This window comes from Bubalus kerabau, chromosome 2 (assembly GCF_029407905.1).
Source record: "Bubalus kerabau isolate K-KA32 ecotype Philippines breed swamp buffalo chromosome 2, PCC_UOA_SB_1v2, whole genome shotgun sequence".
In the NCBI taxonomy this organism is placed as follows: domain Eukaryota; kingdom Metazoa; phylum Chordata; class Mammalia; order Artiodactyla; family Bovidae; genus Bubalus; species Bubalus kerabau.
This window is the reverse complement of record NC_073625.1, coordinates 146,037,432-146,322,886: the sequence shown is the minus strand read 5'-3', so window position 1 is coordinate 146,322,886 and position 285,455 is coordinate 146,037,432. Positions and strand designations below refer to the sequence as shown.

Below are 285,455 nucleotides of genomic sequence, written 5' to 3'. Positions count from 1 at the left end.
GCAACATAAAATCACAAAAAGATTTTTTAAAAACATAAATTAGTATGATATAAATGTATTTAGATATATTTTACAGACTAAACTTAAGAAGGAAAAAGAAGAAACTTATAGTTAAGGTGTGACATTGTCCTTTTTGTAATTTTTCTCAGCATTGTAATTTCTGGCGGTCACCCATGGCATAGAATTCTTCAGCAAATAAATTTCCATAACACAAGGCAATGATTACTGATGTTTCACAAGTGGAGGAAAATCATCAGGGCATATGATAAATTCCTGCTTCCTTCAATGTGTAGTCCTTTCCCAGTTGAAAAATAAATATATAAGCTTTTTCAATGGGCATGTCATTTTCAACCAGCATTTATTCAACATCTGCTCTATTGTGGACACTGCCTAAAAGTGGATACAAAAAGGAACAAAGGCTGTATCTCTGCCTTTGAGGAACCCATTGTCTATTGAGGAAAGTAAGAGATCACAAATAATTAATATGTAATGTAGCAAGTACTATATTCACAAAGTATGGGAGAGAGACATGTGTGGCATAGCCAGAAGTTCTGGTTGGTCCAGACATAATATACATGGCAGGGAGATAAGATAAAAAGCTGTGCTAGAGTCAAATTTTAAAGTACCTCAGACATTACACTGTTCACAGTGGAAACTACAATTTTTTTTTTTTAACAGAAAATAATCATCTCAGCATGCTGAGATGCAAATAGAGCCAAAGGATAAAATGGAGACAAAAAGACATATTTAAAGTATGGTTATATTAGTCTCAGATATAAATGATGAGTCTGGAATAAATCGATGCAGAGGGCACAGGTCAAAGGAAAGAGATTCAAGGGGATTTCATAAACTCCAGCAGGATCTGAAGACTGAAGAAATGTGGCTATCAAATAGGAAGCAGTTCACAGAATGAGGACCACAGAGATGGCACAGAAATGAGTTCACTTTTCAAGTTTTTAATTTTGAGATAGTGATCAGAAATATTTTTATTGTTTCTGATTGTTATCTCAAAAGCAAAATTAGGTCGAGTTGTAGGGAAAGCGATGGGTCATGTATATTAGAGTGTCTGGTCATGCCATCAATGTATAGAGAGTAACCACAGCTAAAGGAGGAATTGAAAACGTCCCAGGAGCCTTCAAAAAACTATGGAGGAGCTGGATTTGATAGATATATTCATCCAACATACCTAAAATAGATGGATATGAAACCAATACTTGGCCTTTTTATCTTGCAGTGTTTTATCAGTGTTCACTGCAAGGTCCTCACAAATGAACATGACACCATGCGTGAATGTATTAATGTGATTCTCAGTTATTCTCAGTGTCATTCATATATTTACCATTGAGAAGCATGCACTAAATTAAGTGGTAAAAAAAAAAAGAATTGCCATTGGTCCCTGAAATGTGTTGCCAATATAAATACACCTACACTCAGCTTATGTAAACAAGTTCGGAGTAGGCAAAGAGAGAATTCAGGTGATGAGGTTTCTAGAAAAAAAAAAACTCTATTTGAACAAAAAATTATTTTATTTTGTTTTTCTCTGCACCTTCCAATTTAATATGAGGTTAGTATTTTTTAGTTCCATCTAAAGACTGATGCTCGCTCCTTGGAAGAAAAGCTATGGCAAACCTAGACACTATATTGAAAAACAGAGACATCTCTTTGCTGCCAACAAACATCAGTATTAGTCAAAGCTGTGGTTTTCCCAGTAGTAGTGTATGGATGTAAGAGTTGGATCATAAAGAACGCTGAGTGCCAAAGAATTGATGCTTTTGAACTTTGGTGTTAGAGAAGACTCTTGAGAGTCCTTTGAACTGCAAGCACAAAAGCCAGTTAATCCTAAAGAAAATCAACCCTGAATATGCATTGGAAGGACTGATGGCAAAGCTGAAGCTCCCACAGTTTGGCCAACTGATGTGAAAAGCCAAATCATTGGAAATGACCCTGATACTGGGAAAGACTGAGGACAAGAGGAGAAGGGGAAGACAAAGCATGAGATGGTTGGCTGGCATCACCACTCTATCAACATGAGTTTGATCACATTCCAGGAAATACGGAAGGACAGGGAAGCCCAGCATGCTGCAGTCCATGGGGTCACAAAGAGTCAGACACAGCTTAGCAACTGAAAAACAATAACAATAAAGTATAAGAAGAGAAGCGAAAAGCAAAGGAGAAAAAGAAAGATATAAGCATCTGAATGCAGAGTTCCAAAGAATAAAAAGGAGAGATAAGAAAGCCTTCCTCAGCGATCAAGGCAAAGAAATAAAGGAAAACAACAGAATGGGAAAGACTAGAGGTCTCTTCAAGAAAATTAGAGATACCAAGGGAACATTTCATGCAAAGATGGGCTTGATAAAGGACAGAAATGGTGTGGACCTAACAGAAGTAGAAGATATTAAGAAGAGGTGGCAAGAATACACAGAAGAACTGTACAAAAAAGATCTTCATGACCAAGATAATCACAATGGTGTGATCACTGACCTAGAGCCAGACATCCTGGAATGTGAAGTCAAGTGGGCCTTAGGAAGCATCACTACGAACAAAGCTAGTGGAGGTGATGGAATTCCAGTGGAGCTATTTCAAATCCTGAAAGACGACACTGTGAAAGCGCTGCACTCAATATGCCATCAAATTTGGAAAACTCAGCAGTGGCCACAGGACTGGAAAAGGTCAGTTTTCATTCCAATCCCAAAGAAAGGCAATGCCAAAGAATACTCAAACTACTGCACAATTGCACTCATCTAACACGCTAGTAAAGTAATGCTCAAAATTCTCCAAGCCAGGCTTCAGCAATACATGAACTGTGAACTTCCAGATGTTCAAGCTGGTTTTAGAAAAGGCAGAGGAACCAGAGGTCAAATTGCCAACATCTGCTGGATTATCAAAAAAGCAAGAGGGTTCCAGAAAAACATCTATTTCTGCTTTATTGACTATGCCAAAGCCTTTGACTGTGTAGATCACAATAAACTGTGGAAAATTCTGAAAGAGATGGGAATACCAGACCACCTGACCTGCCTCTTAAGAAACCTATATGCAGGTCAGGAAGCAACAGTTAGAACTGGACATGGAACAACAGACTGGTTCCAAATAGGAAAAGGAGTACGTCAAGGTTGTCTATTGTCACCCTGCTTATTTAACTTCTATGCAGAGTACATCCTGAGAAACGCTAGGCTGGAAGAAGCACAAGCTGGAATCAAGATTGTCGGGAGATATATCAATAACCTCAGATATGCAGATGACACCACCCTTATGGCAGAAAGTGAAGAGGAACTCAAAAGCCTCTTGATGAAAATGAAAGAGGAGAGTGAAAAAGTTGGCTTAAAGCTCAACATTCAGAAAACTAAGATCATGGCATCTGGTCCCATCACTTCATGGGAAACAGATGGGGAAACAGTGTCAGACTTTATTTTTCTGGGATCCAAAATCGCTGGAGATGGTGACTGCAGCCATGAAATTAAAAGACACTTACTCCTTGGAAGGAAAGTTATGACCAACCTAGTTAGCATATTCAAAAGCAGAGACATTACTTTGCCAACAAAGGTCTGTCTAGTCTAGGCTATGATTTTTCCTGTGGTCATGTATGGATGTGAGAGTTGGACTGTGAAGAAAGCTGAGTGCTGAAGAATTGATGCTTTTGAAGTGTGGTGTTGAAGAAGACTCTTGAGAGTCCCTTGGACTGCAAGGAAATCCAACCAGTCCATTCTGAAGGAGATCGGTATTGGGTGTTCATTGGAAGGACTGATGCTGAAGCTGAAACTCCAATACTTTGGCCACCTCAGGCGAAGAGCTGACTCATTGGAAAGGACTCTGATGCTGGGAGGGATTGTGGGCAGGAGGGGAAGGGGACGAAAGAGGATGAGAAGGCTGAATGGCATCAACGACTTGATGGACATGAGTTTGAGTGAGCTCCAGGAGTTGTTGATGGACTGGGAGGCCTGGCGTGCTGCTATTCATGGGGTCGCAAAGAGTCGGACACAACGGAACAACTGAACTGACTGACTGAGTTACTGATACCAATAATCTGCCCCTCTTTTCCCTCCCTTTGCCTCGCAACAATTTGTGAGGTTTTGAAGCCAACAATTTGTGAGCTTTTGAGTTTTTCTGCACAATCCAGGCCACGCTGGTAATGGTCTAGTGGACTGAGTCCATAAATATATAAATAAATTCAAACAAGATTCTTTTTTGTGAAAATGTAGATTTGAGACTGAGAGAGTGATTCTTGGGTTAGCAATATTCTGCCATGTGGACAACAGAAAGAAAAAAAAATGGAAGAAAGGACAAAAGGAATTTTAAAAATAAAGAAAGGAGGGAATTTTATAGAAGTGTTCCCTTTCCTGAAAACTAGCTACATTCTAGCCTTTGGGTTCCATGATACACTCTAATAATCTTAAATTCCCCTTTATTAGTTAAACTGGCATAGCTTAGTTTCAGTTGTGCAGAAAAAAAAAAGTCTTGACGAAAATGACTGTTAGAATTGTAGGACTAAAGTTACCAGGCACTCGATTGTGTCTGACTCTTTGTGATCCTGTGGACTGTGGCCCACCAGTCTTCTCTGTCCATGGAATTCTCCAGGCAAGAATACTGGAATGGGTAGCCATTCCCTTCTCCAAAAGATCTTTCCAACCCAGAGATTGAACCCACGGTCTCCTACATTGCAGGCAGATTCTTTACCACCTGAGCCACCAGGGAAACCCCTACTTCTTTTATAAGGTATGTCCAAAGTTAGATTCCCAGAGAATTATTTTAAACAATGGTTGAACATTAATCCATGTCTCTCATAATTTTAAATTAATATTCCTACATATACAAAGGTAGGAAGGTCATTTGGCATATTTTGAAGCCATTCTATCAAAAAAGGATAAAAACCTTTTGTTTATTTTTTAATCAGTTTAATTTCTTAGTTTATTTTCTTTAAGTTTAGCAGTGCTAGTTTTGTAGCAGACAATTATTTATAATTGATGTAGCTTTAGGAAAAAGCTAATCTTAAAAAGAAAAAAAGCTAGCATTTCTGAGAAAACGACATTCATTTTGATCCTTGCCAAGTTTTAATAAGTGTATCCTACTGTCTTCTTGAGATTTATGCACTGTTAGTTCTATTTCATTTGGAAAATTTGCATTTTTTCTCTTATGCGCTCAAGCTGGGAGGCACAAAACAAGAGTTATTAGGTTTGTTTGACATGAGATGTCTAACAGTAATTTTCTTTCATCAACTTTATACTATAGCTCTGATCCCCAAGGGCAGATTTTTCATTGGATTTTGTGAAACATTTTATAACAGCCTTACCTTTTGCAGAAGTTGCTCCCAAAACATCCTGAAGGAGTTGTCGCAACTCTCTCCACTGTAGAACAAACTAGAATTACCATTCTTATGCCCACTGTGAGTTAACATGACCTATGTATTATCCATCTTTGCACTGATTCAAAAAATCATATGTGTATAATGTAGCTAGCTTTCATGAAGGTGTAGACATCAACCAAATACTTCTTGAGAACCCGGTATTTTGTCCCGGTTACTTGGATAAATAATGGCTACAAGGATGAGCAGGATAAATTGTATTCTGCCGTTGCAGAAAAGACAGGAGATACAGAAAAGAAACTCAGAATATTAACTACTAAAACTGTGTGAGAACATAATACTCTAGAAGCACAGAGGAAGGAAACTAACCCAACAGTTGAAAGTTCAAGAAAGATTTCTTAGCCTAAATGATTTTGGTTTGACCCAGATGTTGAGTAGGAACTCCAGATTTGATCAGGGGAGTGCACTAAATTAGGGCATGTTGTGGGTAGGAAAAAAAACAATGTGCAAACTTCCCCACGATGAGTTAGAGTGTGCTACGTTTGCTGTTCTGCTGTTCAGTTGTGTTTGACTCTTTGCAACTCTTTGGACTACAGCCCGCAAGGCTCCTCTGTCCATGGGATTTTTCATGCAAGAATACTGGGGTGGGTTGCCATTTCCTCTTCCAGGGGATCTTCCTGACCCAGGGATTGAGCCCACATCTCTTCTTGAGTCTCCTGTCTTGAAGGGTGAACTCTTTACCCTCTGAGCCATCAGGGAAGCCCATGGTAAGTTTCGAGAATCTGAAAATGACAGCCTTACTGAAACTTGAAAGGAACTTAGGAGAAGTAGGAATAGGATAAAAGAAATGACAGTCATACAAGTCTGGCAAAGGAGAGACTAATTAAGAGGCAGTAGCCACAGTCAGGCTTCGCTGATAGCTCAGTTGGTAAAGAATCATCCTGCAGTGCAGGAGACCCTGGTTCAGGCAGATATTACTGGCCTAGGACAAGACAGCAGAATTAAAATGAAAATAAGGATCAAATATCTATATGACAAATCCATTAGTGGACTTGGAATTAATTAGAGGTTGAGGAAAAAGGATGATTTCCAATATTTATGGATCCAAAGATGAAATTTTTACATTATATCATGAGAGATATTAGTTGATAGTTTTCTTTTCCTATAATGTCCTTTTCTGGTTTTTCTTATTAGGGTAATGTTAGCCTCATAGAATGAATTAGAGTAGTGCCTCTGCTGCTCTTCTGAAAGAAATTGTACAAGACTGGTATAATTTCTTCCTTAAATGTATGGTGGAATTCACCAGTGAAACTTGTTGCTTTCAGTTTTGAAAGTTTATTAATTATTGACTCTTTGTTTAACAGGTATAGGCCTATTCAGATAGTCCACCATGTGTGTGTTGGCCAATTTTGTCTTTCAAGAAACTGGTCCATTTCCTCTAGGTTATCAAATCTGTGGACATAGAATTGTTCTCTCATTTTTCCTTAGGTAGCTTAGATAGAGACATTGATTTTATTGATCATTTCAAAGAACCAGCTATTTGTTCCACTTATTTTCTCTGTTGATTTCCCATTTTCAATTTTATTGATTTCTGTTTTAAATCTTATCATTTCTTTTCTTCTGCTTACTTTGGATTTAATTTTGCCTTATTTTTTTCTTTAGATTCCTAAGGTAGAAACTTAGATAATTGATTTTAGATCACAGAAGTATTACATTCTTCCAATGTATACATTGAATGCTGGAAATTTCCCTCCTAAACACTGCATTCACTGCATCCCACAATTATTGATAAATTATGTCTAATTTTTCATTTGGTTCAAAATATATGTTTTCATTTTGCTTATATTCCTTCTTTGACCTATGTATTATTTAGAGTGTGTTGTTTAATTCAAATATTTGAAGATTTTCCAGCAATCATCCCATTATCGATTTCTAGTTTAGCTTCTTTATGGTTTGAGAGCAGACACTGTATGATTTCTATTATTTTAAATGTATTAATGAGTATTTTATGGCCTAGAATGTGGTCTATCTTGGTGAAAATCCATGTGTGCTTTAGAAGAATGTGTATTCTGCCCTTGTTGTATGAAGCAGTCTACTGATGTCCTTTATATCCAGCTGACTGATGATGTTGATGAATTCAGTCTGTCCTTACTGATTTTTTTGCCTTCTGAACTTGTCCATTTCAGATAGAGGAGTGTTGAAGTCTCCAACCATAATTATCAACTTATATATATCTGCTTTCAGTTTTTCCAGTTTTGCCTCACATACTTTAACACTCTGGACTGTTAACTTCCCATACACTTCTCAGTTGCTCTACCTCCCCTTCAGCTGGGACAGAATGACCAGTCATCTGGAGCTGAGTATTGCCCTTCCCCCAGGTCAGTTAGACTCTGCAAAAATCCCAGCAGGTTAGACTCTGATTAAATAATTGTTCCTAAGAGTAGATCTTCTGAAGAAGAACTGAAAGCTCTGGTATATTTTAAAATAACTTTTCCCCTCCCCTTGCCAAAAGCATGAGGGGTTTTCCTCCAATATTCACTATTGAGAACCTGGTAACATTTCAGAAGTTAAAACACACAAAAGTGTGGTGTCCCTCCGATGACTGGGTCCCTCTGGAGTTTTTACTTTTCTGAGTTGTCTACACTGCACCCCTTGCAATTCTCCAATCACAATTCTGATTTCCTGACCCTGGCACTGGTTCCCCAGGATGTTTCTGGTCCAGAAAGTTGTGATTCTCTGTATTTGCAGATAGGTCTCTGTAATCTGGGGGGCAGTGGCTTGCCCTGTGACCTCATTTCTCTTATGGATCTAAGAAGCACTGTTGATTTTTCACTTTCTCAGCTTTTTACTTGTTAGGATTGAATGGTGACTTCCAAACTTCTTGCCAAAAGAAGTTCATCAGACCAGATATCAAAATCTTCTGTTTGTTTTTGTAGCAGTTGATATGAAAAAATCATAAATTTGCAAATCTTAAATTTTCATTTACTTCATAGTGAGTTTAAACATTTTTTAATAGCCATTTGTTTTTCTAGTTCTGTGAAGTACTTCTTTTCAACATGATTGATTTTTAATTGTTACCATTTGGTCTCTAAACAAGGTCATTTTTCTTTCACCCAAATTTATCGATATATATACATGTATATACACATATAGTGCTGTGTCTATATGTGTATATATATATATATATATATATATATACACACACACACACACACACACATATATCTGGCTTAGTTGCTCAGTCATGTCCAATTCTTTGTGACCCCATGCACTGTAGCCCTCCAGGCTCCTCTGTCCATGGGGATTCTGCAGGCAAAAATACTGGAACGAGTTGCCATACCCTCCTCCAGGGAATCTTCCCAACCCAGGGATCAAAGCCAGGTCGCCCACATTGCAGGTGGATTCTTTACCATTTGAGCCACCAGGGAAGCCCAGGAATACTAGAGTGGGTAGTCTGTCTGTTCTCCAGTGGATCTTCCCAACCCAAGAAATGAACCAGGGTTTCCTGCATTGCAGACGGATTCTTTACCAGTTGAGCTACCACTATATATATATATATATATACCTTTACCAGTTGAGCTACCACTATATATATATATATATACCTTTACCAGTTGAGCTACCACTATATATATATATATATATATACCTTTACCAGTTGAGCTACCACTATATATATATATATATATATATATATATATATGCCTTTGGTGTGTGTATATATATACCTTTGGGGTATATATATATATATATATATATATATATATATATATATCGGAGAAGGCAATGGCAACTGATTCCAGTACTCTTGCCTGGAAAATCCCACGGACGGAGGAGCCTTGTAGGCTGCAGTCCATGGGGTAGCTAAGAGCTGGACACGACTGAGCGACTTCACTTTCACTTTTCACTTTCATGCATTGGAGGACAAAATGGCAACCCACTCCAGTGTTCTTGCCTGGAGAATCCCAGGGACGGCGGGGCCTGGTGGGCTGCCGTCTATGGGGTTGTACAGAGTCGGACACAACTGAAGCGACTTAACAGCATATATATATATACATAGTGGTCTTCCCAGTGGTAAAAGATCTGCCTGCCAATATAGGAGACACCAGAAAAGTGGGTTCAATCCCTGGGTCAAGAAGATCCCCTAGAATAGGAAACAGTAACCCACTCCAGTATTTTTGCCTGAAAAATTCCATGGACAGAGGAGCCTGGTGGGCTACAGTCTATAGGGTTGCAAAGAATCAGACATGACTAAGCAACTGAGCACGTGCGCACACATACACACACACACACACACACACACAGTACAATAAAATACACATATTTTAAGTTTACATCCAATGAGTTTTGATAAATGTATTCACATAACTACCACTAAAATCATTATACAGAAAATATATATCATTTCCCCAAAGCTCCTGTTTGCCTCTGCAGTTAATACTTTCAAACAGCCACTGATCTGCTGTCTTCCATTGTGGAATAATTTTTTCTATTCTTGAATTTACTAAAAGTATAAATATAAAGTTTGCACGTTTTTGTGTAAAACTTCTTCCACTCAGCATGTTTTCGACACTTTTGTGTGTTGATGTGTTTATCAGCAGTTTGTTCCCTTTTGTTGCTGAGAATCATTTTGCTTAATAGATATACCACAATTTTTTATACACTCACCTTTTAATGAACATTTGATTGTATCTAGATTTTTATCTCTTACAATAAAGTTTCTATAAATATTTATGTACAAGTATGACAACTCAGTTTACCACCACTTGTTTTATGGACATGACCTGGAAATTGCTTGGCTTCAGTCTATATCCCTTTAAACAGCACTTGGTCATGTGACCACACCTGGCTGCAAGGGAAGCTAGAAATATAGTCTGTAGCTGGGAGACCAGGTGTCCATCTAAAACCCAGGGTTTTATTACAAATAGAAGAAAGTGAGGGTGGAAACTCAGAGATTGTCTTCACGTAAATGGGGAAAAATCTAATCTGGCTTCTAGATTTTGGATGGATATTGGTGCCATTATCTGATTTGACATTCAAGTGGATGGATGAGTAAGCTATTCACTGTAACACTCTAGTATATTTTCAGCAATAATCAAAGCTGGAAATATAAATTTTGGGAATCATCAACATATGGATGGAATTTAAAGCAAGGAATGAGATGAGATACCCTAGAGAGTAAGTGTAAGACGTGGTTTCTATCTGGTGATGCAGTGATCTCACAAACTGCTTTCAGAGCCTAAGCTAAATATAATCATCACTAGCAGAATGCATGTTAACTTAAAGCAAAACAAAAAATTATTTTACCCTTTTTTCTTTGGTAATACAGTAAACTACTTAGGAATTACATTTCCCAGCCTCTCTAAAAGCTAGGTATAGCTGTATGACTAAATTATTACCAATGGAATGTGAGTGAGTTGCCAATCTGAACACTCATCTCCAAACAGACTCTTACATAAAAGGAAGAATTATTTACCTTCTTTCTTATTTAAGCCACTACATTTGAGTTTATTTTCAGCAGCTTAAGTCTTAACTGATTCATGAAGTTAATTCATCCAATTATTTCTTATGCTCAGTTAAACAAATCTCCATTGTCACTCATTTTATTCATTTTTATTGATTTTATCATAACCTTGGGTTTTTTAGCATTATTTATTTGGGTTTAGTTTTCAAGAATATCAGATTGACAGTATTTCCATAATGGTCCAAGAAATAAAGTAATGATACTACCTTGCAGAATATTAATGAATATTTTCTTCATATACTTTCAATTCTCTCCAGCCATTGCCTCAATTAATTCTTCATGCTAAAGTTAAAAAAAAAGAAAATCTAATGTGGTTGTCCTCGTTTCACTGAAGAGGAAACCAAAGTAGAGATATTAAATTATTGGCCTATAAGAGCAAACCAAATTAATGGAAAAGGTGGAAGTAAAATGCAATTATCTCACTTCTGTTTTTATTGAACTATTAAATTACAAGTCACAACCAATTAAAAACATGATGTAAGATCTAAACAGTATAACCTTTTTATCATGTAGATGATGGGTCCTAAAACCTGCCCGTTAGCACTTTGTAAAATGTTTCTTTCTTCCACTTAATGCTATCAACATTTTTCACCATTAGGTTTACATATAGATACATAGATATAAGCAGATAGGTGAAAAATGTAGAAACATTATTTTTAAATAGAAAATATATTCACTCCAAATTTTCCACACTTATCAAAAGCTATTTATATCTGGATGTATTTTTTCCAGCCCTTTCTCTATCCATATCACTAATCATTTAATTTTCACATAATTATGATCAAATATTTGTGATCAAATATAAATTCAAATGGCATGTAATATATATTGTATTTCTCAGCCCAAGTGAAATTCAGCAGAAATCCATTGGGTGGAGTTGTACCATAGCTTAACATTTTAAAATATTTCTCAATTTTATCTTTTTTACATTTTTTCCACTTTTATATAGCTTGTGACTAAGCAATATTTACTATTTGAAGACAAAAATATTTTATTCCCACTGGAAATTGTTTGGAAAGTATTTGTTTAGGCACTAATCTCTTTTCTGATTGTATCTAATACAAGTAGCATATAATTTCAAATTTAATAATCCTGTCAAAGAATATAGTTGCTTATTTTCCAAGAAATATGCAGATTAATGAGATTAAATAGAAAATAATAGTTGGCTTAGTGAAAAAAAAATGTTGCTCTGTCTTTTTACCTCTCAAACTCGTTTTTTCTGCCATCAAAAAAGCCAGGTAAACGTCTGATATTTCAACTCCTCTGAGACAAAATGCTACGTGCATTAAACAAACAAGGCTTCATTAATGTTCATCCATTCTAATACGTGCTACAAAAAGTTGCCACAAGTTTGATTTCTCCATGGGGAACTAGCTCTCAAAAAGTTTTGTACCTGCATATAAAAGCAGGTTAATCTCTCTCTGGCAGAATTTCAGACTCAAGTGTGCATAAATATCAAGGACCCAGTCCTGGAAATTCTGATTTAATGGATAAGAGGTGGACCTCAAGAATTTTACAAGTACCTGCTATGGTCCAGGGACCGCATGTGAAAGCATCGCCCTGAGGGAAGGTCAAAGAAGATGGAGACCCAGCCATCAGTTAGTTTCAGTCTTGAGCCACAGGAGGAAATAAAGAGGTATTAAAACTAGCTTCTGATTCAATTATCCTTTCAATTCCGATTGATTCACCCTCTGAAAGAAGACCTAAGATTTTCTCACTTACTCCCTAGGGTTCACTTCCCCAACCTTCCCTTGCCATTTAGAAGAATGAAGGCTTAGACTATAGTGGGAAAATGATGAGATACAGGAATTTTCAGATTATTCTGGATAGGTATTTTCTTTGGTTAATTAGGAATTGCTAAAATTCTTTCTTAGGAAAAAAAATGTTCTTGAATACTCTTCTTTTGTTCTCACATTTTGTATGTAATTGTTATCGATTTTGGTCCTAGCTTGTTTCATCAGTAATACTGGTCTTTTTATGCAGGAATAAGGCTGTGAATTTTCTTTTGCTGGGTGTACAGTAAGTATAGACAGGATTACTAGTGTTAGCAGCCTGGCAACACAGAAAGATCATAGAGTAAAGAATCCTAAGATCTGAATTTAAATGTGGATTTTGGATATAGTAGCTGAGTGTAAAAGGGGCCGGTTCTTGACATCCCTAAGTCTCATATTTGTAAAATATCAGTAATAGTGCTTTAACAACTTCATCTGGTTGGGATGAAGTTCTCAACAGAGCAAATAATAAAAATACTTTGTAAACTGTGAAATGTTTTGAAAATCACAATAATTTTTTTTGCAATACATCTAAAGTAAACTGTGTAACCTATGGCATGTAAACTATGCATATGAATTGAAGGCCGGGAATCTGTCAAAATGCTCACCAATGAATAATTAAATCAACACTGAATATCCTTTCTATTCTCAGTAAAATGTTAACTCTGATACAGCCATTAAAGATATATTCCTCATGGTCCAGGTGTCTACAGTAGAATTATAGATTATTTGAATGAAAGACACCTTACATGTGTGTTTCTTAGGGTGTTTGTTAAAGTTTCCTGGTCCCACATCAGATCTACTGAATCAGAATCTCCTGGAGACCTATAGACTGCAGGATCTATATTCTGTAATAAATACAAGGATATTGTTCATTGTTATGATCAGAAAACAAAGAACCCTGGGAAACTGTTTCAAAGTGACTTTTTCCCAAACTCCTAGACAATGTTAAGTATCACTGAGACAACATCCTTTACCATTTCAAAGTGTAATATATTCTATTAGTCTTTCAGTCAACAGAGTCGGGAAGACAAGGTCGTATACATAAAACAGTAGCAAGCACTGTATTCGGTGAGTGTTTTAATGATACACACTGATGCTATGTGCTGGACACCTTTGTTCAAAGTAATGTGGACAAATGAGAAAGAAAAAAGAGCTTGAAGAATGATAATCTTATAGTGGAGTAATAGAAAGAACACACACAGAATTATAATTGGAGAAACTAGGATTGTTCATATAGAGGGGATAGAAGGAAGTCACCACGATGGATAAAATCACTGAGGGAGAAAGTATGTGTCAAAATATACAACAGAGATAAGGTTGAAAGTCATGGCTGACTTTTTTGCAACCCCATGGACTATAGCCCACCAGGCTCCTCAGTCCATGGAATTCTCCAGGCAAGAATACTGGAGTAGGTTGCCATTTCCTTTTCCAGGGGATCTTCCCGACCTAAGAACTGAACCCATGTCTCCTGCATGGACAGGTGAATTCTTTACCACTGAGCCACCAGGGAAACTTAGAGCCAGGATAATGTACATAATTAGCATGGAAAAATAAGTAAAAGAAATGCAGATGGAGAGATGAATCATCTGATGCAATACTTTGAAATCCAAGGAAGTTAAAAAAAAGAAGACCAAATGTGTCTAATAGAAAGAATGGGGGTCTTCCGATGATACAAGATGAGTTCAGTGCTTGGACACTGACTATCAGAGAGCTAATATGACTGTGGTTGAGAGAACACGTGCTTGGTTGTGGAGCAAATTCCCTACTACATACAAATTCTTTTGCTCCATGAAGTACTATAATTGCTATTAGGTTCCCCGGGTTTGTGATTAAAAGCAATGACAGTATTTAGATTTCTCTGAAGGCAATAATACTTAAATTTTAGAGTGCATTTGTATCACCCAGGGACTTTTTAACAATGTCAATCCTTTAAGCCCATCCCATGAAGTCCTCACTAATTAGGACCTTCACAAGCCTGCTTATTCAGTGTGACTCAAAGAACCAGTATGAACTAGAAAAACTATTTGTTCAGTCCTGGGAGAAAGAAGGTAATGAGAGAAAGGGACTAGAAATTTTCTGAACCATTTGACACTGCTGCAACACCTAATCTCCATGGTTAGTGGACTTGTTTCATTGTGCAGATCATAGAACAAAAGTGTCAGTCCTCTACAGATTAAGGAGAAAAAAGATCCCATGGCACACATCTTAAGAAGCCCTTAACTAGATAATTCTGATGCAGATGGACCATTCACCAACATTTGAAAAGATATGCTATTAGGAAATTCCATGGGCTTCCTTGGTGGCTCAGTTTTAAGAATCCGCCTGCCAATGCAAGAGATGAGGATTCTATCCCTGGGCCAGGATAATACTCTGGAGAAGGAAAATGGCTACCCGCTCCAGTACTTTTGCCTGGGAAATCCCATGGACAGTGGAACCTGGTGGGCTCAAGTCTGTGGCGTGGCAAAAAGTCAGACACGACTTCACAACTAACAAAAAAATGTTCCATAAAAATCTTAATTTGATCACATTTGAAATGTATTTTATTTGTATAGCAAAGAAATATTTTATATATGTGTATACACATTCATATGTCAAACTGATATCCAAATGGACCCATACACAATTTCAAATAAGTAGGCAAAATTGAGATTCACAAACCTAGAGATTCTTGTTATATTTTATGCACAGATTTGACCTATTTTAAGAATTAGCAGCTTATTTTGTTTTGCTTTGTCTTGTTGAAGGGGCTTCTCAGGTGGCTCTAGGGATAAAGAACCTGCTTGCTGATGCAAAAGACATAAAGGATGTGGGTTCTATCCTGAGTCAGGAAGATCCCCTGGAGGACAGCAACCCACTCCAGTATTCTTGCCTGGAGAATCCCATTGACAGAGGAGCCTGGTGGGCTACAGTCCATAGGGTCACAAAGATTCACACAGGATTGAAACGACTTAGCATGCACACACGCACATCTTGTTGAAACTAGTCATGAATGCCTGGGCATCTTATAAATATTTATGATTTATGATTGAGAGTGTGCAAATGGCAAAGTCCTTTCAAAATGAACAAAATGATGATGATACACTAAAGTCTTTAGGATTTTGCAAATGAACACTTTAATTGGAAAAATAACATTAGCAATCTTTTTTGTCATTTTTTTCAAAGAGCAAAGGGTAAAGAAGACTGAAATATAGCAAAATGACCTCAGAGAATTTCAACTATCACCAATTGTCTCTTCTTTTTGCAAGACTTAAATAAAATATCACAGTGTCAGATCTGGTTGTTGTTACTGAAGAGGAAAGACCAGGAGGAAGGCGATGGGCTCTAGTCTCATATGGTAAGCATGACACTGCTTACCTTTTTTTTTTTTTTTTTTTGAAATCATTAAATCCTTGAGTATCTCATTTATAAACATGAGGAACTCAGCTACTTGCCTGCAAAACTGATGAGATATTTTTTAAGCGCAGAGATTCTTGCTGGTAGAAATCTGGCCCCTTTCCATGAGCTTCCTCTACATCTCACTTGTCTTCCCTCATTTCAATTTCTTGGCATTTTTCATTTTTTTCCCTTCAAGCCACCAATTAAATTGCCAAGTTTCATTTGACTGAGGAAGAGCTCTGCCCTAGGTCTGCAAAGATACACCAGTCACCTCTTGTATACTGCATGGATGACTTATGGAGATGTTAAACTACTCCCTTTCCCATTCTAACATGCACGCGTGCACACAGACACGCACACACATCATACACACACACACAGAGTTTTCCTTTTCCAGGTCAAGAGAAAATTATTAGATACATGTTATTTCCTTACTTTGTCTTCCTTGAAACAGTACCTAGTCTCATATATTAATATTTCATTCCCAATGTAACATGTCAAAGTAAAGAGTTGTGTTGACCAGCAAGAAGTCAGAAGGTAAGAAATTTCTCTGCTTCCAAGAAAACTATTGTTAGTACAGCAGACAATAAATAAAGGGGAAAGGCAGGAGGGAGCCTTTTATGCCAAGAGAAATGCAGACCATGACAAAACTTATAAGGCTAAGAAAAAACAAATCATCTTTAGGAGAACTTTCACTCGAAATAGTTTTGCCTTTCAAAAGGAAAAATGCCCTGCTGAATCAGCAGCATTTAGGAGGAAAAATCTTATGTGGTTTTCCAAATACTAAACTGAAACTCAGTGGCAAAAAAAGAAGGTTGTGTTTGCATGTAAAATGAGAATGAATTTAAACTCAGCAAGTTGCAAATTTCAGATGAGGACCATCAAGCAACAAGGTTAGGGAGAAAAGAAACAAAGCACATTTGGACTGGTGGTGTTAGAGGAAGCACACTGACTGAAACCACCGACCCTGGCCAGGCTCTCTAGTAACCGTTCACATGAATTGTTTTACCACGGGAGGTCCTAATTAGGAATACGGAACTAATAAGCCACCACTAACCAGAAGAATTTGGGAAAGGTCAAAAGGAGATACCATGTGTCCATCCACCTCCCAGAATCCCTCTCAATAGCATCTTGGCTGAGTGATGCATGCGCCACCAGGAAGGACTTTGAGTCAGGATGATTGGCCAGAGACAACCCAGAAACTAATTCCGTCACCATAAAACCTGAGACTGCGAGCCATGTGGCAGAGCTGTTCTCCTGGGTTCCCTTACCCTACTGCTCTCCACCCAGGTGCCCTTTCCCAATAAAATCTCTTGCTTTGTCAGCATTTTTGTCTCCTCGGACAGTTCATTTCTGAGTGTTAGACAAGAGCCCAGTTTCGGGCCCTGGAAGAGGTCCCCCTTCCTGCAACAGTGGCGTCCTGTTGTATAAGAGAAAAATCCACATGATTGGGAGTGGGCCCATTTCATCCTGGCACCTTGTTGCATGAATGTGCTCTAAGAAGATGAAAAAAATGAATGAGATCTAATTCTTGTTCAGCCATAGAGCTGTTCAGTCAAGCAAGATAACAGATAATGAATCTCTACAACAGAAAATTGATTTGTAGGCTCTCAGATTCTTCATTTTGTTTATGTTTCAGAAATGTGTAGATGTGTCAGGATGCCTTACGAGGTTTTGTTTTGTTTTTTTTCCTTTTCAATATTTTATCATAGCAAAAAGGGTTAACTTGACTATAACTGTGAAATGCAAACTGATTTTATCTCAAAATGTCAGATAGACTATTGTCAGTCTAAGACAAACATAAAAAGGATAAGATTCTCTGAAGGACTCGATAACATAGTCAATAATATGCTTTTACTGTGGAAAATAAAAATCCCCAGTTCTTCAGAAAAATATTGTCTGGATTTTTACAAAATTGAAAATTACAGGCCATAAATAGTGCTATATATGTTGTATTAGCTAAGAAATATTTTCTATATCTAGTGAATTTATTATGCAATGTGTATAGATCAATTATATAAAAATTTAATGAATGTTTATAATTGCTGTTAGTTGGTATTTACTGTAAATCCTTCTTTTTTATCTAAATAGTTATAATAGCACATCAAAGTTTAGTTTTAGATATCTGATATTTACAACCTTTTAGCAAAAATTGAGGACATGTGAGACACCAGAAACATATTGCTCTTAAATATTCAGGGTATTGTAATAGGTCGATGTGGCTACATTCAAAACCTTGTATTAAAAGCCATTGTTAAACTGATGAGAATGAGCAAATCTCAGATACAAGAAAAGGTAATTTATAGAGATAATCCAAGTAAAAGCTAAAGCTGTTGAAAATTTAACTGAAGCACTACAGCTATTGTTCATTCATTCACTCATTCATTTAATCACTCATTTAGAAAGTATCTTGTGAATACTTCTTAACAAATATTTTGTTAATACTATAAATGACAATAATTGTCATTTACAGAGTTCCAATTATGTGTTTGGAGAACAGGGAAGAGGTCCAGTTAGAGACAATTGCAGCGATTGAATTCATTGGAATTGTCAAAAAAGCTCAATGAGAAAAAGAAGTGGCAGAACTCTTCATTTCTGTCATTAAAAAAAGGTAGACAGGATAATGACCCTGAGATGGAGACTTAGAAGGAAAGAAAGAAGGACTTACATGGTGTTCCAATAGTTAAGACTGCATTTCCATTGCAAGGGGCCTGGGCTCAGTCCCTAGTCAGGGAACTATGCTCCCATGCCCCACTTGCTGCATGGTGTGACCAAAATAACAACAACAACAATAATAATACACTAATTAGGAATCCACTTGACACAATCTCTTTGGCATTCTATGTTCCTGTTGATTTTTTTTAAAAAGGCAAAAAAAAAAAAAAAAACAAAAAAAAAAAAAACAAGGAAAGAATGAAATGATGACCAGAAAAAGTTTGTCACAAAAAAAAAAAAAAAAAAACAAGGAGAGAAATTAATTTGAGATGAGGATAGTGTCTAAGGGAACTAAATGTTGCAAGAGAATGAAAACTAAAGCACATTCAATCATTTGGGGAATAGAAGATCACTCCTGAACTCTAATAGAATACTTTCATGAAGTGGTGAGATGGAAACCTCATGGTACTTAATTGCAGACTGAAGGAGAGATGAAGGTGAAGAAAGAGTTAGTATCTGTTCTTTCTGGGAGCTTGACTTTTAAACAGAATGGGAACTCCTGACTCGAAATTAGTAACTGAAGAAGACATTCGAGTGAGTCATTGTCACCAACAATTAAAAAGTGTATGATGAGAAAGATGTAGTAGTCACTTTCTCCCACTTAAGCAACCAATAGAGTCTTCCCAACTGGAAGAGAGATTATCATATCTCCCTTTATGTTATGTTGATTTTCAACCTAAGTGACATCTTCAGATATAATTAGTCCTTGATAATAGGCTTTAATAAGCAGCTCTTCTGTGTGAAGCATTGAGGAAAAGCATACATTTATAGGAAGAATATCAATAAACACTCAAAGGCAATTTGGGCAAAAGTCAATTTACATTCTTCCCAACAGTAGACAGGTATAACACATCTTCATACAATGGAAACACTTTCCAGGGAGTCATGAGATTGAAAGGGTATGTAGAAAAGATGTAAACATTAGGAGAAATCTAAATTATAAACCCCTTCATATGATGTTTCTCCTTAATATAACCCTAGATGTGAGCACCAGGGATATATCTAGGAAAGGTCTTACACTTCAGATTTCACTGCAAATCAGGGAGCTCTCTCAGTTTTTCTACTTTGATCTCCAGGAAGGAAGAAGAGAGAAGAAAGGACTTTGAGGAGTGGCAACCAAGACCTAAACACTAACATTATTTCTGCAAAGAAGGTAAGGAATTAGGCAAGTTGGAAAAGTTTTAATTTTGTGGGTAGAACTTAGTATTTGAAAAATAATAATCTAACTCAAGCGATCACTTTTCTCCTAGTAATTCCTGAATGGCCTCTCTGCCCGCTGACAGAAACGAGAACAGGAAGGACCGACAGGCTGTTGCTTTTGAAGCTCGAAGCTCTACCACACAGTCCACCACTAGGAGTGCCTTCTGCCTGCTCACTCCACTCTCTGCCCTAAGTGTCCACTGAATCAATGTTCAATTGGTCTGCTGGGTGGCGCCAGATCATCACATAACCACAGAATCCCAGCAGCATCCAGCATTTCAAAAACTTCAAATGTGTAAGTATAAATACACAACCCTCTATTTTTTAAATTTCTCTAACAAAATCCAAATAATGATACCAGAAAGAAAGAATATTAAATCTCTCCAAGTGTAATGCAGTATTTTAAAATGAATTTTTCTAAGGAAAGTGAAAGTGATAGTCGCTCAGTCATGTCCTACTCTCTGCAAACCATGGACTGTAGCCTGCCAGGCTCCTCTGTCCATGGAATTCTCCAGGCAAGCATATTGGAGTAAGTAGCCATTTCCTTCTCCAGAGGATCTTCAAATTAATGCTAAAACATTTTCATATAGAAGGAATGCCCAAAGGTGATGTCTGTACCTATATAACTTTTCCAATCATTGAGGCAAATATGGGTTCAATAAGGTTTGTGAAAATAATATACAAGCTTTTTATTATTTTTATCCATGCTTTTTAAAAATATTTATTTATTCAGCTGTACCAGGTCTTAGTTGTGGCATGCCAGATCTAGTTTCCTGACCTGGGCTTGAACCTGGGCCTCCTACATTGGGAGCAGGGAGTCTTAGCTACTGGACAACCAGGAAGTCCCTACCCATGTGTTATAACTACTGATATGCTTTCAGACAGCTCTGGAAAGATCCTGACCTTGTCCTACTAGCTCAGTGTAACATCTCCACTGTGCCCCAAGGTGATCCCTCCTAGTGCCTCCAAATTTATCTTTGCTACTATATTCTCCCCTAAACTTATTTCAGGCAACTGCAATTGCCTCCTCATACCCAACTCACAATCAGGCCCAACTAGCCTGCGGAGGGCTTATTCACTGTCTTCCCATTACGAATATTCTGGCTGTATGTCCTATACTTTCAAGATTTCACTAAAGCAATAGCTGCTTTATTGAATTAACTATACCAAAAATGTTCTGAATGATTCTGTGGTGGATACTGCTGCTGCTCTATCAAAATCTACTCTCCTTTTCTGGTAAAGAGTCCACCTGCCAATACAGGAGACACAAGAGACATGGGTTCAATCCCTGCATTAGAAAGATACCCTGGAGGAGGGCATAGCAACCCACTCTAGTATTCTTGCCTGCAAAATCCCATGGACAGAGGAGCCTGTTGGGCTACAGTCCATGGGGCTGCAAAAAGTCAGTTCCACAGTAACAGGATTCAAACTGAGTATGTGGTTACCTAGCTAGACCACTGCTTTAACAGACTCCTTTGCAGCTGGAATGTGACTTACTTAGCATCAATGGAATATGGAAGTGATAAGTGCAATTTCTACCTCATTAGTTTAAAGGAAAATTGCCTGCCCTAGACATCTGCTCTTTTCGCTTGCCCCCAGCCAGAATATGGACTTGTCTGCAATTCAGCTTGTATTTTGGAGATGAAGACTTTTCCTAGGAAATGGCAGATCTTTTAAAGTCCTTGTATTCGGTACCTACTATATTTTATAGCTATTAAGCCTTTACCTAACTAATACAGATGTTAATAGACCAGTGAGTTTCATTTTCATTTGCATTTTTAACACAGGTGGTCCAGAGACCTAGTTACTTAATGACAAGGAGCAGCTCTGTTACAAGAATTTCCCACACTGTAGCAAGTCAGACACATCTGCTACTCTCCTAGCACTAACGATTCAAAGGGAAAAACCATGTCTACCTAGCTCTAACATTTAGCACTGGTTTCAGTGCAATGGCATGTTCAGAGTTGGTGTTTTACAATATTAGGAATAGGAAAGGTTTGCAGCCACCTAACTTACTTACACACAGAGTGAGCCCTGCAAAGGTTAGGCTTTATGAGCACTAATATTGCTGCACTGATGTATATACTATCAAGCCGGAAAACAAACCATATGGCTAATATATCCACATTCTGACCTGCCAGAAAATGTGCCAGTTCATCAGGAGATCATCAGTGAGTACTATTGACATTGCTAACTTTATTGACCTCTGAACTGTGCTTTAATATTCAGTTCAGTTCAGTTCAGTCGCTCAGTCATGTCTGACTCTTTGCGACCCCATGAATCGCAGCACGCCAGGCCTTCCTGTCCATCACCAACTCCCGGAGTTCACTCAGACTCATGACCATCGAGTCAGTGATGCCATCTAGCCATCTCATCCTCTGTCGTCCCCTTCTCCTCCTGCCCCCAATCCCTTCCAGATTCAGAGTCTTTTCCAATGAGTCAACTCTTTGCATGAGGTGGCCAAAGTACTGGAGTTTCAGCTTTAGCATCATTCCTTCCAAAGAAATCCCAGGGCTGATCTCCTTCAGAATGGACTGGTTGGATCTCCTTGCAGTCCAAGGGACTCAAGAGTCTTCTCCAACACCACAGTTCAAAAGCATCAATTCTTCGGCACTCAGCCTTCTTCACAGTCCAACTCTCACAACCATACATGACCACAGGAAGAACCATAGCCTTAACTAGATGGACATTTGTTGGCAAAGTAATATCTCTGCTTTTGAATATGCTATCTAGGTTGGTCATAACTTTCCTTCCAAGGAGTAAGCATGTTTTAATTTCATGGCTGCAGTCACCATCTGCAGTGATTTTGGAGCCCCCCAAAATAAAGTCTGACACTGTTTCCACTGTTTCTCCCATCTATTTCCCATGAAGTGATGCCAAAGCCTTTGACTGTGGATCACAATCAACTGTCAGAAATTCTGAAAGAGATGGGAATACCAGACCACCTGACCTACCTCTTGAGAAATCTGTATGCAGGTCAGGAAGCAACAGTTAGAACTGGACGTGGAACAACAGACTGGTTCCAAATAGGAAAAGGAGTACATCAAGGCTGTATATTGTCATCCTGCTTATGTAACTTATATGCAGAGTACATCATGAGAAACGCTGGGCTGGAAGAAGCACAAGCTGGAATCAAGATTGCCGGGAGAAATATCAATAACCTCAGATATGCAGATGATGCCACCCTTATGGCAGAAAATGAAGAGGAACTAAAAAGCCTCTTGATGAAAGTGAAAGTGGAGAGTGAAAAAGTTGGCTTAAAGCTTTAATATTAGGTGTCATAAAATCACATGAATGGTGAGATACCTATAGGCTTAATAAAAAATACTGTGAAATTAAATTGTGAAAAAAAAACTGAAAATAAATACTGTGAAATTTACCAGATAAAAAATAATAGGAAATTTGAATCTTTAGCATTCATGCTGCTGTTTGGATGCTGTATTAAAGCAACCCTGGCTTTCCCTGGTCCCTCATGGAAGGCTGTGTTTGAATGAGTTAGGGCACACTGGGGCAGATATGGACCTCATTTCAGCATTATTTTCTAAAGGATACCACATGAGAGCATTTCTTAGTCTGCTCTACACAATGATCTTAGCTTCAGTTGTATATTTGGTCTGCCAAGTCTAGGCACCCATCTATAACAACTTTTGAAAGTGATTTTTATTCTGGGCTTGATCATAAGAGCAAAATCAGTCATAGAAGAATATACTCAACCTGCAGTTTCTTGACTTAATATATGCCCAAGAGAGACAAATAATACCTTGATGGCAAATTTCAGTGCCTTTTCACAAAGAAATCAGAGAGAGATGTAGATAGAGAAAATATATTTCAAGATACAGAAAGATTTTAGTCTGCTGTTCCCTGAATCTTACACTGATCCCTCTCTCTTTCAACCTTCTTTGAAAGTGAAGCGGCTCAGTTGTATCCGATTCTTTGCGACCCCATGGACTGTAGCATCCTTTCATGGCTCCTCCGTCCATGGGATTTTCAAGGCAAGAGTACTGGAGTGGGTTGCCATTTCCTTCTCCAGGGGATCTTCCCAACCCAGGGATCGAACCCGGGTCTCCCGCATTGTAGGCAGACACTCTTACCATCTGAGTTTAGGTTCACCTTCTCTTGCTTTTGAAGATTGAATTTAAAGGGCTGATACATAGCTATGGGGTGGATAGAGATGTAAACAAGTTGCCTGATCTGAGTCCGGTTGAAGCTGCCCTATCATAGAGGATTTCATTTTTGTCTCTTTCTGTCCAGCTCAGCCTGTAAGAAGGATACTATCCAGTTAGGGCAAAATAGAAGTGCTTAAATATTAATAAAGCATTTGCATTTTCTTGGTCTGAAAGCTCTTAAGAATCTGAGCATGCTGACTGCTAGTATTTGCAGGTCCCTGTGAAGAGTCAAATGGAGGCCCACATACAAATATGTCTAAGTATTTAAAAGTTGTAAATCCAGCCAAAATTTTAAGGGAAGTAAATCTATTCTCTTAGCTTAATAAATAAACTTTCATAGTAACCTGGAAGGAGATTTGAATTCTTGAATTAATTCTTGAATTAGCATGGTGTTAAGAAGAGAGCCAGACCCTCATCCCCAAGGAAGTAACACACTCTCTTCTCTTCCACCTGCCTCTGCCTCACTCTGTGGGGAGCCTGGTTGCATACCCATCCCACCCTGTAAAGCCAATCTCCATCTGCCACCTTGTGAACACCAGTCTTTTGGCCCTTTCCTGGGTCTCAAGATGGTCTCTCTAGCTGTGCAACCATTCCTAGAGAGAACAGATTCTCGGCAGTGCCCTACACCAGCCTGGAAAGAAGGCTTGGGACTGTTTGGGAAGTGAATTCTAGGATTTTGAGTATCTAAAACATGGTCTAAAAGATCTAAATGAGAGGATTCCAAGCTCTGGATGGATTCATTCCTTTAGTTTTGCAGACTTTTAACTCCTTGGTCAGAGGAGGTTTATATCATGGGACAGTAACTCTCTTGCCTGGATCTAATTGTGATACCCAATCTAGGGCAGCAGTAAGCAACCAGGAGATTTGTAAGCTGGGTTCTGGTCCTCTTTCCTGATACAACCACTTGATCTTAACATATGGGAAAGGACCCTCTTAAGCATGTCAATTTGAGCTACATTATACATTGGCATGTGGATTGATCACATTAAATCAGATCCCCAAGACTGGTGAAAAACTAGGAAGAAATAATTTGGGGCATACCTATGATATGTATTGGAAATGAGAATTTTAAAAGAATTGTTTATAAAAAGAACTATCACTGTAGCATATGTCATATTGCCCTCAATACTAAATTAGTCTAATTAATATCTGACTTTCTAGTCCCAAGTGTAGAGCTATAGAATTTTTTTTTCCCCTTCAGTTCAGTGGGTACTTACATAGAGACTCCTAAGACAGTACTGATAAGACAGGCAAGCTTGAATACCACTCCCAATTGCTCCCTTTAACTAGAGGAATAAAAGTGCATAGTCAAGGAAGAGAGATGCACGTTTAATTTTCTCAGCATATTCTAGGCAGGGTTGAAAGGGAATGGACCGCATTCCTAATAGCTTTTCTGGCTATTCTAGAAGAAGTCCACAGTTGTGTGTCAGATCAAATGGTGCATGTCCCATTGAGTCAGGCTGTAAGGGAGGAGTGGCGTTTAGCCCTTCCGTTTTATGACTGCAATTGGGTGTAGTTCTAACATCACCAACAGTGATGAGGCATTCTGGCAAAGAACATTCTGAACAAAATACTTTAAATATGGATCCCAATGCTTAAAGTCAACTGCAGGAGTCCATTTCAGACTTAAAGATATCCACAGTTATTTTCTCAGGTTGCATCAGCCCCCATTTATACACAGATTTTGATTAGTTTAGGTGAGAGTCTGATGCCCAAAGAGGGAAAGTTCATTATAACATAGCAATTGCTTAGGGAGCCCCAAGCTTCATAAAGAGAACTGTCCGGGGACCTTACCCCAAAACAGTTACCTACAATGATATGTTTAAAGAAAAAAAAAGTGATTATGCTAGTTACTAAAGCTGCAGTGATTATGGGTTGGTTTCATGATTGGCTGAGACTCTGAGGAGGGTAATTAAGTTACTTAGATATAAGTAGAAATCTGTAGAATATAATTACATCTCTCTTACTTAGAGTGAAAGGCAGTGTTTGTCCAGCTCTCAAGTCTCTTCCCTGAGACCTATTTTACATTCCTTCAGGAATGTTAGCCCCTAAATATCTGTAGACAATAACTATCTTAATCAGGACTGAACATAAAACCCAAATAGGGCTAATCAGATTATTGCTAACTGGAATAATCTGGAACTGAAATTTAATGATGCTAACCAGCCTCTGCTGGTAGGTTGGCTTGTGAATATGGAAACTTATGTGGGAACTTACTATATACTTAACTGTATGCATGAAGCAGCAAAAAAGCTGACTTACAGAGACAAATGAATTTATCAGGATCCCAAAGAAAAGCAAAGATGAGAAACCGGTGTTTCAAAAAGAAGGATGATAATTTAATAACACTCTGAACAAGAAGTTGGTTACGTCTGGGTTCTCATCCTTCCTGAGAGTTGGTTACAGTTTCTCCCATGGTAATCAAAATATTCCTAAATCCTCTTTCCTGTTTCAATATGGTGAGTTTCTGTAGCCAAAGAGCCTTGACTAAATATTACTTGAATTTCTAATTTATTCTGTAAAGAACTCTGCAAACACTGAGTAGGCAAAGATTAGTCTTGCTTTTCTCTTAATGTGTGTTGTCTACAAACAATTTTAATGATTTTATATTTCCTCAGGGGAAGAAATACACACCCATGTATTTTTCTTTTTTTTTTAATTTATTTATTTTTTAACTGAAGGATAATTGATTTACAGAATTTTGTTGTTTTCTGTCAAACCTCAACATGAATCAGCCATAGGTATACATATATCCCCTCCTTTTTGAACCTCCCTCCCATCTCCCTTCCTATCCCACCCCTCTAGGTTGATACAGAGCCCCTGTTTGGGTTTTATGAGACATACAGAAAATTCCCATTGACTAGCTATTTTACATATGGTAATATAAGTTTCCATGTTACTCTCTCCATACACCTCACCCTCTCCTCCCCCTTCTAATGTCCATAAGTCTATTCTCTATTATTTCTGTTTCTCCACTGCTGCTCTGCAAATAAATTCTGCAATACCATTTTTCCAGATTCCATATATATGCATTAGTATGCAATATTTATCTTTCTCTTTCTAACTTACTTCATAGTCTCTAGGTTCATCCACCCCATTAGAACTGACTCAAATGCATTCCTTTTTATGGCTGAGTAATATTCCATTGTGTACATGTACCACAACTTCTTTATCCATTCATCTGTTGATGGACATTTAGGTTGACTCCATGTTCTAGCTATTGTAAATAGTGCTACAGTGAATAATGGGATACATATGTCTTTTTCAACTTTAGTTTCCTCGGGGTATATGCCTAGGAGTGGGATTGAGAGTCATATGATGCTTTTATTCCTACTTTGTTAAGGAATCTCCATACTGTCTTCCATAGTGGCTATATCAATTTACATTCCCACCAACAGTGTAAGAGTGTTCCCTTTTCTCCATACCCTCTCCAGCATTTATTGTTTGTGGACTTTTTGATAAGGGCCATTATGACTGGTGTGAGGTAATATCTCTTTGTAGTTTTGATTTGCATTTCTCTAATAATGAGAGATGTTGAGCATCTTTTCATGTATTTGTTAGCCCTCTATATGTCTTTGGAGAAATGTCTGTTTACGTCTTTTTCCCACTTTTTGATTGCATTGCTTGTTTTTCTGGTATTGAGCTGTATGAGCTGCTTGTATATTTTAGAAATTAATCCTTTGCCAGTTGTTTCATTTGCTATTATTTTCTTCTATTCTGAGGGTTGTCTTTTCACCTTGCTTATAGTTTCCTTTGCTGTGCAAAAGCATTTAAGTTTAATCAGACCCCACTTCTTTAATTTTGTTTTTATTTCCATTACTCTAGGAGATGGGTCATAGAGGATCTTGCTTTGATTTATGTCATTGAGTGTTCTGCCTATGTTTTCCTTTAAGAGTTTTATAGTTTTTGGTCTTATGTTTAGGTCTTTAATCCATTTTGAGTTTATCTTTGTGCATGGTGTTATGAAGTGTTCTAATTTCATTCTTTTACATGTAGCTGTCCAGTTTTCCCAGAACCATTTATTGAGGAGGCTGTCTTTGCCCCATTGTATATTCTTGCCTCCTTTATCAAAAATAAGACACCCATAGGTGCATGGGTTTATTTCTGGGCTTCTGTCTTGTTCCATTGGTCTATATTTCTGTTTTTGTGCCAGTACCATACTGTCTTGATGACTGTAGCTTTGTAGTATAATCTGAAGTCTTGAAGGTTGATTCCTCCAGCTCCATTCTTTTTTCTTAAGACTGCTTTGGCTATTCAGGGTCTTTGTATTTCTGTATGAATTGTGAATTTTTTTTTTTCTAGTTCTGTGAAAATTGCCATTGGTAATTTGATAGGGATCTCATTGAATCTGTATATTGTGTTTGGTAGTATAGTCATTTTCACAATATTGATTCTTCCTACCCAAGAACATGGAATATTTCTCCATCTGTTTATGTCATCTTTGACTTCTTTCTTCAGTGTCTGGTAATTTTCTGTGTACAGTTCTTTTGTCTCCTTAAGTAAGTTTATTCCTAGATATTGAATTTTTTTTGTTGCAGTGGTGAATGAGATTGATTCCTTAATTTCTCTTTCTGATTATTCATTGTTAGTATATAGAAATGCAAGTGATTTCTGTGTATTGATTTTGTATCCTGCAACTTTGCTAAATTCACTGATTAGCTCTAGTAATTTTCTAATACTATCTTTAAGGTTTTCTATGTACAGTGTCATGTCATCTGCAAACAGTGAGAGCCTTACGTCTTCTTTTCTGATCTGAATTCCTTTTATTTCTTTTTCTCCTCTGATTGCTGTAGCTAGGACTTCCAGAACTATGTTGAATAATAGTGGTGAAAGTGGACACCCTTGTCTTGTTCTTAATCTTAGGGGGAATGCTTTCAGTTTTTCACCATTGAGAATAATGTTTGCTGTAGGCTTATCATATATGGCCTTTACTATGTTGAGGTAGGTTCCTTCGATGCCCATTTTTTGAAGAGTTTTAATCATAAATGGATACTGAGTTCTGTCAAAGACTATCTGCATCTATTGAGATTATTATATTTTTTTATCTTTCAATTTGTTAATATGCTGTATCACATTGATTGATTTGCATATATTGAAGAATCCTGGCATCCCTGAAATAAATCCAACTTGATCATGGTGTATGAGCTTTTTGATGCTAAAATTTTGTTAAGGATTTTTGCATCTATGTTTATCAGTGATATTGGCCTGTAATTTTCTTTTTTGGGGTTGTCTTTGTCTGGTTTTCATATTAGGGTGATCATGGCCTTTTGGAATGAGTTTGGAAGTGTTTCTGCCTCTGCAATTTTTTGGAAGAGTTTTAGAAGGATAAGCATTAGCTCTTCTCTAAATGTTTCATAAAATTCTCCTATGAAGCCATCTGGTCCTGGGCTTTTGTTTTTTTAGGGGGGGATTTTTGATCACAGCTTTATTTTCAGAGCTTGTAATTGGGTTGTTCATAATTTCTATTTCTTACTGGTTCATTCTTGGAAGATTGAACTTTTCTAAGAATCTGTCCATTTCTTCCAGGTTATCCATTTTGTTGCCATATAGTTGTTTATATTAGTCTCTTATACACCTTTGTATTTCTGCATCATCTGTTGTAACCTCTCATTTTTCATTTCCAATTTTGTTGATTTGATTCTTCTCTCTTTTTTTCTTGAGTCTGGCTAAAGATTTGTCAATTTTGTTTATCTTCTCAAAGAACCAGCTTTTAGTTTTATTAATCTTTACTATTGTTTCTTTCATTTCTTTTTCATTTATTTCTGCTCTGATCTTTATGATTTATTTCCTTCTGCTAATTTAGGGTTTTTATTGTTGTTATTCTTCTTTTTCCAGTTGTTTTAGGTATAAAGTTAAGATGTCTATTCAATGTTTTTCTTGTTTCTTAAGGTAGGACTGTATTGCTACAAACTTCCCTCTTAGACTGCTTTTGCTGCATCCCATAGGATTTGAGTTGTGTTTTCATTGTCATTTATTTCTAGAAATTTTTTTATTTCCCTTTTGATTTCTTCAGTAACCTGTTAGTTATTTAGAAATGTATTGTTTACTTTTCATGTGTTTGCATTTTTTACAGTTTTTTTTCCTTGTAATTGATATCTAGTTTCAAAGCATTGTGGTTGGAGAAGATGCTTGATATGATTTCAATTTTCTTAAATTTACTAAGGTTTGATTTGTGACCCAAGATGTGGTCTATCCTGGAGAATGTTCCATGTACACTAGAGAAGAAGGTGTGTTCTTCTGCATTTGGATGAAATGTCCTGAAGATATCAATGAGATCCATCTCATCTAATGTATCATTTAAGACTTGTGTTTCCTTATTAATTTTCTGTTTTGATGATCTGTCCATTGGTGTGAGTGGGGTCTTAAAGTCTCCTACTATTATTGTGTTACTCTCATTTTCTCTTTTTATGTCTGTAGTGTTTGTCTTATGTATTGAGGTGCTCCTATGTTGATTGCATCGATATTTGCAATTGTTATGACTTTCTCTTGGATTGATCCCTTGATCATTATGTAGTGTCCTTCCTTATCTCTTGTTATATTCTTTATTTTAAGGTTTATTTTGTCTAATATGAGGATTGCTACTCCAGCTTTCTTTTGCTTTCCGTTTGCATGGAATATATTTTTTCATCCTCTCACTTTCAGTCTATATGTGTCTTCAGGTCTGAAGTAGGTTTCTTATAGACAGAATATATATGGGTCTTGTTTTTGTATCTATTCAGCTAATCTGTGTCTTTTGGTTGGAGCATTTAATCCATTTACATTTAAAGTAGTTATAGATATATATGTTCCTATTGCAATTTTCTTAATCGTTTGGGGTTTGATTTTGTAGATCATTTTCTTCTCTTGTATTTCTTGACTATACAAGTCCCTTTAATACTTGTTGTAAAGCTGGTTTGGTGGTACTGAATTGTCTTAACTTCTGCTTGTCTGAAAGGTTTTTGATTTCTCCATCAATTCTGAATGACAGCCTTACAAGGTAGAGTAATCTTGGTTGTAGATTTTTCCCTTTCAGTACTTTAAATATATCCTGCCATTCCCTTCTGGCCTGCAGAGTTTCTGCTGAAAGATCAGCTTTTAAACTTTTATGGGGTTTCCCTTATATGTTACTTGTTGCTTTTCCCTTGTTTCTTTTCATTTTCTTTCTTTGTGTTTAATCTTTGTTAGTTTGATTAGTATGTGTCTTGGTGTGTTTCTCATTGGGTTTATCCCATATTGGACTCTTTGCACCTCTTGGACTTGATTGACTATTTCCTTTTCCATAATGGGGAAATTTTCAACTATAATCCCTTCAAAATTTTTCTCATACCCTTTCTTTTTCTCTTCTTCTTCTGGGACCCTTATAATTAGAATGTTGGTATGTTTGATTTTGTCCCAGAGGTCTCTGAGACTATCCTTAGTTCTTTTTATTCTTTTTACTTTATTCTGCTCTTCAAAAGTTATTTCCACCATTCTATCTTCCAGCTGACTGATTCGTTCTTCTGCTTCAGATATTCTACTATTGATTCCTTATAGAGTATTTTTAGTTTCAGTAATTGTGTTGTTTGTCTCTGTGTATTTATTCTTTAATTCTTCTAGGTCTTTATTAATTGATTCTTGCATTTTCTCCATTTTGTTTTCAAGGTTTTTGATCATCTTTACTATCCTTATTCTGAATTCTTTTTCAGGTAGTTTGCTATTTCCTCTTCATTTATTTGGACTTCTGTATTTCTAGTTTGTTCCTTCATTTGTGCAGTATTTCTCTCCCTTTTCTTTATTTATTTTTTAAACTTATTGTGTTTGAGATCTCCTTTTTGCAGGCTTCAAGGTTGAATTCTTTCTTCCTTTTGGTTTCTGCCCCCTCTAAGGTTGGTGCAGTGGTTTTTTTAAGCTTCATATAGGATGAGACTTATGCTGAGTTGTTGTTGTTGTTTTGTTTTTCCTCTGATGAGCAAGGCTGAGTGGGGTGGTAATCCTGTCTGTTGATGTTTGGGTTTGTATTTTTGCTTTGTTTGTTGTTTGGATGAGGCATCCTGCACAGGTTGCTCCTGGTGGTTGGGTTATGCCAGGTCTTGTATTCAAGTGGTTTCCTTTGTGGGAGTTCTTACTATTTGATACTCCCAAAGGTTAGTTCTCTGGTAGTCTAGGGTCTTAAAGCCAATGCTCCCACTTCATAAGCTCAGGGCTTGATTTCTGGTTAGGAATGATGATTCCACAAGCCGTGTATTATGGCATTAAATGAGATTAAAACATATACCCAAAAATGAGAAACCAAAGATGAACCTCACACAAATGGCAGTTACAAAATCAAGCACATAATAATTAAAATAATGTAATATACACATATATATCCATAAGCAAAATCAAAACAGTTCAACAAAAATAAAGTACAATAGATTGACCCAGCAAACAAAGGAAACCAAAACTTATATCTACCAGTTAAGAACAAAACTAACTAAAACACAAACTGGAAAACAAAACTAAAGGAAGGTGCCAACTGGTGGATAAAGCTATGAAAACAAAAGTAACAAATATGTTGAGAGGAAAGGAAAGAAAGAATAGATATGCAAAGCTAAATAAAGGTAGATAAAGAAGATTCATATACATTAAAGATTAACTGCAAGGGGAAAAGAACAGTAGGAAAAGCAAACAAAGGAATAAATGAAGAAAAAATAATAATAGGTTTAAAAATTTTTTAATTAAAATTTAAAAAAGAAAAAAAAGGAAGAGGAAAGAAAAAAAAGAAAATTCCACAGAACTGCAAAAGACCAAAGTAGAGGCAGAAGTTTACAACAACAATAAAAAGTGTGATTGAAAAAAATACCCAAAACTCAAAAGCTTAATTAGATTTCATAGTGCCAATAAAATCAACAACTACAACAGAGGGGGTGGAAAAGGAAAAGAGAGAAAAGAAAAGAAAAATCTGAAAGAAACTACAGAACAAGTCAAAATATAAGAATAATAAATGTTTTTCTTGAGTCACTGCTGTCAAGATCCTTTCCCTTGGTGGGAGTCACCGTCTACCCTACCTCCATAGGATGCCCTCCAACACTGTGTGGTCTCTGGACCTGCTGTGAGGGCAGCTCAGATTCTAATCTGGTCCTACTCCTGTGTGTTCTTGCCTCCAATGTCCACAGCTGTCAGAGCTAGTGTGCTTTCTTTTGTGGGAACTCTCAATGTCCTTTTATATATTCTGTAGACAGAGTCTGCCTAGTTGATAATGTGGATTTAATCTGCAGCTTGTACAGCTGGTGGGAAGGTTTTGGGTTTTCTTCCTTAGCCACACTGCCCCTGGGTTTCAATTGTGGTTTTAGTTCCACCTCTGCATATGGGTTGTTCACTGGGGTTTGCTCTTGAGGCTGCCCTGAAGGACTTGGGTCTGCCCCAGTGAAGGCCAAGTGTGGAGGTAGTGCAGCTGCTTGGGTTGCAAGGGTTCTGGCAGCACCAGGTACTCAGGGGTGTTGGTGGCTAGGGAAGCAGGAAATATAGTGCTCTAGAAGGGTATGGCAACCAATATTGGCCAATACACTCCAGTATTCTTGCCTGGAGAACCCCCCTGACAGAGAAGCCTGGCAGGCCACAGTCCACAGGGTCACAAAGAGTTGGACAAGACCAATGCAAGACTTTTTTTTTTTTTGCTCCTGTGGCAGCTCTGCCCCAGTGAGGTTTGAGCATGAATTTGGCACAGCTGCTTGGGTCACAGGGACCCTAGTGGCACCAAGTGTGCAGGGACACGGACTGCCTCAGCTGCTAGAGTTATGGCCCTATTAGAGTCTTTTTTTGAGACTCTGGTAGCTAGCGATCAGAAGGACTCTTTGGCTACTCTTTCTCCATAGCTCCACCCATTCAGGCATTTAGAGGGCTCCCTTGCCTGGGGTCCCTCTCTGTTGTTCACCATGTCAGGAACATAGAGGGCTCCCTGAGGCTTGGGTCCTACTCTGTAGATCAGTGCATCAGGCACTTAAAGGGGCATTATGGGTGGAGTCCTACTCTGTAGTTCCATGCCTCAGGCTCTTGATGGGCCAGCCTCTCTATTGTTCAGCTGCCCATGCAGGCCTGTGGGGAGAGAGAGGCTATGGTGATGGCTCCACCCCCTATGCATGACTCAGCGTTACTGCCTTGCTTCCATGACTGCCTGGCTTTCCTCCACAGGCATTTCCCACCTCAACCTCCTCCCATCCCCAAGCTCCAGTTCCCAGCCGCTTTACCTTCTAGGGGACCTGCGTCCCTGTCCAGGGTATGTATGGCTGTGGCAAGGACTATCTGATTCTCATTCCATTTAGGCTGCCACAGATCAGCTGTTTCACTCTCAGCCTTTAATGTTTCTCCTCTGATTCAGACAACCGCCCTGATGTGGCGATGGGACCCCTGCTTTAGTTCCTCCACCCACTGAGGGCAGGTCCAGTCCTAGTAACACTCCTGTTTCTCTCCCGAGTTCCTTCATCCTACTGAGTTTTGTGTGGGTCTATATATTATTTTCCACTGGTCAGGTACTCCTGTCCACTCTCAGCTGGTGTTGTGCATGAACTTCTGTGTCTGGAGGTGTATTCCTGATGTATCCGTGGAGAGAGATGTACTCCACGTACACCTACTCCTCAGCCATCTTATTCACTCTCATGTATTTTTTAATTGTATTAATTTTCTGTTGCCCTTCCTATGGCAGTATCTGCTCTGGAGCCATGCTCTGCAGTCAGTTTATCCTGTAATCACATAAAGGATTGTATAGCTATTCTGTTTCCTTTTCTGGTAGGAGAAAAAAAAACAGGGGACTGAGATGCGACAGTACTTGAAATAGTTATCCACATTATACACACATCTCTGCGATGTGCCTATTTCACAGTGTCATATACTCTTGGTTTTTCATCTCATTTATTTGTTTTTGTTTTTGTAATCTTTAACTAGGGGCTTCCCTAATGGCTCAGCAGGTAAAGAATCTGCCTGCAGCACAGGAGACATGGTTTCAATCCATGGGTTGGGAAGGTCCTCTGGAGGAAGAAATGGCAACCCAATCCAGTATTCTTGCCTGGGAAAATTCCAAGGAAAGAGGAGCCTGGTGGGTTACAGTCCATGAGGTCACAAAGAGTCAGACATTACTGAACATATGGCACAATCTTTAACTATCTCATGTCAATGTAGCTTATGTACATGTACACTAGGGGTCTATAAGCATTTTGGTCTTAAGGTATCTACACTTAAAAATCACATTTTTAAGATCATTTTAAATAGTTAAAGATTTTTTCATGCTAGAGGAAAAAAAAGAACAATTTTTAAATTATTGTATTAATTCACTTTAAAATGGCAATAATATGGGAATTTCTTGGTAGTCCAGTGATTGGAACTCCATGCTCCTAATGCTGGGAGCCTCAGTTCCATCCCTGGTGTAGGGAGCTGAATCCCATATGCTGAAACTAAAGATCCCACATGCTGCAACAAAGATCAAGCACTCCATGTGCAGAAACTGAGACCCAGGTCAACCAACTAAATAAATAAATATTTTTACAAAATAAAATGACAATAAACATCTATGATGTGTTACATAGTGTATTTTTATTTAAAAAAAACTGTTCTCCAAATTTTAAAACTACAGGAAAGAGTAGCATATCTTTACATTATTCATACCTCTTTTATATCTCATCTAATAGAAGACAGCTATAGTTTTGTATCTGTTTGCATTCAGTCTGTTGCAGTATTATGTCATTTGTCTGCATCCCATGGAATCTCCACTGTACATTCATGAGAGACTGAGGGTGAAATGGGCAAATAACTTCATAATGTTGTTATGAAAATAGCTTGAACTCATGCAGTCTCAGTTGATCCCAAGGATTCCCAGACCATACTTTGAAAAGTAAAGCCAAACACTAAAAAATTACAATATTAACAGTCAAAACATAAAATATAAAGCAGTTTTTCAAAAATAAATCTTTTTGTTGTGGTTTTTAACTAAACTGAACAAATTCACATATTTGTGGCATCTTACACCACTAGTTTCTGAAGGTGAAATTACTTTCCTACTTTAAGTTTGCCAATGCATAATATACTTTGGTGAAATTTAAATTGAATCTGAAAAAGCTTACATAATCTATTCATATAGTGGGCTGGTTTGTTAACTTTTAATTATCAGGTAGACAGAATGAATAAATTAGCAACTTACTTTATTAAATCTCTTCAAACACTAACATCACTTTTTCCTTTGAATGCTCCCATATAGAACTGGACTATTCTAACATTTTTCAGTTTGATATATTTTTTACTATATACAAGTATATATATATTATATATATATATATGTATATGTATATACATACACACACTCCTAGTACAAGAAGTACATAAATAAATATACTAATCAAAATTGAATTGTAGAATTCTATACATCTCTAAAAGGAGAATATATGCTGTGATTTGGTATATTTGAGAAAATTCAAATATCCCAACTTCCAAATTATCTTTCTTCAATAATCTCTAGATAATTTGATCAAACTCAATTTCATCTCTTAGCAATCTTTTGAAAGTACACCAGAGTCAAACTCACTTAATCATATTCTGTCTGTTTTTAGGTGATTAGTTCCATGCTAAATTTGATATTTACAAAGGTATCTAAAGTTATCTTCTTGTTCGTTTCTCCACTCTGGGCATGCACACTCCTCAAGGTGATGTTAAAAGTCAGGAAATAGCCTGAGAAGTAGCCTATCTGGATTGCAGTGAAATTGCAGGAGATATGGAGGAAAAATATGTATCTACATATTCTCTGTTGAATTCTAGACTTTTTTTTTCAAAGTGGAGACAAGATGAGAAAATATGGATATAAAACTAAATAATTATTTGTATTGACTTTAACTATCAGCAGGGAAAACAGTGTCAGAAGTTTCCAGTTCTTTGACGACTTAACCCTTTTACACGTAAATCATATTCTTCCCTTTCATGTTATCATTTTCTAAATCTTAACTGAATTTCCTGTCTTTGGCCTTGAAAATATCAAGCTGATTTGCAAGTAATTTTAGGGCTGCTAGAATGAAACTCAATTCTCTTTAAAGGCAGGCAACAAAATCCAGATCACAGTCATATAATAACAATATTAACAACACCCAGCATCTAATCAGAACCACTACATGTGCAAAGAAGCAGAAAATGTGATCCATCAATTAAAGGAAAATCAACCAGTGGAACAGTAGACCCTAAAATAACAGTGAATAGGACTGACAAGGACTCAAAATAGCTTTTATAAACATATTTAAAGATTTAAAGGGAATCCTAAATAAAAACTGGAGAAAAATTGAAGATTTTTAAGCATAATTTTATTTATTTATTTATGGCTGTACTGGGTCTTTGTTGCTGTGTGGATTTTTCTCTAGTTGCAGCAAGTGGGGTCTACTCTGTTGCGGTGTTTGAGCTTCTCGTTGTGATGGCTTCTCTTTTGGAGTACAGGGTCTACAGTGTGTGGACTCAGAAGTTGCAACTCCAGGGCTCTAGAGCACAGGCTCAATAGTTGCGGTGCACAGGGTTAGTTGCTCTGAGGCATGTGGGATCTTCCCTGATCAGGAATCGAACCCATGTCACCTATATTGGCAAGCAGACTCTTTACCACTGAGCCACCAGGGAAGCCTGGAAAATATTTTTTTAAATGAAACTTTTAGAGCTAAAAATTGTAGTAAAAAATTTACTGGATGGAATTCAATGAAGATTAGATTCTGCCAAACAAAAAATTATTGAACTTTGACTCATTGGAAAAGACTCTGATGCTGGGAGGGATTGGGGGCAGGAGGAGAAGGGGACGACAGAGGATGAGATGGCTGGATGGCATCACTGACTCGATGGGCGTGAGTCTGAGTGAACTCCGAGAGTTGGTGATGGACAGGGAGGCCTGGCGTGCTGCGATTCATGGGGTCGCAAAGAGTCGGACATGACTGAGCGACTGAACTGAACTGAAAGACGTTAAAACAGAATCAATGCACACTAATTCATAAAGAAAAGCATAAAGCCACAGTGTCTTGTGGAGTGATGTAATGCAGTTAACCTACATGCAGTGGAAGTCCAGATGTGGGGAGAGAAAAAAAATGCTTGAAAAAATAATGGCCAAAAATTCCAAATCTGATGTTAATCCATGAATCCAATAAGGACAACAATCCCAAGCAGAATGAATGGAATGAAGATAACATCACAGCCCATTGTAACTAAATAGCTGAAAAGCAAGTAGAAAACAAGATCACATTACCTAAAGGAAACAATTTAATTGTGGATTTCTCAATCTCACTAACTGAGAATTAAATGTCTGTGTTTAACCTACCCAGTCTATGGCATTTCACTGATGCAGCCTGAGCTAAGATACACCACCACAGAGATGGAGTTACTGAAGGAAACTGAGTCTCGTACAGTCATGAGAGCTCTATATCAGCTGTGGACTGAACCTCCAGTCTGCTTTGATCTGATACAGAAGTAAATTTTTGTCATTTTAAGTCAATTTTTTTGAAATACTATTATTCATAGTCAAAAAATTCTACCTTATATAATTATCTATCATTTGGGGGCCCTCATACAGTCTGATAAGGCAAATATATACCTGAATTGGTGACTCTAACAAGCTTCTTTAATTACTTGGATTCGATGAGCCCTGACTGAGCAACCCGGAGAAGGCAATGGCAACCCACTCCAGTACTCTTCCCTGGAAAAATCCCATGGACGGAGGAGCCTGGTGGGCTGCAGTTCATGGGGTTGCGAAGAGTCGGACACAACTGAAGTGACTTAGCAGCAGCAGCAGTGCTAAGCAACCGCCAGAATGCAGCAGAATCCTAAATCCTATGGGAAACAAATACGAATGAAACTTCATTACATGTAATTAAAACACACAGCTCTTCCTGGACCCATTCTTATTTGAACAACTCAAATAATTTTGGTGATACAGGGAAGAATTTTGGTGGGAAGAAGTAGATATCAAGAGAGACTTGGATGGCTGTTTTATGAAAGGAACTATTTGGACTAACAAAGGTTAGTTTAGTCAAGGCCATGGTTTTTCCTGTGGTCATGTATGGATGTGAGAGTTGGACTGTGAAGAAGGCTGAGCGCCGAAGAATTGATGCTTTTGAACTGTGGTGTTGGAGAAGACTCTTGGGAGTCCCTTGGACTGCAAGGAGATCCAACCAGTCCATTCTGAAGGAGATCAGCCCTGGGATTTCTTTGGAAGGAATGATGCTAAAGCTGAAACTCCAGTACTTTGGCCACCTCATGTGAAGAGTTGACTCATTGGAAAAGACTCTGATGCTTGGAGGGATTGGGGGCAAGAGGAGAAGGGGACAACAGAGGATGAGATGGCTGGATGGCATTACTGACTTGATGGACATAAGTCTGAGTAAACTCCAGGAGTTGGTGATGGACAGGGAAGCCTGGCGTGCTGCAATTCATGGGGTCGCAAAGAGTCGGACACGACTGAGCGACTGAGCTGATCTGATCTGATCTGATTTGGACTAAATCTTGAAGCACAACTAGACCTTCAACAGATTTTGCAGGAAGGGAGAGAAAAGCATTTCTAGGCAGAGGAGGTATCCTTTAGTATCCATTAGTAGATACCACCCCAGGTGAGAGATTGTAGATGTGCTGGATGACCAAGCACAGATGAGTGAAGATTAGTCTAGAAATCTGGGGTTAGTTTATAAGAGACTTTAAATATTGGCTGCAGTCTTGCATTCATTCTTCATGCAATGAGGAATCATCACCTTTGCAATTTGTTTACCTTCTTTCATTTGGATTTTAATGTAATCTTTTGTCATTGGCCTCTTTCTTCATTGAATCATGTGTTCTCGTGGTTCCTTTCTGATCATACTGATTATCAGGTCATTCTGAGTATAGCAAAAAATAAAAATAAAAGATCATAGAAGAGAAGTAAGTGTATCCTATTTCAGTGGTGCACAAAGTATGATTTCCAGACCAGCAGCATCAGCACCATCTGAAAACTTGTTAGAAATGTAAATACTTAGGACCCAATCCAGACCTCCCAAATCAGAAACCCTGGAGGCAGGAACCAACTATCTGGCTTGACAAGGGTTCCAGATGATTCTGATGCAATCGAAGTGTGAGAACTACTAGCTTAGTAATTAAAAGTGAGGTCTGGAGTCAGAGAAGCCAGGAATTGTGTGTCCAACTTTTCGACACCATGGACTGTAGCCTGCCAGGCTCCTCTGTCCATGGAATTTTCCAGGTAAGAAAACTGAAGCGGGTTGCCATTACCTTCTCCAGGAGATCTTCCCCACCCAGAGATAGAACCCAAGTTTCTTGCATCTCCTGCATTGGCAGGTAGATGTATCAGAAGTCAAATACCAGTTCTATTATTTGCACTCCACATGTGCCCCAGAGCAAAATGTCTTAATATTTTGACTTCAATTTTATCATTTTACAAAGAGTGAAAGAGAAATGTGAGGATTATATAAGATACTGTATATATATATATATATTACTTAGCGATAGTAAGATCTCTGTGAGTATAAGCTCTCAATTACAAAACAGAAACTTAATTGCCAGAAATGTTTTTTCCTATATATTTTCATGGACACAAAGAACATGAATAATGTGATACAAGCCATGAAAAGCTAAAGAATTCAAATATAATATGTATATTAGTATCCAAAATAATATGTTTTGATCTCCAAAAATGATTGTTGAGATCTAAGACTTGCAACCTTTTTTTTTTTGGTCATTTTCTCTGAAGCATTGAGCACATGCTTTTAAGTTATCATTAGCAAGGCCACATCTGCATCCTTTGCAAGCAAGCAAATGATGCCTACTTTTTATATTAGTCAAAAATCTTTTTAGGAAAAATCTTTAAAGATACCCTCAACCCTCAACCCTCAACCCCCCACCCCTATCTCCACCACACACACATACACACACACACACACACGCACACAGTAATTAGGAGGTAAAGGTTGCTTTTTTACTAAGAGAGTTGTGTGGCAGCCAGAAAAGCACCCCATTAGTGAGCTTTCTGTATGTTATAAACTTTTGTCTCTTTGGGTAAAGATACATTTTTATCACAGAGATGAGGAATTTGCTAGAGAAAATGTGCTGGATAATTCCTGAGTTTCTTTCATGAATCAGGCAAAATGAAATAGCATTCCAGAATATTGTCTTACCAAGTGTCAAGCGTCAGGATGAGAAAATATACACTAGAAGTTAACACATGGAACGTATGTATTGAAAACATCATTACATTATTTTGGTGAGGTCTATCTACCTACTTAACATGGCTTAGCATTGTATGGTGTATTTCTTGCCCCTAGTACAGTGCGGGAATCTCTGGTCAAGGATGGTATAACAGAGAATAGAGTGGTTGTGATCTATCCAATCATTCAGGGACTCAGGCTGATAGAGATAAGCCATCTCCCAGATGTCTTCTAAGGCTTTCATTTTTTATCCTAAGAGTTGATATGCAGCAAACAGGGTGGACAGAAGAGAAAGAAAAGTAGGCACACTTGCTTCCTAATCACTGTGGCCAGAGGGAGCAGGTAACATTTCTGCTCATATTCCGCTTGGGGGGGGGGGGTGTGTGTGCTTGCGCTTAGTTCTCAGTCGTGTCTGACTCTTTGCAACTCCATGGACTGTAGCCCATCAGGCTCCTCTGTCCATGGGATTCTTCAGGTAAGAATCCTGGAATTTTTCCATTTCCTGCTCCAGGGGAATCTTCCTGACCCAGTACTCCACCAAGTTCAAGAGAGATGTGAAATGTCATCTCTGGCTAGATACTGGGTCTGTACACACGTTCTACTTTCCAGATTATCACAGGCAACAGTTTACCAAATAGTTCCACAGCTTAACAAGCTCTACTGCTTTCAGACTGCTATGTCTGTGTTCTGGTTGTTTTTGCATCCAATTTCAAGTTACACCACATGCTTTCTTTACTTTGTAGAATCACCACTTTAAAAGTACCAAATCAACCCTCACCATTGTCACTAACAACCTAACTCCAGTGAAAATGGGACTCTTGCTTACATGAGTCCTAAGCTGGTATTTCTGGTTGGCTTTGACCCAGCAGCAGAAGGATCTGTAACACACGATGACAGAGGTGCCCAGGCTAGCAGACCTCTGTCATCTTCTAAATAGGACTTCCGGGGTGGCCTTGAGCATTTGCATCTAGCTGGTACAGGAGAAGAGAGCAGTCAGAAACAGACTCATAAGTGACACACACCTCCATCAAATTCCACTAAGGAGAACTAATTACAAGGCTTCACTTCGATAAATGCAATGATAGGTGAAATGAAGTGCCCAGCTAGGCTCCCACTGTCCAGCAACATCTCAAAACCACGTTCAAAAGCCTTCATTAGAGAGGAGTCTCTGCCACAGTAGTAAGACTGTTTTATGTGCATTGTTTTTTAAAATTAAATCTCGAACCTATGAAGAAACAATTTTATCATTTTTATAACCTATCTGAAAAAGAATGAGTATCCATATATGAATAACAGAATCACTTTACTGTACACCTAAACCTAATAATGTTGTAAATTAGCTATACTCCAATAGAATTATAAAAAGAAATAAGTATAAATAGTTAAAGATAGTATCATGAACCAAAACTCTAGTTCATCCTGGATTTCTGCTTCATTTATGCAGAAACACTGCTTATAGAAACAATATTGACTCCAAAGACATAATTCCAAATGTGTCTTTGTAGATAAATCCTGAGATTTACAAGCATAGGACTTTGGAATAAGGAACTTAACTAGGATTTGTCCAACCCTTCACTGTACAAATGAGGACACTGAAGTTCCAGAAAATTGAGATGACAAGCCAAAAATATAATGTTAGTGAAAAATATATCATCTTTCATTTCCTTTACATTATAACATCAAGGTGGTCACTTGAGGCATCAAAAAAGAGACAGAAACTAGATTTTTGATCTCTTAAATTTCAGGTTCAGATTAAGAGATGATCACACAAGGAGCCAGAAAAAGAGTAGCTCAGTCAGTAAAGAACCTGCCTGCAAGGCAGGAGACCCAGGCTTGAATCCTGGGTCAGGAGGATCCCCTGGAGAAGGAAATGGCAGTATTCTTGCCTGAAGAATCCCATGGACAGAGAAGCCTGGCAGGCTACAGACCATGGAGTCGCAGAAGTCAGACACAACTTAGTGACTAAACCACAGGGAGAAAGAGTGCTCTTACCAGCAGACTTTCAGTAGACCCCCTTTCCCACCCTAAGCGTGGAGTCGGTCTCAGGACGCATAGCTCAGGAGGACTTACCCCATACAGAGTGTATCTGACGCCATCCTGAGAGAAAATATCTTCTTTACAGAGGTCCAAAACACTGGCTTCTAATAAAACTTGCCCTAAAGTTTTCTATGTATCTTTCAAGCTTTCCATGTTTTTATTAGCCAATTCAAGAGACTTCTCTAAACCTCACCCCTGAAATAGAAATTGTTTATTGTCTCAGACCTTTGATCTCCCAGGTCCCATTTCCTAATGTAACAGACACCTTCCTCTAAAATATGCCATGTATTATAACTGTGTGAAGTCAATGAAACCTAATTCCTAATAACTTTGAAATTACATCATCTATATATGATGTTAAGCTTATATATATATATGATATATTAAGCTTTTATGAGGGTTATTAATTATATTGTATACTGTTGTGAATCTTAATGGTTTCATATAGCTTGGCAAAGAAAATTATTTCATACTTACTTTATTTCATAAATAAATAAATACACACATATATATTATGAATACATTCCAGACACTTCTAACCTTTGTAATATGGAACTATAATAACCACTGAGTTAAATGCAATGAAGGTGAAGACTAAGGTTTTAATCTTAGAAGTGCTGTGGCAACTATGTGTCTAGAATAGGGAAAGCAGATATTTTAAGCTTGAATCCACACCAGAAGGCTATTCTCTTTTATAAGGAGCTTAAACCATCTCCTTTTGTAAGGCAAGTAATGCCTACCAGATGTAGAGCATGAAATTGGCAGAGAAAAGACAGCAACAATGCAAAGTTGGACTCCATAGTGAGAAAACCGAGGCAGACATTTAACAGATCTTACTTAAGAGAAGCATATATATTAGGAACATATTATGAAAACATAAAGTGAAACCTGGACAGTCATTTTATTACATTACTTGATGCAATAAATTCCTTGCTATTTCATTATCCTACTTTATTTTTTCACTGATTTACTATGTTTCTACCACTGGCAAATTGTCATTTTGGTGAGGTCAGAGACCTTGTCAGTTTTGTTTACTAGTTTACCCCTGGTGGTTCAGTGGTAAAGACGCCTCCTGCAATGCAGGAGACAAGTTTGATCCCTGGGTCTGGAAGATCCTCTGGAGAGAGAAATGGCAATCCGCTCCAGTGTTCTTGCCTGGGAAATCCCATGGACAGAGGAGCCTGGCGGGCTACAGTCCATGGGGTCACAAAGAGCTGGACACAACTGTGCCTGGAACATAGAAGCTCAGTAAGTATTTGTGGAAGGGATGAATGAACCTCCAGAGCAGATTAACATGTAACACATGGAATGGAATGTACAAATTTACCTAACCCAAGAAAAACACCTGAAAATAAAACTACTGTCCTTTTAATAGTGTATTATGCTCTTCTTCCTAAATTAAGGAAACATATTTTTAAATCAGTTCCATGATGAAGAACAAACTTGTGATATGTCACTAACATATATATTAGCATTCACTGTGTTATATCTAAGTAAGACGCAATTTACAGTCTAGGAAAGCTAGCATTATTTTTGATTATGTTATGGTTTGAAGCCATCAAAATTAGTTGTAAAGCTCTCTTCATATAGTCTTGAGCATTGCTCTAGGTTTTGCTACAGATGGACATCTAGACATTGGAGACCAGACAGCATGAAGTTTCAGGGGAAAATCTGCACTACTTTAAAGGACTTACTTAGGAGGAATTATAATTCAGTGATTATGGTCACAGTCTCCTGATACAGATAGTCCTGAGCTCAAACTTTGAAATATGGTAAAGACTCCATACTTATTTGTTATATGTCCTTGACTGCTTATATAATATGCTTGAGCTTCAGTTTCTTCATCAGGAATATGGGTAATAGTAGCTCATGGATCTTTCCTGAATTTATCATAATGTCCAAAAAGTGCTGACTTCAGTGCCTGACACAAAATCAGGGCTCAACAATGGGAAGCCACTATCATTAAACTCTGCAGAGAACTGCCAGCACAAACACAAGGACACTTTGCAACACTAACATGAAAATAGAAAAACTACAAAATGTTATATAAAATCATTTCAAAGTAGTATTGTTGGGGGTATTTATATTTACATCTGACATCAGAGGAAGTGTGTTGCATTTAATATTTGTAGATTACAATCTTGGCTCTAATACTTCCATTAGCTCAGTGTTATAAAATCATGGATGGTCAGCCTCCTAAATTACACTAATTTAGCTGCCAATTGCATGTACAGGAAAGCTTTATTAAAAAGTTCTTGTTGCTTCTACTTTCTTTTACAGGTTTAAGGCATAAATCAGAAGAACAAATTGATACGTATTGAAACAAGGCAACTATTAAACATAACACATGGAATGTCAAGTTAAGATAAACTAAATGCTCAAAGTTCATATAGGTACCGGATCTTGGTATCTCAAGTGGCACCCCAGAGAGGTACCAGCACATGCACTCTCTCTCTTGACTCAATTCCCCATGGTCTGGATAAAGGTGCTATACTTGGGAGTCAGATAGTTCGGTCTTGTAGGAATATAGAGATTTTGATATCTAAGACAGGACTTTTATATCTAAGATATCATAGATGGACTGTTCTAATGTATTAATATTTTATGTAAGTTCACTACTTTTTATTCATATACACTTTATAAAAATACAGAAAGCACAAAAACACTTAATGCATAATTTCATTTATTCATTGATACAGATTAATACAGCCACTGTTTAAGACAGAAAAAGATATATAGAAAATATTTGATGATATTTTGCCAGTCAACTATTTTCCAGGAATAACCTTCTATTCTGAGGCTGCACTTTCCATTCACAGTGAATCTAAATCTCTTCCCTTCATCCTTTGGGCGTCAGGATTTGTCACCCTTCCCATAAGCAAAATTGAATCTAGGAAAAGAAAAAAATTTCTTTAGGAATTTCTGGAGGAAAAAATGATAATAATCAGTTTTTCTTAATGTTTTAACAAGTCATTTAGTCTTTTTACTTATAAGGTAAACTGGCAATGTCTAATAACAAAGCCCACTTCTCTAAAATAGATGACTATATCATTATTAATCACTTTTTGATAATTTATGAAATATATTAACACCTGCAACATCTTGTCATGGAAAATGCATTAGTTCTGTTTTTCATAAAGGAAAGCAAAATTAAAGTGACAGAGAGGTGTTCGTCTAAATATAGAGACTCAGTCAGGCAAACATAGAGTAATAAAATGGTGATGAGCATAGGAAACGTTTTAAATTTAAGGCATTAGCAGTCATCTCTTTATGCATGTAATATAAACCCTTGGGGTTAAAAGTGCAGCTTCTCAGTTCTCCTCCTTCAGCTCTGAATCAAAGCTTACTGCTAAAGGCAATATTTTCACATCTCTCATACTTTTACATCCTCACCAAAGTGATATAGTATACAGCATAAATGTAAACACCTGTTTCCAGCCATTCTGTGTTTTTCAAGTGAAAAGGAACTACAAACTAGAGGATAAAACAGAAATAAATGACATGTCAAAATCCATTCACCTTTCTTGCCAGCTAGGGTAAGGTAAATGGCTTGAATGGCTCAATGTCATGTTGCTTTGGGTTACCTCCTTTAAACTCATATGTAATAAAGGTTCATTTCAAAAGTTACAAAATAAAATTTTACATAATTTTAAAGTGAATGAACATTACACTTACAAGTATTGAAATAACAATGGCAGAAATGAAGTAAAAGGAAGAGCCCTTCTTCATGAACTCTTTATTGTTCAGTCCAAGACACAGTCTTAATAAAGCCAACTAACACAGAAATAGACATAATCTCTAGCAGATTTTTTTCTTCTTTTTATGATTATAAATTAATAATACTTTGCCACAAAAATCTCAAAATAATTCCAACAATACAAGAAAACAAATACTCTTTTTTTTTTTTCCAGATAGACATGGATACATAAATAACTTCCCCAGGCTGTATACTGCATTTAGACACAAGAGGAATCAACAATAACTCTTATATCTTTGTAATTCTATGGCATTAAAATGGTTACCAGAAATGCTTGTTTGAAGAATTTTTAAAGTAACTAACCTCATAAATTGAAGACAATAGTTTAAAATTTTAAACTATCAGAAGTATAGGACATTACATAAAAGCCATTTGTCCTAGTCTTTTCAATCTGCTTTTCTGATCAAGGAGAACCACATTTTGAATTAAGTCTACAAGCAATCGCCAATCTACTCACTACAAAACTGGACGGATTAATGAAATCTTCCTTGACATTGTCTCAATGGATATAGAGGCAGGCTGAAGCAGATTCATTGTTGTTTCCACTTTTCATGCCCACTTCTTAAAGAGGTATCCCTCGTATTTAATAATATAGCTATAAAACATCTCTGTCAGAAGCAGTTTTTTAGTTCATAATCTAAAAAATACAATAGCATAACCAAAGCTAACAGCCTAGAAAAAAGATGTTTTAATGAATACCCTGCAGTCTGCTTCTCCCCTCAACCCAGGACTGAAAAAATTCTAAACATAATATATTTTGTTATGTATGGAGCACTGTCAGTTTCAAAACCATGATTCACTACTTTCTGGGAAATGGCACATTTCATATAGCATTTTTCACGACCTTCTTCTGAAAGTCTCTAATGCTGTCCTATACCCTCAACCTTAAAGAAGAAGAATTGTTCTCCATTTCCCTGGAAGTTCGGCTCAGTAAGAGATTTGGATGAGCATACTGAAATGTATATATGATAGGAAGTTAAATACTGATAGGAAAATACAAATAATGTATGGATTTTGCATAAGAAGGTTGTTTTACCAAAGGAAAATTTTAAATATAGGTAAAAATTGGTTTTACTAAAACTAAAATCATTCATTCTCATACTTCAGGAATTGTCAAATGAATATATTTTATATAAATCATTATGCCATTTGGTAGGTCACTGTGCCATGGTAAATCACCAGCTTCGTTAATCCCAATGATTTCTTCAGTTCATTTGTGAAAGGAAAAATAAATAAATCACTGAATGAGTATTGTCTTAAGATAATAGCCCATTCTACATTATATATGGCAACAATTTACAACCTCCTATAAATGAGTGGCCATTCATTTGAAACAATACTTTAGGGGAGTAACCCTAGTTTAGAAAGTCTCGTTACAATAAAGATCTTAAAACAGTGGAAATTGTCATTAAGGGTCTGACACTTAAGCATTATCACAAATAAGTAAATAAGTGAATTAATTTGAATTTTCACTACAATATAACTGATAGCTATTACATATCCTTAACCCCTCAGTCATCAACTTGGAAAATAAAGAGTCAAATATTATTCTAAATGCCATATTTCCTTGAGCATTGATGCCCAATGCAGCTTCAGTTCTTTTTGTTCTGCATACTCAATAATTACATACTAAAGGTAAGAAATTAGAGATATCCTAAGGTTAAGGATGTATAAATCAAATGACATAGTTGTAACACTAACTCATCCCCTATAGAATTGAAGTTGTGTTAATACAGCCTCAGCAAATCTGAAACTATCCCATTGTTCCCATGATGTAACTTTCAGAATAGTCATTCAGCATTAGTTTCACACAACCTAAAAAAAGAGACTGATATATCCCTTCAGTTCAGTTCAGTCGCTCAGTCATTTCCGACTCTTTGCGACCCCATGAATTGCAACACACCGGGCCTCCCTGTCTATCACCAACTCCCGGAGTTCACTCAAACTCACATCCATCGAGTCGGTGATGCCATCCAGCCATCTCATCAGGGGTCAATAATATCAGTTAAACTAATATCAGTAAACTAACAGATTCAGTTTCTGAAATTAACTATGTCTCTTATCCATGTAAATCAATTCATTTAGAGAAGCTTTTCCACTTTTCTTCCTTCCTTTATGTATATTTATTGATGTATTCACAATGAACATCATGTGCCAGGCACTGTGTCACAGGCTTAATATATTCTTTATTTATCTCCATGAGATAATGGCTTCCCTGGTGGCTCAGAGAGTAAAGAACCATCTGCAATGCAGGAGACCTGGGTTTGATCCTTGGGTTGGGAAGATCCCCTGAAGAAGGGCATGGAAACCCACTCCAGTATTCTTGCCTGGATAATCCCCATGGACAGAGGATCCTGGCTGGCTACAGTTCTTGGGATTGAAAAGAGTCGAACACAACTAAACACAGCACAGCATGGCATAAGTACTAATGTTATGTTCAAATAGGGGGTGGGAAAAATATAGCTTAGAAAGTATAGTGACTTAGAACTATCAGTTCATTAAACTGGTCCTTGGACCCAAGTCCAAACCTTCAATCTCTAGAGATACTGATATTAAGTGCAGAGCACTTTGCCAAATTCTGGGCAGGATACAGAAATGAATAAGTATTTTCTCTTTTCCAGTGGTATACAGTCATCAGGTTATGACTCCTGAGGAGTCCTAAATATATACTTAAAGAAAGCTTCCTCACCATCCATATTTATGGCCTCTTTCACTTCATAAGATGCAAAAACATCTATCCAGACCATCTGCATTTATGTGTCCACCATGTCTGTAATGCCAGTCCAACTGACTACTACCCCCACCTTTTGTACCTAACTGCATTATCTTTTAGAATTGCCCAAATTAGAGAATTGGAATAATGTTTGACCCCTCCCTCCCACTCAGAGCCTATAGCTAGTCACTTATTCTTGGAATCTACCTAGGAAACCTTTCACAACTGTGCCACTTCCAAGTTCTACTCCCATTGAAAGAAAGTTGACTTCTGAGACAAACAGGTCTTATTTTCACTCTGCCACTTTTCAACTTTGCCTAAGGTTGTATGACCTTAAGCAAACTACACAACTTCTCTTTGAGTTTCTATGTCTTTATTCATCAAATATCTGATTTATTGGAATGGTGTTAACTGTACAGATTGGTATTTAACATCACCAGCACCTATACAGACTATCTTGGCAGCTATTACTAGTACTGATCTATTTTAGGTCGCTGGCATCTCTTAAAACACAATGCCTAGTACAAAACAAGCACTCAACAAATAATCACTAAAAAAAACTTTGGAAAAAACTAAAATAAATTCAATAAGTTGAAAGAACAAATGACTTCAGACTGTCATTTGCAGCTGGAACAGACTGCGATTAATAGCAAGATTCCAACATATTCAATAGACTAGCTCTACTGAACTTAAACAGTTCCCCCAGGGAATTCTCAAAAAGGTACCTGTTGGGTTATTCTTCATAATAAACAGAAATGGATGATTTGCTATAAATTGATTCCGTGACAGACTCATGATCACAGGTGTATTTATGCCTATGAAATAGAGACAAGAGTTATTTAGATGTTCACATTTAAAGATCAGTAAAGAAAATATATCCATAATATTCACAATATTTTTTGTAGACAGGAAAGGCCATTTTTGTTTGAGGAGTTAACATGTGGAAAAATAACCATTTTCTAAATACAGAAATTTGGAATAAATCTAAAAATTGAAGAGCAGAGGAAAAGATATTGGAATTCATGGAATAATTCTAACTTCACACTTTATGCTTAATGAAGAAGAAAGCCAGATACTAGATTCAATTTAGTGATAGCAGCTGAAAATTTCATCTTTTAAGCAGTAACTTTCTGCTCACTTTTTATTTACATTAGATAATTTACTTTATAGTGTTTGAACTCCTAATTCCTATCCAGGTATTTTGTAAATCCACTGAGAAGATGCCTGAAAGTCAAAATACTCACACTAACAAAGGTGATACATCAGGGTCACTGCTGACCCCTTAATGATTGTTATTCTTAGAGAACTCTGTACTAAAAACAAGAGGCCTTGGCCAAGGCAGAAGAGCTCTGAACCTGAAGTCAGGAAATCTGGTTTCATTCCAAACCCTACTGTTTCTTACTAATATGACCTTAGGCAAACTGCTCCACACGTGGGTCTGTTTTATCACCAACATAATGAGAGGATCAGACAATGATCTACAAGGACTCTTCCAATTCTATGTAAAAGCAAGTGGAAACTTTGTCTACATGAACTAGCAACTTCACCCCAACACCAGCTTTGATTTCTCTAAGGATTGTAATAGCCCATACAGGAGCCCTTCAGGAGATGACAAAACAGTAGGGAGCCCAGTGTTCCCACCCAGATGTCAAAATCCATTGGCATTACACAGCATTATAAATTAATCAAGAAATTAATAATGTGGGTATAAATTTAACAATATGACTATTTAAAAGATATATATCTTTTACATACTGGCTAAAATCCAAGTAGTCTGAAAAATTAAAATATGTTTACAAGGAATTCATTAAAGTTGCCTTCCCATTTCTAATTGAATTTAAGGCTTTTTCTCCAATTATTTGTTGAATATTACTTTTATGCAGCATAGATACTATTCAAAATGCCACTTGTTCAAGGAGATATAGAAGAGCAGCTCCTAAACTGTAATGTTCATACAAGTCACTAAGAGACCTTGGAAAATGCAGATGCTGGATCAGTCAGTCTGGAGCTGGGCCCGAGATTCTGCATTTCTAATAAGTTCCAGAATGATGCTGATGCTGCTGGTCTATGCATTATACTCATAGTACCAAGGATAAGCTGCAAGTCACTGGAGAGCAGTAGTTCTCAACCTTTAATGCGCATTGTCATCACTTAGGAAAATGTAAGAAAATGCTGAAGGCTAAATCTCATCACCAGAGATACTGATTCAATATTTTAGGGTGTTCAATATTCAATTCAATATACAGTATTCTCGGCTGGGCACAGAATTTTTAAAAGCTTTTCAGCTAACTCTCACATGCAGCTAAGTTTGAGAGCCACTGCCATAGACATTAACAACAAGAATCAAATTAGAAAAGGAGGAACTAAGAGTACAGAGGAAGAATAAAATGAGTGAATTCACTTAAGAGTGAATATTCCTGAGCAATCATGATTTCAGGTTTGAGCCTGACTGCTATTGGGCAGGTAATCCAGTTCACAAATAAGTAGATATCAGTCCCTTCTCTTTCTTTTTTTTGGCCCTAAACTCCAGCCACACAGAAGCATAAATAGCTTAAATAACCACTTTGCCCTTCCTATCGTGTACTGAACAGCAGGAGGGGGACAGGAGGTCAGAGAGCCACAAAGGGCCAGCATCCTCATGCTCATTTCCCCAGTCTTTCCTCCTGGCTTCCTGTGACATCATTTGTCCTACCGGTTGATGTTGCCACTTCACTGCCTTCTTCATTTATCTCAAAGAAAACTTGTTGCATGATTCGGGAAACATACACCTCAGAAGAATCTGTTAGAAAATATGAAAGTGCATTTAAGGGTTAAAACTCAGAACCATTACTTACTGGATCCCATTACATTTTCAAATGAACAAAGAAAAAGGAAAAAAAAATTCTTTCCAAGTAAGTTAATTTTCTACAGATAAAGGTGGTTTAGGTTTAGTTCTTGCAGAGATGATATAGAGAAAACATGAAGAGACCAAGTTTAGCTCAGATATGAAAAGTAAAGATAGAAGGGGATCAACCTCAAGTCAGGTACCCCACTAAGTGAAATATTTCAATGGATCAAGCGTTTTGCTCCCCTTCGTCATGGTCTACAGATAAGATGAAAAAGGCTTTACAGATATGAATTAATCCCACCCTGTGTTTTCAACCTCAAAGCCAACTTGCCTTTTAAATTCTGTATTGGGTTTTGATTTGAGTTTAGAACAAAATTTACTTTCCTTCCAGACTGGTGAGGTGATAAAAGCCTAAAGGGCTTTTGTATCATCTGTTCCAAAGTCACTTCAGAGCTAGGCTTTAAAACCTGTCAAATTTCTCAGTGTAAGACAGTGTCTTAACAACATTTTGTTCTGCTGTGGAAACAAGCTGAGAGAGAAGGCCGCACTCATCCCCTTGGTGAAACTGATGTATGTGTGAAGCCTTTCTGATACAGTGACCTGTGGAGCATCTCCTTGAGAAAGGGGAAGTGAAACTGGAAGTACAGAGGCCATCTGCCGTCCCTGCTGCGTCAAGACCAGATCGACCTGACAACGTTCCTCACAGAAACAACAGAAAGGTGGTGGTGGGTTCAGTGAGGGCGAGAGGGTGGAAGAAAGCAAGGCGAGCCTTGACACGTGAAGAGAAAGGAGATAAAGGTGTTTCGTCCCTCTTGACAGAGAAAGCTGATGTGATGCAAGTGACTCCATCAAGACAACCAAATTTAGAAGAGTTTATGAAGAAATAGGGGCTACACTGGTGGTTCAGGTGGTAAAGAATCTTCTGTAATTCAGGAGGCTGGGGTTCAATCCCTGGGTTAGGAAGATCCCCTGAAGAAGGGCATGGCAACCCACTCCAGTATTCTTGCCTGGAGAATCCCATGGACAGAGGAGCCTGGCAGGCTACAGTCCATGGGGTTGCAAAGAGTTGGACACGATTGTGTGACTAACGCTTTCATGAAAAAATAATTTAGTCAAGGGGAACCATCTCTGACAGTTTACAGAAAAGTAAATCCCTCAGGCAAGATAGAGAGAAGTCATCAAAGGGTGATTTGCATAAAAAGTGGATTCCTAAAAATAACTCCAGACTCTGTGTGTGATGACTTTGTCTAGGCCCTTGATTACCTCTGATCCCCATCTCCTACCCTCCTTCCCTCACCCAATAGCTCCAGCTACAAGGTCAAGCATCAAGGCTTTAGTCTCATCCGTCCCTCTGCTTAAAATCCCTTTTCCCAGAACTTACCCTGATTGGGTCCCCTGTTACTTAGGTCTCAATAAAAATGACACTTCCTCAAAGCAATCTTCTCTTTCCACCATGTCTAATTCTCCTCTTATCTGATCTAATCTCTTTATCCCATGGCTCTATTTTAGTTAATTCATACCATCTATCACCTCATCATTTAATTAATTAATTACTTGTTAATCGTCCATCTGCCCTAACAGATGTAAACTTCATTAGGAGAGGGAATTTGTGGATTTTATTCAACTCTAGAACATTGCCTGGCAGATAGCTAGCTGGCTTATAATAAATACTTGCCAAATAAATAAATCAATGGATAAGAATATGTCCAGTGATAAAAACAGTTCAGATGGAGAAAGGGGGGCGTCCATATCATGAGTGTGGTTTAACTAAAATGCAGGAGTGTGGTCTTTTAAGGTCATGCAAATAAGCACATTTTTTCCCCCACAGCTGCCTAGAATAAGGATTTGCATATAGAGCACAGAGTAGATAACTGAGGGGCCCATACAAAGAATGAAGACCAAATAGCAGGTTGGGATGGAGTGGAGAATTTCATACATGCAGTTTACCACTGGCACCAAACCAAGTGAGCCTTTGGTTAGTAGACTGAGCAATTTGACCTTCTGTATTCCATCTTCTACAGAGGGGGCACGGTCTTGGAAAAAGAACAGGACCTGGAAGATGCTAGACTAGAACAAGGCATCTGAACTTCATCAACTTACTGATTTCTATACCTTTGTAATCATTCCTTCCCTTAATTCTCTATGAAGATTCCAAGCATGTCTTCGTCAAGTTAAGAAGATAAGAAACTTCCAGTAGCTTTGCTAGAAGATGTGCGAGTAAATATTAATGTGCCATTTGCTCAATTTTCTTTTTGCATTTAACATTTACTGAGTATCTACTATATAGTGAAGGTCACTCAGTGGTTTCCGACTCTTTGCAACCCTATGGACTGTACAGTCCATGGAATTCTCCAGGCCAGAATACTGGAGTGGGTAGCCTTTCCCTTCTCCAAGGGCTTTTCCCTACCCAGGTATCGAACGCAGGTATCCCACATTGCAGGTGGGTTCTTTACCATCTGAGCCACAAGGGAAGCCCACCTACTATATAACAGATGGTGAACAAGGTGATTTACATATGTCCTTTTATTTATTTCTGCCACTGGGATATATTGTTTACTTAATAGATTAGAAAATTGAAGTTCAGAAAGGTTAAATATTTTACTAAGGGTGACAGAAGTCAAATATTCATCTCAAAGTTGCAAAAATAACTCTTTCAAAAACATTTTTCATTCAAAATTTGTGGACGATCTGAGTATACGATAGTGTCTCCTTTGTGTAAATATCCCATAGCAGTAGCATTGGACTGATCCACAGTAGCCTCTGTGTTGTTTTAGTCACTCAGTGGTGTGCAACTCTTTGCGACCCCACAGACTGTAGCCAGCCAGGCAACTCTGTCCTTGGGATTTCCCAGGCAAGAATACTGGAGTGGGTTGCCGTTTCCTTTGCCAGGGGATGTTCCCCACCCAGGGATGGAACCTGCATGTCCTGCTTGGCAGGTGAATTCTTTATCACTGAGCCGCCACAATAGCCTTTAGAAAATGCTTATTGCACAAAACGTACTAATAGCAGGGAATTAATTCACTGTTCTCCTAAAGACTAGAAATAGTGGCAGCTTTGGCTGTGGTTGTTCTATTTCAAGCAATAAGACAGAACCAAAGTTGTTAAATCAACTCAAAGAGGTAACTCAGAGCAAAAAATGTTGGACACTTATTCTTTTCTGTTCAGGGTTATTCTCTTACACAAATTCTCTTATAAAACATTTTGGGTTATTTTATTGATGTAAAAGGAGATTTTATAGAGGTTGCAAATTGCTGGGAATTTGCAGAGCAAGTGGCTGTTTGAAATGCCTGAGATATAGCAAGTGAGCTTCCGAAGGCCAGAAAGAAATTTAAGAGGAAGAGGTGTTTTAAAAAATGGCTTGGTTTATTTCAAGTTGGTAAGGTGGCTGCATTCCAGGGCACACTTAGACAGAATCCTGTTGCAGTATTTAATTTTGACTGCCTCATTCCTGATGCTGATGAAATTGTCAAAGAAGTCAGATCTATCTGTCAGTGTGAGAACAGGCAGCTAAATCATGTGTGAAGGTGATAATGAACATCTATGTCACCTGTGTACCCCACCCACCTCCTCCACCAGGAAAACTCATTCATTCTGTTCACTTACCCACATAATTGATAAGTGAATAAGTTAATGAATACCTCTCCAAAGCCCACATTTTATATAGGAATACACAATAATTCTAGGTTAGGATAGCCAACCCCATCAGACAGACAAGCTTGTATCCTTAGAACTTTATTTTTTCTTTATAAAACAGAAGACTGAATTTAAAAGCATTTAAAATAGCGGGATAATTTGTCCCTCTTCGTCCATTTTTTTTCTCTTTAGTTATTTTTGAACTAGTAGGTACTGCCAGGATGAGAAATAAAGAGTGTCTTGGGCTTGGTTGTGAAAGTGAGCATCTGAACCGTGCACAATTTCCCAAGTGCCGGTTAGTATAAAAGCTCCATCTCTGATGTGTTGTCAGTCTCAAGCTAAATCTACAAGCTGCAGCCTTACAATTTCTAGACTGTGTTCATCATCCAACAGCTTGCAGATGCCTATTTCACGGGCTCTAATATTACCAAATTAACATTTGCAAATTGGGAGTTTTATTAGCTCTGCTTAGATGAGAGCCTCAAAGTTGTAATTCCCAATATTCAGATAAGGAAATACAAACAGAGCTGGAATAAAAGCCCCGTACAATACTTTTCCTACATAGTTTCATTGTAAGTGTGGATAGAAAGCTTATCTAACATTCTAACATGCTGTCTGACTCTCATTAAGTAAAACTACTTACATGCAAAATAGAGTGCTTGTTTACAGACAGCTTGACACGATGATGACATTTATTCCCTGTGTAGTATTTTCTGGGGCCAAATGCTCTTTCAGTTTTAAGATCAGTCAGTTAACAGTTTCTAAGAGAACATATTTACTTGATAATATAAGAATAATTTTTCACATTACCTGTTATTCCAGAAAGGTCACAGCCACCACTAAATATCTCAGTTATATTCAATGAATACAAAGCTTCTTTGAAGTCTAATTTTTGTTCTACTTTAAATCTGCTTAAAAAAATGAAGAGGAAAATTTGTGAAACACTGTACACATTGGCTACCAAAAGGGTTTCTTTTTTATAAAATGGATGACTTGGAAGATATTTTATTGTGAAATATTTTGTTTTCATTATCCTCATTTTTCACACCATTTCCCCACTACTCCACTGAGCAATTTTGGATGGCTAATAACTTGCTTCCCAGATAAATGGTTACTTGGGAAGGGAGAAGAAAATACTCTATTTTTTGAGGTAACAATTACCCAACAAAACAGGGTGAGAGTTCTAAGTTTTCGATTATTTGGCTTCTTCCCTAAAACTGTAAAACTTCCCTCCAGCAACTGTACACACTCAAGTTTTTTTTCACATCATCCAAGATCGTTCCTGGCAGGCATCCAAGATATTATGAGCCAGAAACAGAAGCCAACAGTTCATTAAAAAGATCGTTGGCTACTGAGGTACAGAAAGGGGGCATTAGTAGCCTATGATCCTTTCATATCCACTGTCACAGCTGATGTGACTTCCTTCAATTTACGACATACCTAACATCTTTCCAATAAGCCCTGTAGAGAGGTAAAAGACTGAAGGGGGACTAAATTTCTTTCCAGTAAAATAGAGTAGAAAATTATAGGAGGGGAAAAAAAGAAAGAGCTTGCCAATACTTCTAATGCAAGGCCCTAAGTTAAGACTCTAGGTTCTATGCAAGTCTCCAAGCATCAGTTTGCCTGAAGAGGGAACTTCACCAAAGAATCTCAAAGATCCTCTCAGGCACTGACCTTCTTTGATTCCATGTTAACTGCAATCTATGACCCTCACCTTCCATTTTAAAAAAATGGAAGAAAAAAAAAAAAGCTAAATTATTGACTTTATAGATGCTAAAAGCATCTATCTACATTTTACAACCAGATTGGAAATTTTGTTCATGAAAGAAAAGAGTATAAAGTCCTTCAACAGGGAGCTAAGTCTATTTCCAACTTCAGGTCAATCCCAGGATGGTTCCTGCCGCAGGAGCTCTGTCTGTTCCTTTGCTGGACCTTTGCCCTGGTTGGTACCTTCTGGTGTGGATGCAGACATGATTGCTTAAGCACAGGAACCTTGCTTAGCTAACAGGCCCACATCTGGGGCTAGAAATCAGCTTGCATAATCAGTCTAATTAAATTATTTTTTAAATTGCCAAATACTGAACAAGCTTCTTACAATAATTATAATTCTTCAAAACAATGAACATGGTGTAGCAAAAATTTACTGGGTCTAAATGATTTCTTGGCAAATTATTATGTACTTTTGGAAGATGTTATTTGATTCAGAACCCTAGCTAACTGGAATTGCATAATTCCAGAACATAATTGTGCATAATTGTGGCACAACTCACAATGTGCATGTTAGAACCTACTGATAATGAAAATAACTTGTTTTATGCCAATCATTTTCAACTTCTTTTTAACTTCCTGCTAAGAAAGATAATATGTAGCATGATGGTTTTGAGGCTTTGGGGTTGTGCTTTTATTCTGTTTTAATTAGCACACTCTTTTTTATACAGAATGGAGTATGGGCTTCTAAAAGGTGGAGGATAAATGTTCTAGTCCATCTGTAACTTGACTATTTTTAGTATAATAGTCCAATGATTTGGGAATAATGACAAGAATACTGCAAGATTATTACAACCTCTAATAAGGCCTAATTATACCAGAGAGTCATTTAAGTAACAGTCTTGCTCATGATATAGTGCAATGAAACCTACAGCGATAGAAACCCATTCAACCATTTAATAAAATATAATCTGCAGCCAATTTCTAATTAGCCATAATTATTGGAGCCATGAACAGTCAGGTGTGAAGTAGCACTTCCATGTGTTAGGTACTTAATAGAGATTATAGTTTTTAATCTTCACAGAAACCCTGGGAAGTGAGCATTATTATTCCCATTAACATATAAGAAAGTGTAGGTTTTGAGGAAGTTGATTTCCAAGGACAAGATAGACAGGAATTAAAGCTAATGTGCTAACCTCCACTGCCTTCTAATCAAAATATAATTCAAAATCATAATCTCAATCAATTCATATATATGCTGTGCTGTGCTGTTGCTTCAGTTGTGTCTGACTCTGTGTGACCCTATGGACAGTAGTAACCCACCAGGCTCCTCTGTCCAGGGGATTCTCCAGACAAGAATATTGGAGCAGATTGCCACGCCCTTCTCCAGGGGATCTTCCCAACCAAGGGATCAAACCCGCATCTCTTATGTCTCCTGCGTTGGCAGTCAGGTTCTATACCACAAGTGCCACCTGGGAAGCCCCAATACATATATGTATAGTGTTAATTATGTACCTCCTCCAAATTTTGTGAGTCTTAATATTTATTCTAGATGTGGTTCATTTTCTTTCTTTTCCCTGACCCTCCTCTAAAATTGTCAAAAGAATACAGCTAAAGCTTAAAGAATGAGCAGCAAAAAAGACTCAACAGACAATGACCAAGTAAGCAATCATGAAATGAATGTTTTAGCGTATGTAAATATTATACACCTTCTTAGAAGGCAGCAATTTACTGCCATAGGCAACCATTGTGCTTAAAGTGGTCTCCTACAAGTTCAAGCTGCAGAAAACAAAGGATAACAATTTAGAATTTCTGTTTGAAGAAGGATTCACTCCTGGTCTGCAGGCCCAACTGTGGATTTCTATTGTCTCTCCTCCTTTATACACAGGACTCTTGTTTAATGACAAAATGTCTTTGGCTGTTTTCCTTCAAGGTCCCTATCCTTAATTGTTTGGAATCCCAGTTTTGATACAGTGGCCTTGAGCCGTCACTGAAAGGTTCAGGCTTAGAAACAACCAAACCAAGTCTTAGGGCTGCCCACAAGGATAAAAAATAACACAGTCCTTGACAGTGTTCAGCTTGGACTATTATGTCACTTTCATGTGTGTGTGTGTGTGTGTGTGTATAAAATATTCTATCAGCCTTGAGAGCTGAATTAAAAATGCTTTCTGTCACATAGGAAACCTATCTGGACAATGTTCAATGTAAACTTGGATTCTGCTTTGTATCAGTGTCTGATAGATTAAAGTAAATGAACCTTTGTAAGCACCACTGCAGCTGGTCATAACTTATCTACTCTCACACCCAAACTAATTTTCCCTGAGGTCATGTTCTCTCACCCACACACAGTTCACATTCATGCACTCAGAGATCTGAAGCTGGCCAACCTGGGATGGATTACTAGCCCAGCAAGAACATGGTGTCCTATGGAATGTGTGATCTCTTTCTGAGTCTCTGAGGCACTGCTGCGTCGCATAGCTTACCTAGCTGCTCATCATGTCACTGGCCATTTGCTCTGTTCTGTGCCCTCCTTCATGTTTGCCCCACTTTACACAAGCATTTCCTGACTCCTGCAATTTTGACTCTGCCATTTGCTAGCTGTGTGACCTCTGGCAAGGCATTTACCTGTCTCTATCTCAACTGTAACCTAAATATTAAAAATAGATTTCTATCAAATTTATGGTGGTGATTAAGTGAGATATGGCAAACAGGGAAAGCAATCCACTATAATGGATTGTCAAGAAATTTTAAAGCTGAATGAGAATAATAATAATAAACAATACCAACAATATGATATACTGAGTACTAAAAATGCAACAAACATGTTCTCATAATGAGAACAACCCTAAGAGGCAGGTATTGTCAGTCTCTCATTTAACAGTAAGAGAAAAATCTTAGGCAAGACAAAGGTTTTCAACCCTAAGAGGCAGGTATGGTCAGTCTCTCATCTAACAGTAAGAGAAAAATCTTAGGCAAGACAAAGTTTTTCAGTATGGAGATGACAAAGCTCTTGGTCTACAATATTATGTTCTATTCTCCATAATCTTGATTCAACAGTTGATAAAAGATACTGTGAGATGTCACATCAGTCAATATCTTTAAAGAGGGATACTTCTTTGAAGAATTGCAGCTCTTGCTTAGTCATCACTATGAAAGTGAACGTGAAGTGACAGTGTTAGTTCCTCAGTCGTGTCTGACTCTTTCTAACCCCAAGGACCGTCATTACAGGCAGATTCTTTACAGTCTGAGCCACCAGGGTATCCCAGTTATCACTATACTTTTGAATAAAAGCATAGTATTTAATAAGTTCAAAGACTCAGACTGCCAAAAACTTAGACTCTCCCTAATAACTCATAAACTTGCTAATAATTTCAACAGCCTCAGGGACTCTGAATTCTACTCTGCAATCCTAGAAATCCATGGTGCCCAGATTAAGGACTGCTACGAAAGAAGAAAATAAGTCCATATCTTCTCATTTTCCTATAATCAAACTTAAAACCTCAGAATAATCTATTCCTTCTTAGCCCATATGTACTTAGTCATACACTTCAATAAATGTCTTTCTGCATCACCTGCCATTTACATTCCCAGTGAAGCCGCTCTCTTAAGTGCTCACTACTGAGTGCCTGAATTGTTGCAGTGATTTCTTAACATCTTTTGGGCTTCAGTCTTTCCCTCTCTAACACATCCCAAACATCACGACTATTCAAACTAAAGCAACAAATTGAGCAGCTACTATCTTTCAGATGCATGCACTGCTATGGTATCAAAGAAAGGAAATATGCATAGCTTCTGACCTCAACAAGTTTACAACAAGCCTAGTTCAAATCCTTCCTTTTACTGAAGCCTTTGTTTATACAGTTCCAGTCCCTGGTGCGTCCTCTCTCTTCTCTCCTCTCTTTTTCCATGAACCTTGAAGTTCTAACTTATACCATTCTTTCAGTATTTAATTATTAGTAAACTTGTGCAAATCTTGTACCACCCCACCTAAGTGGCAACTATCTTCTCAATAGAAATCCTGCCTATCATTTTGCGTGTTTCTCAGTTCATCGTTCATAGTGGGGTCCCAATCAATCTCTGCTTTTGAACAGGAAATACATTTTCTAATAGTAGTAAACTAATAATAGTATCATAAGGCTATGAACCAATGGAAATGAGAGCTAACCTGTCTCCCAGAACTTAACTGAATGTCAATCAATTTACTTTTTGAGTGACAGTTTCCTTATCTGTGGAATACAATTTATAACCAAGTCAGACTACAGAACTGTAGCATTTAGTATTAAAATGTAAATATTAAATGCTTTACAAAGTTAAAATGGATGTAGATGAAAGTTTCTTGTTTATCTTATTTACATGTATTAAATGATTAACTTTGCACATATACACAATCATAAAAACACAATCTCAAACCTTTTCTTATGCAGTGAAGAATCTGATACATAATAAGGGTGTGTTAGACTCATCAACCTAGGAAATCTAACTATTAAGATGTTTATAAAATTTCATATTAAATTTAGAAAAAGGTAATGTGATTGTTGGTATCCAACTGCAGAATAATGTCCAAAATTAGGTATCCAGTATGTTAACAATAGTAAACATAGAAACCACCCTAGTGTTTTTAGACTATGCTCTGTCCTATTGGCCTCAAATCTAAATGAGTCATACATCAAAGAGAGGAAGAACTGTTTCTATACTATTTCTAACAATAACTATAATCACTCACACACTCTTGCCTACTGTTGCTTATATACAAGCATTCTTATGATTAATTTTTCTTTTCTTGACATTTACTGAATTTTGCCATCAAAGATGCGTTTGTTTATTTATTTTTATGGTGACAAAATTTTGCACAGTAGATGTTAAGTGTTGAAGTGCATCCCCTCAACCCCAAATTCATGTGTCAAAGCTCTAACTGCCAACAGCTTACAATGTGACCTTATTTGGAAACAGAGTCATTGCAGATATAATTAGTTAAGTTGAGGATGTGAAAAATTTAACAGACCAAAATAGCAATTAAATAAAGTTGGGAGATGAGAAGAGGGAGCCTACATGCTTTGTGAAGATAATAGCAGAGCCCAACTAAAAGAAGAAAGACTCCTCTTCCTTACTGGGAAGGACTCAGCCTATGAAAAATCATGGATTCCTTGTCTACTACAGCCCTCCCAACTTTCTTCTCCTATATATAATCATTCTCCTTCCCTTGCCTTTGGAGGACTTGCATGTGGCTTGCCATAGTTACAGATTCCAAATTGAAATTCTCTGTTGATCCCAAATAAACCTATCTTTGCAGGAGAAACATCTGGCAGTCTATGTGTTTCAGATCAGAGGATCACACTGGAGTAGAGCCAGTTCTTTATCCAATATGACTTACAAGAAATGAAGATGCCACTTAGAGAAAGATGGCCAGAGGGAAAGACTGGCATGATGGCTCTATAAGAAGAGGAACACCAAGGATGATAAACCACAACCGGAAGCTAGACAGAGGCTAGGAAAAATTCCACAGAGTCTCCAAGAGAGCATGGTCCTACTGACCTCTTGATTTTGGACTTCCAGCTTCCAGAACTTTGAGAAAATAAACTTATGTTAAGTCACCTAGTTTGCGGTACTTTGTTACAACAGCTCTGGAAAACTAATAAATTCCCTAATCTATTTCGTCAAAATCTTTAGCTATCAGTTTGAAACTATAATTCACTCATTCAAATATAAAAGGATCACAGCATTGAGTAATAAAATATAAAATTGTAAGTTCACCCAAAAGTTTTTATTGAGCCTGTACAACTTTTCCTCTTCTGCACTGACCACAGATTTGAATGGGTAATTTTCTTTTTATTGAGAGAAAGCATTTTGAGAGAAATGTATTTCAGAGCTTTCAATCCATGATCTGAGCACTCAGGAACCTTAATTCAATACATGCATCCTGATAGACTAAAATTATTCATGAACTTAACACATAAGCAAATCATTCCTTTAAGAAATCAGAAGACTCATCCTTTCAGAGAAAATGGAATACATTTTAAATGTAATGTTGTATTAATGTGACTGAATAATTGATAACAGAATTTTCAGTCTTGTGAATTTTAAATATCTCATTTTTATTTCTCTAGAGAGAAGTTTCCCAAGAAATAACTGATATCCTATCATTCGTTATGCTGCATGGATGGGAAGGAGGATGGCCTCTCTGACATCCTCACAAGGAATGAATCCGAGAGTGACTAAGAAATTGAATTCTGATTTCTGAGATACTTAAAATTAGATAAATGGAAATAACATAGAACCTCTTTGACTACATTTATGTAATTTAACCCAATAATATTAATCCAGAATATACTATTAATGTGTGTGCATGTGCTAATTCGCTTCAGTTGTGTCTGACTCTTTGTGATCCCATGGACTGTAGCCCGCCAGGCTCCTCTGTCCATGGGACTCTCCAGGCAAGAATACTGGAGTGAGTTGCCATCCCTCTGACAGGGGATCTTCCCACTTCTTATGTCTCCTGCATTGGAAGGTGGGTTCTTTACCACTAGCTGTACCTGGGAAGACCATACTATTAATATGCACCATGAAATGTGCTAGGGACTATGGAAGCCAAAATGTCACAAGCCACTGTCCTATGGACTGGACCATAAGTCCACTGACCTTATGGCCTGCTGCTGTCACAGAACCCACGTTTTAATAAGACAGACAAGAATGTGATGAAGAAATGAAAACGCAACGTAATGCAGGCTATAGTGTAAATCTGCATAAAGTGTTATGGAAATAAAAATAAGGAATGGTTGATTCTAACTGAATATGTTGAGAAACCTACATGCAATTTATTTAAGGGAACCTTGAAGGATGAATGAGAAAATACTGGTTAGACACCATGGAGAAGGGCCTGACCAAGGAAATAGGAGGGATGGAGGTTAAAAAGTCAGAGGAATTCTTTCCCATTTGCTGCTGGCTGAGCAGATATCGTCCAAAGAAAATAAGTCACTTATTTAGCATTTTCTACTTGTTAGGCTTTGTGCTGTGAGTAGAAGTATGTAATGAGATAGTGTAATGGAAGCTACCACCACATTTTTAAAAAAATCTTTGGTGTCTGGAATTTGAAATGAGGGTTGAACTCTACTGCTATAGATTCTAATCGTAACTAGGAATCTAGCCTAAGAGGGGATGGAAGAAAATCTGGCTTACCTTCTTTTTATGCTAGGAAAAGTTGGAGGATTCTGAATGCTGATAGAGATGGGAAAGATACCCCTTTTGGATTAGTGGGCCCTGACATCATGATAATGGTAGGCTAAGGACAGTAACAGACAGAAGACTCCAAGTACAAAGAAATGGCCTACACTCTAGGAATATTCAGCTTCCCTGGTAGCTTGGACGGTAAAGTGTCTGCCTACAATGCGGGAGACCTGGGTTCGATCCCTGGGTCAGGAAGACCCCCTGGAGAAGGAAATGGAAACCCACTCCAGTATTCATGCCTGGAAAATTCCATGGACCCAGGATCCTACAGTCCATGGGGTCGCAAAGAGTCAGACACGACTGAGTGACTTCTCTTCTTCTTCTTCTAGGAATATTCATCCCTGGAAACAGGTTTTAAACTACTTTTCACCTCATAAGCCTTTTTTATTATTATATTTTAGTAGTGTTAGTCATGTCCGACTCTTTGCAACCCTATGGACTGTAGCCTGCCAGGCTCCTCTGTCCATGGAATTCTCTAGGCAAGAGTACTACATTGGGTAGCCACACCCTTCTCCAGGGGATCTTCCCCACCCAGGGACTGAACCCTGGTCTCCTGCACTGCAGGCAGATTCTTTACCGTCTGAGCCACCAGGGAAGCCCCATATTAGATTTCAGTAGACTTTAGTTAAACATTGAAGTTGATCTTGCTTGTATGGACTTGTCAAAGGCTACCCTAACACAGTGCCACAAACTATGTGGCTTAAATAACAGAAACATATTGTCTCGCAGTTCTGTAGTTTGGAAGTTCAAAATTAAGGCATCTGCAGGATTGGTTTCCTATGAGAGTTGTGAGGAAAACATCTATTCCAGCTTCTCCCCTTGACTTGTAGATAGCCATCTTAACCCTGTGTCTCTTCATAACACCTTCCCTGTTTGTGTATCTTTGAGTCTAAATTTCTCCTTTTTATAAAGGAGTCACATGGGATTAGAGTCCACCCTATTGACTTCACTTTAACTTGATTACTTCTACAAAGATTCTATCTCCAAATAAGAAAACATTCTGTTGTAGTGGGAGTTAGCATTTCAACATACAAATTTGAGACGCACATAATTCAGCTCATAGCAGTTGTTCTTGGAGAAATTAAAAGCAAAGTCTGTGTCCACACTATGGGAGAAGTTGTATGAGAAACGTGGCTACAGTTTGGAGAGGCTAATAACAGGTCTTGAAGTTTGAAAACGGCTGTCCAGACTGCAGTGGTCTAAATGGATTTGTGGACTATGAACCATTGCTGTGGGGATTCCTAATGTGGTAGAGAAAGAAATTCTGGTGAAAGTCTATATTTTCTATTGTCAATTGATCTTGGAACTTATCGCATTCCTACTTAGACATTTGATATCTAGACTGAAGAAGCTGGAGCCATCTTGGTTATAGATGCCATTATCTCATTCTGTGCTAATAAAACCACAACTCAAGACATCAGTGACTCTCTTAAGACCCCACTGCTAGTAAATAGTATAGACACTCCTCAAACTCAGGGCTTTCTATGTATGTCCTTTTCTACTAATCTTCCCAAAGGGAAGAGAGAGAGAGATGTAAATTTGAAAATAAACAATTTCAAAAATTATTATTTCTCTGATTAATAAGCAAATTATCTGTCACATACACCATTATATACCCAATGTTTGGCACATAGTAGGAGCTTAAAAAAATACTCTGAAAGACCAAATAGCATCCAGATAGAGATTTATAGACAGTAGAGAATTAGAATAGAGATTGGAACTTAAGAGTTGGATATTAGAGACATGAAATATAAGGAACAAAAATAAAAAGAGAGTAGGAATAGGAAATTTCTGAAAATGAAATCTGATAAACATTATCCTGGGACAGAAAGAAAAAATGTGTAAGTCAGGGAGCAGGAAAATTTCACAGAAAGAGAGAAAAATAAATAAAAGTAATGCCAGAGGGGTTAAAGAAAGAAAGGTTTTTAATAAAAAGGGATGATTAAAAATATGTGGATCAAGAGCCCAGAGTTAAGGTGAAGAAAGCATAGGATACTTCTTTCTCCTGAGTATCAATGAAGATAGAGGAAGAGAAGTTTAGCAAAGATTCATACAATTTTTGAGATGAAGTGTAGAGAGGTGAGAATACATAATAGTATGTTTTCTTTAAGAAACAGGGAGTTGAGACATACATTGAGAGTAAGATAATCAACATGAAGCAGTACCTGGAGAGCAGAAGTCAAGTCTTGGTAAAGTGTTAGAAAAGAACATTCTCTGAAGATGGATTGTTAAGCTGCAGCCTAAGGGAGGCCAGTGACTGCTTTGGGGCTTTTCCTTAACAAAATCAGTGTTAAGGAACCCAAGAGACTTTTTGAGTAGATTGAGGATTCAGGATGAAGAGAAAATTACAAAGGAGCAAAGAGGGGTGACAAAAATATGGCAAATGTTTGGTGACAGTACGATTCAAACAACTAACTAGATCCTAGCTAAGCACAAACAGAAAGAAAAGTCAAGCAGGTGGAGAGACAGAGAGCCAGGCAAATGGGGCACTGCATATCAGGGCACATGAAGGCCCTGATAAGTTTGAAGAAAAATATAGGAATGACAGGATGGAAAATAATCTATTAGACATCTCTCCTTTTAAAAATCAGGTTGAGAGTTATTTAGACACATCTTTTGCTCTGAAGTTTCTCGTGTCTCCCAGAAGCATGATATCAAGAAGTTAGTGTTTATAATGATGGCTTCTTGAGATATGTGTTTGTGATTTCCATTTTGTAATAACTATCCAAAATGAACCCAATATTTTGTAATAACTATAAATGGAAAGTAACCTTTAAAATTGCATAAAAATGAGAAGTTTTAAATATATATATATATACCCCAATAATAAATATTATCCTAGGATCCTACTTATAATTTAATGACTGTTGGAGAAGGCAATGGCACCCCACTCCAGTACTCTTGCCTTGAAAATCCCATGGATGGAGGAACCTGGTAGGCTGCAGTCCAGGGGGTCGCAGTTTCATGCATTGGAGAAGGAAATGGCAACCCACTCCAGTGTTCTTGCCTGGAGAATCCCAGGGACGGGGGAGCCTGGTGGGCTGCCGTCTCTGGGGTTGCACAGAGTCGGACACGACTGAAGTGACGCAGCAGCAGCAGCAGCAGAGCACTCTCTATACAGTCTATACATATATGTGTATATATATATACCCTCTATACAGTCTAAACGGTGTATAGAGTCTATACACCTTCTTTACAGTCTATACAGCTCTATATAGTCAGCAAAATCAAGACCAGGAGCTAACTGTGGCTCACATCATGAATTCCTTATTGCCAAATTCAGACTTAAATTTAAAAAAGAAAGGAAAACCATTAGGCCATTCAGGTATGACCTAAATCAAATCCCTTATGATTATACAGTGGAAGTGACAGATTCAAAGCATTAGATCGATAGACAGAGTGCCTGAAGAACTATGGATGGAGATTCATGACACTGTACAGGAGGTGGTGATCAAGACCATCCCCAAGAAAATGAAAGCAAAAAGGCAAAATGGTTGTCTGAGGAGGCCTTACAAATAGCTGAGAAAAGAAGAGAAGCTAAAGGCAAGGGAGAAAAGAAAAGATATACCCATTTGAATGCAGAGTTCCAAAGAATAGCAAGGAGAGATAAGAAAGCCTTCTTCAGTGATCAATGAAAAGAAATAGAGGAAAATAATAGAATGGGAAAGACTAGAGATCTCTTCAAGAAAATTAGAGATACCAAGGGAACAGTTAGAACTGGACGTGGAAAAACAGAGTGGTTCCAAATCGGGAAAGAAGTATGACAGAATAAAGGACAAATAATATGGACGGACCTACAGAAGCAGAAGATATTAAAAAGAGGTCACAGCAATAAACAGGAGAACTATACAAAAAAGATTTTCATGACCCAGATAACCATGATGGTGTAGTTATCTGAGCCTAGAGCCAGACATCCTGGAGTACACTCACCTAGAGTCAGACATCCTGGAGTACGAAGTCAAGTGAGCCTTAAGAAGCATCACTACAAACAAAGCTAGAGGAGGTGATGGAATTCCAGTTGAGCTATTTCAAATCCTAAAAAATGATGTTGTGATAGTGCTGCACTCAATATGCTAGCAAATTTGGAAAACTCAGCAGTGGCCACAGGACTGGAAAAGGTCAGTTTTCATTCCAATCCCAAAGAAAGGCAATGCCAAAGAATGCTCAAACTACCGCACAATTGCACTCATCTCACACGCTAATAAAGTAATGCTCAAAATTCTCCAAGCCAGGCTTCAACAGTACATGAACCATGAACTTCCAGGTGTTCAAGCTGGATTTAGAAAAGGCAGAGGAACCACAGATCAAATTGCCAACATCCGCTGGATCATTGAAAAAGCAAGAGAGTTCCAGAAAAACATCTACTTCTGCTTTATTGACTATACCAAAGCCTTTGACTGTGTGGATCACAATAAACTGTGGAAAATTCTTCAAGAGATGGGAATACCAGACCACCTGACCTGCCTCCTGAGAAATCTGTATGCCAGTCAAGAAGTAACAGTCAGAACTGGATGTGGAAAAGCAGAGTGGTTCCAAATCGGGAAAGGAGTACGTCAAGGCTGTATATTGTCACTCTGCTTAATTAAGTTATATGCAGAGTACATCATGAGAAACGCTGAGCTGGATGAAGCACAAGCTGGAATCAAGATTGGTGGGAGAAATATCAATAACCTCAGATATGCAGATGACACCACCCTTATGGCAGAAAGTGAAGAAGAACAAAAGAGCCTCTTGATGAAAGTGAAAGAGGAGAGTAAAAAAGTTGGCTTAAAACTCAGCATTCAGAAAACTAAGATCATGACATCTGGTCCCATCACTTCATGGGAAATAGATGGGGGAACAATGGAAACAGTGGCTGACTTTATTTTTTGGGCTCTAAAATCACTGCAGGTGGTGATTGCAGCCATGAAATTTAAAAAAGCTTGATCCTTGGAAGAAAAGTTATGACCAATTACTTTTCCACCAAAGGTCCATCTAGTCAAAGCTATGATTTTTCCAGCAGTCATGTATGGACTACTATAGTGAGAGCTGGACTATAAAGAAAGCTGAGCACTGAAGAATTGATGCTTTTGAACTGTGGTGTTGGAGAAGACCACAGTTGAGAGTCCCTTGGACTGCAAGGAGATCCAACCAGTCAATCCTAAAGGAGGTCAACCCTGAATATTAACTGGAAGGACTGATGTTGAAGCTGAAACTCCAATACTTTGGCCACTTGATGCGAATAACTGACTCACTGGAAAAGACCCTGATGCAGAGAAAGATTGAAGGCAAGAGGAGAAGGGGACGACAGAGGATGAGATGGTTGGGTGGCATCACTGACTCAATGGACATGAGTTTGAGTAAGCTCTGGGGGTTGGTGATGGACAAGGAAGCCTGGTGTGCTGCAGTCCATGGGGTTGCAAAGAGTCAGACACAACTGAGCAACTGAACTGAACTGAACTGAACAGAGAGCACCCTCTATCAAAGGTAACAACATATTTTTTAAGTGTATAATATCACAAGTGTCTTGGGAATTTTATTTTCCTTAAACACAAGAGAAGATAAAATATTTTAAATTTCAACCAGAAAAAAAAAGTTAGAGAAAAATAAGTTTGTATAATAAAAAGAGTAATAATTCTTTTTAATCCCAGCATTCTGTTTTGAAGACTTATATTTGTTCATTCCTTTCAGAGAATATTGAGTACTTAAATTCTATCCTCCTCATGGCAAAACAATGCTGGCAATGTTCAGACCCACTTTGTATCCATAAAGTAGAGTAACAATTCAGAACAGGCTTTTCTTTTTATTTTTGTCAATAGGCTTTTTAAGCATTAGTTATTTTTCAGCCAGCTATTGAAATCCGCCTGTAAGTGAAAACATAAGAACCAGAGTGATAAAATGACATTACCAACCTAGGAAGGCTTATTTCCACTTCCTGTTCTTGCATCTCAGAGAACCATTGCAGGATTTGAGGAGCAGTAATTAGCTTTTCCATTTCTTCTATGTTCATGTGTTCTGCAGGAAGTATGATAATTAAACTAAACTCATCACCTTTATAAGGTAATTCCAAAACCTGGTAGTTTATGGAGGATTCAGAAAAATAACCTGAAACAGAGAAAATAAAATATTAATATACTTAGCAATTCCCAAAGTTGTCCTTTAGAGTGTGGTTTTTTTCCATATTACCATATTTCGTTCTCAGAAGAGCCTTCATCATTGGAATTTTGACTGCTGTGCCATCTTTCAGAGTGAAATTCATCAGTTGCGTGTCCTCTTTGTTGAATTTCTGTTTCCAATCCCCTTTGAAATAAATAGCATTCACCAGAACCAGCCGAGTCAGAGGACCAAATTCTTCCCCTGAAAACATGTCTTTAATTTTTCCTGGGGAGGGTATAGAGGAAGAGGCAAAAAGAAACATGCAACAGTAATTCAAAGAACTGCTTTAAATTAAATTAAAACAAAAATTTATCTTGCTAATCAATTAAAAATAGGGTGTTTTATCATTTAAACGTGGCAATTTTGGAGGAGTTAAGGAGGAGCTTTATTAAATATTCACAAAGAAACGGGTACAAACAGGACTTCATTAGGAAACAGGAGATACGGAATTATCTTAGACAAATTTAGACAGACCTAGCAATGGCTGCTCTTTGGTGAAATCATTTGTGTAAATTGCTTTTCAGATAGAAAGAACAAAATCAAGTATCTCTTCATATCTGTTGTTATTTTTCAAACTATTTCTAAGTTCTTCAGCAAGTCAATCAGAATTAATAAATTAGTGGTCCACTCAAATTCTCTGCTGTTGCATCTGTAGCCATTGACCATTGAGAAAGGATAAGAATGGAGTTGCCAATGTGATGTTCCTCTTCTAAAAAATCAGTCTCTGATTTTTATGTCTAATGAGTATTTCAAAGCTATGAGTCCACAGCATGATCAGCTGCCATGGAGCTGTCTACGGACGTTCTTAATGTGTATCCCAGTAATAGTGCTTGCCTGTGAACAGCGCTCACAATACCCATCTCACACTTTCAACTTCTGCTTCTCCATCAGAGGCTCCCCACGTACAACAGAGTCTCATCTTATACATCACAGATTTTTTTTGGTTTAAATAGCAGAATGAATGAACGAAGAAACAAGTTGCTATTAATTGAGGTCCTGATATATACTGGTCTCTTCACACACATTCTTTTTAATCTTTCAATAATCCTGAAACATTATAATAGTATCCTCATTTTAAATGGGGCATGGCTTAGAACTTGTCAGGATTTGAACTCAGATCTGTATGAGCTTAAACTTGTGTTCTACTATGTCTCTAAGTAGTGCCTTTGGAATTTCTGCTAGCTTATACTTAAAAGTTTAGATTACAACTCTATGATAGAACTATCAATGTTTATTATGAAACATTAACACATCCAATGAATATGAGTTAATTATTTACAGTCTATGTGGGAAAGAAAACATCTGAGATGGATAGATTTAAGTCTTATCTGGCCAAAGATATTATTCCTGCTGTCATACTTTAAAAAACACACTTTAATAAAAGATTACTATTAAAATTCTTCCTGTAAGAATTCTTAAACAGGTTACCTGTCCAAAAAAGAAAAAATCTGTATACTTTTCAAAGCCGCTTACAATGTCTCTCTATTTTACAATTCAGTGTTAATTTGAATAACAGGGAAGCAAAACAGAGGAACTGATCCCTCTAAGCCACAGTTTAATAGGAAAATATTCAATCATTCTTTACTTTAGTATATTAAAAACCATGAATACAATGGCAAATAATGACTTTATGGAAATGGGAAACTTTACCATCTGTTTTCCTTTCTACCCAGTTACTTATTGTCTCTGCACAAGCCTTTGCATTCTGAAAATCCACCAGTTTTATGGCACTCTGAAAAAATTCCTTGTTTCCATGGAGATACTGTTCTTTCACAGTGAATCCTTCTTGAAGGTAGAGGGCATTGGCAAGATTAAATGTAAATTCTTGTTTTTTCTCTGAGATGGCAGAGAAAAATGACTTCAGCTCAGAAAATTCTTCTCCTGAAAAATAATTATAATGTACACTGACATACTGAACAACATAAAAACAACAGCTTCTCAGCTTTACTTCTAAGCACTCTGATTCATATCACCATTTTTTAGCACCCTAAGGTACAACTAACGACATTTTCTAAGTTAGTATAAATATTTTAAGCATTTATCTCTTGTGGAATATGCATTTTGTAGAGAAACTAGCTCTCCTACAGGAAAAAAATTGTCCATGTAAATTTGAAATTCGTCAAAAATGAGAATATGCATTCAAAAAGGTTGAAGGAAACTCCCTCTTTTAGTCAAATTTAGCTCATTCTTAGTTGTTGGAAAGGTATCTTTAGAATCTCATCCTATGCATAATATGAGATATTTGTGAAGGAGGTATACTAATGAATGCTGATGAGGGCTAAGACAGTGATAAACAATCCTTTTCAATACTACTTTTATTTCAGTTTAAGAAAGAATTGCTCTCATATGAGGAACTGTGCCTGTCCATGTTTTGAAATTTATGAGGTAACCCTTGTAATCATCTCTAGAGATGCTAAGGATCAGAATTGCCTATTTCTCCAGGTTCATGAGTCTCTATACTTTGGTTGTCTATGTGAACAATAAAAATATTTAACCATTCCAACTATAACCACTAGCCAAATGCATCTGTTAGAGTCAGCTAAGAATCACTGTTGGTCTATACTTATTTATCGTCGGGTCATTCTGACTACAGTGTTTTCAGGAAAGTGTATGTGCTATGAAAGAATTCAGCTCTGATCGTTGCTCAGTGGCTTCCAATTTATTACCAGAGGGCACCAATATTTTATATTTCCTTCTGGCTTCATTTTGGAACTCAATCATTAAATCAGGGAACTGCATTTCAAATCCACAGTTCTTCAGAGCCTTTGTTTATTTTGAGTTAAATACTGAAAATACCACTTTCACAACTTAAAATTTGATTGCATGCAATTTATCTCTACAGAAGAAAACACAAATGGCTCATCATTGGGAAATGTCCACTGAATAAAGAATAAAAGACCGAGAGGAACTTGCTATGAGGTGTCTATTGGAAATCAGATGTGTACATGTGTGTGTAAACATTTTATTAATATCAGAGAGCTAGTAGCCCATAGGACATCTTTGTGCAAATAAGTTGTGCTCTCACTGGGTAGTTGTGGGGGCACAGCATCCCCATTACCTCATATTTTGTCCAGCTGAGTGAAGGCCACATTTCAGTCCCCACTTGTCCTTTTGTTCTGGCTCAGTTGTGTCCAACTCTTTTGTGACCCCACGGATTGTAGCCCTCCAGGCTTCTCTGTCCATGGAATTTTCCAGGCAAGAGTACTGGAGTGGGTTGCTATTTCCTACTCCAGGGGATCTTCCCAACCCAGGGGTCAAACCCTGTTGAGCCATCTGGGAAGGTTCTCTTGTGCAAATTCAGCCTACATAACCACAGAACAGACTCGGAAGGTATATCGCATTACATTTCAAACTCCATGATTCTCCATTCATGGGGATATAGACACAGACGTAAACAATTTTAGATACAAAAACTCTCTTCCATATAATTGGATCTGAAGAATATCAGTGATTCTTTACAACCCTGGAATTCCTTACGTAATGAAGAATGTTAATCTATTTTACTTATTTATACAATTATTTCAGATGCAATCACTTCTTACTATTGGAAGCTGAAATATTATCTCAATAGCTGAAAAGTTACCAAGAGGACTTTCTGAGTGAAGACATGAGAGCTTCTCCAAAAGAATTAATTAAAGTCAGGAATAAAATGGCAAACTTTGAAACCAATTTTCAGAAGTTCATAATTTATGAACATCTTTAAAGGATTTGGAGAAAAAAATGAGAGGAGGAAAAAAAATAGTTCCAACTCATTTGTCAGAGCAAATAAATTTATGTCATGTACTTTAGGTCTAAGACTGTATGACAGTCAGCTGCTCTTTGATAAATTGCTGGACTCAGAAGTCAATGAAAAAATATAACCAATAGCACAAGTTTGGAGAATATAAAGTTATCTGCCTTATAAATTTAATTTACAGATTAATAGCTTCTTTTAGCATAGATCAAAAAGAATATATATACATGGCTCCTAATAAGCAGTAAGTTAATTTCATTTCCTAAAATAGAGCCATGGAAAACCTACAGGTCATGGAGTGAATGTGACTTTTGGTGAATGTGACTCTGGTTTGGTTGTATCAGACCTCCAAAAAAGTTCTAAATTTTGGTACATGTTTACTTCTCCTGCTATTGAAAGCCTTAAGGCCAACTGTGTGTACAATGTGAGAGATCCAAAGATGAAAACAAAGACAGTCATAGGATTATAGATTGTTTTAGCTAAAAGGTCCGTGTGTGCTGTGCAGTGCTTAGTCGCTCAGTCGTGTCTGACTCTTTGTGGTCCAATGACCGGTAGACCCCCAGGCTCCTCTGTCCATGGAAATTCTCCAGGCAAGAATACTGGAGTGGGTTGCCATGCCCTCCTCAAGGGTATCTTCCCAACCCAGGGATCAAACCCAAGTCTCCGGCATTGCAGGTGGATTCTTTACCATCTGAGCCACCAGGGAAGCCCATAGAAATCATCTAATCCAAACTCATTTTATAATGAAGAATCTAAAATCCAGAGAGATAAGATAGCTTGAAAGGTGGCCCATCACAGGGTCATTTGGACACATAACCAAGCCAGGAGTTCATGGCAGTTTTCTTTCCATAAACTGCTTAGAATAAAGAAACACCTTTAAGTTAGTCTTCAATTAATAAGCAGCTTTATTAGAAGCAAAGCAAAATGGAGTATTATCAGATGTTCAGTAAACAGGAGAAGGTAAATTTTGAACAGATTGTTTTAGCAATGGGGAAAGAAGAGTAAGTGAGGACACTGAGAGCCCCAGGGTGGGTAGGATGCCAGGAGCTTTAAGCCCATCTGCAGAGTAAGCAGGTTATGAAAAAGGTTGGTAGCAGGGAAGGCAAATATAGCCTGATTCAACAGATAGCACCATTTGACAATCAGAGGGAACTGAAGGCAGGGCCAGGACCAAGATGGGTCAATGAGACCCTCATTTTGGCATAAAGTTTAAGGAGATGGCAACACATTCAGTGATCAGGATAAACAATATTTTACTGAAATGTATTTTAAATATCAATATTAACACAAAGAAAGCCACGATGAACAAAACATAAAAATTTAAAGTAAAGGCAAGATCATAATTATTGATTTTTCTTTTTGCCCTGAGTTCCAGTATGGCCCTGCCAGGCACTACCTTCTGATCTGTTGCACCCTTTGTTTTACCCTGAAATCATTTTGCATCTCTTTCTTTTCATCTTCCTGCACTTTTTTCTCACTGCTCTCCTTCTTAACTTCTTTCTAAAAATTTTCCAGAGTTTCATATTTATATTTTCTCCCTTTTTGGTTGGTCTTTCTTTTCTTTTTGCACTTATCCACCATCTGCGCCTCTCTCCTTTAACAAAGTATAAGAGATAGCAGCAAGGAGATCCAACCAGTCAGTTCTAAAGAAAATCAACCCTGAATATTCATTGAAAGGACTGATGCTGAAGCTGAAGGTCCAACTGATGCAAAGAGCCGACTCATTAGAAAAGACCCTGATGCTGGGAAAGATTGAAGGCAGGAGGAGAAGGGGATGACAGAGGATGAGATGGTTGGATGGCATCACCAACTCGATGGACATGAGTTTGAGCAAGCTCCAGGAGATGGTGATCGACAGGGAAGCCTGGCATGCTACAGTCCATGGGGTTGCAAAGAGTCAGACATGAACTGAGTGACTGAACAACTACAACAACAACAACAAGAGAGAGCAAATTTGGTAGATTTTGTTATGTATGTTACAAAGTTAATGTTTAATTATGTGTATATATTCTTTCAAAGAAAATATTAAAATTTTCATTGTTGCTTTTGTGAGCTATAACCCTCAGTGAATCATTTTTGGAATTAGTTCTGGGCAAGTTACTCAACCTTTCTTGGTGTCCTCATCTGTATAGCAGGTTTATGTCTGGCTCACAGAGTAATTGTGAAAAGTAAATAAAATAAAGTATACTGAGTACGTAAAACAGTGACTGGTACACTATATATATTTGATAGTTTTAGCATTGTTACTATTATGTTCACAATCCAGAGTTGTTAAGACTCCCATGTTCCTCTATAAGATGAATTCATTTAAAGTAATTTAAATTTCAAAGGCTCTAATTTTGCTAGTTTACCGTGGAATCAACTTTACATATTTTCATGAATGTTCTATTACTTTTCAAAGCAATATCATGTGATATAAATGTTTCTGGGACTGTGTCGTGGGATTTACTGAAATTAACACAGACAATGAAGACCAGATCCGGAATACAGTGACTTCATTTTACATTATCCACAAAGGACAACTCTGTCAAGTAACTTCACTATCATCAGTTTCTTTTCTACATAAAACTGCCTTTAAAATGAAGCAAATGGAACCTTGTAAATTGTTTGCTTAGGAAAACAGTTTTCTAAATGTAACTACTCTATGCTGGGCTTCCCTGGTGGCTCAGTGAAAAGAATCTGCATGCAATGCAGGAGATGCGGTTGGAAAGATCCCCTGGAGAAGGAAATGGCAACCCACTCCAGTCTTCCTGCCTGGAGAATTCTATGGACAGAGGAACCTGGTGGGCTACAGTCCATGAGGTCAAAAAGAGTCAGACACAACTTAGCAACTAAACAACAACTATTCTACACTAGGGCAGACATACTGAAATTAGTTACAGTTACAGTGATTAAATACCCAAATAAAAAATCTGTATGTTGCGTCTAATATTTAGGATATGACATCTGACAGTGATATAAAAGTTTAAAATTCAAATCATTATAGAACTTGGAAACACAGGATAGCTAGGGAGATGGACAACCACACCTTAACATGGGATCAACAGCACTAAAGTGTCTACACAATGTCTCATGTAGGCCACTGAGAGACTAGATTAACAACTGCTCATACACAAAAGGGTCTCTGATGAGTCATGTAAATGATTCTTTTAAAAAAATATTTAGAAGCTATTAAATAAGCTTTGAAACTGTATAAGTAAATGCTTTTTCTTGGTCTCATTTAAGTGAAAAAGTTAAATTTCAATTAAAAAACTATCTTTTAAAAGCCTACAAAATAATGAGACACAAAGATTTCTAGGTGATGTTGGTCACTGAAGCATTTGGGGAACACATGTATACCTGTGGCGGATTCATTTTGATATTTGGCAAAACTAATACAATTATGTAAAGTTTAAAAATAAAATAAAATTAAAAAAAAATAATAAAAAAATAAAAATATACTCTGAAACAATTGCATGATCTGAAAAAAGAAATCAGAACACAGTAAGTGCTAGTGGAAGAATATATGTATACATATATATGGGTGTATATCCACTTATGGGAGAAGGCGATGGCACCCCACTCCAGTACTCTTGCCTGGAAAATCCCATGGACGGAGGAGCCTGGTGGGCTGCAGTCCATGGGGTCGCTAAGAGTTGGACACGACTGAGCGACTTCACTTTTACTTTTCACTTCCTGCATTGGAGAAGGAAATGGCAACCCACTCCAGTGTTCTTGCCTGGAGAATCCCAGGGACGGGGGAGCCTGGTGGGCTGCCGTCTGTGGGATCACACAGAGTCGGACACAACTGAAGTGACTTAGCAGCAGCAGCATATCCACTTATACACACACACATGCACACATACCATGATCTCAATGAAAACTGGCCAAAGCAGGCCAGAAGAAAATATACAGACATAGTCACAATTTTTATGTATATAGAATCAATTTTTTATAAATTATTTTGGTAATATTTTCCTTAAACAATAAAATTGCTTACATTGATAATTATTTGCATTTAAAATTCTCCATATTATTATAATTTTATAACTTTCAAAATTTACTAAAGTTGTATGACCCTTAGCTTCTCTAATAGTTTAAAAATAAATTTGCCCAGATCTTATCCAGTGTAAATAATCATGTGGAAAAATTTTACCAGTTGAGGTGTCCTGAAATTTTAAAGTTTGTCTTATCTGCTGTTGTGCTTTTCCTTTTGCTCCCAGTTGTACCATTCCAAGGGCCAAAGTTGTTCCAAGAGGTGAAATTATGATGTTGTTCTTATGAGATAAACCAACAGCTTGATAAAGATCCACTACAAATTCAGCATTTCTTTGAGCCAAGGGGCTTGAGGCTTGACTTCCAGAAAAAGTCAATAGAAGACTCCACAGCAGGATCTTATCCATTTTGACCTCTGTGCATTCATTAATTCAAAATTCATTAGTTTTTTAAAGTAATCAGAGTTTATCATAGTAAGTTCAATAGAAAGATTTCTACCTATTAGAACTTTCCATCTTATTGGAACAAACTACCACAAAATTATTTTAATGCAAATTTTCAGACTAAGCATCATCTATTAGAAGAAATGGGTTATATGCTATTAGCATTTTTTACATGCATTCAACAAGCAGTATAGAATGTATTGCAGCTTTTTTTTTAATTAAAGGAGAAATTATAATTCTGGAACATTATCAACAGCAATACTATCTCTGAATAGCGATAGGATACTTCTTTGCATCTTTGCCCATGGTTTTAAATGAGACACTTGTGGCTCTGATATCAAGGGAAACTTTTGTCCAGATGATTCTAAAACAGGTAAAAGAACAAAGGAGAAATGGAATAAAAACTAAATACATTCCAGTGTGGCTTTGAACATGTAACATTAGGAAGTTAAAGTACTCTAAACCAGTTCAGTAATCTGGCTAACTTCTTACAGTAACAAGTCTCACACATTACAGAATCCTGCTGCTGTAGGATGAAAGAACTCCCAAACCCACCCCAAGGGAAGTACAAAAAAAAAAAGCTCAGAAAAAAACTATAAAGAAACAAAATTGCAATCAAATACAAACAGTACAGCAACAACATAAGAAAGCATTTTAAAAAATCAAAGAATAATTTGACAAATAAATTAACAAATATAAGAAAGTTGCAATTGAAAACTGTAACCAATTCACAACACTAATGACACCCTATTAAAACGCTCTCCACAAAAATTGCAAGAAACCCAACCGTCTCATTACATCTGGAGTAGAATGATTTTTGCCATATTGCTGCAGACTTGAGGAGAATACTGACTCTGAAGTACTTGAAATTTTAAGTATTTTAAATGAAATTTTAAATTAATTTTTAAACTATTTTAAATTTAAGAAACACTAATTTTTACCTTACAAATAATAAATTTTAGTAGCTTTAAGTAACTCCTAGTTTAACCCTCTCAGGAAGTAACTCTCTATTGGAGGAAAAAGTGAAAACCTCTGGAATAATGTTTTATTAGTCTTATATTTAAAAAATGAAGAACTATATTTCTAGTGTTCTGCAGATTATTAGGAAGGCTTCCATGACCCCTAAATGGTTGAGTCACTAAGAATCACCATTATACATAAAGATGGTCATGGTGGTGTGTAGTCACCAAATCAGTCCGACTCTTCTGACCCCATGGACTGTAGCCCACCAGGCTTCTCTGTCCATGGAATTTTCCAGGCAAAAATACTGGAGTGGGTTACCATGCCCTCCCCCAGGGGATCTTTCTGACCCAGAGATCAAGCCTAGGTCTCCTACACTGAGCATCGAACTCAGATCTCCTGCATTGCAGGTGGATTTTTTACCAACTGAGCCACCAGAGAAGCTCCATGCATAAAGATACTAATAGTCAATTATGTCCCAAAACTAAGCTATAAAGTCATTATCTAGATATTTCCATTTTTTTTCTGAAATGTGTAGTTAAACTCTATTTGCTTAGATATACAACTTACAAAGGAAAAAAACCCTCAAAATACAAGCTAAACAGTTTTTAGAAAATAACATGTTAACAAACTACAAATATAAATATATGCTATCAAGCAAATGCCTTTTTGAGAATTAAATCAGTACATCAGCTCGTGAGTGGTAGTACAACAATAGTAAAAGCCAGAGTGTAAAGGAAGTTTTACATACAAAATAAATAATTTCTGTGTATCATTTTCTAATATATTCATCATCTTATGAGATTTCTGACTGAAATATCAGTTTGTAGACATGTTATTAATATTTTTAAGTCATAAACTGGCAACTTATTTGGCACATTTTTAAGTACTTGGTTTATATTAGAGTAATAAATATTATGAAGGATGCAATTTTTCCTTAGTAATATAATCTGGGAGTTGTCCTATTAACAATCTTAATAATTAAAGTATATATCCTCTGAGCATCTGTTTTCCCAGAAAAATTTTAGGCACTTAATAAACTACAAGCTCATACAAAAAAAAAACATGTTTTTAAAATTCACTTACCTCATTGGGTTTCAGGTTGTATCTCATCAGAAAACATGAAGGACTGGTGAACTAAGCAACCTGATGAATAGTTCTATAAGAATCTGACCTTCAAACTGATAGTGAAAATTTAAGGAAATTTTAGTCTTTATAGGAAAATAAAATGATGTGTTAATTTGACACATGTAAATTATACCTGCACCAACGTGAATTGAAATGCCATTCCTCTATTAACACTCATGGTCAAAGTTATTGCATACATACTTCATTCAAAAGCTATTTAATTTTAAGATACTTACCCCAAAATCGGCTTCTGATTACTCACTGTAATGGTACAGCTAAAATGTGCCTGCTGGGAAACACTAGCACATAGGACACCTGATCAGACAAGGCCAACTCTATTTATCTTGAACATTGCCCAATTCATTCCTCTAAAACCAAAGCAGGTGTTCACATTTGTACAGAAGGACTAACATGACCAGGTTAATGATCAATTATGAAATATGCAAGCATCGAGGAGAAAACAATAGAATTTTTTTAATCATTAAGTTTGAATTATTATTTCATCCATTATTTCATGATTGCACAACAAACACACACACACATAGTAAGTAGAAACAAAATGTGGAAGAATGTGCCAGTGGTTGTAAATTTGCTAGTAATTAGTTCTTTTTGTTTTTTATAGGACTCTCACATCAGATTACCAGTGTATTCCATCATAAATATTTCAGAATGCCTATAAGGAAAAGAATAAAGCTAAATCAAATCCAAAACGCAGAGACAAATTACTGCTGTGTTTACAGAGAACTCAACAATTCATCAAATTATACAATAGTCAGAGGAGTTTCCTGTGGATATAAGGCCATTTGAAGCCTTAGGAAAAGGAGTGAATCTTGAAGAAATACAGTCTTTATGTTGAGCAAAAAGACCAGATTAAGATTATTGATTTACCAAATTATCAAGATAATATTATTAAATATAAATAATTTGATAATAAACATTGGTGTTACATTTAAATGCTTTTAAAATTCTATATGATGTTCTCTACAAAGAGGTTATTAATAAAAATGTATACATAATTGAATGGGTTTTGATCTCATTTTTCTAATTCAAATCAATCACATCAATGGCAATTAGATATTAAACACATTGGTTTATTTATCAGAGGCTTCTCTGAAAAGGAAATTCAGTTTAGTTTCAATTAAACAAATATTCACTATTGATCACTAAATGTAATATTATTTCTGATATCCTTATGAGAAAGAAATACAGTGAATGTAAATACCTTTCTAAAATTCTTTTAAAAAATACTTCTGCAAGGACCCTGTTAACCTCTTACAGTGTCCTAACAGGGCAATAGCTCAGGACTGAGAAGCCTGATGACAAAGAACATGATCTCTTAATTTACCAAAATTCTTAATTTTAGCAACATTATCATGCCTCTTGTTCTACTCTGCAATTCAAAAATAAGTCTGAATGCCTAAGACTATCATTCAATCAATGTTCTTCTACCCATGCAGTGACACCAGCAAATATCCATCACAAATACCCAAATTATTATGTCTGTACATTACTCAGGTTACAATGTGATTTACCCAGGGACAGCTCATTACTTTTCCTTCCAATGACAGAGACAGACAGTCTGTGTTAGTAAGATCAGTTAATGAAGTTGTTCAGTAAGAACCTTATGATAGAGCAGTTCAAGCAGATTGTGTATTTTCCTGTCTCGGGGAGTAAAAACAACGGTCGTGAATTTCTCTTCAGTGGTTTAAACTCTTTTTTTTTTTTTTTTTTAAATTTTATTTTATTTTTAAACTTTACATAATTGTATTAGTTTTGCCAAATATCAAAATAAACTCTTTTAATAGACAGTAAAGATACCACAGTTGTCCATAAAATATTGCTGCAAATCTTTAAAATATTTTCACAAATGTGCTTTTTCTATAACTCTATTTGCCTCCAGATCATCAGAGAAAAATTCATTAGTGAAAGCCAGGGCATTTGCTATAAATTTGAGCAGTATTACTATTCCCACTGTAAAAAATACACTTTAATATGTATAAAAAAGAGTAGCAAGGGTTGCAGGTTCAATCTCATTATCTTTCTTAGCATTTTATAGTTTTTTTAAGTAAAATTATATTTAATTCTAAACTAAAAACTCACAAGCAAATGCTCTCATCTGTAAAGGACATATAAGCTAATTCTTCCTTGTAAGCATGGATTAATTTCAGGCATTCTTTTCTTTGTCAGTTTGCTCTGTATATTGTGAGTGATAAGAGGAAAATGTTCTGTAAAAAAGAATAGGTTAAATTATATTTAGTGTAAGTCTACACAGCACAAACAAAGCAGCCCATTGAAAATTATGGCACATCCTATTTTAATGTGACAAGTTCTTTCACTGCAGAAAAATGGATCTTAAATAATTGAACCTAAATGTTAATTTCAGAAACAACTTATAAAGTCTTAGTTCTATTAACATTTGATAGGTGAGACCCTGCTACCTGCCTAGCACAATTAGTTTCTGTAAGATATAAGACAGTAAGACATAATAACTAAATGTCTTTTTATTTTTTCCCTTTGTGTTTTTGTTCTAAATTATTAAAAACAGTAACATTAAAAGGGACTTTCATACTCTTAAAAGTTCTATTCTCATTAAATATACTTGTGAGAAAGCCTTTCTTAATTCCTTTTATACAAAAGGCCCTGAATTAATTAAGGATGGAATTAGGGTCACACACAGCATAGTGCCATGAACATATAGTAGGTTACAGAGAGAAGTTCTGTCTACACAAACCAGGCTATTTCAGAATCATCACTTCAAACAAACTCATCTCCAGGGCTAAAAAAAAAAAGTATATTAAAAAGATCATACACCATGACCAAGTGGGCTTTATCCCAGGGATGCAAGGATTCTTCAATATCCGCAAATCAATCAATGTAATACACCACATTAACAAATTGAAAAACAAAAACCATATGATTATCTCAATAGATGCAGAGAAAGCCTTTGACAAAATTCAACATCCATTTATGATAAAAACTCTCCAGAAAGCAGGAATAGAAGGAACATACCTCAACATAATTAAAGCTATATATGACAAACCCACAGCAAACATTATCCTCAATGGTGAAAAATTGAAAGCATTTCCTCTAAAGTCAGGAACAAGACAAGGGTGCCCACTTTCACCATTACTATTCAACATAGTTTTGGAAGTTTTGGCCACAGCAATCAGAACAGAAAAAGAAATAAAAGGAATCCAAATTGGAAAAGAAGAAGTAAAGCTCTCACTGTTTGCAGATGACATGATCCTCTACATAGAAAACCCTAAAGACTCCACCAGAAAATTACTAGAACTAATCAATGACTATAGTAAAGTTGCAGGATATAAAATCAACACCCAGAAATCCCTTGCATTCCTATACACTAATAATGAGAAAACAGAAAGAGAAATTAAGGAAACAATTCCATTCACCATTGCAACGGAAAGAATAAAATACTTAGGAATATATCTACCTAAAGAATCTAAAGACCTATATATAGAAAACTATAAAACACTGGTGAAAGAAATCAAAGAGGACACTAACAGATGGAGAAATATACCATGTTCATGGATTGGAAGAATCAATGTACTGAAAATGAGTATACTACCCAAAGCAATCTATAGATTCAATGCAATCCCTATCAAGCTACCAACAGCATTCTTCACAGAGCTAGAACAAATAATTTCACAATTTGTATGGAAAAACAAAAAACCTCGAATAGCCAAAGCGATCTTGAGAAAGAAGAATGGAACTGGAGGAATCAACCTACCTGACTTCAGGCTCTACTACAAAGCCACAGTTATCAAGACAGTATGGTACTGGCACAAAGACAGAAATATAGATCAATGGAACAAAATAGAAAGCCCAGAGATAAATCCACGCACATATGGACACCTTATCTTCGACAAAGGAGGCAAGAATATACAATGGATTAAAGACCATCTCTTTAACAAGTGGTGCTGGGAAATCTGGTCAACCACTTGTAAAAGAATGAAACTAGAACACTTTCTAACACCATACACAAAAATAAACTCAAAATGGATTAAAGATCTAAAAGTAAGACCAGAAACTATAAAACTCCTAGAGGAGAACATAGGCAAAACACTCTCTGACATACATCACAGCAGGATCCTCTATGACCCACCTCCCAGAATATTGGAAATAAAAGCAAAAATAAACAAATGGGACCTAATTAACCTTAAAAGCTTCTGCACATCAAAGGAAACTATTAGCAAGGTGAAAAGACAGCCTTCAGAATGGGAGAAGATAATAGCAAATGAAGCAACTGACAAACAACTAATCTCGAGGATATACAAGCAACTCCTACAGCTCAACTCCAGAAAAATAAATGACCCAATCAAAAAATGGGCCAAAGAACTAAATAGACATTTCTCCAAAGAAGACATCCAGATGGCTAACAAACACATGAAAAGATGCTCAACATCACTCATTATCAGAGAAATGCAAATCAAAACCACTATGAGGTACCATTTCACACCAGTCAGAATGGCTGCGATCCAAAAGTCTACAAGTAATAAATGCTGGAGAGGGTGTGGAGAAAAGGGAACCCTCTTACACTGTTGGTGGGAATGCAAACTAGTACAGCCACTATGGAGAACAGTGTGGAGATTCCTTAAAAAACTGGAAATAGACCTGCCTTATGATCCAGCAATCCCACTGCTGGGCATACACACTGAGGAAACCAGAAGGGAAAGAGACACGAGTACCCCAATGTTCATCGCAGCACTGTTTATAATAGCCAGGACATGGAAGCAACCTAGATGTCCATCAGCAGATGAATGGATAAGAAAGCTGTGGTACATATACACAATGGAGTATTACTCAGCCATTAAAAAGAATACATTTGAATCAGTTCTAATGAGGTGAATGAAACTGGAGCCTATTATACAGAGTGAAGTAAGCCAGAAAGAAAAACACCAATATAGTATACTAACGCATATATATGGAATTTAGAAAGATGGTAACAATAACCCTGTGTGCGAGACAGCAAAAGAGACACTGATGTATAGAACAGTCTTATGGACTCTGTGGGAGAGGGAGAGGGTGGGAAGATTTGGGAGAATGGCATTGAAACATGTAAAATATCATGTATGAAATGAGTTGCCAGTCCAGGTTCAATGCACGATACTGGATGCTTGGGGCTGGTGCACTGGGACGACCCAGAGGGATGGAATGGGGAGGGAGGAGGGAGGAGGGTTCAGGATGGGGAACACATGTGTACCTGTGGCGGATTCATTTTGATATTTGGCAAATCTAATACAGTTATGTTAAGTTTAAAAATAAAATTAAAAAAAAAAAAGATTTTATAACCCAAAAAAAAAAAAAAAAGTATAAAATAGGTCTAATAAAAGAATTTCCAAATTACAATAGAAAAACTAGAAAGTTCATTCAATTTTCACTTTAGAGTCATTGCATTTTATGTGCCTTCACTCCAGAAAGCTGATGGCAGGAGAAGTGTATGCTTTATATGCTTAAAGCTGGTATGGAAAACAGTGCCTTGCATATATGCCTTCAATAATTGGTTGGATAGATATATGGATGGATGGATGTGGAAAAGAAACGTCTCAAAGTATTTGGCACCCATATTACATCTCTTTAACATCTTAATATTCCCTTAAATTTCTGGAAATAAGGCTCAAATTTCACTCCACTGTATTGTCACCAATCTATGATTCATAGATCATATGCTTTAAGTTAGAAATGATGGATTATCCAATCAAACCTCCCAACCAGTGCAAGAGTTCTCTGCAAACTCCCTGTGAGAGTTATTCAGCCTCTGTTTTAACATGTCAAGGAGCCCTTTGTACTAAGGCAAACTTGCATTTTTAAAAAATAATTTAGTTTGAAATACCTTAAAGTTACAGAAAAGTTGCTGTTATAATACAAAGAACTACCATCCCCTCTCTCTGTTTCTCCAATTGTTAACATTTCACCACATATACGTGCTCTATCTATAAACCTAATCTCTCTTTCTCTCCCTCTTTTTCTTTATCCTTTCATTGTTGCTGTTGTTCAGTTGCTAAATTGTGTCTGACACTTCATGATACAATAGTCTGTGGCATGCCAGGCTCCTGTGTCCCCCACTATTCTCCTTTCATATATATATATATATATATATATATATATATATAGGTGTATGTGTAGATAAATATACGTGGTGGTGTGTTTTTATATATATAAATATATAAACATTATAATTGGTACTTTCTGAATGATTTGAAAGTAAGCTGCAATCACAATTTTGAAGTATTCCTAAAAATTTCATTCTATTGTCTAGCTAACTAGTTAGCTAAAATCATGAGTTCAAACTGATATCTATAATCCAAAGCCCAAATCTCAAGGTTCTTTCTAGTTTTCTTCCTTTCAAATTTTATAAATACCTTTCTTTCTTTCTTTCTTTCTTTCTTTTGGCTGACTTGGTCTTCGTTGTTTTGCATGGACTTTCTCTAGTTGCGGTGAGCAGAGTGGGGGCTACTCTTCTTTGCAGTGCCTGGGTTTCTCGTTGCAGTGGCTTCTCTTGTTGCAGAGCATGTGATTTAAACGTGCAGGGACCTCAGTAGTTTGGCACATGAGAGCATTAGTTGCAGCTTACAGGTTCTAGAGTGCGGGCTCAGTAGTTTTGGCACAGGGGCTCAGTTGCTTTACAGGATGTGGAATCATCCCAGACCAGGGATTGAACCAGTGTGCCCTGCATTGGCAGGCAGATTCTTATCCACTGAGCCACCAGGGAAGTCCTATAAATACCTTCTATAACAGTAAGATACTTGGCTCTCATTATTCTCAATATATTTACTAATTTATTCATTTTATTTACTCAATATTTATTTACAACATAACCAATCTCCCAACTATGCTGGTCATCGCTTCTGCTCAACCCTCTTCCTTCCCATCCACTAATACCCTTTCCCACTAAATTCCCCCACCCATACTCTTGGGTCCAGTTTATCTCTGCTAGGTTTTCTCTCAGGTCCTCCTACTTTCTTTCCTAGACATGCAGCAGGACTGCTGCCAACAATTCTGTATCAAGATGAGAAATGAAGATGGGAAGGAAAGGGGAAATAAGAAATATTTTCAAGTTTTAATAAGGATTAGGAAGCAATTCCAGAATCTGCCTTCTTACAAGTGTGCCCATCAGTTCTACTTCTATTCTCTTTCTTCAAGGCAGCTTTGAAATGTTTGAGAATAGTTTGTATCTCCCATGAACTCTTTCATAAGCCAAACCAAATAGTCCCTACTTGACCTTCCACATAAAATGAGTCTTTTATACAACCCAGTCTCCTATTTTTTCCCTGAGGCCTTTCCCTCTTTGGTTGTGCTATGCCACTAAATTTTAGAGTACAGTATAACAAAGTATAAGGAGGGCATGGCAACCCACTCCAATAGTCTTACCTGGAGCATCCCCATGGACAGAGCATCCCCATGGACAGAGCAGCCTGGTGGGCTACAGTCCATGGAGTCACAGAGTCGGACACAACTGAGGGACTAAGTACTGCACAGCACATAATGAAGTATAAAACATATGCAGTGATTTCTCAATAAGTACCTGGAAGCATGGCCATGTCATTAAAAAATTAATAGTAATAGCTGTTACTGACAAGGTTTAATTGCATTATCAGAATCATTTTGTAAAACAAAAAGAGCATAAATAACCCTGAATGCTTTTCTTAGTCAAGTTTATATTCTCTGTGTCAGTACATATTTAACTTCAACACAAACTGATTTTACAATGAAAATTGAACAAACATATTTGTCTATAGGAGCAACAAGAAGTGTGACTGGTTAGAACACTGTATTCTGGAATTGTTTAGAAAAAAATTTGGAACTTTTATATAACAACATGAGAATGGACACCAGTTGCTATTGTCTCCTCTTTAGTCATATTTTTCTGTTAAAAAGGGAGAGAAATTGAAATGTGATGGATAAAAGCAGCACTTAAACACTGTTTCAAAATGAAGTTTCCTGGAATTCAAATATAGAGTAAAAGAAAGAAGCAATATTCTTGATTCCATTTTTTGTGCATTTTATATACATACTTCATGCGATGATGAAATATTTATTTTTCTTTCAATTACAATGGTTTCTTATTTCTTTTTATCTTCACTTCACTACTTGTTTCTTGACATAAGTGCTTGGCTCTTCTTTCATGATCCAGAATTTCTTTGGGGAACAGGTTTTTCTCATCAAATATTGCTTTCAATGCTGCAAAATGGTGTAGAAAATTACATATAAATTGTGCTTGGTAAAAGATCCAATTAAATGAAATAGTGGGGAGAAATTTTCAAATTTCACTCCTTCTTGAAATGTGGATACTTTTCAAACCAAGAGTCTCCTGGGAAATTTTTCTCTTAAGCTTCTGCTATTCCTTTTAATTCAATTTAAATTTAGAAGTTAAATTTTAACAGAGTTCATCTATTAATATATTTCTATCATGATAGAGATCTACCATTTAACAGGAAAAGACTAAAGAAGCTTGCATTTTCCATTTTTGTTTTTTCATCTACTTAACAATGATCAAGGACTCATACAAAGCAAAGAACAAATTATTCTGTATTGAAAGAAAACAATTAAAATCATCAAAACACAGTGTGAATGCATGACTAAACAAGTACATCTGCCATTACATCATTATAGGATAGTTTGATCTGCAGGGATCTGTGGCTTCAGAAGACAGCCAAATTAGCCCCATGAATGGTTATATGTGTTAGTGAGAAGCAGGAGGAAATTGTGCCTTGCACTCCAAAAAAAATTTTTTTTGGCCTTTTGCTAAATTTTGTCATTTTAACAAATGCTTATTGAATATACATTACATACTATGCTCAGGTATAAATGGGGCACAAATATGACTAAGTCACAGGCTTCCTTCCAACTGGTATAAAGTGGGAGCTGTAGCCAAATAACCAAAATATCATCTATAATAGGATCTATTCTAAGAGAATATGAGCAATGTAAATGGTGGTTAAACACATAATGAGATTGTAACAATACACAGAGATCAGAGAAAAGATTTTAAGAATTGAATGCTATTTGAGATAGACCCTGAAGCCCAGAGAGAATTATCATTGATAGCGAGGACTATGGAGATGAGGAAACATTTGCAAGGGAGAAAAGGAAAGCCAACTACAGGGGACAAAGTAAATACAAGTATGGAGAAAGAGAGCTACTCTTCTGGCCACTCTGAGTAATTCAGAAAGATCTAACAGAAGTGTAAGATATATAAAATAGAATGATATTTGAGCTGGACTGAGGGCCACTTTAAATACTAAGCCAAAAAATACAAAACAAAGAAATTACACAAACATTAAAAAACCTCACAGTATAGAAGCATCTTTATACATTTGGATTAAAAAAAAAAAGAAAACCCAAACTCTCCACTTCCCATACAAACATAACTATAAAAGTCGGTATCTTGCCTTCTTTGTTCTTGGATATTATACAAGAACAACCAGGAAAGTAAGAGGAAATAACTGCACAAACTATGTTCAGCAAAACCCCAAGGCAGACCTAACCTGAAGCCTACAAACCATGAAGAAGGGCAGCAAACAGCAGAGACTGGACAGAAGTTACAAAGATAAATTGCTAAGTACGGAGAGAGCAGCAGCATTTCAGAAAGTGCTGGCAAAGAGATGCTCATTAAAGATGAGGGGCCCACTCTGCGGTCCAAACACTGTATCTTTCATTTATACCTATGGATGCTACATGGGGTGAACAAGGCTGAAAGCAAAAGCTCTCCCCAAGCTCTCACGTGGTTCAGAGAAACATATGAGGAAGAACTATATAAAGAATCTCACCTACAAGCCATTTTCTGCTAAAAGACCATCTCTACAGGTTGTAAAACTTGAAGGCCACACTGATCACATGTCCCAGGCTCTCGGCCAGGGACTTACTACAAATTTCAAGTCTATGAAAACCAACCTCATTAAAGATAATTAATTAAAAGGGTAAATTTAAAAAAAACTGGCATAGCATGGACACAAATGTATTATAAACCAAATTAAAGCGAATTTTTAAAAGAGCAGCAAAACTCATCAATACGAATATCACCACCAGGAACACATTGCCAGTAGACAAATATTGTTACTAAGAATTTTGAGAGAAATTAAATTTCAAAAATTGAAAAAAGTGCTTATCTCTGTAAGGAAGATCACAGAGCAAGAGTGAAAGAACTCAGGGAAGAGATGAAGACACAACGGGAAATGATGAAAAGAATACATTTGAATCAGTTCTAATGAGGTGGATGAAACTGGAGCCTATTATACAGAGTGAAGTAAGCCAGAAAGAAAAACACCAATATAGTATACTAACGCAAATATATGGAATTTAGAAAGATGGTAACAATAACCCTGTGTACGAGACAGCAAAAGAGACACTGATGTATAGAACAGTCTTATGGACTCTGTGAGAGAGGGAGAGGGTGGGAAGATTTGGGAGAATGGCATTGAAACATGTAAAATATCATGTATGAAACGAGTTGCCAGTCCAGGTTCGATACACGATACTGGATGTTTGGGGCTGGTGCACTGGGACGACCCAGAGGGATGGAATGGGGAGGGAGGAGGGAGGAGGGTTCAGGATGGGGAACACATGTATACCTGTGGCGGATACATTTTGATATTTGGCAAAACTAATACAATTATGTAAAGTTTAAAAATAAAATTAAATTAAAAAAAAAAAAAAGAAAGAAAAGTCAACTGGCAGAACTTAGGGGAAAAAAAATACCACAAGTGAAAACAGACTGCAGTAACACCATGGGAAGCATAGAGTATCCAAGTGAGAAAAACAAATACAAGGAGATGAAAATCTAAAAGAACAAATTAGAGGGAAATGAGAGATGTTGAAAAAAAGATCCAGCAAGCATAAATGGGATGAGTCTTTAAGAAAGAAAATGTAAGCAGAAATATTTTAAAGCATTATGTAGTAAAACTATCCTCAAATAAGAGAGAACCTGACATACAGAAAAGATCTGCTGTTGATCACCTCTTCAATAGCCTTGTCTCCAAATAGAGTCACATTGTGAGATGCTGGGGGCTAGGCACTTGGGGAAACATAATTCAGCCCATAGCATGTATTTTGGAACTTTTAAGTTCCAATGAAGCTTCAGTCTTGCCTCTGCATTTTTGGTAACTTAGTTCCAAACATAATCACAGTTTTATTAATATGTCTTCACTTTTCCAAAATCCCGATCCCTTTATTTGCTGGTAAATTTTATATTTCTTGGTATAGTTTTATGTTTTGTATAGCTTAGAGATAGGCAAACTTTGTTACTGGCCTGAGAAAATTTTTTTTTTAATTGTGGAAAAGATGGAGTTCGGTGATATCTCTAGTGGAAAGAAGGAGTTGGGGGCAAAAAAGATATAAGTAAAAAACGTAATTTTTGTTTTAGTCTGGGGGGAAAAAAAGACATACCTTGTGTGAGAAATAATAGACTCAGAATAGCCAAAAACAATAGCAAAATCACTAGTTTTTAAAGATAAATACAGAATCACTTGAGAGTCAACCTCAATGATCTAGTCACTCAAGTGAAGAGAAATAAATGTCATGCATTAGATATCTTCATAGCAACAATCAATACCAGTAGACAGTAGACAGAGCAACTTCCACAAGATAAGCAAGCAAACAATGTGTGACGTATGAATATGACAAACATCCAAGCTGCCCTTCAACTCTGAAAACTATCAATAGTTTCAACATGTGGGGATTTCAGGGGTTACTGCTCCCAACAGTATTTTTTAGGAAATTACTACAACATAAACTGAGAAATGACTGTGAAAAATTTGGAACTAGATATGGTGGTGAGCACTGAATGTATTTAATATTTAAATGTATCAGTTCAGTTCAGTCACTCAGTCATGTCCAACTCTTTGTGATCCCATGAATCGCAGCACGCCAGGCCTCCCTGTGTCCATCATCAACTCCCGGGGTTCACTCAAACTCACATCCATCGAGTCGGTGATGCCATTCAGCCATCTCATCCTCTGTTGTCCCCTTCTCCTCCTGCCCCCAATCCCTCCCAACATTAGAGTCTTTTCCAGTGAGTCAACTCTTCCCATGAACTGGCCAAAGTATTGGAGTTTCAGCTTCAGCATCAGTCCTTCCAATGAACACCCAGGACTAGTCTCTTTTAGGATGGACTAGTTGGATCTCCTTGCAGTCCAAGGGACTCTCAAGAGTCTTCCCCAGCACCACAGTTCAAAAGCATCATTCTTCAGTGTTCAGCTTTCTTCACAGTCCAACTCTAACATCCATACATAACCACTGGAAAAACCATAGCCTTGACTAGATGGACCTTTGTTGGCAAAGTAATATCTCTGCTTTTGAATATGCTGTCTAGGTTGGTCATAACCTTCCTTCCAAGGAGTCAGCGTCTTTTAATTTCATGGCTGCAGTCACCATCTGCAGTGATTTTGGAGCCCAAAAAAATAAAGTCTGACACTGTTTCCACTATTTCCCCATCTATTCCCCATGAAGTGATGGGACCAGATGCCATGATCTTTGTTTTCTGAATGTTGAGCTTTAAGAAAACTTTTTCACTCTCCACTTTCACTTTCAAGAGGCTTTTGAGTTCTTCTTCACTTTCTGCCATAAGGGCAGTGTCATCTGCATATCTGAGGTTCTTGATATTTCTCCTGGCAATCTTGATTCCAGCTTGTGCTTCTTCCAGCCCAGAGTTTCTCATGATGTACTCTGCATATAAGTTAAATAAGCAGGGTGACGATATACAGCCTTGATGTACTCCTTTTCCTATTTGGAACCAGTCTGTTGTTCCATGTCCAGTTCTAACTGTTGCTTCCTGACCTGCATATAGGTTTCTCAAAAGAAAACTCATCCAAGGTAAGGAGCAGTGGCTGCACTTTGCTGGAGCAGCCATGAAGAGATACCCCACATCCAAGGTAAGAGAAACCCAAGTGAGATGGTAGGTGTTGCAAGAGGGCATCAGAAGGCAGACACATTGAAACCATAATCACAGAAAACTAGCCAATCTGATCACATGGACCACAGCCTTGTCTAACTCAATGAAACTAAGCCATGCTGTGTGGGGCTACCAAAGACAGACAGGTCATGGTGGAGAGGTCTGACAGAATGTGGTTCACTGGAGAAGAAAATGGCAAACTACTTCAGTATTCTTGCCTTGAGAACCCCATGAACAGTATGAAAAGGCAAAATGATAGGATACTGAAAGAGGAACTCCCCCAGTCGGTAGGTGCCCAATATGCTACAGGAGATCAGTGGAGAAATAACTCCAGAAAGAATGAAGGGATGGAGACAAAGCAAAAACAATACCTAGTTGTGGATATGACTGGTGATAGAAGCAAGGTCCGATGCTATTAAGAGCAATATTGCATAGGAACCTGGAATGTTAGATCCATGAATCAAGGCAAATTGGAAGTGGTCAAACAGGAGATGGCAAGAGTGAACGTCGACTTTCTAGGAATCAGTGAACTAAAATGGACTGGCATGGGTGAATTTAACTCAGATGACCATTATATCTACTACTGTGGGCAGGAATCCCTTAGAAGAAATGGAGTAGTCATCATAGTCAAAAAAAGAGTCTGAAATGCATACTTGGATGCAATCTCAAAAACGACAGAATGATCTCTGTTCATTTCCAAGGCAAACCATTCAATATCAAAGTAATCCAAGCCTATGCCCCAAACAGTAACGCTGAAGAAGCTGAAGTTGAATGGTTCTATGAAGACCTACAAGACCTTTTAGAACTAACACCCGAAAGAGATGTCCTTTTCATTATAGGGGACTGGAATGCAAAAGTAGGAAGTCAAGAAATAATGGAGTAACAGATTAATTTGGCCTTGGAATACAGAATGAAGCAGGGCAAAGGCTAATAGAGTTTTGCCAAGAGAACACACTGGTCATAGCAAACACCCTCTTCCAACAACACAAGAGAAGACTCTGTACATGGACATCACCAGATGGTCAACACCGAAATCAGATTGATTATATTATTTGCAGCCAAAGATGGAGAAGCTCTATACAGTCAGCAAAAACAAGACTGGGAGCTGACTGTGGCTCAGATCATGAACTCCTTCCTTATTGCCAAATTCAGATTTAAATTGAAGAAAGTAGGAAAACCACTAGAACCATTCAGTTCAGTTCAGTTCAGTCGCTTAGTCATGTCCAACTCTTTGCAACCCCATGAATTGCAGCACACCAGGCCTCCCTGTCCATCACCAACTCCCAGAGTTCACTCAAACTCACATCCATTGAGTCAGTGATGCCATCCAGTCATCTCATCCTCTGTTGTCCCCTTCTCCTCCTGCCCCCAATCCCTCCCAGCATCAGGGTATTTTCCAGTGAGTCAACTCTTCGCATGAGCTGGCCAAAGTATTGGAGTTTAAGTTTCAGCATCAGTCCTTCCAATGAACACCCAGGACTAGTCTCTTTTAGGATGGATTAGTTGGATCTCCTTGCAGTTCAAGGGACTCTCAAGAGTCTTCCCCAGCACCACAGTTCAAAAGCATCAATTCTTCGGCGCTCAGCTTTCTTCACAGTCCAATTCTAACATCCATACATGACCACTGGAAAAACCATAGCCTTGACTAGATGGACCTTTTTTGGCAAAGTAATATCTCTGCTTTTGAATATGCTATCTAGGTTGGTTAGAACTTTCCTTCCAAGGAGTAAGCGTCTTTTGATTTCATGGCTGCAATCACCATCTGTAGTGATTTTGGAGCCCAAAAAGATAAAGTCTGACACTGTTTCCACTGTTTCCCCATCTATTTCCCATGAAGTGATGGGACCAGATGCCATGATCTTTGTTTTCTGAATGTTGAGCTTTAAGCCAACTTTTTCACTCTCCTCTTTTACTTTCATCCAGAGGCTTTTTCAGGTATGACCTAAATCAAATCCCTTATGATTATACAGTGGTAGTGAGAAATAGACTTAAGGGACTAGATCTGATAGACAGAGTGGCTGATGAACTATGGATGAAGGTTCGTGACATTGTACAGGAGTTAGAGATCAAGACCATCCCCATGGAAAAGAAATGCAAAAAAGAAAAATGGCTGTCTGAGGAGGCCTTACAAATAGCTGTGAAAAGAAGAGAAGCGAAAAGCAAAGGAGAAAAGGAAAGATATTCCCATTGAATGCAAAGCTCCAAAGAATAGCAAGGAGAGATAAGAAAGCCTTCCTCAGTGATCAGTGCAAAGAAACAAAGGAAAACAACAGAATGGGAAAGACTAGAGATCTCTTCAAGAAAATTAGAGATACCAAGGGAACATTTCATGCAAAGATGGGCTCGATAAAGGACAGAAATGGTATGGACCTAACAGAAGCAGAAGATATTAAGAAGAGGTGGCAAAAATACACAGAAGAACTGTACAAAAAAAGATCTTCATGACCAAGATAATCACGATGGTGTGATCACTCACCTAGATACAGATATCCTGGAATGTGAAGTCAAGTGGGCCATAGGAAGCATCACTATGAACAAAGTAGAGGAGGTGATGGAATTCCAGTTGAGCTATTTCAAATCCTGAAAGATGATGCTGTGAAAGTGCTGCACTCCATATGCCAGCAAATTTGGAAAACTTAGCAGTGGCCACAGGACTGGAAAAAGTCAGTTTTCATTCCAATTGCAAAGAAAGGCAAATCCAATCCAAATTGCTCAAACTACCGCACAATTGCACTCATCTTACATGCTAGTAAAGTAATGCTCCAAATTCTCCAAGCCAGGCTTCAGCAATACGTGAACCATGAACTTACATATGTTCAAGCTGGTTTTAGAAAAGGCAGAGGAAGCAGAGGTCAAATTGCCAACATCCTCTGGATCATGGAAAGAGCAAGAGAGTTCCAGAAAAACATCTATTTCTGCTTTATTGACTATGCCAAAGCCTTTGATTGTGTGGATCACAATAAACTGTGGAAAATTCTGAAAGAGATGGGAATTTAAATGTATAAGTGAGATTAAAACAGCATAGCTTCGGATGACAAATTAGAAGGCAAATGCCAGATACAATTAACAAAAACTGGGAAAGTAAGAAAGAAGTTTCATTCTTGATAATTCAGTAACAGCTGAGAGACAAAGGACTTAAACCAACAAGTCAAGTGATAGCAGCAAAAGCAAATTTAACAGAAACACAAAGATCATATTACTGAATAAAATTGTGTGGTGGAAGAAGGGGAGGAGAATGAAGAAACATGTTCATTTTATCATCAGTCAACATGAATCTAATTGTTACTGTCCTAGAAAAATAAACTGCTAGAAGAATTATATAAACCTCTGGCTATAAAAGTACTACCAATACAAATAACAACCCCCCAAATAAAAATAAAGAAAAAGACTACAGGTCCAGTGAAAACTTCAGCATCATGGGAGAGGGAATTCTCACTGAATAATGTTTTATATGTTCTAGTATTTGACCAGTAGGAACATATGCTGGTTTTCATATAAGAACACATGTATATGTTGATTATTTGTTTTTGGCTGCGCTGGGTATTTACTGCTTCATGCAGGCTTTCTCTTGTTGTAGCGATCGGGGGCTACAGTCTAGTTGCAGTGCATGGACTTCTCCTTGGGTGGCTTCTCTTGCTGCGAAGCATCGGCTCTAGATGTGTGGACTTCAGCAGTTGCAGCACGTGGACTCAGTAGCTGGTGGGGGCTACTGGGCACAGGCTCAGTAGTTGTGGCACCTGGGCTTAGTTGTCCCAAGGCAGGTGGGATCTTCCCTGACCAGGGATTGAATCCGTGTCCCCTGCATTGGCAGGTGGACTTTTATCCACTGGGCCACCGGGGAAGCCCTATATTTTGTTAATAAGACAAAATGCAACCTGGACCTACCTCATCAGCAAAGCTAAAAATGAAAACACTTTCCACTGCCCTAATATCAGTAACACAAGATGGTGTGGATTTCTGCCAGTTCACAGTTGATTTTGTCCTCTGTGCCTGCAGGTAAGCACTGTAGCATCACAAGGCATTCTGAAGGCCTCAGAATTCTCCTGAGGACCACTGTGAAAGCCAAAATGTTGCTTTTGAAATAAACACTAGTATTTTACTGAGATGTATCACAACTAGATGGGGAACTTTCATTGTAACTGACTGGGTTTGGGGACCATTCAACCAATAACGAACCAGAAGGCCTTTGTAAGTTCTTGTCAGGGATAATTTATTTATTTATTTTTGAGTTAGAAAACAAATGATAAAAAATTCATATGCAAGGATGGATATCTACTTCCTGGGCCTTCTTTCTTCAGGCTCTACTACAAAGCCACAGTTATCAAGACAGTATGGTACTGGCACAAAGACAGAAATATAGATCAATGGAACAAAATAGAAAGCCCAGAGATAAATCCACGCACATAGGGACACCTTATCTTTGACAAAGGAGGCAAGAGTATACAATGGATTAAAGACAATCTCTTTAACAAGTGGTGCTGGGAACTCTGGTCAACCACTTGTAAAAGAATCAAACTAGAACACTTTCTAACACCATACACAAAAATAAACTCAAAATGGATTAAAGATCTAAAAGTAAGACCAGAAATTATAAAACTCCTAGAGGAGAACATAGGCAAAACACTCTCTGACATACATCACAGCAGGATCCTCTATGACCCACCTCCCAGAATATTGGAAATAAAAGCAAAAATAAACAAATGGGACCTAATTAACCTTAAAAGCTTCTGCACATCAAAGGAAACTATTAGCAAGGTGAAAAGACAGCCTTCAGAGTGGGAGAAGATAATAGCAAATGAAGCAACTGACAAACAACTAATCTCGAGAATATACAAGCAACTCCTACAGCTCAACTCCAGAAAAATAAATGCCCCAATCAAAAAATGGGCCAAAGAACTAAATAGACATTTCTCCAAAGAAGACATACAGATGGCTAAGAAACACATGAAAAGATGCTCAACATCACTCATTATCAGAGAAATGCAAATCAAAACCACTATGAGGTACCATTTCACGTCAGTCAGAATGGCTGCGATCCAAAAGTCTACAAGTAATAAATGCTGGAGAGGGTGTGGAGAAAAGGGAACCCTCTTACACTGTTGGTGGGAATGCAAACTAGTACAGCCACTATGGAGAACAGTGTGGAGATTCCTTAAAAAACTGGAAATAGACCTGCCTTATGATCCAGCAATCCCACTGCTGGGCATACACACTGAGGAAACCAGAAGGGAAAGAGACACGTGTACCCCAATGTTCATCACAGCACTGTTTATAATAGCCAGGACATGGAAGCAACCTAGATGTCCATCAGCAGATGAATGGATAAGAAAGCTGTGGTACATATACACAATGGAGTATTATTCAGCCATTAAAAAGAATACATTTGAATCAGTTCTAATGAGGTGGATGAAACTGGAGCCTATTATACAGAGTGAAGTAAGCCAGAAAGAAAAACACCAATATAGTATACTAACGCATATATATGGAATTTAGAAAGATGGTAACAATAACCCTGTGTGCGAGACAGCAAAAGAGACACTGATGTATAGAACAGTCTTATGGACTCTGTGAGAGAGGGAGAGGGTGGGAAGATTTGGGAGAATGGCATTGAAACATGTAAAATATCATGTATGAAACAAGTTGCCAGTCCAGGTTCGATGCACGATACTGGATGCTTGGGGCTGGTGCACTGGGACGACCCAGAGGGATGGAATGGGGAGGCAGGAGGGAGGAGGGTTCAGGATGGGGAACACATGTATACCTGTGGTGGATTCATTTTGATATTTGGCAAAACTAATACAGTTATGTAAAGTTTAAAAATAAAATAAAATTTAAAAAAAAAGAAAATGAACAAAAAATTACAAATACAAAATTATTCATAAAAGTGGCTATGTATTTAGAATGAGAAAATAAATCTCAACAAATTAATGGACGCTTTGTAGAGCTGAGTCCTTTTCCTCTTCAGATTTCTTTTACAAAAAGCACCTGAAATGTTTACCTGGAAATGATCCCTGCTTGCAACCTGACTTCCTCTCTTTACCCAGAACACCCTAAAACTCCTTGCTGTTGCTGTTTTTCAGTTGTTGTCTCCGACTCTTTGTGACCCCATGAACTGCAGAATGCCAGGCTTTTCTGTCCATCACTATCCCCCTGAGTTTGCCCAAACTCATGTTCATTGAGTCAGTGATGCCATCCAACCAGCTCATCCTCTGTCGCCCCCTTCTCCTCTTGACTTCAATTTTTCCCAGCATCGGGGTCTTTTCCAATGAGTCAGCTCTTCGCATCAGGTGGCCAAAGTATTGGAGCTTCAGCTTCAGCATCAGTCCTTCCAGTGAATATTCAGGACTGATTTCCTTTAGGATGGACTGGTTTGATCTCCTTGCTGTACAAGGGACTCTCAAAGCCTTCTCCAGCACCACAGTTCGAAAGTGTCAATTCTTCAGCGCGCAACCTTCTTTACGGTCCAACTTTCACAGCCACACGTGACTACTGGAAAAACCACAGCTTTGATTATATTGACCTTTGTCAGCAAAGTGATGTCTCTGCTTCTTAAAACACTAAGTTTGACACAGCTATTCTTCCAAGGAGCAAGCGTCTCTTAATTTTGTGGCTGTAATCACCATCCACATTGATTTTGGAGCCCAAGAAAATGACATCTGTGACGTTTTCACATTTTTCCTATCTATTTGCCATGAAGTGATAGGTAAGGCAAGGGTTAGTCGCTCAGTTGTGCCCAACCCTTTGCACTCCCAGGGACTGTAGCCCACCAGGCTCCTCTGTCCATGGGATTTTCCAGGCAAGAATACTGGAATGAGTTGCCATTCCCTTCTCCAGGGGATCTTCCCGACCCATGGCTTGAACCCCAGTATCTTGCATTGCAGATGGATTCTTTACCATCTGAGCCACCATCAGATCAGATCATATCAGTCTCTCAGTCGTGTCTGACTCTTTGCGACCCCATGAATCGCAGCACGCCAGGCCTCCCTGTCCATCACCAATTCCCGGAGTTCACCCAGACTCACGTCCATCGAGTCAGTGATGCCATCCAGCCATCTCATCCTCTGGCGTCCCCTTCTCCTCCTGCCCCCAATCCCTCCCAGCATCAGAGTCTTTTCCAATGAGTCAACTCTTTGCATGAGGTGGCCAAAGTACTGGAGTTTCAGCTTTAGCATCATTCTTTCCAAAGAAATCCCAGGGCTGATCTCCTTCAGAATGGACTGGTTGGATCTCCTTGCAGTCCAAGGGACTCTCAAGAGTCTTCTCCAACACCACAGTTCAAAAGCATCAATTCTTTGGTGCTCAGCCTTCTTCACAGTCCAACTCTCACATCCATACATGACCACAGGAAAAACCATAGCCTTGACTAGAAACTCCTAATATTCACAGGGGTGTTTGTGGATAAAACTTATATAACTTAACCTACATTAGCTTCACTGACAAGCTCCTTTATGTGGCAAAAGTCATGTCATTAACCTAACACCTTCCAAATGAATAATGGTCCTCAATTCATCTTGCTATTCAGAGTAACAACACCTGCTGGATTCATGGCATAATGTTTGCATATGAGTGAGTCTGCCATGGATTACAATACATGTAAGAAACCATTATCCATTTATTGAACCTCTTTAAGATTATAAAAGAATATCTTTAACCTTGCTGTGATGACTCGTTTTCATCACAGACTCTTCCGAAGACTCTTCTCAGTTATTCAACCAAACACTAATCTAGGTGTTGCTCTGCTGAGGTCCAGCCCCGGCTGATCCAGGGAGTTCGAAGGGGAGATGGCTTCGGCGATCAGGATACAATAGCTTTAATTAAAAATTAATTAGAGATATAAAGAGTAATAGAATGAGGATAACTCAGCAGGAAAATTCAGTGGAGAAAAGAGGCTGAATAACTTGGTTTACGTGGAAAGCTAATAAAATTCCAAGGCAAGGAATTTACGTCACCTACGTAGGCTGCAGGCGTCCTCCCGTTCTCCCGAAGGAGAGGAGACACTAAGCCCTCCCCGGTCAGATCTTAGAAGCCCAGGCATAATTAGTAGGCTTGACGAGCTTCCACGTTCCGGATGGGGGTTCAGCCAGAAGTGAGAGAAAGAACGACATGGGGAGACCAGTCTTTCGAGGAACTGATCCCATTTTTTATTTTTCCAGGGTCTGTTTTTATACACTGAGATGTTATACAAAAGTCATGTGGGGTCAGCAGTCCTGACTTTTATTAAAGTCAGGTGCTTCATACAGATGTATACAGAGGTCTTAGGGGTGTTACATCATCTTCTGGCCAGAGGGCCTACTGACAATTTATGACCCTCTCCTTGTGACAGCGGTCAGTCAACCAGAACACTTATTTCTCTAGGGGTGATTATTCTTAAAACAGACACCACCTTCAGAAGGTACCGGATAAAGTTACATTCCTATAGGGTGAGGGTGTAGTGGGTTTTAATTAAGGAAAGGATTTGCTTAGCTTAAGGTCTAACGTGATTAATATCAAAGGTTAATACTTATTTCTTCTATATATTCATTAATGTGTATAAGGGCAGGGGATGTGGAGACTTAGCAGTAAACATTGGCTCAACAAATGAAAAACCCTTCACCAATACAATTTCTAATCAGCCCACTATACTTATGCTAATAGTTTTCTAACTTCTCTAAAGAACCTGTTTTTAGAAGGCTTAAAGCATCTTGTGCCTCTCATGGTTGGGAGGCTGGGAGCAATCACATGTGGCCAGACAAGCCTGTCAGGCAGGCTAGAGAAACTTCAGAGGAGTTTGTAGGTTGAAACACTCCTATCACGCCCAGGAATTATTATTAACTGGAGCTCTAAGTTAACTCCTTCTCCAAAAGAGGTGGTGGGGGACAACCCCCTGTAAAGTCAGAGGTGTAGGTGAGAGCACAAAGTAGTAAAGTAGGCAGACTCTGGTTTTGGGGGTAGATGCTCGAGAATTTCCAGGGGGACTCCTGAGGCTCAATCCCGCCTTTGCATATGTCGAGCTTCCTTCCTCATGACCTTTGCCATGGGTGGAGGTCCTCATGCCGGCTCCCGGCATCTCTGAAGAAATTTTGCCAATATAAAGTCCCTGATCAATGGACTCTTCAGATCAGATCAGATCAGTCGCTCAGTTGTGTCTGACTCTTTGCAACCCCATGAATCGCAGCATGCCAGGCCTCCCTGTCCATCACCAACTCCCGGAGTTCACCCAGACTCACGTCCATCGAGTCAGTGATGCCATCCAGCCATCTCATCCTCTGGCGTCCCCTTCTCCTCCTGCCCCCAATCCCTCCCAGCATCAGAGTCTTTTCCAATGAGTCAACTCTTTGCATGAGGTGGCCAAAGTACTGGAGTTTCAGCTTTAGCATCATTCCCTCCAAAGAAATCCCAGGGCTGATCTCTTTTAGGATGGACTGGTTGGATCTCCTTGCAGTCCCAGGGACTCTCAAGAGTCTTCTCCAACACCCCAGTTCAAAAGCAGCAATTCTTCGGCACTCAGCCTTCTTCACAGTCCAACTCTCACATCCATACACGACCACTGCAAAAACCATAGCCTTGACTAGACGGACCTTTGTTGGCAAAGTAATGTCTCTGCTTTTGAATATGCTATCTAGGTTGGTCAGAACTTTCCTTCCAAGGAGTAAGCATCTTTTAATTTCATGGCTGCAGTCACCATCTGCAGTGATTTTGGAGCCCAGAAACATAATGTCTGCCACTGTTTCCACTGTTTCCCCATCTATTTCCCATGAAGTGGTGGGACCGGATGCCATGATCTTCGTTTTCTGAATGTTGAGCTTTAAGCCAACTTTTTCACTCTCCTCTTTCACTTTCATCCAGAGGCTCTTCTGTTCCTCTTCACTTTCTGCCATAAGGGTGGTGTCATCTGCATATCTGAGGTGATTGATATTTCTCCCGGCAATGATTCCAGTTTGTGTTTCTTCCAGTCCAGCGTTTCTCATGATGTACTCTGAATATAAGTTAAATAAACAGGGTGACAATATACAGCCTTGATGAACTCCTTTTCCTATTTGGAACCAGTCTGTTGTTCCATGTCCAATTCTAACTGTTGCTTCCTGACCTTCATACAAATTTCTCAAGAGGCAGATCAGGTGGTCTGGTATTCCCATCTCTTTCAGAATTTCCCACAGTTTATCGTGATCCACACAGTCAAAGGCTTTGGCATAGTCAATAAAGCAGAAATAGATGTTTTTCTGGAACTCTTGGGAGATTATCCTGGATAATTTGGGAAAGCCAGACTTAGCCAGTTAGAAGACCTCAAAAGCAGGACTGAGGCTTCCTTATGAGAGAAAAGAAATGCCAACGTGCTGGACAAAGGCTTCTGCTTGTGCCCACGAGTTCCATGCTCTTCCTGTTTTAACTGTTGCAGATGACAGCTTTAGCCTGTGCTCAATCTGCCCATAATCTTCCTTCCTTACTCAGCCCTACTCTTCTTGGACTTGCTGCACCAGACTCACAACCCCATAAGGTGATTCCTTGTCATAAATTTCAATACATGGTCCTACAACTTTGGCTTCCCTGAACCCTGACTGATACACTTGCCATAAAGTGTGTTGTTTAAGGCAGAACAGTTGTGAAGGGTGAAGTGTTCTTATGAAGACAAATAGACTGTTTGTCAAGGTTCTTGTGATTTGTGACTGGAATCTGTCAGAAACTCCTTGTAAAGAAAATTTATATTTATTCAAACATACAGTTTATCTTAAAGCACCTTCAAGTTCCCATATAGGTGTCATGTAGAACCTCAAGCCTCAAACTTCTTGTCCTTTGGGCCGAACAACTTACTTGTAATATTGGCGAGTGGTTCACTCAGAAGGGTTAGTAAAGGCCAATGTATTTGGATTCATTGGGTCACATTCCATCTTTAAGCCTTCTAAGACTTCCTTCACATTTAAAATTAACCCAGGTTTATCACCCAGGCTACATGGCCCCATGTGACCTGATCCCTAACCCTCTCCACCCTCACCTCACGCCCCCTACAAGCATCTCTCTCACTCTGCTCCGGCAAAACTGACATTTCTGTCCCTAGAATACACCAACACTGTCCCCACCTCAGTAGCTTTACACTTCTGTTCCCATCCTTGGAATATTCTGCCCCCAATTTTTTGAAGAACTATTTCCTCTTATCTTTCAGGATTCAGCTCAACAATCAGAGAAACTTTCACTGATGCTCCATCTAGTCACATCCCATCACATTATCTTGCTTTGTTTTCTTCATACCATTCATTAATGTATGCATGCTAAGTCGCTTCGGTCATGTCTGACTCTTTGCAACCCTATGTAGCCTGCCAGGCTCCTCTGTCCATGGGATTTTTCAGCCAAGAATACTGGGGTCGGTTACCATGCCCTCCTCCAGAGAATCTTCCTAACCCAGGGATCGAACTTGCATCTCTTACATCTCTTGCAGTGGCAGGTGGGTTCTTTATCACTAGCACCACCTGGGAAGCTGCCTTTTATCAATATCACTATCCAAATGTACCTTCTTATATTCAGTTATTTAGTTATTGCTCCTAGGTGATAAATTCAATAAGTGCACAGACCACGTCTGCCTTTATATCCCATACATCTTTAGCATGCAGCATTGTGTCTGGTATTTAGAAGATGGTTAAAAAAAAAAAATATATATATATATATATATATATGTTGAATAAATGAACAAATGAATGAAGACTCTCCAGGCTTGTAAAGGGGCAGACTCACTCCTCACACTTTGAAATTCCTACATTCCAGAGAGCCGAGGAACTCTGTTATGGTAATAGAAGGGTGGATTTCCATGTCACAAATCTGTATATCCCTCCACTAACCATAACACCTGCTCTTAAAAATTAACATCAAGTGTTATCAGTAAATATTTACAGTTTCTATTTCCTACTCAGGAAAAGATGACATTATACATTGATCACTTTATTTTATAGTTGGCTGCCCAAGAAGGTTTGTTAATAATGATAACCAAAAGGTGTTTTAAAAACGATGAAAATGAAAAATGTGGTGGTCATGAAGCTATTCAAACATTTTCATGAAAATAAAATGATTCATTGATTTTAATAAAGCACAGTTAATCTTTTGTCATCTGATCTCACCTTTGCCCCCTGATTGAAGACTAACTATATATCAGATGAACAACAGTGCCTTTTCCAGAATCTCACAGAGTAGGACTCATGGGAATCACACAGTGTGTACCTTCACAGATTAGCTTCTTTCCCCGTGGTGAGAATGCAAAATTGTACAGCCACTTTGGAAGATAGTTGGTCGGTTGCTCTACAACCTTACTAGCATTTGGTGCTGTCAATGTTCTAGATTTTGGCCATTCTAATGAGTGCATAGTGATAACTCATTGTTCTTTTTTACTTTGAGTTTCCCTGATGACATATGATGTGAACCATCTGTTGAATCTTTTAAAAAATGTTTTTCACACATTAATGACTTCTATTTTGTAGGACTCAATTTAAGGTGCTATCATGTAAGCAAAGATATAATAGGGAGGATTTTTTGTTTCCTTCTAAGATGTCTCTGAGTTTTGTGCTCAATCTGGACCTTCAGTTATCTAAAATTTCCTGGAATGAATAACATGTAGAAATCTCTTATTTCTTACTTAAATATTTGTTCAAGTAAGAAGATTTCCATAATATCGGATTCTTTTTCTTTATTGATATTAGATTTAAGATTATATTATAAAGCAGGGTGGATTTTATATGTATATGTCTTACCTATAGTTTAAGAACTATAGAGAGCAATGAAAACCCAGTATTTGACAGTATTGACTCTAGCATATCCTTCTGAGTAGGCAGATTCTAGCTGAGTTCACTATTTTTGAACTATTTTTCCCCTCTTTGTAAATTGTAGGTTGCCATGGATATGCAACAGAGAAGGCAAAATGGCACCCCACTCCAGTACTCTTGCCTGGAAAATCCCATGGATGGAGGAGCCTGGAAGGCTGCAGTCCATGGGGTCGCTGAGGGTCAGACACAACTGAGCAACTTCACTTTTACTTTTCACTTTCATGCATTGGAGAAGGAAATGGCAACCCACTCCAGTGTTCTTGCCTGGAGAATCCCAGGGATGGGGGAGCCTGGTGGGCTGCCGTCTATGGGGTTGCACAGAGTCGGACACGACTGAAGTGACTTAGCAGCAGCAGCAGCATGGATATGCAAACTCTATCTCATCTGATAGAGTTTTAATGGACTTGCTCCTGTTCCTTGAAAACACCAGTTTTGGTACCCTACCTGCAAATTGGGTCAGAGGCTATTATCTTGTACAAATTATTAACCCCTACTTTTGAACTGTGGTGTTGAAGAATACTCTTGAGAGTCCCTTGGACTGCAAGGAGATCCAACCAGTCCATTCTGAAGGAGATCTGTATTGGGTGTTCATTGGAAGGACTGATGCTGAAGCTGAAACTCCAATACTTTGGCCACCTTATGCGAAGAGTTGACTCATTGGAAAAGACTCTGATGCTGGGAGAGATTGGGGGCAGGAGGAAAAGGGGATGACAGAGGATGAGATGGCTGGATAGCATCACTGACTCGATGGACATGAGTTTGAGTGAACTCCGGGAATTGGTGATGAACAGGGAGGCCTGGCGTGCTACAATTCATGGGGTCACAAAGAGTCGGACATGGCTGAGCAAATGAACTGAATTGAACTGAACCAATTTTTCAGTTCTAGTTTTCTTCAGTATCTGACTACAATCCTCCAAACTTATTCAGTTCCTCTTACATCTATCTAAAACTGAGAAGTAAAACCTGACAGTCCAAATCTCTAGGCTGCCTTGCAGCTCTCCTTTGCTGTCAGGACCTCCCAGGCTTAGAAACAACTGACCTTTGCCACTCCCTCTTAACATCGGGCTCAACTGGCTCTGCTGGAGCAATGCCAGCAAGAATCCCCGAGAGAGACTTCTTAGACACTGTTTTGCCCCACCCAGAGAATTCATGATCACCTCTGGGTTGTCCAACAATGAGCGGTATTCATTCATCTTGAACAGAAGTAAGGTGGCTAACAACATTGAACCTTACCTGGATCCTGTAAAACCAGAACATGGAGGCAGTTAAGAAATGTCACACTCTCTCATGTTCTGGAAACAGATGACAACAAAGGACCACTCTTTTCTCTCTCCTTCTGCGATAAGGCCTTCTCCACCCTCCTCACAAGTCTGATAAGACTCATGGATTCATTGAGATTCATTGACCTGTTTCTATAAGAGCTCAAGCCCTCTTCCTTTGTTGAGATATTCCTCTTTAATGAATGTTCTTCCTCTTGCAATAGCTTGAATACAGTTATCTCTTACCTTATCCTGTGCATTTTGTCTTTGACAGAACAACAACAACAACAAAACAACTCGCCCGAGGTATCACTAATGCAGCATTTATTCTACCCTGGAAGTTTTAAAGATATTATAGGTACAATTTGAATGACTTCTGGGGAATTTATTGACAAAATCTGACCCAGAGCCACTTCTAAGTAGCTTCCAGTTTTTTGAATAAAGCATATCAAAAAGGAGTTTCAAGCTGTTTGAGAACCCACAGGGAACAACTTGGAAGCTAAAGAGAGATTGTGAAAGATGTTTCAACTTGAAAGGGAAAGAAAGAAAATACAAAAGAACACTGAAAAACCCAGTAGGTAAGATTAAAAAGTCACCTGGGGGTTATAAAGTGTTTGAAAACTGTCCCAAGTTCCAAAATAATAGTTTAGAGTGTTGAAAGTAAGTCTGGCAAAATACCTCTCATCGTACAATCCCCAAATAACCTTCCAAACACTGTAATTATGGAGATTTCAAGAATGTATGTAAAATGCAGTGCAAAGACTTTAAGGTAGACTCTGTAATGATAATGTGGAGGGGGGACTATATTGGTGATTGAGTTTCTTTAAGATTTTTTGAGATTTTTTTAAGAGATTTTTTTAAGTGCCATTTATAATAGTAATTTTTAAATTCAATACCTCCTATGAAAAAGGAGATGAGCAATTTTAAATGAAAATGATAAAAACAGGCAATATTAAGTGAAATAGCTGGATTTATAAATCATCATAAGAATAGGTTACCCAGGGATTGTGATTTCATCACTATTTGAACAAGAGGGGCCGCATCTAGAAATATTAATAACATGGACACCTGCCTGAATAACATGGATTCTTCTCAACTATAATCCACCTTTTACTGGTTATGCAAAACTAGATAAATTATTTAAACTCTTCTTCTATGCCATGGAGCCTATGCCAGAGACCATTTATATAGTAAATAGGAGCAATAATAATCCCTATGTCATAGAGCTATTTAGTGGAATAATAATATCAATAAAGAAAATGTATTAAACTTTGATTAGGTGACAGGCTTTGTGCTAAGGGCTTCACATGGGTTATTTCACCTAATGTTCACAACAACATTATGGGGAGGGTAACAAATATGATGCCCATTTTTAGTTGAAGAAACTAAGGCATAGAGAGTTTAATTGATCTGATCAAGGTCATACAGATAGCAAATGATAGTCCTGATTTGAAGCCATGCTTACACTAGAAATTTGGCCCTTACTATATGTTTATTGGAGAAGGCAATGGCAACCCACTCCAGTACTCTTGCCTGGAAAATCCCATGGACGGAGGAGCCTAGTCGGCTATAGTCCGTGGGGTCACGAAGAGTCAGACACTTACTGAGTGACTTCACTTTCACTTTTCACTTTCATGCATTGGAGAAGGAAATGGCAACCCACTCCAGTGTTCTTGCCTGGAGAATCCCAGGGACAGCGGAGCATGGTGGGCTGCCATCTGTGGGGTCGCACAGAGTTGGACACGACTGAAGCAACTTAGCAGCAGTAGCAGCAGCATATGTTTATTGCTTTGAGTCTTCCAGATTTTATTCAAAAGACAACCATAACCATTGACACCTTATGACTTAGTAGGAATAATGGCTGTGATTTCAAAGGTTCAGTTCAGTTCAGTTCAGTCACTCAATCGTGTCCGACTCTCTGCGACCCCATGAATCGCAGCACACCAGGCCTCCCTCTCCATCACCAACTCCCGGAGTTCACTCAGACTCATGTCCATCGAGTCAGTGATGCCATCCAGCCATCTCATCCTCTGGCGTCCCCTCTTCCTCCTGCCCCCAATCCCTCCCAGCATCAGGGTCTTTTCCAATGAGTCAACTCTGCATGAGGTGGCCAAAATACTGGAGTTTCAGCTTTAGCATCATTCCTTCCAAAGAAATCCCAGGGCTGATCTCCTTCAGAATGGACTGGTTGGATCTCCTTGCAGTCCAAGGGACTCTCAAGAGTCTTCTCCAACACCACAGTTCAAAAGCATCAATTCTTCAAAGGTTACCAAATAATGTGAAGGACAGGAGTGGAATAAAAAGCATGAATAGCCAAGGAACAGGGTACTATGCCAACTACCAATGTTTTGCTCCTCAGTTCCCATTCCACTCTTCACTGCTTGCTGTGTGATAATGGTCTGTGCCTGCATGCTAAGTCGCTTCAGCCGTGTCTGACTCTTTGCCACCCTTGAACTGTAGCCCTCCAGGTTCCTCTGTCCATGGGATTTTCCAGGTAAGAATACTGGAATGGGTTGCCATGCCCTACTCCAGGGGATCTTCCCGACCCAGGGATAGAACCCACATCTCTTAGGTCTCCTGCATTGGCAGGAAGGTTCTTTATCACTAAGCACCAGGTGATAATGGGCCAGAGTCCTGTAAATGCTCTCCTTTAACAGCTGGTATGATGCTGAGCTCTGTCACTAGAGGGCACTAGAGGGACACTGGATTTCTCTCTAAGTGGGTGCTTCTCTCACCAACCTCCTACAGGGCTGCTCCTCCAGCACTAGACACCTACAGCATGGCTTCCCCAGGACCCAGCTCCTCTCGTGTCTTCTCCAGCTCCAGACTCTTGTTATGCAAGTACGGCTTCTCCAGAACCAGCGGCTTCCCTTGTCACCCTCTCAGGTGACTGCAGCAGAGTGCCACCTGTGTGCCACCATCCAGTGAATGACTTTCCATAATACCCCAGGAGACAAGGGGAAGGCCACCGGTGGGCTTCCTCCCTGTGACAGCCTCCCCTGCACCCCCTTCATGGCTCTGCAGTGAGTTCTGCACCCCCTGTGGATGGGAGAGAATATGATAACAGATTCATTCAAATTCCACCTGCAGCAGCTCTGCCATCTTGCCATCCAGTGAGACAGGGATGAACCACTCCTGCAAGGTCTGAGTCTCAGCCCTACTGTGCATCTTCCCCCATCTAACTCAGGCCTGGAAGCAGTGGCTGCTCTTTAGACCCCCTATTGCTGTGTTCTTTAGAATCTCTTTACTTCTTACTAGCCAGTGTTTTACAATGTGCATATATTCTATCTAAAATCTGAAGAAACAAATGAACTAAAAAATAAAACTAATTCTAAAACATGCCTTGACTGTAGTTCTCCTGACTTCTAGTGGCTTTTCAGTTATTGGTCTTTGTCTTTCCTCCCCACTATAGTCAGTTTCTTGGAAAAGTGCTAGCTTTCCTTGCTTGAAGACCCACAGGTACCTCTGTCTCAACATAGTCTGAAACTAACTCTACACCATCTCTTCCTCCTATAAGTCCTCTCTCAATAACTGGCTCTTTTATTGATACAGCTATCCAGGCTAGAAACCTGACAGTCATGCATGTCTTAACATCTCACCAGGGCACATAATCCTTTCATTTATCTCTGTAACACTTCTCAAATTAGTTACTTCCTTTCAGGGTCTCCTTATCTTCAAAATAATAATAGTTACCATTTATGCTTATTATGGGCTATGCTAAGTCACTTCAGTCATGTCTGATTCTGTGTGACCCCATAGACGGCAGCCCACCAGGCTCCGCTGTCCCTGGGATTCTCCAGGCAAGAACACTGGAGTGGGTTCCATTTCCTTCTCCAATGCATGAAAGTGAAAAGTGAAGGTGAAGTCGCTCTGTCATGCCCGACTCTTAGCGACCTCATGGACTGCAGCCCACCGGGCTCCTCCATCCATGGAATTTTCCAGGCAAAAGTACTGGAGTGGGGTATCATTGCCTTCTCCTATTATGGGCTGCTGCTAAGTCGCTTCAGTCGTGTCCAACTCTGTGCAACCCCATATACGGCAGCCCACCAGGCTCCCCCGTCCCTGGGATTCTCCAGGCAAGAACACTGGAGTGGGTTGCCATTTCCTTCTCCAATGCATGAAAGTGAAAAGTGAAAGTGAAGTCGCTCAGTCGTGTCCGACCCTCAGCGACCCCATGGACTGCAGCCTACCAGGCTCCTCCATCCATGGGATTTTCCAGGCAAGAGTAATGGAGTGCGGTGCCATTGCCTTCTTCTATTATGGGCTAGTCACTGCTAAAATTAATCCACATAACTCCAGGCACCACTGATCCCATTCAACAGATGAGAAAACTGAGAATTTGTAGGTTATGTAATTTATCCAGATATGAACAACTAGTAAAAGGCAAAGTGAACATGGGAAAGCAGGTAGTTGATGTCATACAAGTTCCCACAACTCTAATATTTAGAGTTTAGCCCCATTATAATGCCTTCAGTTTAGCCCCATTATAATGCATCCACCACACAGTTTCCAGAAAGCTTTCTAAAATGCAAATCTGGACATGGCATTTTCCTGTTTAAAGATTTCAAAAGGAATTTTGTTTCTGGGTAGGATATAAGTAGCAGCAGGTCATCCTTCTCATTGGACTAGATAGAAGGAAAAAAAAATACAGAAATGATATTCTTAAAGCCATAAGAGGGCTGTGGAAACAAAGATTATCAAATGAAAATACATGAGATGGTAGAACCTTCTCGGGTGAACTGAGATTGCCAAATCTTTTCTTCCCTCTGGGGATTAATCCTGTCCAGGCACTGCTAAGAAACAGGTTTGCCACAAAGAGACTTTTCTAAAGGGAAAGGAGAATCAGAAGAGCTTTGGATGACTGTGTGGGTTGATGTGATGGACTGAAATCCAGAGGAACTTTGTAACTGTGCCCAGGATCCCCCACAGAACTTAATCTGAGTGCTGGATGGTGTGGGAGACCATGAATTGGACTAGGGAGGCAGGTTAACATTTCCCGCAGTCTTACAGTACTTAGAAGACAATAACTACACTAACGTGAGAGGCCTTAAACAAACATTTGAAACTGAAAGTAAACAAAGTCTAACTGCAGCCATGACCCGGCTCTGACTGAACTCAGTTCCTAACTGAATTAACAGGAATCACTCTTCATGCTCTTCGTCCAACTAAGGAAAGAAAATAACATTAACATCATTATCTATAGATCTTTTACACAATTTCTGTCATACTTAAAAAAACTGTACCAGAAAATGTACAAAATTATAGGACTTGCAAGAAAGAAATAAAATGTGACCAATAACCAAAAAGGAAAAATAGATATTAGAAGCAGATCCAAGGATCATCCAGATATTGATGTCAGCAGGCCAGAACTTTAAATTATAAATATGTTAAAGAAAACAGAAAAAGTATTTGGACAAAATGGATGACATAAAGTAATTTAAAACATAAGTAATAAGTATTTTCAACTGAGAATTAGAATATATATATAAGATTCAAATGGCATTTTAGAACTGAATATATGTATATATGCACACACACACACACACACATATATATATATATAAAATCTAACATGGGAAACTGATATCATAGGTTTAAAAAAATTGCAAAGGAGACAAGATTAGTGAATGCAAAGATTAATCAATATAACATATCCAAAATGAAGCCCAGAGAGGAAAATAAAATGGAAATATAAGAACACAGGAAACATTTGTGATATAATTAAAGTCCAAAATATGTGTAATTGCAATCCCAGCAGGACTGGAAAGTGGTAATTGAAAAGAAATAAAGATAATAGCTGAGAATTATACAACACTGAAGAAAGATGCACTCAAAAATTCCTATCAACCCCAAGCAGTATAGATACAGAGAAAAGTGTATTTATGCCCAGCATGAAAAAGCTGCTAAAAACCAAGATAAAAAGAAAAACCTTTAAAACCGTCAGAAAAAAATATTACATTCAAAGAAGTAACAATAGTATGAAGAGTGGAACTTTATAAACAGGAACTATGGGAGCAAGGAAGCAATGATATAGTATCTTTAAAAAGTTGAAAAATACTGCTATCTAGAGTTTTAAATCCAGTGAAAACATCCTTTCAAAGTCAAAATGAAATAAACACATCTTTCAGAAACAAAAAGCCTGGAAAATGATTAACCATCAGACCCATCAGACATAATAAGAAATACTGCAGGAAGTTCTGAATGAAAGAAAGTAATCTCAGTTGGAAGCCTAGTACCCCAAGAAGAACTAAAGGACACAAGAAGGAGTATTGTAACCTTTATAATAATCATTAAAAGGATAACACAAACCGATATAAAAACTGAAGAATTAATAGAAGAGATAAAATGGGATAATTCAGAACAGTTGACTGAAACATTCCAATGTCTCCTCATTTCTGGTAAAATAAATACCAAAGTCCTTAATATAGCAAGCTAAGTGCTCTATGCTTTGGCTTCCATTTGCCTCTCTAGCCTTAATTCTCATGTTCCTTCTAGAACCCAGCCATTTAAATGGGACTACACATAGCTCCCTAAGCACACACCATCCATCTTGCTCATACCACCTTACCGTTGCATATACTGCTCCTTTGCAAGAAACATATACTTCTTTTTTTTTTAATCTGAATAATATCACATTTACCTTTTACTATCTAGCTCAGGCATGATCTGGTTTCTCTGGAGAATCATCTATGAATCTCCATATGGTCCCACAGTGCCCAGGGCTTATCGCTATTATAGCCTCTGCTGTAAAACATAATTGCGATGGGGAAACACTAACTAAAACCACCCACCCAGGCCAAGCATCATAATAACCACAAGTCCTGGTAAGGAACATGGAACCAACACACCACCATCAACAGGGATGGTCTAAAGGAGACGCCAGTCCATATATTCTTCCACCCTCCAAGAATCCTTCCCACTGGAATCCATCTTGGCTGAGTGATGCATATGCCACCAGGAAGGACCTTGAGTCAGAATGATTGGCCAGAGGCAACCCGGAAATTAATCCCATTACCATAAGACCACTTTGAGCCAAATGGCAAGGCCGTCTTCCGGGGTTCCCTTACCCTCCTGACCTCCACCTGGGCACACCTTCCCAATAAAGTCTCTTTCTTCGTCAGCACACATGTCTCCTCAGACAATTCATTTCTGAGTATCAGACAAAGCCCACTCTCGGGCCCTGGAAGAAGTCCCCCTTCCTGCAACATAATGATTTGTTTCCTTATCTATTTCGCCAACTTATCTTCAAGAACTTTGAAGGCTGTCCCTCTACATGTCAGCTCTGTCCCTTCACCATCCAGCACAAGTGCCAGCAGAGAAGGCATTCAATATTCACCAGGGAGGCTAAATACGCACATGAGCAGACATGATTTCTCTATCAGCTAGCTGAAGACCATTATTATGCAGAGCATGTTACAATCCTGGGGCATTCTCCAGACCTTTGTTTCTAACTAGCACACCAGTACCTCAAACTCAACACCTTCCAAACTCAACTCTATTCATCTGTGTCAAACTCAGTCACCATGACACTGTCTGAAGTCACCCACTGCAGCCAGCTTGAAATCATTTGGACGTCTGCCCTACTTCACTCCTGATTTCCTTACGTTTTTCCTTACATTTCTTTGGTCTAGACTTACTCTTCTCCTTCCTCACCCTTTGAACTCCTACCCATTTTAAGTCCACAGGGTCTTCCCTGTAGCTCAAATGGTAAAGAATCTGCCTGCAATGCAGGAGACCCGGGTTCAATCTCTGAAGATTCTGTGGAAAAAGGAATGGCAATCCACTCCAGTATTCTTGCCAGGAGCATCTCATGGACAGAGGAGCATGGCAGGCTATAGTCCATGGGATCGCAAAGAGTTGGACACTACTGAGCGACTAACACCACTACTCAGAGGAAATTTGAACTAATTCCTTCTTATGCCCCATGTGTGCTAAGTCACCTCAGTCATATCCAACTCTTTGGGATCCCATGGACTGTAGCCGGCCAGGCTCCTCTATCCATGGGATTCTCCAGGCAAAAATACTGGAGTGGATTGGCCATTTTCTCCTTCAGGGGATCTTCCTGACCCAGGGATGGAACCTGCTTCTCTTACATCTCTTGTATTAGCAGGTGGGTTCTTTACCACTAATGCCACCTGGGGAGCATTATGCCCCAGGCAGGTGGCTCAGACAGTAAAGAATCCGCCTGCAATGCAGGAGACCTGGGTTCGACCCCTAGGTTCCATCCCATAGACAGAAGAGCCTGCCGGGCTACAGTCCATGGGATCACCAAGGGTCGGGCATGAGTGAGCAAATAAACACAACACAGCACAGACTTAACCTGCCTTCTTGCCTGGTACTTCCACAGAACCCATTTGTGGTGTCATGCGTCATGCATCTGTCACCCTCAATTGTTTATATCTGTCTCTCTCAAGTTGATGAAACTTTTTCAAAAAGGAACTGTTTTCCTTGCAGAGAAAGCAGATGAGTAGAAATATTTAGAAGGGAGCAAAGAAAGAAAAGCTGAAGAATAAAATAGAAAAGCAAAAGAAAGAAAGCATCTTTTTTTAAATCGTGTGGAAATTACAGGAAAACTTATATTAAGATATCTGGGAGAAAAAATTCTCTTTGAACTTTGAAAATGTACTTATCAAAGTACTTCTTTGCACTTTTGGTATTTCCAACCAGTCATTCACCCCAACCTTCCCTTACACATCCTCCCTGCAGTTGTCTGAAAACAAAGGAGAATTTTCCTGCTGCAGAATGTGCTGCTGCTGCTGCTAAGTCGCTTCAGTAGTGTCCAACTCTGTGCGACCCCACAGACGACAAGGCTCCTCAAAAACACAGGAGCTCCCAGATCTGAGGAGAGTCATTTGCTGCGCTCATCATTTCTTTCTCCTACTTCCTGGCTCTCAGGTTTCTGCATTCTCCCTCTCCTATTTCTCTTGCCTCAATTCTAACTCTGCTCCATCTTGGTTTCCTCCTGGGTACATGTTCTATGTCTGGATTGCCTTTACACTTTGTTCTGGCTCCCTGGATCTTTTCTTACTCGCTGTTCCCCAAATTCTCTTCCGTCTGTGACTCAGCAGGACGATAAGTCCTCCCATGTTTATTCTTGAAAATGAATCATCCTGGGGAAAAAGCAATTGGCTGATAGACTGAAAGCCCTGTCGGATGAACTAAAGGTTATTTAAAGCCCTACCATTTACGGATTCATGTTTTTAAAAGGAAATGAGCAGGTATCATAGATGATCCTCCTGAGAGGAAATAAACACTAGATTTAGAAAAGAGAAACTGTGAAAATGCAAAGGAAGCTGATAATAATTAGAGTGGAAATACAGTGGTGAGGAATGGCAGCTGTACCTTGCTTACAAGTGGAATTTAAAAAACAAAAACAAATTTTGACCAGCTGTAATAGGGAAGCAAGCAGAGACAGGAGGCTTAAACTTCCTCAAGTGTAAGCATAAACGCCTCCCTCCTACAAGGGTTCTTATTTCTCAAGGATGATGTTGAACCCCAATCTCAGAGGATTTGAAAAGTTTAGAAACCACAGATCTCAGATGGTTAGAGTTCAGTTCTGATCTTTTAACTACTACAAGCTGAAAATGTCTCTCTTCATTAATTATTTTAAATGAGTTCCCTGTGGTGTCCATATGTTTTCCGAGTGCCCCGCTGAGTAGCAGGTTGTATCGCCTGCACTCCCGTTGTGTCCCTCTTTGCGGGTAGGATGTTTGTACAGAATTACTCTTTAAGTTCTTAGAAACTTGGAAGCCTATAACAATCTGAAAAAAAAATAGAGCATTCTTTTGCACATCTTGTTTCCAAATGTTCAGAGCCCATTCACTTCTATGTTCTAAGATAAGCTTTCTTTTCCTCTCATCCTATTAGCCTAGTGTTGCAGCTGGAAGGCTCTAAAACTATACACTTTAAGTAGCCGCCATTTATAGAGTTTCACATGAAAAGAACAAACCCAGATTGGCAGAGATTCTGTTCAGAAGCAGCCTTAGGATGTCTCTTTCTCTGGTATCAGATTTGAAAATTCAGATTACTAGGGGGGAAAGGTTCTTATTCATAGCAGAATCATATTGTTTATGGCTTTCTGACTTCAGAAAAGTGGCAAAATAAAAATATTCCTTTTGTGTATCTCAGCCCATTAGCTGTCCTTTCTGTGAGCACTGACCAGCAACTAAGCTATAACTCTTAACAGTCAAACCACACTTCATTTCACTGCCATCTACAAGGTGAACATGTGTTACCTTCATGTCTCTCCATTTTGTTTTCTTAACTGGTTGAGTTTCCTGGGGAGAGAAGAGGGAAGTGGTACAGTGGTTGAGGACTTACTTTCAGAAAGTGATGGAAACTCTGGAATCTGGGGACACTGTTCCTCTGGGCCTTCCCTAAAGTATTTCTCAGGGTCTAGAAGAAAAGCTGGTTTCTTCACTTCAGGTAGCTCTTTCAACGTTCCAATGCTTAATGACCTAAAACTGCCTTCACAACAGCAAGTTTTAAGGGAGGATGGGAAAAAAAAAGTACAATATCATTAATTCCTCAGAAAGAGCTAGCTCATTTCCAAGTTAACTTCTTTTTTTAAAATTTAACCTTCCTGTTACTCAGCTGGTACAGCTGCAGTGATCAGCAAACCCTGTAAACACAGCTGTTCAAGATAAAGCCATGGTCCTTTTATTCCAAGGGACGAAAAGAAACTCAAGACTCCCCATTCATTTATTTTTCATCTTGTATTCTTTTGCGATCTTCCCTTGAAAATGGGTATTCTGCAATTTTGGAAAAACCCCAGTTTCTCTTTTTTCTGCAAGAAAATTGCAGGCTTTGTGAGGTGAAACCTATTTTTCAGTATTTAATTTAACAATATATCTAAAATTTTGAATATGCAAGTACAATTTCATTTTGCTATAATGTAAACCAGGGCTGTGTTACTATATCTATGATTCACACGATGAGATAATGAGAAGGAAGAGTGGAAAGTTTTCTTTTTGCTTCATGGGATAAATGGATAATGGAATGCTTGTGTGCTTGTCGCTAAGACAGGTCTGACTTTTTGTGACCCCATGGACCATAGCCCACCAGGCTCCTCTGTCCATGGGATTTTTCAGGCAAGAATCCTGGGCTGGGTGTCATTTCCTTCTCCAGGGGATCTCCCCAACCAGGGCTCGAACCCAAACCTACTGTGTCTCTTGCATTGCAGGTGGATTCTTTACCTGCTAAGCCATTGGGGAAGCCCCTAGCAAATGGAATAGAAGTCTACAAAAACTTAATTCAAGTCATGACCCTAGGGACTTCCCTGGCAGGCCAATGGTTAAGACTTCACGCTTCCACTGCAGGGGCATGGGTTGGATCCCAGGTTGGGGAACTAAGACCCCACATGCCACATGGCTCAGCCAAAAAATAATTAATTAAAAAGATGTGATTCTGTGTGTTCTTGATTGTTAGCTCTAGGGTAAAAACTGTGCTTTTGTCATTGTGTTGTCTTGTAGCCAGCATCTACTCTGAGACAAGCTATGTCAGTGGTTCTCAAACTATACCAGATATCAGAGTCATCTGCGGGGCTTGTTTAAGCATAAACCACTTGCACCACTCCTGTTTCTAATTTAGTTGGGTGGGGATGCTTAGTTGCTCAGTTATGTCCAACTGTTCGCAATCAGATGGACTGAGCCCGCCAGGCTCCTCTGTCCATAGGCTTCTCAAGGCAGGAATATTGGAGTGGGTTGCCATTTCCTTCTCCAGCAGGTGGGCATACGGCCCCAGAATTTACCTTTCTAAGTTTCCAGTGATGCTAATTCTGGTAGACCAGGGAACATACTTTTTGGGAACCAGTGTATGTCAAACCAAAGGAGAAATATTCACAACCTGTAAAGTATCATTGGTACATGGCAGACCTTGGACATCTACTCAAACATATTTCATTCCAAAAGTTGTGTTCCAAGGTATAATACTAATAATAATTAATAATATTAGTAATAAAATTGTATTGAGTTTTTATTATTAATATGCCAAGAACTAAAGTGCTTCACATATAATTATTTCATGTAATCTTGGCAAAACCCCTATGGAGCAGATTAGTTTATAAATATGCATTGAATATTAACAAATAATAATGTACCTTTTGACAACAAAAATTTCAACAGAAATGAGCATATTTGCTCTATGAAAGTGCAGCACCCCCTTGGACATAAGTTGACAAAAGATTTGTAATGAGTGAAATATTCTTGTTATATGATGGAGCTTCCAGAATGATTCTCACTACTCTTCTAAATAATACACTTCAGTATGATAACAATTTTTTGTTTTAATTAATTTTTTAAATAATTCTTTATCTGGTCTGCCAAAACTAAAAAAAAAAAAAATACACTATTCTGTGTGATTTGGGACTTTCTGAGAAAAAAAAAAAACTTAATTTTATTTTTATCTTTTAAACATTTAGGGGAGAAAATTAACATTTCAGTGCCAACTCTATTTTGGAAACTATACTGGGCACTTTCCACATGTTTTCTGGCTTAGACTTTACACTTCTTCCACTTGTTGATTGTGAAGACTTGGACAAGTCACTTAATATCTCTGAGCCTATTTGTCTTCCCTTTATTCAATGGAGATCACAAGACCTTATTCAGGTTTATTATGGAATACCAACATTCCTGGTTCAATCTGAGTCAAGAAGATCCCCTGGGGAAGGAAATGGCAACCTACTCCAGTATTCTTGCGTGGGAAATCCCCTGGACAGAGAAGTCTGGCGAACAACAGTCCATTGGGGGTTGCAAGGGTCGGTCACAACTTAGCGACTAAACCACCACCACCAATATTCCTGGCACATAGCATAGTTATTTGTTTTCTTCATAACAATCTATAAAATAATAACATAATAAAAATATATCAACAGTGATAACTTACTGCATGATTTTCGTATAATTCCACCATCGTAAAGGTCATGTGTTTCCATATATTTCACACCTAAGTTTATGACTTCTGAAGGTCTGACACTGGAATAAAATAATTTATGATGAAATAAAAATCAACCACAAAGGATGAACAGACACTTTCTGGCTGTAAATGTATACCTTTAACAACAACAACAAAAATCTCTATCCTGTGGACTTAAGTAGTGACATTTGTTTACACTAATCAAGTTACACCTTTGAGTACAAGGCCTAGCCAGGTGATGGTATAAAAGAGGAAGAGTCACAGAGAAGGAGAAGTCAGTTTAAGCAAGGGTCCCGTGCTCAGAAGAAAATGTCACAGAAACGCACACTATCCTTGCCCTATGTGTAAATTATATGGGCTAATTAGTGTTATTGATCAAAAGTTCTTTTATCCATTGTTATGCCTGCATCTTCACTTATGGTATCCAAAATGCAAAAAGAAAAAAATAACTCAGTATTTTTGAGGCTTGTCATATGAATCTACATGAAAACCTTAGATTAGCTTAAATTCACAGAAAAAGTTTTTATCAATAAAACACAGGAAGGGAAACCATTACATGGTTGTATATAATTCCAGTTAGCAAACAGTAAATGATTTCAAATATATTTAACATTTACTGTCATAGACCTCAGCCTTAACAGCTACAAGCCATGTTGCCAAAAATTATTATTTTCTTGTAAAGTGTCTGGTCAGAAAACATCCCTATTTTCACAGAATTGTTGAGAGTCACAGGGACTGCCCTCTTCCTTCTGCCTCCTTTCCTTGCATTCTTTAACCCTTTGTGATTACTACTCCCCATTCTAACCTTTATTCCCAAATTTGTTACATACTGAGCAGCTATAGAACTTTGGGGCTTCCCTGGTGACCCAAATGGTAAAGAATCTGCCTGCAATACAGAAGACACGCATTCAATCCCTGGATTGGGAATATTCCCTGGAGAAAGGAATGGCAACCCACTCCAGTATTCTGATCTGGAGAATTCCATGGACAGAGGAGCCTGGCAGTCTACAGTCCCCAGGGTCACAGAGTTGGACACGACTGAGTGATTAACACTTTCACTTTTTCATAGAACCTTGAGATGTTTCTTATCCTCTCAGCCTCAATTTCTGCTCTGCATGTGATTCTTACTGTGGTGTTAAAGGAGGTAAGAAGGATGAATGCTGAGTGATGTATCTAATAAATAACAGTATTCAATAAATGTTAATTTCCCTCCTTCCTTTTCCTCTGTCCTGGTTGACTATCTCTCAAATTTAAATGAGCTTAAAAGTAAAATTTCCATTGTAGAGTAGTTATAGATTTACAGAAAATTTATAAAGATAGTAGAGAGTTCTGGAACCCCTTCACCCAATTTTCCCTATTGTTAACATCTTATATTACCATTTGTCACAATTTCAAAATCAATACTGGTGCATTATTAGTAGTATTTTATTAAGATTTTCCCAGTTTTTCTAACTGCTCTTTTCCTGTCCCAGGATCCCACATTACATTTAGTTTTCTGACCCCTTAGCTTCCTCTGGTATAAAACAATTTATCAGATTTTACTTGTTTTAGATGACCTTGACAGGTTTAAGAAACACCTGTCCGTTTTTTTGGTAGAGTCTCCTTCAATTTGGGTTTGTCTGATGCTTTTGGAAAACTCAGCAGTGGCCACAGGACTGGAAAAGGTCAGTTTTCATTCTGATCCCAAAGAAAGGCAATGCCAAAGATTGCTCAAACTACCGCACAATTGCACTCATCTCACATGCTAGTAAAGTAATGCTCAAAATTCTCCATGTCAGGCTTCAGCAATACATGTACCGTGAACTTGTGATGTTCAAGCTGGTTTTAGAAAAGGCAGAGGAATCAGAGATCAAATTGCCAACATCCGCTGGATCATGGAAAAAGCAAGAGAGTTCCAGAAAAACATCTATTTCTGCTTTATTCACTATGCCAAAGCCTTTGACTGTGTGGATCACAATAAACTGTGGAAAATTCTGAAAGAGATGGGAATACCAGACCACCTGATCTGCCTCTTGAGAAATCTGTATGAAGGTCAGGAAGCAACAGTTAGAACTGGACATGGAACAACAGACTGGTTCCAAATAGGAAAAGGAGTACATCAAGGCTGTATATTGTCACCCTGCTTATTTAACTTATATGCAGAATACATCATGAGAAACTCTGGACTGGAAGAAACACAAGCTAGAATCAAGATTGCCAGGAGAAATATCAATAACCTCAGATATGCAGATGACACCACCCTTATGGCAGAAAGTGAAGTGGAACGCAAAAGCCTCTTGATGAAAGTGAAAGTGGAGAGTGAAAAAGTTGGCTTAAAGCTCAACATTCAGAAAACCAACATCATGGCATCTGGTCCCATCACTGCATGGGAAATAGATGGGGAAACAGTGGAAACAGTGTCAGACTTTATTTTGGGGGGCTCCAAAATCACTACAGATGGTGACTGCAGCCATGAAATTAAAAGACGCTTACTCCTTGGAAGGAAAGTTATGTCCACCTAGATAGCATATTCAAAAGCAGAGACATTACTTTGCCAACAAACGTCCATCTAGTCAAGGCTATGGTTTTTCCTGTGGTCATGTATGGATGTGAGAGTTGGACTGTGAAGAAGGCTGAGCACCAAAGAATTGATGCTTTTGAACTGTGGTGTTGGAGAAGACTCTTGAGAGTCCCTTGGACTGCAAGGAGATCCAACCAGTCCATTCTGAAGGAGATCAGCCCTGGGATTTCTTTGGAAGGAATGATGCTAAAGCTGAAACTCCAGTACTTTGGCCACCTCATACGAAGAGTTGAATCATTGGAAAAGACTCTGATGCTGGGAGGGATTGGGGGCAGGAGGAGAAGGGGACGACAGAGGATGAGATGGCTGGATGGCATCACTGACTTGATGGACGTGAATCTGAGTGAACTCCGGGAATTGGTGATGGACAGGGAGGCCTGGAGTACTGCAATTCATGGGGTCACAGAGTCAGACACGACTGAGTGACTGAAATGAACTGAACTGATGCTTTTCTAATGCTTAGATGGGGATTATGAGTTGCTGGAAAAAAGATAAGAGAGGTGAAGTGTTATGTTCATTACCACTTATCAAAGTGAAAGTGAAAGTCTCTCAGTCATGTCAGACTCTTTTTGACCCCATGGACTATTCAGTCCATGGAATTCTCCAGGCCAGAATACTGGAGTGAGCAGCCTTTCCCTTCTCCAAAGGATCTTCCCAACCCAGGGACTGAACCACAGGTCTCCCACATTGCTGGCAGAATCTTTACCAACTAAGCCACAGGGAAGCCCACAATTTATCAAGGGCACCTGCTATTGACCTGACATACCACTGTTTGATGTAAACTTTATCAACTGGCCAAGGTTGCTTGCCAGGTCTCAGCAAAGTTACTTTTTCCCTAAATGTCTACACAGTACTCCCTGAAGGCAGATGAAGAGGAAAGTTAAGTTCTACCTCCTTGACTGGGGGGATTATCTACATAAATTATTTGGAATTATAACTTTTTTAAAGGAAATCTTTGCCATCCAAAAGACTGAGGGTAGATGGAAATTTTCCCCCAAACCACAAAGGCCAACCTATTGCTTCATTTCCAAAGACATTTGACTCCTGGGAAAACGGTGACTATGAAAATGTACAGGGAACTGGAAAGAGGGGAATACTCCCAAGTTTCCAGTACTCCTGGTGGACAAATACAAAGAAACTAAAGGATGTAATAAACAGCATGCATGTGTGCATGCTCACTCATGTCTGACTCTTTGCAACCCTATGGATTGTAGCCTGTCAGGGCTATAAGCTCCTCTGTCCATAGAATTCTCCAGGCAAGAATATTGGAATGGGTTTCCATTTCCTCCTCCAGGGGATCTTCGTGACCCAGGGTTTGAACTCACCTCACCTGCATTGGTAGGCAAATTCTTTACCACTACGCCACCTCAGAAGTGAAATAAAGAAAATGTGTGCATGTCTTAAGTCTCTTCAGTCGTGTTCAACTCTTTGCAAACCTATGGACTGTAACCTGCCAGGCTTCTCTGTCCATGGGTTTCTCCAGGCAAGAATACTGGAGTGGGTTGCCATTTCCTTCTCCAGGGGATCGTCCTGAACCAGGAATTGAACCCACATCTCTTGGATCTCCTGCATTGGCTGGGGAGGGTTGGGGGGCGGGGTGTTGGTACTTTATCACTAGCTTGGGGGTTCTGTACCTGGGAAGCTAATAAAGAGCATAGATAGAGTTTAAAACTTTTGCAAAAATGTCTTATGGGGTGATGCAAGATGGGGGCCTACTATGGACTCTGGCATCCTCGCCATCAATTCTATGAGAAGGGAAGACCGTATTTCCCATCTCTCAGTACTGGATGTACAAGGGAGGAATGATGACTGTCAAGTTCCCAAGTGCCCTATTGGGCATTAAAGGAAGTGAAGGTGCCTAGAGGAGTTGCTTACCCATAGCAGATGCTTAACAAAACGTTTGATCACTTGACTCAGAGACCAACAAAATTTCAATACTGCCACATGTTGATTGTTGCACAGGCAGAATAGAGCAGCAGCAAAGCATATTGACTCTGGAGCCTGCTTTGGGGTCCCTGGCTCACCTCTTATGGGTTGTGTAAGTCACTTAACTTTTTTCTGTCTTGCTTTCCTAGTCATGAAATGGAGATTACAACTGTGGATACCACCAAGGATTATCAGTTGAATTCTTTTCAATTAGTTGCTCAGTCATGTCAGACTCTTTGCAACCCCATGGACTGCAGCACACCAGGCTTCCCTCCGCATCATCAACTCCCAGAGCTTGCTCAAACTCATGTCCATCGAGTCGGTGATGCCATCTAACCATATCATCCTCTTGTGTCCTCTTCTCCTCCTGCCTTCAATCTTTCCCAGCATCAGGGTCTTTTCCAATGAGTCAGCTCTTAGCATCAGGTGGCCAAAGTATTGGAGCTTCAGCTTCAGCATCAGTACTCCCAATGAATAGTCAGGGTTGATTTCCTTTAGGATTGACTGGTTGGATCTCCTTGCAGTCCAAGAGACTCTCAAGAGTCTTCTCCAACACCACAGTTCAAAAACATCAGTTCTTCAGAGCTCAGCTTTCTTTAGGCTCCAGCTCTTATGCCCATACATGACCAAGGATTCTAGTGACAATTAAATGAGCTAAACCATAAAAACCTTAGAACAACGCCTAGAATATGGTAAGAGCTCAGTAAGTATTGACTACTATCACTTTAGGACAGAATAATACAATATTTACCACTCAAATTAGGTGTTCCAACATTCCCAAAAGCCAATTCTGGGGCTTCTCCAATGATTCACCAGTAAAGAACCTGCCTGCCAATGCAGGAGATGAGAATTTGATACCTGGATTGGGAATATACCCTGGAGGAGGGCATGGCAACCCACTCTGGTATTCTTGCATGGAAAATCTCATGGACAGAGGAGTCTGGTGGGCTACAGTCCATAAAGTCACACAGAGTCATACACTAAGCACATGTGTATGCAGTCAGTTCTAATATTCATTTTTTTAATCTTATATTAAAATTTTTTATATTTACAATTACTCCTATTTTCTCACATAAGCTCTACTGGCAGAATAATTAGAAAATCAACATCAGATAAATAATACTAAACATAAATTCCCTTCTAATAATAATATGGACTCTAGAACCTAATCATCTCGTATATTTAAGAATCAGTAAGTGTGCCTTCTGTTTTATACAAATTTACTGAGAAATTAATGGAAATTTACATTTCATTTCTCAACTAATTCTTTTACCCTGGCTTCTAATAAATAATCCTTTCACCATAAATATTTTTTTAATGGTAGCCAAAGAAAAATGTGTCAGATCATAGCAGACGGAGTGCTCTGGAGCACTCCAAAGACAGAGTGCTCTTTGTTGCCCTAGCATAAGAATAAAGATGGATTAGAGTGTGTTCAGATGGATAGGTCTGACTTACCATTAGAGTCATTCGATAATGAAGAGTGGTTCAATAACAGAGAAGGCTATCTGTATGATGGTGAGTGTAGCCTATGAGATTTATTCAAGATACGGCTGGAATATGCTTCTCTTACAGGTGGATTGGGAATTAGTCTACCAGACGTCAGATACCTCTTTCAAGTTTGTTACTGAATAATTAAAGATTAATAAACATGTGAGAAATGTTTATTCTCACAAATAATTTAAAAGTCCAACTTAAAACACTGGCAGTCTATCAGAGCAACAATTTTAAGACAATGACAACATGCAGTGTTGGTTCAGACACAGTCATTTCCCTTTCCTGCTGGTGGTAGAGCCCACACATCATTGGGACAGCAATTTAGCAAGACTCAGAGAACTTTAAACTTTGACTCAACATCTCCGTTTCAAATAATTTATTCTAATGATGAATGTGGTCAGGTATTCAAACATGTATGCATGAAGGTATTTAAAGAAATGTTCCCAGTTAAAACTTGTAAACAGTTTAAATATTTAAGAGAAGAGAATGTTTAGAAAGCTACGTGATAATTCCTAAGGAGTTGTCATGAATATTGATATCTGGGGACACTCATATTAAATAACATGGAAATGTACTACCTGTATGTTTTTTAGGTTGTAAAACAGGTTACAAACTATGTATACCACAGCCTCACTTTTATAAAATGCATATTTGTTTAGCTGCATTAGCATCCTCAGAACAAGACCTGAAGAGTGAAATGCCTAAGTGTTAGTGGTGGTTTTGCTGTTATTGATTTCTTTTCATCTTTTTCATCTTGCTTATATGTATTTCCAATTTTTCTCCTAATTAACATGTATTATTTTCATAATAAAGAAATATTCTAAGGTTATATTGCCTAAATTATTCATTTTATCTGTAATTTATCTAGATTAGAATACTTTTGTGTGAGTCCAGAAACCAAATATTGCCATACATTAAGAAAAATGTATGAACACTGTGGTTTTCTTTCTCTATTTTATCTCTTTAGTCATTTTATTTTTTTCCCATTTTCTGATGGTAATATGAAGTTTGTAGAAACTACAGAAGGGAAAAATCTATTTCTTTGGGTCAATTGTTAACTAAGCATTAGAACTTCCTATTCTCTGTTAAACTCCATATTCATCTTCATTCATCTCCTCAGGTTTAAATTGAAGATGACATTTTACCACCTACCTTCTCACACATACTATCATAAAATATCTTAAGTCTATGGAAACCTGATGTTTATGTATAAGACAGAACATAATAAATGCAAAGATTTTATCCTGGAAAGAGAATCTTAGGAGTTAAGGTGAGAACATGGCTTTACATGATTTAATTTTTTCCTTCATTATTCCTGCTTCTTCTATTTCCTATTGGCTTTTTCTTTTTGTATCTCTATCTTTCTTATTTTTCCTCCCACTCCATTTAAACATTTCCCCACCTGCATACATTCACCAAATGTGCTTTTCCCCTTTTAGTCTCTCTAAATTCTTTCATGTATTTACATTTCATTCATACTTTTGCATATAGATGAGAACTGGCATGATTTCTCCTTGGATTTCCTGATCTGATTAGGAATAGGGCACATTCTTCAGAATAATATTTTCTTAGGTAAAAGGTAATCTATAATCTCTTCAATACTGGATGAAGACCACAAAAGATACTTTACATCTGACAGTTATATTGCATTTGTAGGTTTTCTCCATAGGATTCATGAACATGTTTCTGGGAGAAGTCAGGGCTGTACCTGCCAAGACAATTCTAAGGGTACGTTTTTAATTTTTTTTCTTCCAATTAGTTCAAAAATTTCAAAATGACATTATTCTGTACTATCTCTTTACTACAAATTTTTAAAATTATGCCAACTACCCATTTGAATTAAAGGCAGAAATTTTAAAGATTACAGATATTTTTGGGTATAATGTCACTTGAAAAGATGCAGTAAACAGGGATAACTTCGATTTTTACTGCCAAAAACCTCCCCCAAGGCCCACAGAAATATATAACAAAGGTAAGAAGATCACTCTGCTGTAGTCTTATCTAATCTAGCAGATGCAAAGTTCTAGTTTTAAGAGAAATCTGTGAATTTAAGTATCTACACATCGGCACTAATTTTCAGAAGACAAGTGTCATGGGACAACAGGAAAGGAAATAAGATGAGACAGAAGTCCAAAAAGAAGTAAAGAGTTCAAAAGGCCAATTTTGAATTCTAAGGAAAGGTTGATTAAAATTAAATAACTGAGATTGTCATAAGGAATGGGAAATTAGTATTTGGCTGAAATAAATAAGAATCTGTGGACATTTGGATTCACTCTTCTGGAAGTGTCACAGAAAGAGAAATAATGATCAATCGGTGTTACCCAAGGGTAACTTTATTTCCTGATTAAGTTGGGCGGCTGGGTGGGGGCATTTTACCATACACCAAGTTTTCCATTCTCAGCGTTCTATTCTTGTACAGGATCAGTCATGCTATATTTCTAAACTGAAAGATTCTTCTGCCTGAAAGCAAAATGCCACTTGACATTTTAGCAAGCCATAATTCAAGGAAATGGAAGAACAAATACCAAAGGGTAATTTAGTGTAACAGGATGTTTAAAAGGGAATTTTTTTTCCCCTACCTCCTTATCAACAGAGGTCCAAAAAGTCTGAAAGCAAAATAATTAATTAATTAGGAGGTAGACAGCATTGCCACATTTCAAACTGAGGTGCTAGATCAATTCCTTGTGCTTGCTCCCTTTGTCAAGAAGGTGGCTCCAAAACTGATCTTGTGATGCTCAGATCAACCACCACTCTAGGACAAAAGAAGACTAAGGATGCAGAAATTCTAAGAGAGATTTGCACTGGAGAGAGTCACAGGTGAGGACTGAGTCCCACCCTCATGGACAAGGAGGGACTCTTCCCCTCAGTTTTAGCTTCCATTCACATAAGCCATGCAAAAAGCTAAACATATGCTGCCCAGGATAACCCTTAGAGGAACACAGTGAACCAGTGAATTAATATCTGAAAAAGTCTACTATGACTGAAACTGCCCCAGCGAGCAGGAGGAGAAGGAGTGACTGTCGAGTAGCTGGGGTGGCAAGGATGTGTGGGTTTCCTATTGGCCAAGCAGAAGTTAACCCAAGGGAAGTTATGCAAGAGGCAAGGCTGCCAGTGTGAGGAGACTGGAACAGAAAAACCCCAACTGACAGGGTTGAGCCCCAAGAGTTTGGTCGAAGAATGCATTAATTTAGAAAAGTGCAAGGCCGAGGTCTCTGGGTAGTGTCATCAGAGAATGCTCAACTTTACCCTCTAAATGTAAACTGTGGACTTTAGTTAATAATAAAGTATCAATATTGGTTCATGGATTGTAACAAATGTACCACACTAACATTTGACACTGTATGGGCTGAGGGCAGAGTATGTATGAACTCTCTACTTTCTATGCAATTTTTCTATAGAGCTTAAAAAAGTAATATAGGCACGTGGTAATAGAAATGCCAACTGTATCAAAGAAAATACAATGAATAAAATTGTAAAAATTGTTTAATACAAAAGATGAAATTACGAGACCATGAGTCAGCAAGAATATAGAAAATAAACAAACAAACAAACAACAACAACAAAAAACAATTAAAACTGCCTGGCATTAGAGAGTTAGAGGAATGTAAGAATGGGATCCATCTGAGTGGCAGAAGAGATGAAATGGCTGAACAACAGGAAGGAAAGCCTAGAAGTCATAGAATGAGAGTGATGTTCAATATTCAAAGTTAAGCTCTTTGAACTTCTGTCACATAAACCTCTGTGAATGCAGGCATGCTCAGTCATGTCCAACTTTTTGTGAATCTATAGACTGTAGCCTGCCAGGCTCCTGTGTCCATGGGATTCTCTGGACAAGCATACTGGACTGGGTTGCCATTTCCTACTCCAGGGATCTTCCCAACCTAGAGATCGAACCTTCGTCTCCTGCAGCTCTTGCGTTGAAAGGCGGATTCTTTACCACTGAAACACCTGGGAAGCCCACAAATCTCTGTGTACCTTACCAAAACCAGAAGTAAAATCTGACATACATTCTAAGAGAGGTAGCTAGCTAGATAGACACATACATACACACATACACACATATATTGCTTTTGAAGAAAAGGGTTAACTTCCAAAATTAGGTTGATGATGGAGTAGACACAGAAGACTAGAAGACAGGATAGAAATCAATCATTACAAAGAGACAAGAAGTAAGAATCAGATACCAGCCTGAGAATATAAGCTCTCCCCCTGCCACATACACACACACATCTACCAATGATCAGAATGTGAGCGAAATCTTGAGGTAGTCGTTAGACATTCCACACAGCATAAAAGGAATTGGGGGCCAATTTTACGCCTTACGGGTAAGATGTACTAACCTGTATGTTTTCTTATCAAGTAGCGAATGCTTTGATGGGTCTAAACATGACTCCTCCTTAGAAAATAAAGGAATTTCCTTTATGCTTTTCTCTTGAATCTTATGTCCCATTAAATTAGTGTCTCTTTTAGGAACAGAAAAACAGTTTTCAAGTTGCCAATGCTTTTCCTAAAAGAAAAAAAGAGAGAGAGAGAGATTTATTTTTATAAAATGTCCTGCTAAGTCCTGCTAAATCGCTTCAGTCGTGTCCGACTCTATGCAACCCCATAGACGGCAGCCCACCAGGCTCCCCCATCCCTGGGATTCTCCAGGCAAGAACACTGGAGTGGGTTGCCATTTCCTTCTCCAATGCATGAAAGTGAAAAGTGAAAGTGAAGTCGCTCAGTCGTGTCCAACCCTGAGCGACCCCATGGACTGCAGCCCACCAGGCTCCTCCGTCCATAGGATTCTCCAGGCAAGAGTACTGGAGTGGGATGCCATTACCTTCTCCGTTTATAAAATGTACTTTCCTTGAACATTTGGGCTTCCCACTTGGAGCTAATGGTAAAGAACCTGCCTACTAATGCAGGAGACATAAGAGATGCAGGTTTGATCCCTGGGTCGGAAAGATCCTCTGGAGGAAGTCATAGCAACCATTAATCTTGCCTGGAGAATCCCATGGACAGAGGAGTCTGGTGGACTAAAGTCTATGGGGTAGCAAAGACTGGGACAGGAGTGAAGTGACTAAATGTGCTAGATTCTTTATTGACGTCCACAGGACATCAAAAATGAAAGAGATATGGCTCCTGTTCTCAAGGAGCTTACAGTCTTAAAAGGGAGATGGAACATACACATGTAAGTTTAATAAAATTAGAAAGGGATGCATCATAAGAAGCAAACAGAAATTTTCTGAAGTTATAATTTGCCCTCTACCAGTTCATACTGCATCCACTTGAATGCCTCAGGGAACACAGCCTGTATGATGAGGGAACATTAGGGATCCCCAGCATATCTCACCTGCAACTAATCAACCTTTGCCAGAAGGATTTACAGAGTAGACTGCCTCCAGGGCCCAGGAATATAGTGTCAATGAATGATCAGGTCTCATATAGGATGATAAATAGTAAATTAAATTCAGCCTCAGTGTTCATAAGCAAAAGGGGAAGAAAGATGGGACTACACTGACTTAGAGTAAGCCCATTTTCCATTAAGGGAGTCATAGCAACTCTCAAGGAATGACATATGTTCTTTTCTGAGAGAAGTAAGAAATACGGATCTTATATGAAAACTCATGTTCAAACATGGGAAACTTAAATTTTAAACACTGGGTGAATAAGCTCAATCAAAGTCACTGAGCATCAGCTGAGGAGGGGGCACCAGAACACAAGTTCTGCAGAGCACAACAGTGGTCAGTGCTGTGACGGACACTGAAGAAACACACGAACCATCTCACTTCTTTTTATACCACAATCGTCTGACAGTTTCCTGGGATAAATGTATCTCCACAGATAAAACATCCCCACTCCATCTCTCCAACTCTAGAAATAGACATAGCACACTACTTACGTTTCTAACTTGAAAACCAACCTCAGATCAATAGCTATGTTGTAAAACCGATTCACGGTTTTTAAGGAAAAAAACTTCTTTTATGAAATATACTGAACCACAATTACATGAAATTTTGAATACGTTAATCAAATTGAATGTGATCGGAAGCTGAAGCCTTAATGAAGGAAATTAAAATACATGATTGCCTTTCCTTTGTTTTTATAACTACTAGACCAAAATTAATTCAACTAAAAGACACATGCAACATTCAAATATAGGTCAAAGATCACTATGCTGTACAAATCAAGTTGGATCAGGAAAAAATTGTTCTGACCCTAGTCATATTCACAAATGGAGTCTCTTCTTCTCTAAGTATTTCCATCTGCCTACCATATCTTTCTGTGAAAGCATGCCTCTGCTCAAACTATGAGAAGAACATTCACTGTTGCTTTTTTCCAGTTATCTACTAATTTCCTTTTTCTTCCTCCCCTCCTTTTTATGTCCCTCCCCTCCCACTGCCTCCTCTGGCCCTTGAAACTAGCAGCACCATATCCAAGAGCTTAATAAAAGTGAGCTCTCAAAAAAAAAAAAAAATTAAAGCTCACGCAGAAGGGACTAGAAAACCCAGCTGTCCTCTGTTTTGCCAGCCTTTACTTTCTAAAACTACCCAGGCTCTAGTGGCTCTTTTCCTATCTTGAACAGAAGGGATAAAACCAAACTGAATTTTCAAGGAGGCTTTTTGAGGCTGAAGTCCTTCGAAATACAAAAGACTCTACAAAACAACTAAGGAAAACAACCAAAGGTATACAAATGAACAGTTTTACTAGCATATATTTCTTAATTCTAATAAAATTTCCACACAGGTTGTGCTTTCTGGACACAGTTTTTGTGGCACCCATACCTAGAACAGTCCTATTTCTTGCTTTAGCATCATCTAAGGTCCACGGGGTCCAGAGAGTCAGAAAAAACTGAGCATCTAACACACACACACACACACACACACACACAAGGTACTTATACTGCAGACACCACCTGCCAGATGACTCTTTGTCTCTCTGCACCCCCTTTTACCAGAGCCCATGTGGCATGGCTGTGTAGCAATGTCAGGATTGCAGTAACTTCTAGAGCTGCCAGACAGCTTTTCAACTCCTTTCATGTTCAGAATGCCAGCCATGCCCCACGCTGTCTCTCTCACCACAACTGCCCACACACCCATTTGAGTTCCCACTCAGACACTCTTTTTGCTAAGAAAAGTCTAGCACTTGCCTTATTTACAGAGCAGACGAGGCTGTACAGCTCTTGGCTGTCACGTGGCAACTCCCACATTTCCCAGCCAATCCACCCACCAATTTACCATCATTTTCTGATTTACCACCACCATCCATGTCTTCAAGGGCTGTACGGAGTTGGGGCAGCACAGCTTGACATCCTCAAGCTGACTCCACAAAAGGAACAACAACAGACTTTGTCTTCCAGCATGAAGGGAACCGCCATACTCAGGGCATGAGAGCGTCATCCAAGGCTGCTGACTAGGACTAAGTCAACCAGCCAGACAGAAACTGAAGTTCCAGGGTGAGCTCATACCACCATGTCTGAACAGTACTGGTTGAAACAGAACAAACTGCTACATTGTCCCCCAAACAAAAGGGACTAGGAACCGAGTCCCCGTGAAAACAAATGGAAAAAAGAAATGTGAGACAATAAATATTTTCTTTCTTCCAAGACCTCTGGTTCCATTTTTTGGTAGGCTCATATAAATCAGAGCTTAGTTTCATGGGAGGAAGAAGTTAAAAACATCATGAGCTGTGAAATGACAGCTTGAATTCAAAGCCAAACTATACCACTTATTAGTGTCTGTGACCTCAGCAATTGATTCAAACTCTCTGTGCCTCTGTTTCCTCATATGTAAAATGGGAACAATGAGCATTCCTCCCTAATGGGACAGGCAATTATAAAGATTACATGAAATAACTCATGTAGGGCTTCCACATGGCAGTAGTGGTAAAGCACCCGCCTGCCAATGCAGGAGACATAAGAGATGAGGGTTCAATCCCTGGGTCAGGAAGATCCCCTGGAGCAGGGCATGGCAACCCACTCCAGTATTTTTGCCTGGAGAATTCCACAGACAGAGGAGACTGGCAGGCTACAGTCCATGGAGTCACAAAGAGTCAGCCACGACTGAAGCAACATAGCACACAGAGACCTTAGAAGAGGAAAAACTCAGAAAACATTAATGAATGCGATTTTGGCAGGAATAAATCAGACAATGAACACAAAAGATTTATTTTAATTTTCTGTATTTGATTATTGCCTGATTATTATCTGTCACAGTCATCTGTCTATTTTATAGTAATGCAGTAGAATTATCCACACTGTATTTCTACTGAATTTTGAAACTGAAGAGATCCACTTATTTTGGAGGAGAAATTTCGCTCAGAAATCCGTACATATTTTAAGCTGCTTAGGTCCCCCATCTTTCCATGTCTCTGGTGTCCTCTACTTGATGGAACTGCCATGGTTAATAAGGGAGGCCTGGAGCTATAGATGCAGAAATGGAAGTCAGTTCCTTTATGACTAATGAACTTTACTAGATGATGAGATTCAAATGGAAACCAGGCCAAGTTCATACTAAATGTCAAGTAAATATTAGAATAGTAAAGAAGCAATATTTCTACCTGACCAAAGATCTGAACAGGAACACCACAGACATCAGTCACACAAACGCTGCAGTCTGCAGAGGCAGAGAGAATCAGCGAGCGGCCGCCCAGCTCACACATCTCTAAGGAGCTTATCCAGTCTTCGTGAGGCCGGAACGATCTTATCAGAGCTGGGGCCTGTGTGAGTTTGTTCTTGCTGGAATTAAGACAGTACTCCTGAATGAAAAGACATGCCAGAATTCTAAAATGTCCAAATATGAAATGACTACAGTGATATAACACTTTAAAAAAAAAAAAGTCTGATACAAAAATTGAACAAAGGTGCATTTGGAAACAGCAATCTGTGATACAAATGCAAAAGAATAGCTCATGATAACAGAGGTTAGAAAAATGGTATTCACATTCAAGAAAAGGTTTCTAACTGATTTGACTAACTTGAGAAGTAGACAGAAAGGAAGGATGGAGAATGGAAGGATGGAAAAATATAAGCAGTTAAGTCAGCTATTAGATAAAGTGGATGAACTTTATCATGTATAGGTAGTCACGTATTATACAATTTTATAATATTATTAGAAAATTGAGCAGGTAATCAGTGACACAAAAAATCCCAAACAAACTCAGGATGACAACATTGTTAGATAAAAGGCCAGTACACTACTTAGGTCATGTGTACTATCTCATTTAAAATTAGGCATGTCTGAACTATTTATTCTCAAACAATGCTGTAGAACCATACTAACAATACTGCATTCCTAAATTGGGAGGCTGACCTGACTATATTAATATAGGATTTTAAATATTGAGAAAAATCTGTTTTTCTCCATGAATTAAAGAAGTCTCTGATCAATACATAAGGTTTCTTTAGACTACTGAATGTTTCTTCCTTTATCTAGAAACAGACAAGACCTGATTCATAATTATCTGAAACAAAAGACAATCAAAAATTATAATGATAATGTGAGAATTTTTTCAACATACCTCTATATTCCAGATTTTTAACCACCCCTCCAGATCTCCTGTGGCCAGGTATCGATTTGATTTATCAGTAGACATAATAATAGAACCAACTCCACTATGAGCCAAAAATTCAGCCAAAAGTTGCTTCTTAAATGTATCCCAGAATCTGACATACCCAGATCCTCCACATGATACCAGGTTGGCTCCCCCTAATATATGAGAACACCTAATTAGGAAATTGCAAACACAAGAAACAACTTCCTCCTCAGTTTCCTTGTTGAAAGCATATGGATGTCCGACAGGGGAGTAGCCCTGAGATCAATTCCCAGCACTCTGATTCTCTAAATATACACTGGGAAAAGCCCTATGAAAGCTTCACTGGTTTGTGCTGAGTATTAAGTGAGGTAGGATACGTAAGATGTTCTATAAAATCTAGTTACCACTCCTTCATTCATTATTTTGATATTATTTGGGTTTCAAAATTTTGATAAAATTGATGTTACTTCAGACAAACTTACAAAATATTAATTTCAACATTATGATAATATTCCAATTACAGACAACCCATCTTTCTTAACTCTCCATTGGACACATATACCAAAGTAGTAAAATTCCTCATGCACAGAGCTAGCTATGCATATATGTATAGTTAGAGTAGCACAGCTATGGGCTTCTCTATGCAGCCATATGCTTAGAAATCTACTTATGAGCTTGCTTTTTAATCTTTCATCAAGAATTCATTGCAAGTCCTTATGGAACACTTTTTTGGTTCATAGGCCTAGAACTAACCTTTTCATTTTCCATTTTTATACGCATGTAGAAGTACTTTACCTAAATTATTCTTCTGTGGCAAAGTTCCTATTATTATTTGATAAATCTGTAGATGACTTCCAATTTGCTTCACAAATGAGCTGCCTATTAACAATGATATCTGTTTAAGGTAGAAATAATGGTATGTAGCCGCTTCAGTGGAAACAATTTGGAAATACTGATAACATTAAGAAGAATTAGTGTTGAGGAAATGAGAGCAATTTCAGGATAACAGTTCATTTTGTGAGTGTAGATGCATTCTGGAAAATAGAAAGTTTTAGACTCTAACCATTTCAAGGTCTATTCTAAATTTTCCACAATGATTCTAGAACTCTATAAGGGTATATACCTTTATTGATTTTTAATGCAAAAAAATTTTACATGAAAACCATGCAGATTTTCTATCTTCAAATTGAATATGAGAAAGTGAATATGGAAAACAGGGTTCAGATATGTTTATTTCTTTTTTCAATCATATAATACATATAGATCTAGATTTCTAACATTAAGGAAAAATACTTCTAAAATTAAACAATTATTTTTTCAGAAGAAAAGTATATGCATTGCTTTCGGAAGCAGATTTTTATTTTGGGAAGATGCAGGCTGCATCAATACCACATTTACATCACCACTGAAGACAAAAAGGAAATTAAGCAAATAGTTATTTCATCTATTATAATATCAAATAACTGTGGTAAATCATGTTAGCATGTATCTTAGAAGCAGCTCTAACCAGACTTATTCTGAAAAGGATGCACAGTTGGTATAGACACCCAAAGCATTACCTACTAACCCCCACCAAAAATATTAAGACAAAGAGCAGGCAGTTCTCATGACCTGGGATCAGCAATTAGCAGCAGCCATTTCAAATTTCACTATAGTTTCCAATCTCCAAGTTTCTCACTGTTTTCTCCTAGCCCATGTTGATAACATGTGCCAGTGCGGTCATCTCAGATGCAACTCTTGTACCCCATGTAGGCTTTGGCTCATGTATTTGGAGCATATTTCATGCTGTGCCCTGTGCTTGTGTACTTAGTTGCTCAGTCGTGTCCAGCTCTTTGCAACCCTATGGACTGGAGCTCACCAGGCTTCTCTACCCATGGGATTTCCCAGACAAGAATAATGGAGTGAGTAGCCATTCCCTTCTCCAGGGGTCAACCTAGGGATCGAACCCTGATCTCCTGAATTGCAGGTGGATTCTTTACCATCTCAGCCACCAGGGAAGCCCATGCTGAGCCCTATACCTAACAAATCTCTATGCCATGGCTAGATTCAGTTCAGTTTAGTCACTCAGTCATGTCTGACTCTTTGCAATCCCATGGACTGCAGCACGCCAGGCTTCCCTGTCCATCACCAACTCCCAGAGTTTGCTCAATCATGTCCATTGAGTCAGTGATGCCATCTAACCATCTCATCCTCTGTCATCCCCTTCTCCTCCCACCTTTAATCTTTCCCAGCATCAGGGTCTTTTCTAAGGAGTCAGTTCTTTGCATCAGGTGGCCAAAGTATTGGAGCTTCAGCTTCAACAGCAGTCTTTCCAACGAATAGGCAGGGTTGATTTCCTTTAGGATGGACTGGTTTGATCTCCTTGCAGTCCAAGAGACTCTCAAGAGTCTTCTTCAACACCACAGTTCAAAAGCATCAATTCTTCGGCACTCAGCTGTCTTTATGGTCCAACTCTCACATCTATACGTGACTACTGGAAAAACTATAGTTTTGACTATATAGACCTTTGTCAGCAAAGTAACATCTCTGCTTTTTAATATGCTGTCTAGGTTTGTCATAGCTTTTCTTCATTTCTGATTGTTGCCCAGAGTTTTTGTCTCTCTGATCCTGACATACACCACATGGTATAAATTCCTGGCAGAGTCTGGTCTAGCTTCTGCTCCTGGACCCATCCTCCTGAGCCTTAACCTTGCTGGCCGTGGCCTGTGACTTCTGTAATCTGGTCCTAACTGTTTGCTAGATGCAGTCAAACTCTACAAGACCTAGATCAAATTAGACTGAACTTTCTTTATGGTTCCCTGTCCCAACATTTTACAATGTATCAAAGCAGTCTATAGTCAAAATATAAATATATATTTTACCTGTCCCTGTGATGTTTTTTCTTGCTTCAAGGAAGCAAAGCCTCATAACAGCATGATTGCACTCAGTGTCCATCTCAAAGGAACAGGCTCCCAGGGTAGCCTGGTCATAGGTGGAGTGGGTAGAGGGGCTCCTCCCAGCACCAGGAAGCTTTTGAGGCCCTGCATCTGAGATGGAGACAAGCCAGCTGACTTAATGAATAGAAGCATCTGCTCTTCAAACACTTATGAAAAACAACAGGCCACCCCCATCACAGTCTCTGATGACTCAGGCAAGTCTTACAATGGGCTTCCAGTCAACATCCATGGAGCCCCCTGCAGTTCACTTTCTCAACCTCAACTTCACAGACTGTTTGATCCCATTTTTGTTTCTCATACTCCATATAAGTTTACTGTGTTTTCCCTTGATATGAATTAATAGGGACTTCATTTTGTAGTCCCTGATAACATCTTAGAGATACTGATATGTTCAAGACAAATGTGATCCTAATATCATGCCATTTTCAACTTATTAATAATTAATATTAAGCTTGTAAATAATTTAATGAACTTGAGATATAATGACTATGTATTTAAATCATTTTTAAGCAATATTATTTGTTAGTGAGTTACCCTGAAAAGGATATCCTTAATGGTACTTCCATGATCTAATGATACCATCGTCATGTCACACTAATAAAAGCTGGGGATATTCATCTCAGAATCTATAAATAGTCTGAACATACTTATGAAAAATGTATACAGAGGTATCTTCAAACATTCAAAGCCAGAAATCTACAGCAATGTTTCTTGTGTCTTTTAAAAATTTGACATTATCTGCTTTTCTTTTCTATTTGTCTCTCTGTGTTTTTAATCACAGCCACAATTAAGTCTGCTGTGAGAACAAGACTATTCCCCTGAGGGCCAGTGCGGCAAAGAGGCAGAATTCCACTTTCTCCATGGAGGATTCAAATGAACCCTAATGATGAGCTCTTTGTATTGAAAATATAAAGCAAGTCAGAGTTTCATGCCTGCAGCCAAGTAAACTCCAAATTTCTTGTTAGTTTTCTTCCTCCTAACAAATTACTCCCTCAGCTTTTCACACACACACACACACACACGTGCACGCGCGTGCAAAACTGTATCTGATGACCAGTCCTTTCCTAATCTAATTCAGTCTCTGTGAGTTTATCCAGTTGATACAACAGAACCTCACTGGGACATGAGGTATGACATATTCATTACCCAAATAAATTAGTCTAAGGAAAAACCTTTAGTATCTAAGGAAACTAAAATAAAATGTGAGAGGCAATTGTCAAGACATTTTGCTTAAGCATAAAATATTCATCTGCTCTGCTAAACTTCCATAAAATACAATATAATTCCATCTAATGCTCCACACAGGTTTCTAAAGCAAGAAATAATTTAAGATTTCCAGGTGGCATAATATTTAATACAAGCTCTAGACTAAGCCTGAGCAGCCTATCAAGTGAACACAAGTTCCCATTTTCCTACCAAGGAGTACCCAAGGTTCATTCAAAGGCAATTTGGCGAGGTTTATTGGCAAAAAATAAACTAGATAAAAATGAGAGTCCTGTTCCCCGCTGTCAGTAATTCAGAAACGCTGATGTAGCATAAGGAAAAGGAACAGCAAGCCATGGAGAATTTGCTAAGCCAAGTAAATCTCAAGGTTCTTTTTAGTCACTTTGACAAGACAACGGTATCACTAATCCCTTGCGCTTACAGCCAATCATCTATAATTCAGAAGCAAGCTGCAGCAGGCCCATGCACAAACAACCAGGCCACATTATTTTAGTTTCAAACTTGCACTCACCCGATTTTGATTTTAGCAGCCTCTGATAATCAGGGTGAAGGACATAGTGAGCATTTTCTGTACTGTTGTTCCACAGAACAATTTCTCCATCATAACTCCCTACAGGAGCCAAGACAGAGAATGGAAATTACCAGAAAGTTAGATAGAAAATACGAGCAACAACAATTAGAAGAAATCATTATCATAATAACTTACATGGAATCTGGCACTTTGTAAGTTTTCTCTATATATTTGGAGACATGAATGAATAGTAATTACTACTGTTTTTACTAAACTTTAGAAATTGGAAACTTCACAAAATACCATTCAGTAAGTTTGATAGAGATTATTGTTATATCTTTTTTTATTTTGTGGTAAGAAAGCATTCAGAATAAAGGCTTTGTACTTCATCAATTTGAGTCCTGGTTCTACCACCTACCAGCTGTGTAACCTTGGCAAGTTATTTAACTTTACTTGATGCCACAAGTTCCTCACCTAAAAAATGGGTTAATAAAGTTTTTTGTCTGATAAATGAATTTATGCTCTGAAGAATGAAAAGCACCTACTGCCTAGAATATTACAAATACTGAAATAGTAATAATAACTACTATATTATTGGTTTATTATTGAGGGCAAACGAATCTTCCTTCTAAGTTTTGTTTCCTACATCTGTTCTTTTGTTGTGTGTGTTCTGTTTATTTTTTCTCTTTTATGTTCTTTATTGAATGTTGCTTTCTTCAATCCTAGAACTTTCCCTACACAAGTCTTTTCATACTGTTCCATGCAGAAAACATAGAAAAGTCCAAACAGTGAGGCTAAGTCTGACCAAGCTGGTTTTAGAAGGAGCAGTGCATACCCAGACCACTGTTCTCAGCAGCCCCGTGAGAAGAGCTCCCTAGTGAGCAGAGGGCCAACATCAAGAGGAGAGCAAAAGACAAGAGCTGAGTGGTATGTACTGATGGTGTCCTTCTTGGGATTTGGAAAGAGAAGAGAGTAATGCCTACTGCACTCTGTATTGTCCTAGAGAGGCAACCTGTGTAACTCACAAACTGGCCAAAGATGATAAGCTTCCACGGGCTAGCTGTTCATGGGAACATCCACCTTCTCTTAACATTTTAAAATGCTTCACTTGCAAAGTGTTTGACCGAGCATGTTCACATAGGATTGAAGGAATGAAAGTGAATGAAGAGATCCTTTATTCCCCAGTTAAAATGGTATTTTATGACACTTCAATATCAACTACACAGAGATATTGTTTTAATCACATTTCAGTATATGGTACGTGCTGCAGGGTAGACATCCAGCAGCTATAGAGCAAATTCAACTGCAGAGTTGGCCCTCCTGGAACTTCTGAAAACAAAATTCTAAGTGTAGATGAAGCAGGAAACCTCATATGATAACACTTTATAGATATCCAAGCTCTTTTCCTGTAATTTTTCATTCCTCTTAATTAATGACATTTTTGGTCCTATAAAACAAATCAGGCTGTCAAAATATGGACTTTATAATTTCATGGTGCAATCTGTCTTTATAAATTGTTTTCTTTGGTTGGAAATAATTCAACAATTTCTGATCCTCTTTAATATGCCACATCAAAGTATGCCCATGGATCCTGTCAAGAGCTTGGATTTATAGACTTTTTGTGAGACCAGTCGTTAACCAACATTACTTAGAGTAAACTGTGCCCAGAGGGTGTTCCTGTTATGAAACATCTGAGTGCTTCAGAAATGTGATTTGTACCCAACAACCCTGAGGTTGCTCCTCAGAAAAGGACAATGAAAATGAAAGCTAGTATTTACTGATGGGATTATTGTAAGCACTGGATTAAACCCATACACAGATTATCTTATGTGATCCTCACTATAAACCAACATGCTGGTAAATTATTATTTGCCAGAGAAAATGGTATTTTAGAGTCAAAATAACTTGCTCAATATGAGGTAGTGGCAAGTTGTAGAACCAGGATCTGAAGCCCGGTAGCCAGGCTTCAGAACTGATGTTTGTAACCACTGTTATACAGCCCTAGAAATAAGGACCAGATTTAGTTTAAAGTACAAGGACAGCTTCTTTAAGAAACCTGTTCATTTTGTAGTTGAGAGAAGGCTTTTTAAAAGTGAGGCAAAGGAAACTATACCACTGATTGTCAAGTGAACATTCAAGTAACCTGTAACAAGAGTTTGTGGAGGTGAAAATGCAGCACATAATATATCATCATGGTGTTGAATTCCTCCCTTCCATTCTTCAGGCTGGATGGAAAACTGATTGAAGTTCTGAGATCGAAACACAGTAATAGACCTAGTGAAAAAAGGATATAGCATTTAGCCGTGGAAATAAAAGTGATATAGATATGGAGTAGCCATTCCACAGTTGAATAGCGTGATTTGAGAAGTCTAAAAGATGATGCTGGGGACCTCCATGGTGGTCCAGTGGTTAAGACTCCACACTCCCAATGCAGAGGGCCTGGGTTCCATTCCTGGTCAGTGAACTGGATTCCACATGTTGCAACTAAAGAATTTGCCTGCTTCAACTAAAAAATATCCCATGTGCCACAACAAAGATCGAATATCCTGCAACTAAGATCTGGCACAGCCAAATAAATAAATATTTTTTTAAATAAAAAAAGATGATGCTATCCAAAACTTTATCCCTACTTGTCATCCATAATGCTAAATCCCAACACTGAACTTCCTTTTGAAGTCTCTCTTAAATTCCCTGGTAAATTATGAATATCAGAAGGTTAATCTTCCTTTCCCAATCATTAATACCAAACATGTGTGCATTTATCAGATTAATCATCCACCACCAAGACCCTAAAAACAAAATGTCTCCAAAGTGGAACCACTAAGAATTTCGTGGCAGTAACAATACAAAAGAGTAAAGTCTGTGAACAAATTAATATTGGGTAGTTTAGACAAAATCATTAAAGTTTCTTTTTATCAGTTCATCCAGGATATTTAACATGTTTATATTCCCTGTGGTGCTTTCCAGACTTACTTGACCACAGAGTCCTTTCTCATACGGCATCTTGAGGAACTGTTTGTGGAACACTTGAAAATGCAGCTTCAAAGGAATGGGATGGAGGACAGAGATGTTTTCAACAGAAATAGTTTTTTAACGGTCAGTATCCTGAGGCATTACTGGTGAATTTGAGGACAGATCAGAAAGGACAGAGAATGAAATGCCTGATGCCTGGTGAGGAGAGGAGGAGCTTAAAAATTACATACTGGTGGCATCAAGTTATAGGACCACCCTGTTTCCTCTTGACTGAACTCTGGCTACCAGCCTCTGGCAAACCTCTCCCCACGTCTAGAGCCACACTCACTTCAAAGGGGCATTTGTAACCCCAGGCTTGGTGTCTCCACCCACATTCTCTCTTCACTTTTCTGAAACCTTGCTTCTGTTTCACTCACACTAAAGGTCTCCAATTGCCCTACCAACTCCTCACCCTCTGATGGATGAGTTTGTTCTGGAAACTCTTCTGTTGCCAAATGCCCTGCTTCTCTTCCTGTTCCCTGACCTTTCGATCCTTGTACTCTGTTCCCCCTTCCTTCTCGTTCACCTTTCGATATGGACACTGTTGACCATCATTCCTCCATTCCCCTCTCTCTGATCAAAAGGGTTTGTGCAGGGGTTTTGTATACCATCAATTTTTGTATTGGTTTTTGTATTATTTTTGAACTGGTTTTTGTAATATTTTTGTATTGGGTTTTATATTCACCACCAGTGAATTTCCAGTTCACTTCTATACGCGTGGCTCTTAAATCTATCTTCATTCATGACTTTTTCCAGTGTTGAGTTGTTCTCACTTGACAACTGACAGTTCCATTATATAGTTTCCGTCAGCTAATATCAAAAATCTAAAATTTCTACCTTCCCTCCACAGGAGGACTCACTAAATTCTCAAAATTGGTTAATAGACCAGAATTTCAAATTCCTGCTTGTCTTTCTCTTCCTTAGTCAAATAAAATCCTCAGATTCTGCTTCTGTGATGTTATATATTCATTCCTTCTTTTTTATTTTGAATAATCAATGACAGCTTCCTAGCTTAGCACTCACTAGCTCAAGGCTGAACAATTGTAAAGGACTCTTAACAAATTTCACTGTCTCTAGGCTACCCACCTGTGGTACATCCTTCATCCTGCTAACAGATTAATCATTTCATTCAGGAGCTCTTGATATACATTCATTCTACAAACATTTCTTGTTTTCTCCATGAAAGTCCCTGCTCATGGTGCTGTAGGGAACAGAACCTACAGAGCCTAACCCTATAGATGGGTAAGATTTGAAGAGGAAGTCACTCCAAGCAGTGCGGGGAAACAGCATAATCAAAAAGATAAGGCTAATACCCTGTTAAAAAATATTTCTTAGTTTTTCCATTTCTTACATGACAAAAATCAAATGTCTGGACCTATTATTTGAGACCCAATAATACTTGGATCCAATCAACTCTTTTAGAATTTTTCCCTTTATTCTTCTGTCCTTGGTTTTCAGAGTAAAATGTGAATGTACAGTTAAATGTTTGACAGGGCTACTGGAAACCACAGGTAGAACTGACACACCTTCCTAAGTGTTCATTTTACTCAAAGAGTTTGGGAGAAAATATTTTTATATTAAAATAAGGATACATGAATAAATGCAATAGAAAGCAAAATTTGCCTGGATTTTATAGATAGAATACAGGGTTTCAAATAGATTCTCTCCTTGCAGGAGCTATTTTAAGCTGTTAGGAGTATCTAGAGGTTGTTTCTGAAGCACATCTCATGTTCAAGCCAATCAGTACTCATGTGTGTTTGTGCGTGTGTATGTGTGTGCATTTAGTTGCTCTGCCGTGTCTGACTCTCTGCAACCCCGTGGACTGTATCCCACCACACTCCTCTGTCCATGGGATTTTCCAGACAAAACTGCTGGAGCGGGTTGCCATTTCCTCCTCTGGGGATCTTCCCAATCCAGGAATTGAACCTGCATCTCCTGCATCTTGGGCATTGGCAGGTGAATTCATTACCACCTGTGCCACTCGAGAAGACCTAAGCAATATTCTTACTGCTCTCTAAATATGCTTTGCATTTCTAACTGCTTTGTTTTTATTCACAGTGGGATCTTCCATCCCTCTGTGGATTTCCTTCCACACACATACCCACACTACCTGTCTATACACCCATTCATTAAGTCCTATCTTGTTCTGTAGGCTTCCTTAATAGTTCAGTTCAGTTCAGTCGCTCAGTCGTGTCCAACTCTTTGCAACCCCATGAATCACAGCACGCCAGGCCTCCCTGTCCATCACCAACTCCCGGAGTTCACTCAGACTCACGTCCATCGAGTCAGTGATGCCATCCAGACATCTCATCCTCTGTCATCCCCTTCTCCTCCTGCCTCCAATCCCTCCCAGCATCAGAGTCTTTTCCAATGAGTCTATAACTAGTGTTGAAAGAAATATATCCCCCTTCTGATCTCTTACATAATTTACATTTTACTCACAACATTTAATTCATATTATATAGTCTCTGCTCCTCTGCTATAATGTAAGTTCACAGAAAACAGGGATCGTTTTATTTTTATTCTACAACCTTATCATAGTGACCTACACATATTGAATATTCAATAAATATTTTCAAATGATCGGATGAAAAATTCTCTGCTCAGATGTTATCTCCTTGGGGAAACCCTTCCTGACCACCCAAGCTAAAGACTCCCTTGAGTCTCTCATTCCTCACCTACATCATTTTGATTACATTATCATTATGTGATATTGGGATCTATATCTATTTGTCTGATTCTTTTCTGTCTTTCCTACCATAAGTAAGCTCTAGGAGAGCAAAGCTTTTGTTTTTCCTCTCAGCATCAGTGAGATGCCCAAAATAGTACCTAGAAAATAATAGGCATTTCATAAAAATTTGCTGAATCAATATATGAATTATTCTACTTTTTAAATCAATAATCTAATATCAATGTTTGAGGTTTAAAAATAAAATAAAATTTAAAAAATATCAAAAAATAATAATAATAATATTAATACAAGGCTTAGCAAGACAAGACAGTATAAGTAAGGTAATTTGCAGTTCTGAAATTGTCATGAATTTTGTAAGAGTTTTATACGTATATATTTAAAATTTCCTCTTTACGTATTGGTATGTTTGATTAAAGAGATTATCTTTTGATAAGGGAGCGTATGAAGGTAGGAGTGAGATGGAAGAGGTCAGTCCATATCTCCTCTATTATCTCTCCACCAATATTTAATGTCAGTTGTTTTCTTTGCCAAGCTACCATTTTAACTGGATATACTTAAGGAGTACACCCCAAAGCACAAAATTCTTTTCATAACATGGTGTAAAAAGTAGCCATTCTGATATTTGACCTTGTGTGTCACAGTGGTGAGAAGCTAATTAGCTGCCAACTTTCCCTTGAAACCTAACCTGAAACTTTCATTTGAAATGACAGTTATCCTTAAAATACCTTCAGAATCCGCACTGTATTTCTTACTTTGTACATTTTCAAGATAACTTTTTTTTCCAAGTTTGTACTTTTGCCAAGAGTAAAATTGAAGTGCAGAATGAGCCAATTTTTAGGCCATTTTAAGAGTCTGAGAGATTTGTTCTTTCTGACATTGAAGCAGGTTACTAGTTCCATTCCACACCTCATATCTGAAGTCCTGGGAGGACAGCTACTGAGTCACTGTGTTCTTCTGATGACGGCCTTATCTCTAATTCAGAATTTAGATATGATGACCAATTCTGAGAAAGCAAAATTAGTTTGCCTGACAAGAGCAAAAAAAACATTTTCAATGTGTTAAAAATAATCTCTTTTAGGATGAATGAGGTAGGATAATAAATTTTACCAAAACTTATCATGTAGAAATTGTAACATTGAGAACAAAAGAACAAAGTCAATTATTTGTTCTCTTGGGACTTCTCAGTGGCACAGTTGGGTGAAGAATCCACCTAGCAATGCAGAAGATGCAAGAGACATGGGTTCGATCCCTGGGTTGGGAAGATCCCCTGGAGAAGAAAATGGCAACCTACTTCAGTATTCTTGCCTAGGAAATCCCAGAAGAGCCTGCCAGAGGAGCCTGGTAGGCTACAGTGCATGGGGTCACAGAGTCAGAATGCATTTTACACATCTGTTCCCTCAGAGGTTAATTGTTCATGTCTTGTTAGTCCAAAAGAACATATCCATTGTTTTTAGGATAAAAAGGTTATCTCAAAGGTAGGGAATGAGTTCAAAATAAATCAGTTATTTTTCATGCTTTTTCCTAAAATTTGTGGAGTTCAATTTTGGATACTGAAACCATCACAAAGTTAGTCTTGAGGGTTATTTGTGAATTTCACACATACTCGCCCCCATCCAGCCTCCAACAAGATTATCCAGAATAAATCACAGCTTTGAAAGTGCTCATTCTGATTCTCATCCTATTAATAAAAAATGATTGAGTCATATATAAGATTACATACAGTTCTTTAGCAAGGCAATTATTTTAAGAATTTAATATCTTGTGATAGGTAAGTTTTATTGTTGAGGAACTTCAAATCCCTAATTTCAGTTCCCTTAAAAAGTACTTTTAGAAATAGAATTATATCAACAGCTATTTATTGAGCACCTACTTTTTAAAGAATTCTGTGAAGAATGCTACTCTCAATCATATTTTCAGAATTATTTGAAATTATATGAAAAATTCTCTTTTCTGTATTTATATCTTTATATATTATATATACGTATTTATATAAGTACTTATATATTTTACAGACATAAAACCTTCACAAACAAAGTTTTCTCCTTTAACTGAAAGAAGAGAAATTAATGAAGAACTTATTTTTATTTTTATAGAGAGTTGTAAATATATAATCATAAAATTTCAAGGCATAAATTTAAGATAAAAATAAGATAAAATCTTAAACTTTATTATGATCATTTATTTGATTTTACCAGAACTATACATATTATATGACTACTTAACAAGTGCAAAGATAGTTCATCATCTCTTCACTTAGTTTTACCAACATAAACATGGTTAGGTATTTAACCGAGTATTTTTTAACTGACTCGATGTCAATTTACAGCTTTGTCTCTCAGTACATTTTGCTTACGATGATAAGAAACATATTGTAGAATTTCTGAATTTGGGTTCTTTTTTCCGGTGGAAGTAATCTCTAGATATGAATGGCCATATTCCTAAACAACCTAATGGGCTCTCTGATTGAGGCTTTGCTTAGCAGAAAGGGGCATTTTCCATATCCAGCCATGTATGCATCAACTCCATCACAATTAGAATGTGATGCCCTTGAGTGAAGGAATCCTGCTTTTTCACATTCAGCACACCATGTTTCTTAACTCCATGTTTTCTATCTAGATGCAGTTTAAAGATATTTGTGGAAAGGAAAGGGGAAAATTACAGAAAGACAAAATTCTGAGGTATTATTAAGTTGATAATATGTGGTATTTTTTTTCCCTTTAAATATACAAAACTGATTCATTAGCTTTGATTGACCTGATCAACTTAGTCAAATTATTTCTTTAAAAGAATGCAAACCCATAATTTAGGAATGGTAGAAAAAGCATGCACTTTGGCATAGACTTTTAACTCAGCTGCCTGCTAGGTTTGGCCAGGTTACTCATCAAGCCTCGCCTCCTCCTTTGTGAAAGAGAATTGGTAATACTTGGCTTTCTGGCTTATTGTAATGAAAGAATAGATTTGAATATTAATTCTGTTTTCCTCTTATTTGGATTGTGACCATGGGTAATTAATCTCTTTAATCTTCAGATTTCCTATCTATTCAATAAATGTTAAGTCATTCAACAAGTATCATATAACATCTAATAAGCATATATTAGATATACATACATATTAGATGTTCAATAGTTATATTCCTAGGTTAGGTAAAGTGCAGGAAATTAGAAAGCACAAAGACAAATGGGGGCGTATTTCCACCATAGGAGGAAAGAAAAAGGTTCTGGTAGAAAAGATATATGAATGAGACTTCAAATAAGAATAAACGTTAACTACATGAAAAATATTTGTAGAGAGATTTCTAGAAAAGGGGAGAGAACGGGAGTGTGAAATGGTACGGCTTATATAGGAACACTCTGACAGCAGGTTTCTATTTGAGTTTAGAATTTACACAAGAATGGAGTGTACAAATGAAGCTCAGAATAGGTCTGGGACACAGGGAGCTTTGGTTTTTTTGTTGTAGACATTTTAAAAATCATTGAACCAAGGAAGTGACATAGATAAACGGTATTATAGAAAGAAATCACTGTAGAAATCATTAAAATGAGTAAATCTATTTAAGACGTAAAAGAGAGACATTTACTAGAGAAAGACAAATGAGAAGACCGTGACATTCATGTACATAGAAATGATGCTCTGAAGTATGCAGTCTAGTAGTATTGGGAATAGATTTGAAAAAAATATTTAGACTAGAAAAGAGATAAGGCTTAGTGACTACTTGACTGTGAAGTTGAGTAAGAGGGATGACCAGGTGGATGACCAGGATGTCTAGCTATTAACTGAAGCTCTGAATCTAAGAGAAAAGTAGGTTTAGGGAAGGGAATGAATAAAATGGGCTTCCCTGTTGGCTCAGACTATACACAAACTGCCGGCAATGCAGGAGCCCCGGGTTCGATCCCCAGGTCAGGAAGAGCTTCTGGAGAAGGGAATGCCTGCCCACTCTAGTATTCTTGCCTGGAGAATTCCATGGACAGAAAAGCCTGGTAGGCTACAGCCCATGGGGTAGTACAGAATTGGACATGACTAAATGACTATCACTTTCACTTTCATGCATAATACACTCAGTTTAGAATATGAAGAATTTGGGATCACAGTCAGATACATCCAGCAAGCAAACGGATGAGTGAGCTTAGAAAGATAAGAGCTGAAGACAGAGATTAGAGATATCTACAAAATATTGCCTGCCTTCCAAGATGAAGCTAAGGATTAAGTTGGATAATGTATGTAAAGTGCATAATGCTACAAAGCTCTATGAATAAAATAAATTGATGGCATATTTATGTACCAAACTCAATAAATGTAATTTCTATTCCATCTTGGACAGAATTATCAGACCAATTTCTTTATTTAAATAGAGCCTAAAGTTAAAGTTACAGTATAACTTAACAGCCTCCTCTGGATTTTAAAGAAAGCTTAATAAAGACTCTCAAACTTCCACTTATTTCTTCTCAAGTCACTACACTATTAGGGAGCTGGCTTAATGGACTATCCTCCCCAAGACATAACCAAACAACTTACCTGTTTTCTTGCCTCTTTTGTTAAATGCCTCTTGGTTAAAAAAAAAAAAAAAAAAAACCGATCCTGCAAAGATTTTGCAAAATCCATTCTAATGTAAGACATATTGCTTAGAAAATATAAAATTATCATTTTCAAATTCATCAATATGAAAGTAAAACAATATAACTGGGAACATGGTCATTCAACTTTCAATTCCAACTATAGGATCCAAGTCCTGACAACCTTATGGAAGGTGGAAAACATGGAGAAAAATGAGAAGAGTGATGTTTTCCTCCACTCATTTCAATCTCCCCCAAAATTCCTCCCCAGGGTTATAGAAAGTGATCACCCCCAATACAGATCAGATCATTGGGTGTTCTTTTTAAATCACTTTTAGATTACTCTATATATCTAATCTTTAGAAATTTCACCTTGTGACCAATTTTTTTAAAAAGCCTTACATTTGATGCTCATTTCTAACCATGGATGTCTAAAAAATATGACTAAGAAAATGGTGTCTCCAAAGTTTTGACCAACACATTAATTTTTAAAGTTCTTTTTGATATGTGCAAAATTAAAGTGTATACTACACATCTGCCACGATATTAGATAATTCCACTTATTCATTGCCATAGCCTAATTATAGAGAGCATTAGGCCATAGTCTACTGGAGTAGTTATGAGTCATTGATGGATCATGATTGCTCCGAGAGATATGAAGAAGCTTTCTTTCAAAGGTGAAGATGATTAAATTAGTTCTTAATAGCAAGTAGAACAATCTGAACTATACTTTCTTTCCTTATAGTCAAACTACCTCTGAAAACTAAGCTCTGTGTGGCACTGTATTCTCTAGTCTAGTCTAGGATGTTCATATTTGCATTAGACACAACCCTTCCCTAAGCGTGATAAAAATCCCCAAAGATATATTGCTTGTTTTCTAGGTATAAAACTTGATTTAATCTTAGCTTCAAGCCATTACAATCATATTTCTATAGTGAATAATCTTGGGCAAATTACCTACTAGAGCAATATTTCTTGAACTATTGAATTTATGGACAATGTATTTTTGAAACATATCACACTTTAATTTTCTTAGGGCTTATACAATGCCATAGAAAAGCCCCTGTTTATGATCCCTTAGTTCTCTCAGGAAAAGAGGAAAACAAAGTAATTTTCTTTGTAATGAAATGGAAAAATTGCTCTTTGAATACAGTAAGTGGAATGTGAAAGACCCTTCTCTACTCTGAAGTGACGGAGGTGCTAACACAGATTTCAGCAAGCTGCTCCCCTCTTGTGCTGCAACTGCAACTGAAACTAAGAAGAGAAGAAGGAATGAGTTCCTTTTACAGTTGAAAGAATGAAGTTTATACATTAAGAATTTATTGACTGTAAAATTTGGGAAAGTTTTGGATTTAACACTCAGGAAGTGGTATTATGTTTCTATCTGAAATGGTTAAAGAAAAAGACAGGTTCCTAAAACCAGGAGAAAGCACTGTTAACACTTCTCAAAGCCGCTCAAGCTACATGATCTTAAAATATTTTATTCACTAAGCATCCAGCCAGTTCCAAACAGTTTCACTCATCAAGGTCACCAGCAAGTTAAAGACTCAGAATTAGGATTAAATCAGTTGAAGCAGAAAACAGGATTTCTGGGTTCTTTTTCCTTTTGTGGTGGTGGTGGTTGTTTAGTCTCTAAGTCATGTCTGATTCTTGCAACCCCATGGGTTGTAGCTCACCAGGCTTTTCTGTCCATGGGATTTCCCAGGCAAGAATACTGGAGTGGGTAGCCGTTCCCTTTTTCAGGGGATTATAAAACTCTCTCCTTTTACCTTCCTACAGTTTTGCATGAAGTCTATCATACCTGTCCCAGCCTGTAACTAGGATTGTCTTCTTAAGAACCAGGATGTGTGAAATATCCACAGCTCCCTCTTGCCCAACATTGAGTGTGTGGTGACAACAGCCATTGAGGTCCCAGACCTTTAAAAGAGAAGTTAAAATCAGCTTTGAGATAAGAAAAGAAAATGTCTTCTCAGTGAGCAACAGGATGTAATAGGATTATTTCACAGTTTTTTGTTTACGTTCTTCACTAGGGTTGATTCACTTGAGACACATAATAATTAAAGCCTTCTCACCACTTAAATTTAGCTCATATGTTTATTACTCTATTTGTAACCTTATCAGTCTACTCTGATAATAGTTGATTCAAAGGCAATACATCAGTGTATATTTTTAAGGGGGAGGCAGTATAAAAACATGAAAAGCTTCATTTTGGAGTCTGTCAAAATCCTGTTTGTTTCTCCAAGTATCTTTCTAAATTTTGATTTTCTCATTTATGACACAGGACCTCTATTTCAGGGATGCTTGGAATTGTAAACATATAATACAGAGCTTGAAACACAGTCATCATGTCCTAGGTTTCCTATCTTCTGCCAATAAAACCTCCTGTTGACAGTGGGTACCAGACCCACATCCACAGAAGCACAAGCAATGCTAGTTTACCTCCTCAGGCCGGGGGATGAGGATGTAGACCAATCAGTTCACTTTAAGAGAGAAAGTAATTAGCTGCTAAAACTAAGCCCTGCTGTGAAACATTATTGGTACATCATCAAAGGGAAGATGGCACTTTCTATCGAGATAAAAATGCATATCCCTTTTGCCTCAAAAGTTCAACTTTTAGAAAATCATTACTCAGAGATCCTCATATGTGAAATTACGTATTTTAAAGGGTTTTCTGGAAGCATTGTTCATAACAGCTAAAAACTTGAATCAACTTAATTGCTCATTAACAAGGAATTGAACATCCAAATATGGAATATCTCCACAGTAGCATATAATACAGCTATTACAAAGAATGGGTCATCTCCAGTTGTCCAAGCTTTGTCCAAAGCCAATCAGCCACAGGACCTTCAGCAAGTTGTTTATTTCCTTAGGTTTCAGGTTTCTCAACTGGTATAATAATAGTACCAAGCATATAGAGGGGTGTGTGTGTGTGTGTAAAGTGCTTAGGACAGTGCATGATTCATAGTAATATGCAATAAAATTTAACTAATACTATTATTGGTGTTGTTTGCCTTCATATAAATCAGTCTAATGCAGAAAATGTAAAATGCAGAACAGTATGGACAGTGGACTGCCACTGAAAAGCAAATGGTGCTCACAGTCTAGAAAGATGTGCAAGAAACTAGTCCTACTGGTAGCCACAAGTGAGGAGAAGGGAACGGGTTGAGAAGGACACTTTCTTCTCACTGCATATATCTTTTAGGTTTAAAATTTTATTGTATGCATACATTATTCAAAACAATTAATTTAAAAACAGAAACTTGAAAACCGTGATAAGTAGGGCAATACTTTTAAATCTTTGATTGCATAAGTACTGGATTTGAGGTTTTAAATTATAAATGTGATTGGAAAAATATCATTCATTCTTGTTTCTTTTTAGAATATGGCCTGTGCAGCTCAACCTTGATTTATGCATCCTACACAGAAGTTGCCAGATTTCAGAATTCTCTTGTGCTGTTGTGATAAAGATAAATGTACCTTCAAAAGCTGTGATTGTAATACTAAATTCACATTAACTTCTAAGATGTCAGGACTCAAGCTGAGACATTGAGGGGTGTACATGCTCTTCACCCATGTCGCCTTGTTTTTCTCTAAACAGGGCTCTTATAAAGCCCACCTAAAATAATACCCACAGAAAAGTATATAAAGATTTGACTGTCCCTAGATCCTATGAAGCCCCTTAACTGGGACCAGTTTTGCAACCATCTATAAGTCTGCCCTACCCTGGACTCTATGACCAGTTAGTTCCCAACATAGGGATAAAAACAATCTAATCTGTTGCCTTCTTTTTTCAGTCTAGTCATGTATCCAAGGACTGGTATGTGGGATACTCACTTTTTTTTTTTTTTTGCCTAAGTCACTGTCTAATACTCCAGTTCCAGTTACTTCTATTTTATTCTACCTGACTATTGTGATTAGAATTATCCCATTATCTTCACACATTTAACCATTTTCTCACATGAAGATGTTTCTTGACTTAAACCCATGCTCCTAGTCCATACCTCAAGCCATTATCCTTCCCAGAGGTCATGTTCTGCTAATTTCCAGAGATGCTCACTGCAGCATGCTTCACAGTGATCAATGCACACTGGAATTCTCCTAAATACTTGCCTCCAAATTCCACAATGTTCTACCTACAATGGCAACCCACTCCAGTATTCTTGCCTGGAGAATTCCATGGACAGAGGAGCCTGTCAGGCTACATTCCATGGAGTCACAAAGAGTCAGACACGACTGAGCTACTATCACTCACTCACTACCTACCTACATATCTAGGTAGCTTTCCACTACTGTCCCCAGCAGTCTGTCTACCTGAATGCATCATACACCTTAACACAGGAGGTACCTCTAATTAATAGCCTTCTGATCCCACTTATGACAGAAACTTAAGAACAATTCAAAGCTTATTCGGGAAACTGCCTTCTGGTGGCTCAAAGTGTCACAAGTCATTTCCAATCCGATATTGTCATCACTTTCAGTGCTGAGGTGAGCAGAGAAGATTCACCGCTGGGCATGATTTTAGATTGTAAGAATCTAGCTTTACCTGAAATTTTGATGATTTCTGCAAAATAATATAGCACTTTCCTCCCAGAAGAAATTAATAATAATTTGATAACTGAGAGGATAAAATAATGTTAGTTTAGGATGGATAATAAATAAGATTATGATTGTCCTTCCTACTATCCTTCTTTACTATCTTATTGATACTTACCTTCACATAAAAATGCAATTTACAAAATAGGTTGATTTTAAGATATTCATTTTCTGAAAAACTTGCATTCATGTCATTTTAAAATTTATGTACTTGCCCTGATTTCTCATTTTATAAACTGAGAAAAATGAAACCAAAGACATTAGCTAAAGCACACGAAAAGTATTCAGGCCTCTTATTCCCCAAAGTGGTCCTCTATCCAGAACACTGGAAAAGGCTTTCTGAAATGAGTAAGACAAGCTGTGCTTTGATTCTAAATAATTTATTCAGAAAAATCATTTATTCATTTTTCCACAGAGGTTTATTTTCCTAACAGCTTTGTTATTAGATGGTTTGAGTTATTTAGCTCTTCCTTGTCTCATCTCTTTTCTTCCAAGACCAAAAATACCAACACAGATATAGCCAAAGCTGTGTCTCCTCGCACAATGTTTTAGCCCCCTCCTATCTGGATAAAGAAGCGTCACTGTGTTCGCACCTTTATGGTCCCATCTGTGCTGCCAGTCAAAAGCCGCGTCTCATTTGCATCTAGGGCCATCGTGCTGATTTCTGCGTTGCCATGGCAACCGGTAAACTGTTTGATTTTCTGCCCAGTGTCTATCATCCAAAAGGAAACGGTCGACCCCACATCAGAGCTGATTACCTACGAGAAAATAACATTGTAGAGAAATTAAATATAGTCCAAGAATCCACCGTTTTTATTTCAATCAAAATATCCAGCCTGTGCATTTCCGCTAGTGAGTTCCACCAACAGTTAGAGACATTTTTGTAATGTATTTGCTTTCTTTTGTTAAGCTGATAACATTTCTATTTCTAGGCCAGAACTGAGGTAATGAAGTCATGATTCTCTTTATCAGAAAAGATAGGAATCTTCTTTACTTACCCACTGTTCAGCTTAGTGTCTAGAGACCATCCTGAAATTGAATCCTACTGAAAATAAACTTATAAATCTTTCACATTTAGATGAGAAAGTTGATTTTATCAGTCATGATGCTCTGACACTATTCACTCTATGAAAATAAAACTTTTATTACATATCAGCTTTCATTTAGCATTCAGAAGGGAAAGCACCACCAACCATTATGGGGAAAAGTTCACATCAGCTGATTGCTAGAACTACTGCTTCTAACGCCATTAGTTCCTTTCCTCAAGGTACTGCATATATTTTCACAATCAGCATAATTATTGATGGGTCACTAAAAACAAAGAATCTAGGAAAGTTGAATATAAATCTGCATATAAACTCCAAGAAGAAGGCAACAAAACAAATGCAAGGATAGGATTGCATGCAATAGTCCTGCAGTAAGAAACTTAACAGTGTCAAGTAGCCTGCTTATTTAAGCTCTAGGTAGTTAGATGCCCTTTAAGAGATTTATAGGTTAAAATTACTTTGCTTATGTGACATAGGGAAGCAAAGGAAGGAAAGAAAAAACAAAATACCATTCAACATAGAAATATGTAGGTAAAAAATTGCCTGAAGCAATATCTAGATTTTTTTAAAATTTAAAGCATGACTTTATCCACTTACGTATTGATTGCCAATGTATAAATATAAACTTATCAGGAATTTGTTAAACTAGAGTATCACATTTTCATAATTAAATGGGTTAAAGTTTATCAAATGCATGTTCAGAAGACCTGATAACTGGCTGTTATGCAATGTATTCATCCATTTACTCATTCATTCATTCATTCATTCACCCTACAGGCATTCATTGAACACCCACTGGGCACCAGCTCCATGTGGACAGTGGAGCTTCACTGATGAATCTCTGCTCTCAAGGGGCCTGTAGCCTAGGCTTGTACATGAGAATCACTTTAAAAATCACAATTTCAGACAAGACCAGAGTTGGAATTGGACCAACTGGACTAATTGGACCAGCAGTGGAATTTATAAAGGTTACTTAAGTATGCAGCCTGGGTCAAGTGCTACTGGGCTAGAGAGAGAAACAGACAAGAAATAAATAAATGCCCCCAAATCTTACAAGTACAGAGGTATCAGCACTCTGTGATCTGGGGACACAAAGAGTAAAACCCCAAATCCATTCACTGGAGTGGGGGATGGAGATAAAACATAAGGAGGCTCAATTGGGGATTGAAGGTAGGAACAATGAGTGCCAAGCCCTTTACATTCATTATCTCACTGGACCTTTATACAAACCCTGCAAAATTATGTTATCACTCTCTCTCTACCATGATAAAATTGAGATTCTAATCAGCTAAGTACCATTCCCAAGCTTATAACAAGGTTTGAATCTTAGACCTTCTATGACAAACACATCAAAAGTCTTCCTCTATTTCATCATTGTACCCCTAGATAGTTAAAGTGCTTAGAAGAGAGAACTTGGAGTCTCTTTCAAGCATGAGAAACAGTAAGAAGTGTCATGAAGCCAGAGTGCAGACAATAAGATAAATGATGGAATATCAGGTGAGAATGCAAACTAGCAACAGATTTGAAATCTTTAGTGAGCAATGTCAGAGAATAATAGTGTGTATAAAGTTTTTGTTGTTGTTGTTAACTGGGAAAGGGTTCATATCTTTCATTGGTTATCAGTGGCATGTATGACGCAAAATAAAATTAAGAATGATGTCTTTGTTCTAATAAGGAGGAGAGAAAAAGTACATCTTTTATTAGTTAGTTTGTGAAGATACCTCTGGCAACAGTGTAGAAAAAAAAACAGGTTGTGAGAAGACCATTCAGAGGCTGCTGTTATAGTCCAGGTAGAGATGCTCACCAAAGGCAGTAGTTCCCAGAAGCAAAAAAAGAAAAGGGATTGAATGAAAGGGCCACCGTTTAACAATCTTTATGCCTCAACAAAGAACTGATTATTTGCATGGGTGTTCTTGTAGCCCTTTTTTCCCCTGATATTGCAGCTCTCAATTGGAAAATTTCTTAAATGATGTAAAACTATATCCATGCTACACATTTTCTCCCAGTGAACCAAAAGTAGCTTCAGTGTTTAATTACCATTATTAAACTATGGCATAATTTCTTTATATATATATATTCATTCCTCCCTTTGGTATGAATTAAAGCCTCCTTTCCCCCTCCTCTCTTATTTCCACATGAATTAATTCTACAATTTAATAAACTAACAGGTGTTTCCACTTCAGGCTAAGCATATGTTAGACTGAATGAATGGAGACTCCTCTTTTTTTCCTGAATACACTTGAATTTTATTTATATCTACACACAAACACATATTTATACCTATATCAATATCTCTAACATCCACACTCTTGTGTTGTTGGAAGAGGGTGTTTGCTATGACCAGTGCATTCTCTTGGCAAAACTCTATTAGCCTTTGCCCTACTTCATTCCATACTCCAAGGCCAAATTTGCCTGTTACTCCAGATGTTTCTTGACTTCCTACTTTTGCATTCCAGTCCCCTGTAATGAAAGGATATCTTTTTTGGGTGTTAATTCTAAAAGGTCTTATAGGTCTTCATAGAACAGTTCAGCTTCTTCAGCATTACTGGTTGGGACATAGGCTTGGATTACTGTGATATTAAATGGTTTGCCTTGGAAACAACAGAGATCATTCTGTCATTTTTGAGATTGCATCCAAGTACTGCATTTCGGACTGTTTTGTTGACCATGATGCCTACTCCATTTCTTCTAAGGGATTCCTGCCCACAGTAGTAGATATAATGGTTATCTGAGTTAAATTCACCCATTCCAGTGCATTTTAGTTCTCAGATTCCTAGAATGTTGACGTTCATTCTTGCCATCTCCTGTTGGACCACTTCCAATTTGCCTTGATTCCTGGACCTGACATTCCAGGTTCCTATGCAATGATTGCTCTTTACAGCATCAGACCTTGCTTGTATCAGCAGTCACATCCACAGCTCAGTATTGTTTTTGCTTTGCCTTCATCCCTTCATTCTTTCTGGAGTTATTTCTCCACTGATCTCCAGTAACATATTGGGCACCTACTGACCCTGGAAGTTCCTCTTTCAGTATCCTATCATCTTGCCTTCTCATACTGTTCATGGGGTTCTCAAGGCAAGAATACTGAAGTGGTTTGCCATTCCCTTCTCCACTGGACCACATTCTGTCAGCACAACAACACAAGAGAAGACTCTACACATGGACATCACCAGATGGTCAACACTGAAATCAGATTGATTATATTCTTTGCAGCCAAGGATGGAGAAGCTCTATACAGTCAACAAAAACAAGACTGGGAGCTGACTGTGGCTCAGATCATGAAATCCTTATTGCAAAATTCAGACTTAAATTGAAGAAAGTAGAGAAAACCACTAGACCATTTGGGTATGACCTAAATCAAATCCCTTATGATTATAAAGTTGAAATGAGAAATAGATTTAAGGGACTAGATCTGATAGACAGAGTGGCTGATGAACTATGGAGGGAGGTTTGTGACATTGTACAGGAGACAGGGATCAAGACCATCCCCACGGAAAAGAAATGCAAAAAAGGAAAATGGCTGTCTGAAGAGGCCTTACAAATAGCTGTGAAAAGAAGAGAAGTGAAAAGCAAAGAAGAAAAGGAAAGATATAAGCATCTGAATGCAGAGTTCCAAAGAATAGCAAGGAGAGATAAGAAAGCCTTCCTCAGCAATCAATGCAAAGAAATAGAGGAAAAACAGAATGGGAAAGCCTAGAGATCTCTTCAAGAAAATTAGAGATACCAAGGGAACATTTCATGCAAAGATGGGCTCCATAAAGGACAGAAATGGTATGGACCTAACAGAAGCAGAAGATATTAAGAAGCGGTGGCAAGAATACACAGGACAACTGTACAAAAAAGATCTTCATGACCCATAATATCACAATGGTGTGATCATTCACCTAGAGCCTGACATCCTGGAAGGTGAAGTCAAGTGAGCCTTAGAAAGCATCACTATGAACAAAGCTAGGGGAGGTGATGGAATTCCAGTTGAGCTATTTCAAATCCTGAAAGATGATGCTATGAAAGTGCTACCCTCAATATGCCAGCAACTTTGGAAAACTCAGCAGTGGCCACAGGACTGGAAAAAGTCAGTTTTCATTCCAATCCCAAAGAAAGGCAATGCCAAAGAATGCTCAAACTACCGCACAATTGCACTCATCTCACACGCTAGTAAAGTAATGCTCAAAATTCTCCAAGCCAGGCTTCAGCAATACTTGAACCATGAATTTCCAGATGTTCAAGCTGGTTTTAGAAAAGGCAGAGGAACCAGAGATCAAATTGCCAACATCTGCTGGATCATGGAAAAAGCAAGAGAGTTCCAGAAAAACATCTATTTCTGCTTTATTGACTATGCCAAAGCCTTTGACTGTGCAGATCACCACAAACTGTGGAAAATTCTGAAAGAGATGGGAATACCAGACCACCTGACCTACCTCTTGAGAAATCTGTATGCACATCAGGAAGCAACAGTTAGAACTGGGCATGGAACAACAGACTGGTTCCAGATAGGAAAAGGAGTACATCAAGGCTGTATATTGTCACCCTGCATATTTAACTTATATGCAGAGTACATCATGAGAAACGCTGGACTGGAAGAAGCACAAGCTGGAATCAAGATTGCCATGAGAAATATCAATAACCTCAGATATGCAGATGACACCACCCTTATGGCAGAAAGTGAAAAGGAACTAAAAAGCCTCTTGATGAAAGTGAAAGAGGAGAGTGAAAAAGTTGGCTTAAAGCTCAACATTCAGAAAACCAAGATCATGGCATCTGGTCCCACCACTTCATGGGAAGTAGATGGGGAAGCAGAGGAAACAGTGTCAGACTTTATTTTTTTGGGCTCCAAAATCACTGCAGAGTGATAGCAGCCATGAAATTAAAAGACGCTTACTCCTTGGAAGGAAAATTATGACCAACCTAGATAGCATATTGAAAAGCAGAGACATTACTTTGCCAACAAAGGTCCGTCTAGTCAAGGCTATGGTTTTTCCAGTGGTCATGTGTGAATGTGAGAGTTGGACTGTGAAGAAAGCTGAGCGCCAAAGAATTGATGCTTTTGAACTGTGGTGTTGGAGAAGACTCTTGAGAGTCCCTTGGACTGCAAGGAGATCCAACCAGTCCATCCTAAAGGAGACCAGTCCTGGGTGTTAATTGGAGGGACTGATGCTAAAGCTGAAACTCCAATACTTTGGCCACCTCATGCGAACAGTTGACTCATTGGAAAAGACTGTGATGCTGGGAGGGATTGGGGGCAGAAGGAGAAGGGGACGACAGAGGATGAGATGGCTAGATGGCATCACCGACTTGAAGGACATGAGTTTGGGTGAACTCCGGGAGTTGGTGATGGACAGGGAGGCCTGGCGTGCTGCAATTCATGGGGTCACGAAGAGTTGGACATGACTGAGCGACTGAACTGAACTGAACTGAACATCCATACTTAACCAATTTATACAAACTCTTTTTTTTTTTTTTTACTTTATTTTGTATCAGGGTTAGCTGATTATCAATCATGTGACAATTTCAGGTGCATAGTGAAGGTACTCAGTCATACATAAACATGTATCCATCCTCCCCCAAACTACCTTCCCATCCAGGCTGCCACATAGCCTAGAGTGTAACTTCTAGAGCAAATGACCTGGATCTTCATAATAATATGACGTAACACTTTAGTTATCATTCCATGTAACTGTGTTTCTATCTGCTTTGGTTTGTGCAATATGCACGGTGGTTAAGTACTGGGCCTGGAGCCAGTATGTTTGAGTTTAAATGTCAGTTTCTAAACTTGGATTCATTACTCAATCTCTATAAGCTTCAGTTTCCTCACCTATAAACCAGAGAGATTCATAGTTATCCCTCAAACCGTTTTTAAGAGGTTTAAGTAAGCAGATACTTGTAAAGCACTTAGCGCAGTATATAGCATACAATAAATACTTCATAAAAGTTAGCTAGTATTACTATTCCATTTAAGCTTAATAACCTGACCTCTTATTTGAATTCATGTCACTTTTCATATCCAAACCAATTTAATAAAAATATTTAATGACTTGGTTTCTTCCAGCCATGAGAATGAATGCAGACAGTTACATTTGAGAAACCAGCATTTTAGATGAACCTTGAAATTTAAAATTATGTCACAAGATTTTGCACATAATTGCTTAAGACTTTGGATTGTATTCATTAAAGACAAAGTCATGAAAACATAATATTCCAAACAAGTGAAAAAATGTTTAATTAATTGCCCTTATTCTTTTTTTTTTTAATGTATATATATTTTTAGTTGATGGATAATTGCTTTATAGAATTTTGTTATTTTCTGTTAAACATCAACATGAATCAGCCTTAGGTATACTATATATGTTCCCTCAAGGGAAATTTTTGATAGTGATCTTTGAAGAAAGGTTATGAAATTTTTTGTTGTTGTTTAGTTGCTAAGTCATATCTGACTCTTTTGAGACCCCATGGGCTGCAACCCACCAGGCTCCACTCTCCATAGGGTTTCTCAGGCAAGAATATTGGAGTGGGTTGTCATTTCCTACTTCAGGGGATCTTCCCAACCCAGGGATAGAACCTGCATCTTCTGTTTGATAGGCAGATACTATACCCCTGAGCCACCTGGGAACCATCTATTCAAAAATATTCATTGATCTATTATATGCTAAGCATTTCAGCACTAAAAAATATCCTTTGACAGAAACAAAAAAAAAGAAAAAGAAAGTAAACTATGTTCAAAGAAAGATGTGCTTACTTGTTCAAGACTGGCCTCGTTCACATTGCAAAGCATCTCATCATCCACCCACTGCTTTTATCTTATGCAGACATTTAATCAGGAGTTAGGAACCTTCGCTTTTTGCTGCTTTATACTCCCCTTCCTCTGCCTTAACTGGCTGAGCTCCAACATACCATTCATCACTTTTCAGCACGTTTCTCTACTCATTTCACAATTTCTCATGAAATCTGAATCAATAATGACAACAGTGTACAGCCAGTCAGATTTCATTCTATGGCAATCTGCCTTAAGGTGCAGTCTTCAGGAAAACCATGTGTTGAAATATAAGGACTGACAATGTCACAAACACACACCCAGTATTAACCAGAATCTACTCTCACTAAGACAATATCAGAATACAAGAATAACAAGACAAGTGAAAAGACATTCAAAGTCTAGTGAGAGAGAAGCATGTTTCACATCACTTGGCAGATGAAGAGGTTTGACTATCAGACGGTGAAGATGGTATTTATAGCAAAATGTTTTTATCAGTGATAAAACCCAGAAATAAGTATTGGCATCACATTTATATGCCACATTTTGATGATATCAAGTCCCTTTAAGTTTTCAGTTTACTCCTGACTGCTTCTCATCAGATGAGACCTTAACCGTTGAGGACCGAGCTTTGGCATCTGCAGAGCAGAAAATAGCATGGTCTTAATAACTACACTTCAGTGCAAATGGACCTTGTGAGCAAATCATTCTGATGGAGAAATGCTCCACCTTATGTACCAGAGCTAATCGCTGTTTAGGAATATAGAGGTCTTTTTGTCTCTCTCATCTGAAGCTGTCACAGTCAATCAGAAAATTGTAAGAGATGGGAGGCGCTATCCATGCCCCCTGAATGTCTTCTTGCTATTTCAACAACAATAAGCACTTCTATTCTATTTTATATGTATCTCAAGTTCTAGGTCTAGGCAAGAAGAATCAACAATTACAGAATTGCAGTGGCGGATGTTGCTTGCCTACCAAGGGATCAGGACATTTGATTGAATTGCTGTTCATAATTTTATTTTTTTTAAGTCAGTGCTGTTTATAGTTCTATAATATAAAGCAGGCTACCTCTTTTATTTCTATTTTGCATCAAATCTCTAGAAGTTACAACTCAGTAAGTAGTGAGGTGAGAAGAATAATAATATCTCAGAGGACTGGTACAGACAAAGAATGCAAATATTTTAAGGACGTCATTTTCCATTTATAAATCTTATTTGTCAGGTATCACCTCTTTCTAGATGAATTTATAATTGGACTTTTTAGATTCGTTCCTTGAGTTTACTGAACCCCTACAATATGCAAGGGCTTCTCTGGTGGCTCAGTAATAAAGAATCATCCTGCCAATGCAGGAGATGCAGGTTTGATCCCTAGGTCAGGAAGATCTCCTGTAGAAGGAAATGGCAGCCCACTCCAGTATTCTTGTCTTTTGGTAGTGGTTTAGTCGCTAAGTAGTGTCCTACTCTTGTGACCCCATGGACTGTAGCCTGCCAGGCTCCTCTGTCTATGGGCTACAGTCTATGGGGTCACAAAAGAGTCAGATGCAACTTAGTGAGTAAACAATAGGAACAGTATGCAAGGCACAAGGTCTAGGCACTGGTGATTCAACAGTGAAAAATTCCTGCCCTTATATTTAGTGGAGGAAGGTTGGAAGCAATGCAACTGAAAGACAAAAAAGACATGCATACATACGCACACATGTGCCCACACACACACACATACACACACAATATTTAACAGTGAAAAACATTATGGAGAAAACTATAACCAAGAAGAAGGCAAAGATCACTGGGAGTGGGTACAAACTTGGAGGCTCAGGGAGGTTTCCCTGAGGAATTATTTGAAGAAAGATATGACTAAGGTGAAGGAGGGAGCCATACAGATACCTGGGTGAAGAGAGTTCCAGGCAAAGTAAACAGCAATACAAAAGCCCTGAGACAGAGTGTCTTTAGCATGTTTAAGGACTAGCAAGGAGGCCAGCAAGGCTTAGGCAATGTAAATCAGGAGAGGGGCCACAGGCTGGGACCATCTGTGCTCATTTTTCAGGTGTTCAAAATACTCCCCAAATGACCAGGCACACACAGGGATTAGGGTATGAAGTCAGAAAAGCATCACTTCCCTTTTTTTGGCTAGTCTTGATTTAGCTTTTACTCCTGCTTTGTTCTGTGTATCTTTATACACAATACCCTTTGTTCTTTAAAGAAAATCTACACAGGAGGTATTATAATTCTTATTTTATAGATAATAAAACTTTGCTTAAAGAAATTAAATAACTTGCTCAGTGGAAATCATTGGGAAAGTCTGAGTCTAAAACCTCACCACCTCCTTCCTTCTGAAAAATTGCTGAGAAAAAAAACTACTTCCAAAAATAGTTGAGATTGCATTGGACTTGCAGGTCCTGATGCCACATGCTTGGAAGTTTTTATTCCATCCTAACAATGAGTAAAAACCTGGACAAACTGAAAAATCAACAACTCTTCTTCAACCACTCCAAGAAGCGAGATCATAGGGCAGATCTTTGCTCTCCAAATTGGAGAGACCAACAAGCAGATCGAGAAAATCACAACCTACCAGAGCAGAAACTCATGAACCAAAAACTCCCTGGGGAAGGGAGCTGAGAGAGGAAAATCAGAACTGTAACTGATGGATTACTGGAAGCTCAAAGTGGACAAGTCTGAGAGTCAAAAATTTTCAGGAGCTGGTCATAGGGAGCTCTCCCACAAGTTTACGAGTATTATTTTGAGGTTACAGATCAGGATAAAGAAAGGTATCTCATGCTCACATTAAGCAAAATAAAGCAGAAGTAGTTGTATTAATTTCAGAAAAATCAGACTTCAGAGCCTTTGTCCTCTGAAGGCTTTGAGCTGGGCTTCCCTGGTGGCTCAGATGGTAAAGAATCTGCCTGCAATGCAAGAGTCTGGGGTTCAGTCTTGGGTTGGGAAGATGCCCTGGAGGAGGAAACAGCAACCCGCTCCAGTGTTCTTGCCTGTGAAATACCATGGACAGAGGAGCCTGATGGGTTACAGTTCATGGGGTCTCAAAGAGTCAGACACGACTGAATGACTAACACTTTCACTTCATGTTCAGGCTTCAGAGCAGGGAAAGTTATTAAGAAAAAAGCAGGGCATTTCATAAGGACAAAGGTTAATTTGCCAAGAAAACATAACAATCACCAACGTGTATATGACTAAAACCTTTCTCAAACTATGTGAGGCAAAAGTTGTAGAATTACAAGGAGAAATACATGAACCCACTGTTATAGTAGGAGACTTCAGCATCCCTCTATCAGAAATGGAAAGAACCATTCTAGGCAGAAAACCAGTAAAGATGTAGTTGAACTCAACAACACCATCAATCAACTGAATATAATTGACATCTATGGACTACCTCACCCAACAGCAGCAAAACACACATTTTTCTCAAGCGCTCATGGAAAATTCACCAAGATAAAACACACTTGGGGTCATAAAACACCCCTTAACAAATTTAAAAGAATAAAAATCATACAGTGTCTGATCGCAGATCACAATGAAATTAAACTCAGAATGTATACAGAAAGATAACTGGAAAACCCCCGAACACTTGGAGACTAAACAACACATTTCAAACAAAGCATGGATCAAAGAAGAAACATCAATAGAAATTTTAAAATATTTTTAACTAAATGAAAATGAAAATATACCTTATCAAAATTTATGAGATTTTCTTCTAAGTCCCAGGTCAGAGAAAGCAGTGCTTTGAAGAAAAATCATGGCACTACATACATGTATTGGGGGGGGGGGATCTAAAATCAATCATCTAAAATTCTACTTCACAAAAGTAGAAAAAAAAAGAGTTAATACAATATAAATAAGAAGGAGAAAAGAAAAATAAAATTAGAATAGAAATCAATGAAATTAAAAATAAAAAATCATTAAAATTAATGAAACCAAAAGCTTGTTCTTAGAAAAACATTTAAAAGTTGATGATATATCCAGGCTAAGTAAAAAAAAAAAAAATGACAAAAGATGCACATTGCCAACATCAGAAATCAGAGACAGAACATCACCCAAGACGCCATACACATTAAAGGGATTATAGAGGTATGCTAAACAATTCTGTCCTTACAAAGCTGATAACCTAGATAAAATGGGCTAATTTGTTGAATGACATAATCTGTCCAAACTCACACAAGAAGGAGTCTGAATAGGCCTATCAGTTCAGTTCAGCTGCTCAGTCATGTCCAACTCTTTGCGACCCCATGAATCGCAGCACGCCAGGCCTCCCTGTCCATCACCAACTCCCGGAGTTCACCGAATATTAAATAAATTATATCAATAGCTAATAGTCTTCCAAAACAGAAAGCAGCAGATGTTGAGTTTTACCAAACATTTAAGGAAGGAATTATGCCAACTGTATACAATCTTATTCAGGGAAAAGAAGCAGAGGAAATACTTCCAAGCTCATTTTATGAGACCAGCATTACCAAAATCAGACAAAGACATACAAGTAGAGAAAAGTATAGATCTATATCCTCATGAACATAGTGGCAAAAGTACTCAACAAAATAATTTCAAATCCAACAAAGTATAAGAAGCATTTGATTGGTTCAACTTCTGAATATTAATGCAAACCATCATATCAATGCAATATTATCATAAAATTAATGCAACATAGTCATATCATTCACCAGAATGGGTGAATTTAATTCAGATCACCATTACATCTATTGTTGTGGGTAAGAACCCCTTAGAAGAAATGGAGTAGCCCTCATAGTCAACAAAAGAGTCTGAAATGCAGTACGTGGGTGCAATCTCAAAAATGACAAAATGATCTCTGTTTGTTTCAAAGGTAAACCATTCAACATCATAGTGATCCAAGTCTATGCATCAACTACTGATGCTTAAGAAGCTGAACAGTTCTATAAAGACCTACAAGACCTTCTAGAATTAACACCGAAAAAAAAAAAAAAGATGTTCTTTTCATCATAGGGGACTGGAATGAGAAAGTAGGAAGTCAAGAGATACCAGGAGTAACAGGCAAGTTTGGCCTTGGAATAAAAAATGAAGCAGGGCAAAGGCTAACAGAGTTTTGCCAAGAGAAAGCACACATCACAGCAAACAAGCTCTTCCAACAACACAAGAGACAACTCTACACATGGACATCACCAGGTGGTCAACACCAAAATCAGATGGATTATAGTCTTTGCAGCCAAAGATGGAGAAGCTGTATACAGTCAGCAAAACAAGACCAGGAGCTGACTGTGGCTCAGATCATGAACTCCTTACTGCAAAATTCATACTTAAATTGAAGAAAGTAGGGAAAACCATTAGGCTATTCAAATATGACCTAAATCAAATCCCTTACAATTATTCAGTGGAAGTAACAAATAGATTCAAGGGAGTAGATCTGATAGACAGAGTACTGAAGAAGTAAAGACAGAGTTTAGTAACAATGTACACAAGGCTGTGATCAGACCATCCCCAAGAAAAAGGCAAAATGGCTGTCTGAGGAAGCCTTACAAATAGCTGATAAAAGAAGAGAAGTGAAAGGCAAAGGAGAAAAGGAAGGATAGATCCATCTGGGTGCAGAGTTCCAAAGAATAGCAAAGAGAGATAAGAAAGCCTTCCTCAGTGATCAGTGCAAAGAAACACAGGAAAACAACAAAACGGGAAAGACTAGAGATCTCTTCAAAAAAACTGGAGATTCCAAAGAAACATTTCATGCAAACATGGGCATAATAAAGGACAGAAACAGTATGGACCTAACAGAAGCAGAAGATATTAAGAGGAGATGGCAAGAATACACAGAAGAACTATACAAAAATGATCTTCATGACTCAGATAATCACGATGGTGTGATTACTCACCTAGAGCCAGACATCCTGAAGTGTGAACTCAGGTGGGCATTAGGAAGCATCACTACAACAAAGCTAGTGGAGGTGATGGAATTCCAGTTGAGCTATTTCAAATCCTAAAAGATGATGCTGTTAAAGGGCTGCACTCAACATGCCAGCAATTGGGAAAATTCAGCAGTAGCCCAGGACTAGAAAAGGTCAGTCTTCATTCTAATCCCAAAGACAGACAATGCCAAAAAATGTTCAAACTACTGCACAAACTACTGCACAATTGCACTCATCTCACACGCTAGCAAAGTAATGCTCAAAATTCTCCAAGTTAAGCTTCAACAGTGAGCCAAAAAATTCCAGATATTCAAGCTGGATTTAGAAAAGGCAAAGGAACCAGAGATCAAATTGGCAACATCAAATGGATCATAGAAAAGCAAGAGAATTCAAGAAAAACATCTGCTTCACCGACAACAATAAAGTCTTTGACTGTGTGGACCACAATAAACTGTGGAAAATTCTTAAAGAGACGGGAATACCAGACCACCTTACCTACCTCCTGAAAAACCTGTATGCAAACCAACAAGCAGCAGTTAGAACTGGAACATCCGTGGAACAACAGACTGGTTCCAAATTGGGAAAGGAATACAAGGCTGTATATTGTCATCCTGTTTATTTAACTTACATGCAGAGTACACAATGCAAAATGTCAGACTGGATGAAGCACAAGCTGAAATCAAGATTGCTGGGAGAAATATCAATAACCTCAGATATACAGATGACAACACCCTTATGGCAGAAAGCGAAGAGGAACTAAAGAGCCTCTTGATGAAAGTGAGAGTGAAAAAGCTGGCTTAAAACTCAACACTCAAAGAACAAAGATCATGGCATCTGGTCCCAGCAGTTCAGTTCAGTCACTCAGTCACGTCCAACTTTTTGCAAACCGTGGATTGCAGCACACCGGGCTTCCCTCTCCATACCCAACCCCCAGAGCTTACTTAAACTCATGTCCATCGAGTCGGTGATGTCACCCACCCATCTCATCCTCTGTCGTCCCTTCTCCTCCTGCCTTCAATCTTTCCCACCATCAGCGTCTTTTCAAATGAGTCAATACTTCACATCAGGTGGCCAAAGTATTGGAGTTTCAGCTTCAGCATCAGTCCTTCCAATGAATATTCAGGACTGATCTCCTTTAGGATGGACTGGTTGGATCTCCTTGCAGTCCAAGGGACTCTCAAGAGTCTTCTCCAACACCACAGTTCAAAAGCATCAATTTTTCGGCACTCAGCTTTCTTTATAGTCCAACTCTCACATCCATACATGACTACTGGAAAAACCATAGTTTTGACCAGACAGACTTTTGTTTGGCAAAGTAATGTCTCTACTTTTCAACATTTGCCACTCCCATTAAATAGAATACCATGCAGCTGTCAAAAAGAAAGAAGATATTCTGGGTAATGAGATAAATAAAATGATCATTAGGCTGTATTGTTGGGTGGAAAATCAAAGTACAGAGCAGTGTTGCTGTGCATATAACATACTACTGTTTGTGTAAAACCACATAATTAATATTCTTAAATATTAAGAATTATTATACACATCTATTTAAAAGTGAGTATACATATTTGTGACAACAAATACATATTCACTTGTGTATGAATACAACAGCCCTTAAAGGGTACTCATGGATCTCATGAACTAGTTGCTTACAGCAAAGGAAACTGGTAGGTAGAAACAGTGATAAAAGGAAATTTTTACTGTATACCCTTCGTCTTTTTGAGTTTTGTAACACTGAAATGTGGTATTCCTTCCAAGCAATCACTTTTAAATAAACACGTATGTATATGTATACACACACGCATATAAGTGTGTATATATGTTGGCAAGCAGAATATTAGTTCCCCAACCAGGGATCGAACCTGGGTCCCCTGCAGTGGAAGCATGAAGTCTTAACCACTAGAACACCAGGGCAGTTCCTTGATCTGCCCTTAACACTAAGGCATTTCCCATGTCTTCAACAAGTGACCAGAGCTCATAGCCTCAATATTGACATGTAACCAAGTACAGCCTTAATCTGACCAGTGAAGAAAAGCCACATTAACACAAGTCACTTGGAGCCCAGCAGTAAGCAGGCAAGGAGAAAGTTTTCATCCCTGTTTATCTACTTATCAAGGAGAAACTCATTGATTTTGCCCTAAATACAAGCACAAAGAGGCATAATGTCTTGTAAAGTGGAGATAAATTTCCCTCAAGCTTGTCCATTTCCCTCTACTCAGATTTACAATTCCCATAGGAACTATGTATTGAATTGGTTAGACTCTCAAACATCACAATTCCCCCAAAATCGTGTGCAGAAAAGAGGACAGGAGATGCACTGTCACTAAAAGATTATACTTAACCCCATTTTAAATGAATGATTGACATCATGTTTCTTGTAAGAGTTGGTCCTCAAGAAACAGACACTACTCTGGGTAAAGTAAAGAAGGTCTAATCTTCAAATTTTCAAAGACAACATTCCATGGTGAATAACAGGAACAATGTCAGAGATCGTAGGAGTCCTGCCAGAGGCTGCCAGGCAGTTGCTGTCTGACATGTCTCTTTATATGATTAATGTGTTTACTCTTAAAGATTGGGTAACATAGTAAGATTCAGGAGGCAATTTGTGTACCAAATTATCTCATATACATATATTTTAACTTTGAAATTTATTCTTAAGATTTTGCCTTAGAGAGATAAAGTCATGAGTGTGAATATATTTATGCATAAAGAAATTCATAATAGCAAAATGCTCATCAAGGCAAATGCATCAGTAAATTATGATACACATACAGTGGGACTCTGTGCTGCTTTTTAAAAATGACGAAGGAGATCTACATTAGAAACAAGGAATTAATTCCAATATGTCATAGAATAAAATGTAGGTTATAGAACCATATTCAGGTGAAATAGTCTATGCACAGAGAGGTATTTAGAACATGTTGATGATATTTCAGCAATATTTAGTTCCTTATTTGAACTTTACAGAATTATTTTAATTTCTTGTAATAAGCAAGTATTGTTTTACAAAAGGTAAATTATTTCAATGGGAAAAATAATGAATATCACTGTCAAGATTTGATAATGCCTATTTACATTTAGCCTAACTATGTCCAGATGCAAAAAGCACTGAAACATCACCTGTTTTACAAAAGCACATCATTAGGATAAGTCAGAAATTTTCTCTTTTTCAGTTTAGATGATATCAACAAACACATTTTTAAAATTCCCCAACAATCATGGGTTTTTAAGAACAGCTTCACTTAAGAATTCTATGCAGACAGTTCATTAGAACTACCTCCAGGATATTGTGTGACTTTGATTCTTTCAAAATTGTGCATTCCAAGGACTCCCTTATCCTGTCCCAACTTGTTCTGCCACTAGCTGAGACGGTAAGCTTTGCTAAGTGAAATAAAGCTCACAGTCCATTTTCAAAGTCTCTGCATGGCTTAACATCACTTTCTTAGATTAGGATGTGAAGGTACCCAAAAGGCAGGAAGATAAGTCACAGAAATATGCCATGTCACTTTCATATAGGAATAATGGGAAGTTCTCATTGATGACCAAATAGAATGAAATAATAATAAGGTGTAGCAAAGTGTTGAAATGACAACATGTTGACATGTTTTCATTTGATTCAGATAAAGGGAAAGTATTTCAAAAAGACACCAAACCAAATAACCTAAGAGCACCAGCAGACTGAAAAAGCATGTGTTCCTTTTGAACTTAGATTTAGAAATAGCAACAATCGACCAAATCTAGAATTGAGCATTCGTTGCTGTTCAGAAGAGTGTTGGGAGTTGTAGGAAAATACGAAAGTGAAAGACAAGAATCTTTCCCTTTTATCAAACATGGGAGGAGAGAAAGTGAGACGGTAACTGTTTAGCTGGATAACAACTAGAAATGCAAGGGACAGAGGTGTGGCAGAAGATGTTCCTGGACACATCAGATGCAGAGAGGACCAGAGAGGAGTCCCAGAACTGAATGTTAACCAGCAAGAACTACCGTGGCAGAGAAGAGGAGGGGCAGGAAAAACCACTTCCTCATCTCACGGGGCCAGAGACAAAGCCCTATTCAGGGGTCCCTCTGCCTTTCTAACTCTTTCCAACTTCTGCTTTCATATGTCACATGGGTAAAATAAAGAGTAAGAAATATCAATATGTAAATAAGGAAGAGGTGTATTAAAAGCTTCAACCTGAGAGGTTTGGGGGGACTGGGGAGACTTGCCTGGGCTGACTGCTTGGGAGAAAGGAGAACTACCTCTGAGAAGCAGGACACAGCAGGGCGATGGCTGCAGAGACAGCCTTTGCTACCGTCATCATGTCTATGCCTGCCCCCCAACACACAGACACACACACTGTTGAAAATCAATAAGCCAAAGCTTAGACACGGGACGTAGTCTGCCAAACATTTGAACTCTCTTTTCTCTCTGTGTTCTCAAAGCTTTGATCTTTTGATTTTACACTATTAAAAAGTACTGAAGAATCCAAATAGCTTCTATTTATCTGGGAGACAGAGATAGAAATAAAGACAAAAACAGATAAACACATATATTTGCCATATTAGAAATTTAAACTGAGAAATCGTTAAAACACATAAATACAAAAGCACATTGTGCCATCAGTCATCACATAGCCTCTAGGAAACACCACTGAACACTCATGAAACAATGAGAGTGGAAAAAGTGGACAACAGATTAATATGATGATGAAAATAGTTTTGACCCTTTGAAAGGGTCTGACTTCCACAGAAATCTGAGATCACACTGTGAGAATTGCTGTTCTAACCTCAAGTCTGTATTTTTCCAAGACTAGACCTTGGTTCATTGAGTGAATGGCATTCACAATCTGACTCTAAGCTCCCTCCACTGTCTCAAGTCTCCCAATATTTGCTAAGTACCCACAAACTAGTCACACCAGAATAAACCCTCTCCCTGAAAAAAAACGCATTGTTTGTGCTTACACAGGTGGCCGTGTTGTACCATCTGTCTGAAGTTACTTCATTCTCTCCTTTCAGAGGTTCCCATTGGAGATTTCAGGGCTCTGCTAAACTGTCACCCACTCAGCCCTAGGCAGAATGGTCCTCTTTCCAAGGATAGCACTTTGCTTTTTCCTCTCTTCATTTTACTCTATTCCATTGTTTCTTTGTGAGTGAGTCATGTGTCTGGTCCCCTGATATCACCCCACAATCCTGTAATGAGCACCTGCCCAACAGTGAGCTCTGGGAAGATTCTCTGTATCTGAATCTCCTTGAACTATGGGGGTAAAGAAACTTTGTGGTATGTGAATCTTTGATCCCTCATTCCTGGCACCTGACACTTGTTCAAAACAGTTTCATTTGTTTTATATAACTACTTTGAAATGATCAGTTATCACTGGCTTATGGGTCTGTGGGTGATATTGTTTCCTTTGTACTTGATTGCAATATATATTTTTTGCAATTATAAATGTTACACAATGTTAAAGTGTTTCTCCATAGTTTAGCTGATAATAGGAAACATTTCTGTATGATACACAACTCTATGTACTTTATATACACTTTAACATTGCATTTAATTATTTATACTTTTGATCTCAGAAATAAAAGAGGCATCAATATCCAACTCATGTGTACAGAGATTCTTTGCATGTAATATTCCACATGTGCATATTCTGTTGTTGCCTATAACTGGCATATCCTTGTGTTATTTTGGCTTTATCTTCATGTTCCAAATGGAAGACTCCAGACCTTCTTTGTGTCCTATTTCCTGAATGCCTCATGGAAAATTGCTCATCTTATGGTCAGGCAATATAGGATCATAACATCTACACATAAACTCAGCACTTTAACTCTGCAAATCTCAATTAGCAGAACATTCTTCTGGAAAGAAATATATCTCTCAGTGGCCACCAGGGAGCCAAATTAACTGGCTGCCTTCATACAGTTCAGTAAAACATTTACTAGGGGATGTTTCACCCACAGATGGAATTCAAAATGGATTGTTTTGTAAAGGACTTTTATCTCCTAGAATAACCAGCAGAGTATTTGAAGTAGTGACATGACACACTACTCATTACTAACAAAGGCCTTTCCTCCCGTGGCACACCATCTGAACTACTCATTTCTGCGTGGATGCAGAAGCTTCTGCAGAAAGGAAAGAAGGATGGGCTGGAGTTATTGTTTAATAGGCCACAAGCTGGATACTGGCTGTCAGCTTGGCTCCTGCTGTTCTGTGACTGTCAGGCCTGGGGTGATCATGGCCACAGACTAAGCTCCAAGGGCAATGAAAAGGATTGCTCCACTCCCTCCACAATACCCACAGGCTGGCCCTCCCTGTCCTCTAAGAAGGGCTGTGGACCCTGTGGCATCTCCACTCCAGAGCAGCCCATTTTCTCATTGACATGCAGGGAGTGCTCCCATAAGCAAAGGCTGCAAAGCGTCATTAACGTGGTGGGGAGACAAACAACACTCGAGCTGCATACCAAGTGGCAGCACATTTAACAGAATCATTTTATTATGAATACATTCCGGGCCTGCCACAGCGAGCCACTCACCGAAACTGTGCCGGCAAAATGGATCTTTGCTAATTACATTTCATGCATATTTCAGATCTTTCCACAGGGATGCAGGGGGATGGTGATGGTGTGCGTAACAGGGAATTTTACAGCCAGGTTCACTTGCATTTGGCATCAAGAGCTAAACTAGAGGGTAACAAAGATAAGTTCAATTACATTCCATGCTGTGTTTGCTTTAGCTGGAATACTGCCTCCGAGTAACTCTATCAGTGCTGCTGTGGCTGCTGGTTGAAAATGAAATTACTCTCCAAATCCACCCGAATACACAGTCTTGCAGAAGAGCACACAGCTTAAATCATTTCTTTCCCACCTTTCCTTTTCTATATTTGTCCCCAGATTGAATTAAGGAACTGAATGTGGGCACATGTTAGGAGAGTGACAGAAAAGTATCGTTACCTGCTTCAAGACTGAATTGTAAAGCACACAAGTGACTGCTTTCTTGTGGCTTGTCACCCTCTTGCCGGCTTCACTTTTCATTGCCAGCAAAGCTAGCTGGTTATTGAACGAGATGAAGAGTCGTCCGTGGGCTTCATCAAAGTGGAAGAGACACCTGAAGTCCTGACTCTTGGGGAAAAAGCAAGAGATCCTCTGGATGGACAGTTGATGCTGAATATCCCAGAGTCTCAAAACCTGCAGGAAAAGTAACAGAGTCATAGGACTATGTCAAGAATTGTTCTAATTTTCTAACCAAATTTTCTCTAGCTCACCCTCAACCTCAGGCAGGCTCCCCATAGTGCTGTTAACTGTTCATCCTTATCTCATAGAACACATTTTTTGTATTTCCCTTCTCTGTTTCAGTATTTCCTCAAATGTAATCTCTTCTAGGGAAGGGATTTTGTTTTGTCTCAGTCCTCAGAAAAAATGCCTGCATTAAGTGTTTGTGCTAGGAAGAATAATTGTCTTCAAAGATATCCATGTGCTAATTCTTGGAAAATGTGAAATTGCTATCTTATATGGCAAAACAGATGTCATAAATTAAGGTCTTTGAGATGGAGAGATAATCCTGGTTGATTTGGACCAGTCTAGGATAATCCCAGGGCTTCCCAGGTGGCTCAGTGGTAGAGAATCCATCTGTCAATGAAGGAGATGTGGGTTCTATCCCTGGGTCAGGAAGATCCCCTGGAGATGGAAATAGCAATCTACTCCAGTATTCTAGCCTGGGAAATTGCATGGACAGAAGAGCCTGACAGGCTATAGTCCATGGGGTCACAAAAGAAAGACATGACTTAGTGACTGAAATTTTTCTCTCTCCTCTTTCACTTTCATCAGGAGGCTCTTTAGTTCTTCACTTTCGGCCATAAGGGTGGTGTCATCTGCATATCTGAGGTTATTGATATTTCTCCCAGAAACCTTGATTTCAGTTTGTGCTTCTTCCAGTCCAGCGTGTCTCGTACTGTACTCTGCATAGAAGTTAAATAAGCAGGGTGACAATATACAGCCTTGACGTACCCCTTTTCCTATTTGGAACCAGTCTGTTGTTCCATGTCCAGTTCTAACTGTTGCTTCCTGACCTGCATACAGGTTTGTCAGGAGGCAGGTCAGGTGGTCTGGTATTCCCATCTCTTGAAGAATTTTCCACAGTTTATTGGGATCCACACAGTCAAAGGCTTTGGCATAGTCAATAAAGCAGAAATAGATGTTTTTCTGGAACTCTCTTGCTTTTTCCATGATTCAGCGGATGTTGACAATTTGATCTCTGGTTTCTCTACCTTTTCTAAAACCACCTTGAACATCTGGAAGTTCATGGTTCATGTACTGTTGAAGCCTGTCTTGGAGAATTTTGAGCATTACTTTACTAGTGTATAAGATTAGTGCAATTGTGCAGTAGTTTGAGCATTCTTTGGCATTGCCTTTCTTAGGGATTGGAATGAAAACTGACCTTTTCCAGTCCTGGGCCACCGCTGAGTTTTCCAAATTTGATGGCATATTGAGTGTAGCACTTTCACAGCATCATCTTTGAGGATTTGAAATAACTCAACTGGAATTCCATCACCTCCTCTAGCTTTGTTCATAGTGATGCTTCCTAAGGCCCACTTCAGTTCACATTCCAGAATGTCTGGCTCTAGGTGAGTGATCACACCACCATGATTATCTGGGTCATGAAGATCTTTTTTGTACAGTTCTTCTGTGTATTCTTGCCACCTCTTCTTAATATCTTCTGTTTCTGTTAGGTCCATACCAATTCTGTCCTTTGTTGAGCCCATCTTTGCATGAAATGTTCCCTTGGTATCTTTAATTTTCTTGAAGAGACCTCTAGTCTTTCCCATTCTATTTTTTCCTTCTATTTCTTTGCACTGATCACTGGGGAAGGCTCTCTTATCTCTCCTTGCTATTCTTTGGAACTCTGCATTCAAATGAGTATATCTTTCCTTTTCTCCTTTGCTTTTTGCTTCTCTTCTTTTCACAGCTATTTCTAAAGCCTCCTCAGACAGCCATTTTCCTTTTTTGCATTTCTTTTTCTTGGAGATGGTCTTGCTCCCTGACTCCTATACAATGTCATGAACCTCCGTCCATAGTTCATCAGGCATTCTATCAGATCTAGTCCCTTAAATCTATTTCTTGTTTCCACTGTATAATCATTAGGGATTATACCTGGATGGTCTAGTGATTTTCCCTACTTTCTTCAATTTAAGTCTGAATTTGGCAATAAGGAGTTCATGGTCTAAGCCACAGTCAGCTTCTGGTCTTGTTTTTGCTGACTGTATAGAGCTTCTTAATCTTAGGCTATGAAGAATATAATCAATCTGATTTCAGTGTTGACCATCTGGTGATGTCCATGTGTAGAGTCTTCCCTTGTGTTGTTGGAAGAAGGTGCTTATCATGACCAGTGCATTCTCTTGGCAGAGCTCTATTAGCTTTGCCCTGCTTCATTCAGTATTCCAAGACCAAATTTGCCTGTTACTCCAGGTGTTTCTTGACTCCTACTTTTGCATTCCAGTCCCCTATAATGAAAAGGACATCTTTTTTTGTTGTTAATTCTAGACGGTCTTGTAGGTCTTCATAGAACTGTTCAACTTCGGCTTCTTCAGCATTTCTGGTCAGGGCATAGACTTGGATTACCATGATATTGAATGGTTTGCCTTGGAAATGAACAGAGATCACTCTGTCATTTTTGAGACTGCATCCAAGTACTGTATTTTGGACTCTTTTGTTGACCATGATGGCTACTCCACTTCTTCTAAGGGATTCTTGCTCAGAGTAGTAGATATGGTCATCTGAGTTAAATTCACCCTTTCCAGTCCATTTTAGTTGACTGATTCCTAAAATGTCGATATTCACTCTTCCCATCTCCTGGTTGATCACTTCCAACTTGCCTTGATTCATGGACCTAACATTCCAGGTTCCTTTGCAATATTACTCTTTACAGCATTGGACCTTGCTTCCATCACCAATCAAATCCACAACTGGGTGGTGTTTTGCTTTGGCTCCTTCTCTTCATTCTTTCTGGAGTTATTTCTACACTTATCTCCAGTAGCATATTGGGCACCTACCAACCTGGGGAGTTCATCTTTCAGTGTCCTACCTTTTTGCCTTTTCATACTGTCCATGGGGTTCTCAAGGCAGGAATACTGAAGTGGTTTGCCATTCCCTTCTCCAGTGGACCACATTTTGTCAGAACTCTCCACCATGACCCATCCATCTTGGGTGGCCCTACATGGCATGGCTCATAGTTTCATTGAGTTAGACAAGGCTGTGGTCCATGTGATTAGATTGTTAATTTTCTGTGATTGTGGTTTTTAGTCTGTCTGCCCTCTGATGGAGAAGGGCAGACAGACTGCCCTTATTTCAAAAAGTGAAGAAGAACTAAAGAGCTTTTTGATTAAAGTGAAAGAGGAGAGTGAAAAAGTTGGCTTGAGGCTCAACATTCAGAAAACTGAGATCATGGCATCTGATCCCATCACTTCATGGCAAATAGATGAGGAAACAGTATCAGACTTTATTTTGGGGGGTTCCAAAATCACTGCAGATGGTGATTGCAGCCATGAAATAAAAAGATGTTTACTCCTTGGAAGAAAAGTTATGACCAACCTAGACAGCATATTAAAAAGCAGAGACATTACTTTGCCAACAAAGGTCCATCTAGTCAAGGCTATGGTTTTTCCAGTAGTCATGTATGGACGTGACAGTTGGACACATAAAGAAAGCTAAGCACCAAAAAATTGATGCTTTTGAACTGTGGTGTTGGAGAAGACTCTTCAGAGTCCCTTGGACTGCAAGGAGATCCAACCAGTCCACCTTAAAGGAAATCAGTCCTGAATATTCATTGGAAGGACTGATGTTGAAGCTGAAACTCCAATACTTTGGCCACCTGATGTGAAGAACTGACTCATTTGAAAAGACCCTGATGCTGGGAAAGATTGAGGGCAAGAGGAGAAGGGGACAACAGGGATGAAATTGTTGGATGGCATCACCAACTCAATGGACAGGAGTTTGAGTCAAGTCTGGGAGTTGGTGATGGACAGGGAGGCCTGGTGTGCTGCAGCCTACGGGGTCACAAAGACTCAGACACAACTGAGCAACTGAACTGAACTGAACTGAAGTGGCTAAACAACAATATAACCACAGGGAGATTAAAGTTACAGAATGTAAGATAAACTCTGCCTAGGGCTTCCCTGGTAGCTCAGTCAGTAAAGAATCCGCCTGCAATGCAGATGACTGGGATTTGATTCCTTGGTTGGGAAGATCCCCTGGAGAAGGAAGTGGCAAATCACTGCAGTATTCTTGCCTGGAGAATCCCATGGATAGAAGAGCCTTGGCAGGCTACAGTCCATGGGGTCGCAATTAAAACTACCACCGGTGTTCCTGGCTTGGAGGATGGACAAAAGGGGCTATGAACCAAGGGAGTTGGAAAAGGCAAGGAAACAAATTCTCCTCCAGTGCCTCCAGAAAATAAGACAGCCCTGTGAGTACCTTGATTTTAGTCCAGTGAGAACCAGGCTACAATTCTAACCTACAAAACATAAAAGGTGTGCTGTTGCAAACCATTGAGTTTGTGGTTATCTGTCAAAGTACCAAAAGAAAATGAATACAATCTCTTTCTCTATATAGATAGAAGAATAGACAATAGCTAGCTAGGTAGATAATATATGTATTTTTTGTGAAACAAAATTCTTTACTGTCTGAGTCACCAGGGAAGTCCATTAAAGGAAATCATGTTCAGATAACACAGACAATTAAGGCACAAAAATGCCACACACATGGACAAGCACTGAAGGAAATGGGAAGAGGAGCTCTGCAGCTGCCAGTGTTGCCACTGTCAGTCATGGAGTAGAATTAACACAGTGCAGTGAGGGAGAATCAGGCTTTCCTGGTTGCTCAGAGGGTAAAGAATTTGGCTGCAATGCAGGAGACCCTGGTTCAATACCTGGGTGGGGAAGATCCCTGGAGAAAGGAATGGCTACCTACTCCAGTATTCTTGCCTGGAGAATTCCATGGACAGAGGAGCCTGGCGAGCTACAGTCCATACAGTTGGAAAGAGTCAGACATGACTGAGCGACTAATTCTTTCAGTGAGGGCAAGTCAGAATGAGAGGGAAAAACCCTTCCAAAGGGGGCTTCAGGCCAGTTCTAGGGCCAGACTTCTTCGGCTGTCATCTTAGCTCTGTCCCTTACTGCAGTGAACTCTAGTAAGTTTCTTTGTCTCTCTGAGTTTTTGATGTGATACCTACCTGAAAAATGAAAGGGAATGTCACTCAGTCATGTCCGATTATTTGCAACCCCATGGACTATACAGTCCTTGGAATTCTACAGGCCAGAATACTGGAGTGGGTAGCCATTCCCTTCTTCAGGGATCTTCCCAATCCAGGGATCAAACCCAGGTCTCCCGCATTACAGTCAGATTCTTTACCAGCTGAGCCACCCCCTAGCCAGCTGAGGGAAGCCCAAGAATACTGGAGTGGGTAGCCTATCCCTTCTCCAGTGGATCTTCCTGACCCAGGAATCAAACCAGAGTCTCCTGCATTGCAGGCAATTCTTTACCAACTGTGCTATCAGGGAAGCCTGGTACCTATGTAATCTGACTCTATAAAGATTGAATGAGAGCCCATGTCAAGCATTTGGCATGATGAGCTATATGTAGTAAGTGCCCAATAAATGTTTTATTATAAGTGTATTTTATTCCTTTTTATTATATAAATATTAGAACCTTAGAGCAGAAAAAGTTTCTTTCAAATAAACTAGTGTGCTTTATCCAGTGTGAGAATTATTTCTAAATTATCTATAAAAGATGGCCCCTTTACACAAGTGTTTATTACTCCATAAGGCAAGTGACCCTGTAGTTTTAACCTATTTTAAATCTTATACTCCTTTGGGGGAAAAAAATCAGTTGAAAACGATGGTGCATCCCCTCCTCTTAAATGCACATATTCATATATGAGCACAATATTTCACAGAATTTCTTTGGATACATAGATACACGAATCTCCCATGCAGATCCTGGGATCCCATGGGATAGGAATTCCTATAGAACTATGATAAGCCAAAGACTTCCTTCTCTTTCCCTACTTCTCTTTTCCCTACATCTCTTACATTTCCTACTCTCTTTCCCTACATCTACATAAGTCTCTTCATGCACCTCTTGTCCAGGGTAGATGACCCCCAGTTCCTTCTAAATCATAGCATCATTTGTAGATCCCACTCTTGATTCTCTCACTTTGTCTTTTTTTTTTTTTTTTTTTTTTTTTTTTCACTTTCTCTACAGGGAGGTTGGTCATCCAGGCCTTGATAACTTTTTCTAAAAAATGTAATAAGATATGTCCATTGTGTAAAATCCAATAGCATTAAAATGTTTTGTTTTTTTTTATCAATTCATCCCTCTCAATCCCAAGTCCCCATTCCCCCCACCCCCCATCTCAGAGACAGCCTTCTTTGACTCTTTCTGAGTTATGGTTTTCTCCATAACACCAAATAACAGCTGTTTGTGTGTGTGTGCATGCATGTGTGCCTGTGTGAATATAGCATATATTAATTGTACATCGAATAACACTCTCTTCTGAGAGAAATATTTACTTACACTCCTATTCTCCCTTTCTCATCCCCTTGCCCCAATCTAAACATTGTATTTTTTAGTCCTAAACATTGTGTGTGTGTTAAGTTGCTTCAGTTGTGTCTGATTCTTTGTGACCCCATGGACTGTAGCCTGCCAGGCTCCTCCAGTCTCCAGGCAAGATTACTGGAGTGGGTTGCCATTCCCTCTTCCAGGGGAGCTTCCCCACCCAGGGATCAAACCCTTGTCTCCTGCGGCTCCTGCACTGGCAGGCGGATTCTTTACCACTGAGCCACCAGGGAAGTCCTAGTGTTGTACACTTTAAAATAATATACTTACACAATATTTAATGTACCATCAATAGAAGACAGCATATCTCTACTCACCAATATATAGCACGAACACCTTAGGGTCCCCAGAATTGGGCCAATATTTCAAGTGTGTTCTAACCACTGTTACAGACACTGTGATTTCTTTAAAAACCCTATTTTTACATTAGCTAAATAAGCCATTCCAATATGCATTGCCCTTACCTGAGGTCCTGACTGAGTAAAACTCTAAATCTTATTCCCATGAATAAACAAGGCAAACATCTAATATTCTACCTTCAAAAATCTGATGTTGTAAGCTAAAGTTAGGATTTTTCTAGTTTCAAAGTATAAGAATACAGTTTTGAATCCTAATTATATTATATTGATAACTCCTCCCTGATTTGTCCACACATCCCATGGAATACTGTAAATGGTAAATAGATATTTTCTTAATTTTCTGAAGGCTATGGTTCATCTAATAACTATGTTTTTATCCAGCTCACTGAGGAAAAATATTAGCTAGGATAAGTCCAAAAATATAACACTTCCATAAACAAAGCTTGCCTCAACTTCTACGTGGTTATTTACCCAATTGCAGATCTCATCTAATTCACAAGAAAATGTTATGAGGATTTTTCAAAAATCTTGCAGAAATGAGTATGCTTGGGGTAAACCGGATCATGGCATCCAGTCCCATTACTTCATGGCAAATAGATGGGGAGACAGCGGAAACAGTGTCAGACTTTATTTTGGGGGGCTGCAAAATCACTGCAGATGGTGACTGCTGCCATGAAATTAAAAGACGCTTCCTCCTTGGAAGGAAAGATATGACCAACCTAGACAGCATATTCAAAAGCAGAGACATTACTTTGTCAACAAAGGTCCACCTAGTCAAGGCTATGGTTCTTCCAGTAGTCATATACGGATGTGAGAGTTGGACTATAAAGAAAGCTGAGTGCCGAAAAATTGACGCTTTTAAACTGTGGTGTTAAGACTGTTGAGAGTCCCTTGGACTGTAATGAGATCCAACCAGTCCATCCTAAAGGAAATCAGTCCTGGGTGTTCAATGGAAGGAGTGATGTTGAAGCTGGAACCCCAATACTTTGGCCACCTGATGCGAAGAGCTGACTCATTTGAAAAGATCCTGATGCTGGGAAAGATTGAAGGCAGGAGGATAAGGGGATGACAGAGGATGAGATGATTAGATGACATCACCGACTCAATGGACATGAGTTTGGGAAAACTCCGGGAGTTGGTGATGGACAGGGAGGCCTGGTGTGCTGAGATTCAAAGGGTAGCAAAGAGTCGGACATGACTGAGCGACTGAACTGAACTGATGTATTGGGTAATGTATCCATTTACTAACACTTCTAGCAAACTTAAACTGACATAGTCAAACCCTCCCAGATAAAAAGCATTACCAATCCTTCTAACCCCAAGACTATATGTTTATAAAAGTACACTGGGTTTTCTTGGCAATAATATTTTTATTAAACAACTTATTCTAATTCTTAAACCTTATAATTTTTATTTAAAACATTCTGGCAACTCTCAGGCAAATGTTTATCCTCAAAAATATAAATCCTATAAGAACTAAGACTTTCAAATGTATTTCAAAGTGTTCTAAATATAATAGGATTGATAAGTTATTATTTTGAATGTTAGAGTCACAAGGTTAAACACATCCATATCACTCTCAAACTCTCATATAACTTAAAATAGTTATATCCCCATTGTTCAAAATCCTCTCTTGTTTGGTATGAATTTGTTCCTAAAAAAGCTGAAATTAACTTTATTTTCGGAGAATTAACTTCATTTTAGAAAAACAATATGGGGCAAGATTGAGTATAGATTAACAATAACCCAACAATATTAATGGATTATAATTTCCCCAGAATCATTTTCCACATGTTGTTCAAATCATTTATATTGACTTTAATATTTTGTTGACATTTAGTCACATTTAATTAAATGAAAAATTAAAAATAGATGAGTGATAACCTCTACTCTATGACAGGTGAGTTCCTGCTATCAGCAATCAAAACTAGAGGTGCTTTTTAAAAATCATAGTGTGTATCTTTATTAATTTTTCTTAAAATTAATTTTTACTTTTCTTCTTTCCCTCCTTCCCTTGAAGAACCCTTAATTCTCATAATTAGTGATCCTACCAAGTTCCCTTCCATCTTTAACTATCTAGTTTTTCTTTCTACTAAGAACCAAAGCCAACAATATTTATATAGTGTCATCAATGTACAACACAGAGTTTCTTTTTTTTTAATTTATTTATTTTAATTGGAGGCTAATTACTTTACAATATTGTATTGGTTTTGCCATACCTTGACATGAATCCGCCATGGGTATACACGTGTTCCCCATCCTGAACCCCCCTCCCACCTCCCTCCCCATCCCATCCCTCTGGGTCATCCCAGTGCACCAGCCCTGAGCATCCTGTATCATGCATCAAACCTGGACTGGCAATTCGTTTCACACATGATAGTATACATGTTTCAATGCCATTCTCCCAAATCATCCCACCCTTGCCCTCTCCCACAGAGTCCAAAAGACTGTTCTATATATCTGTGTCTCTTTTGCTGTCTCACATACAGGGTTATCATTACCATCTTTCTAAATTCCATATATATGTGTTATTATACTGTATTGGTGTTTTTCTTTCTGGGTTACTTCACTCTGTATAATAGGCTCCAGTTTCATCCTCCTCATTAGAACTGATTCAAATGTATTCTTTTTAATGGCTGAGTAATACTCCATTGCAACAGTGTTTCACTTCTCCCAGAAATAATGTCATGGCATGTGACTTCCCATATGATTTTCATTTTTTCCTATACTTACATACTCTATGATAGTGATTATTAATCTTGACACTAAAAATACCAATGGTGTTTGAGAAAATGCTTATGTTTGGGCCCTTTTCCAAAACCAATTAAATCAGACTGTCTGAGGATGGGGCTCAAGCATGAGTTTTCTTTAATTTCCCAAGTATTTCCACTGTATTATACTTCAGCTTTTCAACTTGCTTTTAAGGTCTCTTTCTCTCAGCTTAATCAGTAATATCATGTGGCTTGGCTTTCAGTTCAGATCAGTTCAGTCACTCAGTTGTGTCTGACTCTTTGGGACCCCATGAACTGCAGCACACCAGGCCTCCCTGTCCATCACCAACTTCCGGAGTCCACCCAAATCCATGTCCATCAAGTCAGTGATGGCATCCAACCATCTCATCCTCTGTCGTCCCCTCCTCCTCCTGCCCTCAATCTTTCCCAGCATTAGGGTCTTTTCAAATGAGTCAGCTTTTTGCATGAGGTGGCCTAAGTACTGAAGTTTCAGCTTCAACATTAGTCCTTCCAATGAACCCCCAGGACTGATCTCCTTTAGGATGGACTGGTTGGATCTCCTTGCAGTCCAAGGGACTCTCAAGAGTCTTCTCCAACACCACAGTTCAAAAACATCAATTCTTCAGCACTCAGCTTTCTTTATAGTCCAACTCTCATATCTCTACATAACTACTGGAAAAACCATAGCCTGGACTAGACAGACCTTTGTTGATAAAGTAATGTCTCTGCTTTTTAGTATGCTGTTTAGGTTGGTCATAACTTTCCTTCCAAGGAGTAAGCGTCTTTTAATTTCATGGCTGCAATCACCATCTGCAGTGATTTTGGAGCCCAAAAAAATAAAGTTTGACACTGTTTCCACTGTTTTCCCATCTATTTCCCATGAAGTGATGGGACCAGATGCCATGATCTTCGTTTTCTGAATGTTGAGCTTTAAGCCAACTTTTTCACTCTCCTCTTTCACTTTCATCAAGAGGCTTTTGAGTTCCTCTTCACTTTCTGCCATTAGGGTGGTGTCATCTGCATATCTGAGGTTATTGATATTTCTCCCGGCAATCTTGATTCCAGCTTGTGCTTCCTGCAGCCCAGCGTGTCTCATGATGTACTCTGCATACAAGTTAAATAAGTAATATCATGTGACTTGGCTTTAAAAGCCAGATAACTGTGCTCCCCTAATCAGCCTATATCTCTTTAATCATGAAAAATATCTCACATTAATTCTATTTTCTTTGCAAAATATCACTTAAATAACTATTTATTATTGAGAATTCTTGATTTTCCTCTTTTTTATGTTCATGTTGACTTCTGGAAGAGAATTATGCCACAGTTCAGAAAGGAGTGTATTTAATATCATTTTCCATTCCAAATATCTTAGAGATGTTTCCTTTATTCTTAGTAGGGAAAATAAAGAACTGGACAAACACCCAGACTTAAAAATTATCATTGGGTAAATGATTATTTTTTAATTTATATTTTCCATAAATTCTCATCTAAACTGTACTTTCTATTTTCATCACGATACCTGAGAACTTGTGATGCTTGTCCAAACACAGACTTACTAAGTCTAGTCCTTGAAATGATTTATTCACAGCTCTTTATTTCATCTCCATTTTTATAGTATTAGGAGGAATAAATATCCAAGCTTGTGATTTTATATCAAGACAGAATTTAGCTTTTCACATAATGATGAAGACATCTTTCTACTTAATCTTTATCTTGCTACCACTTAATAATGCAGGATTATGAAAGCAAATCCAGTACAAATCATAACTAGCGCTAGAAATCAAAGATGGAGACTCCAGACATGCTGATCCTCATTTTAATACTACTCAGGTCTGTCAGTTTAGGTGTATTATATTACCTTTCCATTTCCTCATCTTTATACAGAATGGGCCCCTGCCAGCTTTGAAATTCTACCAATTTTTTTGGAATGTACTGAAATTGCTCGATCCATTATCTATAGTTTCCAAAATAACAAAATGGAAGCAGTTTCAAGAAGGGGTATTGTGAAAATTGGGTTAAAGAAATGTAGTCTAATTTTACTGAGGAATTTCTTTCTTCTCCCTGCTAGAGATGGGCAGAATCATTTCACACAGGCATAACAAAACTATAACGTTTGCAACCCCATGGACCTGAGCCCGCCAGGCTCCTCTGTCCATGGGATTTCCCAGGCAAGAATACAGGAATGGATTTCCATGCTCTCCTCCAGTGCATCTTCCTGACCTAGGGATCGAACCCGCATCTCCTGTGGCTTGGGCTTCACAGGTGGATTCTTTATTGCCAAGCCACTGGGGAAGCCTAATAAAACTATAATAAATAAATAAAACTAAAACTTTTTTTATCCTATAAATATTAGATTTATTAAGTGGGTAACTTCATGGAAGTTTGGGTGCACAAATAGATGTATGGATGGATATAAAATCTATTTTCAGTGCACTTTTTAAAACCAAATTGGTATTATTTACATATTGGCAAAATGTTCAAATTTTATTCAAAGTGGTTGGGGAAAAAGCTGTAAAGTTTCCTAATAATGATAGAAAAGTGAGAAAAAAGTAGAAGACAGTCCCCAGACAACTGTATCTACATGAGACTTGTTTGACTGCATCAAACATTTGCTACTAAGTCCTGCCATCCTGCAGGGCATAGATATAAAATGACAATAAGAAAGAGAGACAGAGAGAGAATATAGCACTAGGGGATTTTGAAGACAGCAGTGCAGCAGCTCAGCTCTCCAGGATGATCCACAAAAATGGATAGCCTACCTGCAGATAATAGGATAACAGGAACTGAGGGCATTGGCTCTTCTGAATATACCTTTATGTATTAACAAGTCTATTTATTTAGAATTTAAGCCTTGGGATAATCCATAGAGGCATAATCAGTGAATGTTTAGAGGCAATTTTGTTTGACATGATATATGCTAGCAAAAGTATTCTACTGAACACCTCAGTTAGTGTTTTTATCTTTAACTCATATAACAGATCTTCTTTTAAGAAATATTTTTGCCATTTTTTTTCCCCAGGATGAGATCTAATTTAAGATATTAGTTGGAAATTAAAATCTGTTGTGCTCTTTACCCTTAAATTGTTACCATAGCCATTATCATCCTTTTTTTTTTTTTTTCATCCTTTTCAATAAAAATGAGAGAAGACATACAGCTCTAAGACACAGATTTCTATTTTGTGTCTGTTTGGTATTCTATCACTGACCTTGAAAAAGTCAAAATGCTTCTTAACACTATGAATTGTTTTGAAAAAAATCTCACTAATTTCCCAGTTTAAGTTCGGCAATAAATTTAACTAACATCAACATTTTGTTTCAAAAGCTGCTTTTTTTTTTCAGAACAAAAGTTCATTTGGGGGATTTTAAAACTTCAGTTAAATTGATTTTTTGGCTATTATCATTACTCACATAACACTGAAAAACATAACTGGGTTTTTTCCCCCAGGCTTTAAACAGAAATTTTCAAACTTTGTGTTTCAAAGATTACTGTCTCTTTTTTATTTCACAAAGTAAACATAAACACTTTAAACTTCTTTCTTTTTTTAAGCTCAGTAGTTATACTAACAACCTTTTTTGAAGAAAGTAAGTGAAAACCAACTAAAATAAGGGAACTCTGGTTCAAGTATCACTGCAGACTAGGTTTTTGTAGGGGGCTTTCCTGCTTCAAAGAAAAACAGCTATGACTAAAACATAATTTCTGTCACCTTGCTGGATCTTCAGGGATTGAAAACAATCTCCACAGGTCCAAAAGAAGAAAGAGGTATAAGACGCAAACTTAATATGGAGACAGTGAACAGTATGCATACATGAAGAGACTATAACCAGGAGCCTAAGCCTTGGACCAGCAGGACAATGGAGGCACTGAAGCAAGATTGCTCAATTAAAAGGACAAAGAAAAAGGAAATGCAGTAGTCTCAGGACAATAGCTTTTTTTACTTCCATATTGCAGAAACAAACACAAATATTCTCTGGAGGAAAGCATTTTCAATTTTATTCTTCAGAATGTCTATAGTTTAGCAACAACCAAAAATGAGGTAACAATAAAGGATAACCAGACATAAAAAGGAAACATGTCACCATATGGGAGAATCACCAGAATAGCAAATATCAAATTTGGTTCTCCAATGACTCCAGGTATTAAAATTATCTGATAAGAAAATGCAGTAATAAAAATGAAATTAAAGAGCTAAAAGTCAAAATCCCCCAAATGAGCAAACAACAAAAGAGAATATACAATTAACAGGCAGTTAAAAAATGTTTTAGAAAAAAAAATTGTTACATTTAAAAACTAAATGCATAGGTTATATAGAAAGTGGGCACATCCCATTATAAACACCCCCATAAAAGTCAAGAATATGACAAAATGCCTTCTGAAATGTGGAGGAAAAACCTCAACAAGGAATGGAAACCTATTGTATAATTTTTCTGGAAAGACCATTAAAAGAATCAACAAGTAAAATACAGAATACGTATTCTCAGTATTTTAACGATGTCATGTTCAAAATCAAGGGAAATCCAATTCAAAAATTAATGTAATTTTTCATGGAACATGAATACTGATCCTAACATTTACTTAGAAAGATAAAATGCCAGTTCAGTTCACTCAGTTGTGTCCAACTCTTTGCGACCCCATGAACCACAGCACTCCAGGCCTCCCTGTCCATCACCAACTCCCGGAGTTTACCCAAACTCATTTACATTGAGTCAGTGATACCATACAACCATCTCATCCTGTAGTCCCCTTCTCCCCCTGCCCTCAATCTTTCCCAGCATCAGGGTCTTTTCAAATGAGTCAGCCTGTCGCATGAGGTAGCCAAAGTATTGGAGTTTCAGTTTCAACATCAGTCCTTCCAATGAACCCCCAGGACTGATCTCCTTTAGGATCGACTACTTGGATCTCCTTGCAGTTCAAGGGACTCTCAAGAGTCTTCTCCAACACCACAGTTCAAAAGCATCAATTCTTCGACACTCAGCTTTCTTTATAGCCCAACTCTCATATCTCTACATAACTACTGGAAAAACCATAGCCTGGACTAGACAGACCTTTGTTGACAAAATAATGTCTCTGCTTTTTAATATGCTATCTAGGTTGGTCATAACTTTCCTTCCAAGGAGTAAGCATCTTTTAATTACATGGCTGAAATCACCATCTGCAGTGATTTTGGAGCCCAAAAACATAAATTCAGCCCCTCTTTCCACTGTTTCCCCATCTATTTTCCATGAAGTAATGGGACCAGATGCCATGATCTTAGTTTTCTGAATGTTGAGCTTTAAGCCAACTTTTTCACTCCCATCTTTCACTTTCATCAAGAGGCTCTTTAGTTCTTCTTCACTTTCTGCAATAAGGGTGGTGTCATCTGCATATCTGAGGTGATTGATATTTCTCCCAGCAATCGTGATTCCGGCTTGTGCTTCTTCCAGGCCAGCGTTTCCCATGATGTACTCTGCAGATAAGTTAAATAAGCACAGTGACAATATACAGCCTTGATGTACTCCTTTTCCTATTTGAAACCAGTCTGTCGTTCCATGTCCAGTTCTAACTGTTGCTTCCAGACCTGCATACAGGTTTCTCAAGAGGCAGGTCAGGCAGTCTGGTATTCCCATCTCTTGAAGAGTTTTCCACAGTTTATTGTGATCCACACAGTCAAAGGCTTTGACATAGTTAATAAAGCAGAAATAGATATTTTTCTGGAACGCTTGCTGTTTTGATGATCCAGAGGATGTTGGCAATTTGATCTCTGGTTCCTCTGCCTTTTCTAAAACGAGCTTGAACATCTGGAAGTTCATGGTTCACGTATTGCTGAAGCCTGGCTTGGAGAATTTTGAGCATTACTTTACTAGCATGTGAGATGAGTGCAATTGTGCAGTAGTTTGAGCATTCTTTGGCATTGCCTTTCTTTGGGATTGGAATGCCAGGAATTAAAATAGAAAAACAGAAGTAGGAATTTCTCTGCCAGGTATCACAACATAGGAAAAAACTATGCTGGTTAAAACGGTGGTATATGCATGCAAGAAAAGACAGACTAATGGAAAGAATAAAGCATCTAAGAACAAATTCATGTATACATGGAAATTCAAATAATAACAATGGAATTTGAAACCAGTGAATGAAAGTAAAGTCACTCAGTCATGTCGGACTCTTTTCGACCCCATGGACTGTAGCTTGCCAGGCTCCTCCGTCCATGGGATTTTCCAGGCAAGAATACTGGAATGGGTTGCCATGTCCTTCTCCAGGGGATTTTCTGGACCCAAGGATCGAACCTGGGTCTCCCACACTGCAGGCAGACTCTTTACTATCTGAGCCACCAGGGAACAAATTATTCAAAACAATTATTCAAAAACCTCCTGGATACCCATTTGTAGAACAAAAAAATTACATAAAAATAAACTGCAAAATTAAATGCAAAAAAAATCAACAATATAAAAAGTATTAGCTGAAACCAAAGGAGAACACCTTTATAAATATGATGTGTGGAACACATTCTTAAGCTAGATTCAAAATCCAGAGCCATAAAGAAAATCATTTCTTAGACTCAGTTCTGCAAAAAGAAAACTTTTGAATGATAAAAATCACATAAACAGGTCTTCCCTGGTGATCCTGTGGTTAAGAATCCGCCTTGCAATGCAGGGGGCACTGGTTCAATCCCTGGCCTGGGAAGATCCCACATGTGGAGGAACAGTTAAGCTCTTGCACCACAACTACTGAGCCCATGTGCCACAACTCCTGAAGCCTGAGCACCCTGGAGCCTGTGCTCTGTAACAAGAGAAGCCACTGCAGTAAGAGGCCCTCACCCTGAAAACTGAGAAAGCCTGCAGGTAGCAATGAAGATCCAGCACAGCAATACATAAATAAATACAATAATTTTTTAAAACTTACATGAACAAAGTTAAAAGCAGTATGCTTGACAGAGGCAAAATACTTGCATCATATATAATAAAGGATAATCAATTTATTTTCCAAACTACAACTGCTGATAGTATAGTCCTGAGTTCAGTTAATAAGATAAAAGAATTTAAAGGGCAGCAAAAGAGACACAGACATAGAGAACAGACTTGTGGACACAGTGGGAGAAGGAGGGGATAGGATGAATTAAGAGAGCAGCACTGAAATACATACCTTACCATGTGTAAAACAAATAGCCAGTGGGAATTTGCTATGTGACACAGGAAGCTCAAGTTGGTGTTCAATGACAACCTAAAGGGGTGGGATGGGGTGGGAGGTGGTAGGTTCAAGAGAGAGGGGACATATGTATACCTATGGCTGATTCATGATGATGTAAGACAGAAACCAAGCCAACATTTTAAAGCAATTATCCTCCAATTAAAAATAAATAAATTTTTTAAAATCATGAAAAAAAATAAAGGACATGATCAGATAATGCACCATAAAAAAAATAGAAATAGAAATGGTAAGTAAATAATTGAAGAAATTCATTCTAATTTTTTGTCCATTAGATTCACAAAAGAATGAGCACATCAATGGTATCTGTCATTACCAAAGGCTCTTCTCACGTGGCAGAGTGGTAAAGAATCCACTTGCCAATGCTGGAGATACAAGAGGTGAGGGTTCGATCCCTGGCTCAGGAGGATCCCTTGGAGTAGGAAATGGCTATCCACTCCGGTGTTCTTGCCTGAAAAATTCCATGGAAAAGGAGCCTGGAGGGCTACAGTCCATGGAGTCTCAAAGAGTCAGACATGACTGAACACACAACACACACACACACGCACACACACTCATCATTACCAAGAGTGCAGGGAAACAAACACCTTTACACAGCTCTGATGAATATACCAATTGACACAAATTCTGGATCTAAATCATTCTTTAAGAATTGAATCCCTGTTGGCCCAATAGCATCATTTCTAGAAATTCATCTCTAGGAACATATCACAAAGAAATCAACTTACGCGGTCTTAAAGATGTGTATGTGCATGTGTGTAGGTGTCATAGACACAATATCTCTTATAATCAACATGCGATTGAATAATTAAGGTTGACGATCCATACTATGAATTATTATGCAGCAGATAAAAAAATCAGGTATATGTACACTCATACTGAAAGATCTGCAGGAGATATTGTTTAGGGAAAAGGAAATGGCAGAAAAATATATATCATGTGATGCCATTTATATAAAAGTAATAATAAATAGTACTTTGAATTTGTATACACACATAACATGGTACATAAATAACAAATTATGACACCACTACATATTATAATGCAATATATCAATACTATAATATGTAAGTATATGATAAAAATGTGAGACTATATAGATCAAGTGTTAATAATAGTTATTTCTTGAAAGAGGAATTGATTTTAAGAGGGTGAAGAAAGGAATATTTACTTCTTTCCAACTTGCTTCCTCGTTTGCAATTTCTACAAAAGATCATTAATCTGTTTACTTGTACAATTTAAACAAAATGAAACCGGCTTTGTCTCTAGATGGATAGAGGAAATTTGAAGAGAAAGGGTATACAGGAGAGAAAGGAAGACAGATAGGTAAGAGCTAGTCACCAGCACAAGAGCCTTTGTATTTTCCTTCCCAACCTTGGGACCACAGCATAGAAACCACACTCTGGAAAAAATCAGAACCTCAAACAAAAGATTAAGTTACAAACTGATCTGATTCTGGTGGCCAAGTCAGGATGAGAAGCCTAAGAGAGGAGTTAGGAGCAATAGAAAAGCTTAATCAGATTTCCTGGTTGGAATGTCAACCCCCAGCAGAGGTATTTCCCAGAGGCTTTGAAAATCCTTTTACTTCCCATGGTGATTCCTCCTTTAAATGACCAAGTTATTGGTTCCCAGCAGGGCCGTGCCATCAATCAGTGATTACCATTTTATGAGACAATTTAGGACTCAGAAACAAAATGCAATTGGACTATTGCTTAGTATAATATTAAATTCTACAGATAAATTTATTGTTTAATCATCACTGGAAAGCACAGTAGAGCAGTTTTCCAAAAAAACAATTGAAGTCTCAGGTCATTATTGGAGGAAGTTATTTAGATCTAAATTGCTTTGATTTGAAAATCCTCTAATTAGCTATTCATAGGCATAAATATGGTTCAATCAAAGGCTTTTTGAAAAAAGAATGCTTTCTTTCATTTTCCCCACTCCCTAAATTAACCCTAGTCCTATAAAATATACAGAAGAATTTTATGACAATAAAGCCAAAAATTAACCTGGTAGCTGAAAACCTGTTGTTTATTGTGAAGACATACAGGCTAAGATTATTATGCATTTATCGAAGTGAAATGGATTTAGACTAATGTGAAAGACAGCATGACAAGCTTTATTACACCATAATAATTTAAAAGTCAAAGCAAAAATAGGATGATAAAATTGCCTTGAAAGAGACCAGGCAGTCTTAACATTGATGATAGCTATATGCAATTAATTCTGACTCTAAGAACATTTTTTTCCACTTGCTTCTAAAGGTATACCACCTTTCAGGGAATTCTGTAATGATAAAATATCTGTTATTTCCTTCATACTTAGCTCTGATAAAGATTTACTTCCTTAACTAAGATTTAGTAAGGACCTACTATGTGTATGGTGGGCTTCCCTCATGGCTCAGTGGTAAAGAATCTGCCTGCAAATGCAGGAGACAGATTCGATCCCTGGGTCAGGAAGTTGCCCTGGAGAAGAAAATGGCAACCCACTCCAGTATTCTTGCCTGGGAAATCCCATGGACAGAGGAGACCGGCAGGCTATAGTACACAGGGTCACAGAGTCAGACACGACTTAGTGACTAAATAAACAACCACAAAACACATCAACAAAAAAAATTCAAAGTAATGAATTCAACAAATAATCTTTGCCTTTAAGCACTCAAAATCTAGTGAAAGATACAATATACATATACAATCTTCAAGTATACTTGTCAGATTGTGTGAAATTCAATAATGGAAGTTAGAGCTAAAAGATGTTAGGAAATAGAACAACTAAATAAGACTAAGGCATCAGAAGAGTTGTCATTCTGAGTTTCTTTGTGACTTGATATTCACCGTAATATGTCTTCACTTTAAACTGTCAACAAATAACCACTGAACAAACACTGAGAGGTGCAAAGCACTATGTCTGATACCAATACACAATCTGAAAAGATATGACCCAGCTTAAGACAGCAAACTAACAACTTCAGTACAACAGGACACATGCTCTAAGAAGGGACACAGGTGTGATGGGAGGACAGAGAAGCAAACACCTAGGTCTGCATGAAAGACTCCAAAAAAGTCTGAAACTTCACGGATAAATAGGCTTTTGCCAGTCGAGCATGGAGGAGAGGGAACTGAAGACAGAGAGCAGGCATGCAGCAGAACCATGATGCAGCATGGTGGGAACAAAGTGTGATATGGCTGGAACACCAAATGAACAGAAGAGAAAAGCAGGAAGTGAGCTGGGCCTGGTCTGGGGATGAGCTTTATAGAAAAGCTTAAGAATTTTAGTGCTGACATTTAGAATGAGGGTAAGAGAAGCTGTTGAAGAATTTTTCTTACAAACCACTGAATTAGCAGGACAGAGGCCAGGCTGAAATGAGACCCATCTGCAAGAAGAAAGACATGTTAGGAAAACTTTGCCATGGTTGGATGAGCTAATTCAAAAGAAGATGAGATTTTGGATTAGAGCAGTGGCAGCTGAGAGAGAAGTGAAGCTGATGAATATATTTGATGGCAGAATCAACTGGGATTGGTAGTTCAGTGGTGAAGGAGATTTACAGTCTGATACATAATATACTAAAATAAGCAAGTTTGGCAGGACTTCTGTATCAGTTCAGTTCAGTCGCTCAGTCATGTCCAACTCTTTGTGACGCCATGGGCTGCAGCATGCCAGGCCTCCCTGTCCATCATCAACACCCAGATCTTGCTCAAACTCATGTCCATTGAGTTGGTGATGCCACCCAACCATGTCATCTTATGTCGTCCTCTTCTCCTCTTGCCTTCAATCTTTCCCAGCATCAGGTCTTTTCAAATGAGTCAGCTCCTCACATCAGGTGTCCAAAATATTGGAGCTTCAGCTTCAGCATCAGCCCTTCCAATGAATAGTCAAGACTGATTTCCTTTATGACGGACTGGTTGGATCTCCTTGCAGTCCAAGGAACTCTCAAGCATCTTCTCTAACACCACAGTTCAAAAATGCCCTCAGCTTTCTTTATAGTTCAACTCTTACATCCATACATGACTACTGGAAAAACCATAGCTTTGACTAGACGGACCTTTGTTGTCAAAGTAATGTCTCCGCTTTTTAATATGCTGTCTAGATTGGTCATATCTTTTCTTCCAAGGAGCAAGCATCTTTTAATTTCATGGCAGCTTTCACCATCTGCAGTGATTTTGGAGCCCCCCAAAATAAAATCTCTCACTGTTTCCATTGTTTCCCTTTATTCATAAGGTGAGGCTAAGGAGTTGAGGTGAATTTCTATTATATTCTATTTAATTTTCACAAATACATGTATCACTTCTGAATAAAATTAAAAGTCCGAGTCACTGAAAAACTCTTAAGGGCTGTCCCCAGTAAGTCTATAGCCTATCCGTGTTCTCCTCACAATCAGGTTTCTTGAAATCTATCACGTGTTTACTGGATCTATGTCAGGCATTATGTAAAACAGAAGCTTTACAGGGGAACAAATGACTAGATTATTAGAGATAAGAAATTTACCTGGGAGATATGAGTAGTAAATAATGTGGTCAGGGTATAACCCAGACTATCTGATTCTGGTACAATGTTTTTTCCACCCTGTATAGAATATGTATCAATATCATCAAATAGAATGGACAGACATATTTAACTGAAATTTCTTAATGTAATATCCTGCAGATTAACTTTGATTTTTAACTTACTGAGACTCTTCAATACCAAAGCAACGCTGGTTCATTGTGTCTATTCCATATTTTTAAAATTTGAATGTAATTGCTTTGCAGTCTTGTGTTAGTTTCTGCTGTACAAGAATGTGAATCAGATATATATATATATATATATATATATATATACACACACATGTCCTTTCCCTCTTGAGTCTCCCTCCCACCCTTCCATCCTACCCCTCTAGGTCATCACAGAGGACACATATGTTTTACACCAGCTTCCCACTGCACGCATGCTGTCTCTTCAGTCATGTCCGACTCTTTGCAACCCTATAGACTGCAGCTTGCCAGGCTCCTCTCTCTATGGGATTCTCCAGGCAAGAATACTGGAGTGGGTTGCAGTACCCTCCTCAGTGGGATCTTCCTGACCCTGCATTGACAGGTGGGTTCTTTACTACGAGCACCAACTAGCTATCTATTTCACACATGGTAGTGCATGTACGTCAATGCCACTCTCAATTCTTCCCATCCCCTCTGACCCCCACTGTGTCCACAAGTCCATTCCCTACATCTGTGATCCTATCCATCCATACCTTATCAAAGTAACATTTATCATTCCCATTTCTGTTTTTTTTTATTGGGTTAATGAATACTTTGGAAACTTTTAAAACAACCCATCAAAAGCTCATTAATAAGGATTTAATTTATGAGCACATGGTTTGAAAAAAAATTTTAATGAAATAACTCATCCAGTTGCCCAGGACTATCCTAAATTATCATCAATATATTTTTTTAAAATATAGATTTCCAAACCATAGTAGTAAATCTCTATATTTTAAAAATCTATACCATCTCTAAGAGGAATTTCAAACCAAAGATAGATTTGGGTAGGAACTGGGGAGGCAGAACTAAATAAACTGAATGTACACTGTTACTTACTTTATCTCTGGAGAAACTGAAAAGTTGTTTTCTTGCAGCAAAGAACTGGACAGCTATCACACTGGCTGAGTGACCCCAAAGGACACCAACCGGCTTAGAGACAACATAGGGGTTCCAAAGGCAAACTTTATTGTCAATGCCAGCAGTTGCTAATCAGAATTAGAAAGGAAAAAAAAAAAATGTTTTTAGTAATAGGAATACCCCACAACACTTTCTTTTTGAAATGAGTATATCACATACTATATCACCATAGGCTGATAAAAGCCTTCTCAGCATTAACACACCTTTGTTTTGAAGGAAGGAGAGTTCTATCATTGTGCAACAGTCCAGGCTAATAGGGCATGAGTTCTAACACTGGAGGTAGTTGAAATGGAAGGTGTAGGGGAGATGGGTCTGCACGGGGTAAAAGGACAACAGTTTCTTTAAAAGGCACCAGCAGCCCAAGCAGGAGGACAGAAAATTCTTCCTCCTGGTCCCAGTGTTTCCCTCTCCAGCTTGCATAGCCTAGGAATGCAGATCACATTAAAGTTATCCCAGGAGTAAGAGAGAACTAAAACAATATTTAAAGTTTCCAAATTAATGAAAAACTATAAGGAAATCAATTATTTTTCACAGTCATGTAAATAATCAAGAATTTGTAAGCAAATGAGCAGCAGAAATATATGTTTGACCTGCTCTATTGAGAGAATAAGGCTTTTAAAAAAAATACAAATTAATTATATTCAGGGCGTGCATCAGAAACTGGGAGCACGGTGCCTGTGCTTCTTCAGTTCTGAGGAAATTCAGCGGAGCCCTCTCTGCTGTTCCCATGTTTAGGGCTAACTGAAGAGCTGAATCTATTCACATTTATGGAGTCGCCATAAACATCAGACCCCTATTTGGATTAATAGCCCAGGGTTAGAGAAATAAGAGGAACTGAATGTACTTTTGTTTCAAGTCTTTACTCCACAGTATGAAATTAGTAAGTGATAAATTTTATCCTGAGTATTACTGCATACAGTAACATGTAATTCCAGCACTGGGCCAGGTATATGTTAGAGATCAGTACAAAGGGGCTGAAAGAATAATGAACCAAGGCACTAGTTGATATTTGAGTCCTTTTAAGCCGAATTCACTAACTCGTCCAGCTTACTCTAATAAATCTACAATCCTCCTCGAAAGTTTGCTGTTCGCATATCTCTGACTTCAAAGTCAGTCTCTTTTATCATGAATGGCAGCTATGATTGTTGGGAATTTTAGAGATTCAGCCCCTTAGCTGATATCAATACTCTTTATATGAAGGACAGCTTTTGAAAGAGGGTCAATAAGACCCCCATTCTGTAGGCCATGTGTATTCATTCTCTGTAACTACCCTATCAATGTTTAAAATAACACCTCACTTTTCATATTTGAACTAATATCATATAAATCAAATTATCAGCTTTCAAAATGTCTAAAATTTATTTAAATAGACAACACCTGAAAATCTTTATTGCTTATTTCCTCAGCTAAAATTTACATAGAAAAAAAAAAGCTCTCCTCTAAATGTCCTTCAACAGAGAAGTGGATACAGATGTGGCACATATATACAGTGGAATATTTCTCAGCCATAAAAGGAATGAAATTGTGCCATTTGCAGAGATGTGGATGGACCTAGAGGCTATCATACAGAGTAGAGTAAGTCAAAAAGAAAAAATATATATTGTGTATATTAACACATATATGTGGACTCTAGAAAAATGGTATGGATGAACCCATTTGCAAAGTACAAATAGAGACACAGATGTAGAGAACAAATGTATGGACAGCAAGTGGGGAAAGGGAGTGTGGAATGAGCTGGGAGGTTGGGAATGACATATATACACTAGTTTGTGTAAGACAGATAGCTGAGAACCTACTGCATAGCAGAGGGAACTTGACTCAACGCTCTGTGATGACCTAAATGGGAAGGAAATCCAAAGAAGAGGGGATATATCTATATGTTATAGATAATTCATTTTGCTATACAGCAGAAACTAACACAATATTGTAAAGCAAATGTACTCCAATAAAAATTTACTTAAAGAAAATTCCCTTAGTATGCTAAAGGGCAAGTTTGAAAATTTTCAAAAAGCATCAGAAGTTATATTCTGAAAGGTGATTAGAAAATGTTCCACATTTTACATCTCTCTAGTGAGCGTATGTGTGTGTGTGTGCGCGCACATGAACAAGGAAAATGTGAGTGAGTGATAGTCACTCAGCCATGTCCAACTGCTTATAACCCCATAGACTGTGGCCTGCCAGGCTCCTCTGTCCATGGGATTCTCCAGGCAAGAATACTGGAGGGGGTTGCCATGTCTTTCTCCATTGTTTGAGTTGAGCATTTGGTTATGCTAAGAAGATGGCAGAAGGCAGATACTGCACAAATAGTCTTCTTTCTCTATGTCATTTTACATTCCCCACCAATGCTGAGCAAAAGGCTCATGAAAGCATTGGAGCACTTTCTCATATTTTCACCCCAATTTAGTTCATATATGCTGCACATCTTAATGCATCATTATCAGACATTCTCAGGTAATAAACTGTGAGCTGCTCAAGCTGGTCTCTCCGGCAATAAAAGCAACAAGGTGAAGAGGCCCCATGCATGCAAATATGCATAGCAAACTATTCAGGAGTCTCTCATAGTTATCGTGATTTATTTTACATACCAATTAAATTGAGCTGAGAGTGGTAATCAAAACCATGAATGCCCTGGGCAATGTGGAAGGATGTCATTTTCAGATGCTTTTTAGATTTCTCTCTCCAGGCCAGCACCACAGTGTTTGTATTGCTGGTTGTACTGGAAATAATAGCATCTAAAGATGCATTGTAAGTAACTGAGCAAAGAAAAAAGAAAAAAAAATCTTTAGCTGATTTCTCACAAGACACAGGGAGAACAGTATTATTTTAATACATGAGGTTAAAAATTAAACTCATATTATGATGATACAACCTGACACTTAGAAAACACCTCACTAACCACTTCTCCCACCAAAAAACTTACCAAAAAATCTGCAATCAGACTTTTCTCCCACCTCAAGGATAGCTTAAAAAATTTTAATTAGAACACATGACAGGAAACAATATGAATCAATAATTACATGGGATTCTGGAGATATAAGTAACTGGCTAAAATGCTGGGTTCTTCTTCCTGGGCCTAACTAAAGTAGGCAAACAGGAGTTGAGCAAACATCTGCTACTCTCAAGGTCCAGCTCATGCCCAAACCATTGGTTTACTTATGTTTTGACTGGTCTAGAATGTGTGAGAGTAGGGTGGCCAGGACTTGAAGCTCTGCCAAGATTCACAGCTAGAAATCTAGGTCAATTGGCAGTTTTCCTGTTCTTGATGATCTAGTGATAGGAGCATGAGAGGACCATGCGTGTTTAGTCACGTCCGACTCTGCGACCCCACAGACTGCAACCCGCCAGGCTCCGCTGCCCATGGGATTGTCCAGGCAAGAATACACTAGATGAGCAGCAAAACCCCACAAGCAAGAAGAATGATTCTGTTGTCTTTTGTCAGAAAGACCTGTGAGTTCCTATAGACTCACAGGCTCCAAAAGACACAGCTGCTCTGCCACAAACTTCTCACCACTATGCCCTCCATGGTTAGATGACAGTTTTCTTTCACATTTGTCTGAGACAATATATTTGTGCCCCAAGGTGAAAGATTTCCAATTTGACCTCAAACCCAAATTTCTGCCTCACACAAAGAGGGATGTTGTAACTCCGTACAGCTTAAGACAAGTTGTTTTAATAGAACGGCTCTTGAAAATGTTTCTGATCTGTTTATTATCCAGCATCAAGAGCTAACACTCTTGTAATACAATTCTCAGGGATCACTAGAATTCTTGCACTTCTTATTAAACTAATCCTTGACTGAGCTCTGTTCCTCACTATCTTGTCAAGACTGTTTGCGTAGAAAACACCTTAGAATATGAGACATGGCAGTCTCATATTTGCCTCTTTTTCTGTAGCAAACGATAGACAAATTTACTACCAAAAATAACTCTGGAGCCAAAGACAGCATGCATCCTGCCCACTGCAGAAGATTCAGATTTTATAAGCTCAGGGTTCTTTTCCTGTAACATGACCCACTGTGCAGGCATTCATCTGCAACTCTCTGCTTTGCCTCTGTGAGACCTGAGTGTCAAGGGGAACTGACATGAATATGCTGATACTTATGGGGTTTGCTGTGCTGTGAATAATGAAGTCCTTTTTTCTGCAACACAGGAGTCTTATGTCCTCTCTCATTTTAAGATTATTTTAAAAGTTCTTTCTCCACGTGAGAGCCACAGTATTTGTATTGTTGGCTGTGCTGGAAATGACAAGCTAACTTACTAGTAACTAACTTGGAAACAGTCTTACTATTTTGGTTGGAAGAATTTAATTTGCTTTATATAAATGTATGTATACATATATGCATACATATATATGAATATATATATTTCCAAAATAGTAAAGGCAAGTATTCTGAGAGGCAGAACTGTTGGGGGCCAGCGTGAGGCACTCCACCCATGGCAAAAGCCATGAGGAAGGAGGCTCGACATACGCAAAGGCGGGATCGAGCCTCAGGAGTCCCCCCTGGAAATCCTCGAGCAACTACCCCCATAACCAGAGCCTGCCTACTTTACTACTTTGTGCTCTCACCTACACCTCTGACTTTACGGGGGGCTGTCCCCCACCACCTCTTTCGGAGAAGGAGTTAACTTAGAGCTCCAGTTAATAATTCCTGGGCGTGATAGGAGTGTTTCAACCTACAAACTCCTCGGAAGGTTCTCTAGCCTGCCTGACAGGCTTGTCCGGCCACATGTGATTGCTCACAGCCTCCCAACCGTGAGAGGCACGAGATGCTTTAAACCTTCTAAAAACAGGTTCTTTAGAAAAGTTAGAAAATTATTAGTATAAGTATAATGGGCTGATTAGAAATTGTATTGGTGAAGGGTTTTTCATTTGTTGAGCCAATGTTTACTGCTAAGTCTCCACATCCCCTGCCCTTATACACATTAATGAATATATAGAAGAAATAAGTATTAACCTTTGATATTAATCACGTTAGACCTTAGGCTAAGTAAATTCTTTCCCTAATTAAAACCCACTATACCCTCACCCTATAGGAATGTAATTTTATTTGGGTGGCGTCTGTTTTAAGGATAATCACCCCTGGAGAAATAAGTGTCCTGGTTGACTGACCGCTGTCACAAGGAGAGGGTCGTAAATTGTCAGCAGGCCCCCTGGCCAGAAGATGATGTAACACCCCTAAGACCTCTGTATACATTTGTATGAAGCACCTGACTTTGATAAAAGTCAGGACTGTTGACCCCGCGTGACTTTTGCATAACATCTCAGTGTATAAAAGTAGACCATGGAAAATAAAGAATTGGGATCAGTTTCTCGAAATACTGGTCTCCCCATGTCGCTCTCTCTCTCACTCTGGCTGAGTCTCCATCTGGAGCGTGGAACCCACCATGCTTACTAATTATGCCTGGGCTTCTAAGATCCTACCTGGGAGGCCTCAGTGTCTCCTCTCCTTTGGGAGAACGGAAGGACACCTGTGGCCTACGTAAGTGGTGCAAGCTTCTTGTCTTGAAGTTTTATTGGTCCCCCGCGTAAACCAAGCTACTCAGCCTCTTTTCTCCACTGAATTTTCCTACTGAGCTATCTTCATTCTATTACTCTTTATATCTTTGATGAATAAATAATTAAATAGGTCGCCGACAACTTCCCCGCTTCGAATACCCTGGATCAGCCGGGGCTGGACCCCGGCACAGAACTGTAGCTCAATACACTTAATAATACAGTTAATATACATTACACACTTAATACAATACACTTAATAAACTAAACGGGAAGAGCTAACTTAGACACAACAGCAACTAAAACAACAACTGCAATTGACATGTGAATAGCTTAATTTAACATATTTCATAGCTATTTCACTATGAAATATATGTCTTAACGTGGCTGTGCTTTGTGTGTGCTAAGTTGCTTCAGTCGTGTTCGACTCTTTGCAACCCCATGGAATGTAGCCTGACAGGCTCCTCTGTCCATGGGATTCTCCAGGCAAGAATCCTGGAGGGGGTTGCCACGCCCTCCTCCAGGGCATCTTCCCAACCCAGGGATCCAACCCAGGTCTCCTGCACTGCATTTCTTTACAGTCTGAGCAGTAACAAAACACATGGGTGGTAAACAAAAGGTAAACTCCAGAATTCAAGACTGAAAGAGGACTTATCTACTTCTTTATTTTACAAACTGAAAAATAGACACCTGTGCAGATTCAAGTATTTGGCAAAAGTCAACAATTGATTGTTGTCAAACTCTGGACTGGAGCCCAAGCATTTAGACTCTAAGTTTGGTTTAATGTTATATAGCATACAGTATTAAAGATCCAAGCTCCGGACAACTAGCATTTGGCAGAGCCAGAGTACAAATTCAGACCTGACCTTTTGACCACTGGAACAGGGCTTCTCATATTGTAATAAGCAAAACAGTCACCTAGAAACTGGTGTTAAAATGCAGATATTCATTCAGAAAATCTAAGATGCTGCATTTCTAACAATCCCCAGTCATGGCTGGTGATGCTCTTTGGTGATGATCACACTTTGAGTAGCAAGACACTAGAATACATTTCTTGGAGAAGGCAATGGCACCCCACTCCAGTACTCTTGCCTGGAGAATCCCAGGGACAGGGGAGCCTGGTGGGCTGTCGTCTATGGGGTCGCACAGAGTCGGACATGACTGAAGCAACTTAGCAGCAGCAGAATACATTACTAAGAGCAAGGCTTTCCTTCTGTGCTCTAGAGAATTAAACCATTCCCTGGTGGCTCAGACAGTAAAGAATTCACCTGCAATGCAGGAGACCCAGGTTCAATCCCTAGATTGGAAAGATCCCCTGGAGAAGGGAATATCTATACACTCCAGTATTCCTGCCTGGAGAATCCCGTGGACAAATGAGCCCGGCGGGCTACGATCCATAGGGTTGCAAAGAGTTGGACACAACTGAGCAACTAACACTTTCATTTTCTCAAAATTTGGGAGATCAAATGCTCCTTTGGCAATCTGATGAAAGCTGTAGACCCTCTCCATCAAAAAGATGTGCACACACAAAAGTTTGTATAAAATATCAGGATTTGAGGAACCTCCCCAACCTCCCCACCTCTATTCATGAAGCCCAACAATAATAGATCTGAAGAAATCAAATGAGAAATCTCCAGCAACAAGGTAATTTGGGATTGCAAAACTTTCACCTGCTTTCTCAAATGATTCTTAAAGTTCCTATTACTAATGATGCATATGCTTTGTGTTAATCAATGCCCGTGTAAGCATCTCTTGGCAGGAAATAGCTCTTTGCAGGAAGCCACTCTCTGCAGGAGGCCCCTTTTGTCTTGTCACTTTAGAAAAGCTATATTGTAACTAACTTTTAAACCAGGCTTTCCCATGCTCTACTCATCTCCTGGTCAAGCACACCTTCCAAATCCTTTGATCACACAGTGCCTTGTCTAATCTGTTGATTCTTTTCTTAGATCAAAGAAATAGAAATGAAGGTTAAGTAATTAACAGCGAAGTAGATCTTTTCCCCAGCTTTCCGTTCTGTAATCCCTCAAACTACCTATGCGAACAAGACAGCATCTAAAGAAAGATGACAAGGAGTCCACGAGTCTGCACGCAGTGGGAGATAGTGATGAATCTGACCCCCTATCTCAATGATTAAATGAGATTATGTCTCCTTTTTCCCTTTATAAACTTTCAAAGCCAAGCAGAATCTTTGGAGTTGGTTCTGGAATACAAGTCTCTCTTCTACCCCAGGATGCAGGCTTCCTGAATAAGGCACTTCCTTTCCTGCCAGCGCTTGTCTCTCAAGCATTGACTTTCAATTGGTGAGCAGCTGAACCTGAGTTTGGCTTGTCTTTTTAGTTTCTACTTCTTAAAGTAAATGAGTTTAGCTGAGTTTTGATGCCAAGTTTCTACTAGTCAATGCCAATCAGAACACAATTTCTAAGGAAAAAGGAAAGGGCTCTGATAATGCAAAGGAGACTTTTAGAAAGGAGCTCCAGGCAGAAGAATAATTCACCATACAGTGTGCTGTGAAATGTTGTGAAACACAAAAGGACTGCTAAGGCCCAAAATGGTCTACTTCTCCACGCAGCCCAGAACTCACCTGGAATGTTGTTTTTTGCTCATCCCCCATCATGCAATCTCCCTCAATCTATGGATTACTTAAAAGTATTATTAGAGTAATGTTTTTAAATCCCTTCCACTACCAGGTATCAAACCATGCCTTTATCTTGTAATCATCTTTAGTGAGTAGATATCCCAAATTTACTGATGAGGAAATAGTCAAAAAGCCATTCACCCTAGGTCATGTGGCTAATTGAGGATAGCGATGAGACTGAGTGCCATCCTGACTGGCTGTGAGCTTTTCATTTGTACTACTGCATCTTTCTTTTCCACAAAATTTAAAGATGTTTGCTCCTTGGAAGAAAAGCTATGACCAACCTAGATGGTATATTAAAAAGCTGAGACATCACTTTACTGACACAGGTCTGTATAGTTAAAGCTATGGTTTTTCCAGTAGTCATATATGAATGTGGGAGTTGGACCATGAAGAAGGCTGAGCAGAAAAGAATTGATGCTTTCAAACTGTGGTGTTGGAGAAGACTCTTGAGAGTCCCTTGGACTGCAAGGAGATCAATCCTAAAAGAAATCAACCCTGAATATGCATTGGAAGGACTGATGTTGAAGCTGAAGCTCCAATATTTGGCCACCTGACGTGAAGCGCTGACTCATTGTAGAAGACCCTGATTCTGGAAAAGATTGAAGGCAGGAGGAGAAGGAGACAGAGGATGAGATGGTTGGATGGCATCACTGACCCAATGGACATGAGTTTGAGTAAACTGAGGGAGATAGTAAAGAACAGGGAAGCTTGGCATGCTGCAGTCCATGGGGTTGCAAAGAGTCAGACACAACTTAGCAACTGAACAGCAAACAACAATCTTTCTTTTCCACTAAGCCACACTGCCGTATGTACGCCAGGTTTTTTCTATTATCTGATTTGAAGTTCTTTCCATTACCAATTACATTCACTGAGCCTCACTGTGTGCATGCATGTGCAGTCACTCGGTCGTGTCCAGCTCTTTGTAACCCTATGGACTGTAGACCACAAGGCTCCTCTATCCATGGGATTTTCCTGGCAAGAACATTGGAGTGGGTTGCCATTTCCTCCTCCAGGGGATCTTCCTGACTCAGAGATAGAACCCGAGTCTCCTGTATCTCCTGCATTGCAGGCAGATTATTTACCACTGAGCCATTGGGGAAGCCCCTTTGAGCCTCACTGGGGAGCAATTAATTTCAGGAGCATAAAGTTTGCTGATCACTTGCTACATTAATACTACTATTTTACTAGAAGTACCAGCAGTATAAAATCTGAGGATAATGTCCTTATCAGGAGCATCCTCAATGAAACAATTCCCTTTGTTTACAGAAAATGCTAAGAGTTATTATAACTTGACTTAATAAAATAGTAGTATAACACATGAAGTATACTACAGAGCACTATAATTATATCTTCAAATCCATGGACATTCCATAATGTCATTACAATACAATCAAAATAAAGTATTTCTACCCTGAAAATTGCTTTGTCATTTCCACATTACATCCAGGTATCTTCTTCAGTTTTAAGGCTTTAAAGAAAGACATATAAAGAAGTACATTTTGTCCTTGTATTTAAAGTATTGCTTTAAGATTTTAATCTGGAGATTCAGTTCAGTTCAGTTGCTCAATCATGTCCGACTCTTTGCGACCCTATGAATTGCAGCACACCAGGCCTCCCTGTCTATCACCAACTCCTGGAATTCACTCAAACTCATGTCCATCGAGTCAGTGATGCCATCCAGCCATCTCATCCTCTGTCGTCTCCTTCTCCTCCTGCCCCCAATCCCTCCCAGAATCAGGGTCTTTTCCAATGAGTCAACTCTTCACATGAGGTGGCCAAAGTATAGCAAGTGACATTTATGGACCTGTAGTCTTCCATACTGGAGGTTCAAACAATTCACACTTTGTTTCTAAACCAAGATGTAACTCACTTCTGGTTAAACTGTAGAATGCCAGAGTTCCAGAGAATGCCTGAGCAAAAGGTAAAAGTAAAGCCATTTCCTTGAAATCAAATTACCTGGTAGATAAAAATGTGTTCTTCATTTCTTAAAGAGAGAAAAGGAAATGATTGGTTTATGATGAAAAAGTTTTTAAAATATCAAGTTAGTGGATGGAAAGAACTGACAAAATAAATGATTTGTTTTAAATACTCTCAATGAGTTTGAGGATTGGTAGCAAAATATTTAAAATTACTTTTAGATGATATGTTGAGGGATAAAAAGGACAATTTGATCATGTCTGTCCATTCCTTAAGATGCTAACTTTCAACTCTTCCACTGTCTTGCCCTTTAGTCATAAAAAAGGCATTAAGGGAAGCTGTCATCACAGATCCTCGCCCTTGTGATGCTATCAAAATACTGTGCAATACCAATTAGTTTATGTGGAAAAAGTGATTTGAAAATGAAAAGTGATACCTAAAAACTCAGTAAGTAATGCTATTAAGTGCACTTAGAGTAAGTTAGAATGCTGCTGCTGCTGCTAAGTCACGTCAGCTGTGTCCGACTCTGTGCAACCCCATAGACAGCAGCTATGGTGTCCTCTGTCCCTGGGAAAACCAGGCTCCTCTGTCCCTGGGATTCTCCAGGTAAGAATACTGGAGTGGGTTGCCATTTTGTCCTCCAGTATATAAAAGTGAAAAGTGAAAGTGAAGTCACTCAGTCATGTCCGACATTTTGCCACCCCATGGACTCTATCCCACCAGGCTCCTCCATCCATGGGATTCTCCAGGCAAGAGTACTGGAGTGGGGTGCCATTGCCTTCTCTGAAGTTAGAATGAGGCCCTTTTCTATCATCTGCCAACAGATGGAAGCTATCAGTTCAGTTCAGTCCCTTGGTCGTGTCCGACTCTTTGCGATCCCATGAACTATATAGCAGGGTAGAAAACTGGGCCATTTCTAACTAAAAATTCTTATTATCATTTTTCAGGTTTTCACTTTATGAGTCATGTGACTTAGGAAAACTCCATACCTGGAACTTTCTTTGATGTTCTCTCGTGTGAAAGTGAAGTGAAAATCGCTCAGTCTTGTCTGACTCTTTGCGATCCCATGGACTATATAGTCCATGGAATTCTCCAGGCCAGAATACTGGAGTGGGTAGCTGTTCCCTTCTCCAGGGTACCTTCCCAACCCAGTGATCAAACCCAGGTCTCCCACATTGCAGGCAGATTCTTTACCAGCTGAGCTACAAGGGAAGCTGAAGAATACTGGAGTGGGTAGGCTCTTCCTTCTCCAGCGAATCTTCCTGACCCAGGAATTGAACCGGATTCTCCGGCATTGCAGACAGATTCTTTACCAACTGAGCTATCAGGGAAGGTCTCTTGTCTGAAGGAGTCTTGTCTGAGGGAGTTTATTTTCAGTTGTATTCCCTATTTTGAAGTTGGAGTAGTCCCGTTCTCTGAGACCACCCCAGGACTCTCTACATTCTGAATAACTACCATTTCAAAGAGGAAAGATAAGAAAGAATAAAGCTAGCTATTCCATTTAAAAAAAAAAAATCTAACTCAGCCCTGGTAGGCATATTAAAAATAATAATGCCATTCTTTTAATGAATTTTTAAAATACTAGACTAGACTTATAATGGATCTTACCCTTCTGTCACACTGTGGGAAAATCTACAGGAAGAGATCTTTTACTGCAAATATTGGCCAGTTGCTCACAGCTGATTTCAACTGCTTTAAACCCAGTGAGAGCACTGCCCAGAAGGGCAGCATGTTCCTGCTGACTCTGTGGTGCACCGTTTTTGTCTGGAGAACTGACGTAGATGTGGGGAAATGGAAAAATACACAGGCAAGACACTAAATCTGGCTTCTTTTCCAGATTTAGTCTGCATCAATTAGAAAGGCTCCCTAAGAAAACAATCTGCTTTCTGTATTCTAAATTCTCTGGCACCCTTTCATTAATCAGCTCAGCAATTAGTGATTTTATCAGTTCAAACTGTTTTGTACCTTCTCATAGCCATGGTCAAACAAAGAGGGCAAAACACCTTCCAACATAATAAAGAAAAGCAATCATATTTATTGTAGGCAATTTAGTATTCACTCTTTCCAGAGCTGAACTTCCAGTCTGTGGGTTTCAAGGTTTCCAATGATATTATCTATATGAAAAAGCAATTCTTTATGATCAAATAAGAGAGAGAAAATTCTCTGAGGCTCAAGACATTTATGTCTTGCCACTATTGCTCAAAATCTCTGTACTTACTCTGCACTTACTTTACATTTCAAAAGGTAATTATTTTTCCATTAAGATACAACACAGAACCACTCAGACGAGATGAAAGCACTTTCTCCTTCAAAGTTTTAAATAAACCTAACCTTATCTTAAAGCAGTAAGCTAATATCCTTATGTCTGAAAGTGAGTATTTCTTATATTTCAGTTTTACAGATACTTTTATCTTAGCTTCAGTGAAACAGTATTACCAAGCTTGCCCATGTATTAGCTTCTTTTGTCTGTTGTATATTCCCTCCTCACACTGAGATGGAAATCAGTAAAAATGTTCCTCGAGGAGGTCTAAGAATATCAGTTCCTGTTGCTGGGGACAAACAAAGCCTCACTTGAAAGCAACCAGTGTTTGCTTGCTCCTCACAGAGCAAGGCTAGCAGACCAAGGAGCATAATTGCTACTAAGACCATCGTCCTGTGTTTGATTCCAGCCTGCTTTCCTCTTTTTTCTGCCTCCTCATTTCAGCCTTCCTCCCTTCGCCTCATACCAAAACACCTGAGTTGCAAAGAAGCCAAGAAACAGTTGTAGTTAAGCTTCAAGTCCCAGTGACTAAACCTGGGGAAAGGCAGTCATCCATTGCCTTAAACTGAAGCGGATCCCCTTTCAGAGGTACCTGAGCTTCAAATCTCAACTTTGAAAGAAGAGAATCTTATATAGATACTTCACCTTTCTACACACTCTACTTTCTCCTTTTTCAGTTATCGTCTCTTCTACTACATTTTCCTCAACAGCCATTGCAGAGTATCAAACTACACATTGTTGGTAAGTGTATTTTTCTCACTTTGACCTTTTTCTTTTTACCATAAATTATCCCTCTTAAAAAAAGAAGGCTACCAATATTTAGCAAGATTTCTCTTGGTTTCTCTTTTCTTTTGAAATATTTTAATAATATTTTCCCAATGTCTTAGTCCAGGCTACTATAAGAAAATGTAGAGACCTAGTAATGTAAACAGCAAATGTATATCTCCCACAGTTCAGGAGGCTAGGACATCCAGGACCAAGGTCCTGACAGATTCGATGTCTGGTTAGGGCCCACTATTTAGTTCACAGATGCCCTCTCCTCACTGGGCCCTCACATGGTGAAGAAGTGAGAGAATCTTCTGGGGTCTCTTTTATAAGGGCACTAATCCTAGTCATCCTGCTTATTTAACTTATATGCAGAGTACATCGTGAGAAACACTCGGCTAGAAGAAGCACAAGCTGGAATCAAGATTGCCGGGAGAAATATCAATAACCTCAGATACGCAGATGACACCACCCTTATGGAAGAAAGTGAAGAGGACCTAAAAAGCCTCCTGATGAAAGTGAAAAAGGAGAGTGAAAAAGTTGGCTTAAAGCTCAACATTCAGAAAATGAAGATCATGGCATCTGGTCCCATCACTTCATGGCAAATAGATGGGGAAACAGTAGAAACAGTGTCAGACTTTATTTTGGGGGGCTCCAAAATCACTGCAGACGGTGATTGCAGCCATGAAATTAAAAGACGCTTACTCCTTGGAAGGAAAGTTATGACCAACCTAGATAGCATATTGAAAAGCAGACACATTACTTTGCCAACAAAGGTTCATCTAGTCAAGGCTATGGTTTTTCCAGTGGTCATGTATGGATGTGAGAGTTGGACTGTGAAGAAAGCTGAGCACCGAAGAATTGATGCTTTTGAACTGTGGTGTTTGAGAAGACTCTTGAGAGTCCCTTGGACTGCAAGGAGATCCAACCAGTCCATTCTGAAGAAGATCAGTCCTGAGTGTTCATTGGAAGGACTGACACTAAAGCTTAAACTCCAGTACTTTGGCCACCTCATGTGAAGAGTTGACTCATTGGAAAAGACCCTAATGCTGGGAGGGATTGGGGGCAGGAGGAGAAGGGGATGACAGAAAATGAGATGGCTGGATGGCATCACCCACTCTATGGACATGAGTTTGAATTAACTCCAAGAGTTGGTGATGGACAGGGAGGCCTGCTGTGCTACAGTTCATGGGGTTGCAAAGAGTCGGACACGACTGAGCGACTGAACTGAACTGAACTGAATCCTATTCATGGGGCTGTCCTGGTGCCTCAGCAGTAAAGGACACCTGTCCCACCTGCCAATGGAGGACACACAGGATCGATTCCTGGGTCAGGAATATACCCTGGAGCAGGCAATGGCAACGCACTCCAGTATTCTTGTCTGGAGAATCCCATGGACACAGGTGCCAGGCAGGCTACAGTCCATGGGGTCGCAAGAAGTGGGACATGACTTAGTGATTGAACAACAACAAATCTTATTCTTGATAGCCACACCTTCATGACTTAATCATCTCCCAAAGGCACAATCATAAGGAGGGAGGACTAGGATTAGGACTCCAACATATGAATTTTGGGGGAGGGGACACAAAACTCCAATCCATACATTCTTCCCCTAGCCCTCTCCCCCAATTCATGTCCTTATCACACGTAAAATACATCTCAACAGTCCTGAAAGTCTTAACTCATTCCAACAACATTAAAGTCTTAAGTTCAAATCTCATCTAAATATCTAAATCAGACTTGGGTAGGACCCAGGATACAATCAACCCATCCTGAGGCAAATCCTTCTCCAAGCTATGAACTTGTGGAACCAAGTAAGTTCTATGCTTCCAAAATAAAGTGGTAGAACAAGCATGTGATAAGTATTTCTATTCCAAAAGAGAGGAAAAAGGAAGTGATACGTCTCAAGTAAATATAAAACCTAACAAGGAAAACTGCATTAAACATTATGGATCAAGAATAGCCCTCCTGGTCTGGTTATCTGCCTTCCAGACCCACTGGGATAGCAATGTCACCCTCAAAGTTACTTTCCATGCTGTGGCAGTGGCCCCAGCCACGCCACAGCTCTCTAAGGTGGCTCCACTCATATCAGGGCTCCACTGGATCCAGCCTACACCAGGTCTCTGCCAGGCTTCCCCCACCAAGGCATTAGGCCGCGGCATGCTGGCTCACCTGAACCACAGAGGCAGCCTCACTCACCTTTGAAACCACTCTGCAATATCTCAAGACAAAAAGATCTAGGAGTTTGAAGGCACAGTCATAGAATCTAACTCAACTAAAGCATGGGTTCCCCAGGTGGCGCAGTGGTAAAGAACCAGCCTGTCAATCCAGGAGACATGAGAAACGCAGGTTCAACCCCTGGGTCAAGAAGATCCCCTAGAGGAGGGCATGGCAACCCACTCTGTTATTCTTGCCTGGAAAATTCCATAAACAGAGGAGCCTGGTGGGCTACAGTCCATGGGGTCACAAAGAATCAAATGCAATTGAACACACACACACACAAAAATCTAAAGCATAGTTATTAAAAAAAAATAGTTGACTAAAAATGAAAAAGCCTCCATAACTAGTAGGACAATATCAAGCCTTTTACATATAAATAATGGGAGTCCTTGGGGGGAAAAGAGAGAAACAGAAACCTTTGGAAAAAATAACAATAGAAACAGTTTCAAATTTAATGAATATTCTAAATCCACATATCTGAGAATCTCAGTGAATTCTAAACAGCATAAATACACACACACACCAAGAAAACTAAGGCACATTACAATCAAATTGCTTAAAATCAGTGAGAAATGGAAGGACCATAAGAACATTGTACTAGGTGTTAGAGTGCACCCTAATGAGAATAAAGGACATATTTCCTGCCCTAAAAACAGTGTTTTAATTTTCAGTTTCTGTATAAATGTGATTTGCATGTCAGGCATCCAAACTTCCTGCTGGGATTAGGAAGGTTATGACAGAACCAAGATTCTGACGTGAAAACAGGAGTTTGTAGGAACCCAAGAGCAGAGCCTGAACTGAGGAGTTTGCAAATTACACAAGGAAGAGCCCACCTGCACTGGATGGCTGAAGAGACAAATATGATGCTTGGCAAAGGGAAGAGAAGTTTCAGTAGTAATACTGGCAAGGGAGATTCTTCTTTGGTGGCAGATCTAGAATATCTCAGAATAAATACTCCTTCAGAAGTAGTCAACATTGAGAAAGTGAGCTAGGGAGAGTCCAAGCATTGGCCCCCAGACAGCATCTGTCATTTGTAAAAAGAACATTTCCCTACTTGGGAATTGAAGTCATTATAAGATATTCTAATATTGTTCATCACTCCACATTTCCAACCTTGAGTTCTGAAGATCCCATTTCTAAAGGCTGCCTGTTTCTCTCCTTGCTTTATCATTTCCATTTTCTCATGACCAACTAGCCAATTTGATTGCAGTTTCTTTCTCTGTCCTCCAATCTATGCTGGACAGAACTACTAAATAAACTTTTCCTAAACGCTATCTGTATCAAGTCTGCACAGATTTCCTCAAAAACCTTCAGTGCATCACTGTTTCATTTTTCTGTTAAATGTGAACTAGGTCTGGTTGTCAAGATCTTCCAATAGACATTCCTGTCGACCTTGGCATTGTTATTTTCTTAATACTCCATGTCTAATCTATTCATGTCCATCTCTGCTGCCATTACTATGCCTGCTTGCCTATATTTCCTCATGTTCACTGTGCTCTCTTCCTCTCCCCTCATTCATCCTTCAACTACCTCCACTGACCCCTAAGCTTTTTCTCATGTCTTTTCCTACTTACAAATTCCAAAAGAGTCAAAATCTTGTTTATATGACTTAGTAGTTAATTTTCAGCACCACTGTACAATGTTTAAATAAGTTATTTTATATTACTCTTTCATTCTTATTTGTATATTAAGTTTTTTGAAATAAGTCTATAATTTATCTTTCTTCTATTGCCACCAATGCCTAAGACAGTTTTAAAGCACAAAAAAATATTAAGTCTTTAGTTTATATATGAAAATATAATACTTGTTTGGAAGCAGCTGTAACACCTTCCATCACTTTCAAGTACTCTCTTCACCTTCTAGTACTTACTTGTTTCCATGTTATGAAAACAACACAGAATTTTGTGCCTGTCACACAGAGTGGATGACCAAAAATTTTATTTTTTGTTTACCCATGTTTAATATCATGCGAGAATTAAGGGTAGGTAGAAAGTACAAAGGGCCTCCCAGGTAGCTCAGCTGTTTAAGAATCTGTCTCCAATGCAGGAGACCCTGATTTGATTCCTGGGTTGGGAAGATTCCCTGGAGGAGGAGGGCATGGCAACCCACTCCACTATTCTTGCCTGGAGAATCCCCATGGACAGAGGAGCCTGGTGGGCTACCATCCATAGAGTCACAAAGAGTCAGACATGACTGAGTGACTAAGCACAACACAGCACAGAAATTACAAAAGACATGGTATGATTTGTACCAAAGAAAAAAATGCAGAACTTATAGTTCATCATGTGGGATATTATTATCATGGGTCATGCATTAAAGAGTTAGTTCCAAACTCCTAAAACTCAAAGAGGGTAAAGCTATCACACCAGCCAATTGTTGGGTCCATTTTGACTATCTCTTCTTCAAAGTACATTAAGAATATACCTGTAATATAACAATGAGACTGATCCATTCTTTTCAGTGGGTATTGTTTATGTAATAGTTTTAAAGTGAGAAAAATACCATAGTCTTAGTGTCTGGACCAAAACAGATATCAGAACAGATACTGCACATTTGGATCTTAAACCATCATATGCAAAATTTGTAAAAATTAGGCATAATACAAAATTAGCGAACTCATTGTTGACTAGGTTTTAAAAAAGTCCTGACCTTCCATAGATACTGTTTTATAACATACTCCTATCTCACAGAGAACTGCCACTCAAGTACTCTAGATCAAAGCAGTTCAGTCATTATATAGAAAAAGAGAAACAAGAAAAGAAAATTAAGAAGATTCCATTTTGAAGACAGTCAAACTAATACACCTCTCATGAGAATACAAAGAAAACAAGGGAGTGTTTTAAGGGCTCTTGTTAAGTTCTTTTATTAAGTAGACCCAAATGTGACTACACAAAATTAGTTAGGATCAGAGTTGGGGTGAAGTTAAATGGATTCTGTGATAATTTTCTCCTCTCTCTTGAGATTTCTTGACTGCACAGTCCATCTGAATTAATTGTATGAGGCATAAATTTTAGAAAGAAAGAAGTAATTCCTGCTAGCATGTAGGGGATAGCAGAGTTCAGGTCAGAACCTCCTGGGAATCAATTATTAGTTTCTAGACTTGAACACTGTATGTGAAATATTTTCATGAAAAAATACAAATGTAGAAGGCTAAGGTGACTGTTTCTTTCATCGCTGTTTAGGTTCAGTACCTTGTCTGACCCAGTCTCCATGATGAAGTTTGTGCCCTAACGTATAGCAACATTTGTGATGTCCAGAGCGCAGCTCTGCCCAGTTAATGGTCACTGTTGCTTCTTCATCTTCACATGCACCAGCAGGATGCTCAAAAAGGGAAATCAAGGCTGTTGTGAAAGCAATTACTTGAACCTTGAGAGGGACATTGCAAGAAAAATAAATAAGCATAGGGTAATTGTTGAAAGAAGATTCTATATTTTTTAAGATTAATAAGGAGTAGATATTGAACAAATAGGCATTTATTTAATATTATTTAAAGGTCACAGGCAGTTATATTGAAAGGCATGACACTACAAGGTTGCTAAGGCAATTACCAAGGGCATTTATTTGTTTGCTTTTATGATATATTTGTCATTAATACAGTAAGGATGAAAAACTTACATAATTATGAAATGAAATTGTTCAAATTAGACTATTTCAGCATTCATAGACATATTCTGTCTATGTCATTCATTAAAAATCATTTTTCAGAGTCGTAGAATATGATGGAAAAACAGAAATCACTGTATGCAGTGTCTGAGGTTTGGTGCTGCTCTCTTTAATGCATCTATTCCTTTGTCACTTGAGACAGGAAATAAGCATGTCCAGGGAGTCTGCTACTGAGAAGCCTGAAACTTTGTGAATAAAAATCTGAATAATCAATATAAAACAGTTGTGAGACATAACTTTAGACATTTAGCATTATATGTTGATTCACGTTGGGATCTAATAGATTAAGCATCCTATGGTGAAAAAGTTAGCAAATACTTTTTCCTAAATAAAGAAAATAAGTCTATACCTAGGCAAGAAAACCACAGTGAAGATTGGTTTTCATAGGCAAGAAGAGGAACTATGACCTAGTCCATCTTTTCATGTCCATGGTATGTGGCCTTGTCATCTATAAAGCAGTTCAATTAGGAGGTCACATTCATTGCACTCTATTTCTATTTTGAGCTATAGTTTGATGATTGAATCCATAATGTTCAACCTTATCCTCCCCTCACTTACCTTTCCAGTTATGTCCCCAAAAGAAAGAATTGACTCATTGGCATCAAGAGGGTTGTACCAATAATCCATACAAATTGGTGATCCTTTCAGGCCTTGGAGTTTATATTGACAAGGAAATTCTTCTTTGGACAGTAGATCATAGAAACAAATCTCTTTACTTGTAAAAGCCACTGCTATCTAAAGTAACAAATAATAAAATCAGAAAACATTTTTGATGGATTTAGTGGAATGAAAAGAAGACATGCAAATCATTCAGTCCCATCACTTCATGGAAAATGGATGGGGAAAAATGGAAACAGTTGACAGACTTTATTTTCTTGGGCTCCAAAATCACTGTAGATGTTGACTGAAGCCATGAAATAAAAAAAGGCTTGCTCCTTGGAATAAAAGCTATGACAAACCTAGATAGTATATTAAAAAACAGAGACATTACTTTGCTGACGAAGGTCCATGTAAGTCAAAGCTATGGTTTTTCCAGTAGTCATGTATGGATGTGAGAGTTGGACCTTAAAGAAGGCTGAGTGAAGAATTGATGCTTTTGAACTGTAGTGTTGGAAAAGACTCTTGAGAGTTCCTTGGACTGCAAGGAGATCAAACTAGTCAATCCTAAAGGAAATCAATCCTGAATATTTTTTTGGAAGGACTGATGCTGAAGGTGAATCTCCAATACTTTGGCCACTTGATGTGAAGAACCAACTGACTGGAAAAGACTTTGATGTTGGAAAAATTGAGGGCAGGAAGAGAAGGGGCAACAGAGGATGATATGGTTGGAAAGCATCACTGACTCAATGGACATGAATTTGAGGAAGCTTCAGGAGACAGTGAAGGACAGGGAAGCCTGGCATGCTACAGTCCATGGGGTCGCAAAGAGTCGGACATGACTGAGCGACTGAACAACAACAAAAACCAGAACAGAGGTGTCACCAGAGATATCTGCAAAGACCACAGGCTAGTTGTGTGTGGTGGCAGAAACTCAGGGTCTAGAGATCAGAGTTACTCCAGGTCCCAGCATCACTGTATGGCCCAGCAAACCTTTGTACACCAAAAATTTACTTTTCCGTCTTCATGTAAATTGTCTTTATCCCCTTTGAAATACTAAACCACCACTCCAACACCCTCTTCTGTCTTTCCTAAAGATGGTATTTTTACAACCTAGACAGCATATTAAAAAGCAGAGACATTACTTTGCCAACAGAGGTCTGTATGGTCTAAGATACGGTTTTTCCACTATACAGATGTGAGTTGGACCATAAAGAAGGCTGAGTTGAGTGCCAAAGAGTTGATGCTTTTGAACTGTGTTTCTGGAAAAGACTCTTGAGAGCCCCTTGGACTGCAAGGTGATCAGTCAATCCTAAAGGAAATCAACCCTGAATATTTATTGGAAGGACTGATACTGAGGCTGAAGCTCCAATACTTCGGCCACCTGATATGAAGAGTTGACTCATAGGAAAAGACTGATACTCAGAAAGACTGAAGGAGGAGAAGGGGCTGACAGAGGATGAGAGGGTTGGATGGTATCACCGACTCAATGGGAATAAGTTTGAGCAAACTCTGGGAGATAGTGAAGGACAGGGAGGTCTGACATGCTGCAATCCATGGGGTTGCAAAGAGTCAGACATGACTTAGCAACCAAACAACATCAACAACAAAGATGGTATTTAAGGTGAGGGCTTTGGACATTTTGGTGAGTTACTCAGTTCATCTGAGATACTTCTGATATATATGTTATTCCCAACACCAGGAATGCCAGATTAGTTTAACATACAAATATCAACTAATGTAATACACCATATTAAAAGAATAAAGGAGAACGGCTATATTATCAACTCAATATCTGCAAAAAAGCATTTTACAAAGCCCAATGCATTTTCATGATAAAAATATTCAACAAATCAGGAATAGAAAGAAATTTGATAAAGAGATTGTACAAGAAGGAAAAAATCTACAGCTGATATTATACTTGATGGTGAACAACAATGTATTCTCCCTAAGATCAGAAATAAAACAAGGATGTTCACTCTCACCACTTCTATTCAACGCTGTGCTAGAGTTTCTATCCAGGGAAATTAGGCATGAAAAATAAACAACAGCAAAACCAATTAAAACTAATAAATGAATTCAGCAAAGTTGCAGGGTATAAGATCAAGTTTATAAATCTATTTATATTAATTAGCAATGGACAATCTGAAAATGAAATTATCAAAGAGGATGTTAACAGAATGAAAAGAAAAAGGACAAACTGGGATACAATATTTGTAAATTATCTATCACATAATTGAAAATACATAGAATATGTACAGAATTCTCAAAACTCAATAATAACAAAATAAACCCAATAAAAATGGTCAAAGAATTTGAACAAACACTTCACTGAAAAGGATATATAGGTAGGAAACGAGCACATGAAAACATGCTCAACATTATTACTCATTAGGGAAAAGTGAAATCAAACCTCAATAAGACAAAATACAAACCTACTGCTAAGTCGCTTTAGTCGTGTCCGACTCTGTGCGACCCCATAGATGGCAGCCCACCAGGCTCCCCCGTCCCTGGGAGTCTCCAGGCAAGAATACTGGAGTGGGTTGCCATTTCCTTCTCCAATGCATGAAAGTGAAAAGTGAAAGTGAAGTCGTTCAGTCGTGTCCGACTCTTCGCGACCCCATGGACTGCAGCCTACCAGGCTCCTCTGTCTATGGGCTTTTCCAGGCAAGAGTACTGGAGTGGGGTGTCATTGCCTTCTCCGACAAACCTACTAACAGGGCTAATATTAAGAGAAAGGAAAAAACTTGATCATACCAAGTATTGGTGAGGATATGTTATATCAAAAATGGAATATTACACAACCATAAAAGATAAATTTCTCATATATCCAACAGCATAGATGAATCTCAAAATAATTATGCTAATTATGTTAAAGAAGCCAGACCAAAAAAGAAAAGTGTATACACTGTATAATGTCAATTACATAACAGATGAGAAAATGCAAACTAGTCTATAGTGACAGAAAGCATACCAGTGGTTACTTGACAAGTAAGGAAGGGAGGGGCTGGATGAAGGATTACAAAACTACTCGAGGAAAATCTGAGGGTGAAAAAACTCATTCATTATCTTCATCATACTATTGATTTTTCACAGCTATGTACATATATTAAAATCTGTCAACTTGGATACATTTAATACATGCAGTGGATTTTGTATAATCACACCTAAACAAAGCTGTTTTAAAAAGAAGAAAAAAATATAAACGTTAACGCTGTGTAAGAACAAAGGAAAGGCTAAGATTTAATGATCAGTCCTGGAAAGCAGAAACAGTGCAACATAGTCATTACCCAATACCAACACAAACATTACATGATAATACAGAATGTTACAAGGGCTTCCCAGGTGGTGCTAGTGGTAAAGAACCCAGGCAATGCAGGAGATGTAAGAGATGTGGGTTCAATCCCTGGGTTGGGAAGATTCCCTGGAGGAGGTCACAGCAACTCACACCAGTATTCTTGCCTGGAGAATCCCAGGGACAGAGGAGCCTGGCAGGCTACAGTCCATAGGATTGCAAAAAAGTAGGACATGACTGAAGCAACTTAGTACAGACGCATGCACAGAATGCTACACACACATACCAAAAAAAAGGATAAACTAGAAACATTTTTAATCCACGCCAGCTAAACATTAACATCAGATCCTTAGCAAGAAAGAACTGGATATGATGTCAACTGCCACTAGGGACACAGCAAAGATTCTGAAGCACAGGTTCTGAAATCAAGCCACCTTAGTTTACAAATCTTGCAACGCTGATTGCATCCTGTGTGACATGGGGCACGTATCACAACCTTTCCTTGCCCAGTCTCTCTTTCTTAAAGTGGAAATAAATCCCCTCGAAAGTGATTATTCATCAGAAGGACTGAAGCTGAAGCTCCAACACTTTGGCCACCTGATGCCAAGAGTACTCATTGGAAAAGACCCTGATGCTGGGAAAGACTGAGGACAAGAGAGAAGGGGGTGACAGAGAATGAGATGATTGGACGGCATCATGGAATCAATGAAAATTCATTTGAACAAACTCCAGGAGATAGTGAAGAACAGGGAAACCTGACAAGCTGCAGTCCATGGGGTCACAGAGTCGGAAACCACTTTGTGACTGAACAACAAGGTGATCTGGAGATGATTAACAGAGCAAGGCATGTGTACATAGAAAGCTAATGTTCATGATGATTATTTTTTGATGATTCTTGGCAGTAGAACATACTATTCCCCACTTGAAAGAATCTGGCTCTTGGAGCCATTCAAATGGCTGGTCCTGGGTCTGCTCTAATAAATATACAAGATGATCCTGGAACGTCTAGTCTAACCAGGAAATGAGGAAGCTTTGAAAGACAGATAGGGTTATATCAGAAAAGACTCCAGCTAACTTGTATTAGTTCCATTGTCCAAAGATGGTATAATTTAGGGGACAGGATAATAACTCAGTGGATTGAGATATATCAAGTTTGTTTAAATCCATGAGTTTATAATGATATTGATAACAATAATGATATATCACTCATTTTTCATCTCATTAGAAAACTAGCTAATTATTTTGAATACTGGTAAATAAAAGGAAAGACCTGGGCATTTATTCTGCCTTTGTTAACAATTTGTATTACACAGTAGCTAATGACAGGGAGTTTCTTTATTTTATAGAGGTATTCCAGCTTATAAAGAAAAAGGAAATGATGAAATTAGAATATCACCATCTTGCAACTCCTGATAAATTGATGTATCTAAGAATAATCCATAATATATGTTAACATCCCAAGAAGAGAAGGAACCAGGCATTCTGTGCCCTGTGACTGAAGAACACCTCTTCTAAAATATACAAACGATCAAGGCCTTCGACTTGAGGACCAATTTACTGGAAACACGGAGAGCAAGTGGCCATGTTAAACAACCCCATGCAAACAGTCTGAGAAATTCAGACTGTGAGAAACTCCAAAGGACAAACACCTAGCTTCTTGAACAATAGCAATAGCAACAACAACAAAATACAAAATAGAAATGAGATGGAGGAAAATGTGTGAATCAAAAAAGGCATATCAACCATTCATAATGTTTGGAACTTATTCATATCTTGAGTCAAACATACGATCAAAACAAATGACAAACTATTAAAAAATCTTAAGACAATGAAATATGTTCATGACTGGATATTTCATTATATTAAGGAGTTATTGTTATTGGTATAAAATGTGATATGGTATTATGGTTGTGCTAAAGAGACATTTTTCAGAAATACTGAAGTATTTACAGATTAAATGATTGGAATTTTGGATTTCAGTATAAAGGGGAGATGTAGAAGAAACAGGAGGGCTGTGAATTGGAAATGGCTAAGGATGAATACTGGCTCTTAATGGGATTATCTCTGCTTGTGTGTGCACTTTAATTTTTTCATAGTAAAATTTACCATCTGTTTAATGTAATATAATAAGAGTATGGGTTCTTTAAGCTGCATTATTCCCTCAGAAACTGACTTTCCTTTCAGTATGTTATCTTCCTTATAGGTATGGTTACATGAGGGTATCTGGACTGAATGGGCCCTACCCATCAAAATTAAGAAACTGACTAATCCAGCAGTCAAAATCAGATCAGCGGTTTCCTGAAATTTTCTGATCTGTGCCTTGCACTTATACAGCCTCTCAACTCTGCATGTATACTTTCCAACTGCTAAAACCTACAGGGGTATAAAGGTCTCATCAGCTAGTAATGTACACTGGCCTCCTGTGGGACAGAGCCAAGAACCTGAGTCGCCACCGGTTTTGTCATTTAAAGGCACACAACAAAAGTTTGGGAAATGGAAATATTCACTTAGCTTGACTTGTGTTCCCTCCAGGTCAGATTAAAGGTATGGAAGAATAATGCAGTTCTCTATCACTGCTAGTGTTACACTTGCTATTTATCAGGAGTCCTGTCCCATCATTTCCCCCCTTTAACAAGCAATACATTTATGTATACAGCCTCGGTACCTTGTTTACATTTTCCAGAGAAACCATACTTGTCACCCACAGGTGCTTTAGCTTGGTGGCATCTGAAGTGATGGGAAGTGTTTCTTGCAGCTTTAAATTCTCTCCCCAGATTCCTACTGAACCTTCCTTACTGATGGTCAGATAACGACTTGAACTTTTTAAGAAAATTACTCTTTGGATGGTATCCTTGTGTTTCACTGGGAGAAATTCAAGGTCTCTCCACTGGGGAACCACAGTTGCCTTTGCTTGTTCATCTTTCTCATAAAGTGTTAACAGCAGAAATGAAGTCAGCTTGTCCCAATTAATGAAGCCCTCTTGGGTCACATCCACTTTATCAAAGAGCTCTCCATATTCTTCCTTTGTACCGCAACCAACAATCTCTGTCATCCTCTGCACAAACTCTTCTCTGGACATACAAATGGTTTGACTGGGCTCTGAGGGCTAGAAACAAGAACAAAAATTAGACATCAGTGAAAGAGACCATTGTGCTACCCTCAAAGGTGAATCTCATCAGCAATTCTTCCAAGATGCAAAAAATACCTTCTACCTTACAATGGTATTATACTGAAGTGAATTTGGGCTGCGGAGCAAATAATTGACAGATCTGCAAGTTGACATCCTCAATCACAGATGTCCTTGCAATTGACAGAGGGAAGCAGGAAAGCCAGAGATTTGAGATTTGATATGATGGTGGATGCAGAGGTCAGAGTGACACAGAACTGTGAACCAAGCATGCAGGTGACCTCTAAAAGCTGGGCAAGGCAAGGAAACAGAGGGTCTCCAGAAGGAAAACCATCTTGACCATACCTTTATATTAGCTCTGGAAAACCCATTTTGGAATTCTGAGCTGTAGAACTGTAAAATAATATAGTTATGAGTTTTATGCTACTAAGTTTGTGGTAATTTGTTATAGCATCAATAGGAAATGAATATAGTGGTTTAGAGAAAATAGATGAATACCTGAGGAGAGTTTAGCATTGCCAGTAAAATGGTATCACGGTAACACTTTAATCCAAGAGCAAGAAGTCACCTCTATGAACACACAATTACAAAACCAGTGAAACCTTATAAGTTGATTTTGGTTATTCATGATAGTTATGTACTATAATGGTTATGTTCTACAAACACAAAATTAGCAGATATTGAATGATGGCTTTTATGGAAAGACACGGTTAGGTTTCTGTGAGCCTCTGGTCACAATATTTTCATCAACTGGTCAAATCATAATTTTGTTTTATGTCTGTTTCCATTGAAAGACATTTTAATACATATTGTTAATTCATTAACATTGAATTCATGGCCCACAGCACTATAACTTATGACTGAACGGAGCTCATCTAACACATGTATTTTCTCCAAAAGGCACAGCATAGCCTTCTTGCACTTAGACAGAACTTTATACTACACTTGGGGAGCCATTTTAAAAAGTGAAAATCATCAAGAAAAACAGCTCAAAATGCAAAAACTTTACACTAAGTGGAGCACAAATAGAATACCTGTTTATAGTGCAAGAACTGGAATAAGAAGGCAAAGTGTGTACGTAAAATAGATAGCTAATGGGAAGTTGCTGTATAATACGGGGAGCTCAACCTGGTTCTCTATGACAACCTAGACGGGTGGGATGGGGTAGGAGATGGGAGGGAAGATCAAGAGGGAGGAGACATATGTATAACTATGGCTGATTCATGTAGATGTATGGAGGAAACCAACACAACATTGTAAAGCAATTACTCTTCAATTAAAGTAAATAAATTAAAAAATAAAAAAAGGCAGAGTGTCATCAAGTTTGATCTCAGCATGAAATAGACACACTGGAAGACCAACTTTTTGACATTCTGTACATGGCTGTGAAAGCAGAGTTCCAAAGAATAGCAAGGAGAGATAATAAAGCCTTCCTCAATGGTCAGTGCAAAGAAATAGAAGAAAAAAATAGAGTTGGAAAGACTAGAGATCTCTTCAAGAAAATTAAGAGATACCAAAGGAACATTTCATGCAAAGATGGACTCAATAAAGGAGAGAAATGGTATGGACCTAACAGAAGCAGAAGATATTAAGAAGAGGTGGCAAGAATACACAGAAGAACTATACAAAAATATCTTCACGACCTAGATAATCACAATGGTGTGATCACTGACCTAGAGCCAGACATCGTGGAATGTGAACTCAAGTGGGCCTTAGGAAACATCACTACAAACAAAGCTAGTGGAGGTTATGGAATTCCAGTTGAGCAATTTCAAATCCTAAAAGATGATGCTGTGAAAGTGCTGCACTCAATATGCCAGCAAATTTGGAAAACTCAGCAGTGGCCACAGGACTGGAAAAGGTCAGTTTTCATTCCAGTCCCAAAGAAAGGCAATGCCAAAGAATGCTCAAATTACTGCATAATTTCACTCATCTCACATGCTAGCAAAGTAATGCTCAAAATTCTCCAAGCCAGGCTTCAACAGTACGTGAACCGTGAACTTCCAGTTGTTCAAGTTGGTTTTAGAAAAGGCAGAGGAACCAGAGATCAAATTGCCAATATCTGCTGGACCACTGAAAGAGCAAGAGAGTTCCAGAAAAACATCTACTTCTGCTTTATTGACTATGCCAAAGCCTTTGACTGTGTGGATCACAATAAACTGGAAAATTCTTAAAGAGATGGGAATATCAGACCACCTGACCTGCTCCTGAGAAATCTGTATGCAGGGCAAGAAGCAACAGTTAGAACTAGACATGGAATAACAGATTGGTTCCAAATAGGGAAAGGAGTACATCAAGGGTGTATATTGTCACCCTGCTTATTTAACTTATATGCAGAGTACATCATGAGAAACACTGGGATGGAAGAAGCAAAAACTGGAATCAAGATTGCTGGGAGAAATATCAATCACCTCAGATATGCAGATGACACCACCCTTATGGCAGAAAGTGAAGAAGAACTAAAGAGCCTCTTGATTAAAGTGAAAGAGGAAAGTGAAAAAGTTGGCTTAAAGCTCAACATTCAGAAAAACTAAGATCATGGCATCTGGTCCCATCACTTCATGGCAAATAGATGGGGGAACAGTGGAAATAGTGTGAGATTTTATTTTTCTGGGCTCCAAAATCACTGAAGATGGTAACTGCAGCCATGAAATTAAAAGACGCTTACTCCTTGGAAGGAGAGTTATGACCAACCTAGATAGCATATTCAAAAGCAGAGACATTACTTTGCCAACAAAGGTCTGTCTGGTCAATGCTATGCTTTTTCCAGTAGTCACGTATGGATCTAAGAGTTGGACTCTAAAGAGAGCTGAGCACTGAAGAATTGATGCTTTGGAACTGTGGTGTTGGAGAAGACTCTTGAGAGTCCCTTGGACTGCAAGGAGATCCAACCAGTCCATCCTAAAGGATATCAGTCCTGGGTGTTCATTGGAAAGACTGATGTTGAAGCTGAAACTCCAATATTTTGGCCACCTGATGTGAAGAGCTGACTTATTTGAAAAGACCCTGATTCTCGGAAAGATTGAAGGCAGGAGGAGAAGGGGACGACAGAGGATGAGATGGTTGGGTGGCATCACTGACTCAATGGACATGAGTTTGCATAGACTCCAGGAGTTGGTGATGGACAGGGAGGCCTGGTGTGCTGTGGTCCATGGGGTCACAAAGAGTTGGATATGACTGAGTGACTGAACTGACTGACTGACTGACTGACTGACATGTCTGTGAATGATCATGAAGGTGACTTGAGGTTTGATTTTGGGGACCCAAATAAATTTTAGCAAGTAGGCAAATTCTCAAATACAAAATCTGACACTGATGAGAACCATCTGTATTCCAAATAACTATGTAGTTTAATACTGATAGGCTGTTTAGTTTGGTGAGCTTCACAGTCAGAGAATCTGTTTTCCTACTGTCTCAGAGCCAAAGAGTCAGATTTGACAGTAATCTCTGGGAGGCAGCATGTTGTAGAGGAGGTCAAACAATTGTAGGTTTAATCCTGGTTTCACCAGATATGTGGGAACTACTAGAAAGTTACTTCATTGTTGAGGCTTAATTTTCTCATCTGTAAAGTAGATATGCCAGTAGATACAGCAAAGTAGATATAGCAAGATGCCAGTCTCAGGAAAATGATTATGAATGTTAAATGGCACATCAATAGATGAAGAAAAAACATTTGGCAAAATTCAACACCAATTTATAATTACAAAAAAAACTCTCAGTAAACTAACAATAGAAAGAAAATTCCTCACCTTGAAAGAGAGTATCTACCACAAACATACAGCTTAACCAAAAACATCATATTTAACAGTGAGAACCTTGTGGCATTTCAACTAATATCAGGTACAAGGCAAGGATGTCTTCCCACCATGGCTTTTCAACATCATATTGGAAGCTCTAGTTAATGCAATAAGACAAGAAAAGCAAGTAAAAGTATAAAGATTGGAAAGAAAGGTAAACTGTCTTTGTTTATAGAAGATATGATTATGTATGTAAAATACCTGAAAGAACCAATTGAAAAACCCTTGGAACCATCATAATAAGTGATTACAGCAAGACTGTAGGATACAAGATTAACATTCAAAAGCCTATTGCTTTCCTGTACACCAGTAATGAACAAGAAGAATTTGAAACTAAAACCACAATACCATTTTACATTAGCATCCTCAAAAATGAAATACATGTAAATCTAACAAAATGTGTGTAAGATCTATATGAGGAAAACTACAAAACTCCTATCAGCACAATCAAGGAACAAATAATTGGAGAAATATTCCATGTTAATAGATAGGAAAACTCACTTTTGCTAAGACCTCAATTCTTCCCAAGACAACCTATAGCTTTCATGCAATTCCAATAAAAATCTCAATAAGTCATTTTATTAATACTGACAAACTGACTCCAAGTCAACATGGAGAGGCTAAATGCTGAGACAACATAATACTGAAGGATAAGAACAAAGTTAGAGGACGGACTCTACCCAACTTCAAGACTTATTAAAGAATGACAGTAACCCAGACATTTGTGATATTGGCATAAGAATATAAACTAGATCAATGAAACAGAGTAGAGAGCTCAAAAATAGACCCATGTAAACATGGGGTCACTAAGAGTTGGACACGACTGAGTGACTTCACTTTCACTTTTCACTTTCATGCATTGAAGAAGGAAATGGCAACCCACTCCAGTGTTCTTGCCTGGAGAAGCCCAGGGATGGGGGAGCCTGGTGGGCTGCCACCTATGGGGTCACACAGAGTCGGACATGACTGAAGCAACTTAGCAGCAGCAGCAGCAAATATGGTCAACTGATCTTTGATAAAGAACCAAAAGCAATACATTTGAGAAAAGATAACATCTTCAACAGTGCTGGAGTAATTGGACATTCATATAGCAAAAAAGTGAACTAGACACAGACCTTATTCCCTTCACAAACATTAACTCAAAATGGATCACAGACCTAAATGGAAAATGCAAATTTGAACTACTCAGAAGTCCATCATTCTTGTCTTTGTTAAATTATTTTTAATCTAAAAGTTCAAAGAGGTGGAAATTTTTCAGTGACCCAGATATTAACAATGTGGAAAGAAATTTCATCCTAAAAATACTCCATTTGAGCCAAACTGCAAACTGTTTCTGAAAGCTAAGTAGATGTAGACCCTTTGAGCTATTACATAATGACATCAATCCATGCCTCAAATGTATGTTGTTATTAATCCATTTATTAATGTTATTAATCCATTTAACAAAAAAATACTTTAAAGCTGAATCAAAATATTCTCTTCCTGTGAGTTTGTAATTTATTTTTATTTCTACAATCAATAAACTGTTTTGACTGACAAATACCATGGCAATTTCTCTTTTACATTCTAGAATATGGACTTGCAAATAGAACATAAATAAGGACAAAAATAAATTTTCTTCCCCAAAGTAATATATACAATCAACTTCATAATTTTATGTACATTGATAGTGCCAATATGGAAGATTTAAGAAATACTTCCAATTTATGAAATTGACAGATATGTGCAATTGTACCATATCCTTGACAATTCTATTACTGATTGTTCACTCACTAGCTTTATTTGCTTTAGTCTGAAACTAAAACCATGGTTTTGCCATACATTTGGTTATAATTTAGGAAGCTGTTTATTAAGAAATCCTAACTTGTTCAAGAAGCATTATGCCTTGATCAGTGTGAGATTTGTGCTTATTAATTCTATCCTATGCCAGTTTTAATAAATTCAATGTACAATTAAATATATGAACTTTGATTCAAGCTCAGAATCATAAATGCATTAACTTTTACTGAACAATTAATTCTCATTTTATCAGTGGCCTCCACTTATGCTCTAAGATTAGAATTCATTCACTCATTCCATTGTATTATTTGTATCACAAGTTGTAGTAGGGAGATTGTGTGGTTGCATAATAGGAGCTTGAAGATTCAGCTTGCACCTCTAAGTAGAGCTAATAACTAATGCTTAGAGCTGTTATCTGGAGAAGGCAATGGCACCCCACTCCAGTACTCTTGCCTGGAAAATCCCATGGACAGAGGAGCTTGGTAGGCTGCAGTCCATGGGGTCGCTAAGAGTCAGACGCTTACTGAGCGACTTCACTTTCACTTTTCACTTTCATGCATTGGAGAAGGAAATGGCAAACCACTCTAGTGTTCTTGCCTGGAGAATTCCAGGGACGGGGGAGCCTGGTGGGCTGCCATCTATGGGGTCGCAGAGTTGGACACAATTGAAGCGACAGCAGGAGCAGCCCTGATAACAGAGCTGTTATCAGGATTAGTTGATAATTTAATGTATGTATACCACATGGGGTCATTTAATGTGAGTTCAACACATTTCTTTTTTTTAATATAAATTTATTTATTTTAATTGGAGGTTATTACTTTACAATATTGTATTGGTTTTACCATACATCAACATGAACCCGCCACGGGTATACACGTGTTCCCCATCCTTTGTATGTCATTATTTATTTACTATTGAAAGTCAAAAAGTGAAAGTGTTATTGGTGTTTGATTCTTTGTGACCCCATGGACTGTAGCCTGCCAGGCTCCTCTGTCCATGGGATTTCCCAGGCAAGAGTACTGTAGTGGGTAGCCATTCTTTTCTCTAGGGTATCTTCCCAACTCAGGGATCGAACCCAGGTCTCCTGTATTACAGGCAGATTCTTTACCGTCTAAGCACCAAGGGAGCCCTTATTTATTATTGATTGACTGCTAAAGAGTTTAAAGAAAAAAGGAACTATAAATTGGGACTTTTGGGTGATCCAGTCATTAAGATTTCACCTTCTAATGCAGGTGGTATGGCTTTGATCCCTGACCTGGGAGCTAAGATCCCACATGCCTTGCAGCCAAAAAAACCAAAACATAAAACAGAAGCAATATTGTGACAAGTTCAATAAAGACTTTAAAAATAGTCCACATCAAAAATCTTAAAAAAGAAAAAGAGCTATAAATTGAGTCATCATGCCAGCAATGACTATTCCCTGAGAATTTAGCTAAACTCATTTGTTGATTATGTGTGTGTGTGTGTGTAAGGCTTGGGAGGTATGCATAATTACTAATTTTAGTAAATTGATCTTATCTATCAGGGGTGGTTAATTACTAGCTAGATGGTCTTAAAAATGATCTTAGTGGGTCTGAAGAATATGTCCACTCACAGCGTTACCTGAAGCTCTCTGTTTCTATGACCACTGTGGTCACAGGAGCAGATGCTAGTTTTTGCCTTAATATGAAACAGCAAATGCACACTGTTTCAGCTCCTGTTCCTCAGAAGCACAAATATAAAACTGTCCTCAGTGAGTCCACTGAAAGTGAAGTTTACCTCTTCTCAGAAACCAAGAGTATTTCACATATATAACACTGACTTTTCATGACCGTGATTGCAGCCTCTATCTTGTCTTGAGCTATTTATAGTGTCACTCTATGAATTTCAGGTGAGCCTGCTGTTCCTATCTTCTTGGCAATAGATAATTTCATGGAAAGAAGGAAGAAAATCCTTTATTTTAAAAATGAGTTTGCACATACCATGATTTAGTTGTTACAAACTCTCAATCTGTATTAGGTTCAGCGCTAAGAGGCAAAATAATTTATCTTTGAGTCATCTTTGGATATATTTTTATATGTTTATATGTAGGTATGCATATATATATTAACATTTATATACATATAGATATGTATTTAAATTGGACTTCCCTGGTAGCTCAGCAGTAAAGAACCCGCCTACTATGCAGGAGTCACAGGAGACATGAGTTCAATTCCTGGATGGGGAAGATCCCTTGGAGGAGGGCACAGCAACCCTCTCCAGTATTTTTGCCTGGAGAATCCCATGGACAGAGGAGCCTAGCGGGCCACAGTCCATAGGGTCACAAAGAGTCAGACACAACTGAAGCAACTTAGCATGGCTTGGCATGTACTTAAATTAGTCCTAATTTAGTTAACATCTGAGTTTTATGCCTGAATTTACAACATATTTGTGTGACTATAGGTTAGTCATAATCTTCCCAGGGTTTTTATAAGGCTTCAGTAAAATAATATGTATATAAGGCCATCTTTTGGAGAAGGCAATGGCACCCCACTCCAGTACTCTTGCCTGGAAAATCCCATGGATGGAGGAGCCTGGAAGGCTGCAGTCCATGGGATCGCTGAGGGTCAGACACGACTGAGCGACTTCACTTTCACTTTTCACTTTCATGCATTGGAGAAGGAAATGGCAACCCACTCCAGTGTTCTTGCCTGGAGAATCCAGGGATGGGGGAGCCTGGTGGGCTGCCGTCTATGGGGTCGCACAGAGTCGGACACGACTGAAGCGACTTAGCAGCAGCAGCAGCAAGGCCATCTTTAAACTGGAGAAGCAAATGGCAACCCACTCCAGTATTCTTGACTGGAGAATCCCATGAACAGAGGAGCCTGGTGAGTTACAGTCCATGGGATCACAAAGAGTTGGACATGACTCAGTAATTAACACTTTTTGCATTAAATGATTTTATTCAAGCAATGTTTATTATTGTTGAAGACATCCACATCAAGTTAAATTCACAAGCATATAGTTAGTATAGCTAGCAAAATATTAAGAATTTAGGAAATTAGATTTCATTATAAAACAGAGTACAAAATAATTCTCTTTTCAATTAAAAATGTAATTAGTATGGCTTTAACAAAACTGTCTTCCCATAGACAGCTTGTTCTAACTTGAATGTAGGATTTCCAAATAAAACCTACCACATAGTGTTTAAAGTACACCCTTTCACTCCTGTTAGTCATGACCATGTCGATCTTTTTGAGTAAAAATCAGAACCCCTGCATCTATTAGAACTCCTCTTCTAATAAAAGCAAAGAGTGAATGATCATTAAAAAACATATTCTTATTCAGCCCTCGCTAAGGTAATGTCAATAAATTTATTTTGCTATGTCTATGTAATGACTAAGAAAATAACCAGAGAAGGCCTCCAACTGTTCCTGCAAGGAAGCTAATATACTCAGAATGTCTGATTGATTATCTCAGCAAGCACAACTTTAGACCTTTAAAAGTCTTCCTGTCTTCCTGAATCCCTTTCAAAGAATATTCTAAAAATCATTTTCTTTTGCCTGGAAAGCATCTTCTACAGCTACAGTCAGTCCTTGTGAGCTTTAAAATTAAAAAAAAAAAAATTAAAAAGCATGAACTCTATAAAATTCTCTTCAGCGTTTCAGCTTTGTCAAGATTTGGATTTCACTGTAACTTATATAAAAACTGAGCACTAAACCTAAGTTCAAACTTCTGAAAATACAGCTTTTTAAAATACTTGACAGCCCTTTCTTTTCATCAAGAAGAGATCATGTACTTTCAATTAGAACATATGAGTGTGCCAACCCATTTTTAAAATTATTTACTTTTTGCATGAAATAATTCATGTTTACTATAGAAAAGACAAAATATAGACAAGCCAAAATTTAAAATCCTCCATAATGCCATCAGCCTACTAGACTTTTTTCCTAGGCAGAAATAGAAATACTTATGCATTATTTACGAAATGGTGTCATGATTTATTAATGTATACCTTGTGTGCTTTTTCCATTTTATATCATACCTTCTAGCTACACCTTGTGTAATATATATTTGTCTTTAACATCATTTTAATGGCCACACAATCTTCTGTGGAGAAGAAATACAATTATACTCCCCATTATTAAAAACTTCAATTGTTCCAGTGCTTTCCCATTCCAAGTAAACAACCCTGCAACAAGCATTCCTGCAGATACATCCTTGCTTAGTTATCAAATTATTTCCTGAGGGAAATTCCTTAGAAGTGCTGCATCAAAGACTTTGCACATTCTTAAAGCTTTTGGTATATTTTGCCAAATCGTCCTGCAAAAGACCAAAAAAATTTATATTTTCATTAACAAAGTATGATATTGCTTACAAGCAAGACCCTCACCAAGCTGGGGTATTCTTATTCTTTTTTAAGAGCCACTGATTAGTTTCTAAAAAATAGTTCTAGTAAGCCTGAGCGTTGACATACTTGCTGGCAACACAGAGCGAAATATTCCCAAACCAGACACTTAATTCTTTGACAATACACCAACTCTTAGAAATGCTGTTTATGTTTGTTTTTTCTTTAACTTTTTCCTATAGCAATATTTTATAATGAGTAAAAGAAAGATAATTTTTCTTCTTTTTTCCTATTCTGTAAACAGGGACTTGCCTAAGACAAAAATACAAGTTCTGCTTTAAAACTATGGAGAGAGCACAGTTTTAAAACTATGGACAGAGCACAATCCAATCTGGTCAGAAATCTGGAGTATTTTTCAAAACTGAGAGTGGGTTAATATGTCACACTCATTGCCCTTACCCATTGTTAAGCATTTTCCTTCGATTCTGAAAATTAATATCAAATGGTGAGTTTTAAGTCACTTAGAGAAATATTTCCATCCATCTACCATTGACCTATTTATTAACATATATTGAACATGTAGCCCATACAAGGCAGCATGAGGTAGATTTATTTATTCATTCATTGAACAAGTATTTGTAAAATGTCTGATCCATGCCAAACCAGCTCTGAATAAGACAGCAGAGGTCTCTGCTCTTCGAATCCTTATACTGCAGTGAGGATCCCAAACATATTGATCACACTGAATGACATGTGGTTCTGGGTTACCCAAAGTAATAACATCACAAGAATCACAGTAATTAATGCTTTTCCTAATTTCAAACTGAATTTAAGATTTAAACATGTCAAAGACATTCCATGAACTGAAATCTTTCATGGACCAGAAATCTTTCTTTCCTCTGAAAAAAAAAATTGTTTGTCTTAAAATGATTAGAATGCTGCAGTGCTTCTTTTTCTCTACATTAAAAAAAAAATAGTATATTTATGGCTGATTCACGTTTTTGTATGGCAGAAGCCAACACACTATTGTAAAACAATTATCCAATTTAAAATAAATTTTAAAAAATAGTTTCTAGTAGGATCTCAGAATCTTGTTTTCCCCAGAACTGCTAGTTTTATCAATCACTTCACCAAAATTATTATTTTTTTCTGTCAAATTTGTGGCATGAGTTTTGGGTAAGGTTCAATGACAGCTGAATGAGGACATACTATCCCAATGCATCCTTCTCCCCATCTCTCTAATTAAATTTAAAATTAGCATGCTGCTTCCTCACACTTCATTCCATTGCACTTGCCTCGATTTCCCGTGGTTACAAAGTGCATTGGTTATGAATATGTATTAGAGTTTGCTGTCAAACATTGTGAACATCTTCTGGAGCAGAAGATTAGATATGTTATTTCAAAACAGATGCATCATTTTCTATCATCCCCTGCAATTTTCATCTACCAGTGAACATTCATAAGAGACTGAACAACAGAACAGAAGAGACTAGTCTGCCAGCCAAAGTTCATACTGCTCTTTTTTCTTGCTTCGATGGAATTTAGTTGGTTATAATTTTCATTTACATTATGATATCAATGATTCAAGAATTCAGAAATCTGAATGGAGTTAAATTTTTGTGACTAACAAAGACACAAACCTTGAAACCCCTGTACTGAATTGAAGGTTTAGAATTAAGCTCTCCCATAACCGCCCCGACCCCCAACCAGAGAAGGCGATGGCACCCCACTCCAGTACTCTTGCCTGGAAAATCCATGGATGGAGGAGCCTGGTGGGCTGCGGTCCATGGGGTCGCTAAGAGTAGGACACGACTGAGTGACTTCACTTTTGCTTTTTACTTTCATGCATTGGAGAAGGAAATGGCAACCCACTCCAGTATTCTTGCCTGGAGAATCCCAGGGATGGGGGAGCCTGGTGGGCTGCCGTCTATGGGGTCGCACAGTCAGACATGACTGAAGCGACTTAGCAGCAGCAGCAGCATACACCACCCCCCCCCAAAAAAATGGGCTTCCCTTGTGGCTCAGCAAATAGCCTCATGAAATTTTAATAAAAGCTATTTACTGAGAACCCTGAAGCTTCCCTGGTGGCTCAGATGGTAAAGAAACTGCCTGCGGGAGACCTGGGTTCAATCCCTGGGTCAAGAAGATCTCCTTGAGAAGAGAATGGCCACCCACTCCAGTATTCTTGCCCGGAGAATCCATGGACAGAGGAACCTGGTGGGCTACAGTCCATGGGGTTGCAGAGTCAGACACGACTGAGAAACTATACTTTCAATTTCACACTGAAGTTTTCTGATGAGGTACTTAAAATATCCATATGAACTCTGAATCAATAAAGTAAGCAGGAAATGAGTGAGAAAGATTCCATCCCAAGCTCTAAAGGACATTTTTTTTAACCAAATTATTAGCTCTTTACTGCTGTTGTATCCTTTTCAAACCAGAAATCCAATACTTCAACCAATCTCTGGCCCTTATACTTATTTCTCTGATGTCACTCTTTCGTCCTAGGTGTCCAGCAAAACTAACCCTGGAAAACCATCTTCTCTGTGCCTACAACCAGGTTGCTGAACAAATATCACAGAAATGGGCAGAATGGTGCCACTATAATAAAATACATGATCTCCAACCTCAAAAACTCCCTCTTTTGCTAATAGGAACCCTTCCATGTTTCCTGTCTGAACTCATTTGCTTTCCTCAAACACCTACTTCATCATTTCCTTGTCCATTCCTAACAGAAATCTGACTCTCACTCACAGAAATGAAGAAGGAGAATACAGTGAAGGAGAAATGGGGGGTTGGGGGAGCATCAATCAGATGGGAGCTTCCTCAGTCTTCTGCATACACACAGAGATTGACCTGCATCTGTAGCCATTTCTTTCTTCCTTCTTGTGGCAACAGAAATTCTCATTTCCTAGATATGTCCTTCCCCTACCACCTCAGTGAATATCTCCTCTTGCTGTCTATTGATTCCTTTTCATTAGCATTTCAACGTAATAAAATTACTTGAACTGTTAAAAATTTTACTCGGCATTCCCATCTCTTTTAGCCACTGCCCCACCCTTCTCCTTTCGAACAGCCATCTTGAAGGAATCATATTCTTTCACTGTTTCAATTCTCTCTGCTCCAACTTACTCAGTCTTTGCAATCCAGCTCATTTCCCTTCCCCTCCACTGAAGCTGTTCTTACGATGAGGATTAATAACTTGTAGCTAAATCTTTTAGTGGATTCTTTCCAATTCTTATAAGGTAAAATATACCAAGTTAATTTTGATGCCAAAATATCTTTGTTCAGATTCTTGATACTCCTATTTAGTTAGAAAGTGAAACTTGAGGCACATGAAAGACATCAATCAAGAAATAAAAAGGTTCAAGCTGCTCTAAAGGAGAGAAGAAGAATTTGGTAGTTTTTGCTGTTTGATTAAACAGCTGGGAAGAGAATAGCATCAGACAGGGGAGGTGGACAAGATGGGAGACAAGATGGCAAGCAGTGACATGGCCACTGAGAAAATTCCATGGGCAACATAGCTCAAAAAAAATTTGTATATATAAATAAGGAGCTCTTCATGAACCTCCCTCCATGTGACTTCAAGCCACTAGGATAAAGCCCCCCACACATACATACATCCTCAATCCTTCCCTCCGCTCTTCTGTTGAAGAATTTGGTCTTCATGACAGATTGATTTAGGAGCTTTCCCTTCCCCAGAACTTCACAGTAGCCTGATCACACCACATTAGTGATGGGAAAAGCTCCAGTCTTGTTTCTGGCAGTATTTATCAGTGTCTGTTCACTGACCAAAGTCTACAGTTGATCAAGGTTGACGGTTGGGCAGAAGCTCTGCCAAAAAGCAAGGAAGTAATAAAAGATTGATTGTGATCCCTTGGACAGTAGCCCACCAGGCTCCTCTGTCCGTGGGATTCTCCAGGCTAGAATACTGGAGTGGGTAGCCATTCGCTTCTCCAGGAGACCTTTCCGACTCAGGGATTGAATCCAGGTCTCCTGAATTGCAGGCAGATTCTTTATCATCTGAGCCAACAGGGAAGCCCTAAAAGATTGATGGAAACTTGTAAAAAGGATGTGGGAGCTGGTTTGAAGGGACTGACACTGACCAAATTTGGGGCAAGTTCCAGTATCAGAAAGAATAATGATGATAATAGATAATAATGCATTGAATAGAATCAATGATTCCATGAGTCTGTAGTAATATTCAAGATACAGAGATAAAGTGATAATGAGGGAAGAGAACAAAAGGGGTGAGAAAGAAGCAGCCTCTTTTTTACAGAGTAATGCTATGTTTAGAACAGTCACTCAGTCACGCCTAACTCTTTGTGACTCCATAGACTGTAGCTCACCAGGCTCCTCTGTCCTCTGTTCTTGTGTCTCCTGCATTGGCAAGCAGATTCTTTACCACTGTGCCCCCTGGGAATCCAAAACCCCTAGTGGACCCACTTTAATCAAGGGATCTAGCTTATAGCATCACCAGTAATGGGAAAGCAACATGCTGTGCCTCTGATGTCTCAAGAGGTAGACATAACACTTCTTATGAAGTATTCTTGCCTAAAATGGTGAACCTAAATCTAACAGTGTACCTAAATCAAATTAACGAGAAAATGCAGATTGTGAGATGTTCTAGACATGGCATGACTCCTCAAAAATGTCCATATCATGATAGATCACAAAAAGTAGGATTATACTTCTCGATTAAAGGAAATTAAAGGAAATGTGTAATCCTGGAAAAGATCTGTAATTTAAAAAAAAAGTGAAAGACATTAGGACAAATGGGGATATTTTAATATACACATTTTATTAGGTAATATATGAAGTTAAATTTAGAAGACAGCCCTTGTTCTTAAGAGATATATTTTGAGCTAATTGGGGCAAACTATTATCATGCCTGAACTCACTTTTAAATGACTGAGGTAAAACGATGTACTATGGTCTGAATATTCGTGTCCCCTCAAAATTCACCAATTGAAATTTTAATGCCCAACATGATGATATTAGGCAGTGGGGCCTTTGGAAACTGATAGTTTATGAATATGGAGCTCTTATGAATGGAATTAGTGTTCTTGTGTAAGAGACATCTAGAGCTCCCTAGCCGTCTCTACCATGTGAAGACACAGCAAGAAGTCTGCAGCCTGGGAGAGGGTCTTCACCCATCCATCCTGGTGCCCTGATCTCAGACTCCCTGTCTCCGGAAGTGTGAGTAATAAACTTCTGTTGTTTGTAAGCTACCCATCTGTCATATTGTATTAAGTCTCCTGGAAGGAGTAAGACACTGTATATATGCATATGTATATGTATATGTATGTGTGTGTGTGTGTGTGTGTGTGTGTATACATAACCACACTGGACTTCCCAGGTGGTGCAGTGATAAAGATCTGCCTGCCAATGCTGAAGACATAAGAGACATGGGTTCGATTCTTGAGAATTCCATCGACTGTATAGTCCATGGGGTCTCAAAGAGTCAGACACGACTGAGCGACTTTCACTTTGTGGGGGTCAGAGTAGTAAAGAAAGCCCAAATTATAAGATAACACTGTATAAAATAACATTGGAAAATTAGAAGTAAGTTTGAGTGAAGTTTAGCATTCTTCACTAAGAATAAACAGACAGAAAAAGATATCAGACTATTTGGGTGATATTCTGGTTCTGCCAACAAGTCAAATAGACCTGGACAAATCCTTTCATTTCCTCATCTGTAAAATATAGGCAATAAAATAGGTTTCTATAGTCTCTCTCTTGATGCTAAAGCTCAGTGAAAGGAAAGTGATGAAGAAAACTGCTAAGTAATTTCAGTCGTGTCCGACTCTGTGTGACCCCATAGACGGAAGCCCACCAGGCTCCCCTGTCCCTGGGATTCTCCAGGCAAGAACACTGGAGTGGGTTGCCATTTCCTTCTCCTGAAGAAAACTACTTAATATTAAGACAACATATCTAGAGGAGGTGCTACTTTTATTTTTATTCTTTTTAACTTTAACTTTTTAATCTTTTTTTGTCACACAGAGAAGCATATAGGATTTTAGTTTCTTGACCAGGGATTGAACTCATGCCCCCTACAATGGAAGCACAGAGTCCTAACCACTGTACCAACAGGAAAGTCCAAAAACGGTCCTGCTTTTAAATTCAGCATCATTAGACCGTATGTTTAGAAAATAGTCGCAACAAGTCTTTAGGCTATTAAGATATACTGACATTTTAATAACATTTATCTTTGCATTGAATTATGGTATAGATAAAAAGCCCACAAAGCCATTTGGCATACCTTACTTTGCTACAGGCATGGTTCTATTTTTCCATAATTGAGACCTTGACACATACACAAAAACACACATTTTTCATTTTAGAATAATATTATGCACTTTTCTGTTATTTTCTTCTTTTCATTGAATAGTAAATCATGGCAATTTGGTGTCTTCCTTATTCTTTTTAATAGCAGAGTAGTAGAAGTTTACCTCAATTTATTTATCCATTAATTTATTGATGAACATGTGGGCTATTTTAAATACTCCATTTTATTGACAATATTACAATGAATATTTTATACAAATTTTATTTCTGCCCCTGTCATAATTTATTTAGGATAGCTTGTAGAATTAGAATTGCTGGTTCAAAAATTATATATTTGATATATTTTGGAAAATTGCTTACCAAAAACAGCCTTGACAATTTATAGTCTTAGTAATAGTGTCCATTTCCCTGATTCTTTGCCAACAGAAAATATCATCTATCTTTCTAATATTTTCCAAGCTGATGAATGAAAAGGCTGTCTTCTTTCTTGCTTAGAACTTCAAATCCAATTCCTAGTGAATTTGAGCATCTTTTAACATGTTTAGCAGCTATTTATATGGTACTTTTCCTTGAATGCACAAAATATGATGAAGTATGTAATATATATTATATGTAAAATAACATTGTATGTAAAATAAAGTTACATATGATATGTATATGTGCATATACGGGTAGATATGAACAAAAACACACTGGAAGGATGCAGCATTGAATAGTTATCAATCGCATTATTGTATGGCAGAAAGTGATACAACATTATAAAGAAATCATCCTCCAATTAAAAAATAAAACCATTACAATAAAAAAAGCACAACTACCAAAAAAAAAAAAAAAAAAAGGTGTAGTTACCCAGACTAGTCACTGAAGGTGAGCCAGAGGGGATTTCACATGATACATTTGATTTTATAACCATGAAGATGTTGTATTCATTCTAACTTGTTTTTAAAAGGATTGTTAAATGAAATTGTGTATGACTGGCTGCACCAACTTTTCCTGTTTGCCTGTTTCTCCTCCCTAAGTTATTTCTAGGAAATAACCCTGCTTCTCTTTCTGTATTGTATTGTATGTAAGGACTCCAGTTGTTTCTTTACCCCCTTGAAGGATTTCCCTAAGATCCAGTCTTAGACACTGTGCTCTTTCCTCAAGATGATCTCATTTGCACCCAGGGTCTCCACCTTCCGGGATCTCACACGGATTTCTCTCTGCCTTTCTGATCCTTCTACTTGGCTCTAGTTGTACTTAATCAGAGCATCTGCAATTAGTACAAGAGAAGAACATACAGGAGCTATGAGGAAAGGAGACAGGAATAGGTATTAAGATATTAATCCAGCCAGGGTGGAGAGAGAAGGCTTTCTGGGGACAGCAGTATTTAAATATGAAGTATGAATAGGAATTAGCTGGAGATTGTGGGGAGAGAAGCAGGAATATTTCAACCTGAGGCACCAGCATTTGATAGGTTCTAAAACAGGAATACACTTAATAACTAAAATGCCACAAGAATGGACAATATGGATAATGCTTCATCCAGTGTCAGATAATTTTGTGACTGACTTGTTGGAACTGTAAGCCTAACTGAATACCAGTGGGGAGGGGTGAGCTCTGGGCTTGAAGTGGGGAGGTAAGGATTCCTTAGAGAGAAATGGATGTCCCCATTCTCTACAGTCCTGGTAAAGGAACATGGAGAAATGGGTCTTAGACTAAATTAAAAAGGAAAATATTTTCTGGTATCTCTAGGGGCAAAGCTGGATATCTCACAAGCTGGAATCAAGATTGACAGAAAAAAATATCAACAATGTCAGATATGCAGATCATACCACACTAAAGGCAGAAAGTGAAGAGGAACTAAAGAGCCTCTTTATGAGGGTAAAAGAGGAGAGTGGAAAAACCTGGTTTAAAACTCAAAATTCAAAAAACTAAGATTATGGCAGGCGGTCCCATCACTTCATGGCAAATAGATGAGGGAAAAGCGGAAACAGTGGCAGATTTTATCTTCTTGGGCTCCGAAATCACTGCAGATGGTGACGAAATTAAAAGAAGCTTATTCGTTGGAAGAAAAGCTATGACAAACCTAGACAGCATATTAACAAGCAGAGACATTCACTTTGCCAACAAAAGTCCATATAGTCAAAACTATGGTTTTCCAGTAATCATATATGGATGTGAGAGTTGGACTGTAAAGAAGGCTGAGCACTGAAGAATTGATGCTTTCAAATTGTGGTTCTGGAGAAGACTCTTGAGAGTTTCTTGGACAGCAAGGAGATCAAACCAGTCAATCCAAAAGGAAATCGATCCTGAATATTCACTGAAGTGACCGAGGCTGAAGCTGAAGCTCCACTACTTCAGCCACTTGATGCAAAGAGCCAACTGACTGGAAAAGACCCTGATGTTGGAAAAATTGAGGGTAGGAGGAGAAGGGGCAACAGAGGATGAGATGGTTGGGTGGTGTCACCAACTCAATGGATATCAGTTTGAGCAAACTCCGGGAGATAGTGAAGGACAGGGAAGCCTGGCATGCTGCAGTTTACGGGGTAGCAAAGAGTAGGATATGACTGAGTGACTGAACAACACCAATAATCACCAGAGTTAATAATCAGTTTGGCCTCCAGGCTCTAAGGAATGAGGAGCCTGGTATACTTCCAGTGCGTACTGAGGGGCTGAGAGTAGCCTGTTGGCCATATATATATGACCAGAAGTATGGAAAGGGGGAAAGCTACTAGGATACCAAGAAAAAGGTCTAACTGTCCAACAGAACTTTCTCTGATGAAGAAAATGTTCTTTAATCTGTACTCTCCACTGTGGTGACTACTAGCCACATGTACTTACTGAATACTTTAAACATGGCCGGTGCTTGTGAGGAACTGAACTTTTATTTTATTAAGTAAGTTCTAACTTTATTATGCTTACTCCTTGGAAGGAAAGTTATGAGCAACTTAGCATATTAAAAAGCAGAGACATCACTTTGTCAACAAAGGTCCATCTAGTCAAGGCTATGGTTTTTCCAGTGGTCAGGTATAGATGTGAGAGTTGGACTATAAGATAGCTGAGTGCTGAAGAATTGATGCTTTTGAACTGTGGTGTTGGAGAAGACTCTTGAGTCCCTTGAACCGTAAGGAGAGCCAACCATTCCATCCTAAAGGAGATCCGTCCTGGGTGTTCATTGGAAGGAGTGATGTTGAAGCTGAAACTCCAATACTTTGGCCACCTGATGCAAAGAGCTGACTCATTTGAAAAGACCCTGACGCTGGGAAAGATTGAGGGCGGGAAGAGGAGGGGACATCAGAGGATGAGATGGCTGTATGGTATCACCGACTCAATGGACAGGGGTTTGGGTGGACTCCAGGAGTTGGTGATGGACAGGGAGGCCTGGCATGCTGCGGTTCATGGGGTCACAAAGAGTCAGACATAACTGAGCAACTGAACTGAACTGAACTTTATCTCATTTTAATTTAAATAGCCACCTTTGGCTCAAGGCTGCCATATTGGACAGATCTGGAGAAAGACCAGTGTGAGAACCTGGCCTCAGAGGTTGTGAGAATTAAGAAGAGAGAACATGGGAAGCAACAGAGTATAGGAAAACTGTATCCCTGGAAGTCCTCAGCAGAGAATGCTTGTGCCCAGAGTCAAGATCTAACAAGACTCTTTTCCATAATATGTTGGTAACACCTGATGAGAGGAAAAAATGACCCGAGCGACTTGTGTCTGACCAGAGCTTCAGGGAAAGATCAGAAATCATGAAGGGCAATTCAGAGGGCTCTTGTCTAATCATTGGGTGTAACTATACTTGCTAACACAGCACAAATGCAAAATCAAAACAGCACAAATTATATCCCTCCAATTGTCTGTTTTCCTCATTTTTCTTTCTTAAATTTTAGGAAATTTGAAACGGTAGGCTGTGCCCTACATCTTGGTTTCTCTGGTGGCTCAGCAATAAACAATCTGCTATAGAGGAGACAGAGAGATGAGGCTTGATCCCTGGGTTGGAAAGATCCTTTGGAGGAGGGCATGGCACCCCACTCCAGTACTCTTGCCTGGGAAATCTCATGGACAGTGGGGCCTGGTAGGCTATGACCCACGGGGTCACAAAGAGTTGGACACAACTGAAGTGACTGAGGAAGCACACAGGCCCATGGTGTAAAGGTCTGGTTAAGTTGATATACTATAAATGAATAGCAGTAGGCATCTTTGCTTGCTTTCTTTCTCCTTTATAACAAGTTTCTTGCTTGCCTTCTCTACTCCAATCCTGGCCAAAGCTTAAGGTGAAAATGTTTGTCCCTCAAAAGTACTCTTCATCACCCTTTGTGATCTAGATTAATTTTTATAAATGCCAGTTCTGAAAGCAAACAGAGAAATTAGAAAAGGCACGAAGCTGTTAGAACTTGTCACAAAATTCAGCACAAGGGCAGCAGTGTTCAGGAAGGCCGATTTTTCATGTGTGTTGACAGAGAACTTCACTTGCTTGTGTTCCAATGATGGCATCCTTTGTTAACCTCCCCATGAATTCTAACAACTCAGACAAAACCACCAAAGCATCCTCTGTCGTTTCCGTTTGTGCCAACTGCAGGGCTATCAAATTTGTCTTCATGTTATTACCTTAATGATGAGGAAGGGCACCTGCAGGGTTCACTGATTTTCTGCTGCCATAAAAAATGAGGTTTTTTGATTCTTCTAAGGGAGCTGGAGTGAGAAATGCTCTGACCTGCTGCTTTTGGTCAGCAAGTGATGGACTGACTGAGATTGCTGGATGCACTCTGTACTATGGAATACAGTAGTAGATTAAGCTTTACTTGTTTACCTTCTCACAGGCCTCCACTGAATGCCTTCAAAAAGGAAAAAGTAATAAAAAAGCAATGAGTTACTCCTATCCTTCCCTTTCATTCTTCCACACTTCTCTGCATTGATTTATTATCAGATCAGATCAGATCAGTTGCTCAGTCATGTCCGACTCTTTGTGACCCCATGAATCGCAGCACGCCAGGCCTCCCTGTCCATCACCCTGTCCATCACTCCTGGAGTTCACTCAGACTCATGTCCATCGAGTCAGTGATGCCATCCAGCCTTCTCATCCTCTGGCTTCCCCTTCTCCTCTTGCCCCCAATCCCTCCCAGCATCAGAGTCTTTTCCAATGAGTCAACTCTTCGCATGAGGTGGCCAAAGTACTGGAGTTTCAGCTTTAGCATCATTCCTTCCAAAGGAATCCCAGGGCTGATCTCCTTCAGAATGGACTGGTTGGATCTCCTTGCAGTCCAAGGGACTCTCAAAGTCTTCTCCAACACCACAGTTCAAAAGCATCAATTCTTCGGCGCTCAGCCTTCTTTACAGTCCAACTCTCACATCCATACATGACCACAGGAAAAACCATAGCCTTGACTAGACGAACCTTTGTTGGCAAAGTAATGTCTCTGCTTTTGAATATGCTATCTAAGTTGGTCATAACTTTCCTTCCAAGGAGTAAGTGTCTTTTAATTTCATGGCTCCAGTCACCATCTGTAGTGATTTTGGAGTCCAGAAAAATAAAGTCTGACACTGTTTCCACTGTTTCCCCATCTATTTCCCATGAAGTGATGGGACTGGATGCCATGATCTTCGTTTTCTGAATGTTGAGCTTTAAGCCAACTTTTTCACTCTCCACTTTCACGTTCATCAAGAGGCTTTTGAGTTCCTCTTCACTTTCTGCCATAAGGGTGGTGTCATCTCCATATCTGAGGTTATTGATATTTCTCCTGGAAATCTTGATTCCAGCTTGTGTTTCTTCCAGTCCAGCGTTTCTCATGATGTACTCTGCATAGAAGTTAAATAAACAGAGTGACAATATACAGCCTTGACGTACTCCTTTTCCTATTTGGAACCAGTCTGTTGTTCCATGTCCAGTTCTAACTGTTGCTTCCTGACCTGCATACAAATTTCTCAAGAGGCAGATCAGGTGGTCTGGTATTCCCATCTCTTTCAGAATTTTCCACAGTTTATTGTAATCCACACAGTCAAAGGCCTTGGCATAGTCAATAAAGCAGAAATAGATGTTTTTCTGGAACTCTCTTGCTTTTTCCATGATCCAGTGGATGTTGGAAATTTGATCTCTGGTTCCTCTGCCTTTTCTAAAACCAGCTTGAACATCAGGAAGTTCACGGTTCACGTATTGCTGAACCCTGGCTTGGAGAATTTTGAGCATTACTTTACTAGCGGGTGAGATGAGGGCAATTGGGCGGTAGTTTGAGCATTCTTTGGCATTGCCTTTCTTTGGGATTGGAATGAAAACTGACCTTTTCCAGTCCTGTGGCCACTGCTGAGTTTTCCAAATTTGCTGGCATATTGAGTGCAGCACTTTCACAGCATCATCTTTCAGGATTTGGAATAGCTCAACTGGAATTCCATCACCTCCACTAGCTTAGTTCATAGTGATGCTTTCTAAGGCCCACTTGACTTCACATTCCAGGATGTCTGGCTCTAGGTCAGTGATCACACCATCGTGATTATCTGGGTCGTGAAGCTCTTTTTGTACAGTTCTTCTGTGTATTCTTGCCATCTCTTCTTAATATCTTCTGCTTCTGTTAGGTCCATACCATTTCTGTCCTTTATTGAGCCCATCTTTGCATGAAATGTTCCTTTGGTATCTCTGATTTTCTTGAAGAGATCTCTAGTCTTTCCCATTCTGTTGTTTTCCTCTATTTCTTTGCATTGATTGCTGAAGAAGGCTTTCTTATCTCTTCTTGCTATTCTTCAGAACTCTGCATTCAGATGTTTATATCTTTCCTTTTCTCCTTTGCTTTTCGCTTCTCTTCTTTTCACAGCTATTTGTAAGGCCTCCCCAGACAGCCATTTTGCTTTTTTGCATTTCTTTTCCATGGGGACGGTCTTGATCCCTGTCTCCTGTACAATGTCATGAATCTCAGTCGATAGTTCATCAGGCACTCTATCTATCAGATCTAGGCCCTTAAATCTATTTCTCACTTCCACTGTATAATCATAAGGGATTTGATTTAGGTCATACCTGAATGGTCTAGTGGTTTTCACTACTTTCTTCAATTTAAGTCTGAATTTGGCAATAAGGAGTTCATGGTCTGAGCCACAGTCAGCTCCTGGTCTTGTTTTTGCTGACTGTATAGAGCTTCTCCATCTTTGGCTGCAAAGAATATAATCAATCAGATTTCGGTGTTGACCATCTGGTAATGTCCATGTATAGAGTCTTCTCTTGTGTTGTTGGAAGAGGGTGTTTGTTATGACCAGTGCATTTTCTTGGCAAAACTCTATTAGTCTTTGCCCTGCTTCATTCCATATTCCAAGGCCAAATTTGCCTGTTAGTCTAGGTGTTTATTGACTCCTACTTTTGCATTCCAGTCCCCTATAATGAAAAGGACATCTTTTTTGGGTGTCAGTTCTAAAAGGTCTTGTAGGTCTTCATAGAACCATTCAACTTCAGCTTCTTCAGCATTACTGGTGTGGGCATAGACTTGGATTACTGTGATATTGAATGGTTTGCCTTGGAAACGAACAGAGATCATTCTGTCGTTTTTGAGATTGCATCCAAGTACTGCATTTCAGACTCTTGTTGACCATGATGGCTATCCATTTCTTCTGAGGGACTCCTGCCTGCAGTAGTAGATATAATGGTCATCTGAGTTAAATTCACCCATTCCAGTCCATTTCAGTTCTCTGATTCCTAGAATGTCGACATTCACTCTTGCCATCTCTTGTTTGACCACTTCCAATTTGCCTTGATTCATGGACCTGACATTCCAGGTTCCTATACAATATTGCTCTTTACAGCATCGGACCTTGCTTCTATCACCAGTCACATCCACAGCTGGGTATTCTTTTTGCTTTGGCTCCATCCCTTCATTATTTCTGCAGTTATTTCTCCACTGATCTCCAGTAGCATATTGGGCACCTACTGACCTGGGGAGTTTCTCTTTCAGTATCCTATCATTTTGCCTTTTCATACTGTTATGGGGTTCTCAGGGCAAGAATACTGAAGTGGTTTGCCATTGCCTTCTCCAGTGGACCACATTCTGTCAGATCTCTCCATCATGATCCGCCCATCTTGGGTTGCCCCACAGGCATGGCTTAGTTTCATTGAGTTAGACAAGGCTGTGGTCCTAGTGTGATTAGATTGACTAGTTTTCTGTGAGTATGGTTTCAGTGTGTTTGCCCTCTGATGCTCTCTTGCAACACCTACTGTCTTTCTTGGGTTTCTCTTACCTTGGGCATGGGGTATCTCTTCACGTCTGCTCCAGCAAACCACAGCCATTGCTCCTTACCTTGGACAAGGGGTATCTCTCACAGCAGCTCTTCCTGACCTTCAGCGTGGGATAGCTCCTCTAGGCCCTCCTGCATCCGCGCAGCCACGGCTCCTTGGACATGGGGTTGCTCCTCCCCGCCGCCGCCCTGGCCTTGGGCGTGGGGACGTGGGGTAGCTCCTCCTGGCCGCCTTCCCTGACCTCGGATGTGGGGTAGCTCCTCTCCGCTGTTCCTGCGCCGTCGCAGTCTGGTACTCTCGGCCGCTGCTCCTGACCTCGGATGTGGGGTAACTCCTCTTGGCCGCGCCCTTCGGGCATGGGGTCCTCCTGGCTTCTGCTCCTGACCTCGGACGTGGCTTATTATTTGCTGATTTGCATTAATTCCAAGTGACCAAGGCACAGTGTCTGTGTGGTACTAACTTGACATGTTCATTTGATTATTAAAGTCCGTATCCTATTGGATTCCTGTTCCTTAGAGCAAATCCCAAAGGATGGGTGCCTGGTGGCCAGTGGGAGCCCTGCCATACAAAGGGCTAGAAGGTTGACTATCTACCCCAGGGCCCTGGCTCTGCTCTATAGGGTACCTCAGTTAAGTATCTTTGAGCTTTATTATCCTCATGTGTAAATGGGAAATAAAAATACGTGCCTTGACTACATCCCAGGCTGGTGAGAGGATCAAATCACACGATACCTACAGAGGTATTTGGTAAAATCTCACCATACTTCAAAGACATTTAATTTTTATTCATCATTTTTACCTCCACTGATTTCCAGAAAGAACTTGAGTTCAGTTACAGTACATAGGCAGTCAGACCATTAAAACCAAGATAAAAGAACAAGAATCGTAGAATGAAAATAGAAGATAAATGTTTCAGAAAAATTTATGTTAATAATCATTGTATCAATCGAAGACTAAACTTAACTTTGAACTTCCTGGCAACAAAGGCAAAACATAAAGCATCCTTAGGTACATAGCTTTCCTTAATCTATGAAATATAGCACACAGGTTTATTAGGAGAGATGTAAATTTTCCTACCATTACACTCTGAGGATAGTGAGTGAGACTGTTTTCTGGGCACATGCCTGCCTACCCTTTCCAGCTGCCCTGGCAGTAGAGAGGGGAGTTTGGCCCATGAAACCTCCCCCGTGTGCTCCTTCAAGCTCTTACTCCCACGACTAGCTTGACACACGGCCAGCCTGAAGGCAGAAGATGGAAGGAGCTTACCTGTTAGAATCCCTACTTGGAGCTGCTGCCAATTAGAAATATCTGCCCTCTACATGAGTGATAAATAAACCTCTATCATGAATGTGCCATCATATACTTTACACAATTTGCACACCCTGTAAAATTTTCTAATTTCAGAACTTCATTGAATACCATACTATACAGTTGTTAACTATCAGTCCTACCTTAAAAATAATTTTTAAGTGATCTTCATGGACTGTATCATATTTTGACAGAAACAAGCAAAATCTAACAGTTCTGAGGAGAGGTGAAACAAAAATAGATGGTTTTATTTATGCATTTGGGATGGTGATATCTAGAGTAGAAAAAAAAAGAAGCAAGAGGTAAGAAGAGCTCTGGAACATGAGCTACATCTAGGAAGGCCTGTCCATTTGGGTAAATTAATAACAAAGATACAGTGGGAAATGAGAAGGCAAGTCCCTTATGAACTGGGAGAGTCCTAAGAGTTTAGAAAGAAGGACAGGGACTTGGCTAGCAGTCCAGGGGCTAGGACTCTGACCTCCAACGCCAGGGGCTAGGGTTTAATACCTGGTCAGAGAACTCTGATCTCACATGCCAAGTGGCATGGACAAAATATAAATAAATAAAATAAACTCATTTATATATATAAAAGAAAGGCCAAATAATGGAAAAAGTGGGAATCTTTTTTTTTCAATCTCATATCCTTTTAATAGATTACCCCCCACCCACCCACCCACTGCTTACTTTAAAAATACAGACCAACACTGTCACCATCAATTGGGTTACTCAAGTAATTTCTCCTTCTCATGTCTGGGAGAGGTGAGGGTGGAAGGGGTGGAACAGGAGGATCAGAAGACCAAGATCATTCTTGTTTGTTTGTTTGGAGAGGGGTTTAATATGACTTATCTAACTGTAAATTAGATGTATGTAATTAACTGTATGTAATTAAATTTTTGATAACAGTGACTTTCTGGATTCCTTAAAGTCTACCCTGCCTAGCAGGGCATCAGAACTCTCGATTTTGTCCTGTTGGTACAAGGGAAGCATTGTTCATAGGCCCTGCTGTAGACAAAAATGTTGGGAATTTTTATAGAGACAATCAAGCATGAATACATCATAAATTCTGTGGATTTAATCATTTATTATACCTTAAGCACAATTTTCAGAACTGCAAATACCTCCTGAACTTTGGTCTATCTAGGTTAAGTGAGGACAAGTGCATTGTGTTTAGATTCCATTCATCCCCCAAGATAAGTGTGTTCTGAGAACCTTCCCTGAACATCTCTGGGGACTTCCTGTTAGGATTTTTACCATGCCTTTCTCACACTGAACTGTTTTGGCCCTTCCTACTTTAAGCATAAATATCTCACCTTTTACATATGGTTTAGGAGCATTATTTCAAGCTATTTAAGCAGAGTACATCATGAGAAATGCTGGGCTGGAAGAAGCACAAGCTGGAATCAAGATTGCTGGGAGAAATATCAATAACCTCAGATATGCAGATGACACCACCCTTATGGCAGAAAGTGAAGAGGAACTAAAAAGCCTCTTGATGAAGGTGAAAGTGGAGAGTGAAAAGGTTGGCTTAAAGCTCAACATTCAGAAAATGAAGATCATGGCATCTGGTCCCATCACTTCATGGGAAATAGATGGGGAAACAGTGGAAACAGTGTCAGACTTTATTTTTCTGGACTCCAAAATCACTGCAGATGGTGACTGCAGCCATGAAATTAAAAGATGTTTACTCCTTGGAAAGAAAGTTATGACCAACCTAGATAGCATATTTAAAAGCAGAGACATTACTTTGCCAACAAAAGTTCGTCTAGTCAAGGCTATGGTTTTTCCAGTGGTCATGTATGGATGTGAGAGTTGGACTGTGAAGAAAGCTGAGCGCTGAAGAATTGATGCTTGAACTGTGGTGTTGGAGAAGACTCTTGAGAGTCCCTTGGACTGCAAGGAGATCCAACCAGTCCATTCTGAAGGAGATCAGCCCTGGGATTTCTTTGGAAGGAACGATGCTAAAGCTGAAACTCCAGTACTTTGGCCACCTCATGCGAAGAGTTGACTCATTGGAAAAGACTCTGATGCTGGGAGGGATTGGGGGCAGGAGGAGAAGGGGACGCCAGAGGATGAGATGGCTGGATGGCATCACTGACTCGATGGATGTGAGTCTGAGTGAACTCCGGGAATTGGTGATGGACAGGGAGGCCTGGCGTGCTGCAGTTCATGGGGTCACAAATAATCAGACACGACTGAGCGACTGAACTGAACTGAACTGAAGCTTAAGATTTAGTAGGACTTGGGCAAATGGCCATGTATGGATGTGAGAGTTGGACTGTGAATAAAGCTGAGCACCGAAGAATTGATGCTTTTGAACTGTGGTGTTGGAGAAGACTCTTGAGAGTCCCTTGGACTGCAAGGAGATCCAATCAGTCCATTCTAAAGGAGATCGGTCCTGGGTGTTCTTTGGAAAGAATGATTTTAAAGCTGAAACGCCAGTACTTTGGCCACCTCATGCAAAGAGTTGACTCATTGGAAAAGACTCTGATGCTGGGAGGGATTGGGGGCAGGAGGAAAAGGGGACGACAGAGGATGAGATGGCTGGATGGCATCACGGAGTCAATGGATGTGAGTTTGAGTGAACTCCAGGAATTGTTGATGGACAGGGAGGCCTGGCGTGCTGCAATTCACGGGGTCCCAAGGAGTCAGACACAACTGAGCGACTGAATGGAACTGAACTGGGCAAATAGCAGCACAGAGCAGACAGGGTAGGGCCAAAAAGGATGTACCAAGGGATGCTACAGACAGCGTGGCTGACAGAGGCAGGTCAGGACCCAATCCAGGGAGTCCAGCAAACTATAGACCCAAGCCAAACAGGCAACAAGGCTTCCAATATCAAAGAGCAGATTGTCCTGATATAAAGAAGTCAATGATGGAGAAGTCAAGAAAAGAAATATTCAAGAACCTACATAGCCACAGTCTTGGGGAAAAAAAACTAAAATATATCAGGTCTCAATGCAGCGTTTCCAAAATCCCATTTCCCTTGGACCATTAATTTCTACTTCTCAAGATTCCTATCAGATCAGCAAATCATAGGCATCCCTCTTCACACAATAATGGGCTACTGAAGTATCTAAGAAAATGTAAAGTATGTTCAACATTAAAATAATATGACTATCCAGAGAGCACATCATTTCTTTAAGTAGAGAAGTTTGGGTAACAAGCATTTTACAGTTCTGTGACTAATACAAGTTACATTCCCTGCAAACTGAAATATGGCTTTTTGGACACCATCACTTAAAAGAAAAAACAAAACAAAACAAAACTCATAGTTACTTTTCTAGTACTTCTATCCAGATAACTTCTTTGTTCTAAAGAAGAGGATCAAGATATCTTGACATCTTTCACATGCTAATCAAATATGAAATACGAGATGAAAAGATGAGCTTTTGTATTCTTCTATGTGAATTTGTGTCTTTGCAACTCATTGTTTCCACTTCCTACCCCAACCAAAAGGAATATAAAAGCATAGTTGTGAGTGTTATTCAAAGCTTAATTTTTTTGGGGGGGAATGTATGTGTTAAAGTTGAGAGACTGTTAAAGGCCATGTTGTTCAATTTCTACTCACTGAAGATATAATAACTATGTTGACTGAGCATTTTTTCTATATAAAGCACTCTTTCAAGTGCTTTCCAGATAATATTTCATTTAATCCTCACAACAACCCTATTATCCTCAGGTTAGAAATAAAAGAAACTGAGACTCAGAGAGATTAAGTGATTTGCACAAAGTTACATTGTCAGTGACAAAACAAGGAATCAAATCCAAGAAGTCTGACCCCCGACTCTTAAACACTGATTCTGACTCATTTATACCATCAAACAATGTAAGCAGTACTCAGGTTCTCTTTCCTTTTTTTTTTTTTTTTTTAAGAATTTTTTGTTGTGGACCATTTTTAACGTCTAGTCAAGGTTATGGTTTTTCCAGTGGTCATGTATGGATGTGAGAGTTGGACTGTGAAGAAAGCTGAGCACCGAAGAATTGATGCTTTTGAACTGTGGTGTTGGAGAAGACTCTTGAGAGTCCCTTGGACTGCAAGGAGATCCAACCAGTCCATTCTGAAGGAGATCAGCCCTGGGATTTCTTTGGAAGGAATGATGCTAAAGCTGAAACTCCAGTACTTTGGCCACCTCATGCGAAGAGTTGACTCATTGGAAAAGACTCTGATGCTGGGAGGGATCGGGGGCAGGAGGAGAAGGGGACGACAGAGGATGAGATGGCTGGATGGCATCACTGACTCGATGGACGTGAGTCTGAGTGAACTCCAGGAGTTGGTGATGGACAGGGAGGCCTGGCATGCTGCAATTTATGGGGTCGCAAAGAGTCGGACACGACTGAGTAACTGAACTGAACTGAACTGATTTTTAACATCTTTATTGAATTTTTTACAATATTGCTTCTGTTTTATGTCTTGGTTTTTTGGCCACGGGGCATGTGGGATCTCAGCTCCCCAACCAGGGATCAAACCTGCACCCTGTGCCTTGGAAGGCAAGTTTCAACCACTGGACCACCAGGGAAGTCCCAAGCACTTTATTTCTAAATGTTACTACTAAGATTTATATGGTATGTAATAACTCATCTGGAAACATGTGAAACATTCACTACACAATTCAAAGACTCATCTTTCCATTTTTCAGGTAAGCATTGCTACTGCTATTTAAGAACATGGACTTTGCCTATTACCTGACAACTCTTCAGCTCCAAATAAGCAATCTGGGTACAAGAAAACAAAACAAGAGATAAAAGGATCCAGTTTCAGAATTGTGGCATTCCGAGAGTGTGTCTTTAATGAATGGACTACAAATAACTGCCTTCAGAGCTCTATGATGCAGAACAACCCCTGAGGGCAATTTTTCCTTTTACAGCAATCTACACCTGTGACCTGTGGGCCCATCCCTCACGACAGATGGAAGGGAGTTTGTGGAAATCATCCAGTGTATCATTCTTCTCTAGGTGTCTGTGGTGTTTGTGGAAACTGTGTTGTATCGAGGGCCTAATTTTTATTCCTGGTTATACATTTGCCATTGGATGATTCCATTCTGTCTGTTGAGTCTGTTAAAATTGGATGGACTTTCACTGTTCCTTGAAGTAAGCCTGCAAAGCTCAATTTCTTTTTTAAATGCTGTCATTAGATTCTCTAGGTTCATGCAAGCTCTGAATAGTAATCTCTTTCTCCTTTTTGATCCATTAGTGGTACCTGATCTTCAAAGTGGTTAATTTCAAAACAAGTGCTCCAGTCTTTGAAACATTTAGAGATTTAAAAAAAAAAAAAAAAAAGATCTTGAAATTGAATTGTCCCATTTTACTTTGGTTCACTCCAGACTAATCAGTAATTTGGAAAGAACATCCACCCCCAACCTTTTGTAGCAGTTTCCCTCTCTAACCCATGGACTTTATAACATAGACTCTCCTAACAGACCCTAGTACTCTACTTCATGTTCTGAGCACCAGAACAAAACTGCCCACATTTCTGTTCATTCCAGAGTCAAAGCTGTCAAAGTCTGTGGTTACGTTTTTCTGAATGCCCTCAAGCTGTCAAAATGTTTGCAATGTCTATCAAAATATGCCAGATTCATTTAGGGCATTGGACATGAGCAGCACTAAAAGTCTTTTCAGACCAGTGGGTTTGGGTGAACTGCAAAAACATGAAGATTAAAATAAGAAAAGTGTAGGGTAGAGCATGTCTGTCCTACTAAATATGATAGAGTATTAAAAAGAGATGATTGATACTAATGGGACATTATCGACACAGGTAGAATTTAACTGGTTATACAAAATAGGATATAGTAGTTTTTCAGTGGCTAGCAACTATTTTGGGGGGTAGGTAAAGATTAAAATTTGTGCCAGTTATAGGGCAATAGAATGGTTAGATTTCACCATGCTTTATTAGTTTCAAGGTGGTATTCCCAAACATTGTATGTCTGTTTCAAATTAACATGACATTCTCAAGCACCCTCAGAGGACATTCTGAAGCCCTGAGAGCATATTTTAGCAAGTGTAATGAAGTAGAAAGGATGGAGGCTCATATCTACTGAAATTCCACAGCATGGAAGAATATTTCCTATCAGCACAGAGGCTAAAAGTCATTTTGATGTACGCTGTTCATTCTGCACCTCAGCAGAGTTCCAACTTAATTGAGATAGAGAGAAGGAACTTATTCATTTATAGTTAAAATTCCTAAGGTTTATATGTAGAATTAAAATTTTAATTTTTTTGTTTTCATTGGCATTGCTCCAATATTTGCAAAAAAGAGTGGCAGACTGATTCCTCACAGGAGAGCTGGGACAATGAAGTGCCACTACCTGCTATGAAAAGGAGCCATGCTGCTTAGGGTGAGGCAGGGGAGAATGTCTTCACACAGGAGGTGCATGCGTGGGAGCATGCTCTGTCGTGTCTGACTCTGTGACCCCACGGACTGTAGCCCACCAGGCACCTCTGTCTGTGGGATTCTCCAGGCAAGAACACTGGAGTGGGTTGCATTTCCTACTCCAGGGGATCTTCCAAACCTGAGGATCAAACCTGCATCTCTAGTGTCTCCTGCACTGACACGTGGATTCTTTACCATTAGCTTCACCTGGGAAGCCCATATACCTGGAGGTGCCTATTTGCATTTGCAGAGGGATAGGGTTATTATTGGGAGTCACCCTAGAGATCTGGCTTCCCTTTTTTAGCATCATAACTTTCTATTTTCCAAAAGTACATTGATCTCTTAAAAAAAAAATTGTTCTGGAATTCATTTTCCTTCCTGGATGGTAATGATATTCAGTAGCAGCAATTTCATACTAAATAATTTTATCTCACCCAATGAACCAATGGATAAAGTTACTTCATGTTAAATCCAAGTCGGATTAATTCTCTTCAGTTCCCTGTTGTTGTTGTGTCTCTCAAATGTGTCTGACTCTTTCATGACCCCATGGACTGTTAGCCTGCCAGGCTCCTCTGTCCGTGGGATTTCCCAGGCAAGAGTACTGGAGTGGGTTGCCATTTCCTGCTCCAGGGGATCTTTCTGACCCAGGGATTGAACCTATGTCTCCTGCATTGCAGGCAGATTTTTTACCACTGAGCCACCCGTGAAGCCCCTTTAACTATTAAGTATATTAAAAAAAAAAAATCTTTTAAGAGAAAAGTCTTTGTTCCATCCCTGCCCCTTTCACAAACAACTCAAACTCTCCAGCAAATAAGATGAGTGCTTACCTCAAAGGCTCTCTGCACTTGGACAAAGTCGCCCAGGGTGAGTTGGTTCTCAAGCAGCACTGTGCTGGCGTCTTCTTTTGCAGTTGCACCGTGTGAAGTCTCCTCCAGGTTCTCTGGCCGCGGCTGAGATCCTTTGTTCAACCCAGGGGTAGCATTCTGGCAACTCATAATGGCTTCACCTCTTTTCAGCAGTCTTCAACTCTATAAGTTTTTTTTTTTTTTTTTTTTTTTCTTTTCCCTTCAACAGGTGCCTTTGAAAAGAAACAACTTACCAATCGAATTCCAAAATAAAAGTACTTTTCAAGGCACTCAATTAGGAGGCAAAAAATTCAAGCCCAGAGGCAGGGAATGAAAGCTCTTGACCCTCACTCTTCCTTAATTCCAGTTTATTTTCAAAGTCCACTGTTGAATGCTTTTAAAACACCTCCCCCCACCACCATGGATATTCTGTTTAACCTGGCTTGATTACAGGAGTATAAAAGCTTTCCCCCGGGTTTATAGCAACTGACACAAAATGCAACTTCTAATACTCGTTTAAAATGCATTAGAAAAGCAATGTTTCAAAATCTCTTTGGCTAACCTTGCTTTTATTCGTATGTCATGGATTTAAACTCCATTTTCTTGTCTTGAGGTGTGAGGTGACACAGCCATAGGGTTTCTGTCCCAGTGAAGTGTGTGCCTCTGATGACTACCGCCCCAGCAACATGGCCTTGTTTGTTTCATGTGTGCATGCTCTTTGTGTGCTTCCTGGCAACCAGTGCGAAGCCAACTAAGGCTTCTCCTTTTTCTCCTCCTCTTCACACCCCCATCCCGTCCAGCAACTAATGACTGACCTGAAGGTTTGAATAAACAATATAAACACTGAGGTTTTTTTAAAGGACAATTCAGCCCACTCATTTTTTAAAATTAAACTTCATCACTGCACTATTTAAAGACAACTTTTATAAACGTATAATGTATTATGAAGCAAGATGATTATTCAAAGAAAACAACAATGAATTTAGGAATTTTACATTTTCTATGTAAAAAATGTTTCATTTGTGTTTAATAAGAATCTTTTTCTTATCATCTCTTTGTCTTAGTTTCTATGTGTATAAAATGGGAATTGTTTAGCCTGTTTTTTTTCATTCCTTTCATAAATATTTATTGAGCACCTACTATATATATTTTTAAATTTTATTTATTTTCTAATACCAAAAACGTTTTGTTTTGGGGTATAGCCGATTAACAATGCTGTGATAGTTTCAGGGGAACAGGGAAGGGACTCAGCCCTGCATAAACATGTATCTGTTCTCCTCCAACCCCCACTCCCATCTCAGCTGGCACTAACATTGAGCAGAGTTCCCTGTGCTATACAGCAGGTCCTTGTTGGTTATCCCTTTCGAATATAGCAGTGTGTACCCTACTATGTACTTTTGACAGCACTGGGAACAATGCGCAGTTCCAAATGGCAAATGTCAGAGGGAATGCTAATTACTTCTTATAAGAGATTAATCAAGCTCTCCAAGCAAATATTTCATTTTCTGTCCCATCTGGAAGTAAAATTATCATCAGTCTACAGTAGGTGCTCTGTATCCACAGGTAGCATAGGTTTTCAATTCATTGAAAATACAGAAGGAGAACACAGTATAACATAATATGATAAATCTTATGATAAAACTACCTACAGTATCATCACTGCTGCTGCTGCTGCTGAGTCACTTCAGTGTCCGACTCTGTGAGACCCCATAGACGACAGCCCACCAGGCTCCCCCGTCCCTGGGCTTCTCCAGGCAAGAACACTGAAGTGGGTTGCCATTTCCTTCTCCAATGCATGAAAGTGAAGTCATTCAGTTGTGTCCAACTCTTTGCGACCCATGGACCACAGCCTACCAGGCTCCTCCGTCCATGGGATTTTCCAGGCAAGAGTACTGGAGTGGGGTGCCATTGCCTTCTCCGAGTACCATCACTGGTTCAGCTAATATTAATGAAAATAAAGGAAAAAGGAGAAAGTTAACATTTTGTTTTCACATTTACCATCTACCAGGCACTACACTAAGTGAAGTGAAGTCGCTCAGCCGTGTCTGACTCTTTGCAACCCCATGGACTGTAGCCTACAAGGCTCCTCTGTCCACGGGATTTTCCAGACAATAGTACTGGAGTGGGTTGCCATTTCCTTCTCCAGGGGAATCTTCCCGACCCAGGGATCGAACCCAGGTCTCCTTCATTGTAGACAGACGCTTTACCGCCTGAGCCACCAGGGAAATCCTGGCACTACACTAAGCACTTTGTAGTTCCTTATCTTGTTAAAGCTTCACAATAATCCTGAAAAGCTCATTCTTCCCACTTTACAGATGAAGTGAAGAGTCGTGTCTGACTCTTGCGACCCCATGGACTGCAACCTGCCAGGCTCCTCTATACATGGAATTTTCCAGGCAAGAATGCTGGAGTAGGTTTTCATTTCCTACTCCAGGTTACAGATGAAGAGGCAATATTGACCCCAAAAGTCTCACAGTTAGTAAGATGTAGAAAAGGGAAGAGTGGCTCCTGGTGTTAGATGCATGCCTCCTCTGAACCTTATTCTCATCTCTGTAAAACTGAAAAGATGTTCTCTAAGTTTTCTTCCAGCAACATCATTCAGTGAGCTAGTGTTCACAGGCGCAAGGTGATACAAAGCACGTTCCCTACAACACAGAGATAGATGCATCCCACAGGCTTTCCTGAACCAGTAGTGAAAGAAATGGAATATTATTCACCCACCCATTAATTTATCCATCTCTCTATCATTCATTCTGAAAACCATTTATTAAGAGTCTCTTGTGTGTCGAGTCTTGACTTGGACCTGGTGCCTACCCCTGAGGGACTTACAGTCTTGTAGGAACAATTAGCTGTCTGGTTCATCTTTCATGTCAGGTCCCAACCTCTTGCTGTTTCCAGTGCTGTATGGAGAATTGTGAAGTCATATGCAGGCTCAGAGGAAAAGAGTGGCATTATAAATTATAAATGTGTATCACAGGCACAAAAGGGCTGAGGGGGGCATGTTTATCACACATTTAACTTTCCTGGTTTAGCCCTTCAGTAAATTAGATAAAACATCTTTAAGCCCTAATATGATAAATTCCCCTAAATTATCTCACATAAGAATAACATCTGTCTTCTTACCATCCTAATTAGCAAATTAATAATAGTTTAGTTCAGTCAGATCAGTCCTATAAATGTCTATAAAATGTTTTATAGTGATCTGTTGGAGAGTTGGGCTTAATTCCATAACAGACACTAATGAGGGAAGGAAGAGGAAATAGAAAAAAATACTCTGTGAAGCTCACTGGGAGAGGTAAGTATCCCACTGGCTGACAATGCAAAATTCTCTAATTATTCTAAGACAGTCAAACTGCCTGGATGCCTTAGCTTGCACAGAGATGAAGCTCTAAACGTATTCATTAGTCAAAACAGGAGACTATAATGAGCAGACAACAAATTACTGTAGAAGTTAATCAATTCACACAGCTTCCTTCCTGTAAAATCATGGCATTAGAAATCATTCTCAATTATAAAGCCTTCCATGGCTTTCACCTTCTTTGTAATGGTGTGGTTAATTTTCAGGTTAAACTTCTACCACTTTAAAAAGTCTATACCTAGTCTTTTGTGTGTATGTGTGCTCAATCATGTCCAACTCTTTGTAACTCTTGCCTATGCTGAAATTTACCCTCCTTGCTTTCCAAGCATCTGTTATGAGTTTGTGAAAATCTGCCACTTGCCCAGTCCCATTCTAGGCTCTGTGTGGGACAGGGAAGTGATGACAGTCTGTGCTCTTAAAAAGTGGAATGTCCCTGGTGATCCGCTGGTTAAGACCCTGCCCTCCAATGCAGGAGACACAGGCTCAATGCCTGGTTGGGGAACCAAGATCCCACATGCCATGTGGCCACTGAGCCCATGCTCTGCAACAAGAGAAGACTGCACACTGCAACGAAGACCCAGTGCAGCCTAAAGTTTTTGTTTTTAAAAGTGGGAGCTCTAGTTTGGAGAGAAAGCTGACTAACACTTGCCCCTCTCTCCTGCAGGGACCAGCCAAAGTCACCAGCACAGCAGAGCACTAGGTACCCAAGAGGACCATGCAAGCAGATACATCACTAGCTTTTGCTTTTTTTGGAACCTTGGGCCTGCATCATTATCCCCACTGAATAGACACTCCCATATGTGTCCTTGTCACAATTCCCAGTTCACCCCCAAATCCCTGCTCTCTTCCTCCCCCATAATTCACACCCATCAACACAAATAGTAGGCCCCGCCTTCCCTCTCAATTTTCCTTCCCTTTGTTTCTCCTCTCCCCACACCAAGGCCTGTTCTTATCAACATTCTTGTGCACCCTCTGTCACTTAGCCGTGTCCAACTCTTTGTGACCCCATGGACTGTAGCCCGCCAGGCTCTTCTCTCCATGGGATTTTCCTGGCAGGAATACCTGGAGTGGGTTGCCATTTCCTCCTCCAGGGGATCTTCCCAATCCAGGGATCAAACCCACATCTCCTGAGTCTCCTGTATTTGCAGGCAGATTCTTTACCACTGAGCCATACTCTTTGACGAAATTCCTCCCTCCATCTCCTTCACATAAGAGAAACCAGCTTCCTCTTACAAACCCCCTTTTTCACAAAATTATCTCAAGTTGAGGCTGCTCCTTGCCCCAGTCCCCTCCCTCGGGGCCAGTGGCAGGGTGTCTTCCCACAGTCTCTTTGCTTCTTGAAAACATACCTTCCCAACATGGTCCCAGTGGCCAAACACACCCCTACAGCCCTCTCTTTTCAGCTCCCATCTCACTTAAACATCACCTCCTCTCGGAGCTTGAGAGAAAGGACCAGCTCCGCCCTTGGCACATTTTAAGCCCTCAATAAATATTAGTTTCTCTCCTTTCTTGTTCCAGATCCTCCTGGCTCAAATTAATTACTCCTTTCACTCTGCAACCACAGCATTTTGTTTACACTATAACCACAGTAGTTTTTCTTTCTGCCTTGCAATATAATTAGTTGCCTGTGTTTCTGTCTCTCTCCTACCACACTAACTCCCTAAAAACAAGGACAGTACCTCACTAAAGCTTACAGCCTAACATGGCCCAACACAGAGCTTTGTATAAACTGCACAGCGGCACAGTTGTCTGTGCTTATTTGTAAAATAAGATGGGCTGAAAAGGAAATTCTCCTGTGGCTTTGAGTTTTCAGGACAGTTTCCTGAGTGGTATTGAGTCTGAAATAGAGGTAGAATTCCACAATAAAATAATTAATGAGGGAAACCAACTTTGCAATGGTATCTTCAAGGCTCTTAGAAAAAACTGTTTGAGAACACTTGAAACAAAGTGTTCCATTTAATACATGTAATTTCTACATAAGATGCGCACCCGTTGAGGCCCTGCTCTGTTCTGGTCACTGCTCCAGACACCAGAAAAGCAAAAATGAATGAGATAGTGCTCTGCGCTCACTGTTGCTCAGAGACATGATAGTAAATTCTGAGGAATCCCCTAGTGGTTTCCGTGGTTAGGACTTGGCACTTTCACTGCTGTGGGCCCAGGTTCAATCTCCGGTCAGAAACTAAGATCCTGCAAGCCATGTGACACAGCCAAAAAGAAACAGACAACAAAAACCCAAACCCAAAACAAAAATTTTAAAGTCAATTATGGTTTTAAGTTAATTTTATCTTTTGAGAAAGCAGGTCCCCTGTTAACTCTTACACCACATAATATTTGCCTTTTATTTTTCTGATTTGCTATACAATGCCCAAATTAAGAAAACTGTCTTTATACAACAGCATTTCTCAGACTGTTCAAAAATTTAAATACTGAAAATTCATTAAATAGTAATTTATTATATAGTGCTGCTGCTGCTGCTGCTAAGTCGCTTCAGTCGTGTCCGACTCTGTGCGACCCCATAGACAGCAGCCCACTAGGCTGCCCCGTCCCTGGGATTCTCCAGGCAAGAACACTGGAGTGGGTTGCCATTTCCTTCTCCAATGCATGAAAGGGAAAAGTGAAAGTGAAGTCGCTCAGTCGTGTCCGACTCTTCGTGACCCCATGGTCTGCAGCCTACCAGGCTCCTCTGTCCATGGGATTTTCCAGGCAAGAGTACTGGAGTGGGGTGCCATTGCCTTCTCCATATTATAAAGTAAAATAACTAAATTTATCATTGTGCAATAAATTGCATATCATCATATGTCAGGTTCTAGTCTAAGCAAGCAATGTTAGCTAAATTTTACAATATGTGGAAGTGGAAGGTAAAACTGGGAAAATCCTAATTTTTGACTTAAGCATTCCTACTCATTTGAAAAAAGCAACTATGATTTTATTTTACCAGTAGATACATCAGATCCACTGAACTAAATATTGAGAATCAGTGCTTAAAAATATTCTAAAGTTCAATTTTTATGTAAATCCTGATAGGCGTTCCCAACAGTTAATCAGTTTTTGAGGCCCTCTTTGGTTTAACAAATTCTTGTCTTTGAAATCAAACGTCCATGTTCAAAGTCACACATGGACTTGTTGTTTGTCAGTGGGATTTTCACCAGGGAGCCACTTTTTGGGCAATTACTCTGAACTAGGTTACGAAATTCCTTTATGTTGCCTCTCTGAGAGAATGCTGCATTTTATTCCACTTGGAGCTTGCGAACAGTTAGTCAAAGTCACCTTGATATCGAACACTTGCATCCATGTATAGAAACACTAAAAAGTAGTCATAAAATCATTGCAAGAAAGGGCTCACTGAAAATCCAGTAAACATTTATTGATTTCACCCTTAAAGAAAGAAAGAAAGCAGGTAGGTGGGAGATTAACAATTATTGAGTCCCTAGTGTATGCCAAACACTGTTAGGCACTTTTGCAAGGGTAATTTTATTAAGCCTCATAATATCCCTGGAAGATACTTAATATTTTCCAAATTGATTTTTACTGATAATGGTACTAAACAAGAGGAAGTATCTTGCCCAACTTCACACAACTTGGAAATTGTATAACACAATAATATCATACTATGGTCTCTTCTAAGACTTGATACATGGCCTTCCCAGGTGTCTCAGTGGTAATGAATCTGCCTGCCAAACAGGAGACATGTATTCGATCCCTGTGTCCAGAAGATCCCTTAGGGAAGGAAATAGCAACCCACTCCAATATTCTTGCCTGGAGAATCCTGTGGACAGAGGAGCCTGGCAGGGTCTCAAAGAATTGGACATGACTTAGAGTCTGAAAAACAACAAGACTTGACACTTAATTTTTCATTTAATTCTCCTTGAAATCCTGTGATGTGGGCATCGTATGGTCACCATTTTATAGGTGAAGAAATTGAGACTTAAATAACTTGTCTAAGGTGACCCAGCAAAACTATAATTCAAAACTCATAGCCTTCTATGTTCTCCACAGTGCAAAACCCTGTGCAGAGTACTCTGCTAGACACTAGACTAAGTTCTGATCTAGTTTAGCAGCTGAGATGTGTGAAAAGTGGGGAAATTAGAAAGCATATACTTGGTAATAAAGTCAAAGGAACTTAGAATTTAGACTCAGTACACCAGGTTCAAGTCTTAATTCTCTCCCTTTCAATCCTTTATTTCTTGAGCAAGCTGGATCATTTCTCAAAATGAAGATAGTGTTGCTTATCTCAGAGTAGTTTTAAGGTTGAAATGACATAAGGTGATGAAAGTCTGTCAACAGTAAAAACATTATGCACATGAATTAGCATTAATATTAGTACACTGTCAGTGCGAGGGAAATCCCCTCAAACTCAGAAAGATTGTGTAGGAGTTCACAGAGAGGCTGGAATACTGTAAGTAAAGCAGAATGAAGCAAAATTATCCATGTCGTGACATTTACTATTGAAGCTGATATTCTATCATCATTTTCATTGCTCCTAGGTATTTTCATTGCTCCTAGTTCTTATGTCTAAATCCATCCCAGAGAGATCAATGCCATATAAAAATTTTCAAGGTTAGTTATTAAATACAATATCTATTATGTGTGTGTATATGTTATATTTAACACTTTGAAAAAACATTTTCTGTTTGGAGTTAGTTAGAGCTGATGGTAACTTAGAAATCTGCTTGGTGCTGAATCTGTCTTTAATAATAATGGAAATAGTTCTTTCCCATCACTGAAACCGTGTAACCACTGTCTGTCATAACACGAGCCTTTTACTATTTGACTTCCCTGGTGGCTCACAGGGTAAAGCGTCTACCTGCAATATGGAAGGCCCGGGTTCAATCTCTAGGTCAGGAAAATCCCCTGGAGAAGGAAATAGCAACCCACTCCAGTATTCTTACCTGGAAAATCCCATGGACAGAGGAGCCTGGTAGGCTACAATCCATGGGGTTGCAAAGAGTTGGACATGACTGAGCGACTTCACTTTCTTTCTTTCTTACTATTCAAGTGTCCAAATCCCCAGAATCAGATGTTTTGCTTATAAAGCATTGAAAACTCTGTTTTAAACTGGAAGTGGATTTTTAATTCAATATGGACTCTCTGGATGGTTTAACCTCAAGGGAGGATATGTATACATAAATGTAAACACATACGTATGCATATAGAGAGAGAAGGCGAGAGAGGAGGAGACATGTTTAGGAGTGTAACTTTGGGAGCTTCTAGACGAGTTGTCTCAAAAGCAAGGGACAGTCGTGGGCAACCATAGCCTTTGGGTGAGCACTGATCACTAACCAGGTGTGATTCAGAGATAAAAATATCCAGAGGAGACAAAAATATCCAGAAGAGGTAAAATATAGGGAGCTAAGAAGCTCTAAGTCAGAGTCAGGAGACCAGGATTTTAATGTAGTTCCACTATTCCACATAAGACTGGATATTTACCTATGGGCTTCAGTTTTCTACAGTTATAAATGGAGATAATAATTCCTATGTGCCTATTCAAAGACTCACTTTAAGGCTCAAAGGGGACAACATATGTGAAAACATTTGCCAACCAGAGACAGCTATGTGAATATGTATTTGTTGTTGATTCATTCATTCATTTTATAATATTTCTATGCCAACATGTGCAAGGTATCACTGTCATGATACCCATGGTTATCAGTCATGGGTCCTATAGTAAAGGACATGAAGTCTACAAAATGATTCATTCAGGTAAAATAAGTGTTATAGATGAAGTACTATGTGGAAGTGGTAAAGAAAGAGATTGCTTACATATATTTGAGGGGGCATTTTGGATGGAGCAAAGATAGCCTTAAAAGAGGTGGCATTGAACTTGGTGTTATGGCTTGTATTATGTATCCCCCAAATTCATATGGTCTTAACCCCTGATGCCTCAGAATGTAACCTTATTTGGAACAGGGTCATTGCAGAGGCAATCAGTTAAATTAAGATAAGGTGGCTTCCCAATTGGCTCAGTGTTACATAGAGAATCTGCCTACAATGTAGGAGACCTGGGTTCAATCCCTGGGTTGGGAAATCTCCTGGAGATGGCCATGACAACCACTCCAATATTCTTGCCTGGAGAATCTCCATGGACAGAGGAGCCTGGCGGGCTATAGTCCATGGGATCGCAAAGAGTCGGACATGACTGAAGCAACTGAGCGAGCATGCATGCAGGAACAGCAGAACATACTGGAGTAGTGTGGGCCCCTAATCCAGTATGACTGGTGTCCTTATAAAAAGAGGAAATTTGTACATAAACACACACACACACACAATGGCATTTTAGTTACTCTGCTACAAGCTAAGGAACTAGAAGAAGCTAGAAGCAAGTGAGGCCTGGAGCAGATCTTTTCTTAGTGCTTGCAGAGGGAGCATGCCTGCTGTCACTTTGATTTTGGACTTCCAGCCTCCAGAACTCAGATAATACATTTCTGTTGTTTAATGAAGCTACTCAGTCTGTAGTAATTTGTTATGGCAGCCCTTGGAAATTCATACAGTTGTTTATATGGTAATACAGGAAAGACAGTTTATGTATAGAAATGTGTGTTATTAATATATTTACTATTATTATTAAATCAACAAAATGTAAATACAATATTTATAATACAATAATATGGTAACTAAAAGACCCTGATGCTGGGAAAGATTGAAGGCAGGAGGATAAGGAGACGAAAGAGAATGAGATGGTTGGATAGCATCACAGACTCGATAGACATGAGTTTGAGCAAGCTCCAGGAGTTGGTGATGGACAGGTAAGCCTGGCATTTTGCAGTTCATGGGGTCACAAAGAGTTGGACATGACTGAGCAACTGAACTGAACTGATTATATTTTATGTGGGATTCCCTGGTGGCTCAATCAATCAAGAATTTGCCTGCAATGCAGGAAACCAAGTTCGATCCTTTGTTCGGGAAGATCTCCTAGAGGAGGAAATGGCAACCCACTCCAGTATTCTTGCCGGGGAAATCCCATGGACAGATTTTACAATAGTATATTAGGTAATACACTATTATATAATATTAAGCACCTAGCACAGTGCTTGGCACATACTTGGCACCAAATAAATACTTATTGAATGAATATTTTAATAAATAAAAGGGAGATCACAGAAAGAGGAATAGATTGGCATCAAATATATGTATTTTTTATCTGTTTCATACTTTCTTTTCTTCCCCAGGCCAACTCTTTACTTATCACACATGCAAAAAAAAAAAAAAGAAAAATCCACACTCCTATGAAAAATGCTGCCAATTCCCCTGTGTTTACTCCAAGAAATTCTGTCTAGGAAAGTAAAGAAATAAAAAAAGGCAATAAAAAGGAATTCAAAACTTGTAAAAATGAAAGTTCTGAGACAAATGGCACTTTAAAAGATTGAAAGCTATTATCCCAAGAGAGAGAACACTGCCACAACAAATATTTCTCAGAGAAAGGAATGCCCTCGGACATGGTGCTCTGATGAAAAGCCCTGAAGACCACAGACCTCTATTTGTCTGCGGCAGAAACAGCAATGGTCAAATTCACATCGGAAGTACACTCCAAAATCAAGTCGTTGAAACTGTACTCATAGAGAAGCATCTTATAAAATGCAGATGGAACTTTTGCAATCATTGCCTAGACCAAATGCTGTCAGAGAAAATGGATCTTAATTTACTCGACATATTTTGGTTTTGTAATTTTCAAGATGAATTTTTGACAATGTCTGAAAAAAACACAAGGCCCTTTCAAAGAAAACTTTAAAAATGCACTCGAATGAGACAGGGAGTTGGGCATGTTCAGAGCAGATGGCAGGAGGGCTTGATTACTGTGTTCATATTTCTACAGATGTGTGTGTGTAGGGGGCCAGTTAGCTCAGGAAAAATCTCATCCACCTATTGGGAAAATATAGCTGTGGTAATGGTCAGGAACACAAATTTACCAAGTGGGATGCTAAATTTAGAGAAGTGAGTCAGATTTTCAACTAAGCAGGAAAATGATACAAATCTACGATCATAACCAGCTGCATGACCTTGGGGAAGTTACTCAACTTCTCCGGTTTCAGAATCTTCATCTATAATATTAAAAGATTAAATCATATGATCTTTAAAAGTTTCCTCTATTACCTAATTTTAAGAAGTGGGGTGGGGGGGCATAAGAACCCTGTGAGCTCTGCAGAAAAAGAAAATAGTCCATGCCCCAGGTAGTATTATTTCATGTTTACCCACAGTACCCAAGACACAACTTTCGACATCATAAATACTTTTTTGATGATAAATTATCATATGGACTAACTAATGGGACCTGTCAGTCAAGCATCTGCCCACCTGCACACTCTCACCCCAAGACTACCTGTTTCTCTCACTGGATTAGCAGTGGAGATTTCAGCTTTTGATTATTGCAAAAGGATTCTCTCAAAAGAATACAGTTCAAATGGATTTGCTTATTCACCCAGTCATCCATTTCACCATATAGTGATTGACAGAGTGGCCTACACATAGTGGAAGATAACTGGTGCTATCAAGTGATGAAGTCAGACTGGCTCCGACTCTCATAAAGCTTACAACTCAATAGAACAAGTGGATTCAAGGAAGAACATACAGGGGCTTTAACAGAGTTGGAAAGAATGGAAAAGGAAAGTGTTATTGAAAAAAGTTATAGTCATGATGGCTCCCAAATGATGGGTAAGTATTAGCCAGATAAAGAATAAGATGAAGGGAGTTTAAACAGAAGAAACAGCCAAGGTCTGGAGATGACTGAGTTCATGGTGGATTCCTGGGGATAAAAACAATTTAGTAGGGATGGCTCATACAGCATAGGGAAGGAGGGCTGTGGGAAGGGATGGAAGTCTGGCTGGAGAAGTAAGCTGGTCCAGATCGTAAGAGCCCTGCTGAGGAGTCGGGTGTTCATGCTGAGGGCAGTGGAGTTATGGAAAATTTTAAGCAGAGGATGTAACATGATGAGATGTGCATTTATGGAAGATCACTGATGCCAAGTGGCTCTCATCTCAGTAGTTTTGAAGTGATCTGATAGCTTTTAAAAATCCAATGCCCAAGTTCCTCTTCAGAACAATTATTTACAGTCTCTGGAGGTGGAATCTAGTCACCAGTAATTTTTAGAGTTCCTCAGATGATTCCACTCTAAAATTGTACAACTAAGACTCAGAACTGCTGTATCAAAAGGAGGCAAGATCAGCCAGGAGGCAACTGAGGAAATAAAGCTGAGAGCTGATGATGGCTTTTATTTTTTCCCAGAAAACTATCGGAAATACAAGAGAGAGTATTCGATAAGTGTGGAGGAGAGAAAAATCCAGGATAAGCATCGGCACAATTCTGAAATCTTATTGTATGGTTTAGATTTCAGAAACGACTTTAATAGTTTAAATATTTAAAAATATAACTAATTAAATAAGGGGGGGGGCAAAACTAAAATTGAAAACAAATAGAAACAAGTGAACTTAACCAAAGATAAAACATAACTACAGGGAAAACAAAAACAGAACAAGTCCATAGGACTTTGACTATATTACCTCTATGCCAAAGCCTTTGACTGTGTGGATCACAATAAACTATGGAAAATCCTGAAAGAGATGGGAATACCAGACCACCTAACCTGCCTCTTGAGAAACCTGTATGCAGGTCAAGAAGCAAGAGTTAGAACTGGACGTGGAACAACAGATTGGTTCCAAATAGGAAAAGGAGTACGTCAAGGCTGTATATTGTCACCCTGCTTATTTAACTTGTATGCAGAGTACATCATGAGAAACGCTGGGCTGGAAGAAGCACAAGCTGGAATCAAGATTGCCAGGAGAAATATCAAGAACCTCAGATATGCAGATGACACCACCCTTATGGCAGAAAATGAAGAGGAACTCAAAAGCCTCTTGATGAAAGTGAATGAGGAGAGTGAAAAAGTTGGCTTAAAGCTCAACATTCAGAAAACTAAGATCATGGCATGTGGTCCCATCACTTCATGGCAAATAGATGGGGAAACAGTGTCAGACTTTATTTTTGGGGGCTCCAAAATCACTGCAGATGGTGATTGCAGCCATGAAATTAAAAGATGCTTACTCCTTGGAAGGAAAGTTATGACCAACCTACATAGCATATTGAAAAGCAGAGACATTACTTTGCCAACAAAGGTCCGTCCAGTCAAGGCTATGGTTTTTCCAGTGGTCTTGTATGGACTGTGAAGAAAGCTGAGCACCGAAGAATTGATGCTTTTGAACTGTGGTGTTGGAGAAGACTCCTGAGAGTCCCTTAGACTACAAAGAGATCCAACCAGTCCATTCTAAAGGAGATTAGTCCTGGGTGTTCTTTGGAAGGAATGATGCTAAAGCTGAAACTCCAGTACTTTGGCCACCTCATGTGAAGAGTTGACTCATTGGAAAAGACCCTGATGCTGGGAGGGGTCAGGGGCAGGAGGAGAAGGGGACGACAGAGGATGAGATGGCTGGATGGCATCACCGACTCGATGGATGTGAGTTTGAGTGAACTCTGGGAGTTGGTGAGGGACAGGGAGGCCTGGCGTGCTGCGATTCATGGGGTCGCAAAGAGTCAGACACGACTGAGTGACTGAACTGACTGATTGAAGGACAAACAGAACTACAAAGTATCTTGAACAATAGTTTTCTTGATAGCAGTGACATGGATTTCAGTTATTTTAAAACTATTTTGTGTTTACTGCAGGGTGGCACAAATAAATGAACATTGATTTTGTTAGGAATCAGGATTTTCTTTCTAGCAGAAGGGAGATACAAACATGGCAAAGAAGAATTCTATAATATTGCATTGGAATTAGAAGATAAAAATATAAACTAATCACAAACACACACACACACACACACAGTTAATTCCTAGCTCTGACTGCTGACATCTCAAACGCAATAAACACATCTAGCCTAGGCCTTCATTTCTAAATACCATTCTCTTTAGAGAAGTAAATGATTTCTGAGCCAGGAAAGAAGCAGTACGAGATAAACCTTGGGTATCTTGTTTGCTAGAAAGTTTTAAAAAATGCTTTAAAAATGAGAGACATAAAAAAAGGAATAGGAGAAGGCACAAAGGGACTCACACTGGCCATATTGGGGTCAATTTGAGCAACAAAATGAATAATGAGAGGAATGGGTAACAGAGAACTTTCAAGAACAGTCCATCATTCTTTATTGACACAAATATATGTGTATTTGTATATATATAAAGAAAGTGGAAAGAAGGAAACAAGGGAGGGAGGGAGGAAGGGAAGGATGAAAAGAAGGAACAGGACAGGAAGGGGATAAAAAGAGGTACATTTTGATAGAGTTAGACAATCACTATTTTATAACCAACTTTATTAATAATTGATTCAGGAAAAGATCAGTTGACTAAATATTCTTAAAAAATAAAATATTTACACAATTTCAAAGTATATTTCCCACAGATTACTTATATTGCACAAGGCAAAGGGGTACGTTGCAGGGGAGTAAGTTATCGGAGTTAGCATGGCCAACAATGGGACAGACGGACCCCATGTGCATCTGGACGCGATGTGCCGAGGACGCAGCATCACTTCCACAACATCCCTGCCAAACCCAGACATGAGTCTGTTCATGAACAAACAATCGGACATATCCAAATCGACAGAATTCCATACAGCCAACCATCTTCTTCAAAAAAAATCAGTGTCATGAGAAGATAATCACTGAGACTGAAGATACAAAGCAACTACATGCAACTCATAATCCCTGATTGGCTCCTCCAATCGGCGTTGCGTGAAGGGAGGGACCAGCACGGGGAGGAGAGGCAACGTTTAAATATGGACTGTCTGTTAGGAAATAGTTATGAATCAATATGAAATTTTCCAAATTTGATAACTGACCTGTGGTTATGTAAGAGAATGTATTTACTCTTAGAGATACATGGTGATTGATGTATTGAGGATAAGGGTCATGGTGCTTGTAATGTTTGCAATTGACTCAACAATAATGATAATATATTATATAACAATTCTAAATATTGATACATAGACATATGTTATTGTATTATTCTTACAATTCTGTAGCTTTAAATTTTTTTTCAGATAAAGAGCAGATTTCAGGATTTGAGCCTGAGCTGGGGGAAGTGCCCACTGATGCCCAGCTGAGTGTCTGAGGACATTTTCATTCAGGGAAGCCATTGACTTTGGGGTCACTTCAGTTTTTACAGTTAGGAGTCACCCAGCATCCTCCTCCAAGCCAGGTGCCCACTCTCCAGCACAGCCTGCCTCTCACAGAACTGGTTATTAATTTCTCCAAAGTCATTTACAAAGTCATTTGCAACTTCCTTGGTGGTTCAAATTGGAAAGAATCTGCCTGCAATGCAGGAGACCTTGGTTTGATCCTTGGGTTGGGAAGATCCCCTGGAGGAAGGCATGGCTACCCACTCCAGTAGTCTTGTCTGAAGAATTACATGGACAGAGGAGTCTGGGGGGCTACAGTCCATGGGATCCCAAAGAGTTGGCTATGACTGAGTGACTAAGCACAACACAAGTACAGGTGCTTGAACTGTTAGAGTTCTTAGAAACTCGTTTTTCTTAGGTCCAGGATACATAAACTCCCTATAAATCCTAGAGCTAATGTGGCAAAAGCAATTCTAAAAAAGGTCAAATGCAAGACATTTTGAGGCTTGAAAAAGCCACTGAACCAGGTGTAAATTTTTTCTCACCATCTTGCAAGGATTTGGGGTTTCCCCCTCAACATTCCTTCCTTGTCCCTTCCTTGCTAAGAGAATCAATCCCCTTTTCATAGAGAAGAAATTCGTACCCAACACAAGACAGGTTGTTTTCCCAGACTCCCTCGCAGGCAGAGATGACCACGTGATATAATGACATAATTCTGGTCACTGAAACTATAGGTAGAAGACTGTCAGGGCCCTGGAAAGGTTCTTGTTTTACATGATAAAATAGGAAAGGCACCCCCTCTTCTTTTCATCCTGCCCTGAATCTGGACTCCACCACTGAAGCAGCTGAAGGAAACACTTCAAAAATTTCCTAAGTGTTGTCACTTAACCAACATCAGCAACTGCCTTTTTTTAAAAAAAGTCTTATAAAAAAAAAAAAAACTCCCGTTGCTACTCACAAACTAGTATGTTCTTAATGCATGTGTGCACACTAAGTTGCTTCAGTTGTGTCCGATTCTGTGTGACTCCATGGATTGTAACCTGCTGGGCTCCTCTGTCCATGGGATTCTCCAGGCAAGAATATTGGAGTGGGTTGCCATGCCCTCCTCCAGGGAATCTTCCCGACCCAGGGACTGAACCCATGTCTCTTATGTCTCCTGCATTGGCAGGCATGCTCTCAACCACTAGCACCACCTCGGAAGCCTTTATGTTCTTAATAGATACAATTAGGAAGATGATAACACCATTCGCCTTGTCAGAAAATACTAGAGAATACACAAGCAACAAGAGCCGCTTTAGACTTTGAACCTAGGTTTCTGAGGACCAGCTAACTGGGGTGTCCAATCAAGCAGCAGCTGTGAGTGTTGGAGGCATTTGAATTTGGGAATGATGGATTCAGGGGAGGAAGGAGGGAGATCAAGGTGAGAGGATGATGTACATCAGCCTTCTGACCAGTCATCACAGATAAGTGACACCTTAAATCATTTTCCCATATTTCTCCACTTTCTGTATTTTTGAACACACAGGAGGCAAACGAACAGGTGGGGATTGCTTTCCCTTTGTGCTATTTCTGTTACCTGGGAAGTACCTGTTGTATATATATATATTTTTTTCTCTTAGGTAGGAAAGAAAAAATGAGAAACAGTTTTTAGAAATCTAGTTGTCTTTTATTTGAGAGTGGTAAGTACAATTGAGGGACCATTCTTTTCTAAATTAAAAAGAAACTCTGACTAGTCAGGAGAGTTCTATAGCTGAGAACTCTCCAGATCAGCCCATCTTCTTTTCCTCCCTTTACTTCAGTGGTGATTTATCAGCAGACAAAGAAAAAGGGGGGGGGGAGGGAATGGAGAAATTAAAAGAAAATAATGTGTTAAGAAAATAAATGAGTACCTAAATACCAATACTCCACAAATAGAGCTTTTACTTCAGTGGTAACTTACAGAAAAAAAAAAAAAAGGTGGGGGAGGGGAATAGAGAAATTAGAATAATAGGTTAAGAAAATTGAGTACCTAAATTCCAATACTTCACAAATAGAGCTACTGAAACACTACTATTAGAAAATATAGGTCAGGCTATATGGGTGTAAGAACCAGGCTCCCTCCGACAACCAAGTAATGGGGATTTGTTACATAATATGACTAAAAGCAAGGAGAGAGACACATTGTACATCCCTGAAGAAGTAAGGAATTACTGGTATACTAGAACCAAACTAGGGCTGAGAATTGGATTATTTTCTCTCAATAGCAGTCAATTGAATTTTCACCTAAATTGTAACTTGAGTGATTCTGCTGTTTATTTTTGTTTCTACGCCTACTTTTTCACTACAAACTGACAATTTATCCTCTGATCAATTTTCTCCACCTCATCCTTTCTGCTTCCTCTTACTGTGGGCTGATATGTGCTTCTTCTGCTTTATAGCTTCATTGTATCATTTCAGTTTCCTTTCCCATAGTCAGCTGACTTTCAGAATTACCTAGCTTAGAATTTAGAGCAAGATTGAAGTGGCCTGGCTGTAGTGGCCATGGTTGAGCAGGGATGTACTACAGAACAGCTATCTCAAAAGCCAATCCCAGTCATTTTTGTCCTTGGATAAGGTTTCCACCCCTGTTCCAATCAGTGTAGATGGGAAACGTCACATTGAAATAGCCAGGATCCCTTTTCTTCAGCAATGACTATGAATGGAGCAGTTTCCTTCAAGGATAGAGTCTGGAGGAAGTAACTCATGGGGGGCTTGTGTGTACCATCAAAAAAAGAGGAAAATAAGAAATATGCTGGTAAGTATAATGGTGTTCGGAGAATAATTTTCCAACTATATTCGCAAAGCCAGACCCTGAAGGGTAGTTGTAGATGAAATGAGATATTAAATATGCTGTTATGAATAGCTGATGTGATTTAGAAAGATGACTGCTATTTCCCTGCAGTGCTATCAAATGACTGGGTTTATTTTCTCAAAGACCTTAGTAACACATGCTTGAAAAAGCTTAGCACTTCTGTTTGGAATATAAATGTCAAACTGTCAAAATCATAAAAATGCTCTAAAACAATTTCTGGAAAATGCATAATAGAAAAGAGAAATGCATAAACATTATAAAAGAGGTCAAATATAAATGCCAATCAAGAAAATAGGTGAAATAGATCGCTATACTTGCCCCCACCTTAAATCTTAATTTCATTTGGAATTCAATCTATATAATTTCTTTTTTCAAATTCCATTTAGAATAATATCCTGTTGATAATTTGTAGCTTTTCCTGCAGTGTGCCAGGTGATGAGACATCATTTCTGAAGCACTCTGTTCTCTTATTTAGCATCTTTACAAAACAAAACAAATATCTTGATTATTTCATGCTGAGTGAAACATTTTAGCACATTTACAAGGTAATGTTATTTAGAATCATCTTCAGAACACTTTCCTTCTTCTGCTTATTTCTTGTAGTTGAAAGGCATGGTATGCAAATTCATTTTTAAATTCTTATGTGTTTCTTTCATGGGTTCCCTCCCTCCTTTAGTATTAATTTTAGCAAATGCGACTATCTATCTTAGGTCTAGCTGAAGTTCAACAGTTTTCCTAGCATTCTCTTCACTGATCCTCTTTTCTGTTGCTGATCTTGGCCTTCCAGCCTCCAAATCTGTGAGAAAATGAAATTTTGTTGTATAAGCCATGCAGGCTATGATATTTCATGACAGCCAGGGTAGACTGATTCTGCTGGGCCTACTCCTCATTAATAACACTAAGTTTTACTCAAAATGCATGCTTTTACATTTATCACAGTTGGTCTGCATAGTTCATTGGAGGGCTGGAAATGACCTTCGGACTTTCCAGACACATTATTGCTTAATTTGAAGCCCAGGAATATCCCAGTTTAGCCAACATGAGCGTGCCACTTAGAACTTTCTCAGAATAGAAAACTGTCTCCCACTGCTAACCTGCAAGATAGCAGCAAGTGCGCCAAGACCAGAGCAAGACCAGAAGCTGACTTCCTACCAGTGCTGCCTGTAGAGGAAGGAGACTGGAAGGACTGAGCTAGTCCACAGCGCCTCAGTGAAGCTTGCCTCCCTAAACACGGAGTCTTCATTTATCTCCTAAGCCAAGTCTTTTAATCCATAGGTTTCAGGAATTGGGGATTTCACAAACCAGCAAAATTACTGGAAAAATTGAGAAAGGAAATGCTAGGTTTGGAGAACAGTGGCCGTCTGATTCTTAATATCCCAAAAGATATTTGATATCCTAATTGAAATGACAAATTCAATAAGAGTAAATGAAATGTTAGCTGATTTATGCCTTCCGTGTAACTAGGAGACAGCAAACTCCACAACTTTCAAATCACCAGTGAGTAGAGAGGAAAAATCTGACAGTTCTCACTTCTCTCCTGCTGTTGGCAAGCCTGTGAGCCAGGAGAGCAGGTAAGGGGAAGTTTAAGAGCCTCTGGAAAGGAGCAGAAAGGAAAAGAGGACTTAGAAAAAGCAACAATAAAATCATTTCTAGAAAGAGAAAGAGCAACATGAAAGGCCAAGACTCTGAGCACAGGTGGGTACTTGATAGAAAGCTCTCAGCATGAGTTGCCGGGGCTGGGTGTGGCAGCTCTGATGAAGCACTGCATCCAGAGAACAAGGCAGTGGAAGAAAAGGAGGAGAGCAGAAGCAGAAACTAAGTATCTAGTGGTCACAGAAAAGAAACAGGGTACACTGGGCTCTTTCCCCTATAGCAACACAATCCATTTTTTGCTGCTAAAAATCCTCCCAAAATAAGCCACTAAAGAAAACTGAGCCAGTCCACCCCAACTAAATAAAATATCCTCAAATAAGCATGTGGTATATGAAAAATTACTTCCACTTTCTCCCCTCTATTTCCTCTTCTTGGACTCTAAAATCCCTGTGGATGGTGACTGCAGCCATTAAATCAGAAGATGTTTGCTTACTGGCAGGAAAACTATGACAAACCTAGACAGTATGTCGAAAAGCAGAGACATTCCTCTGCCAACAAAGGTGCCTATAGTCAAGGCTATGGTCTTTCTAGTGGTCATATACGGTTGTGACAGCTGGACCGTAAAGAAGGCTGAGGGCTGAAGAATTGATGCCTTTGAACTGTGGTGCTGGAGAAGACTCCTGAGAGTCCCTTGGACTGCAAGGAGATCCAACCAGTCCATCTTAACAGAAATCAACCCTGAATACTCATTGGAAGGACTGATGCTGAAGCTGAAACTCCGATATTTTGGTCATCTGATGCGAACAGCTGACTCACTGGAAAAGTCCCTGATACTAGGAAACATTGAGGGCAGAAGAGGAAGAGGGCATCAGAGGATGAGATGGCTGGATGGCATCACCGAAGCAATGGACATGAACTCGGGCAAACTTCAGGAGATGGTGAGGGACAGAGAGGCCTGGCATGCTGCAGTCCATAGGGTCACAAAGAGTCAGACATGACTGGGTGACTGAACAACAACAATATGAAAAAAGTATACTAAATCAGAAATACAAGTACTAAGGACAGAAATGAACAAAAATAGGGAGAGATGAGAGTTGACTAAATGTAGGGGGAAAAAATTACACCATAAATAAAGATTAAATTACTAAGTGTCTGAGAGAGTAGACTTGGATCAGTTTAGTTCAGTCGCTCAGTCGTGTCCGACTCTTTGCGACCCCATGAATCGCAGCTCGCCAGGCCTCCCTGTCCATCACCAACTCCCAGAGTTCACTCAGACTCACGTCCATCGAGTCAGTGATGCCATCCAGCCATCTCATCCTCTGGCGTCTCCTTCTCCTCCTGCCCCCAATCCCTCCCAGCATCAGAGTCTTTTCCAATGAGTCAACTCTTTGCATGAGGTGGCCAAAGTACTGGAGTTTCAGCTTTAGCATCATTCCTTCCAAAGAAATCCCAGGGCTGATCTCCTTCAGAATGGACTGGTTGGATCTCCTTGCAGTCCAAGGGACTCTCAAGAGTCTTCTACAACACCACACTTCAAAAGCATCAATTCTTCAGTGCTCAGCCTTCTTCACCATCCAACTCTCACATCCATACAAGACCACTGGAAAAACCATAGCCTTGACTAGATGGACCTTTGTTGGCAAAGTAATGTCTCTGCTTTTGAATATGCTATCTAGGTTGGTCATAACTTTCCTTCCAAGGAGTAAGCGTCTTTTAATTTCATGGCTGCAGTCACCATCTGCAGTGATTTTGGAGCCCCCCAAAATAAAGTCTGACACTGTTTCCACTGTTTCCCCATCTATTTCCCATGCAGTAATGGGACCAGATGCCATGATCTTCGTTTTCTGAATGTTGAGCTTTAAGCCAACTTTTTCACTCTCCACTTTCATTTTCATCAAGAGGCTTTTGAGTTCCTCTTCACTTTCTGCCATAAGGGTGGTGTCATCTGCATATCTGAGGTTATTGATATTTCTCCTGGCAATCTTGATTCCAGATTGTGTTTCTTCCAGTCCATCGTTTCTCATGATGTACTCTGCATAGAAGTTAAATAAGCAGGGTGGCAATATACAGCCTTGATGTACTCCTTTTCCTATTTGGAACCAGTCTGTTGTTCCATGTCCAGTTCTAACTGTTGCTTCCTGACCTGCATACAGATTTCTCAAGAGGCAGTCAGGTGGTCTGGTATTCCCATCTCTTGAAGAATTTCCCACAGTTTCTTGTGATCCACACAGTCAAAGGCTTTGGCATAGTCAATAAAGCAGAAATAGATGTTTTTCTGGAACTCTCTTGCTTTTTCCATGATCCAGCGGATGTTGGCAATTTGATCTCTGGTTCCTTTGCCTTTTCTAAAACCAGCTTGAACATCAGGAAGTTCACAGTTCACGTATTGCTGAAGCCTGGCTTGGAGAATTTTGAGCATTACTTTACTAGCATGTGAGATAAGTGCAATTGTGCGGTAGTTTGAGCATTCTTTGGCATTGCCTTTCTTTGGGATTGGAATGAAAACTGACCTTTTCCAGTCCTGTGGCCACTGCTGAGTTTTCCAAATTTGCTGGCATATTGAGTGCAGTACTTTCACAGCATCATCTTTCAGGATTTGAAATAGCTCAACTGGAATTCCATCACCTCCACTAGCTTTGTTCGTAGTGATGCTTTCTAAGGCCCACTTGACTTCACATTCCAGGATGTCTGGCTCTAGGTCAGTGATCTTCACAACCCAGATAATCACGATGATGTGATCACTGACCTAGAGCCAGACTTCGATAAAAAATTAACAAAAAATCTTGATGAAAAGCAGGCAAATAAATAAATAAAGCAAAAAGTAAAAGAAGGTCACAAAGAAAGTGGAAGATAGGCAAAGAGAGTTCAACGTGTTAATTAATGTCCCAGAAAGACAAAAGAATGGAATAGAATTCGTATTTAAAACCGTAACCCAAGATCACTTTATAGAAATAAATTAAGACCTCAATCTACACATAAAAAGGACCCATTAGGTACCAGGAAAATTGACCTGGAATGACCAACTCTGATACATATCCTAATAAAACTATTAGACTCTGAAAATAAGGGAAAAATCCTTGCATTTCCAGGTGAAAAGACAAATAATGTAAAAGCAAGAAAATTAGATTTACATCAGACTTCTTAGAAACAACATACAAAGCAAAGCAAAAGTGAAGCAACAATTTTCAGTAAACTGAAGGGAAGAAAATGTGAACTAAGGATATTATAGACAACTGAAATAGTCTTTAAGAAACAAGACTACAAGAAAACAATGTTGAACCTGCAAGAGCTCAGAGTACTATATAAACGTGTAGTTATAAAAGCTTCTAGAGGATGATCTTCATCCAACCAATAGATGACAGAGAAAACAGGCAAAGGGACTATGACATGTGTGAGCATTCACACGTATGTGAGCTCACAATATATGTGAGTATTCATGTTTAATTGTAGCATTTACACTGAAATAATGGTGGATTATTTCTTCTACCTTTGTAGAAGAAAACAAAGGTAGAGGAAAAACATGTAAATATTGTGTCTTGATAAAGCAGAAAAATGTAATTAAAAATAAGAAAAGGGAGAGAAAAGGGGGACAAGATGTTAAAAAGAACACTGACTCTCATTTAGATAACAGGTGAGATTTAAAGGATATGATTTAAAACTGACACACCAGATAATAAAAATTTAAGAAAAAAAAAGGAGATTAAAAATCCTATATTAATACAAAGCCACCACTAAGATAAAAATATAAGCTTTCATAAATACCAAAAGGAATTTTTAAAGTAGAAAAAAATAAACATAATACATAATTAGCCCAAACATAGTTAATGGGGCTTCCCTGGTGGAGGATAAATATATATACCTTCCTGAATACCAAAAGGAAATTTTTTTTAAAAAGCAAGTAGAAAAAACATCTATAACATAATACATGCAGAAATTACAACATAGCAGATTTAGCCCAAACACAGTAGTCATGACAATAAATGTGAATGGGCTTAACTCAAGGTCAAAAGACAAATTTTAAAAAACACTACTAAACAAGAAAAAAAGAAAAGGACACTTTATAACATTAAAATCACCTTCACATTTAGGATGTAACAGGTATGAATATTTATACAACAAATAACACAGTAACCACATATATAAACAAACACTGCAAGAGATGCAGGGAGAAACAGAGAAATACAGTACCAATAGAGGCTTTAACACGGAGTACGAGACAGGTCAAGTAAATCAAACAAGAGTGTATGTATGAACTGAACAAGAGAGTGAAAATACACAGAATAAGAAATAACCACGAAGAAACAGCTATGATACAGAGAACAATTTAAAACATTAGTTTGCTCACTTCAATAGAAATACACACGTGAAAACTAGAAGAAATGGACACTTTCCTAGAAAAGTATATTTGACAAACTGACTCCTGTAGAGATAGAAAGCTTAACATTTTTTTGCATAAGAGAAATAAAATTATCAAACAAGTACTCCACAAAAAAAACACCAAGCCCAGATGCTTTCATGGAAGAATTAATAAATTTGTCTACATAAATTCTGCATGGTAAGGAAACATAAGCAAATTCAAAATCACAGAGATAACAAAATTGGTCCTTAAACATGAACGATGCCTAACTTTACCCATAGCAGTGAAATGCAGATGAAGGTATAATGAGTTACTAGTCAAAAATTCAAAAGCTTGACAATTTTAAGTGAAGTTTTGGGTAAATAAATGGCCTCATACCTTCTTGGCGGAATATGAATTGCCTCAACCTTTATGGAATTTGTCAATATCTAATAAAATGTCATATACATATGTTGTTGACTAGTAGCAAGCCCACTTCTAAGAGTCTCCTCTGAACGTATACTTCAAACAAACCAGAAATAGGTATGTAAGAACATTCACTGTAGCATTACTTGTAGTTTTGCAAAATACTGAATACTATCTGAACGCACAAGCATAGGAGATTGATCAGATAAATAAATTAGGGTACCTACACACCCTGCAACATTAGGTTGCTACAAAAAAAAAAAAAAGAGAGAGAGGATCTCTAATAGACTTAAGCATAGAGTGATTCCTGAAGATATTAAGTGAAAAGAAACATGTGAAATACTAATATACACATGAAAAACATTGCACTTCATTCATCATAAGGGAAATTTCCCTGTGAGATATCATTTTACATGTACAAGAATGCCTACAATAAAAAATAGTCATTAACAAATGATGGTGAAGATGTAGAGATACGGGAACCGCCTTAAATTGCTGCTGGGAATGTAAAATGGTATACTACTGGAAAACAGTATGACATTTTCTTAAAAACTTAAATATAAATTTATCAAACAACCAAACATTTCCACTCTTAGGCATCCATTTAAAAGAAATGAAAACCCATGTCCATAAAAGACTGGCAGGTGAATGTTCATAGCAGCAATGTTCATAGCAACATTATGCATCTTAGTGAAGAAGGAAGCAACTCAAGTGTCTGTCAACTATTTAAAGGATAGATAAAATATAGGAGATTCATATAATGGAATATTCATTAGCAATAAGAGTACTGATAGAAATGCTAACATGGCTGAACCTCAAAAACATTATGCTAAGTAAAAGAAGCCACACTAGAAATATAACATTGTGTGATTCTATGTATATGAAAACATCCAGAAAGAGGTTAAGGGTTGCCTGGAACTGGGGAGAACAAGGATTAACCAATATCTGGGCATGAAGACTTTTGCCAGGATGATAAAAGTATTCTACAATTGTAGTCAGGTTGCACAACTCTTAAAATGGGTGAATCTTATTTAACTTATATGCAGAGTACATCATGAGAAACGCTGGACTGGAAGAAACACAAGCTGGAATCAAGATTGCTGGGAGAAGTATCAATAACCTCAGATATGCAGATGACACCACCCTTATGGCAGAAAGTGAAGAGGAACTCAAAAGCCTCTTGATGAAAGTGAAAGTGAAGAGTGAAAAAGGCGGCTTAAAGCTCAACATTCAGAAAACAAAGATCATGGCATCTGGTCCCATCACTTCATGGGAAATAAATGAGTGGAAACAGTGTTAGACTTTATTTTGGGGGGGTCCAAAATCACTGCAGATGCTGATTGCAGCCATGAAATTAAGACACTTACTGCTTGGAAGGAAAGTTATGACCAACCTAGATAGCATATTCAAAAGCAGAGACATTACTTTGCCAACAAAGGTCCATCTAGTCAAGGCGATGGTTTTTCCTGTGGTCATGTATGGATGTGAGAGTTGGACTGTGAAGAAGGCTGAGCGCCGAAGAATTGATGCTTTTGAAGTGTGGTGTTGTAGAAGACTCTTGAGAGTCCCTTGGACTGCAAGGAGATCCAACCAGTCCATTCTGAAGGAGATCAGCCCTGGGATTTCTTTGGAAGGAATGATGCTAAAGCTGAAATTCCAGTACTTTGGCCACCTCATGCAAAGAGTTGACTCATTGGAAAACACTCTGATGCTCGGAGGGATCGGGGGCAGGAGGAGAAGGGGACGACAGAGGATGAGATGGCTGGATGGCATCACTGACTTGATGGACGTGAGTCTGGGTGAACTCCGGGAGTTGGTGATGGACAGGGAGGCCTGGCGAGCTGCAATTCATGGAGTCGCAAAGAGTCGGACACGACTGAGCGACTGAACTTACTTATGACACTGAATTATACCTTATTTTTGTGAAGGCATATATGTAAACCATACACCAATAAAGTTGCATTTTATAAAAGCATGTATATTAAATGACTAATTCTCCCAATTTGTATTTTTCTTCCAGATTTTGCACTAAATAATCCATGTGCCAAGAAACAGCAGTCCTAAGCAATAACCTCAGATATGCAGATGACACCACCCTTATGGCAGAACGTGAAGAGGAACTAAAAAGCCTCTTGATGAAAGTGAAAGAGGAGAGTACAAAAGTTGGCTTAAAGCTCAACATTCAGAAAACGAAGATCATGGCATCTGGTCCCATCACTTCATGGAAAATAGATGGGGAAACAGTGGGAACAGTGTCAGACTTTATTTTTGGGGGCTCCAAAATCACTGCAGATGCTGATTGCAGCCATGAAATTAAAAGACACTTACTGCTTGGAAGGAAAGTTATGACCAACCTAGATAGCATATTCAAAAGCAGAGACATTACTTTGCTAGCAAAGGTCCATCTAGTCAAGGCTATGGTTTTTCCAGTGGTCATGTATGGATGTGAGAGTTGGACTG

The 285,455-nt window shown here is 38.7% G+C and overlaps 2 protein-coding genes across 2 annotated transcripts; both read right to left on the bottom strand.

Annotated features, from left to right (window-relative positions):
* Positions 1-45,891: 45,891 nt before the first annotated feature.
* On the bottom strand, positions 45,892-79,322 carry SERPINI2 (serpin family I member 2). The gene is made up of 8 exons (XM_055569165.1): positions 79,076-79,322; positions 72,858-73,088; positions 71,238-71,432; positions 70,964-71,156; positions 56,955-57,052; positions 52,377-52,463; positions 50,410-50,499; positions 45,892-46,104 (listed from the first exon to the last, which is right to left on the bottom strand). The coding sequence occupies exons 1-8, from the start codon at positions 79,320-79,322 to the stop codon at positions 46,028-46,030; spliced, it is 1,218 nt and encodes a 405-aa protein (XP_055425140.1). The 3' UTR covers positions 45,892-46,027.
* WDR49 (WD repeat domain 49) lies at positions 72,957-258,534 on the bottom strand. The gene is made up of 19 exons (XM_055569164.1): positions 258,338-258,534; positions 225,014-225,454; positions 219,015-219,191; positions 217,985-218,159; positions 202,086-202,253; positions 199,420-199,568; positions 176,922-177,155; positions 156,914-157,078; positions 153,529-153,644; positions 143,617-143,747; positions 141,474-141,572; positions 139,664-139,828; positions 136,788-136,975; positions 135,828-136,025; positions 131,627-131,793; positions 121,277-121,365; positions 118,715-118,861; positions 89,480-89,645; positions 72,957-73,088 (listed from the first exon to the last, which is right to left on the bottom strand). Exons 1-18 carry the CDS (start codon positions 258,503-258,505, stop codon positions 89,515-89,517), a joined length of 3,108 nt encoding a protein of 1,035 aa, XP_055425139.1. The 5' UTR covers positions 258,506-258,534; the 3' UTR covers positions 72,957-73,088; positions 89,480-89,514.
* Positions 258,535-285,455: the final 26,921 nt, after the last annotated feature.

Bases quoted from the DNA above. Each gene is read 5' to 3' on its own strand.
- SERPINI2 (XM_055569165.1), bottom strand. From the start codon at position 79,322: ATGGATAAGATCCTGCTGTGGAGTCTTCTATTGACTTTTTCTGGAAGT. The intron at 57,053-70,963 runs GTTGGTAATGTC...TTTTTTAAGCAG, and splicing joins GTGGAAATAAGCCTTCCTAG to ATTTAAAGTAGAACAAAAAT. The intron at 52,464-56,954 runs GTAATGTGAAAA...ATTTTCTAACAG, and splicing joins TGACCTTTCTGGAATAACAG to ATTCTTCTGAGGTGTATGTT.
- WDR49 (XM_055569164.1), bottom strand. From the start codon at position 258,505: ATGAGTTGCCAGAATGCTACCCCTGGGTTGAACAAAGGATCTCAGCCG. The intron at 177,156-199,419 runs GTAAGTAACAGT...CTTTTCCTGCAG, and splicing joins TCAGTTTCTCCAGAGATAAA to GTTTTGAGACTCTGGGATAT. The intron at 143,748-153,528 runs GTATGATAGACT...TTTTTTCACTAG, and splicing joins CTAGTTACAGGCTGGGACAG to GTCTATTACTGTGTTTCGAT.